Source organism: Ictalurus punctatus, chromosome 7 (assembly GCF_001660625.3).
Source record: "Ictalurus punctatus breed USDA103 chromosome 7, Coco_2.0, whole genome shotgun sequence".
In the NCBI taxonomy this organism is placed as follows: domain Eukaryota; kingdom Metazoa; phylum Chordata; class Actinopteri; order Siluriformes; family Ictaluridae; genus Ictalurus; species Ictalurus punctatus.
In genome coordinates this window covers 18,678,018-18,966,375 of record NC_030422.2, presented here as the reverse complement: position 1 = coordinate 18,966,375, position 288,358 = coordinate 18,678,018, and the positions used below count along the sequence as shown (strand labels likewise).

Below are 288,358 nucleotides of genomic sequence, written 5' to 3'. Positions count from 1 at the left end.
TGTATGTATTTTGAGTGAGTAAATGCATCTACATACCTTTTACAACTGTAATTTCTTTCTATATGATATAACTTCTACATGCTTTTTGGGTGGAAAAATCCTCTACAGTTTATAGTCTAGAAAATTCAGTAATTGGAATTGTAATCTCATAAATTATGTGCTATATTTTACTGTATGTTTTTGTCCAACATTGCACACTGTTTCCATCTGACAACAATTCACCAACTACCCCACCTAATAATAATAATAATAATAATAATAATAATAATTATTATTATTATTATTATTATTATTATTATTATTATAATTATTATTATTATTATTATTATTATTATTATTATTACTATTATTATTATTATTATTATTATTATTATTATTAATAATAATAATAATAATAATAATAATAATAATAATTTTTAAATTGTTGTTGTTTTGGGGTTTTTTATTTTTGAAAATATTTTTTATTATTTGAACTAATAAAAAATGTATTAAAGAACAGACATTTTTGGATGTAAATGTGATAATTCATGCAGTAGAGTATTAATAGTTACATGTCAGATTAAAGTTTAAATATTAGCTTTTTCCCTTTTCTCCCGCTTGCACTTTAAATATAATTTATCATTGAACCTAACCCTGTGACTCCAATATCCCATTGTGTTCACTTCCCTGTTTTTAACATCTCCCTACAAACCTAGACATTGGTCCATGTGGCTCACTCACTCAAGTTCCAACCAAAAAGAAGTGTTTACCGAATGGAGCTGGAAAATACTGTGAGACTGTATTTCAGTCTGAGCATGATCATTGATAGTTGTTCCTGAAGTATTTCAGGATGTTTTGCTAAAGTTTTCGAGCCATGGACTTATTAAGAATAAATATAACACTTATCAAAAAGAAAAAAGGAACAAAGTCAGTAAAGAATGAGAGATAAATTAGAGAGAAAACAATGACAGATTGAGAAATTATGAAAGATGCAGGTGCTGTAGCAAACTGAAAAGGGTAGCCTGCAATGAAAGAATATGAGGGGAAGCAGAGACAAGAGGAGGTACAATATAAAAGCAGGAGAGCAAAGAAATTAAACTAGTAGTTGTATTTTCTCAAGAAATTCTGGTTCATTTTCTGTGAATCTCAGTCCTGACCTGTGACCTCAGTTTTTTTCTTTTCTTTTTGTTTTTTAACATGGCAGAAGTCATTTATTCACCATCGTCCAAGTTACCAAACATCATATCAACAAATTTGCTGTGCCCCCTGAAAATGCCCAGCAGATTCCCATACCAAAAATGACATTTAAAATAGGTGCAGGAAAAAAGGAGGGAAAAAATGTCTATGTTTGTGAGTGCAGCTGTGTGCGAGTGTCACATACCTCACCCAGGGAGCGGGAAGCACTTAACTCGATGCTGTCATGATTCCTCCAATTACTGCTGCCAACTGATGGGAGGTGGCTCACCCCTGGAAGTACTCATCAGAATACAGAGTCACCACAACATCAATTATTTAGGCAGGCATTGAGTTTGTGCACAGCTTTAACCACCTCAGTTTTGTCCCATTAGAGATAAGAGATAAAGGTTCTCACAGAGGGGTCTGTTGTACGTTGGGAGATCTTTGGGGGTGCATGTGTCATTTCACAATAGATGATATGAAGAGATATTTTACAAACTGTACCGTAGATGTGTGTATTTCACGTTAGGGTTTGGAGAAGTTGGTACTGCATTGGGAGGGAGCGAGAGAGACAGAAAGAGCAACAGCAGGAGAGGTGAAAGAGTAGATGGCTTGAGAGAGGGAGCGGTAAAATTATGTTAGGTTTTCTCGGAAGGACACTTGCACTGTCAGGGTAAAAAGAGAAGAAACTCCACTCAGATGCACTCCTCATAAATTATAAGTACATGATCAGAGATAGTAGATTAGTGGACACAGAAAAAGAGAGGGAGATTGATTGAGAGAAAGGAGACATCTGCCCCCTTTAAAAGTCAGTACGTAAACAGTTTGCATCATGTAGAAGCACAGATATTTACATTTGAAGTAGCACACTCCCATGAAATGGCAGTCATTAAGCCGTCCATCTTCCGTCCCTTTTTTTTACATGGTTAGGATTCATTCAAAGCAGTAATTACTTGTCAAATGCACATAATATGTGTATATACGTAAAAGAATTGAATAATGTGTGGGTTGAGGAACTTCATGTGAAACCCATAGCAGCTGGCAGAGGACATCAAAGGACAGGCATATCAGGGAAATTGTGTACTTTCATTGGATAAAAGAGTCATGCTGACCATTCCAAGTTAAAATCCTTGAAATAGAAAACTGAAGAAGCAAAAAGAACACAATTCTTAAAGCAGAGGAAAAATTTACCCATTTAAAAATTCAAAAGTTGCGATCAATGGAAGCCACAGCAGACAATGGTTATTCATAATGCGATTTCTTCAAAGGTGCTCTGCAAATCTGTACACTTTTATATTTCAAAGGGATAAAGACTGCTTTCATTTTTTAATGTTTTCTGGAGAGATGATTTTTAAAGAGATGTTTTTTCTTTCTAGTTTATCTTACAATAAACTGGCAACCATATCCTCTTTGAAACACTGTCCATTTTCCAGCTTCCTTCTACAACCCACCATTAGTTTTATAAGACACTGATATATGATTAAATGTTCCTTATGGTGCATAATTCCTACACCAAGTGTGATTGCTGTATATTATTATCTAAACATTATCTTCATATCTGTTATGTTGGACTATTTATTTGTTTTGCAGAAAAACTCAAGTATATACTTATATTAATGATCTTCTATCAGTGTGATTTTTTCCATTCCGTTATACACTTTTGCCATGCCAGCAGTAGCACAACCTGCTTATGAGGTGGTTTGTAAAGATGGATGTGCTACAACCCAGTGCTGAGCCTTACAGGAGATAAATATATAAGAGAATAAATCCCGAGTAGCGGTCAGCTGAGTAATATGAAGTTCCTGGTGGAATTCATTTGCATAGGTTAATTTCGAGCAACGCTGCAAATTAGACTTGAAAGGATAATTACTTAATTTCCCTCATCCATGCCTCCCCCATCTTTTTTTTTTCTTTCTAGCATAGGTTATGTAAATTGTACTTTTCACCATTGCTGCTGTGCTCAGTGTTTAGACAGTGTTACATCGGTCACACTGAACTGTATTCCTATTATCTTATTTGCTTCTGCACACCCTTATTGATTTAGATGTTCTTTAATTCCCCTTTATCCCTAAAATGATGGAGTGCAAATTGTCTACTGACACCAGCTAATTTCTGCAGTAGAAAAGGCCTTTACATATTATTTGTGTGAATGAACAGCTAGGTTTTTTTATTATTATTTCATCCCAAGATGAGTATTACACTATTTCTGAGTCCGATTTTAATGTCTACTATGTATGTATGTATGAGAATAATCGTGGTAGTGAATTTCTTTACTTCTGCTGTATATGAATCAGTAGGTTAAAAACAAAAAAAAGTTACAACTAGGAATCCCACTTCAAAAATGGTACTAACTATCTTAGATATTAATTATGAAACACCATATACAATTATATAACTGCATATCATTAGAAGATTACAGTCTCTTCCACACACTCCTACTCAGGGACATCACTGGTTCAGTTTTAATGTTGTGCACACGTTGTAATCAATTGCCCCAGAGACCTTGTTAAATACAAAGGAAAAGCAAATATGGTTCATTTGCTAAGTTTGTCTGCTTTATTTCATTTATTAGGTTATGGACCTCTAGAAGGAACAGAGAACACAGTGCTAATAAGTAGTGGGTGTTGTGCCTCAAGTTGTGCAATAATGAATTTCTCAGGCTCATGACTCACTTTGATGTATTTTGTGTTTTTGATGTATCAGTCTTAATTGTTTTTTTTAGAAGATAAGATTTGATAAGATAAAATTTGATAATGATAGAAATCTAAGAGACTTGCAGTTAAATTCAATCTCATGCAAATGTTATTGGAAATATAATAATAAATATAATCAAGAATAACTTTTAATTAAAAACTATGGCTGCCAACCAAAATTTGCAATGCTGTGGCCAGTATGTATCAAGCCTTGAAGAGTGAAGAAAATACAGTGTATTCCTGAGTTTGTATGTCCAGTGTATTGATATTATTTTATGCTTTGTGTAATTTTACTCTGTGGGTTGTAAAAAATTGCCTAACCTATTTTTTGTTGTTGCTGTGGGATGCCAGAAGGGTACTGTGATTACAGAATTTCAGCTAACCTTCAACCACAAGGGGCAAATTTCCAATATTCCAATTTGGCATAAAACACTGAGCTATGAAGTTGTTGCTAATAATCCAACAGCATTAATAAATCATTCCTCACATACTTTCAGATGTTTGGTATATGATATTGATTACATGAAGCAGTTATTCTAGAACATTTTGAACATGCTTATGTTCTCTGCATTTAAAAGTTGTGCTGCTATTAAACTGATTGATACCACCTGTGATCTGCAGCAGCAGTTCATTCTGGTTTGGCCACATTGGGCTTAAGCTACATGCCAGACTGTTGGGGTAGTACAGTGCATCCGCAAAATATTCACAGCACTTCACTTTTTCCACATTTTGTTATGTTACAGCCTTATTCCAAAATGGATTAAATTCATTATTTTCCTCAAAATTCTACAAACAATACCCCATAATGACCTAGTCAACCTAGGGCTTGCAGGCCATCTTGGAGGCTGTCTGTGGTTCTCAACATCCCTGGCCTTTAGAAGTGGTGTGATAGAACCAAAATGAGCATATTTCCTCAAAGTTCATCTAAACCAAATCGTGTAAAATTGAGTTCCAGTTGACCCAAATCCTAAAGTAACATTAATCTGGTCTCTCAAAGAATAAAGTCAAACTAAGAAGTACTGTATAAATATATAATGATATATATCTGTGCACATTTTAGCTCTAGATATCCAATCACAATCAAATATTTCTTGTGCCCAGATATGACGTTTTTTCTTTGCTTTAAGTCAGGCCAGTTATGTCATTTTATTACTTAATGTCTAGGATGTCTTTGATAGTAGAAGCTTTTAAGCCATTTTTAAATAATGTTCTTGCATCCCTAATGTTGAACAAAACCACATTCTTCTACAACTCCTGTTATTTATATTGTACTATCTGTTGTTTTTGTGTTCATTTTGTGTACATTTCAGCTCTGAGTTGAACAAAAGGAACTGACACTATCAAGGCCACATAACCTTTCCAAGCATGCTCAATAAAACAAGGCTATTGTTGGATAAATATTTAGCACAGCACTTGCAGCTGTGGACACCTCACTATGTAATTACATAGGCAAAGCTTCACTAATACCCTTCATGTGTGCTAACAACTGAGGATAAAAAACGGTTCATTTTTGTTGTAAAACAAATGCAGAGAATCAAGATGAGTACATTTTCCGTCCATATCGATACAGCAAAAGCACAAACTTTCAGTCTGCAGGTGTTTGTTTCCACCAGTTTAGTACAGTACATTGTTTTCAAGATGGCTGCATTCTTTGAGACTCGAGGACCCTAGGGCGAGCTGGGTTGATTCGTGTATTTAGCTCAGTGGGGAGGCCGACGCCATGCAGATGCACTTAATTCACAGTAATTAGTGTTCAGGCGAGAAATGGAAAGCTGGGAGCAGGTGGCAGCAGCCTAAGTGCTCAAGTGCTTATAAAATCAGCCACGCTAGACAGTAGCATCACAAAGAGTTGAAATTATTGAAAGTTCATTTTAATATATGTAAGAGGACAAGGTCATTTGTCTCTGTCAAGCATTAGACAAGGCATAAGCGAGACCTTTTCAGCACACTATCAGAAAATGAAAATAATGCAACCCCATAGCTATAAAATAGCTTGAATATTATATACATACCCACAACACACAAACTGCATAAAAATTACAACTGACAATGTTTCTTTGCTTTTAGTCAGATTAGTTACGGCTTTTTATTAATTCAGTGGTATAGAAATTGCTTGAAAGTACTTGCAAAGGAATTGAAAATAGGATCATGTTTATTAAACAAACCATGTGCAGAAAAAAAATTATTTAAACAACTGCTAAAATGGACTGTTTAATGTTATAAAGATGAAACCATGTGATAGAATAAATAATGTATTGGGGTATTTATTTATTTACTATTTATTTATTCTGTCACTGATAATATTCACAGTGTTTTATAGTTTCAGTGCTGCACTCAGTAGACACAGGTCTCGGTTCCTTACAGAGAATGTGAAATCTGCAGTTTTTATTGTGTATTTTTATGTATATCTGTATGCATTTCTTTTTCCCCTTTCCCTCTTTCGTTTTCTCTCACTCTATATCTTATCCTCCACTTTACCCATGCAAAGCTGATATTACAAAACTGATTACGAGACATCAACTTCTGTATCTAATGTCAAACACTTCAGTTACCTGAATAGTGTTCTACTAATCTGAACCTAGTGGCAAAAGTGCTAAATAAGCCTTCAGACTAATGATGGTGACGTTCAAGGTTGTTCCTTTATAGTGACTTTAGACTTTAGACATGTTGTATGAGTAAAATGCTGTTTGTAATAATGTTGGTTCCAAGTCCACCTTTGTCCAGTTCGAATTGAGACCAAGTCCTTAACCAATCGAGTCCAAGTCCAAAAAGGGGTAGAGTTTGACTCAAGTCCGAGTCCTTAATGGCCGAGTCCAGAAAGTAATTAAATAAAATAAATAATTAACTACAATTGTAAACTCAACACTGTTTCGGCAATCAGGGTTTAAGATATTTACTACATTAAGAAGTATATTTCACATTTTACAGGAAATTCAAGACTAGAATCACCAAATGTTAATGTTCGATATGACTACAGTCTTATTCCATGATAACAATATGTTTACTCAGGTAGGTCTATCAGTAGTATTCAAGTAAGAAATACTACAGAAACTGAATAAAACAATTAAATATGCATATTATTATTGTTGTTATTATTATTATTATTATTATTATTATTATTATTATTATTATAGTATTTTATATACAACCCCAATTCCAAAAAAGTTGGGACACTGTGTAACAAGTAAATAACTGTAAATAAAAACATAATGCAATGATTTACAAATCTCATAAACCCAGGGTATTGACAATGGAAAAAATAAAAGAAAAAAATTTAAGAAAAAAATTTTAAGAAAAAAATAAGGTAATTTTGAATTTGATGGCCGCAACACATCTAAAAATGTCTAAATCTAGTCAGATATAGCATGAGAATATTCACCCCTAAAGTTGTAAATAAAGAAATATATCATTTGAAGCCCTCCTCCTTCTTACTGTTGGGTGTAACAGTTGACTGCCTCACAATATGATTAACAGCATTCAGGGTAATCTGGGGAAGCTCTTGTAAGCAGCAAGTGTAATATGTCATACTCTCCTGTGCCATCTTCACACAGTTATCGCCAATAGCGAAAACGGTTTCCGGTGCGGCACCAGATGTAACTGAGCTGGCTGAGACAAAACACGGAAGTGATCATGTCGACGATGAGGTACTCAAATGATGAGGCAGCTTTCTGTGTGTGCAGTCCCAAATATCAGAGTCAGTGTCAAGTTCGAGTACAAAGTTACCTGAGTGCGTGATAAGTCCGAGTTCGTTCATAATTGGACTCGAGTTTGAGTCCACGATCGAGTACCCCAACTCTACAGAATAGACCAAAATCTCTTCTTTCTTGAAGAAAAATTAACTTGGAGGAGGAACACTAATTCATTAGCACATGCTATGTGCTATCTCTTCCACGATTTTCATTTTAGATCATTCGCTCCCATTTGTACATGCTGAAGTTGGAGGAGAATAACACAAACTGCACCGACAGTTTGTGGTTATAAAAATATTTTTGTTTATTAAATTGTGGTTAAAAGTATTTTACCAGTGTGAATGATTCATTAGCATTTTATACTTCATACCATCCATTCAGTTGCATCAAGAGGCATTCTGATCAGTGCTTCAAGATATTAAATCAATTGGTAGATCCCTGGTGATTTACAGAATGATTTTTTGATATCGCATTTTGATATTTGCCTCAGACAACAAACTAAAATTGAGGTGGATGGATAGTTCTTTAAGGACGCATGGTGGCTTAGTGGTTAGCACGTTCACCTCACCCCAGCAGCGTTGGGGGTTTGATTCCCACTATTGCTCTGTGTGTGTGGTGTTTACATGTTCTCCCCGTGCTGTGGTGGTTTCCTCCCCAGTCCAAAGACATGCATGGTAGGCTGATTGATCCTGGATTAGAAGATGGATGGATGTTTTGTCATGGATGAATAGTGGTTGAATTACAAAAGAAAATTCACAACCCTCCATTGTCAACCCTTCCTACTTCTATTCCTAATAATAAATTGACCATAAAGACAGAAAAGGACAAATGAACAGTGAAAATTGATAGGAATTGAAAATGTCAAGTATAAGCAATTCTGTCTAATAATTTCCTTATAAAATTATACATAATACAAACATAATATGCATATGAAATGATTACTCCTAATTATAGACATTTCTATGGGCATTTTTATTTTAAACATTTCTGGGGGGGAACAAAGCAAAATTAGAATTAAAAAACACCAATAGGCATAATCTTTATTCTCTATAAGTTTTCATTTGTATATTTAACTTTATTCTTTAAGTTTTTTTCACCATCTATGATGATTTTGTCATGTGGATGTACAGTGTACACAATAGCAAATATAACAAGGCTGAGCAAATAATGTCAAAAATTTGTTTCTTGCCTTATGACCAAATTTTAAAGGGTAAATCAAAAAAGTACTGCCTGAATGTCTCATCAGCAAGTGAACTGTAAAGTCCCAGTACAACTTCATTCAAAACTCTCCACAGTTTCTCAACAGATCAAACTAAATTTCATCCAGCTGCCATCCACTCTCTCAGCGTTTCCTCTCTCCTACTCTCTCTTCCTGAAGCTCTGACAGCCCTGGAGCAGGTTTGCCTCAGCAGTGAGACAGTGCCTCACTGGAGAGCTCATGCCCACGGTCCTATCTACATAAATTACTTGGATGGCGGGGCACGTAAGCATGCTTGTTAAAATCGCAAATGAAAGAAATGGCACTGGGAAGGAGGGAGGCTCAGTGAGGGAGAAAAAAAACAAGAGTAAAAGGAGAGTTGATATATGTCTGAAAGAGAGGAAAGGCTTGGAGGGCGGATGCCGTTACACCCACATGTGAATGTATTAACAAGGTGAATGAGATGCTTGATATAGAGGATGAGGAAGTTTCATTGAACATCAAAGTTATTCAAATGAAATGCTGTGAATTCCAAATGAAAGTTTTGTGAGTGAGTTTGGGAGGAATGTTCTGGGTCTTTCAGAGGTTATGGTGAGTAACTGTCTTGTCAACAGATGAGTTGATGCCATTCCATTTAGCATACTTCGCACTGGTGGATTCCTTCTTCACAGTTATTCCTGCAGGTAATTCACAGCATAAATTAGAGGTATGCTAGATGTGGCTTGGTCTTAAAAATTTGTAAATGTTTTAACCAAATGTGATAATGGATTTCATAAGAATGTTAACAATAAAGGTTGGTAACGCTTTATTTAAGGCTTCATGACTGCATAATCCATTCTTGACAACTGAGAAACCTTCATAATCATTTATAGAGGCCTACTGCAATTAAGTGACAACTGTCATAAAGATAATTTTTATCAATATTGATGTTTATATTTAAATTAATCAAACTTAGCAGACATCCTTATCCAGAGCAACTTGCAGACATTCTTTGTGGTCTCTCTTTTTTTTTTTTAAAAGGTTAACTACACCAATCAACCATAACATTAAAACCACTGACAGGTGAAGTGAATAACATTTGATTATTTCATTACAGTGGCACCTGTCAAGGGGTGGGATATATTAGGCAGCAAGTGAACAGTCAGTTCTTGAAGTTGATGCACTGGAAGCAGGAAAAACCTACAGCTGTTCTTTTTTTGTATGTATTAATGTCCTCAACTCTACTAGGAACTAGACACCAGCCAACAGTTGGCTGCTATATTGGTATTTAATTATCCGGTATCGGTAGCTAACTGGAGCCAAGTGAGTGAGAAATGGCGCACAGCTGTAGGAATCTCCAAAACAGGTCACAAGGAGCAACTAAAATATGCACTTCTTTTGGAAAATGGCCAGCTGTTGGTCATATACTCAATATTAACATACTGAGTCTTGTTAAAGTTTGTGATCCCAAGTATTCTACATCAATAAGACGTACCTAACTACATGACTTTCATTAAAGGTCCTAAAATCCATCATTCCTCTTGTCCAACATGGCAACTTTGAAGAAAATTCTGATCAGCATACATATTGCAGGATTAAATTGCTATATTTTATTACCAGATACAGCCAAAGCACTTCTTCCATATAGGGCCACTGGATGACTTTATCAGTAGTTATTAAGAGAGGTATATTTCCATACCATACCTAAGAGACATGGTGTATCAAAACTTAATACAAACCATAAATGAAATAGTGATTTAAACTGTTTCTGCACTTGTATAATAAAATGTTCTTCCAATGAGAAGTCATGTTGTATCACAATAAAAGCTATTGCCACAGGTTTTCTGAGCAGTTTGAGCATTCTCTCCCAGTCTCTCAAAAGCAATAGGCCTTTAATTGATTGAGAATGAGTCATCAGAGGTTTACAGGGCAGCACAACCACTGAGTCTTTAGACAAAGCATTCATAAAGTGGAGACCCACAGTGGGAAATAACCTGCTGTGGTTAAAGATTTAGAAGAGATTTGAATCTCAGTTGCAAAGCTACTAACTTTATTGGCACTCTACCAATTTAGTGTTTGTAATACCTAATTGATTTATTTCATTTGACATAGACCAACTAGTTTAACTCAATAGATCAGGACGCCTCAAATTCAATATTTGTTCTCAACTAGCACAAACCGTGTACTGTATTGTGGGATAGTTTATCTCTGTCAAGCCAGGCTTTTACACGTTCAAACTTAAATGTTTTTGAAATAAACCAAATCTATCCAAGAAAGAGAGCATGAATACATTGAATTATTTCCTCCAAAACAGTCAGTGTTCAGAGCAATAATATCTCTAATGCTGTCTAATCCATGACATTGTGCATAACTGTAATCTGGTATTTTGGTATTCTGTTTTGTCAAAATGCCACGTACTATTGATTAGGACTAAAGAGACTCTGGATTTACATTTCTAGGTAGGCTAGAAATCATCAGCTATAGAAAAACAGAGAGAACCGTAAAGTATCATACATTTTCACATTGCTACCCATTCACTATCTCTCTTTCTCTCTAAATGCTGAAGTGCAGTCAGAGAACTAATCTTTTGGTAATTTACACAAAACCTTTTACTGGCATGTGTCTCATGGCCCGATTAGCAAAGGGATTTATTTTGTATTCACCACCACTGGAATTAATATCTGAGGTTAGCAGAACCAGTCATGTCACTTAGGCTTGATAAATGTGAGAATGTCTCTGTTAGATATTGCACTCTCTCTCTCTCTCTCTCTCTCTCTCTCTCTCTCTCTCTCTCTCTCTCTGTCACTCACTCACTCAGTCACTTTCAATGCAAACTTATGAGTTTGCATTGAAAGGTCATCAAAGGTTGTATTGATTAAAAAAAAAACTCATCTTTAGGTGCTTAACTAATATGTTCTGCGGAAATCTACTATTGTGTGTAATTTTACAAGGCATTGTTATTTATTTATTGATTTTTTATCTACAATATTCATCTGTGGGATATATCAAGGGCACCAGTGCTGTACTTAAATAATATTAGGACACAGCATGATTTCTCAGCCTAAATACTCACTTATAACTCAGAATTTAATGCCATAGATGGGTTTGAAATGGTACATTGGTTTGAATGCATAACAGTTTAGTTATATTTTGTCCGGTTCCACATAAGACATTGAATGGATGGGTTTGACTGGAAATCTGATGACAATAGTTTTAATTAACCACATAATTGGAGGTATAAACTAAAGTTTATAATGACTAATGCATATGATCTGGCATGGACTCCTAGTAAAATATATTTATTACACCTAAATAACCATATCAGGTAGAAAATGGCAGTGCTTAAGGACTCAGTGTTGCAGAGGTTAGACAGGCAGGTGAGGATGAGAAGCTGATGTTGGTGAATAATCTGCCTGTTGATCAGGATAAAAGCACTGCAACCATCTCCCCAAGATCTAAGCCAAGCAAGAGAGCAGATAGCAAGGAGCCAGGGAGAATTAATAAGATCAAATGGGCAAGGGAGAACAAGGCCAAGGCATGATGTAAGCTAGATAAAGACTTGAGCACACTTTTTCTTGTATCTTGTCATTTTGGGAATGCTTAATAGTTCACTGACATTGCTATGGAGTTTTTTCCACTTAAATGGCAGCAACAGAAGCCTGGTGGCCAGCTACTTTAAAGGCCCAGGAATGTTTTTTGCCAAGCAGGAATTTATAAATTGGTGGCAGCAGCTTGAAGTGGGAACCACTATGGGATGCTCAATCATCCTATTTGTAGTAGCCTTCAAGATTATCCTAATTTGTTCAAGGCTGGGTCGAGAGGTGAAATTGCAATCAGAACAGAGAATACCTCTAGTACAAAGCTACATGGACAAAGTCAGTACCATCTTATGAACGGTAGTGTGCATATTCAGGCTGCTGACATTCTCCAAGTTGTGGAGCCTGTCTCTCAGGAATGGCATCATAAGTGATGGCACAAACCATTTTGCAGATGATGGCAGCCCATCCTCTTCAGGGCCATGTGGGTTGTAGGAGGATGGGTTTAAACCTGAGGATAGCAGGAAAGAACTGGCAAAAGAAGAAGGGAAGGACAGCTTTTGGCTGTGGCTCAGGAGAAAGATTAGTAGCAGGAAAATAAGCAACTGATCCAAAGGCCAGCTGCAGCGTTTAGCAGAGAGACATCCCTGCCACTGCCCACCACCAGGAGACATACCAGGGTAAAGAGCAAAACATCAAGGATCAGTGGCCCCCAGCTAATGACCCTGCAGCTGGCTGAAAGGGCGCTGCTGGAGGTGCATCGTGGAGAGATAACCAACAGGTAGGAATAATCATCTCTACACTTAATTCATGTGATGACCATCATGATTGACTCATCACTTTTAATAATTAGCAAACTGCAAACACCCCTGGATATCCAAATAAATTAATATCACAACTTTCATTTTGCAAATGGTATTTACTTTGCAGAAAAAGGGATCTCACAATGACCAACAATGATATTCAGACTATATAAATTATTAATTTATTTATACAAATCAATTAAAAAATCATGCAGAATGTATCAGCAGTTCTTCATGCTTTATACATACTGTATGTGTAAGAACAAAGAGTTTCAACAGCTAATTAAAATCCATAAGTAAATTCATTTAGCGATATCATTTATATATTCCACAATTTAGGAGCCTTTATTTACCTGCAAAAAAAAGTGTTATTTTTGAAGGTGGTAATATTGTCATGGAGCCATTTGTTGTCATACTCAGTTTGCAGTCTTTTGCTATCAAATATTATGCTCCAATATCCTGTCTTGTCAGATACACATCAGGTTTGAACATGAATACTACACAGAAAAGATACTAAAAATTATCATAAAAATTTTTGAATACCACTCAGTTCTATGCCATTATGTCATTCATACCTTTGTGTTCCCCATTTTCATTCATTAACTATTTCAGTTGCTGCATAAGCTGTGTGCCAAACCAACTGAAAATCATTTAATATTTAATATTGATACATGACGCACATTATGATCTCACTGCTTAACACATGTCCATTGTCCAAATTTTTTATTTTATTTATTTATTTTTTCCAGTAGAGAAATGCATTGCTGTGGGCATTGCAAACTCAGTTCACTATGCCCAGAGCCAATCTCTGGTTTTCTGATTTTGACGTGCAGGTGTTGTCAACAGAATCAGACCCTGGAGAGCTGGTGAAAAATGGAAAGAAAATGTTTGTGTGTGCATGCTATTCTACAAACGTATACAAGTGCCTGAATTTCTAAACATGAAAATATGACAAACGATTATGCAGGCAAGTGATAGTCTCTATCTTCTACTTATTTGAAACAACTGAAACACTTAATGCCTTTCATTAAAATCTCATTTTGGAAGCATGGACATTCCCCACCCACGCTCCCTCACACACAGGGAACATCCGAACTTAACAGCATGATTTGCTTTAGAATGTAGCAGCATATCACAACCATCCTGGGACCTATATTTCCATGCGCTGCACGTTTGCCACCTCTTTCTGCAGCCACATCAAACTGGATGTATTAATGTTTAATGTATTGTAAAAATAAAAAGTAGTTCTGCTTTACAGCACATGGCTAAGAGAGGGCCAAACAAGCAGTGTGTGTAGACAGAGGAGGCCGTTTAATTCAGCAGGTCTTTTGCAGCCCCCTGCTAGTACTGTACAGGAGAGTTGTTTGATTTACCTAGCACTGATGTGGAAGAGTGAGCAATTGTAACCATTACATCAATGCTATGATATGCTGCTTTGCCTATAAAACCTACAGCAGATAGCCAGTGCAAGCATGGGACGGACAGTATCAAGATAAAAGCAGGAAAGTTGTGAAGGTAGTGAACGTATCAGTGTGAAGGTGTCTAAAACAAAGGAAAGAATAAACAACTTCAGACAGAATAAGGATGACATTAATGATTCTGTTGTGCATTTATACAGTATAAAGGCTGTTGTAGTACATTGTATATTGTACCATATTAAGTGGAGCATGAACACAAAAACAATCATTAACCATAATCAATCATGAACAATGTACATTTTGCCAATGCAGTCTACGTTCAGTTGATGTAGTTACTCTTGCCTGCTTTTATCAGACTTTCATTTCATTTTATCAGACTTTCAGACCTTTTCCTGGTATTATCTGTTTGCTTCTTCTAATTATTTTTGAACAAACTTATACTTTAGTAGAAGAGAGATTTAGGTTCTCTTTGTGACCAGCAAAATGTATAATGAGAAATGTCTACTCAACCCGTTGCAAAATATATCATCTTGCATGTTCTCCTTCCTGCCATATCATTATAAGAGAAATTGCTGGTTAAAATTGTTATCCTCTCTCTGATAGTTAATGGATACACAATCAGATTCATTTAAAAGGAGTATTATGCAATGCTAGCTGTCTTGTGTATGTGTTTATGTTGAGTGTTTGTGTTTTACAATGAGCTAACATAATTGTCCTATGGGATACGGGAGTTGTACTGAAATAAATTAAACTGAATCTGTTTATTTTGTTTGTAAATATCGGTCTAATATGGGGTCAGAGACAGGGTTATTTTAATATGCCCCTATTAGATGGAGAAAGAATTAGAGACAAGAGGAAAATGGTGAAATATAGGTAAAGAAGAATGAAAAAATTAGGAGGAAGAGAAATGTAGAAAGACTAGGGGAAACATGAAGAGGATGAATTATTTAGAGTAAGAGAAAAAGACGCTATTGTTGAAAAATGAGTGAGTAAGAGGAAGGGCTGGATTATAGTGCTGAGAAGTTTCCTTCTGCACCAGTGGCCTCTAGAGGGAGCAAATGGATGGATTCTGCATGCCCACACACACACGTTATTATCCGTACAGTTTAGGCTCCAAATGAAACAGCCTAAACCATTTTAATGCTCTGTTTTACCTTTTTACCAAAGTGTGTGAAAGAAAATTGGCAAGGTTAGGGCAGTATTAGATTCTGTGGTTCTGTATCAGAATGAATGCAATGGAAATCCAATCCTGAGCCAGATTTGCAGACAGTTTGAAAAGACATAAGATACTGCATGTTTTTTCCCTGCTCTATAATGCCTGAGTCAACACATGAAGGGCTTGGTAGTTGGTTAATTGCCTGGGCCACATCTCAGGGAGCTGGATGGACTGGCATCCCACCCAGGGTATATTCCCATCTCACATACAGTTTTCACACGCAGACAGGATCCAGATCCACAGCAACAATGACCAAGATGAAGCACTTACTAAAGATTTTTCTTCATGGAAGAAAATGTTTTCTCAGACTGGAGTCAGGTGCAACAGAAGGTAGCAGACATTCTCACTGTACAATAGTATTATATTGTTAGCTCATCTTCCTGGTCAGCTATTGTAAACTGTAATTGCTCTGTGTATTCAAACCCATAAAGCATGTTGCATATATTCACAGGTGCACATAAATATGTTTCTGTTGAGCACACAGACATGCAGCCATGAGCCTGTTACCCCATGTGCCAGTGTGTAGGAGGTGTGATGTGAGGAAGTAGCTCCCATCTGGTATTGTATAAAATAGGCCAGGGAGCTTTGTATCTCCCCTTAAACACACACACACAAAAAAGGACTTTTCAGACCTTATGTGCGCACACTCTCTCTCTCTCTCTCTCTCTCTCTCTCACACACACACACACACACACACACACACACACACACACACACACACACACACAGAGTGAATGCAAATAGTTGGGTGATGGCCCTCTGTTATCAAGGTGGAACTGGACACACCACACAAATGCATGTTTTGGGGTTTTTAACACATTCAGGTTATTTCTCACCTCGTGTAATGAGAACAATTGTTTTGAAAGTAGATTTCTCTGAGCGAGGCCAAACTCACTACCACAGTACTACACTGACACCTGATGGTCATTAGGATGTAATATTCCAGTGCTTTTGTGATTGTTACTCTGTTGATGATTTCTATGTATTAAAATAAATATGAATGAAGTATAATTAAATTTTTACCCATTTCTGAATTTTTTGGTGAAATATATTTGATCATTATTATGCATGCAATATCTGAAACATACATGGGCCTTATGCAAATCTACAGCTGCCTTATGAGATCTGAATATTTTCAAATAACCAAGAGAACATTCGAATGTGGCCATGTTGTTGTACATTAGTGTGTGTATGCAGTCTGTGACGAGGTAAACAGAGTAATTGAGTATGAGTTTCAGGCTCTCCTTTTCTTGTCTTCCACTTTTTTGACATTGCTGGCATTGCTTTATTACCCTGGAGCTAACGGCCCTCCACCCCCAATCCCTGTGCCTTTCTCCCTCTATTTTCTCTCTTTCTGTCCCTCTTCATCTCTCTAGTAGATTAAGTTCAGTGTTTGAGTCTGAGTGCAGCTGATTTAGCCATATTTTTCCAAATGACCCAAATCCTTGCTCACCCCAGAGAAAACTTATCCCCAAGCTGCTTTCTTTCTTTCTTTCTTTCTTTCTTTCTTTCTTTCTTTCTTTCTTTCTTTCTTTCTGTCTGTCTGTCTTTCTGTCCTTGCTTCTCAGCACCTCTCCTCTTCCTCTCCACTATCTTTAGCTTCATCCATTTCTCCTCTTAGTCCACCTTAAATCAGTTCAATGTAGTTTTATTTGTATACCGCTTTTAACAATGGACATTGTCCCAAAGCAGCTTTACAGAAATCTATAAATTCAAGATATAGATTTTAAATGTATGAATTCATGCATAATGAGCAAGCCAGAGGCAACAGTGGCAATTTAAAAACTCCCTGAGATGATATGAGGAAGAATCCTTGAGCGGAACCAAACTCAAAAGGGACCCCATCCTCATTTGGTTAACAACAGATAGTGTGATTATAAATAAGTTAATCCCTTCTATAAATGTGCTAATACTACATAGTCAAATAGTGCAATTGTGTAACCATTCATTACAGTTTTTATATGAAATCTGTTTTGCTGAACTTCTCCACTGTTCACTGATGGAGACTTTCGTGCAAAACTGCTTGTGGCATTTCTAGTCCTAGCCATCATAACATAACTGTTCGTATAAATTGAGGTCCAAAGCCATCTTATGGTTTTTAAGTGGTACCATCCTCAGTAATCTCAGTGATCTTTAGGCTGCACCATGTGGGGCAGACATGAGGGTGCCCTGGGACATAAGGCATCCAGCCACTCCACACATGAAATTTGGGGGGGTGGGGGGGCAGCATCCAAACATCCCAGTTCATCACAACACTCTATGACTGTGAGCCTTTAGATATGCTCCTTTATCAAAGAAAAAACTATTCACAAAAAGCTTAAATAAACAAATATGATTTCAGCCTGGACTTAAACACTGAGACTATGTCTGAGTCTTGAACACTAATTGGAAGTCTTTTCCATAACTGTGAGGCTTTATAAGCGAAAGCCCTTCCCCTTGTTGTAGTCTTCACTATTTGAGATACCAACAAATAGCCTGCACCTTTTGATTGAAGTGGGCATGGAAGATCATAAAAGATAAAAATTTCTGCTCTGGTATTGTGGCGCAAGACGATTCAGTGCTTTATAGGTCAATAGTAGTATTTTATAATTGATGCAAAATTTTACTGGGAGCCAATGCAATATGGTAAGATAGGGGTGATCATATCTGGTTCTAGTAAGAACTCTTTCAGCTGTATTCTGGGCTAACTGGAGTCTGTTTATGCGCCTACTGGAACATCCAGACAGTAAATCCAACAATAATCCACCTTAGGGGTGACAAAAGCATGAGCTAATTTTTCTGCATTGTGTAGTGACATTATATACTCAGGAAAAAAAAAGAAATGTCCTCTTACATTCAACTGGTTTATTTCTAGCAAATTTCTTAAGATATAGATAATATAAATATTTAAATAGATAAATATATAAATATTTGTATTAACATAAAACCATTCAACAACTGAGACATATCTGAACAAGTTTCACAGACATTTGACGAACAGAAATGGAATAATGAATCCCTGAACAAGGGGGGGTCAATATTAAAAGTAACAGTCAGTATCTGGTGGCCTCCAGCTGCTTTAAGTACTACAGTGGATCGCATCCTCATGGACTGCAGAAGATTGGTCAGTTCTTGCTATGAGATGTTACCCCACTCTTCCACCAAGGCATTTGCAAGTCCTCGATCATGTCTTGGGGGACCCATGTTTACATGTAATTTTCCACTGCAAGGACGATCAGCTGTCCTTCTTGTCTCCCTGTAGCACTGTCTTAGGTGTCTTACATTACAGACATTGCAGTTTATTGCTCTGGTCACATCTGCAGTCCTCATGCCTCCCTGCAGCAGGCCTATGGCATGTTCACGCAGGTGAGCAGGAACCCCAGGCATCTTTCTTCTGGTGTTTTTCAGAGTCAGTAGAAAGGTCTCTTTAGTGTCCCAAGTTATTGTAACTTTGACCTTAATTACCTACCGCCTGTAAACCGTTAGTGTCTTAAAAACTGTTCCACAGGTGCATGTGCAATAATTGTTTTATGGTTCATTGAACAAGCATGAAAAACATTGTTTAAACACTTTCCAATAAAGATCTGCAAAGATTATTTGGATTTTACAAAATTATCTTTAAAACACAGTCTCCTGAAATAGGGACATTTCTTTTTTTGCTGAGTATATTTCCTATCAATTTCTTATATTTCTTAACAATAGTTCTGAGGTGAAAGAAGTCAATCTTAGTAATATCAACTACATGAGTGTCAAGTGAAAGACTGGAGTCAATAATCACACCAAGGTTTTTTACGGTTGCAGATTATGAAACAGACAGACCATCCAGCATTACGATGTGATCAGAAAGCTTACTTCTAGCTGGATGTGGTGCTAGTATAAGTACTTATGTCTTATCAGAATTAAGTAAGATGAAGTTAATAAGCATCCAGTGTCTAATGTCCTTTACATATTCCTCATCTCTATTAAGCTGGTGTCTGTCATCTGGATTTGCTTTGAGTCATCAGCATAACACTGGAAGGTAATTCTATGTTTATGAATAATTTGACCCAGAGGTAGCATATATAAAGAAAAAAACAGTGAGCCTAAAACAGGATCTTGTGGAACACCAAACTTTACCTCAGTATGCAGAGAGAAGTCACCATTTACATCCACAAACTGATAGTGATCAGTCAAATAAGACCTGAGCCAGGAGAGGACCGTTCCCTTAATACCAACAATGTTTTATAGTCTATCAAGGAGAAAAGTATGATCGATTTTATCAAAATCTGCACTAACTTCAAGCAACACAAGCAAGAGACACAACTCTGATCACTTTAACCAGCACTGTTTCTGTGCTATGATGTTGCCTAAATCCTGACTAATACATTTCATGAATGTTATTCCTATGTAGGGACAAGCAGAGCTGATGTGCTACAACCTTTTCTAAGACACGTGAAGCAGAGAAGAGCGGTGCTACCATGGGCGAGTCTTAGCGTTAGCTTTGGCTTTGCAATTATGCCACAGAGTTGTCACCCATTCGCCCAGCTGTGAGCGCTCTAATGCCGGAATTGGGGGATTGCTATCTCAGCCTAGGGCATCCAGACTTTCCTCTACAGAAACTACATTGCTCTCACTCTCACTAATCTTCTCTAGAGTCTAGCTAACTAATATACACTTAGTACAAATAAAGCTATTACTAACGATAGGGGTAGAATTACTAAAAATCCTGCACTCAACACACTGAACAAGCTGAACGTTTGTCATATTGAATGTTTAACGTACCTTACTCGAAGATTAGTTGGTATTATTTTACATGGATCCTACTTCACCACCTCTTTCTCTCTCTCTCTCTCTCTCTCTCTCTCTCTCTCTCTCTCTCTCTCTCTCTCTCTCTCTCACGCTCTCTCTCTCTTACTCTCACACTAAGCACAGTAATTTCATACATTGCCTATTCTTAATTGCCAGCAATTTCCGTTTAAAAACAAAAAATCACCAAACACATATCACATAGAGCAGCGTGAGCGATCATGTGTGTAACAGAGCATGAACCCAAAACAAATGAGACTCCCGCTGACAGCCTAGATTATCATATGCATGGCAAATTACAGCACCATGTTTACTGTATGGCTCAAAAGACGGAATGGGCGTTGCCATGGTAACCGCTGGTTCTGCCTCCCTGTTTTGCATAATTAGGATTTGTTTGCATTTGTAAAGAGTTATTATAGAAATCAGCACTATAATTCCAGTGCAAGCACTAAGTGTGCCTCCTGATGGCAGGAGTGAGACTGTACTCAAATCGCATTCTGACTTGACACTGATTTGCTTTGTGATTCCATATAGATGGAGCGGTGCAGTAAACCGCTCACTAATCCATAGCCTGCCATAATTAAACATCTCATTTGGCTTGTCACTTTTTTTAAATGCTACAAATAGTCTCACAACTTTCACTTCATTGGGCTAACACTGAGTTCATCAAAGCAGTGAAACTGAAGCCTGCAGTTGTCAGACAATGCAACCCTGCAGGGCTAGAAGAAACCAAGCTTGAACTCAACTATGCCATTTTGGAATTGCTGGCCCATTGCTCCATTGGGTGTCCTGTATCTAAGGACTTTCCTTTTCCTATTAAGAGTCAGAGATTGTTAGTATGTGTCAAAGAGCATAGACATGGCCTCTGGGTGTACCACATTTATTTATTTGTTTGTTTTGTTTATCTGCAGAGGTTAATTGGTGCTAAGAGATAAACATTTTATATATATATATATATATATATATATATATATATATATATATATATATATATATATATATATATATATATGTGTGTGTGTGTGTGTGTGTGTGTGTGTGTGTGTGTGTGTGTGTGTGTGTGTGTGTTGAATCTACTTGGTCTGCTGTCCAACTGCTTTTATTTCCGACTTTCATTTTGTTCTGTTTACCTGTTTCAGACTATCTGAATATATATGTAGATTTTAAATGAATTTCAAATTAGGCTTATGCGGGTTATCTTGTTTTATTGTTTAAAAAATGAGTGAAATTTTCAGCTATCCTTTGTTCACTCATGCAAAATTAATAGTCATTTTTGGTGGAGCAATTTCCCTCTTCCAAAATATTCAATACTCATCCCACAAATGACTTCAGAATAAAGATGAAAACAAGAGTGCGTGGAGGAGCAAGGTAAAGATGTGAGTTGAGAGAAACAGAACAAGAGACAGAAATTTATGCCATATAGAGAGGAAAAGCAGGAGTAAAAGAGACAAGAGAAATATAAGATCTAATATAGAAAACAGTGGAAGTTATGCTGAGCCTTTTTGATCAGTTCTTCATAGAAGGATAGCAACAAGAGTGAAAGGACAAAGTCACAAACAGCAAGGAGAGAGAGATGTGGGAGGCAGCAGTGTACCTATCAAAAAGTCACAATTATGCACTTTCTGAACTGCCACAAAAGTAGGATAGGTTGACTAATTAACACTTTTTAGCGAAATATAAATTTTATTTAAAAAAACATCCTCTACATGATTGCCATTTCTTTGTAAACAGACATGGGGTGCTTCTCAATACTCAAATTGATGCTTCTTCGTTTCCTCGTTCCTCTGTCCTCCAGCCTGTGACCCAGCAATCGATCGAAGTCAGCCATCTTGAAGGACATATCAATTCTCTAATTGCACTTTGAGGAGGCGAGCAACGAGCAGTGAGGAATTTTCCAGAGGAGCTAGGAGCAAGGATACACAGGTGTATCCTATGTGGAAGTGTTTGTTGTACAAACCTGGCACATGTATAAATCCCCCTCCTCCTTTACATCTGCCACAATCTAAAACAAAAAGTCCTTTGGTGATATGATGGAATTTTGTGTGAAATATAATTAAATAATAATATGTCTACAATGAGTATTGTAATTAATTGATCCTTACATGTTTGTATATGCAAAGCTGCACAAAATTTGTGAAAAATTATTGTTCATTAAATTATTGTTGAGTAACCCAGACATTTCACATAATATCAGTGCATTTTGCTTTATTAAGAATGTTGTTATTAACCAAACTCCAACAACATAATGGCAGATCCCTGAAGCCCAGTCAGGTAATCCAGCTGAGCACAGTCATCATTAATTGACCTAGCTTTGAAGTGATGCTTGAGAGAGCAAGGATATATTTCATTCGATTTGCTTCAATTCCTCTCTCCTCGCATCTCATCCTTGCATCCTTCCCTTGCATCCTAAGGGGGTGAAGCTAAGATGCAAGGAAAGGGAGAGAGGAAAGGAAACGAGGATGCACAAATAAGAAATGAGGAGCACCCATGGAGTCATGTCTCCTACTCATGATGAACTCTTGAATTTCAGTACACCGATACCAGCCTTTTCTGAATGCCTTACATGGCCAATCACATTAAAGAAAGACCAGAATGAGCTATTTGACTAAATCATGATTTTGAGTTCACTTCAAATCTTAAGTTTGTGTATTGTGTTGGTAAATAAGTTTAGTCATGATTACTTGATTGTTTAAATAAAGACAACTTCAGGGTTTACAGTGTGTAATACCTTATGTCACTGCATGCTTACAAATAAGTGTTTCCAATTTTCCAAATGTTTCCTATACAATGAATTTTTTTATTTTTTTTATGATCCTTAGATGAGGCTGTGCCAAAAACAGCAACATCCATTACAAATGCAACAGCTCTACAACATCTGCTATTTTCTCCAGACTTTCATCACTTACCACATGTATAATTTACTTTTAAACACGTCCCGCTAGAAATCTTTTCTCTACTTAGTACTCTACTGCCAAAACCACTGATGACTATTGTTTATAAATTCACTGATGATAACAACACATGCTGTGGTTAACAATATGAATGATTCTTTATTCGGGTTTATCCTCTTATATTGATCTATGTGTGTACATTTTAAAGGCTCCCTCTAGAGTGAAATACCGCTCAAGACAAACAACAATAATATCTGCCATGTTTCGTCTCCCAGACCCCACTCCCTGATGGGCTATCTGTTAATGTTAAGCTAGGAAAGGGACTGCACTGGCAACTAAAGCAATGTGCAACATAAAGACAGATTTACTTGGTTTTAAAAGGGAGGAGGAAAGGGATTCAGAGAGACGGTGAGGCACGGCAGTGCCTTTAATAAGGCTTTATTGTTCAGTCAAGCACACATTATATAGAAATCTATACAGAAATCACCTCTTTTATGGAAAAGGATTTGGGAGAAAGTGGTTGTTAAGTATCAAAAGAGACAGATACACATGTTAGAAATAAACATAAATACCACATTAGTGAACTAATTTTCTTTATGCAGTCATGAAAAGCAAAAATGAAAGAGATGATTAGGATGACACAACATACAAATATGAAAAGAAAATAATAATAAACTGTAAAAAATAATAAATATTAAAAAAACCTGAAATAATAAACTGAAAATAATAATAAAATCTCCTTGTGTGCAAATCATGATAACTAGGCAATCCAGGCTGCATGTTTCCAAAAGTTACAAGGACGTACTCGTAAATTGCATTGCCTTCTATTGTCTAAAAATGATTATGTTCTACATATGAAAATCTGATAGTTATGGATAATTTACCATACATTGTACCATGTCTACCACACGATAATTGTTATAATTTCTGATGTTTTGTTGTGTTTTGAAAATAACAAATTGAATAGTTATTATTTAGTAGCAACATACAGAATGAACGTTACTTTCCAGATCTATTATACTATTAATAGTGATAAGAATTAATTACTGTACATTGATGCATTTTCTGGAATGACTAATACAATGGATTAAAGAAAGTACTCTTTCATCAAATGCAGTATTTTTCCACATTAGTTACTATGTACTTATTTCCAAATTTCAAAGTCTGCAATGTACTACATCAATTCCAATCATTTTCTGGGTAATTATTGCCAAGGTTCTACTACAGAAACCTGAGTCACTATGTAAATCACTAATTGAATATCCAATAAAGTGCCATTTGGTGTGTACTGGTAAAATTTGTCAAATTAAAAATATTTTAATTATAAAAACATTATAAAACATTCACCTGGTAGTGGTAGCTCAGTGATTAAGAAATTGGATTGCTGATCAGAAGCTCATGAGTTCATATCTGCCAAGCTTCCACTCTTGGGCCCTTGAGCAAGGTCCTTAACCTTCAACTGCTCAGTTGTATGAATGAGATAATATATAAGTCACATGGGTAAGGGCATCTGCCAAACGCCATAATTGTAAATGTCACCTATGACGAACTTGTCCATTACATACCAGTTACTTACCTATTATATACCAGTACAATACTAATTTCTTCTGTTTTGGGGTATATCTCACATAGATCATTAAATGAAATACAATATAAAACAAAGGCAACCTGAGTAAACACACAATACTGTTTTTATTCATTTATTTTGTTTTTTGAAGCAAAAAAACGTTATCCAACATCACACATGTGAAAAACTAATTACCCCCTTAAACTTAAAATCTGGTTGTGCCACCATTAGCCACCTTTAACTACAACTAAGTGTTACCGATAACTACAGATCAGTCTTTCACAGCACAGTGGTGGAATTGTGGCCCACTCTTCTTTGCGGAACTGCTTTAGTTCAGCCACATTGGAGGGTTTTCGAGAATGAACTGCCCATTTAAGGTCCTGCCACAGCATCTCAAGTGGGTTTAAGTCACAACTTTGACTAAGCCACTCCAAAACTTTCATTTTGTTTTTGGAGCCATTCGGAGGTGGATTTACTCCTATGCTTTGGATCACTGTCTTATTGTATAATACTGTTGCACTTGACTTTCAACAGAATTCATGTTTCCCTCAATTATTGCAAGTTGCCCAGGCCCTGATGCAGCAAAGCATCCCCACAACATCACACTTCCACCACCATGCTTGGAAATAAATGATGTCCTTTTTGTGGCATTCAGTGTTAGGTTTACGACAGATGTAATGGGACCCCTGTCTTCCAAACAGTTCCACTTTCAACTCATCAGTCCACGGACCATTCTCACAAAGAATTTCAGGAACATCAAGATGTTTTGGAAAAATTCACATGCGCCTTAATGTTCTTCTGGGTTAGCAGCATTTTTAGCCTCACCACACGTCCATGGATACCATTTTTGCCCAGTGTCTTTCTGATAGTGGAGTCATGAACCTTTATTGATGCAAGAGATGCCTGTAGGTCCTTTGATGTTGTGCTTGTCTCTTTTAATACTTGCTGGATGAGTTGTTGTGTTCTTGGAGGAATTTTGGAAGGTCAGACATATCTGGGAAGGTTCACTACTGTGAAGATTCCATTTGGACATAATCGTATTCACTGTGGTTCTTTGGAGTCCCAGAGCCTTTTAAATAGCTTTGTAACCCTTCTCAGACTGATGTATTTCAGTCACCTTCTTCCTCATCATTTCTGGAATTTCTTAAAATTTTGGCATAGTGTGTTACTGAGTAAGACTTTTTAAACAAGTTCAAGCTGTTGTAAAAGTTATATTTAAGTGTTGATTTGATTGAACAGTGATGTCAGTAATCAGGCTTGGTTGTGTATAATCCAGCTGAACCCCATTATGAATACAGTTTCATAGATTTGGGGAATTAGTAACTATGGGGGCAAATAAATTTTCATACAGGCCCAGTTTGGATAACTTTTTTGCTTGAATATATAACATTATCAATTAAAAAAAGTATTTTGTGTTTACTCAGGTTACCTTTGTTTTATCTTAGATTTCATTTTAAGTTCTGAAACAATTTAGTATGAGATATACACAAAAAAAGAAGAAATCAGGATGAGGGCAAATTCACAGCACTGTGTATAGTAGTTACTCACCATTTATTTACCAATTTTACCCATTACATACCAGTTTCTTACCACATACCTAGTATCTTACCCATGACATACTAGTTACTTACCAGTTATATTACGAGCAATCTACAACAAAATTACTGATTACATAACAGTTACTTACCACATACTTACCTATTACATACTAGCATTTTACCCCATATTTTGCTATTACATACTCAGTACTTACTGCATAATTATCTGTTATACTGTATACTCCGTACTTACCTACTAGATACTGGCTCTTTACCACATACTTATTACATAAGACTTACCAACCACAAAAATATATGTAAAACATATCACATAGCAATTACTTAGTGTGTACTTACCTATTACACACTCACATACCAGCTACTTATTGGTTACACACTTTAATATATATATATATATATATATATATATATATATATATATATATATATATATATATATATATATATATATATAAATAAACATAAACATCTAGGGTTAAACTGTATGTCAGTACTTGTTTTAAACTTGGTTGCTGGCAAATGAACTTTTTTTTACAGTTTTAAAGTCAAACAACTATACTGCACATACGTAATACATAACATAATAATAACATGCAATGACAGATAGAATACTTTACTTGTAAATGTAATTATAATCAGAACTGTTTAAAGTGAGTTTATAAGATTTAAAACATAAAGGCCTTTACTGTTTCTATGTTTTGCTTTAGTTTTTGTTTTATTATTTGAGCATAAATAACTGCCAATAATGATCTTCAGTCTTTATTTTTGTTTTAACAAAACAATATGGTTTCAGAACTACTTTATAAGCACTGGAGGCATAAACATAGACACCCACACAACGATACGAATGATGCAAATGTCCACCATTGAAAGAAATTAAGTTCAAGTGCCCCAGGATCCAGTAATACTCAACAAAATTTATTATGTGAATATGACTTATTAATCTGCATAATGACTTCAACATTCGTTAGCATGCAGAGGAGCTAGGATTGATGGGAATTTAATTATGACACTTCTTCGTTATTAAAGGGGTAATCAGAGAGGGCTCTCATCATTAACTCACACCTTTAGAACAAGCTCGAGCTGAAATTTCTCCCAGCTACCACATTGCAGCAAAATGATTTCCCTTTCCTATCAGGCAAAACGGAAACAATACAAGCTTCAAATCGACCTGCAATTACCATCCTCATCCATCAGAAAAAGGAGGGGCAGAGCAAGAAGATGTGAGGGAAGAAGAAGAGCAGAGAAGAGAAGATTAAAATGATCCCCAGAACACCACATACACCTAGATTTTTTAATCTTATATTCACTGGTTTTCTGCAACCATTTTATTTTTAGTTCACAAAGAAAAGGCACACATTAGTCTCCCCATTTGGCTAAAATTCATATGGTACATTCCCATACATTTCCAGCCTTGATTCTCTCTCTCTCTCTCTCTCTCTCTCTCTCTCTCTCTCTCTCTCTCTCTCTCTCTCACTCACTCTCTCTCTCTCTCTCTCTCTCTCTCTCTCTCTTTCAAGGTACTTATTTCCTTCGCTCTTTGTCAGTATTAACAAGCAGTCATGGTCTCTCTCTCTCTGCTTCTTTATATTCAAACAACCTCATTCCCTGCTGGTACTCAATGACAAGCACATACACCCCCAGACAGACACACCAATCATCATGATGAGCCAGAAGGCCTGTCTGCTGTCTAGCCATGTATCAGTAACCAGTAAACAGCTAGTAAAGCTAAATTTGCAGTAATTATTTTTAAGTGTTAAATGAAATATGTTGAAGTATTTTTGTGGTTTTGGGGTGTGCATGTGTGCCTTTGTGCGTTTGTGTATGTGTGTCTGTGTGTATTACTAGGGTTTAAGGGAAGCAAGGTAATGAGGCTTTCAGTGTGAGGGGTTTTAGACAGGCAGTGAGGTGATAGAAAGTGACTCCTTTATAACTGTGTCTCTAATGGGGATATTCTGCAATCCTGCTCCTCAGATTTATCCATCCAGGGCTGCAGGATGTACTACAAGAATTGTTTCAACCAGTGTACCATAACAACTGGTCCATGTCAGAATACAGATGATGTGTTAAATTTTGCTATAGCTGGACCTTGATGGAACAGCATCCCAGACATTAAAGGCAATGTATGTACAGTATCTCACAAAAGTGAGTACACCCCTCATGGCCAGTCCTGGACAAATTGGCAGTCGATTGAAATCTGCACCATTTGTAGATTATTTTCCTTACAGTAGAATGATGTATTTCAAATAATTTGGAGATATTTTTAAATCCATTTCCAGACTCTGGCATCCACAACCTTTTTCTGAAGGCCTTACAGAACTCTTTAGATCTTGGCATGATGGCACCACAGACCTCGATAACAAAGTGAACACCAGATGCTAGTGAGAGGTTTAAATAACTCCCTAAGCAGGTTCTAATCATTGGCACCCAATCTTGAACACCTGATCCTAATTTAATGGATTTTAAGTTGTTTTAAATGTAGGGGTGTACTTATCTATGTACATGTGACTGATCTGGATTTATTTTTTTTATTATTTTTTTTTTTGTTAATTTAAATTGTGAAAATTACTAAAAAATGACAATTTTATGTGTCATTTGATAGAGTGTATCAACTTTATTAATAGGCACTGTTTCAAAGAGGATCAAATGTTTGCTTGTCCAAATATGTCAAAAAAGTCAACAATTTCCATGGGACATACTTATTGTTTTAACATGACTGTATAATGCATGAGGGTCGTTGCAATCCAGATTTAGACTCTCACAGACTATCCACAAACAAATATCATCACATGGTCAGCATGATATATTGATATCTCTATATATTTTAACTTTATTGGATGTGCAGATTGGCACCCCTGGTGTTCAAACAGTGCACATGCATTATGTGCATAATTAATAGAATGCTGATTTCCACTAATTACACATTTCCACTATGCATATCATCACATTTTTGCATTGCAATGTATCATCAAAATGTGTTGTTACACTCCTAGATAAAAGTAAACTCAGTCCATACAAGATTTCACAGCATTTTCTTGTGATTGTTGCAGCTAAAAATGCTTGATTTTTCTAAATTTTTTTATTTTATTTTTTTTTTAATTTGTGGTGCAATTTGTGGAGATTTTTTGGTGCTTTTTTGTGGAAAACTACTTGAATTGGTGAAATTGTAATTGCACAAAATTGTTTTGCATGGTCTTTCACAGTCATGTTTGTTGGTAAATGAGACCTTTTAACTGTACTCATGCTCGACGCACGAGGAGTGAAGAGGGCTTTGGCTGAATGCGCGTTGCGATGATGTCACATGGTGCATTGTGATGATGTCACATGAAGTGACTTGGTCCAAATCTGTGGAAAATCTGTGGTAATTCTGAAAAATTGCAAGCTCCTGCGAATATTGTGGAGGTTCCTTGAATTTCCATTAATTTCTGCAATTGCAAAATCCTGGAGAGACTGTAAAATCACTGTTAAAAGGCTATTTATTTCTTCCATAGTAGCATAACACAGGATTTATACAAAATAAATATGATTATGAAAACATATAATCATTTGACCAAACAGGGGGGAGTTGTGCCTTTATGGTAATGTATTGTGTGTTGTGTTGTAAACTGTGTCGTTTGTGACGTGTGTGCTGTTAACTGTGTTGAATGTATCTTGTTGTGATCAAACACCAAGAACATTCCTAATACATGTAAATGTATGTGGTGAGTAAAATGCTTCTGATTCTGTATTACGCGTCAGTGGATGGCAACCTTTTGGCTGTCAATTCCCTCAAATGCAGAAACAGCTGTATGGCTCCAAGTCATAAACACAACTGTGCTGAGCACCAAATATAAACCCACATTTCAATGTTTTGCTGCTCATTATGAACCATTTGTGACAGTAATGCTGTTACCCACGTTTACGTTACCCATGTTTTATCTCTGTATTTGTATATAAAGGCAGTTTAATTTTGTTCAATATATTATGCAGTTTTCTTAACTAGATTTAGTGTTGTCATGGTGTTGGGTAGTTATTAGCCTCTATTATCCTTATCCATATCATTTTTCTTCTCTATATTTGAAATTTTTATCAGAATAATTTAGGTCATAACTACACCAACATGGTTAAATTGTTTGGGGGTGTAGCAAACCAAACCCTGCTAACTTGAGTGTTTGAGTGATAGAAACATTCAAATGTGTTCAAACACTTCAAATTTTACAAGCGAGCTGTTTCAATGAATAGGTTGCAAGGTGCAATGTGTACAAGATTAATACTAGAGCAGCCAAATTAACTAAGGAGGGGATTAGCATCTTTGCCTCTCACCTCTGGGGTTGGTTGAATGTGTGTGCGAGTGCCCTGCGATGGGTTGACACCATGTCCAGGGTGTCCCCAGCCTTGTGCCCCAAGTTCCCTGGGATAGGCTTCAGGCCTACCCTGTGTAGGATAAGCAATGTGGAAGATGGATGGTAGGATAATTGTAAGGTTGATGTATACAGTACTATGTTCCTCTCTCTGGCATGATCCTCTACACCAGTGGTTTTCAAAGTGGGGGCCGCCAGTGGGCGCCCGGGGGGCCTCATCAATATTGTGTGAAAAATAAATAAATATATGATTTTCTCTTTCTCACTCTCAGACACACACACACACACACACACACACACACACACACACACACACACACAATCAATCAATCAATCAATCAATCAATTCCTAATGTAATGTAATGTAAAGATGTAAGATGTAATTATTCATAAAATAAAGGGGGGGTATATTCAGAAGTCTGTATTTTTAATGTGTTTTAAAGACATCTTGCAAACAGGGGGCCTCGGTCAAATGTTAATGCCATTTGGGGGCCTTGCCCTGGAAAAGTTTGGGAACCCCTGCTCTACACCCATGACACTGTGTCCTACGTTCACACAAACACAAGGGACCTATCACCTAAAGTGCATTTTTCAAATCTCTAGACATGGTGGGAACTATCAGAAATCAAGGGTGGAAAAGTCAACTTTTGGAGTGTTTCCTCTTTGAAAATAGCTTGGCATTTTAATATGCCAATATTTGCTACTTGTAGGGATTGTGTGTATGATTATGTGTGTGATCTATGTGTACATCTGCAGGGTAAAACATTACATATATTGTTCAGTTACTAGTGTGCTTTCTGATCGACATTCAATTAAAAACATAATTTTGCAGACAAGAGTATATCTACCTTCCTGTTTTCCAGGAACACATGGCAAGATACTAATTCCACTGGAGACTCTCCTAACATCTCTCCATCTCTCTCGCGCTCTCTCGCTCTCTCTCTCTCTCTCTCTCTCTCTCTCTCTCTCTCTCTCTCTCTCTCTCTCTCTCTCTCTTTCTCTCTCTCTCTCTCTCTCTGCTCTGGACATTAAATTCAGTGTGTCAGGTGCTATGTGGGTGTCATAAATTCAGGCAGGCTTATGTGAGTGCATAGCAGGGGGGATAATTTGTGGCCAAAAAATAGGGTGTTTTTTTCAGCACAGCTATAAAACAGGAGAGAGGAAGGGAGGAGGTGACAGACTCAGCACAATAATCTGGTCAAACTCTCTCTTAGCCTTTGGCTGTTGACATCACCTTTGATCATGTGTAAACTATTACAAAGCAAAGGGCCACCATTTATTTAACCGGCCCCAGGAGAAAAGAAGGGCTCAAGATAAACATGGAGGAAGAAAGAGATCCGACAGACAAATTTCAGCTCCTCTCGATAGATTTGCTCTTTCGTGCACTTTCCTTGTTGTAAGTGCTCTTTTTTCAATTTATCTTCTATTTCTGTCAGTTTTTGCACAGCTAATATAAGAATATTGCTAATATTGCTCATATCATACATTCATTTACTGTTTGCCCTTATTAGGAACCTTATTCGGTTGTTGAAGTGCATTATTACTGCATAATACATTGACCCTCAATGTTTTGGCATAAAAACAAGGTAATAAAGTCACATCTTATATATTTAAAATATTTTTTCAAACTTAGCACCTACAAATTTTGTCAGTAAATTTTCCTGTTAAAAGCCAAAACAGCATAGGTACAGATTAATCTGTTCTAAATAATTCAAATGTAAACAACTCAATAAAGCCTTTAAATTGGAATCTTTATGTCACTGAATGGTGCTTCACCTTTACCTCACATCTCTGAAGAAAGCTATAAAACAGCATGGGACAGAGTGATCTCCGTTCACGCTCCATGCGCACGTATGCATTCAGATCTGCAAATGACTGGAACAGCCAGCAACTGAGGGAGCGAGTGAATGAGTGCATCACTGGCCCACCTTCTTCAAACCATGAAACACTTCTCATGCTCATGCATTTTTTACACATCTACAAAAAATTTCATTTAACAGTCTCAGCAATGAGCTTCCCTACTGACTACACAACTGCATTACCCCAACCCCCTAGTGCTAAAACTTGGCTTTAATACCACTCTGTGTGTGAGACAGAAACAACCTACCTTCATCAAATGCTGAGGCATATACCTTGTCTTTGATAACCATTTCTTTACAGATTGCCAAATTAAAAGGAAAGAAGGCAAAAGAAGACTCCTTTTCACAATTACAGCAACCTTGGCTCTATCTGTAAAATTCATGATAAACCTATTAAAATGGTCCAATGTCTAAAAAAAATTTAGCTAAACTAAAACAAACCAAATGAGTCAGCCACATGTCCAAGAATTTACACACACAAAGTTCAAGTTACAGGATATTGGAAAACAAATGAGAATTTATGCCGTGCACACATCAAATATGCCTCGGGCCACTGAGCAGGGAAAAACATCGGCCTGTCATTTCTTCATTTCTGCATTTCACACTGTCGCTCTGTCAGCATGTTCCCTGTGAGCTCCAGGTCTTTATCGTCCACTCTTCCCCTTTTTCTCCCCCACATGTCCTTCAATCCATTTTCTCTCACTATCCTCCCTTTCAGCATTATTGTTAAACTATAGCTATAATTCTGCTCTTCTACACTAAGTGCTAAAGTTTTTTTAGAATGAGGAGCACTTGTAGTAAACACACACACACACACACACACACACACACACACACACATTAAAGCAGCTTTTTTTTTTTTTTTTTTACTTTGTCCAAGTTGTCTAAATTATGGTTATTTGTGATACTCGTTGGTTTCCTGTCTGCATGTGAAAGCCTCTCTCTGTTACAAGCTAATGGTCAACTGGCTAAAACGCTCATTAATCTCAATATCATAACCTCCCTCGTGACTGATAGTTAGTGTTTCCAGACCTCTGAGAAAATGGCTTCGAAAATTGCAATGATATGGCAACAAATCATATTTTGACACAGCAGAAAAAGGTAAGTTCAAATCTACCAGGCCCACTGTAGCTATACGTCATACTTGCATAGCTAGATATCTGGTTGGGACAAAACCGGATAAATATTGGAGTTTCAGAAGTATCCCATTCCTGGGGTGTGAAATAAAGAGATGGAGAGGAAAGAGATTAAATGAGTATGGGTTGTCTGTGTGTGCTCTGACTATTGAGTATGGAAACTGCCACAGGCACTTTCTGTCTCTAATGAAGCATGTCTTCTGTGCATGGGATGTTTAGTGGCATACAAGAAAACTGGAGGCACAAAATGTCTGCATGTTTTTTGTTGTTGTTATTGTTTTTTGGTTGTTTTGGGGGGGGGGGTGTTGGGGGGGGGGGTTCTGGGGGTTGATATACGAATTCATTCTGTGGTTCCTTAGCACATTGGCATGAGCTGGTTGTTACTTGAACATATATCAGAACAGCAATGAATTAAACTAGACAGTTTAGAGAAACTTTTTTTCACATGAAAAAGCTTATCTACTCATTTGACAGGTTCATAACACCAAATATCATCGGCATAGTGGATATAAAAAAATTATAATAAATAACAGTAAGATTTGCCAATGTAAATGTGAACAGTGTAGAACTATAGCTATTAAACAGAGTGTGTGTAGCCATGGTTCAGTATTTACATGGTGCATGAACACTTATGGAGTGTATCAGACACAGCCAGTGTTATCATGCAGTTATCCATTCTGCCATATTCAGCAGGAAAAAAATGCTAAGCACACATACAAACACAAACACTATTCTGCCATTTTTATTGGAAATAACAGCCCTGCCAGTAGTGTTTTTCATTTTTCTCCTCTTTGTCCATTTCTGCATCCTTTTCCCTTCTTTGACTGATTGTTTTAATTTAAAAACACACTTATCTATTTATTTTTCTTTTCCACAGACTTCCTATCGGTCAGGCCCAGGTCAGCCCAATCTAATTTTGCCGTAAAATAGAAAAATGCAAGAAGATACTTCTTCTTTTTCTCTCCGTTCCTTTGTTCCAGCTCTCTTTTGGTGCCTCCATTATTTTGACCTCCAGATTTTAAAATAAGGTGAGGAAAAAGGGTAAGAAAAAAAAGCATTTAAAATTTATGCAGCCTGGGTGGTGTGAAATGAATTGTAAGAAGTGCCAAACATGAATGTGCGACGTGAAAAGGACACGATGGGTAGCAGCAAATTTGAACTGCAGATGAGCTCTGCAGATGGGCAAATTATGGTAAAATTATTACTCACAAAATTGCATATTTCACAGAGGTACTTGCTGAGATGCATATGCAAACAGATATGTGAGACGCAAACTAGTGCACACACTCACAACTATCCTTTGATCCCGCATAAAGCCTTGAATTCTTTATAGAGATACCTTCAATTTCTTTTTTCCACGCTGAACTGGTACCACTTTACATGTCTTTATGCTTGCATTAGGTCAAAGCACAAACATTTGCCCCTATGACACACTTGTAGAGTTTTAGCTAGGTGATGTAGTAATAACAACACTACTTTTGCTCATATGTGACTGGCATTGCTAGAGCTTCTTTTAGGCTGGGATGGACATGGCTCCTTTGGAATCAGGTTTGGGATTAATATGTTACAAAGTAGTCTGCAGGCAGGAATCCACTAGTGTCTGTCTGTGCTGTCTCAAACAAGCTATCAGAGTTGCAGTAAAACCCTCACATCATTGTCATGTCCTCTATCATGTAGTGTCTGAGGATGAAAGATGGTCAGGGAATAACTGCTCCAACTAGTGAGATGGGTTGATTTTTTTTTTTTTTATTTTTTTTTGACATGCCTGGAATTTTTTTGACAGAAATCCTAAAGTGTGAGTGGTGTTAGACAGGCCCTTGTCAATAGCCAGTGGTCACTGAGAGGGCATTAGTCATAATCCAAAATCAAGCATTTCTTTCAGGTTAATACTCCCAGCACACCATCAACAGCTTGGGTACCAGATTAGGTAGTGTAATGTTCTTCCCTTTCAAACTTTTACTTAGACACTTTTATTGTGTTGGGCGCACGGTGGCTTAATGGTTAGCACATTCTCCTCACACCTGTCCAGGGTGTACCCCGCCTTGTGCCCAATTCTCCCTGGGATAGGCTCCAGGTTTCCCAGCAAACCTGAAAAGGAGTAAGCGGTAGAAGATAGATGGATGGATGGACATTTAATGTGTTTTGATGTCAATCCCAGAGCCAGCCAATTAACAAAAAAGTATCATATAAAGATGTCTTGGTATATTTCTGCCACATATTCAAAAACTGAACTGACCCAAAGAGGAGCCTTGAGGATGTAGTTCATTTTTCACCAACATGACAGTTAACAGGCACAACTGTACAACAGTAAAAAAAAAAAAAAAAAAAAAAAAGATAATAATAATAAATAAATAAAAATAAATGTAAAAAAAAAAAATCATCCTTTTTATGCAACTATTAAGTGAACATGAAAGAAGGGATAAAGATCCAAGAGTGATGTCCAAAAAAAAAAAAGGACAAACCGCAGTTCTCTGGAAAAAATAAAATGAGGTTTATTTAGATGTTTATTTCAATGCTTGCTATCTTCTAATAATCATCGTAGTAGACTTTTTTTTTATTATTTGTGTCTTGCTTTTATGTTGCATCATATTACATTTGACATCTATGGGGGAAAAACTTCAGTCCACATTTTTTTTTCACAGTTCACATTTTTCAGTCCAGATTTCTTTCAGGCTTAAAGGTATGTGCTTGTGTTTAATGGTGGTAGTCTACTGAAAAACCCCTTCTCAGACACTTCTACTCACGAAAAATCTGGCAACCTCGAGGATGTGAACTACATGCAGGTTATTTTAATGATCTGAATGGGGAGCGAATGTGAATGTGAATGTGAGGCGAACCCTCCAGGGTTGGGGGTTCGATTCCCACCGTGGCCCTGTGTGTGCAGAGTTTGTATGTTCTCCCCGTGCTGCGGGGGTTTCCTCCGGGTACTCCAGTTTCCTCCCCCAGTCCAAAGACATGCATGGTAGGCTGATTGGCATGTTTAAAGTGTCCGTAGTGAATGGGTGTGTGAATGTGTATGTGATTGTGCCCAGCGATGGATTGGCACCCTGTCCAGAGTGTACCCCGCCTTGTGCCCGATGCTCCCTGGGATAGGCTCAAGGTTCCCCATGACCCTGAAAAGGATAAGGGGTATAGAGGATGGATGGATGGATGGATGATCACAACTTAAGTAGCCAACTCTGAATATGGCCCATGGCAGGTGAAAAAGTAAGCAGCGTTCATCAGTAAAAAGTCTTAAAAAGAAATGTTAGGGTTTGTACTGTTGGTAAATAAGCAATGCATTGATAATTTGCTTAGATGGTACTACGTGAATGTGTTTGTACTCTACTCTTTCCCACTTTGGCTATAGATTATTAGTGTGTGTGTGTGTGTGTGTGTGTGTGTGTGTGTGTGTGTGTGTGTGTGTGTGTGTGTGTGTGTGTGTGTGTGTGTGTGTGTGTGTGTGTATGTGTGTGGAAATATTGCTACCATGAGCTAAGTCTACTACTAAGTCTTCACATAGGCAATTCTTTTGCTGCTTGACTGAGACCTGAATTGGGGAGCCTAGAAATAAATGACTTTCATTCCGTGAATATCTTTTTGTACGTCAACTCGCACCCACAATATCAATGTTACTTCTACACTGAGCACTGCATATGAAATAAAATTAAAAAGAGATTCAAATAAAATCCGGAGCACAGATACAATAAAGGAAACACCAAACAATGTATACATACATCAGTTATAACGAGCTGCTATGTCTTTTTTCTTCTTGTTGATATTAGTTAGATAACAGATCCTCCATTCAATTGAACAGTTGGAAACAGGTGATGTGGGTGGAAGTCTTTCGGAAAGAAAATCTATTTGCATGTGATAAAAAATAACAGAGTATGTCTCATCATACCGCATTGCCTCCTTCTACTGCTCTGAGATTGAAGTTTTGCGCTGATTACAGCAGGTTCCACATAGCGCTGCTTGCAGTGGTTTCCAAATGGCAGCCCTATCATAAATCTTACCATTGGGAAACTAATGATGTGCAGTTTTGGTTGAAACTGAGTCGGGGGATGGTTTTATTTCAGCCCTGTGCTGTTTTTTGGCAGTTGTTTCAGTTATTCACATACAGGCCTGTCAGTGAGATTCAGATTTCAGCCCTTCTTCCCAACCAAGGCTGCTTTTCCTTGTTTGAAATATGCTGTCATAATTTTGGACACTGTCTCTCTTGACACTTTTTTCTGGTTCTTTGACTGGCAAGCCTACAATTTGCCATCCAACTTTCTCTTCTTTCACAGTTTGTCTCAAATTCAAAACTCAGTATTTAAAATGCCTTTAATCAGAGAAATATCGCACTGGTATTAAAATGAAAAGAAATGTGTAAATTATCCTTTATGTCATTGCTTTATATCAAATGCAGTTTAAACTAGTATGCAAAATTGGAAACTCCCCCAATCCGGATTAAATCAGTGCTGCCTGTTTGCATTGTGAAACTATAATGTAAATTTTGGTCAATTAGAAATGAATTGGTAGACAAGGTTAAATTACTTTTAGATACATTTAATATTCTTTAAGATACATTCAAATTCAATATTATTCCTCTTTTAGGTTAATCTTTTGATAAAGAACAGAACATTATCTTTGTCATTTGGGACTTCTTTTTTCACATTTTCAGGATGTGATTTGCTATGCTCTGCACAGAAATACTGATCTTCAATTCATTATTAACCGAATGTGCATTGTGTATATAATTTGCATGTCACTATTATGCACAGCATGGCTTCGGGTCTGGTCTAATCCCCATGTGAGACACAGATCTTTTTCTAAGATTTCTGAGAATGTGTTAATGAGTAGTTTTCATTGTGTTAATATAGAGTGACTTTCCCTGTGTAAATATTGCTTTTAAACATTGCTGACTTTATTTGCCCACACATATGGCCTACAGTCATGACAAGAGAAAGTGTAAATAATCACATTTTATGTGCAGGTGCACCTCAAAAAATTTGAATATTGTGGAAAGGTTGTTTTTTTTTTCATTTCATATATTCACTTTCATTTCATTTCAGTTCATTTCACTATCATATATTCTAGATTCATTACACATAAAGTGAAATATTTCAAGCCTTTTTTTGTTTGTTTTAATCTTGATGATTACAGCTTACAGCTCATGGAAATGAGATACTGGGAAAATCCAGTATCTCAAAAATATTAGAATAAAGAATTTATAATACACTTATTGTCAACCTGAGAAGAGCTCTAATCTCCCAGAGTCTGGAGGAAGAGTGGTGAGGCACAGAATCCAAGTTGCTTGAAGTCCAGTGTGAAGTTTCCACAGTCAGTGATGATTTGGGGTGCCATGTCCACTGTGTTTTCTCAAGTCAATGCAGCATCTACCAGGAGATTTTAGAGCACTTCATGCTTCCATCTGCTGACGAGCTTGATGGAGATGCTGATTTCCTTTTCCAGCAGGACTTGGCACCTGCCCACCATGCCAAAATTACTAGTAACTGGTTTCCTGACCGTGGTATTACTGTGCTTGATTAGCCAGCCGACTCACCTGACCTGAACCCCATAGAGAATCTATGAGAGCTACCAGACCCAACAATACAGACGAGCTGAAGGCCGAAGTCATCAAGATTAAAATAAAAATGGCTTGAAATATTTCACTTTGGTTAATTAATCTAATGTATATAAAAGTTCCAATTTTTGAATTAAATTACAGAAAAATTTAACTTTTCCATGATATTAAATTTTTTTGAGATGCACCTATATATATATATATATATATATATATATATATATATATATATATATATATATATATATATATATATATATATATATAGAGAGAGAGAGAGAGAGAGAGAGAGAGAGAGAGAGAGAGACAGAGAGAGAGAGAGATACAGTATATAAGAAGAATATCCAGTCTTCAATCTGTAAATTTAAACTCAAACCCAACTGGATTATGCAGCAAGACAATGATCCATAGAATATGAGTAAATCTTTTTTCACATGGGTGATAGGTGTTGGATAACTTTTTTTTGCTGTATTGTGTGTTTACTCAGGTTGCCTTTGTTTTTGTGCTGTATTTAATTTGACTATGAGATATACCCAAAAACAGAAGAAATCAGGATGGGGCAAATACTTTTTCACAGCACTGTATGTACACAGGGAAAGTTCATATTCAGAGATGGTTTACATGCATACTTTACAAGTTTAGCTTCTGGGTGTGCTATTCAGATTATGCAAATTACTTGTAGTCCATGCCTCTGCACATGCCATTTTTTTCTTGAATAGAAGTGTCAGAGGCTGTTTTAAAATATCATCTATATTGCTGCTTTTAAACATAGACACTTGCAATATATTGCTATTTTATTATGAATTTAACTAGGAAAAAATGATTCAGTGTGCTAATTATTTTTTTAACACTGAAAAAAGTGCCCAGGTTTGAAGGATATGCTGACCAAGCACAGCTCATTTTATAATTGTATCCATAAAAAAGTCAGTCCTCCCCCCCACAAAAAAAACTTATATTGTTTACAATATTATTTATAGCTATAACAGATATTAAGAATATCCAGCATATTAAGAACATCCATTAATAGCAATGAAAAATTATGGTGTGTCAACGTCGTCAAATTATTTTTTTAACACTGAAAAAAGTGCCCAGGTTTGAAGGATATGCTGACCAAGCACAGCTCATTTTATAATTGTATCCATAAAAAAGTCAGCCCCCCCAAAAAAAAATAAAACAACTTATATTGTTTACAATATTATTTATAGCTATAACAGATATTAAGAATATACAGCATATTAAGAACATCCATTAATAGCAATGAAAAATCATGGCGTGTCAAGGTCTTCAAATTAGCAGAAGAAATGCACGCAACATCACTGAGACATAATCTGTGCATGTTGTGCCGATGTTGGCCTGATGTGTGTGTTTGCCATGTGGCATTAACTCAGTTAATCCTCACTCAGTGTTGCCCTCAAACATTAAACATCCTGGGATAATAGCAAGACATATTTCTCAAAAACACCATTACATATGTGGTCATCTCCATGGCCTAATGGGAAGGCTGTGTACATACTACATGGTGGATGTTTTGGTGTGCTTTATTTGTTTATTTGTATATGGCGGATTACATAGTGTACTGCTATGTGTGTCTTGTAATGAATAGTTGAATGAATCTCTGTCATTTAAGTAACCCACCGTTACTGCACTAGTACAATAAGGCAATTAAGTCTTTAAACTTCTTGGCAAAACCTTTGCACTGTGATGTACAATTGCAATCACAATTATTCAACCCCCATTACAAATCAGCCTTATTGTCAAAATGTACAGACTTTAGGCTGTTTGCAATGAACAAATCAAACAAAAGCAATTGAAATAGTTCAACACAATGAATGCTTCAAGTGGTTTCCCTAAATTCAACTGAAAGTTGTGAGAGGGTTAATTTCACAGGTTTATCTTTCTCTCTCTTTCTCTCTGGTGATGACTCTCACTACTAATTTCCACAGGTACAATCTTGTGCCTAGTTTTTTTTTTTTTTTTCTAGGACTTAGCACAAGTGGAACACTTACACATACACTATATGGCCAGAATTATGTGGACACCTGACCATCACACTCATGCTGTATATACTTGTTGAACATCCGGTAACAAAACCATGGCCATTAGTATGGAGAAGGTCTCCTTTACATTTATGGGAAGTCTTTCCACAAGATTTTGGACCATGGCTGTAGGATTTGTGTTCCTTCAGCTTGTGGCATTAGCATTAGAGCATTAGTGAGGTTGGGTACTGATGTTGGGTGAGGAGGCCCGCTGCACAGTGGACATTCCAGTTCATTCCAGTGCTTTGTGGCAAGAGGTTGGGGAGGAAGACTTTTGGCCAAATAGTGACCATATAGTGACAGTGCTTTAGAACTTTATGTAATGCAGTGACAGCGCTTTAGTCCTTTATGTAATGTAGTGTCAGGGCTTTAGCCCTTTATGTAATGTAGTGTCAGGGCTTTAGCCCTTTATGTAATGTAGTGTCAGGGTTTAGTCCTTTATGTAATGTAGTGTCAGGGCTTTAGTCCTTTATATAATGTAGTGTCAGGGCTTTAGCCCTTTATTGAGTGTAGTGTCAGGGTTTAGTCCTTTATGTAATGTAGTGTCAGTGCTTTAGTCCTTTATGTAATATAGTGTCAGCGCTTTAGTCCTTTATGTAATGTAGTGTCAGGGCTTAGTCCTTTATGTAATGTAGTGTCAGGGTTTAGTCCTTTATGTAATGTAGTGTCAGGGTTTAGTCCTTTATGTAATGTAGTGTCAGCGCTTTAGTCCTTTATGTAATATAGTGTCAGCGCTTTAGTCCTTTATGTAATGTAGTGTCAGGGCTTTAGTCCTTTATGTAATGTAGTGTCAGGGCTTTAGCCCTTTATGTAATGTAGTGTCAGGGATTTAGTCCTTTATGTAATGTAGTGTCAGGGCTTTAGTCCTTTATATAATGTAGTGTCAGGGCTTTAGCCCTTTATGTAATGTAGTGTCAGGGTTTAGTCCTTTATGTAATGTAGTGTCAGCGCTTTAGTCCTTTATGTAATGTAGTGTCAGCGCTTTAGTCCTTTATGTAATGTAGTGTCAGGGTTTAGTCCTTTATATAATGTAGTGTCAGGGCTTTAGCCCTTTATGTAATGTAGTGTCAGGGTTTAGTCCTTTATGTAATGTAGTGTCAGGGCTTTAGACCTTTATGTAATGTAGTGTCAGCGCTTTAGTCCTTTATGTAATGTAGTGTCAGGGCTTTAGTCCTTTATGTAATGTAGTGTCAGTGCTTTAGTCCTTTATGTAATGTAGTGTCCGCGCTTTAGTCCTTTATGTAATGTAGTGTCAGGGCTTTAGACCTTTATGTAATGTAGTGTCAGCGCTTTAGTCCTTTATGTAATGTAGTGTCCGCGCTTTAGTCCTTTATGTAATGTAGTGTCAGTGCTTTAGTCCTTTATGTAATGTGGTGTCCTATGTTCTATGTCGTTTAGTCCTATGTCATGCAGTGCATTAGTATCATTTTAACCTCATCAGTATCATTTTAATTTACCATAATGTATTTAACGTTTTAACTAAATGCCCTCATTATAATAGGTCAGCATGTACTGTTTTTCTTTTTTCATAAACAGCAAGAGCCAAAACTATAATACACAGGTTAACTGAATTACCTTACTAAGATACTACACTAGGGTGTGCGTGCGTGCGTGCGTGCGTCTGTGTGTGCTTCAAATGCTGCTTGATAATAATATTGATCCTCTGCCTTCTTATTTCACACTCAAAAATGTTTTATCCTATATCAGTGAGGGTTTCTTGACAGATGCCTTATCACCTTTTGAAAGTTTAGACACTACAAAGGATTTCTTTCAAAAACCTACCTCACTGCGTTTTTTTAGCAAGCTCTTGAGAAAGCTTTTTTCTGTCAGTTTTGTTGTATGACTGGACTGAATGCACTGAAATAATCAGAACAGTAAAAGACACAGTAGAAATGAGTGAGTGAAGTGAGAAATTATTTATTCTGTAGTCTCTGTATTTTTGAAATTGCATACAAAGACTGCTTCCTTTAAATTAAAGTATTATTTGAAATTAGTTCTCTTGCATTTATATTGACAGTTGGGGAAGTTATTAGGGAATTTTGAATAATTTCTTTATTTGTTCATTCTTTCCATTTTTTTTTATTTTTTTTTTTACCCCCTGCTCCCTCATTTTTTGTCAGTGTTTTTTATGGAACAAGTGTGCCATCTACTGAGAAACAAGATGTTACAAGTCAGTATGCATTCAATCCACTCTGACATCTGCGCCCCACCTACACCCCCCACCCTCATCCCACACACACACACACACACACACACACACACACACACACACACACACACACACACACACACACACACACACACACACACACACACACACACACAGAGAGAGAGATATGTGTTGATAATGAGGTGCCTGCACAGGATGAGGACTCTGATCTCACAAGGTACATCAGCTACACTAACTTCAAAGTCAAGACAAAAGCAGTGACACTATGCAGACACACATATAGTGGAATTGAGGGCCCATGGTGGTATGACTTGAGTGGCAGACTACAGCGTAGGTCACGCAATAGATCTCTGAACTAAGCTGCAGAAAAACACCCACAACCATTTATTTAATCCCAAAAAAGGACTTCCTTCCGACCACATTAACATTCACTAACCAAAAGAAATGTGATATACAACTCTCTCCCTCAATACTAATCCCCTTCCACAGGCCTATGGTAAGGGCTCCTCAATCCCCAGAGTCTGTTACAGTGGGCAGAAAGTGGAGTCAGGGCCTGGAGAATGGGGAAAGGAGGGATGGAAATTGATTCTTTTAATAAGGATGGGGAAGTTAAAGGATCACCACATGTATTATTCATACACACACACATCCGCTGAGCTCGCAAAAAATCCAGTAGAAACTCCGGTTGTTTGACAGGCCTAGCTCTTTGACACATGGAACTGCTTGAATTTCTCTCACAGAGGAGAAAGGCGATGAAGGAAAAAGGAAAGGTTCGTGGCAATAGAAAGAGAGAAACAAGAACATGAGAGACAGAAAGAGAGGAAGTGGGAGTGAGGCTGTGATACACAGGGTGCAGGAGGAATAATGAAGGAATAAAAAAAATAACAGATGCTGTCTGTATCTATATTGTTCATTTTTATGACTCACTTCCATTTTCTCCTCACTTTTTCCTAGGACATCGAACCCTTTCTCATATAATGTCGTTGGTATATCTTTATCCATCCATTTGACTACTGCCATTATAAAAATTTCTGGCACAAAACAAAATCATGACTTGTTATGGTTTGTCTCTTACAGTTACACTTGTACTGTGATTGCTGTGTCATATCTCTAGTAAACACAACTAAAACTGACTTTAGCAGGTGGGGGCGTAGTTTGATGTGGGTCTATATCATGAGGCAGGGCTTCGGGGATAATTCAGGGGCATAATGTCTGATGTGACACATCTGAGCTGTATTTCCTGGTATGTATTTATGTGTTTTTGTTCCTTTCTCCCTCTCGCTCTAGTATTTCAGATATAGAGCAGAGCTGTGTACATGCAGAGAAAGCTTCTATTTTGTTTCTTTTATTAATGTTTATTAAAGTTCAGTGCTTACCCTGGATCTGAGGTGTTTTTTTTAAGTGGGTTGCTCCCAGATTTGTTACATTGACTTTGATGGAAATATCATTGGAGCTCCAGAAATTGTAAAACATACTGTGTTAAATATTTTACAAAATGTATGGTTATGGTTAATGGCTACAGTATTTTTTTACTCTGTTAAATATTAAAGTTGTTTATGCTACACTAAATGTCCTTTTGTAAAATAATTTTTTGGATTTGAATCCTAGAGTATAGTAACATTGCATAATAAATAAACACAGCTACACACGGTATAGTTTTAGGAATAGTTTTTAACTGAGAAACACAGTGTACTTGATCAAGGTAACTTGAGGAAAAATCTACACTAGGGTTCCTTCTTTGATATTAAATATCAAACCAAAATCAAAGTATGTTTTTCAACCACATAACAGTGTGTGATAGTAATATCACAGTTAACATATTACAGTACTACAGTAAAACAGTAGTAATATCATGGGCAAGAGTACAACAAGCATTACTACACCAAAACTGTATCACAGTTAGATAGGTAATAAACATAGTTACCATATTTATAAACGTATTTAACATAAAACATCATAGTAAAACCATAGTAAACTAAAGTGAATTTTCATTAGCATAAGAGTCTTTAAAAAGAATTATGATACATGTTTATGCCCAGACTGACACGAACATTGCAAACAAATGTCAGACATCCAAGACAGCCGTCATCTCTGTATAGGTAGTAGTGTGAAAGTGTGTAAAATACATTCAGGGTCAGAGTTATGAAATGGAGTGGATAAATGAATGACTGTCTGAACCACTGCAAATTTTTGATTACTTTTACAGAGCTCTCCACGTTGCTAATAAGAAAATCCTAATAGGCAGTGAGAGAAAAAAAAATAAAAAATTTTACCACAAAAACCCTGGTGTATGTCAGTGAACGAGATTACTATTTTTTTTTGTTCAGATGTGTGCCAAGCGACAGTAAGAAAACAGAGCTAATTAATAATTAATAATAATCCGCTCCTCCATTTTTTTTACTATTCAATGCTACTGTCTACTTGGCTCACAAGCTCATAAATTCAAAGAATGCCTGTTTGTGCAAGGTGAAAGTCACTGCTATGAGGAGCAAATGTCCGTCTTTCACATTTCACAGCCTTTCCCATTCAGTGAATAAGCTTTTCTTCTAGCCGAACATGACTCACATTCAGTCTGGCCACTGCTTTATTTCAAAAAGCAGAAAAGCATAGTTTACAGGTGTGTCCCATATCACAATGGGACAAAAATAGTAAATGCTACAGCTAAACTTTTGATTTTGTTGGCAGCAGTGCTTTGTAATCATGTGAGTATTGACACAAGAAGGCTTTTTACAGTGAAAATGCTGGAGTTTTAAGTAGAATACATGTTATGTGTGCTGTCTGACAGCTTGATAACTTCAACAAAATAGACTTCAAGTGAAAATTATAAAGAATTTCCTGGTTACACTTTCTGACCATGTAGTACACAGTTATAGAAGGGACTTATTTATAATTGCACTATTGGTTTTCACCCGGATGACACAAAAAAAGAAGGTGCCCTCACCCCGCCACACACTTCCCGGACCAAGCACTTGGGAGAGCTGCCAAATGACATACAGACACACATAATTCAAATGCCAAGATCTCTGATTTATTAAAGAAAGCCAGAGTATATGTATTGTGCTCAACACACAACAGAGACAATGGGTTAACTATTGATTGACTAGGCGGGTAGGCATATTTGCATAAGACAGAAAGCATATCACTGTTAGAGAGGAACTCTCCATACATGGTATTCAGGAAGTCAATGGAATGCGAGCAAATGGTATTTGGGAAGACATGGTCAGAGGCTTTATCTGTCTGTACTTGGTTGAAACTGGTTTCGTGCAGTAGTGAAAGAGTTAACAAGGGTTCAGAGAGGAAAAAGTGTTAACAAAGGAACAGAGAGGGAAGAGTCTTCACAGTGAACTTATCAATAATGTGTTAAGAACAGAGACATACCTATTTCTCAAAATTGGTAAATGACAACAGACACAACCCATGAGATCTATTTTCAATTATTGATTTTGTTCAATAATAAGTCAAACAAATGATTATCTCACTGAGACCTCAACAGCAAAATGTAAGGACTTAAACACAAAAATGCAAATATAGAAACCTGGATTCTACATTTACTCAATGGTGAAACACTGTGGATAATTTTTTAAAAGATTAGCGAGTTAGAACTGTGAAGCTAAATTCATCTGCCTGTATTTTAGATCTTATTCCAACATCACTTTTTAAAGAGATATTTGACTGCCTTTGTGTATTAGACATTGTAAACTGTTCTCTAGAAATAGCCACTTGCCAAACACACTGAAAATAGCAGTTATGCGACCTTTACTGAAAAGAAAATACCTTTGTTACTCACTCTTTCTGCAAATGCAGAAAAATCTGTAATCTTCTATTTCTTCTCACAGTTAGTCTTCTCACAGCTAAACAAGTTCTTAAAATAATAATAACAATAATAATAATCATCATCATAATCATCATCATGAAAAATTCCAGTTTGGGTTCAGAGTGGATCAGAGCACTAAACAGCATTAGTGAAAGTAGTAAATGATCTCAGATTGAATGCTGAGACAGATGATACTTTGGGTTTTAATTCCTGTTGTTGAAACTATAGATTAAAGAACACTTTTTCAACAGCTTGAGAACTTGGTTGGTATTTCTGGGACTGTGTAACACTGCTTTTATACCTGTTTAACTGGAAGACTAAATGTTTATTATTAAGCATGATCTGTGTGGAGTATCACAGAGCTCTGTATTTGCCCACTTTTCTTTTCTTTGTATATGTAGCCATTGCATTATGGAGTCAATTTTCATTTATGCTGTAAATGTAATGCTGTCAGTGTTCAGTTATGCTGATTATACATATCACAGTTATACATATTTGTAGCACCAGATTATATAACTAACTGTCTGTCCAACCTTGTTGGTTGGATAAATAGCATTTTTTTAAACTAAATAAAGACCAGATAGAAATACACTATATGGCCAAAAGTATGTGGACACCTGCCCATCACACCTATATGTACTTTTTGAACATCCCATTCCAGATTCAGTCACCTTTTTTGCTATAATAACCTCCACTTTTCTGGGAAGGCATTCCACTAGATTTTAGAACATGGCTGAGGGAATTTTCATTAAGAGCGTTAGTCAGGTACCGATAGCAGATGAGGATGCCTGGGGTGCATTCTGCATTATAGTTCATCTCAAAGGTGTTCAGTAGGGTTTAGTTCACTCGAGTTCTGCCACTCCGACCATGGGAAATCATGTCTTCATGGAGATCACATTGTGCACAGGGGCATTGCCATGCTGAAACAGGTTTGGGTCCCTTAGTTCCAGTGAAGAGAAATTGTAATGCCACAGCATATAAAGGCATTCTATACAATTGTGTGCTTCCAACTTTGTGGCAACAGTTTAGGGAAGACCCTCGTATGAGTGTGATAGTCAGTTGTGCATTAACCTTTGGACATATAGTATAGTGTATGTGTCTTTTTGGTAGTGAAGCAACAAAAATTAAAAAGATACACTCTCTGAACACTTTATTAAGAACACTATACTCATACTGTAGGTTGGGCCTACTTTTGCTATCAAACAGCCTCAATTCTTTATGGAATTCCTTTGAGATTCTTGTCCATGTTGACATGAATGGATTCAGATCTGTGAAGGCCACTGAACTTCCACTCCCTGTGTGTTTTTTCTTAATTGCAACATTCTGAGTAAACTCTAAATATGTTTGTGTGTGAAAATCCCAGGAGATCAGCATTAAGTAATATGCAAACCAGCCTATCCGGCACTAACAATCATTCCTCTGTCAAAATCACTAAGGTCACATTTTTCCCCCCATTCTGATGGTTGATGTTAACATTACCTGAAGCTGCTGGCCCGTATCTGTGTGATTTTATACGCTGCACTGCTGCCACATGATTGACTGATTAGATAATTGTATGAATGAGTAGGTGTACAGGTGTTCCTAATTGTCACCTAAACTCAGCAAAAAAAGAATCGTCCCTTTTTCAGGAGACTGCATTTTAAATATAATTTTGTAAAATCCAAATAAACTATACAGATCTTTATTGGAAAGGGTTTAAACAATGGTTTTCATGCTTGTTCAATGAACCATAAACAATTATTGCACATGCACCTGTGGAACAGTCTTTAAGACACTAGCAGTTTACAGGTCGTAGGCAATTAAGGTCACAGTTACAATAACTAGGGATACTAAAAAGACATTTTTACTGCCTCTGAAAAACACCAGAAGAAAGATGTCTAGGGTTCCTGCTCACCTGCGTGAACATGCCTTAGGCCTGCTGCAAGGAGGCATGAGGACTGCAGATGTGGCCAAAGTAATAAACTGCAATGTCTGTAATGTAAGATGCCTAAGACAGTGCTACAGGGAGACAGGTCAGACAGCTGATCTTCTTTGCAGTGGAAAATTACATGTTACCATGTTCCCCCCAAGACATGATCAAGAACTTGCAAATGTCTTGTTGACAAATCTGGTGCAGTCCATGAGGATGAGATGCACTGTAGTATTAAACGCAGCTGGTGGCTACACCAGAAACTGACTGTTACTTTTGATATTGAGCCCCACCCCCCAAAAAAATTGTTCCTAAGTGCTCATTGCGTGTATATAACAGACCTGGCTCTACAGACAAGAACTGAACTTACAAATCTTGGTGTAATTCTGGACTCTTTTAAACTGCACATTAATTGTGTTACTAAAACTGCATTCTGTCATTTAAGGAATATAGCATGGATGAGACCCTATCTCTGGTTACAAGATGCCAAGAAATTGATCCTGTTATGTAAAGTCTGGAAAAAGGACTGGAGACTACGATTTCCATCAGCTACTGCACCTCACCTGACCATGTCACATGACTGTTTGCACCTGTTCTCAATTACACACTAATCACTGTGCACTATATAAGCCTCATTCTGTTTCAGCCTCACTGGGAAGTAATTGCTCAGTTTCTTTTGTGGGCTGTAATTATAAAGCCATTGTTATTGGGCTTGTGCCCTGGTTTTTGAGCATTGCCTCTGTTTCTCTGTTTGCTGATCACTTGACCCTGGACTGTTTATTCATGCTGCTTTTGCCTTACGATTTAAATTGACTGCCTTTCTAATAAACTGCCATTTTACCTGCATTTGCATCCAGCTCCAAGTCTGTGTTCTAACAGATTACTTTGTCTACACCAAGGATGCAGCAGGAGAGCAAATGGAACGTCAGGCCAAGATAACCATGGTGGCACTCAACTCCATCCTTTTTCCTCACTGGACTTTCCTGATGCCCCCTGAGCCATATGATGGGTTTTCTGTTAATCGGGAAGGTTATCTCCTACAGTGCCAATTCTATTTTGCAAGCTTGTTGGACCCCAAGCCTGACAAGAAGCAGTGGCTGGGGTTCATGTTATCCTGGCTCACTGGCCCAGCCTGCCAATGGGCAGAGCTCCTGATTATCATGAGATCTAGTGGCCTTAGCAGTGTAACCCAATTTGTTGGACTATTAATAAAAGTGTTTGGGAGTATTAAATACACCCCCAACTTTAAAATTTTTTGGGGAGGGCCAGCCTGTCGGACAAACCTATCTTGCCGTTCACCAGCTAATACGAGAAGGCAGACAGGATGGTTTGCACAGCCCAACTCCAGACAAAGGCCGACAGGGCAGCCTCCTCATCTCCAGAGCTTCAGCCTGAGACCTACGAAGTGGTCTCCCCTGCAGAGCTCCAGCCAGAAGTCAACGTGGTGACCTCATCTCCAGATCTCCAGCCTGAGACCCACAAAGTGGTCTGCCCTGGAGAGCTCCAGACAGAGGTCAACGAGGCAACCTCTCACACCAAGTTCCTGTCTGAGGCTGACAAGACGGCCTCCCAAGCCATGCAAAAGATCTTTCCCCACCGTCCTTCCCCTAACGCAGATCTCGCTCAGCCTGCTGATTCAACGGAGAATGTCGCTAAGCCTCTCTGCTTGACTGAGGACGGCTCTCAGCTGAGAGCTCTGCTTTGCCTCCCTGTCCCGCCTCGGATGTCACTATGCCAGGCTTCTCTTTGGACGTCACTCTGCCTTCCTGCTCGGCTGAAGATGTTACTCTGCCATCCTGCTCCATTGAGGACATCGTTCTGCCTCTATGTTCCGCTGAAGACATCACTCTGTTTCTCTGCTTTGCATCACATGTCGCTCTCCCTTCTTGCTCCACAGAGGACATCACTCCCGTCTCATGCTTCGCGGAGAGCATCTCTCCCCACCTCTGGCCTCACTGAGAACTTCGCTCTTCCCTCTGAACTTGCAGAGAGCGTTGCACCCCCTCTAGCTCCATGGTCAATGTTGCACCCCCCCTGGGTCCACCTTGAGTTTCATTCCCACTGCTGTCTGCGCAGTAGCCATTGCTCTGCTTTGCCTTCCTGCTACACCTCGGATGTCACTACGCCAGGCTTCTCTTTGGACGTCACTCTGCCTTCCTGCTCAGCTGAGGATGTTGCTCTGCCTTCCTGCTCAGCTGAAGATGTTGCTCTGCCATCCTGCTCCATTGAGGACATCGTTTTGCCTCTATGTTCCACTGAAGACATCACTCTGTTTCTCTGCTTTGCGTCTCATGTTGCTCCCCCTTCTTGCTCCACAGAGGACATCACTCCCCTCTCATGCTTTGTGGAGAGCATCTCTCCCCACCTCTGGCCTCACTGAGAACTTCGCTCCTCCCTCTGAACTTGCGGAGAGCGTTGCACCCCCGGAGGGCGTCCCGCCTTTGTACCCCAGAGAGCACATCAAGTGTCCTATTTCTGGCCCTACGAGGGATGACACTCATTTGAACTTGGAAATCCTTAGGGACATCTGGTCTGGGTGTCCAGGACCTCCTCTTAAACTTATGTGCTTCAGGAGCCATGCGTTAAAGAGTGGTGGGGGTGTTTGTTTTGTAAATACCGGAAAAGTGACTAGAGACTACAATTCCCATCAGCCACTGCACCTCACCTGACCATGTCACATGACTGTCTGCACCTGTTCTCAGTTACACGCTCATCACTTTGCACTATATAAGCCTCATTCTGTTTCAGCTTCACTGGGAAGTAATTGCACAGTTTCCTTTGTGTTCTGTCATTTCCAAGCCATTGTTGTTCTTGCGTCCATGTTTTTGATTACCGTTTTGCCTCTCTTATTCTGTTGGCTGAACACTCAACCCTGGATTGTTTATTCATGCTGCTTTTGCCTTACGATTTGGAGTTGTCTTTCTAATAAACTGCCATTTTACCTGCACTTGTGCCCAGCTCTGTGTCTGTGTTCTAACAGATCCATGCTTTTTGTTTTCTTTATTGACTACTGTAATACATTGCTAACAGGACTACAGCAAACACAACAACAACAGGTGCAAAATGCAGAAATTAGAATATTTACACAAACTAGAAAGCAAGATCATGTCATACCAGTTTTATCATCACTCCACTGGCTGCCTGTTTCCTTTAGAATTGACTGTAAAATTTTATTACCAGTTTTTAAATCTGTTAATGGTGCAGCACCTTCATGCATCTCTGACTGCCTGATAATCTGTTTCACATCATGCCTTAAGATCTAGTGCTAGCCTTCTCCATATTCCATGGATAAAAGAGTGGTGAAGCAGCCTTTTGTTTTAAATGCACCAAAGATCTAGAACACATTACCATTAAATATGTGAGCATTCATCGTGTGTGTTCATTCAGTGCATATGTTCTCACTCTCAAATGCTGAGCCACTGGAAAGAAACTAAAATTGTGTGACACAGAAAATAGAAACCTTCACTTTCCAACCTCTCACCTTTTCTGCTTCTGAACGCTCATGTAAAGGGTTCATGCAACAGCTGAGCTGCATGCATCTTCCTGAGAGTGCATCAAAACGTGTGTTTATGAAATGTGGCGGTAAGAAGGAAAAATGCACTCATTATTCTTGTCAGCTGTGCAGTCTGTCAGGAGGTAGTCACCAGTTATTAACCTTAGAGCACTTCAGCAGAACCTCACTCTCTCTTACGGTTTCTACTTTCTGCATTTGCCTCTCAATTTTTCTTCCTCTTTGTAACACAGTGTGCTCATCATCAGTGCTTCTGAATGTCATTCCAGTGGAACCACTGTATTTACTCCAAAACTCCTGATTCAACTAATAGTACATTTGGTTATTCATAGATGAGCTGAATCATTTAACACAAAATGTTTATCTTGGAAATATCACCAAACCATAATCATTTGAAATTAATGGTTATCAGTAATGCGCCAAGAAATCAGTTGCAAACTTTTACTTACATCTACTTACATGCAAAGTGTTCAGATTGTGTAAGACCACACTTAGTGTTAAATTACAGCAGAACATCACTGCCATCTACTGCTGAAGGTGGTACCGCTTTTAACAAATGCTTTTCTTTTGACTTTCCAAAAGGCATGGTTTATCACATGCTTCATGCTATATGCTTTATGCCACATTTGGCTTCTATTAATAATCATATGTATATTTTTAGTCAAAAACTCATGACTTTTTCCTACAAAAGATCATGTATATATTCCTAATTTTTAGTGATCACATTAAAGAGGGATTTTACAAAATCTCTAGCTACTTCCTGTCTCTAAAACTTATATTTCAACTAAAACAAAAGAATAAACCGGGTACCCACGATTAAAAAAAAAGAAAGAAAGAAAGAAATAGGAAGCAGTGAAAGGAAAATAGTCCAAAATCTTAGCTCTTTATTGATGAGAGTTAAACCACATTTTTAGTAAATCTTTGTACAGTATACAAATATTCACACAGCAAATTTGTGGGAAATGACATTTCTATCATTATCATTAATCAATATATGTGGGCACTGAAATTGGGAGTTCAATCTAATATCGCTCAACCAAAAATATTTGGTACAGAAATATCAGAATTCCAGTTAATCATTCAATGGCCAAAGCTACTGCATAATGCTAAGAAACTACAAACCTGTGGCTTCACATGAATTTTTAATGTGAAATTTCATTTAAATAACACTTAGGTCTTCTGTAAACATTGCTTTATTATTTAATTTGGGTAATATTTCAGCTCCTTGTAGAAGAGGAAAATTAAAGTCCATTACTTGTTCTGTTTATTTCAGTAAGAGCCATTATCCAATTAGCCTAAAGACTGCTGCTGGGTGTGCATCATTTCCACACATATTTAATCCTGTGCTCTATCCCAAATGGGGAACCAATATAAGTGCACTCTTACAGTATGCTTAAAGGGGTCTTGTTTGCCACTTTATAGGACTATGAAATCTCTGTGCATGGGAAATAATATAGAATTACTTTCTTCTCCACTGTGTTAACAAAATAATAATAAGACTGTGATAAATGGCAGTAGTATGTGTCCTAATTGCTAAAAGCCAGCCAAAGCCCTAGTCATGGTCTGTGTAATGGCTGCCACAGATCTAAAACAGCACGCTACATTTTACTACTAATTGCAACGCACTGTTTTGACACAGCCTAATGGTTAGTATGAGAGTATGCATTTTTGAACATATCTGAAATCATTTCATTTTATGTTACTCCATTTTAGTATGACTGTCTTTAACATTGATATTTTTACAGTACAGATTTCCGATGTTTTATGAAAAGCTGATTGGGCAGATCATGCCCTTGTTAATACGATGTGAAACTGAATTCCAGGCTGTTTATATTAGTGTGCAATTGTGTTACAATTGTCTGTAATTGCATTTTTAATATCAGGGTCAGTTCTGTCCTGTCCTATAGGATGCAAGTTGTAAACATTTGGGAACCACTGGACTTTCCGGAACTCAATTAGGCATTGTACCAGAGAAGGAGGACCAAGTTTTTTAAGAACTATAATGAATATAAGTAAGATAGGAAATTGCATTCCGCATGTCCTTAACAATATCCAGAATATGCAGACAAAACAGCGGTGAAAGACTATCTTGGTGGCATACCGATGCAATATCAATGATCCTCATTCATATCTTTAGTTCCCACCTTAATATTACAAACTCAGTGTTTCGGAAGGCAACTCCACTGGAAAATCTCCATAGGGTTGCTGCTGCAATGGTGATGCAATGGAGCACCAATCCTGGCCCTCTAGTATCTCTGCAGTGCACAATTTAGTGTTTTCCCTGCTCTCAACACACCTGATTCATCTTATAATCTAACAAACTGAATAAAAGTCCTATAAAAAGCACTCAAAGTCTAAATGGGTGCATTAGAGCTCTGAAAAAATTCAAATGTGAAGTGGCTTCATACTGCAGGAACAAGATGGAGAAACACCACTCTAAAGCTTTGACCTAACAGAGAAATGAAGTGGACTTACTCTGGATTTCCCTCTCTTCCTGTGTAAATGTGTAGATTGTTTTAGACAATGATAGTAGTGTTAGGATGTGTGTATGTAGGGGCTGAAGCATAAGACAGTAGCTGAATGAACACGTTTTCATTCAAAAATTTATAAGAATTGTGCAGACTTGTGAGGATATTGTTGGATTTTATACGAACGATGTAAGAAAAGGTACAACCACAAATCTTGTCCTTCACTGTAATCTTAAACATTCATAACTTGTCATACAAGGTAGCTTATACAAATTTTTATTCTTCTGAAATCATGAGAAATAATTCACTATGATCATACCTACTTAGCCCTGGTTTCCTCTTTTACATAAAACAGTTTAACTAATGTAGGAGCATACATACCATAGACATTTCCCATATTGATGCCCATTGTCTGGTGCACTTTTATGTTAAATTCTGTTATGTTATGTTAAACATATTTAACATGTTTTAGATTTTCAACAGGATTGTACAGCGTCCTTGATTAAGTGATGGCTTCAGGATGACTCAGACTCTCATACATGAGAAACTTTATAAATAACAATCAAATAAAAGCCTCTGATAAGGTTTGTCAAAATAACATACATTTAGTGCCAGGCTGTGTATTACAGTGCGTGAGGATGAGGATTGTGATCACAGTGATGGTTAGGCCCTTGAAACAGAGCATTCAGTCCACGGAATAGGTGTTATTAATGGGTTGTTAAAATTTGCATATGCATATATAAAATACAGTCCTTCCACACATTACAAATGCATGTTCGGCATTTTTTTAATCTATCTGAACATTCTAAATATCATTGCCATGGGAAAAAATAAAGAATGCACTGAAGAATAAATAAGCTAAGAAGCGTCCTAAGTGCATCAAATCATTTTGGCTCCATCAATGTATTACTTTTTTTTTTAGCACATCTCTTCTAAGTATCTAAACTTACTGTTACTCTGCAAAAAAGCAGCCCTTTCCAAATCAGGAAAGCAGTAGTGCAACAACCTTTAGCAGGATTTTTGGTAGCACTTTATCGGCAACAGTCATTATGCCTTGATAACATAGTCAATTTTACAACACATACATTTTGTTGTACGAGTCATAAGATTTGGTGTAAATCAAAGAGGCCTTCATTTTTACTTAAATATTACTTATATATCCTACGCTCATCATGCTCATGACTGTATTATTCAGGCATTATGACTGTATGTCTGCTTGACACTAAGTGCTACCTCTGTCTTACCCTTTTTTTTCTTTTTTCTTTTTTTTCTTTACCTTAAAGGTAATTAGTCAAGTACAGGGGCTCTGAGGCATCAGTAAACAGGAAATGACATAGAGCTGAAAGCCCACATTCAACCCTACATCTTCACAATTATGGGCTCTTTTTGGTTTTTCATCCAGAACACTAGAGCCAAACTGATCACTACTATGATCAAAAAAACCAAAAGAAAAAAAAAACTCAGTAATGTTTCATCATGTTTATCATTATTAGTCCACCAACGAAGGAAACAGTTGACAATTGTTGAGGTGGATAGGCAAAAGGCACCAGGATTTATGACAATGCCACATACATTGCCCTCCTGAACTTTTCTATATTTGGTAATGCTACAACCTGGTATTCAAATGGACTCAATTAGGATAATATATCATGGATCTACACAAAATACCCCATAATATTTTACTGGGGGCAAAAATCAATTCAAAACTATGTACAAACAAATAATTTAAAAGTTGCATAAGTATTCACCTTGTTGATAAGGAAAATAAGGTCTGGTGAAACCAAATGCCTTTAGAAGTCACCTAATTACTTTAATGGAGTTCAGCTGTGTACAATTAAATTATCATATGATATCAATTTAAATACACCTGTTCCTGGAAAGCCACAGATTCAGTAAAGTACATCATAAGAAACAGCATCATAAAGACCAAGGAATATCAACACAAGTCCAGAAAATGTTCTGGAAAAGTATTAGTTAGGGTAAATAAAAATGATCGCAAACTCAAAGGTTATCCACCAAATGTCAGCAACTGGTTAAGGAGGGCAATAGTCAAAGAATCAACCAAGAGGCCAAGGGTAACTCTGATAGAGTTGGAGAGCTCAACAGCTCAGATAGGGGAAGCTGTCACAACCATATCCCCGAAATCTACAAAAAAAGGGCTTTATGTAAGAGTAGTGAGCCATATGACATCCTGTTTGAAGTTTGCCAAAAGGCATGTGGAGACTAAACGTTTCTCTGTGCTGATGAGACCAAAATTTTTAGTCTTGTCACAAAGTGCTATTTTTAGTGGAAATCTAACACTGAGAACTCCATCCACAGAGTGAAGCATGGTGGTGGTAGCATCATGTTGAGCGTTTCCTTTGGCCTCTTGGTTGCTTCTCTGTCGGTAGCCGTGCCTACCTAGCCACTGGACAGCATCCTCTAGGCAAAGTTGCAGTTGTGACATATCCTTACATTTTTTAATAATGTACTTAATGATGCTGTTTGGGATGTTCAAAGTTTAGGATATTTTCATTTTAATCCGTACATAATTTTGCAAACTATATAGATTTTTTTCCCCAAACTACAGTATTATGGACTATTTTGTGTACATTCATGACATATAATCCCAATTATGTCTATATCAGTTCCAAGTGGTAACACTAGAAAATATGGAAAAGTTCAAGGCAGGCAAATATTTATGCCATGCCCTGTATATTATATACAGCATTTTTATACATCATTAGCATTTTGAAAGTTGACTAAATTTGTAAAGTAGGACTTTTATTGGTTTATTACTTACACAGACAAGCTTTTCAAATGTAGGTAACGGTAGAGATGACATATTTCGATAAAGTATGCTATTCTTTGAATAACTTGGATTTTTATTACATCTCATGTTAGTTCATTTTTGTTTGGTGCTTTATGATGATCCAACTCTCACAGTCAAGCATAAAACCACAACATAGAAAGAAGTGCACAGTTCTTTAGTCATTTTGAAATGACCAAAATGACCACTGATTTTTTTTTGACCATTTTGGATGGTTGAATGACAACATGCCAGTCCGAGCGGACAATAAAAGCTTCCAATCCAGGATAGCACCTAGACGGAGCTACATTCTGTTTTAATAAAAATAAAATATAAAAAAGAAAGAAAAATAGAACTAAACATTTTGGCATCTGGTTGACAGTCCATTACATTTTTTATTTGTTTTAAGGCTTTTTTTTTGTGTCTTCGTCTAATTTTCTTCTACTTTCCTTCATTGCTTTTTGCTCTTCTTGAATAAGCTCTTGATTTTTGAGCGCTTTTTCTCTGGGTTGTCGCAGGAGTCTGGGGGACTGGAGGAAGACGGGAGCTGTTTGGCTTCTTTGCTTGTCTTTCCATCCATGTCCAGAGAGCTTAGGGAAGTGTAACGTCCCTCTGGGGGCGTCCCACCAGCAGGCAACTGGCCCAAACTGTATGACTTCTCCAGCATGCCGTTATAAGCTGCCACCTTACTGGCAGGGTGAAAGGTCAAACTCTGGGATTCTGGGATAGTAGAAGAACGGGTGAGGTCAGGAGAGCCCTTGCAGATTGAGGTGGGGTCTATGGAAGATGAAGCTGGAGGTGGTGATGAGATGGTGGCTTCCAAGGCAGTGGCTTGAGCTTCCTGAGCCAACAAGAGAAGCTCATCTCGGGAGATCTTCCGCTGCGGAGTATCTGCTCCTTGAGTGCAGGAGCTGGACAACTGCTTCCTTCCCACAGAAGAACTTAGAGAGTCCGAATCTGAACATGTGTCCTGAGAGTCTCTGTAGGCCAGACAGAATAAACCGTAACTAGGTTTCAAGTCAGTAAATTGTACATACCATCCCCTCGTCTGTTCTTTGTACGGTCCCCTCTGAAAGTATTGGAATGACCAGGCCAGTTCTTCTGTTTTTGCTATACAGTGAAGCCATTTGGGTTTTAAATCAAAGGGTCAAAAAGATGAAAAATTAGAATTTCTGCTTTCCTGATATTTACAACTAGATGTGTTAAACAACTTTAGAACATGGCACCTTTGATTGCAGACCATACAATTTTTAGGTGAGTAAAAGTATAGGAACATTGAAATTTGAAATCAAAGTAAATAACACTTAATATTTGGTTACATACTCATTGTTTGCAATAACTGCATCAACCCACTGACATTACCAAACTGTTACACTCTTCTTTTGTGACGTTTTCCAGGTTTGTACTGCAACTTCTTTCAGTTGTTTGCTTTGGGGGTTTCTCCCTTCACTCTCCTCTTCAGGAGGTGAAATGCTGCTCAATTGGGTTAAGGTTTGGTAATTGACTTGGTCAGTCTAGAACCTTCCACTTTTCTCCCTGATGAAATCCTTTATTGAGTTGGCAGTGCGTTTTTGATCACTGTCTTGCTGCATGAGGAAGTTCCTCCCAATATGATTGAATGCCTTGTAAATTGGCAGACAAAATGTTTCTGTGGAATTCCGAATTCATTCTGCTGCTACCATCATGAGTTATATCATCAATAAAGATTAGTGAGCCTGTACCAGAAGCATGTAAACCCAAGCCTTGACACTACCACCATTTCCACCATGCTTGACTGACAAGCTTGTATATTTCTGATCCTGAGCAGATCTTTTCTTTATCCACACAATGGCCTTTCCATCACTTTGGTAGAGCTTAGTCTTGGCTCCAGAACTTGTGTGGCTCATCTCTGTATTTCTTTGTGAATTCAAATCTGGCCTTCCGATTCTTACTGCTGATGAGTGGTTTGCATCTTGTAGTATAACCTCTGTATTTCTGCTCTCTAAGTCTCCTTCCAACGGTGGATGGTAATACCTTCACCCCTGCTCTGTGGAGGTTGCTGGTGTTGACTGATGTTTTTGGGTTTTTCTTCACAGATTTCACAATGTTTCTGTCATCAGTTGGTTGTTTTTCTTGGCCGACCTGTTCAATGTCTGGTTGTTAGTACACCAGTGGTTTCTTTCTTTTCCAGGACATTCCAAATTATTCTATTGGCTGTGCCCAATGCTTGTGCAATGCCGCTGATCGATTTTCCCTCTTTTCTCAACTTCAAAATGGCTGGCTTTTCTCCCAAAGACAGTTCTCTGGTCTTCATGTTGTTTTATCCTTTTTAATGACAAATGCAGTATTCACAGGTGAAACTGAAGACTCAAACCAAGAGTAGAAATTCAAAGCTATTAACTGCTTAAACAATCAATCTAACAGCACACACTTGTGCACCCGTCAGTCATATGTTCCAGTATTTTTGATAACTTGAAACATAAATGGGTTCAAACAAAAGGTGCAATGTTCTAAGTTGTTTCTATCAACAACAACAAAAAAAAAAGATGATCACTGCCGTTCCAATACTGTACATTTGGAGGAGACTGTGCAGACGTATGTGTGTGTGTGTGTGATGAGCCACTCCACTGGTGTTTTGTCAAGGACCTATAGTTATTTTTAAAGTACTTTATTATTTAATATTTATTATTATTATTATTATTATTATTATTATTATTACAATTTCACATTCAATTTAAGAACAGATCTGTAACTGTAAAGGTTATGAAAGACATGAATTTAAATGTTATGTGACAAACTAAAAACAAAAGAAAGGGACAAGGCTATACCTTTTCGTGTCAACGCTGAAAAAAATGTGTTCATCATCTGGCTCTGGTCTGTAGACACCTGGTGCTGAAGCCATAGACAGCAAGTCAGGATCGGATGAGACAAGAGAAGCTTGATGGGGAAGGAGACTCCGCCGAGAGCGACACAAACTGCTGTTACGCAGCAGAGGAGGACGAGCCAGTGGAGCTACAGCAGAGGTAGAAAGACAAAGGCATATTTATACATCTTACATAAAAATAACACGCACACACACACACACACAAGCATATATATATATATATATATATATATATATATATATATATATATATATATATATATATATATATATATATATATATATAGACTTAGATACAACACGACTGTTTTGAGCACTGTTTTCAGAGAGGCTGTCACATAACACTACATCACAGACTTGGAGGAATACACATCACTAACTGGCTACATCAGCAAGTGCACAGGTGATGTAACTTATTTCAAGACCATCACCTCCCGTGCAAACCAGAAGCCGTGGATGACTGGTGAAGTGCGCTCGCTGTTGAAAACCCGAGAATCTGCCTTCAGGTCAGATGATAAGGCAGCCCTCCGCACCGCAAGGGCCAATCTGTCCCGGGCTATCAGAGAGGCAAAGCAGAACTACACAGAAAGAATCCACAGTCACTTCACAAACACCAAGAACCTAAGGTGTATGTGGCAAGGCATTCAGGCCATCACAGACTACAAAGCTTCACCACCTGTCTGTGATGATGATGCCTCGCTCCCAGATGCCCTGAACGATTTCTCCACACGGTTTGAAGCACAGAACAACATGCCAGTGAGGAAGACCACTCCATCTCCCACCAACCAAGTACTTTGTCTTTCAGCAGGAGACGTCAGGAAAATTCTGTCCAGAGTCAACACACGGAAAGCTGCAGGTCCTGACAACATACCTGGCCGGGTGCTCAGGGAATGTGCTGATAAGCTTGCAGATATCCTCACAGACATCTTCAACATTTCCCTGAGCCAAGCAGTCGTCCCTGTGTGCTTCAAGACAACCACCATCATCCCTGTGCCAAAGGAATCATCTGTGTCCTGCCTGAATGACTACTGGCCTGTTGCTTTCACACCTATCATCATGAAATGGTTCGAGTGACTAATTATGAAACACAAAGAGCAGTCTTCCCACCACACTGGACCCATTTCAGTATGCATACAGTCCCAACTGCTCAACAGAGGACGCCATATTTGCTACCATCCATCTGTCTCTGACCCATCTAGATAAAAAAGACAATTACATAAGGATGCTGTTCATAGACTTCAGTTCAGCATTCAACACAAACATCCCACAACATCTGAAAAAAAAACTGAGCCTGCTTGGTTTAAACACCTCCCTCTGCAACTGGCTCCTGGACTTTCTGACCGGGAGACCCCAGTCCATCAGGATCGGCAACTCCACCTTCAGCACCACCACACTGAAAACTGGAGCCCCCCAGGGCTGTGTGCTCAGTCCACTGCTGACTCATAACTGTGCTACAAAGTTCAGCTCTAATCACATCATCAAGTTTGCTGATGACACTATAGCTGTGGCCCTCATCAGCAACAATGATGAGTCAGTGTAGTGAGGAGGTGAACTAGCTTGCAGAATGGTGTAGAGACAATAATCTATCTCTTAATGTTGAGAAAATTTAAAAAAAGATGATTGTCGACTTCAGGAGAACCCAAGTGGACCACTCACCACTGCACACCAATGGAACAACCGTGGAGAGAGTCAAGATCCTTGGTGTGCACATGACTGATGACCTCTCCTGGATTCTCAACACCACCTGCTTAGTTAAGAAGGCCCAGCAGTGCACCCACTTCCTGCAGAGGCTGAAGAGAGCCAAACTCCCCCCTCCCAATCTCACCTCCTTCTACAGATGGACAATAGACAGCGTCCTGAACAGCTGTCTTACCATGTGGTACTGGAACTGTACAGCCTCTGTCTGCAAGACCCTACAGCGAATTGTGAGGACAGCTGACAAGATCATCGGGGTCTCTCTTTCCAGCATTGACACCTCTTTCAACAACCGCTATATCCACAAAGCCACCAGTATTGAGGATGACCCCTCTCACCCTTTTCATGAACTATTCACCCTCCTACCATCTGGCAGAAGGTACAGGAGCATCTGTGCCACCACCAGCAGACTCTGCAAGAGTTTCTTCCCTGAGTCAGTCAGATTACTCAACACTCTGCTGCCTCCCAATGCTGACTTGGGCTACTCAAACACCTAACCCAGTAAGACTTATACAACTGCACATGCACTAACACAGTAAGACTCATACAACTGCACATGCACTAACACAGTAAGACTCAGTACCACTGCACTTTACATAGCTGTATCAGTCACTTTATACTATGGAACTCGTTTTTGCTGCTAGTATTTCTGCTACACTTGTGCTACTACATTACACAATAGCTTACAGTTTACAGCCATGTTCTGTGTATTTATTTTCCTTTGTATTTATTATTTTGTTTTGATTTTTTTTTGCACTCATCTCACACTCTTGTGTATTTCCACTTCATGTACTCTTGCGTACTGTTACGTATTGCATCATGGTCCTGAAGAAACGTCATTTCGTTCCATTTTATACAAGCTATATAGAGGAATGACAATGTACAGTGCATCCGGAAAGTATTCACAGCGCTTCACTTTTTCCACATTTTGTTATGTTACAGCCTTATTCCAAAATGGATTAAATTCATTATTTTCCTCAAAATTCTACAAACAATACACCATAATGACAGCATGAAAGAAGTTTATTTGAAATCTTTGCAAATTTGGCTGTAAAATAAGGCTGTAACATAACAAAATGTGGGAAAAGTGAAGCGCTGTGAATACTTACCGGATGCATTGTATACCCACTTGACACACACATGCACATGCTAGATAGATAGGTACAGTGGTGCTTGAAAGTTTGTGAACTTCAGAATGTTCTATATACCTGCATAAATATGACCTAAAACATCATCAGATTTTCTCACAAGTCCTAAAAGCAGACAAAGAGAACCCAATTAAACTAAAGAGGCAAAAATGTTATACTATTTAATTTATTTATTGAGGAAAATGATTTAATATTACATATCTGTGAGTGGCAAAAGTATGTGAACCTCTAGAATTAGCACTTAATTTGAAGGTGAAATTAGAGTCAGGTGATTTCAATCAATGGGATGACAATCAGGTGTGAGTCAGCACCCTGTTTTATTTAAAGAACAAGGAACTATCAAAGTCTGAGCTTCACAAAACATGTTTGTAGAAGTGTCATGGCATGAACAAAGAAGATTTCAGAAAAAGTGTTATTGATGCTCATCAGGCTAGAAAATGTAACAAAACCGTCTCTAAATAGTTTGGACTCCACCAATCCTCAGTCAGTCAGATTTTGTACAAATGGAGGAAATTCAAGAGCACTGTTACCCTCCTCAGGAGTGGCCATCCAACAAAGATCTCTCCAAGAGCAAGACGTGTAATAGTCCGCGAGGTCACAAAGGAACCCAGAGTAACTTCTAAGCAACTAAAGGCCTCTTTCACATTGGCTAATGTTAATGTTCACAAGTCCACCATCAGGAGAACACTCAACAACAGTGATGAGCATGGCAGGGTTGCAAGGAGAAAGCCACTGCTTTCCAAAAAGAACATTGCTGCCCATCTGCAGTTGCTAAAGATCACGTGGACAAGCCAGAAGCCCACTGGGATAATGTTTTTTTCCAAAATAGAACTTTTTTTTGTTTAAATTAGAAGTGTTATATTTGGAGAAAGAAAACACTGCATTCCAGCATAAGAACCTTATTTCATCTGTGAAACATGCTGGTGTTAGTATCATGGTGTGGGCCTGTTTTGCTGCATCTGGGCCAAGCTGACTTGCCATCATGGATGGAATAATGAATTCTGAATTATACCAGTAAATTCTAAAGTAAAATGTCAGGACATCTGTCCATGAACAGAATCTCAAGAGAAAGTGGGTCATGTAGCAAGATTACAACCCTAAGCACACAAGTCGTCCTACCAAAGAATGGTTAAAGAAGAATCAAGTTAATATTTTAGAATGGACAAGTGAAAGTCCTGAACTTAATTCAATAGGAATGATGTGGAAGGACCTGAAGTAAGCAGTTCATGTGAGGAAACCCACCAACATCCCAGAGTTAAAGCTGTTCTATACTGAAGAATGGGTTATTGCTGCACAAGGGGGTCACACCAGATAATGAAAGTAGAGGTTCACATACTTTTGCCACTCACAGATATGTAATATTGGATCATTTTCCTCAATAAATAAATGGCCAAGTATAACATTTTGTCTTGTTTGTTTAATTGGGCTCTCTTTGTCTAATCTGATGATGTTTTAGGTCATATTTATGCAGAAATATAGAAAATTCTTCACGGTTCACAAAGGTTCACAAACATTCAAGCACCACTGTATAAATACTATGCATAATAAATGAATGCATAACTTTAAAAAAAATAATTTAAAAAAATTATGTAGATTTTGAAAATTAGGAAAACATTTTGTATTTTTCCTTTAGTTATGTTGTTTTATTATTAATTTTATTTTACTATACTCTTTAATTACTTAAATATTTTCAGTCTTTTTCTTTTAACCTTCTATTACAATTCTTATATTTAAAACGCATTTTCCAAAAGCAGTATGGACTGTCAGAATTTCTCACAGTTAAACTGTGTGACAATGGGGGGCGTGTCCTCATCCACATCGTCCACTCCCCCTGCAATGGGGTACGGGGGCAATGAGACACGTGGCATCACCACCCAGCTGTGCTCGGAGTAGAGTGATGCACTCAAGCTTGGCAGACCCGAGTTCTGCACCACAGGAAACCCACACAGTCTTTCAATCTGCTGCCAGCGATGGAGACGCTCACGCAGACATGCTGTCACCTCAGACAGGGCCTTCCTATACCACACACAGCCAAACACAATACACAGAGATCAGACACACACACAGCCAAACACAATACACAGAGATCAGACACACACACAGCCAAACACAATACACAGAGATCAGAGACACATAGCCAAACATAAAACAGATATATAGAGAGATGCAGTGTGGGTTAATTGTGTGTGTGTATGTACACTTACTTGGCTTCAAGTATTTTATGGTCAACCTCATCCAGTGACGAACTGTGAGCTACATGGAGAGTACCAAACACAGAACCTCTCTTCTTTTTTATCTTCTCTGCCTGATATAAACAAATACACACACTCATGACTTTTGTGTCAGCATTAAACGCTCCAATTATATAAAACTCAAATTTCATACACTATCAAATAAGTGTAATAAAAGTGTGTAACTAGTGAATATAATGCGTGAAGAATAAAAATACGTGGAAAATAGACAATAATGGGTAACAAAATAGAAGCTTTTTGAATACAGAAATTGCTAAAGTATACTGTGAGTCTGAGGCTCACAGCAGTGTGTGCTAATTGCATTGTCTAATTACTTTAGTGACTCATTCCAAATGTAAATGACAAAAGGCAAAAACAAACTGTCTAATTAAAAAGCAATTTACCCACATCATTAAATAGCCAAATTAGTGTTTGGGGGGAAAAAACTGTTTCATTTGGTTGTTGTTTGCATGTATTGGATCTATATATTTGTAGATAAACAATGAAACAGGCTGAAATCAGAAAAAACAAACAAAAAAAAAACGTTCAATTCATTAACAAACAATGTGATTGGGTTTGACCCGGTTAGGTACCTATGAGAGCTGTCTATGAACTTTAGAAATATTTTCTTGGTACTATTTAAAACATGAAAGACTACATTAATTACAGAAAAATAATTAAAGTGCATAGTTGTGGTTTGGTGTGCTTGTTATTAAATGGTTGAAAAATAGGATTTTAAGTCCAAAAGCTAGACAACAGTTCTAAGTGTTTACACATCTGAATAATTTTTGACAAAACACTATTATACTACACATTATAATTTATCTTTATAATGTTTTCATACAATGCTCATTTCTTTCAAAAGAAATCCAAAGGCCTTTGAAAAGTAGCCTTGTTTGAGATTTTGTTGTACTATCATGTGATATGTTAACATAATACACATACATACATACATACATACATACATACATACATACATACACTCACTCACATCATAACACATACGTACATGCATACATACATACTCACCTCTTCCTTGGCAACAGTCAGCTGTAGCTCAGCATTCTGTTTTTTAATATTGTAGTATTGGACCTCCACCTCATGTGTGAGCTGCAGCCACATCTGTAAGGCTTCAGGAACTGACCGCTCTGAATGTAACTCTTTCTCTGCTCGCTTTAAAGCCACACGGACCTACACACACACACACACACACACACACACACACACACACAATTACAGATTCATACAAAACCACATTAGTGTCCTAGCTAATATTCTTCAAGCACTCAATATTAAATTGCAGGCTTTGTCTCAGTCTAGCGAAAAGGTTAATGCTCACATGGAACACACATAGTGAACAGGAATACGGTCTGAAACAATGGAGCATGTAACATACAGGGAATCGCTACATTAACACTAACGGCCAAGCCTAAAAGTGGCCAATTATCTTTCCCCCCCCCCCCACAGTTATTTGTGATCAAATGACACCATCTGTCTTGAATCAGCAGACATTCACCTTTTCTGTTAAAGATTCTTAACACAAATACTCAATATAAGTTTTTTTAATAGAAACATTTTTAAAAATATATAATATTTAATATATAATATATAAATATATAGAACAAATCTGTCTGAAGAACAGATACAAAAAACACAGATCGATAGATAGATAGATAGATAGATAGATAGATAGAGATACTGATATTGTCGTGTGAAAAAATGGAAATTATTGCCTATTTGAAGTGTGTGGTGTCATCCGGCCAAGATCTAAAGAGTACTTTAAGGCCTTCAGAAAAAAAAGGTTGTCAATGCCTACGAGTCTGGCAAGGGATTTAAAAAGATCTCCAAATTATCTGAACTACATCGACTGCCAATTTGGCCAGCACTGCCTGTCCCAGCAAATTCAGCCCAAGAGCAGACCGTCTGATGCAAAAAGACGTCTCCAAGAACCTCAAAATTTCATCACAGGATCAGCTAGTAAGTCTCACAACTGATGGTGTCAAAGTGCATACTTCTACAATCAGAAAGAGATTGCACAAATTTGACTTGCATGGGAGGCGTGCCAGGAAAAAGTGTTTGCAAGACTACAGTTTGCCAGTGAGCATATAGGTAAAGACCAGGCCTTTTGGAATAATGTGATCTGGACAGATAAATCAAAGATAGAGCTGTTTGGACACAGTAACAGCAGACAAGTTTTGCGTAAACCAAAGACAGCTTTTCAGGAGAAGCACCTCATACCAACTGTGATGCATGGTGGTGGAAATGTTATGGTTTGGGGTTGCTTCACTGCCTCAGTGACTGGACAGCTTGCATGCATTGATTCAACTATGAATTCTGCATCATCTCAACGAGTGCTTGAAGATAATGTGAGGCCATCTGTCAAAAAGTTGAAGTTGAATTGAAAGCGGACATTTCAGCAGGAGAATTATCCTTAACATACTAGCAAATCCATCAAGGAATGGTTCAAAAAGAATAACACAATGCAAGAACATCCTCAAACATCTTAAAACTGAAAGAATATTGCACGGAAGAGTGGTCAAAAATTCCAGCAAGCCTGCTGGACAAATATGCAAAACGCCTACAAGAAGTTACGTCTGCTAAAGGGGGCAATACTAGCTTCTGAGACCAAGGGTGTACTTACTTTTTCCACAGAAGAATATGACATCTATTGATATTTCTGTTGAATAAATTATCAAAAAAGCTCATTTTCCTTGTGGGTTTGTTCAAATATATCAACTTTATTAATAGGCGCTGTTTCAAAGATGATCAAACGTTTGCTTGTCTGTGCCCATATATACCCCCGGCGCACAAGAGGCTGCATTTAGCAAAAGTTCACTGCTACAGATCTGTGGGCTGGCTATATTTAATCATCTGACTGGTTCACAGACATCATGGTAGACAGAAATCTGTTTTCTGATTCAGCTGAATTGAATGCCAAGGGGAGGGAAAAAGAGCTGCTGGATGTAAGATTGTGGAATTTCACCCTCTCTGGTAGAAAAATGGTAATGCATGAGATGGATACGCATGAGAATATTTTAGAATATAGGGCTGTTTTTTTAGCTTTTATGTTGTTCTTATTCTCTGACCAAACAAACTAGCTTGAGGTTATTTTTTCATACGTCTGCTAAATTCTATAGATGTAAAAGTAAATGATGTGATGAACCATTTTGTGTCAATCCAGTACCAAGAGAATGAAATTCTACATCCCATACTGTATAACAGACATTTAGCAGTATGCTTAAAAGGTGTACTGTGAAATTATTTCACACTGAAGTATGCAGTTTGCAATGCAGCTAAAGTGATGTGATGCTGTGAGCATATTATTTGCTCTCATTTCCTTAACTCTTTTTACCAGAGGGACAAATAAATTTGGGGTGCCCATGTTCAACAATGAATTTAATCTGTGATGTCCACAGTAGTGGTTAATGGCTCATATGAAATTAGACGCTCGGGTCTTTACGAATTTACAGTTTTTCATAAGCATTTCTCTTTTTTTTTTTTATTTACCTATCCTACTAGATTTAAATGTTATAATTTTATTGTGGGTGCTGTATACAGTGTTTTACTATCAAAACAACTTTAGTTGTGCTGTCCATTTTATCTCTGTGCCAGTGTTGTTGTAGAGAGGTGTGAATTGTTGCCCAGCAGGGGACTCACGCCCCTCCCCTATCTTATAACCCTGCTCACCAGCAAAAAACACAAAACACAAAATGCACACACACCTACAGTGTCCTGACTAATCTTATAACAGACTTGTGGAGATAATTCATTTGTTTATACAGATTGAAAACAGCTGATAAGTCACCAATACACTGCAAGCAACATGACAAAAAATACTTTACTGTGCACATGAATTACTGCCTGACGAACGATTAAAACCTCTCAGAGTAGTTATGGGGTTAAATGTTGAAAGGTAGAATATATTTCAAATGTTGAACAGTTACTGAGAATGACTTTAGGGAAAACTTTAGTATGTAGGTCTTCAGCTCTCGCTCCTACCTGCACCAGTTCCTCCTCAGCGTATTTGAGTCGGCTGAGTTCGCACTCGGCTCCCTCGCGGAGCTCTCGCAGTCTGTAAGCTTCCCTCTTTGCACCATTGATCTCATCTCGCATCTTCTGCTCCAGGTTCTGCTTCTCCACTGCCACCGTGCGATTCTCCTCTTGTGCCTTCTCCAGTCTGCAACAGCCACACACAGATCAGAGCTGAAAGCGACTATAGAGCATCGTACATAATATATCACATTCTGTGCATTTTGGTATATTAAGGCATTTCCTTGTGTGTTTTTAAAGCCACTTCTGTTTATATTACACTAAGTCACCAAGTCATATTAATGTTCAGTCTATAAATTAGACTTAAGTCATGAAAAACTAAATTTACCCAGTTTTACTAAAATTATACTGTATACTACAACAAATAAATGCCTTCCACTAATGGTAAATATGAGCAAAGTATTCTGTGAAAAATTGTCTTTATTGTTTAACTTTTTGATCTTTTGTTTAAAAAAAATCACAAAAATATTTTGCTTTCATGGACATCAAACAATTTCAAACAGAACACAGTTTTATCAAAAAAAATATTTATTAAATATAGGTGTGCAACAATTAGTGGAACCCCTAGGAATTCATATGACAAAAAATAAATTTAAAGTGTATTCCCACTGATATGTTATATTTTTTTAGTACACCTGGTTGGCTAGGAACAGGAAATTGTCCAACCATGACTTCCTGTTTCACAGGGGTATAAATATGCAGTAACACGTACGCCAAATATCCTTAGTCATTCATAGCAATGGGTAAGAACAAGGAATATAGCTGTGATGTGCGGCAAAGGTTGTTGAGCTTCACAAGATGAGAAGTGGCTATAAGAAAATAGCACAAACATTGAAAATGCCCATTTCCACAATCAGGGCAATAATTAAGAAGCTCTCATGTGTCTAAATTGTCTCAATGCAAAGAGGATGGTTCGAGTGGCCAAAAATTCTCCAAGGAAGTTGCGTCTTGGGGTCAGAAAGTCTCCAAACCTATAATCCGAAATCACCTACATCACCACTAATTGTTTGGAAGGGTTTCAAGAAAAAAGCCTCTACTCTCATCCAAAACAAACTCGAGCATCTTCAGTTTGTCAGACACTACTGGAACTTCAAATGGGATCTAGTTCTATGATCAGATGAAACCAAAATAGAGCTTTTTGGCAATAAAAACCAGAGGTGGTTTTGGTACACACAGAGAGGTAGCCAAAAGTACCTCATGCCCACGGTTAAATATGGTGGTGGCTCTTTAATGTTTTGGGGCTGTTTTTCTGCCAGAGGACCTGGACGTTTTGTTCAGATACATGGCATCACGGACTATGAAATATCAGCAGATATTAAATGAAAACCTGACTGCCCAAAACATACATCAAAATCAACACAAAAACGGTTTACTGACCACAAAATCAAGGTCCTGCCATGGCCATCCCAGTCCCCTGACTTGAAACCTATAGAAAACCTGTGGGGTGAACTGAAGAGGAGAGTCCACCAGCATGGACTTTGCAATTTGAATGATCTGGAGAGATTCTGAATGGAGGAATGGTCTCAGATCCCTTGCCATGTATTCTCCAACCTCATCAGGCATTAATAGGAGAAGATTCAGAGCTGTTATCTTGGCAAAGGGAGGTAGCACAAATATTGACTCAAAGGCTGCCAATAATTGTTGCACACCTATATTTAAAAAAGATGTTTTTTATAAACCTGCATTTTGTTTGCAATTGTGAATTTTTGAACAAAAGATCAAAAGGTTAAACAATAAAGACAATTTTACACAGCCTTCTTTGCACATATTTATCAAGGGTGCCAAATATTAGTGGAGGACACTGTAGATAGGAAAATAGTATTTTGCATTACTGCCTATCAAAAAAAAATGGAGATAAATACATTTTTGCCATATGGCAACATCATGAAGAGAAGGGTTAAATGAACGGTTAGTCTCGAGTATCTGTTATCTTACTTATAAATTTGGGCTTAATATTGAATTATATTTCAAATTTGTTATATTGCTGTCCTGTTTGTTAGCAAAACCCCTCAGCAAAACTAAAAATAGTAAAACTGCTCTGAAGTGGACTTAGCCTTTCAGACCCGACTGTATAGGATTTCTCTGTGTACCTGGTCTGCAACTCCATCAGGCTCTGTTCAGCGCTCTGCAGGCTCTCCAGGTCCTTCATCATGCGGGAGATGTGGATTTTGGAGGACTTGTTTTGCACGTAGGCAAACCAGCAGCCTCCAACCCCGATGATGATGGAAACCATGAGAACAAAGTCTTTCAACCAGTTATGCTGTGGCCCTGCAAGACGGATGAATGCAAACAAATAACGTTTGTGTATCTTGTTAGTGGGGTTACAGTTTGAAATGTTTACAGTATGATAAGCTACGTTAATAATATCACGGGATCACAGTACTAATCAACTTTTTAAAAACCCACAGGCTATTAGTAAAAATTAGAGGAAAATTTTATCACGCAACGTCTGCTAGACTGTAATAAATTGAAATGCATTTTAATTAGTATTTTTTTTAATCAGTTAACTGTCCAATCATCATGTAGGTTTAGTTGATGTCTTGTCTAATTAGGCACTTACGTAATGGTGGTCCAAACAGCACAGCATCCAGCGCCTTCAAATTTAATTTCTGCTTATGTCGTTGATCTAATATCTTTAGTTGTGATGACATAAACGAAGGTTCATTTGCCGCTATTCTGCAGATAAAAAGAGAGATATGCAGAGAGAGAGAGATTGTAGCATGTAAAACTAGTGTATTTTTGCCAAATTAAATTATTTCTCAAACAACATTTCCTTACTCTTTGCTAATATAAGTCAAAAATATTTTTTTTTTACTTAAAAATACAGCAACACATATAGTACAGAATTCATTGAGGCATCAAGGTGTTATTCAATGAGACCTCAGTCACCGGGACAAAATACTAAGATATTCAGTCTGTTCTGATAATGGACGCTGGAATATTCGGACCGTACCGTAAGACAGTTTAAAATAAAACCACAGTCATTATAACAGGAATATGTCAGTAAGAGAGGGTGAATATCTATGTGCCTATTTAAAGAGAACGTACAAAATGGCTAAAAGTATATATGTGCGCAGCCTACAGCATAGCAAAGAGGGTGGGGGGGGGCAGGGATCTGGAGTTGTGACATCACTTCATGAGTCAGCAAGTGCTTCTAGAGGGATGAAACGCAATCTTTAAATCCTGCTTCACCTCCTTTTCCCGTCCCCCTCTCCCTGCACCTGCACACAGCTACCAGAAGGGGGCAGTACCGCACTAATATCTCCAACATTCCTCCTGTATTCCAGTTGTTGGTGACTTTTATTGGAATACCAATTATGATTGGGATGCTTAAAATATTTGGAAACTATGTTCAAGAGACATGTGACTGTGTGTGTGTGTGTTTACCGAGGTAGAGTATTGCCATTAACTCTGAACTCTCTGAAGTTTGTTTCGTACTGTGGAAGCTCTACCGATTCTTTCAGCCACTGGACTGCGTCGTCCATCGTCCAGTTATGAACTGAGAGAAACAGAGAGACAGAGTTAGTGTGAAACATTCAAATCTGTTCTAATATGTTCAAATTATTGTGCATGTGTTTATATTAATATATTTTCATACATCAGGGACCTCACTCATGCATAGCAATATACTTTTATGTGGAGCACCACTAAAAATATATTGCACAATTCACTTAGGTCTTTCTATTCGTAATATACATTTCAATTACCTGAACACTAGGGCTGGAGGATGATAATATTAATGATAATACTAAAAAAAATCCTATAACCTACAATAATATACTGCAAATGCATTGTTTAATGAATGATTATTCATATTTAAATGGGAAATTTGAATGCCAAGTCAACACTTTGAACTGTTTGTCATGCTCTTCAAACCATTATTGAAAATTGTTTTGCAGTGTGGCAGGGTGCCTCATCATCCTGCTGAAAGAGGCTATTGCCATTAGGGATTAACGTTGCCATGAAGGGGTGTACTTGGTCTGCTACAATGTTTAGATCAGTGATACATGCCAAAGTAACAATGACATGAATCCCAAGACCCAAGGCTTCCCAGCAGAACATTGCCCAGTGCATCACATTGTCTCCGCCTGCTTGCCTTCTTCCCATAGTGCATCCTGGTGTCATCTCTTCCCCAGGAAAGCGACACACACTCACCCGGCCATCCACATGATGTAAAAGAAAATGTGATTCATCAGACCACCTTCATCCATTGCTACATGGTCAATTTCTGATGCTCATGTGCCCATTGTAGGCGCTTTCGGTGATGGACAGGGGTCAGCATGGGCACTCTGACTGGTCTGCAGCTACACAGCAAGCTGCACAAGACTTGCCGTTTTGGACATGCTTTGACCCAGTCGCCTAGCCATCACAATTTGGCCCTTGTCAAAGTCTCTCAAGTCCTTACGCTTGCCCGTTTTTCCTGCTTCCAACACAACAACTTCCATGAACTAAGTGTTCACTTGCCGCCTAATATATTCCACCCCTTGACAGGTGCCATTATAATGAGATAATTAATGTTCTTCACGTCACATGTCTGTGGTTTAATGTTATGGCTGATCATCACATCATACACCAGTTCAGGCCCATCAAACATCGTCATGAAACAGTCCAAACTGCTAGCTTTAATTTTGTCCTCCGTTAAAAATCCTGTGACATATTTCATGCAACACTATATTATGGGATGTCTTCATCTACACCAGACTAATGTAATACTAATGCTACAACTAATTCTTTATCACTGTCTTTATACCATCATACCATTATATCACCCCCCCACACACACTTCCTTGTTTCTTCTCTTACTCAGACACAGTGGGATGACCCAGTACCTGTCAGGTTGCATAACACAATGCGGGCTACACTTCGGGAAAATGTAATTTTATGTGATTCAGTGTGTAGGTTGCACACACTGTTTTCAGCTGTTTATGATGGACCAAGGATCTGCTCAGATCAAGTTAGTGCATGTGGCATATTAATTAATTATATGATGGCCAGCCACTGACTATGAAACATCCTTCGCAACATTATAGTTCTATATGTTTTCCATTAGTCTTAATTTCTATTTTCAATGAAAAATTCATTTGGTATAGACACCTGCATCCATCTCTCCATTTTGAACACAATCCGTGTGGTCTTAAGTCTCTCTGTCTCACCTTCAGACGTCTTCCATCCTTTCCACAGCTCCTCTACAGTAATGTGCTGGTCCTCTCTGTGCAGGTTGCTGTGTTTGTTCGTTTGTTGCTGTTTCATGTCCTCGATGATGAACTGGAAAAAAAGCACAAAATATACTTCAATCACACAAACGTTCAAATGATTGCTTCCTGGATCAAATTACGTACATACTGAGTTCAATCCCAACAACTTTAAAAAATATATATGACTTGTGAACACACCACAACATACAGCGTCAAGTCTACAAAACGAAGCAGAACCTCAGGAAACATAGGAGTCCAGAGTACAGGAGGTGGTCAGAAAGCTTTATACAATTCAATAAGCACTAACTTTATTAGAAGGTGACAGAAAAATTAAACAATCGAGGTTTGATTCCAAACAGCTGGATTTTCCATTTACGTGGTATTCACACTGGGCATGTTTGCTGCAGTCCGAGTCAGTGTGAGACTGTTCCCAGTGCCCCCGCAGCATTGGCCTAGCTTCAGATTCTCCTGATTCTGTCGAACCCCGGTGTATTTGCGTTCATCTTACGTCATCACAAACGCATATGGCAAATCACCATGTATTTATTTTTATTATTATTTTGGTGCTATTATGCGGAGCAGATATTATGCGCAGCAGTGGACCTCTTCTGTGTCCCACAACATTCCCCTGCCACTCATGGTAAACTAATGAAGTCATCACCAGCTAAAACACACGCGCAGGTTACTTACTTCCTGAATACATGCGAACCCGAGTACGAGTTGAGTTCATATTCAAGGGAATCGCGGTACAGTTCCAGTGCAACTGAACTCGGACTAATATTTTGATATACTGGATTTTTTATTTCTGTAAGCCGTAATCATCAAGATTAAAACACAAAAAAGGCTTGAAATGTTTCACCTTATGTGTAATGAATCTAAAATATATCAAAGTTCTTTTTTAATTAAATTATGGAAAAAATTAACTTTTCCACGATTTTTATATTATATATATATATATATATATATATATATATATATATATATATATATATATATATATATATATATATATATACACACACACACACACACACACACACACACACACACACGTATTCCATCCTAATTGACTAATTGGTAACTATATCCTGTACAGAAAAAGTTTTCTTAAATATGAAGACATTCCAGGAAGCATTCTTCTTTCGTCCTCCACTGAAAACAAACTGAAACTATCTACAAACCGGGTTTCAAATGCCAAAAAACAAAACGCAGATGACATTCAAAAGGACTCGTTTCTGATGGCTTTTGGGAAGTTACTGTCCCACAGTTACTGGTACTGTGTTACTGTACGCACAGCCTATATAAATTCAGCTCAGTGATTGATAGGACAGCTCACTCTTGATAGGACAAGATGAAAGAAATGACCTTGCAAAGATATGTAGCTGTATAGGATTACAGTATAGGATTAAGTCTTGTTTTATATTTCCTGCCTTTCTGATGTAATAATGCACATAATATGGAGACACTTGTATGGAGATTGCTTGTCCTGCGCGGTTCAGACATAATCGTTACAAACACTGTCTGGTAATAATACTTTACAGATGCGTGTCTGGAAATCTTATCCCACCCAAACAGTACTTTATCTAATCATCTCGTCTGTGCTCAGAAATTAAAATCCATTAAAGTGTTGTCATAGTGTCATATCATAGTATCAGATTTGCTGTCAAAAAAAAAAAAAAAACACCACTATTATAAGTTACACAACATTTTCCATATCCATAGCCTGTTTCATACAGGTTTCACAGTGGTTCACTGGTTAATGCAGTATTTCCTAGTAGTTCATTAGTGGCTATTTGTGAGTCATTGTTAAAATGTTTTATTTTAATTTGCAAACATGTAAAAATTACAGAATGTTTTCATTCATCACTTCTTTCACCATTATTCAATTTGATCATATTTTGAACAGATATAGTATGTAAATTTAACCCTTCCTCCGATCCAGAACTCCATACATCCATTTTCTATACCACTTCTTCTAGAGGGTCACTGGGAACCTGGAGCCTATCCCAGGAAGCATGGGGTACAAGGCGGGGAACACCCTGGACGGGCTGCCAATCCATCGCAGGGCACACTCACACACCCATTCATACACTACGGACACTCTGGACATGCCAATCAGCCTCGTATGCAAGTGTTTGGTTTGGGGGAGGAAACCAGAGTACCCTTAGGAAACCCCCACAGCACGAGGAGAACACGCAAACTCCGCAAACACAGGCAGGATCCAGAACTCAGCACCTCATCAACACAACCATCATTTCAGCCCTAGCCCAATATAAAACCATAAAATTGTTTAAGCAGGTCTGATAAGTTGGCAGCCAGCTGTCATGAAAGACTGACAGTCTACGGTGAAGGGATGTGAAATGGCATCATAAGCTAGATCAAGATCAAGCTCCATTTATTTTATCTTAAATCCCGTGCCTTCTGTACACAAGTACTTACATGAATAAATGACCTGACTCCCAGGGATATCAATAATGTTCAGAAACACACACGTACACACACCACACACAAAGAGGTGTTTGTCCTGTGTACATTCCAGATGAGATTCTCAGAGGCTCTTTCTTTCTGGTCACAGCCATGGACATAGGGAACAGCTCCTGTGTGTGTGTGTGTGTGTGTGTCTTTTGAACACACAATTACCGGTTGAGCTATCAGTTAAACAGTTATCAGTCTGTATCAGCTGACCTCTCTCTCACTCACACTCTCGTATTTATCAAATATCATTTGCACTTTCAGACGTTAATGGATTGAAGACAAAACACTGTGTTAGGAATATAACACAATGCCACGATCTGTTTCTGTATTTGTTTAATGCTCCAAATATTCATTGTTGTTTTGTTTTTTGGATTCAAATTTAAATAAAAAAAGGTGGCATGGTCTAGACTACTGCTACCCTACTGCTATACCCAGAAAACACTGAAGAAACAGGGCTGCTGGAAAAGAACCCATTTCTCATTCACAAATTACAGCAACATAACACAATCACTTGAACATAACTTTACTCAACTCCTGAACCAGACACCCTGAGGAACTTTCTGGCTCCAAAGTGACAGATTAAGTAAGCTAAGTGCACTCACCATCCACTTTATGAGGAACACCTGTGCACCTACTCATTCATTCAGTTACCTATTTAGCCAATCATGTAGCAGCAGTGCAATGCAAAAAAAATCATGCAGATACAGGACAAGAGCTTCAGGTTCACATCATACATCACAATGCAGAAAACGTGATATCCACCTAATAATATTTTATCAGATATTCCTTAGCTTTTACATTTGTATCATTCTAGAAACGTTAGAAAAGTCACTATCACAATTTATTATGAAGTGGGAATGCAGCGCTGCTGTGAATAGAAATGGCTTCCTTTAAGAGGCAATGCATTATAAAGCTTGTATGATTTTCTGGGAAGATTTTCTTTTAATAACGATGGAGAATGCATCTTCTTTGTCCAATGCCCGAAATTTTTGGGCTAGTCTCAAGTCCTTTCAAGTTTTTCCAGATGTAGCTAGAGTGGTATAGCTTTTGCTGAATTTTGGCAACCCCGTCTGCAAGCTTCAAGTTCAAGCTTTGCACGAAAATAAAAACCTCACGCTCACCCAGTTTGATCCTGTGGGGTCCTGGCCCAGATAGTCTCAACATTATTATTGCCCTGTTTTAATAGTATTGTACTGTCCTGAGTTGTTAGCACACGTCTGCACGTGCACTTTATGTAGAAATGTCTAGGTCTTATTTAGTCCTGTGTCTCATGTGGTTGGTGTGTTGTTTTATGTAGCACCATGGTCATGGAGGAACGTCGTTTCGTTTCACTGTGTACTGTACCAAATGTATATGGTTGAAATGACAATAAAACCTCTTGAACTTGAAACTTTCTGGTAAGCTTCTAAAAATTTGTTTTTAAAAACTCCTATTCATTCATTTGAGGTCATATGTTTACATACGCCTTGCAGAATCTGCAAAATATTAATAATTAAAATTTTTTACTATTTAATAAAAAATGTAAAAAGTTAGTCCTGCCCTGAATAAACTATTTCATAAATAGATGTTTAAATATAGTCCACAAGACTCAATAATAACTTATTTTTACACAAATGAACCAGTCCAAAAATGTAAATACGCTTGATTCTTAATACAGTGTGTTGTTAACCGGATGATCAGCAACTGTGTTTATCTTTTTGTGATCGTTGTTCATGAGTCCCATATTTGTCCTGAGCAGTTAATCTGCCCACTGTTCTTCAGAAAAATCCTCCAGGTCCTGCACATTCTTTGCTTTTCCAGCATCTTCTGCATATTTGACCCCTTTCCAACAGCGGCTATATGATGTTGAGATCCGTCTTTTCACACTAAGGACAACTGAGGGAGTCGTACACAACTATTACAAAAAACATTCACTGATGCTCAAGAAGGCAACATTAAGGGTGGTGTAAAATTTTGAGCAGGATGATCGGTGTAAATTGTTATTATTTTGTCTTCTGGGAAACAAGTAACTACTTGAAGGGCAGTACTAAATGGAAAAAATAAGATCTTTGCTGTTTAACAATAAAAATACCTATATTTGTATTTTTCCACGCGGACAGCTGGGCTCGGATACAGATCAGAAATTTGTATTCAGATGAACTAACTGTTGTTAGTGTTTTAATGTTGATTTTCTCATGAAAGGTAAGTGCTTTTAAAATGTATTCAGGTTTCCTTGGAACGCTGACACAAACATACACATGCACACTCTGGAATTTGCTGTGGTATGAAAGATGACACCGTGTCCCACTGGCTGCAGGAGAGGGAAATCTCCCACGAGGCCACTTCTTAAACTCGAGTCCGGTGAAGACGATCACCACTAGAACCTTATATATATATATATATATATATATATATATATATATATATATATATATATATATATATATATATATATATATATATATATATATATATATATATATATATATATATATGCGCACACAAGGCACTTCACAGACTTCAAGCTTAGTATCTCTGAAGAAGGAGATCATCAAAGGAATTTCCACCATGTATTACCTCTGTCTCTCTCACACACACACACACACACACACACACACACACACACACACACACAGGGGTAAGTGACAAAGTCTTGCACCTGCCATGCCCAGCAACCATCCATAGCAACACTCACACTCACACACACTCACACACGATATTGCACAACATTCACAGTCAAACTAATACCCGAGTTTTGGGCGTGGCAGCAGTAAAACCCTGCCAGAGAGAAAAATCCTACGAGGCAAAACCACAAATCTTTTGTTGAGTCAGTCTTCTTCTTCTTCCTTCTTAGAGGCCTGATTATGTCACGCCAACCAGTAGAACAGCATGGAGAACCCTATAACACCATTTTCTGAACACCACCACACCTGTTTAATCAGACTCTAGTGCGTGGGCTTTGCATTCTTATATAATTGTGTACTTCTGGAGCTCACCATGTCTGTTTGTGTGAGAGTGTATATATATATGTGTGTGTGTGTGTGTGCATTCCTGAGTAATTACACTCCGTAAAACCCTTGTATTTAGATCATGATCAGGCTACATACAGTTTCGACTTGTATCTGGTCAGCAGGTGGAGGCTTAGTTCTGTATCATCTAATTTAACAGCTCTATACTTCTAATTGATTAAAAGCATTTCCTAAATAAATAAATGTGAATGTAATGTGCTTGCTAAACTCTGAATTAGTCCCAGGATGTTCCTGCCACTATTTAAGCACTTTCAGATTGGGGCTTTAAGGAATGACATGAAGACTGAGCTAAGCTGAGGAGTAGAGACTGAAGGATGGGACCTTTCCCCTTTAACCCTTAAGTTCAGAACATTTGTTGACATGTGACCTCATTTTCTCCATCTATATTGTTAAATACAATGCTTACAAGGCAACCACTGTATTGTTATTTCTTCTTCTTCTTCTTATTATTATTATGTTGTTGTTGTTGTTGTTTGAGAAATCTCAATTTTGAGAATTATGTTAACCTAAAGCATTTCATATACAGACTACATTCAAACTGTTTGAATATCTTTTCAGCAAGAATTAAGAAATCATTTTATTAGCTTTGCGGAAAGTTAGAACAGAGTTTAAAATTTGAGATTTTCCCATTGACGGAACATCTTTCTGTTCAAATTCCAATCGACTTCACAGGACAGTAATCTGCTAGCTAGTGCTCTCTCTCTCTCACACACACACACACACTCCGCTGGTACATGTTGACCCCTTCTCTCTCCTCTTCATTGCATCTCTTCCTTACTCGCTTTAATTCTTTAAATCTTTTCTTTAATCTTTGCATTTCCCTCACTTCCTTTCTTTCACACTTTCAGTGTCACTTTGTTTTGTTCTCTTTATTCATTTCCTTTCTTCTTTCCATTCCTTCATCTCTTTCAGCTCATTGCAAGCACTGTAGTCCCCAAAATTCTTATATTGCATAACCCTTTTCTTTGTTTTGTTTTGAACAAATAACCAGGTCACAAAATTTTCAGATTTTCATATGATTTTAGTTATATTTAAAATGGGTGATGTAAGTACTAGGTCATTAATGAGTGCACAAGTGCACAAAAATGATTGACAAAACACCTGTACATTTCGGTTCATGTTTAGATTAAACTTTCAGCCTTTAACTACATATATGGAAGATTATGAGAAATGTGCACAGCACAATGAGAGGCAGTGTCCTCCACAAACTAGAGCTGTGTCTCAAATTACATACTTATGTATCATTCTAGTATTGAACTACATTTAACTGACTTATTTACATATTACAGTTGTGTTTGAATTGTAAAAACCTCTCATGTACCCTAAGACCTACAAAAAGTTTGGATCTTCTAGATTAGGCGATACTTTTTAAGGGATGCAGCTCGAGACAACAATCGTGATGACAGCTGAAAGGTTTAAACAGAAACCATCACACCTCGTTTGTGTCTTTAACATCTCCATTTTTCATTTTGACATGGAAACCTGACGGATTCTGGAGGTCATTTTTACTCCTCGAGATGTACATAATAAATGCAGGCGAATATATGAACAATTCTGCTATATCCACACACACATGCGTAGTCAAGAGTCAAATATATACCAGGCCAAAAGGTTAGGTGACAAAACTGAACTCATGACTGTTAGCAGGACATGCATAACAGGGCTGGCTGACCTCGACACTCTCGTTGACCTCGATGCCGCCATCGTTGTCATCGTCCAGCTGCTTGTGGATGTGCCTCAGTGCCTCAAGGCTGAAGCGGTCAGCTTCGTTCATGCAGGGTGGGATCACAGTCAGGCACGGATCTGCAAGTAAAACAGACAGGATACGTCACAACAACAGAAAACTGTATGTTTCTTGGCCTTTGTTTCACTGCCTATTTTTAACGTAGACATGTGACGATCCTTCACTAGAACAACATGATGATGAAATCTGAAACTGGTATACAGTTGCGGTCGTAAGTTTGCGTACCCCTTGCAGCATCTGCAAAATCTTAATACTTTTAACAAAATAAGAGGGATCATAAAAATCCCATGTTGTTTTTTTATTTTTTTTTATTTAGTTCTGTCCTGAATAAGCTATTTCACAGAACAGATGCTTACATATAGTCCAGACAATAATAATTGAATTTATAAAAAATTACTCCATTCAAAAGTTTACACACGCTTGATTCTTAATATTGTGTGTTGTTACCTGGATGATCCACGACTGTGTTTATTTTTGTGATATTTGTTCTCGTTTGTTCTGAGCAGTTAAACTGCCCACTGTTCTTCAGAAAAATATTTGACCCCTTTCCAGTAGTGGCTATATGATGTTGAGATCCATCTTTTCACACTGAGGATGACTGAGGGACTCGTACACGACTATTACATAAGGTGCAAACATTCACTGATGCTGAAGAAGGTAGCACGATGCATTAAGAGCCAGGGGGGTGTAAACTTTTGAACAGGATGATCGTTGTAAATTGTTAGTATTTTGTCTTCTGGGAGACATGTAACTATCTTATTCACTGTCTAAATGAAAAATAGCATGGGATTTTTATGATCCCTCTTATTTTGTTAAAAGTATTAAGATCCTACAAGGGGTATGAAAACTTCTGACCGTAACTGTAGATAATGAAGAAAACAAAAAAATGTTATTTCAATTTTTTTTTAAAGTATAATCATAGCAGATCAAAAAAAATATTTCTGCATTTGTTCTGATAAACTACTGAAGCATAAAAGCAATCCCTCTTAATAAATCCATATTTAAATTGTTCTACGAGTTTCTCTACCTCATAGATCCTTCTAGGATGTTCTATGAGCTTATCAAATTTTTTGTAACCAGGGACCCTTTTAATTGTAGAATAAATTCCATCAACCACATTTGCACATAATTATTTATGAACATAACCGAACATAATGAACATAAAACTATTCGGATTTCCAACCATCCATCCATTTTCTGTACCGTTTCTCCTACACAGGGTCGCGGGGAGTCTGGAGCCTATTCCAGGGGTCTCGAGACACAAGGCAGGGGACATTCTGGATTGCGTGCCAACCCATCTCAGGACACAATCGCACACACACTCAGGTCCAAGCTGACATTATTAATAGCCCTACTTGCTTTTGATTTATTAAGGTTTTAATTAAATATTTAAATGACCAACCAAACGGGCTAATGACTAAAAATAAATTGAGCAAAAAACGTCAGTAATTATAAATATGTATACTTTGATAATGGTGGGTTGTCGCTTCCACCACAGTAACAATATAATTTTTTTATTTTTTTTTATTTTTTTAAATCACAGCCTATGCTTCATGACCCTAGTTTGTAAACAGCGGTACAATTCATTAAGCTCAGTGGTTAAGACACGTTGGGCTACTGATCGAAAGGTCGTGAGTTCAAAATCCCAGCTCCACCAAGCTGCCCCTGTTGGGCCCTTGAGCAAGGCACTCAACTGCTCACAGGTATAAAAGAAATAAACGTAAGTCGCTCTGGATAAGAGTAAATGCAGTAAATGTAAATAAATGTACTGTATGTACGAGTATGTCTGATGTAGGAGCTTTCACAGGTCTTGACACACTTCTTGTGTTACATACTCTTGATATTGCGAGTGCTGCTGTGATTTGATTGGATGATTACCTGGTCTTATTTTCAAAGGGAGCGTGGGAAGACGTTACCTCAACTAGAGTAACAAACTAAACAATATGTGCTCACAACAAAGAAACAAAAAGTAATACTCAAATAAAATCTTTTTTATCTGCACTCAAAGAATCAAATCACACTGCAAACCTGCTGAGTACATTGAAGAGAAATTACGAAGTGGTGTATCAAATGGAGAAGCCCGGAGAGGCCTGGGAAGTGAGCAGGTGAATTTCACCTGCATAAACAACTCCTTTGTTTTGCATGATGCCTTGCATGTGTTTCCCTCTGCTTTCATAATAACACCATTTGCATAGCAGAAGTCTCTCACCAGACTCATTTGCATGGGGATACTATTTACATAACAAGCACCCACCTGGGCTGAAAGATGTTTAGAACACAATGTAATGTTGTGAATCTTAAAGTTATAATGTGTGTATACATGACTATAAATTTTCATTAAATGTTAGACGCGTCTTAATTGTTCACAGTCGTTTGTAATTGTGCACTGCTATGTGTATAAATCAGAAAATGACATGTTTACATGTGATCTCGGTGACTTTGACCATGGCATGTTTGTTGGTTTTCAGAAACTGCTGATCTCCTGGTCTCTAGAGTTTACACGAGACGGTGCAAAAAACATCCAACAAGCAGCAGTTCTGCAGGTGGAAACGCCTTGTTGATGAAAGAGGTCAGAGGAGAATGGCTAGACTAGTTAGCGGGGATAGGAAGGATACTGAAACTCAAATAATCACTCGTTACAACCGTGGTGAGCTGAAACGCATTACAGAATGCACAACACATTAATCCTTGAGATGGATGGGCTATAATAGCAGAAGACTCTTTTCAGCCAAGAACAGAAAGCTGAGGCTATAGTAAGCACAGAGGTGAAGACTGGAAAAACATAGGCTGGTCTGATGAATCACGATTTCTACTGAGGCACACAGATGGTAGGGTCAGAATTTGGCATCATAAGCATGAATCCATGAACCCAACCTGCCTTGTGTCAATAGCCCAAGGTGGTGGTGGAGGTGTAATGGTGTGGGGAATGTTTTCTTGGTACACTTTGAAATCCTTAATACCAATCAAGCATTGTTTGAAGACCACGGCCTTGTCACAAAGCGCAGGTCATTGCAAACTGGTGCGACGACCCTGACAATGAGTTCAAAGTACTTTAGTAGTCTCCCTAGTTCTGAATCCATTAGAGTGCTTTTGGGATGTGGTAGAACAGGAGATTTGCAGCAGGGACTTGCAGCTAATAAATCTGCAGCAATTATGTGACGCAGTCATGGACCAGAATGTCAAAGGAATGTTTCTAACACCTTGTGGAATTCGTATCACAAAGAACTGAGGCTGATCTGAGAACAAATGGCGGGGGGGGGGGGCAGGGTGTATGTACCCAGTATTAGTATGGTGCTCCTAAAATAAATAAATAAGCCAGTGACTGTATGTGTGTTTACTTTATCGCCAAAGATTTGTGGACACCTGACCATCACACCCATATGTAGGCTTTTCCCAAATTGTTGAGCATTGAATATGAGTGTTATGGTCAGGTGTCCACAAATTTGTGCCTATGGTGTGTATACGCTTAAGTAATCTGGCATTGTAAGTTATAAAAACTGTTTATGCAAGCCCATTAAGCGGTTTACATACCGTTTTAACGTGCAGTAATCAGAAATTGTTATACAGTGTTTATATACCCCATAAAAAGATTTACAAGTGTGGTCATTAGTACTATACATTAGTATTAGCAGATCCTTTCACTGACAGATGCCTTCCATTAGCTGAATACTGACAGCGAGTCTATTTTCAGTCATGCAGTACGAAAGAGATTTCTGCTTTGTCCAGTGTGTGTGATCAAAGTAAGTGCTGAGCGGAGAGGACCCACGCAACAGGAAATGACACGCATGGGAAGAAACGTTAAGCAACACCACGTACCAAAAACAGAGAGGAAGGAAAAACAAGAGTGCTAAAATTAGAACAGAGAGTACTATGAATAGAAATGGAAATATATGACAATATCAGGCTGTCAGGATGCGGTCTGCATACTGCTGAGCAAGCTGTTCTCACAGCCAGGAAAAAACCCCAAAAACATTCAGCATATTTTAAAGAATGATGAAAATACTTATGAGGTTATTAGCATGGTATTACTCACCTCTTCATGAAAACTTTTCTTTCTAAAGGCTGATTCATACCCAACATTTTTTTTTTAGACACGCTTCCATGTGGTAATGTGCGTCGTCAGACCCCGCTACATTTATACTGCAGATTAACCAAAGTTACTTAAAGTGAGGCTCAATACAATTCAAACACAGTTCACTGCCAGTCAACTGTTTAGATGACTCTGCTCATAAAAGGCTTTGATTCATTTGTACAATTGTGTAATATTTTGGAGTAAATAATGAAGATAATGAAATCAGATTTGACACTATAAAAACATGCATAGAATTATGTAGAGATCAAGAAAAGTGTTAACTGTATTTGCAACCACCAGAAGGACTTTTTAAAAGTCCCCAAATAGGTCGAACACTCGTTGGCTGCTTTTTGACTCAGAAATAAATGTGTACGTGTATATTAAGTAACCTAATCTACCATGTTCTATACACATTTTTGACTGGTAGGGTAACTGCCTGGTAGTGTAAAAGGCCAAAAAATTCCTGAACTCAATCATGTGGGTTTAACCGATCAGCCACCACTATTCACCTTGTCCTAGAATAACCCTAGGCCTACATTACAAACATTCACCCCAAAATGAGAAGAAAGAAGTCAAGCTGCTTTATCAGAGGGCTGAAGCCGATAGCCTGGGTGATAATTACTGCCTGGTAACAGATATGTACCTTCTAATTATCCTGGCAAGAAAGACCAAGGTTTTTCTTTGGAAAAACCTGCTTTGTGTCTCAGAGGAATTGGTTTAGAAATATACCTCGGCCACAGATAATTCAATGCACACAGAGACAGAGAGAGAGAGAGAGAGAGAGAGAGAGAGAGAGAGAGAGAGAGAGAGAGAGAGAACGGTGTGATAAGCAGACAGAAAGCTGTATCGATCCAAGAATGTATAGATCCAAGAGATCAGCTTACATATCAATTAGGTTAGGATGACTTTGTTTATCAGCAAGCCTTAAAGCAATAATCCAGTGCTTTCAGTCGTACCATATGTACGACTAGCACTGACAATTGCAATCATTTTTCTCACTCATTTATAAAGGAAGCTTAAGACCAGTTTTTGAATTCTGAGAATGAATATTCAAAATGGAAAACTCTAACAATAAAGGTCTTGGGATAAGAGACGATTGTCTAAAATGGAAGAATACAGTTTTTAAAAAAAAGGTCATTCTGGTTATACGATTTCTGAGGTTTTGTGGTGTTGATGTAAAATCAGGCTGAAACTGAAATACTTCCACGTTTACTTTGATCCATGATGACTATGTTGGTAACAGAATCTCTTCCTATTGAAAACGTTTCTGAAAGGGCAGGTCATAAAGATTTAAAGCTTCAACCCTTAAATACACCTGTTTCTCAACATTTAGAGAACGATTAGCGAAACGGTCTTGCATGTAACTCAAATTCTGTTACAAACTTGACAAACTAAATGAAAATAATAATAATAATAAAAAGTACCATTTTTTATATTTTTCCTCATCTCAATCAACTCAATCAACAGATTTTGGCATTTCTTTATTGGAAAATTGAGAAATCATAAGGAGACAAGGGTCTAACTGAAAAAATTGAAGGGTTCATTTATAAACGACTCTGCGTGAGAAATTTTTGACTGAGAAAACACTAGAGTTCTGTTATGAGTGATAGCCAGTGTAGGAAAACATGTAGGCATTTTTTGTATCTAGTTCTAGTTTATATAATTGGTCCTATTTAGAACCCTGCCGGAAAGGACAACCATTTGTTTTAACGTTGCTCCCCCAGAGAGATGAAACACAGAAGCCACACAGGCGGCAGATGAACTAGGTTAGGTTGTAAACCTATTGAGACAAAATTACCCAAGAGGGCCAAAACCTATTCTACCTTATGCACATATATATTGTCTCAAACACAAAGAGGTGCTTTGTACAACTCAATTCTACTAACATTTCTGAGTTGTACTGCTAGGACGGCATCAGCATATATCACCTGAACTTCAGTACAGGGTCAAATGTTTAAGAGACACCAGACTCTTTTAACTCAGCACATTATAAGGTCAGAGGGAGACTGTTATTTACAAAAAGTGTTCACTGTAATGATTACTGAGTGTTCCTGGTGGCTTTTCAACAGTCCCAAGGCAGTCAAGTTTATTGTTTTGTTTCACACAATCGGTCATCGGTCAGCGACGATTAGTGCAAAACCCACACCAACACTCAGTCAGTGAGTTACACAGTGACATTGCATTGCAACATGTCAAAGAGGCATGGTGCATATGTAGAATGCCAGCCACACTGCGAACAGAGCTCAGGTTTCATCCTGTTCTCTCCCTCATCAAGTTCACCCACAGGGCTCCAGAGATACATCACTATCAGCTCATTTAATCTAGATTAAGCGCAATGTAAGGACTGCCTAGTCATTTACTGTTTAATTCAGTGCCGGGCGAAAGGCAGGCTTGTAAGATGACACACTCAGATACACTGTGCTATTACATAAAGTGGATTTACTGCCTTAAATGCTGTAATAGGCTGTGAATCAGTGTAAGAAAGCTGAATGAAAAACAACTGCACGTTACAAATGTGTTTCAGCTTTCAGACGGCAGGTTTCACATCGCAAAGGTCACAGCTACGCAATAATAATAATAATAATAATAATAATAATAATAATCTACCCAAATATTCTTTGCATAATATCTGTTCTGTTCACCTTCTTTTCTCTCTGCCTCCAAAAAAAAAAATAGGTGTGCTGCTGGACAACGTCAGCAGGACGCCTTTAATCCTCTGCTTGGGATACAGTATAACCAAATGTAAGAAATGACCAAAACTGACTTCAAATCCTGACAGATTCCGTGAGCCAGAAGCCCAGACTTCCAGAAAAGGAGAAGCAGCTATACTTCGTAGAGAAGGAATGCAAGGATCAGAGACGAACATCATCTGAACAAAGCTCTTGCCAAAAAGAGCAGAAATAAGGAGCGAAAAGAAAACAGTGGCTTAATTAAAGTGAATTTTGCCTCAGTACTGAAATGTGGACTTGCTAAATATATTCTACTATGTAAAAAATCAGTTGACATGCACCTCTAGCATTATATAAACCACACTCTCTACACTCTTAAAGAAGAGTGCATGAATAGGAAATATTCATTTATATAAATAATTAGTGTGATTAATTAAAAACTGTGAGTAACCTGACTTTGCAATGTTAATAGAAATGAAAACACTGGAGTAGTGTTTCCTCATATTTGTCTTCCATATGAACTGATGGCATTCAGCACTACAGGAAAGACAGTTAATCTAGTCAGACGATAGAACATGATGGTGCAAAAGTGGTCTCAGATGGAATGGGAAGATGCCAGAGCAGAATAGAGTTGGACCAATAAACAATCAGTCTGTCTCTCAAGGATTTTGAGATCGCAGAAATTAGTAATATTCACAATTTTCGCAATATTCACAGAAGCTCGCAATGTTTCAAAATGACCACAGATTTGGGCCGAGACACGTCATGTGACGTCATCACAACGTTCAGCCAAAGCCATCTTCGATTCACATGCGTCAAACACGAGTACAGCTAAAACGTCTCATTTACCAACAAACATCACTGTGAAAGGCTGTGCAAAGTAATTTCGACAATTCTAATAGTTTTCCATAAAAAAAAATCGAGCATTTTTGGCCGCAACAATCACAAAAAAACCCAACGAAATCCTGTACAGACGGATCAATATTATCGCGCTCATTTAAATCTGGGTCGATATTTTGCAAATGATCAAATGATTATTTCCTCATGTGTGAAGGCATAACATCTTCTCACAAGCTTACACTCGGTTCGAGCACAACTTCAATAAGGCTGCTGCTTCTCATTTATTTCATTCTTATATGTGTATATCTCATACTAAATTGTTTCAGAAATTTAAACAAAATCTAAGATGAACAAAGGCAACCTGAGTAAACAAAATACAGTTTTTAAATGACGTTATTTATTGAAGCAAAAAAGTTATATAAATACCAACTGTGCCTGTGTGAAAATGTATTTGCCCCCATAGTTACCAATTCCCCAAATCTATGAAACTGCATTCATAATGGGGTTCAGCTGGACTAGACACAACCAGGCCTGATTACTGCAAACCCCGTTCAATCAAATCAACACTTAAATAGAACAGCATGAAGTCGGTTAAAAGGTCTTACCCAGTAACACACTATGCCAAAGTTGAAATAAATTCCAGAAATGATGAGGAAGAAGGTGATCGAAATACATCAGTCTGGGAAGGGTTACAAAGCTATTTCAAAGGCTCTGGGACTCCAAAGAACCACAGTGAGAGCCAATATCTCTAAATGGAAAAACTTGGCACAGTGGTGAACCTTCCCAGAATTGGCCGACCTTCCAAAATTCCTCCAAGAGCACAGCAAGTACTCATCCAGCAAGTCATAAAAGAGCCAAGGACAACATCAAAGGACCTACAGGTCTGTCTTGCATCAATAAAAGTCACTGTTCATGACTCCACTATCAGAAAGACACAGGGCAAAAATGGCATTCATGGAAGAGTGGCAAGGTGAAAACCACTGCTAACCCAGAAGAACATTAAGGCTCGTCTAAATTTTACCAAAACACACCTTGATGATCCTCAAACCTTTTGGGAGAATGTTCTGTGACTGATATATTGAAAGTGGAACTGTTTGGAACACAAGGGTCCCGTTACACCAAACACAGAATTCCACAAAAAGAACATCATACCTACGGTCAAGCATGGCGGTGGAAGTGTGATGATGCTTTGCTGCTTCAGGGCCTGGGCAACTTGCAATAATTGAGGGAAACATGAATTCTGCTCTCTACCAGAAAATCCTAAAGGAGAATATCCGGTCATCAGTCCATAAGTTGAAACTCAAGCAGAACTGAACTATAAAATGGAAGTGGTTTAAAAAAAAAAAAATCATGAAATTCCCAGGAGATCAGCAGTTTCTGAAATACTCAAACGAGCACATCTGACACCAACAACCATGCACTGGTCACAGAAATCGCATTTTTTTTTCACATCTTTCTGATGTTTGACGTGAACATTAACTGAAGCTCTTGACCTGTATCTACATGATTTTATGCACTGCTGCCACATGGTTTTCTCAATAGATAATTGTGTGAATGAGCAGGTGAACAGGTGTTCCTAATAAAGTAGCCAGTGAGTGTAAATACATATTCAATCTAGTGTTTGTACTTTTGTCTGGTAGTGTACATTAGTCAATATTTCTAAAGGAATAAGCTCTGCCGTCAGTGTACTCATGAGTTCTGGCTTATGTCAAGAAGACAAATGATTTGGGAGGTCTGTTTCATCTTCCCAGAACAGTAGTTGGTATGAACACACAAATTAAAAGTTCCTTTAACAACATGACTACTGTAATTACTGATTACAGCCCCTCATAATTCAATTAATGGTCTGCACTTATATAACGCTTTTATCCAAAGCGCTTTATACCGTGTCTCATTCACCCATTCACACACCAATGGTAGCAGAGTTGCCAAGCAAGGCACTAACTTGCCATCAGGAGCAACTTGGGGTTCAACGTCTTGCCCAAGGACACTTCGGCATGTGGAGTCATGTGGGCCGGGAATCGAACCGCCAACCCTACGATTAGTGGACAACCTGCTCTACCACCAGAGCCACAGCCGCCCGATTAACATTGCTAATTTTATGAATAATTAACTGATATTACAAACAAGTACAGATTGTTGGTATATCACTCTTGGGGGAAAATATGACTATTATACTTTAATATAATACACTGTAACTGATTTAATAACACTATAAACACTATAATAACTCCACAGAAAGACGTTTTTATGATGTTACTGGTCCAGGCCTCGAGTTTCCTCAAGTGGCTCCAGCTTGACAGGAAATAGGTTGTCTCCCTGCTTGATCCAAGTAAACAAGGCCATTCTTGCTATGACACAAATCACTCTGGAAATATGTCAGAATGACTGAAGGCAAATAAAACCCCATCTCTGTGTTAGGAACTGCATGCAACGTCTTCCCTTCTCAAACAGCTTCCTACAATTTTGTAGAAAGCACAGAATTCCTATATTAAATGACATGTCTCTTATTGTGTAAGGGTGTGCTTTAAGTTTGCCCCATGACTTAAAAAGAAAGGTTGAGAGAACAAACATTTCTGTGTAAACTTGGATCTCTGTAACTGCCGACCCACACTGTATGACCAGTTTACCTCCAGCAATATGGTGAACTGCTATCAGTTACAGTAGTACCCATATACATATACATCACTCGTCCAAAGGGGTTAAATTGCTGTAATCTGAAAATTATGAAGACAGTGCCTACATTTACATGGACAGCAATAATCTAATTATTGACCTTATTCTGAATAAGACAGTATTGTGATTAAGGTGTTTACATGAGTTGCTTTTAGAATATTCCTTTCATGTTCCTGTTTTACATGTTATAGAACATAGATCGATTAACGTCACACGTCATTACATCCCCATGCCACGCCGTCCGACATCCCTCCAGAATTTCACATATCAACACACAGTTCGTCTTTATTCTGGTACCGTATACAGTTTTCGGTGTTTCATTTTTAATTTTACGGAAATGCAGTTAATTATTTGTCATGCTATACATGCTGCTTGAAGCCGTGGGCTGTGTCCAAAACCATACCGAAAATGTACTTACCTACATGCATTTCACCTAATATATAATCGGTAAGTGCGCGGTTTGGGACGCAGCCGTGCTCTCATTTGCCGTGAAACGGTTGAGCGCTGCCGTGTGTGTACGTGTCCTGTTGCAAAATGCGGTGAAAACTCCCACACAACGTTAATAATGTGATTAAGGTGTTTACATGTCTGTAATGCACGTCGATAATGCGACTAAAACAGGAGTACTCCACGTCTTAATTCAATTTGTGTTTACTACGAGTATGACTTTAGTCGGATTAATGTCAATAATCACTGTTTACATGGTAATTTCTTAATCAGAGTATTGACTTAATCAGGTTAATACTGGACTATTGTTGTCCATGTAAACGTACTGAGTGTTGAATTGTAAACATTTCACAGATGTAATAGACTGGACTGCCTATTTAGAAGAGCGGTCTTATTAGTATCATATATCTCTGAAATAAATTCAAACCTTTCACCACCATGGGTAATTGTTTATGTAGTTATCATCACAAATAATTACCTGTGAGATATTGCTATTACAAACAAAAAGTTGATGTTCATTGAATGTTCTCATTTTGAAAGCTTGGCATCCCCAGCCTTTCGACAAGCAGTGCACAAGCATGCTTTGACAAAGTTTGTTTAAAAGTTTGGGAGGTCATGACCTTTTTTAAAAAAAAAAAAAAAAACATACAAAAAAACAGCCTGAAACATGAACCTAACAAAAAGGGCACCAAATGGATGATGATTTATAGAATGGTGATGGGATGTTTGCAGCTCTGTTGTTGTGTGTGTAGAGGAACAGGACAGTCCAAAAAAAAAAACATCACGTAGTGCAGAACTGCTGACAGCTGGAGCATTAGACTCTTGCCTCACACCGCCAGGTCCCATGAAGCAGCCCTCATTAGCACAAGCTATGTGCCCAACCATTTAGAACCGTGAGAACAGTACTCTAAATTCTGACACACTCATGAGATGCCTGTATCTGTCTACAGGACAAGCGCACCTTCAGCAACTGCTTCAAACCAGTTATGACAATAACTGTAATTTTAACTGTAATTTTTACCACAGCCAGACAATCACTTTAAAAAGTTCAAACAACATCGATTGCTGTTTCATAAATGAGTGTCTCCACACTTCTGCCGGAACTGAACTTCCTGTGTACGAGCTCTGACTTCCTTGCAGTCAGGAAACATTTCCTGTGTGGTGTGCCACATGGCCATCTACAATCTACTTTTAATTACTAAAAGATCCTAGGAGACTCTAGAGAAATCAAAAGGAAAGAGATATGCATAAGTGTAGGAAAGACAGCTTGATTTGTAGTAATAGTATGGTTGTCAATGAATGACTTTTCCACTGAACTGAGGTCAGCATTTGATCACCTCAGAGGTTTGCTGTCCATGTAATTAATAATTCAGTCTGTTTACATGCTTGTGGTCTAACTGTCCTTGTCATCTGTCTTTTGGTCTTGGCTGATGTACTACTGAAGTAAAGCTATTCACCAATCAATAATGCATTTGACAGTATGAGACACGAAGGAGCACACTGAGGTCATCTTTTCATAGGTACACACGAGAGACAAAGGCTACTGTTAAGTCCTTTCAGAACACACCTGTCTCTCTACAGTAATGTTAGCGGCCTAGCAGTGATTTATTGTGTAGAATCGAGATGCACAGTTCACTAAGAAATTCTACTATTACAAATGACCTTAATGTGTCTCATTTACTGAAAGAAAAAGGTAGGTTCCTGAATTACAGTTAATGGACATATGGATTTCCAGCTATTAACAAAAATAATGCAGCACCTGCTGGTATTGATTTGGACTACTAAGATAATTATGTTCTAATTCACAAAGCTCTTTGCTATTTAAAACACTTCTGGGACAGTAAATTGCAGAGCTGTAAATGTGTGAAGATTTTGTTTCTACAAACATCATGATGTAATCACATTTTATAGGGCCATGAAGTTATTTATTGAATATTATAATCACAACATTGTGGCAAATGTGATTTATAACAGCTAGAGCAGATATTGGCCAATATAATAGCCAATTCATTCAACCGGCAGTATTGAGTGGTTAATTCTTTCTTTCTAAGTTAACACCTAGATAAAGTGATACAACCGAGAGCAATTACATTCTCTTCTTTTAAAACAGCCATTCGTTTGTGACCGCTAAGATTTTTATTTCTCTTAATTTGCAACATGGCATGTAACAGTACTTTTTACTACACAAGAAGCAACATTTACCTACAAAATCAGAGATGTCTATCTATACTGGGTTCAAATTATGGTTGACATCTCAACGCAACCTCACATTCAGCCTACAACCCACACAGCAAGTGGGTAAGAGTAGTGCAGCAGTGTGATAGCACATGTTCCTTTCAGAAGCTATGCTTTAAGTAGTATTATTTGACAAATCGTTTAAAATGGCAGCAAGAAAAATCAATGTTACCTAGCTAGCATGATCTAAAAGGGATTATTTTTATCAAGCTAGCTTGCCAAAATTTCTGTCACTGCTGTGGTTTTAACAAATGTAAAGGTTTTCCGGGCTCCTTGAAATCTGGCTTGTGGGAAAAGCTAGCTTCTTTGATGAGCTACAATGAAAGTGCTACTATTTGTTCATTTGTACCTTACAGTTTTCTGTGCATTTAGCTGTAAATGGAGGAGTTGTGTTTTTTTGGAAGCTGAATATGCTGAGTCACTCTGCCTTTAGTATAATAAAGGGTGTGGGAGGGGAAGAGTAGCTTTTTATTTATCCATGCTTCTATTTGCTTATTTATTTTAGTTCTTATATTAAAAATGTCTGAGACAGTACACTAAATGGTCTTAACAACAAATCTCCTGAGACCTCGTGTGCCACCATTTCCTCATTTACTTTTGCTGCAGTGAACTGGTTGGGGGAAAAACTAGAAACAGGGAAATGCACTTATATAGTCTTCTTATGCTCAAACCTACAATCACGATAATGTTAAAATGTTAAACTAACATGTCTGGATGTACAAAATCAAAATAAGGTAAAAATAATAATAATAATAATAATAATAATAATAATAAAAATAAAATAATAATAATAAAAACTAATAACATTTTAATTAAATAAAAATAAATAAATAGCTGTCCAGAAGGCTTAAACACTTAAATCAAAGGGAAAACCTATACTAAAAAAGGCAATTTTTGTTAATTTTCTGACCAATAATATGTTGTTAAGCCCATTAAAATAATAATCTAAATAATAATAAATAAATAAATAAATATTCCCTGGATTTGAGTGTAGTCTAAATACCGACACACTCATGAGATGTCTGTATCTGTCTACAAAACACACACACCTTCAGATGATTGCTTTGAACCTGTTTAGCATGTCATGCTTTACAAAAACTGCATCTAAAACCAGTCATTTGAACAGAAAATACACTGACGTCCTGGACATACAGAAGAGATAAAATTACAGAGTAGCAACTGTAAAATATTCAATCACCCCATCTGCTCATGAAGGTAATCCTATCCAAATAGGGCTAAATTCTTCATGATTTGTGTTTTATGTAACTTCTGGGACTCGGTCCATGTTCAGGCTTTTTTCTTTCTAAAACAGGTCTGACAGTGGTACCTGCCCTGAACGTGAACTTTGTTATGCAAAATTGCTGGAAGCTCTGGTTGAGAAAAGTGCTTTTGCATATTGCATTCATTGCTGTGGTGCTCCTGCCTGTATCACTTTCCCCATCTGAAAGAGGCACTAGAGGAAAAGCGAAAAGGATGAGTCACACAATTACAACAGGCATGTGCTGCATAGGGAGAAGCTTTTTGATTATTTTACTGTACTTTGTGCTTCTGTATAACAGACTGAAAATCCAACATCAGCCTTACCTCAGCATAATATACCATACATTTCCCTCTATGACTTTTTCAGTGGGTTCTGCAGTGATTAGTCTCTCTCTCTCTTTCTTTAGTTATACATGAACCCTAGGAGCTGTGTGCAACGCCTTGCAATGTGAGAAGCACTGGGCAAGAAGGAGAAATCCAAATCAGTCATCTCTCCCTCTCTCTGTCTGGGACTTTCCCCTCATTGAGAAATAAAATGGTAGCTATTCCTTACATCCAACCTACCCCTCCATCTCTCTCTCTCTCTCTCTCTCACACACACTCATGTGAGAAAGTCACTTTAGTTTTTATTTTAGCAGACATGGAGACAAGATCTCTCTCTCCTCAGACATAGTGTCCTCGTATTAACTGCTGTACTTACCTCATCTTACCTCGGTGTATAAAATTGGGCCTCATTATCTGCCTAAGATCATTAGACTCTTAAAACCAGTTGTTCAAGTGCTCTTTGCATAAATGTTACGTTCTACCTTCCTAAATGGGTCCTTCTTGGACTGTTCCCATTGAATGCCAAGCAAAATGGCATTGAATGGGCCCTCGCACCCTGGCGCACATTGTGGCTGCTCTGCCATGGGAACGCCATTCCAATTTTAGCAGTGTATCATGATGTAAAACATGTAATTTCCTGTTGGCAGTAGCTGGTGCTATGACTATAACTGAATATTGGCATGTAGATGGCTTCAGGCCAGGATTTGTGTAAAAGTTTGGAACAGATTGGACATTGTATGCATGCATTATAACAACTTCCTGTTTCATGGCAAAACATCAAACTTGGCCAAGCCATGCAGTGAAAAATCAAAAGGTTGACAATTTAGCATCGACAAGGCCTTCATATTATACTGACTGAACATGATGTTGATCGGATGAAATCTCTGGGAGGAGTTCGTTAAAGTACAAGGCCTGGAGATGGGAAAATCTGAGCAAGAAATATCAAAATGGCTGACTTCCTGTTAGGTTAAGGATAAGGCTTTAAGAGACTTTTTTGTACATTTTAACATGATTTATATGCCTACTGATTTTCGTACGTGTTGGCGAAATGTAGCACGTGGGCTGCTTAATTGAAATTTTGTAGATGGCACTATCGAGCCATTTTGCCACACTTAATTCTAAAACGTGTATGAGGTTTGTGCAAAGTTTAATGAGTTTTCAAGCATGTTTAGGTCTCAAGGGGCAGTGGTGTCTTAGCGGTCAATGCTCTGGGTTACTGATCGGAAGGTCAGGGGTCGAAGCCCCAGCACTGCCAAGCTGCCACTGTTGGGTCTTTAAGCAAGGCCCTTAACCCTCTCTGCTCCAGGGGCGCCGTATCATGGCTGACCCTGCGCTCTGACCCCAGCTTCCTGACAGGCTGGGGTATGCGAAGGAAACAATTTCACTGTGCTCTACTGTATATGTGACCAATAAAGACTCATTATTATTAAAGATGTGATTAGTTTCATATCGAATTTTGTCTGGCCACCACAGACACACCCTTCAACGAAAACTCAAAAGTTTCACAATTTAACGTCACTAAGGCCTTTAGATTAAATTGACCAAATATGATGTTGATCTGATTAAATCTCTGGAAGGAGTTCGTTAAAGTACGAGGCCTGGAAATGGCTGTTGCCAGTAGGTGACACTATGACTATAACTGAACACTGACTGAACACTGACATGTAAATGTGTTCAGGCCGGGACATTTATCAAACACGTGAAGGTTGGAGCAGATCGAACATTGTATTGCAGTTATAACAACTGAATGAATATGATGTTGAACGAATATGATGTTGATCGGATGACATTTCTTGGAGGAGTTTGTTAAAGTACAAGGCCTGGAAATGCCAAAATCTGAGCAAAAATGTAAGAAAAAAATGTAAATGGCTGACTTCCTATTGATTCTAGGATATGGCTCTAAGAGACTTTTTTGTATGGGTTGGCATGTTACATATGTCTACCGAATTTTCTTATGTGTAGGTGAAATGTAGCATGAGGCGCACATCGTTGAAATATTTGAAAAATGTAGGTGGCGCAATACGAGCCATTTTGCCACACTTAATTCTAAAACCTGTATCAGATGTAAATTTCACCACTTCTGACACGTCTACAAAATTTCGTGAGTTTTTGAGTATGCTTAGGCCCTCAAAAAAGCGATTCATTTTGGAAAAGAACGTGGAAGAATAATAAACGGAGCAGATACAATAGGGTCGTCGCACCATCGGTGCTCAGGCCTTAAGGACTCATTAAGGGTGCTGGTTGGAGATCGAATCAGACAAAGCAGAAGATGAGTCTACGAATGGATTTTAAAGGGTCTCAAGAAAACAGCAGCTTGAATTATTGAAGCTTCACTAAGAATTCTCAGAAACAGAAAAGCAGAAGTAAACAGGAAGAGGCAACAAGTGAAACTTCTTTCTGAAGCCTGAAGCATCAACAGTCCTCACTATCATAAAAACACACATTTTAGATTTACTTTCACCGTAGCTACTGAATAATATATGTTGAGTAGAATAATCAGTCAATAAGATGGTACTTAACTTTAATATAAAGATGACTCACGTATACCCTGTATGCACACCACATTTATTAAAAATAGGTTAGACAGATAAAAGGCTAGAAAAATCCAGTGGCACACTGTGTGTGTGTGTCCTACTGAAGGGCATGAAAGCTTTGGTCCACAGCTGAATAGATACACAGTGTGCATTCCAGGTTAGTGGGTCTTAACACTTTAAATGCCCTTCCTCTTTTAGCTTTGTCCTAGCCACCACCGGAAGTCAATGCTGTGCCACAAAATCACACTTCACAACATCCTGTACTCTAACCACAACATTAAGCAATGAACACACATGGCCTAAATATCCAGTGTACAATAGAATATCCACCGACAGTGCTGAGTTAATTCAGCACTCAGAATTTCTTCTTCATTCTGACTTTTCCAGACAACTGATGTATTAACTGATGAGTTGCTCTTATTTTTCATTTGTTGATGCTTTAAAAAGCTTAAATCGAACCCTTAATAAATATTAATGGTTTTCTAAATGCAAATGCAACAAAAAAAAGTTATGACAAGATCAACACCTGATATGCATCGGAACACAACAAGTATTTCCATTCCATTAATAGGTCAAACACAGGACAGGAAATAGGTCCTACATTTCCATGGTATGCGATTTTCACTGTGACTCAAGTAACCAGTTGGACAACGTGAGGCGATTCCAGGACACGGGGATTACTCTCTAGTTCCCTTTGAGAGATGCTCTAATAGAGGAAGGTGACGGGGATTAGAGAGGCAAGTGAGAATCAATATTTGGTATTCATGTCAGTGAACACTGCATAAGTTCACTACAAGCATACAGCCAGACTAGCTTAAACAAAACACACACACACACACACAAATATATATATATATATAAATAAAAGGCATGCACCTATACAAAATCTCTCAGCCGATACGATAACCGATTATTCAGAGTGATATTGGCCGATACCGATAGTTCTGTATTTTATGCCTTTTTTTTTTTTATTAATAATAATTACTTCAACAATTCTGAAAGAAATGTGCATAAAAACTTTATTCTCTCCATTTCAACAAGTTGTTTCACAGTAACTGGTCTCATAAACAGAAAAAACATTACTCTGATTAACATTAACACATGAAGATTCTGAAGATTAAAGTCAGATTTCTAAACTTATTGAATGTTATTAATTCATATTAACATAATTAATTGACTGAATTCTAAAAAAAAAAAAAAAAAAAAACCTCCTGTTAGTCTCACATTCACTCACCACAAACAAAAGAATTTCTACTTCATCACTGAACATCAAACTGGTAATATATAATATCAACTTTTTTAAACTGGATATAAACTGGATATGAAATATACCACTCTACAAATACATTTTTCTGTACAATATATACTACTTTTTTGTCAACTCACTTTCATTTAAATCTTTCAACGGTGTACTGATGCTTTAATTCAGGGCGTGCAGCTCGGAAAAAATTTAAATAAAATAAATTAGACTCGACGCTGAAACTCCCATTTCACTGCTGCAGCGTCCGGTGTAAAATTGTAGCAGTGCAGAGTTACAGAGATTACAAACTGCAGTTTTGTCGTCATTCCACACAAGAGACATCATCTTTACACACAGCACGAAATCCATGTGTTTTCCCGCCCACTTTTGATTGACGGGATATAATCAGCCCTGATCATTGGATGTTTTTAAACTATCGCCCAATAGTGTGAAAAAATAGCCTTTATCAGCCGATACTGATCGTCGGCCGATACAACAGTGCATCTCTAATATATATTAATATATATTTAATACAACTAATGCTTCAAGTGGTTTCTCCAAATTCAACTGGAAAGTTTGGACTCACTGATGGATCCATTGTCGTTTATGAGGTTAAAAATTCTTACCTCCTTAAATGTAAAAAGGTAACAAAGATGATTTAACCATGATTTAAATTTGGGATGGGCGTTATATATGGGCAGAAATATCTTTTCTTTCTTTTTTTTTTTTAATCAAGGCATTTCTACTATATATGATATTATAAATAATTGATGTTTCTATTAATAAACAAATGTATAATAAATGTATTTAGTTATTATTTAAAAAACAATTAATTTATATAAAAAACCTATCAAATAAATAAATAAATACATACATTTAAAAAACGCTGAAACTGTCCTTTATTTTACAGATTAAAAACATGATTTCAACAGAACATCAACTGCTCCATGTTAGTTTGTAAGTATTTAAAAAAAAAAAAAAATTATATCATAGAAAAGTGTATCATGACTGAATTTATCACAATCTCAATATTACATCATATTATCCAGCCCTAATTTAAATCATGTTTAAAGCATAAGCAACTGCGTCCAATTCTAAAACTCAAAGGCGGCCCTTGCTCATGAGAATGCAATCAAAATAAATCTAATTATCGGATTAGACAGATATTACTGGCTCTCTTCAAACCAGCATTCCTCTGAAGATTCCATCCATAACTTGTCCGTCTGGCTCACTACAGCTTGAAACCTGTGTGTGCGCTTGTATGTTTATGTGTTTATGCCCGTTTTGGATCTCAGGGGCAAAATTAATTACCCCTAAGGCCAAGCTGCCATCTAGTCTGACAGAACTGCTTAGCTATGAAGAACATTCGGGAGCCAGTGGCTGTGTCACTGCCGTCATGCTCTGTCCCTGGTCCTAATATGGCACGCACACACGCGCGCACACACACAGTTCTACCAGGTCACATCTTATTGGAAAACATGAGCATGGTCTGTAAAAATACTCTCACATGTAGCAAAGATCCTACTGCTTCCAAATGGTGAGAATGGTGGAGTGGAAAGTCATCACTTTACTGGCAGTATCAGAATTAAATGAGGTGATGTCATGGAGGGAAGTGATATAATGCTTTATAAAATTAAAAGATGAATCACCTTTGAGTATCTGGGTCTCATGTAAAGTACACACCAAAAGGCTAAAGGCTAATCAAATAGTAAAGTGAATTTAAAAAAGAAAGAAAGAATAAATTAGATACTTGGTTGGCAGAAGGGGTGGACAATAAACCAATGCACTAACATCACCACAAGAAAAAAAAAAATACAAGAAATAATCTCATGACAGACAGGAACAGACTGTATATAATCAGAATGATGTATTTTGACTTTTATAAAAAGTAGGACACATTCTAAACTAACCGTAATCAAGCTACAGCAACTTTTACTGGATTAATTGATTACATTGTGAGATCAATGATTAACGGTCTATTAATAGATCGTTTACAGAATATACTTATAAAGCTGCATGACAGCTGTCACTGTGACTCAGATAACGTCAGCTGCGTGATAGTTTCCCGGATCAAATCTAACCATCCCAACTAACTGTCAGTAACAGACGTTGATATAACTGTTAGCAACACGTACACTTTTGTAGGGGTACGATTAACCGCCATAGCCTCTCTTGCTATAGAAAGCTTATCTTCCATCATGAAAAGGGACCACCGCTGACCAGATATTGGACCATACTCACAGCAGTGATGCTCATATGCTAGTGTACACTACGTGGCCAAAAGTTTGCGGACACTTGACTTTGTTGAACATCCCATTCCAGATTTAGGGCATTTTCACACCTTTTCATTTGGAGTGTTTGTTTCAGAACCTGGTGCGTTTTCTTCCTTGGTTCGGTTCGACACGACAAACTCGCTCAGATCCACACCAAAACAATTGCAAAAGAACTCTGGGGCGGTTCGCTTGTAGTGAGAAAGCAATCTGTCCCAACGGACCAAGGAACCTACCTGTATAGCTATGCATGATGGAAACAGCGTTACTTACATAGGATGTTTGTTTTGCTAATGGCGCACAACATAAATCGCAGTTTAACTTGGACCAAAGTTAAAATGACCAGGTAAAATGCCTCCTTGAAATTTGATCTGACGAACTTTCAAAAAACGCATAAAAACACAGAGGTTTACAAGGTGTTTAGTGGGCATCTCAAGGAGATGGGTTTTAATTAGAGATGCACCAATGTTTTTTTTCACGCTATTGGCCAATAGTTTAAAAACATCCGATAATCAGGGCCGATTATATCCGGTCAATCAAAGTGGGCAGGAAAACACATGGATATCGTGCTGTGTAAAGATGTCATCTCTTATGTGGAATGACGACAAAACTGCAGTTTATTATCTCTGTAAGCTCTGCACTGCTAAAATTTTACATCGGAATTGAGCAGCAGTGAAGCGGGAGTTTCAGTGTCAAGTCAAATTATTATAATTTTTTCCCCCACGCTGCCCGCTCGCCCTTGTGCTGAATTAAAGTGCCAGTACACCATTGAAAGATTTAAATGAGAATGAGTTGACAAAAAAGTATATATTGCACAGAAAAATTTGTTTGTAGAGTAGTATATTTCACATCCAGTTAATATCCAGTTTAAAAAAAGTTTATATTACATATTACCAGTTTGATGTCAGTGATGAAGTAGAAATGATTTTGTTTGTGGTGAGTGAATGTGAGACCAAGAGGAGGTTTTTTAGAATTCAGTCAATGTTAATATGAATAAATAACATTCAATAATTTAAGAAAAAGTCTTACTTTAATCTTCAGAATTTAGTTCATGTGTTAATGTTAATTAGAATAATGTGTTTTCCGTTTATGAGACCAGTTACTGTGAAACAACTTGTTGAAATGGAGAGAATAAAGTTTTTATTTACATTTCTTTCAGAATCCTTTTAAATTAATTATTATTAATTTATAAGAAGGCATAAAAGGCAGAACTATCTGTATCGGCCGATATCATTCTGAATAATCGGTTATCGGTATCGGCTGAGAGATTTTGTATAGGTGCATGCCTTTTATATATATATATATATATATATATATATATATATATATATATATATATATATATATATATATATATATATATACATATACAGTCATGTGAAAAAAAAGTACACCCCATGGAAATTGTTGGCTTGCTTTTTGTTTCTACCTAAAAGTTCCATCTGGGAACTCCACCTGCACAACTAGACAAGCTAAATAATAAATAATTACACACACTTTGCTAGGAGTTTGTTTTAACCAGAATTACAAATCATTATAAATAGTTTGTAATTAGTTTCTTTTAGTATCTCAGATACGGCTTATACATTTCTCGAAATCAAATTGTACCAAAGATAAAGCATGCGTTAAGAAGAATGTTAAACAAGCTGATTTTAAAAGCAGGAGAGCACAGCATTTTATGGCCCGGGGTTTATGAAACCATTCAGTCATCATGTTTGTCAAACACTATACCAGTGTTAAGCATATGATAGTGTCTCCAAGCCAAAGTAACGAAACAGGCAGCAAGCAAACATGCGCTCCAGTCCTCTCCTCGCACTTTAGAGAAGAGTCAACATACACTGTGGCTGCACCAAATGTTGACTTTCCTGTTCAAATAGCCTCTCTTATTACTCTAAAGGCTCCTCTGACACGTAAATGCACATCTTGTGTTGGCAGATAAATATCACGTATTCAATCCCTCTAGAATTTTGCGATCGCAGAAATTAACGCAAACTCAAGCAAACTCCACAATATTCAGAGAAGCTTGCAATTTTTCAAAATTTACCTCTGATTTTCCACAGATTTGGGCCGAGACACGTCATGTGACATCATCACAATGCGCATTCAGCCAAAACCCTTCTTCAACTCACATGCCTCGAATACGAGTACAGCTAAAAAGGTCTCATTTACCCACAAACATCACTGTGAAAGACCGTGCAAAACTATTTCGTGCGATTAAAAAAAATTATAAAAAGCACAAAAAACTCCACCATTGCATCGCAAATTTTGAAAAAAGCCGCAGGAAAATCAAGCATTTCTGGCCACAACAATCACATAAAAAACGGTCAAAGAAATGCTGTACGGACTGTATAACATAATAATCATTCTAAACAGCATAATGCGTTAAAAAATGTTACTGGAGCCCCTACATCACTGAGCGTCCTTTGGTTAAAGATCTTTGTGTTTTTAGAATTAAAGGAAGATCTTTCATGAAGGAAAACTCATCTGGGAGTTCAAATCTCACTGCTGGACCCTTGAGCAAAGCCTTTGGATAAAAATGAGCTGCAGAATTATGTTCTTCCTCGTGGGCTGCAGAGTAGGTGGTTACACACTCACAGCTCTACACTGCCTTAGGATCTATCTCCCTGACAATGTTTTTTTAAACTTACCATTGAAAATTAATACCATGATCATTTATAGAGTACTCAGAACGTAGGATCAGCGGTTAAAAATAAAAATGATTAATTAATGATGAACCTGTTGAATTCACCTAAAACGAGTCATACATTTTTAAACAATCTCTCCATGAATCTGAAATGTGCCTGGGGTGACATGAGAAGAGGGGGAAGAAAAAGGGGAGAAAAAAAAAAAAAGCCACGTAAATTTAGTGTTAATTTTGCTAAAGCAAACGGTCTCCTACCACATGCTGAATCGTTTAAGACTTGTTATAAGACTCGTAATCGTGAGTGTATGAAGTGGGGTCACGTTATAAGTGTTATAAGAGATGGAAGAGAAAGACTCACCTTAACAACATGCTTTAATAAGGGGTAAACTGTTCGTTTAGTTTATGATTACAGGCAACTAAAGTGCCAAGATAATCATTTAATATAGGATCAGGATATGGGTTAGGACAAATGAGCTTCATACTTCAGACCAGTCAGACAAGTCAGTGAAACTAGAAAGTGGTTCTTAAGTATCAGTCTTGACAATAAGACAATACCTGGCTTCTGAGGCACCTCCACTTCAACTGCTGCTTGACAAGAGAAAGCCGAGCCGCTCTGAAGGGGATGACGTTGCTCAAATGCCAGAGAGGCTACATATACAGAGTAAATAAAACGTGTTACAAGTTACAACAGGTTATGGGATAATACGGTAGAACTGAATGAAGGAAATCAGGGAACTGTAAATGTGAAACTCAATACACAATAAAGACAAAAAATAAACCGATAAATAAAAATAAAATAAAAAGTGTGTGTGGTTATAAAACCATCAGTATACCATAAATATGAAGCTGCCTTGTACATTAGAGCAACACAATTGTCATGGATGAGAATTCCCAATTCCCAAAAAGGTAGAAGAAGAAACTGTAAAGGACTACAACCACTCTGAGCAATAGGCTCCGAGTGTTGTTTTTATTTCTTGCTTTATTTTCATATTTTATATATATATATATATATAAATAATGTATGTTCTCTCTGCATTTATGCAATAGAGTAGTAGTGTAGTGCTGCTGCTAATGTTTGCTCTGTCTACAATAAAATGATAGGCTCATTAATATTCCGATGCATTAGAATGCTAAATATTTTAAGTAAATAAATTCATGGGATTTTAGGGTACTAGCTCACCATGTTCAATTTCTAACACTGTATTTTTATAGAATTAAATTTGTGCCAAAAGTATTGAATGCAACTTTTCAAGAAACAAACAAAAATATACAATGAGAAGGGAGAAAATCTCTCTGAAACTGAAAACAGTGAACTCAGTGGCAAAACTGTAATATGGTCCTCAAATAAACAGAGTTCTTTGTTAACCACTTTCTAAGCTTAGTTTGTGCTGATCATGGTTTATGAATGCGCTGCCGGAGTTTTCGTTTACACTTTCAAACTCTTTGTTTACGCCCCACAATTTACATTTGCCATTGAAACATTTCATGTGGTGGGGCTTAACAGTGATTAACACCACGATTAGCAAAAACGAAGCTTAGAAAACTGTTACAGAATGCTGTTTATTTCAGGACCACGTTACAGTTTTGCCACCGAGTTCATGCGCATTGTGATGTTTTGAGTTTTTCTTCTCTCATTGCATATTTTTGTTCCGTTTCATGAAAAGGTACGTTCAATACTTTTGGCAAAAATCTAATGCCATATATTTTTAGCATTTTTGTTTAAATGACTTCATTTTAAATACTGTAAGATGCTGCTGGTGAAAACTTTGAGTGAATTAAATGAGGCCAAAATTGTTACGATTCTAATGAGGCACATTGTGTTTTACTGTTAATACTAGCGGTCTAGGAGTATTTTATCTATAGACTTTAATAACTCTTATTAGGATCTCAAAGGCCACACACACTGACGTTTCGCTAACAGCAGTCACTGTGATAGCCATCGAGAGCAGCACAGGAAATTCCATCAGCGCTCAGAATGCAACCGGGAGCCCTTTACTGACCAAGTTCTCTTATTTACATATATACAAACAGTCACTCTCACGTGTTCTCTCAATCAGCACATACCGACACACACTTTTGCTTTGTCCAGTTCTCATATACTCTAAACACAATTTCTTTTTTCTGAGGCATTAGCAAACACTGCAACACACACACACACACACACACACAGGCACTCAGATGACCCTTGCAAAGTGCCAGATGGGAAATGGGTCATTTGGTGATTCCCAGTAGGCCTGAAAAAAAAAGGGGAAAAAAAAAAGGGAAGTGCCCAAAGGGAAGTGTGTATCTCTCCGAGTCATAACACACACACACACACACACACACACACACACACACACACACACACACACACAGAGAGAGAGAGAGAGAGACCAGCATTCTACTAACAAGCATTAATACTAAAATTGACCAAAAATTCCCTGGCTGATGCACTGGGCTCATGCGGGAGCTGTAAACACACACAGAGTGTAAAATGACTGAGTAAATATGTCAAGTAATGAAGCCTGATAAAAGTGTGGGAATAAAACCACAGGGTTATACAACACATCTCCCAGCCATTAACAGCCATTTCCATTCTAGCCCAAACCTCACAGGCAGCTCTGCTTTCAGACATAATGCTGCGATGCCTCAGGAATTCCCTATGATATTTAAAAGGATATGGTAATCTTTGTTTTGACAAAAGGAGGCTTAACATTACTTCACACATAAGAACAAGGCCAGCCTGAATGCCTTTACACCTACTACTTGTTTGGCCCAATTTGGGTCTTTGAAAAAAGAGCGAGCAATCCAAGCGCAAAAACTATTGACTCACATACATAACAGCTTGATGACAAATCGCAAAAACACACTCTCATCTCTCTGTACAATTTTTTTTCCTCCAACCATGCATGTCTTTTGTATGGGTGAGCATGACCTTGAGCAAAAGTTCAACATGTATCTTCTCGTGCCAAAAAGCCAGAAAATAGATGAAATCCATCAGAAGATGCTAGAATGGACTTCAAATGTTTCACTCAAGTAGAAAAGCTTATATTTACTTAAAGTATCATGGCATCTTGGTGGTCTTGTGGTGGGGGAAGAAGGCTGACCAGGAAGTAAAAACAATGCACTTGCTTTTTAATTGGCAAATGAACATTTAAAGCACAACAAAGCCTTGGGGTTTAGCCACAGAACTGCTAAGCTAGGGAAAAACGATTGGAGGTAATAAATGGTAAAAAAATGATAAACCCCCCCGTAGTATGGCTGGTGTAAACAAACACCAAAAAACAAGCTGGAGTAACATAGCTGGAACAGACATCCCGTAAACAGTAAACACTTAATCTAACAAATAGTGGAGTTAACTACCACACTAACGGCAGCCACAGGGGCTCAGGACTACGCAAATAAGCTCCAGCTTTGCAAAGGTGCGGCAACGCTACAGTGTGAAAGAATGAGAAAGTACATGTCAGCCTCAAATCGTACAATGATCGAAGTTACCGATAGTAAATTAGTGCCCATTTTACCAAGAACCAAGGAAAGTGGGAAAACATTAGCAAATGCTAACTAACAACAGCTTTATCGCTAATCTCTCAAGTGTTAACTAGCAATCAACAGGGTGTCCCAAACACAGAGGACTGTGTTTGCCAGAATCTCGCCGGTTGCGCCTTCATCAGTGGATGTTCGTGAATTTGTTAATAAGTTTCGCAGCAGAGTCGTTCGTGATGTGCTTGCCATGTTTTACTGTTAAATCCATCGCAACCACGTGACAGCTTCCCGATCCAGCCATGAGAACGATTTCAATGTTCTTATTTTGTCAAAGGCATTCCTATATATATATATATATAAAAATATAAAGACTAAATCTGATAAGTAACAGTGAAAAGTAATGGATGATATTAAAAACTGAAGTGAAGTACAGATAGGTACAGTAATTAGTCATTAGGCTTGTGATTCCAATTAAAATAATCGACAATGAATTTCATTATGGATTAGTTGGGTTTGTGACGTCACTGGATAACCCAGTCAGGGGCGTCACTTACCAATGGTGAAAAAAGCATTTCTATGAATAAAACGCATGCCCACAACAGATTGAGCTGCTGCGGGAAATGTGCACGATCCAGGTCGTCCAAAACATGAGAATGTTTTATATTAAGCGTTTCAAACAAACTCGTAAGTGTATTAACATGGCTTGTCATGTCAGATGCTGCGACAGCTATTTAACGTGTTCCAGACATGTTTTCTTCAGTGCAGAAATGACATTTTTACCTTTATATCCTTATCTGTGAATGTTAGAAATTTACACCAGTATTTCCATTTTACATAAAGACTCGTCCTGACGGCGAGTGAGTCTCCGTTAAACTTCTCTGAATGAGCGCGAGTCCACACACGCCCGTCAATCAAACAGCACGCAATAGAAAGGAAGTGCAATAACTCAAATATTTATTATTCATTATGAATATTTATTCATTATTCAAATATTCATTATGATTAAAATATTCATTTTGATCAAATATGTTGTTTGACGCTAAATTTAGAAACAAAAGTAATTGTGTTTTTATGGGAGCAGTAACTGTAATGGGGTTAGAACATGTAATTGTAAAGAAATGTAAGACGTGTCGTACATTTACAGAATAAAGTAATGTTACTGTGTTCAGATGAGAACGTGTGTGTTACTGCAGAATATTCAACCTCGTACCAGTTAACACTTAAGTTTGTGCTCTTGTTTTTATTTTCTTTTCTAATATAGCGATTTAACTTCTGCTTTAAAGCTTGTGCACAATCAATTGCGTTTTTTTTTTCAAAATATAATGTTAATATTTTTACAAATCCTTTGCACGATGTATAGCATAGCCCACAATACTTGAAAGACAACATTGCACAGAATGTGAAATAGCGTTTTTTGGTGTGTTTTTTTTTGTTTTGTTTTTTTTTTGGGGGGGGGGCTTACAGAAAATAAAAATTGCTCTTTTAATCCAACTAATTGATTAATCAAAGAAATAATCGAGATTAATCAGTTATCAAAACAATCGTTAGTTGCAGCCCTAATTCCCACCTCCACCATGCATGCACGGAGTTTGCATGTTCTCACCGTACTTTTACCCCTCTCCTCCCTCAGTCCAAACACATGCGTTGTAGGCTGAATGACATTTTAAATTCTCTGTATAGTGTTAAGGTGTATGTGCGGTTGTGTCTTGCGATGGATTGGCACTCCATCCAGGGTGTCCCCCGCCTTGTGCCCCGAGTCCCCTGGGACAGGCTCCAGGCTCGCCTGTGACCCTGTGTAGGATAAGCGGTACACAAAATGGATAGATGGATGGATTCCATTATTTATCTGAAAGCATATTATTCAGTTACTACAATGAAACTAACATGAAATGCGAATGCGAGTGAAGAATGCAAGTTTGGACGCACCAGCAGAGCCCAGGGAATTTAAGGGGTTGATGAAGGCATAGTGGTGACCTTCTCTTGGACATACATTTGAAAACTACAGTTTTTCTGAACTCTTTTGCATGTATCTAGCACTACAAATTCTCCTTATCCCCAAAAAGTGAAATCTTGAGGAGAAAAAAAAGAAAAAAAAAACTGCCACTGCAGTTCAGGAGTAGCACAGACATTATCTGATTACATTTCTTTTGGCTGTTCTCCAGAATTCAGCCACAGCAACAACTGACTGGTTTACCTGCCTCACATACACTACAACCAGATTTATATCACATCACAAATACCTGTGGCACAGATTCATTGGAATTTTCCTGTCCCAACCCATAACTCCCATATGATTCTTTTTTTTTTACATTCGTTCAAATTTCTGGTGAAGCTGAGTAGCCCTGATTTAAGAGGTGCTGCTAGACAGCTCACAATCCAGGTGCATTAACCTGACTTAGGTTCTGACTTACTCATCACAATCACGCTACATCCATCACACTACATGCTTTTAGCGAATACATAGGACTTTAACATCAAACGAGGATCAGACGAGCATTAAGGAGGTCATCTATAAAGTCAGAATAAGTCATTACACAAGCCACATTTTATCATTATTACTCATTTTAGTGTTTTTTTAAGGCAGTTTTGGCTGCAGGTGCAGTCTGTGGTAGTCGTATAGACCAGTGGTTTTTCAAAGTGGGGGCCAGGGGGCGCCCGGGGGACCTCAACAATTTGGCGTGAAAAATAAATAAATACATGATTTTCTCGTTCTTACTTTCAATCACACACACACAATCAATTCCTAATCTAATGAAATGTAAAGATGAAATATGTAATTGTTAAGAAAAAAAAGGGGGGATATATTCAGATATCTGTATTTTTAACGTGTTTTAAAGTCATCTTGCAAAAGGGGGGCCCTCTGTTAAATGTTAATGCCATTTGGGGGGCCTTGCCCTGGAAACGTTTCGGAACCACTGGTATAAGCAATGATGAACTATTCCTGTGCTGGAGATCGATTAACACACCAACTGAAATCTAACAGTTTTGATAGTCAGGATTTAGATATAACCACCTATCTAGGGTGTGTACTTGGCAGGCTAGAGGGGGTTCCAGCTGGAGAGACAGCAATCTGTCAGGTCAGCCTGATCCGGGCCAGACAGCTAAAATGATACACTGTCATTAAATCCTGGCCCGGGATTGAGAAAACAGCTGTGTGTGACAGATCTAGCCAAGACTGTCGAGCTGAATCTGTGCCACGTACGTTCAGCCATGTTAGCCATGAATCTCACTGTCCTAATCACATTCACGCACTTCCAGCATGGAATACCCTCACTACACAGTGCTATAGTCAACCAATCACTCTGCAGTTACTGTCCTTCTTTAAATTACACCTGCATATGCTTTCCTTCAGTAATGTAGAAAGCACTGAGGGCTCCAGCATTCCTGCAATTAAAGATGATCTGGCTTTATGATTGATTTCTTTTAGCTTTTTATTTTGGGAATGTGTACCGAGTACATATTCTCACTTACAGGCTCCTGGAGTTGCAGCACCTCAAGAGAAACTTGGGCTTAAGTGTTTTAGTGCTACGTGTTACAGCAGAGATCGGAGCAGGAATATCCGAAATCAGCAGGCATTTCGTGCCAAACGTCTGGATCCCCGACCTAAAAAATTTCAGAGCTGGAACCCTCCCTAACTCTTGTTTCGTCTGGTCATGTTCCACAATCACAGAGTAATCAGGCCTGTATTTTAAGAAACGAAACACACACACAGTTCAGTCGAGCTTTTGCTTTGAGAAAGTTAAAACCACAGAGATGTGACAAGCTGGGTGTCAAATGCTGCATGTTAAAGTTAATTCTGCACATACCGTTCTGTGCAAAAGTCTTAGGCACCATATCTGTTTTTAGTACAAACTTTGTTATAGATTTTTATTTTATGACTTCTACATTATCGAGTCAGTAGAAAAACGTTAGATTCCCAAACATTAGTTTTCCAGCATAAAATGAAATGTAACAGAAAAATGTTTATATGTCAGTAAAGAAAGCAGAATATTAAGTGGTAAGAGACACTTTTCAGACAAAAACAATGAAGGCTGCTGGGTTTTGCTGCAAAAATAAGAAGCAAGTGTGACAGTCAAAGTCTCCAGAAGAACCGTAGCTGGTTCTGCAAGATGCTCAATAAAAATAAAAAAACCTGCACTAATTCTACCCGAGACTACTTTATTTGTTTTTAAACCAAAGGGTCATCACACCAAATATCGACTTTGTTTCATTTATTTCTGTTTACTGCTCCTTATAGTGTTTTTTTAATTGGAGAAACATTTCAATTTCATTATGTTTGAAGGCATCTTTGCATGTGCCTAAGACTACTGCACAGTATGTTATAAGACCGGAGATTTTACTGGATTTGGGTATTACTATATAACTCATGAAAACCAGAAAAGAACCCATGAAGCTCACAGTGGTAGACACAATTAGTATGTCAGCATGGACATAATTAAACCAGCATTAATTACGTGCATTTAATTAACGTGATAACATTCAGGTCTACATGACTACATCAATTATCAGATTCACTGTTAAATACATACTATACGCACCTTTATAGGGATGTTTACTGAACTACTTAGTGGTTTGTTTTACATAGAGTAACTTTATTGCTTTACTGGCAAATATTTATTTGATTTATTTACACTGCTCTGGGGGGCGGGGGGGAAATAGATCAAATTCAGGTGTCTTTGCTGATGTGTGACACTGTAGTATGCAGTTGCATAATCTGGTAACTGTCAAAATGAGCTAATTATCATATTATTATTATTATTATTATTACTATTATTATTATTATTATTATTATTATTATTATTATTATGTTGTGTGTATGTAAGCACAGACAATAGCTATGTTTCCATCCATGTTGCTTAACTTAAGCAAACATTTGGAATATCGCATAAATCATTTGCAAATAAAGCACCGTTTCCATCCCTTGTGTTCAAGAGAACAAAAACGTCTCTTCCGGGGAAACTGCCGCATCTCACACTGACATTTTTACGTTTCTGACCCAATTATCCAATCCCACGCTTTGCTAAGGCATAGTCACATGACTTTTTTGATCAGCCTCGAGGAATTTATTCGGGAAATGCGTTTCTATCATACTACACGTGCATGTCTTCTTATCGAATTAAAAAAGAATCATTATCCGCCTCAATTCAGCACCTAAGTTTTTTTTATGCGCACTTTGAAGATTTTATTCGTACCTGGTGTTTCCATCTAGCTGTTTTTTTTGTGTTTTTTTTGCAATATCCCAAAATTCACATAAAAAAAAAAATTTACATAGCTAATGTGATCTGACACAAGGCTTGAACTCCTACATATAATCAACTCTTCCTCAACTCAAGGAAGACTATTTCCTCCGGGTTCCCCGGTTTGTTCTCAGCTCTCAGTAGCATGCCCTGTGTGAACGCCGTGTGGTGTGCATGGTGCCCTGTGATGGACTGCCATCGCATCTGTACTGGATTCCCCCATCAAGCCCGTTGTTGCGGGGAGAGAATCCGGATCCGCCACGACCTTGACCAGGATAAAGTGGTTGACTGAAGATGACTGAATGGATCGGCAGAAGATGATGCAGCAGGACGCGTTTAGTGATTGGTTGGAGGGGGTCTGCATATTGCAGCATTTTGTATTATTGTTGCAAAGCTCCATCCGACAGTAGGCTGTGTGTGTGTGTGAGAGAGAGAGGGGGAGGAATCCCCTGCACTGTGCTGGGAATCCTGAGGGAAGGATGGGGTTTACCTCATCACTCCTGCTCCTGAAAGAGCTAGTCCCCTTGTCAAAGCAATGACGACGTGATTCAAAATAACAATTAAATTAGGGTCTACTGTAAGATGTAATTAGTAGCTGATGAGAATCTCCTTTTTGTCTCTCTCTCTCGCTCACACACACAGGTGATCCTAAACCACACCGAACCTCCTGCGGCGGAGCGATTTTCAGCTTGCACCCAGAACCGCGTCTGGCCTTTTTTGAGAAGCATGGAGGAGTACAAATGTTTACAAAAATAGCCTTTTTGGAGGCTTTAACTTACCTGGAGTTGACACAATGGTGGTGTCCGGAGTAACCAGAGCTCCTGAAAAGCACAGCTCTAATCCCACAAGAGCACAGATGAGGAGTCCACGTAGCAAAGCGAGCGCTAACCCAGACAAGTGAGACATGATGGACGACAAGCTTTCAATTCCTCCCACGGCAGGAAAGGACACTCACTCTCTCTCTCTCTCTCTCCCTCTCCCTCTCTCTCACTCTCTCTCAGTCTCTCTCTCTCAAAAAAAAAAAACACAAGTGAATTTTCTGGAAAAAGCACCAAAAAATAAAAATGTTTAAAAATGAAGCCAGCGTGGCCGTCCAAAGTGTCAGGGAAAGTGTAGCCTTAATTCAGCAGACAGTAAGGCCAAACGCAAGAGTAGTCAGAATACCAGCGCATATAATATTACACGCTAACGCACAGTATATCTCTCAGCGACTTCTACTTGAAGTAATTATGTCTCTGTTTCATACAAGTCTAGGCTATTTTAAAAAAAAACATTAAAAGAAGATTTTTAAAAATACCGACCTCCGTCAGAAATGGTTCATACTGCCTGCGCCAGGCTGACTGAAACAAATCACCACATTAATGACTAGCCGGATTAGAGGTTTATGTGCTAGTTTGATTTAAAAACAACAACAACAACAACAACAACAAAAAGCCGGTCTCTTTACTAACACCTCAGTTACTTCCTAAGCCATGTCCAAAAGACCCAAAGACAACAGTGTGAACTGAGGAGGAACATCCCTTCCAACCAGGTGAGAGAGAGAGAAAAAGAAAGAAAGACAGAAAGAAAGAAAGAAAGAAAGAAAGAAAGAGGCTACAATCCCTCCCTCCCCAAATCAAAGCCGGGTAATTAATATGTATCCAGTGCGTGGAGTCAAACAGAATAATGTCTATAGTTCCACAGAGAGGAGGCGAACATCATGTGTAGTCCCTTCAGCATGACGAACTGAACACACAGTGTCAAGAAGATCCGCCTCCAGGAGTTACACTGTCACATCCCGTCCTCGGAGTCCATGCAAATCCAAACCGAACAGATCCGAATAATAATCACGGGCTCCTAGGACACATCTTGCACGGATCAGCAAGCTTGCGTGTCAGCTCGTGTGGCATCGTGTCACCTCCTCCAGCCAGTCGATGCAGAAGTGAAAGGCAGGGGCGGAAGTCCTTATGCAAATCGCTTCACAGGTTTTTTCCGAGGCGCTGCGAAGCTGGAGCTGTGACGCCGAGATCAACACGAGACAGTGTGCCCTTTTACCGAGCGCACATTTAAAGCGTGGAAAGACTTCTTCTCTAACTCATCCCCGCCAGAATGACCGCGTGGCGCGGCGTGTAGATCTTTAAACTGATGTCTGGATGCGGTGAAGCATGACAGTGTCGGAATGGGAAAGAGAGGACGCGTCAGAAGTTGTGTGTTGCGGGAATCCTCCTCCTGGAACCCTGACACGGAAACACACCTCGCTGCGCTATTGTCCAACACTTCCCCTCCTTTATCGCTCTCGGAGGCAAACGTGCTGCATGTTACATGCTTGAAGAACCAGCATGTTCGTTTCAGTCATGTTAGGATCAAATGCGACGCTTTTCGCTCCAATAAAACGGTCAGAACTTCGCCCCAGCATCTACACAATGCCGCTTGGCAAACCAGACAAGTTTTCCTCCATGAGGTGAGCTATGATTGGTCAAACTGTCCCAACATGGCAGGATCTGATTGGCTGCTGCTCGGAGACACATGAGCGCGTTCCAAATGCAGAACGCGGGAATGTTAACGTCCGTTTTCATTGCAGTCCAGGTTTCATTTTGTCTTATTTTGTTTATTTACTTTTTTGTTTTTGTTTTTTTTTTTTTTTTTTTTTTTACTGTTGAGCTATTCTTAAATAGGGTAAAGTGCACCTATTATGGTTTATCAGATATTACCTTTCATGTAGTGTGTTTATAGAGCTGTTTGTGAATGTAAAAACGTCTGCAAAGTTTCAAAAATCAAAGTGCACGACCAATGGAGTTACAGTTATTGACTCCCAAAAGAAGGAGCCGATTCTGAACAGCTGGAACGAGTAGTTAGTAATTCCAGACTTACTTCCTGTGCTAACCTATGTAGGTTTGTAACAAAAAACCCACCTATAGTTTTCATCTGAAACTCGTTATAATAGTGGGCGTTTCCTTTTAGACACAGGCCGATCACAACAGACTTTTAAAACAAAACTAGGCATGTTTCAAAACCATCATAGGTGCGCTTTAATGTTGAATTGTTATTTTAAAGTAGCATTTAGATATTTTTTCTTTTAAAATCTCACACATGATGTATTGAGGTGTGTATATATATTAAACACAGCGTTGTACCTTGTTTTAGATCTACTGAGATATATCCGGCTTCAACACTGTAACTGCTTAATGAAAAACAAAAATGTCCAGACAAGGGCCTGGTCTCCACTTTTCAGGGGAAACTATAGCTAATCTACACTCAAACAGTTACTAGAAATGGCCAGATGATGCCATTGACTAATTGCATATTGACTGAATCATCATGATTGTTTGCATATTTGAAAGATTTTCTTAGTGGTTAGCATGTTTGTCTCACAACTCCAGGGCTGAGGGTTCGATTACCGCTGCTGTGTGTACGGAGTTTGCATGTTCTCCCCGTGCTGCGGGGTTTTCCACCGGGTAGTCCGGTTTCCTCCCCAATCCAAACACATGCATGGTCGTGTTGCACACATTAAAACAAGTAATGCATGTTTGGGGTAATGTAGCTTCTTTATTTGCTCACCATTGTCATTATGTTCTGTAATTAATTACAAGACATATTAATCGTTAGAGACCATAACACGCTGCGCCAGTAGCGCGTCAACACCCCGAGCAGTGATGTTCTAGCTCTGTGCGTTCGCGGGTGTTTTTCCCCTATCACTGGTCATCAGCTCCCTCTAATGGTATGAGTACCAAGTTCTTTCTGTCTCTCATCGCGACTAATATTTAAACGGTAATTGTTCAATAATTATAACAACAAAAATTACAGGCCTCCAGTCTTACTGATCACTGCCAATACCAACAGCCAAAATAATAGGGGGGGTGTCTTTTATTAACAGTTTCTGGGAGATGTCTTCTTATTAACAGTTTCCTCACACCCTCCCCTCCACAATGTAATGGCAACCCGACATTCGGCACTTTCTGGACCACAATAGAAATCTTGCAGTAGTACACCACAGAGGTATATACATAGACTATAACCAAGTAGGAGTCAGACCAACAATACTGTACTGTAACCAGTAACCCATATAGCATTTATCTCCTGTTCATGTCATAGGTACGTAGTAGCTGTAGTTGTGCATGATGACAATCCACCGCCTCCGCCTTTAGTCCGGATATCTGTATCGTTACTGAGTAAGTTACTTTAACGACAGGATAGTCTACAATCTTCCTATTTATACTGCGAAGTAAACCCTGCTGATGTAAGCAAGTGTCAGGTGCCTACCGCTAAAAAAAATATTAATTATAACTTCTTCCCTTTACAGATAATAAACCCATTACGAACCCAACTTATTTATACAACATAAAGAACAAATACATATTTCCTATCGATCAGCCATCGTAGGCTGTCCCAATCTATGGTAAGTAAACAACTTCTTTTGTTTTCTTATTCTCAAAGGAATTTCAGAGAAATGTTTTTTTCTTGGACAGGTGAATGGTCAGCCTCCTCTTGGTCACTGTCCCCAGACGGCTCATCTTCCGATTGAGGACCTAGTATTTCACTGTGCTGCTCCTGCCCACTCTCCTTTCCATCTGGTAGTACTACTTGTTCTGTATACTTCTCCCCAATCAGATGCCCATCTCTAGCCACTCCATTGTCTGTATCCAACCGGGATGCTTCTGCACTCAAATGAACCCCGACCTCTTTGCTTAGCGTATGTCTGATGATACATCTCCAGTCGTCCTCATCTTCTGAGTTCTCTTCTTGTTCCTTGTCTTTTTGTTTTTGATGATTTGTCTTCCCTTTAACCTTTCTAGGTACAGTAGGTACCTTTTCCTTTTCTAAAGGTAGGAAGTCACATGGCAACAGCAAGTTCCAGTAGATTATTCTAATTCGTCCTTGGCCATTCTCAGGCTTCAGTTCATACAACAGACTGTCAGGGTGTTTCCTCTTTGTTATATATACTTGTTATGTATACACACACACATATACTTGTTCTTCCCAGAATGATCTCAGCTTCCCTGGCCCTCCTTTCTCATTCACATTGCAAATTAACACTCTGCCTCCAGGTTCTAGGTCAACACCGTAGGCCTTCCTGTCGTAGAGTGTTTTCCCTCGCACCCCTTCCTTGCAGGCAGATTCTGAGGCTAATCTGTATGCCTCCTCCATTCGGACTGTCCATTTCTCGGCATACTTTTGGTGGGAGGAGCTTTGATTTTTAGCTGTTAAACCAAACATAAGGTCAATCGGGAGTCTTGGGTTTCGACCAAACAATAGGAAGTAGGGAGCATAACCAGTAGCCTCACTGCATGTACAGTTAAAAGCATGAACCTCCTTATTCAGGGAAGTCTTCCAGTCTGCTTTCGCTGAGTCCGTTAGGTTTCTGAGCATAGCCAGTAGCATCCTGTTGAAGCGCTCTACCTGCGCATTCCCCTGTGGGTGGTAGGGTGTAGTGCGGGACCCTGTGATCCACTATATTCTTCCAGCTTGGCGAACAGTTTGTTCTCAAACTCTCTCCCCTGGTCGTGATGGATTCTTGTGGGAAATCCAAATCTCAGAACAAAGTCTCCATATATCTTTTCAGCAGCCATTTTTGTAGCCTTGTTCCTGCAGGGGTAGGCCAGGGCGAACCGTGTGAAATGGTTCATAATGACCAGAATATATTCATATCATCCCTTACACTTCTCCAAGTGCAAGAAGTCAATGGATACCAGTTCAAATGGGTATGTGGTCAGAATATTAGTGAGAGGAACTCTTGTTGGTTTATTTGGTCGATTATTTTTCAAACAGCTGCATACCTGGGTGATATAATGTTCCATGTCCCTTTGCATGTGAGGCCAGTAAAAGCAGTCCCTCATAAGATGCAATGCCCTCTCAACCCCCAGATGCCCCATATCCTGATGTAGTTCCTTGTAAACCAGCTCATGGAACTTTGTTGGTAAGACCAGTTGAGATCTGTTTGCTGTTTTCCGATACAACAGTCCCTCCTCATCAACATGTAGTGTTTGCCTCTTTCTTATCAGTGCAGCTACCTCGTTGTTGCAAACTTGTTCTCCTCTTTTGGGCCACTGTTTTTTGGTCATGTATTGCAGGACTTTATTGATCACTGGATCCTCTCTCTGGCTCTTCACGAATTCATGTTTGGGTATTCTGCTATGGCTGGTTGCCACTCACTGTCGGTCAGTTTAGTCATCAGGGTGGATATGTTCACTGGACACAGCCATGGTTAACTTCCCTTCAATTGAACAGCCACAGCTTGAGTCACATTGTTCATGACCTCACGTTGCAACCCTTCTGAGTAGGTCTGCATGTATATCTCCATATCTATGGGCATGCGTGAAAGGCCATCTGTGTCGCCATTAACTTTACCAGGGCGATACTTGATTTTTAATTGGAAGTCAGATAGTTCGGCCATCCATCTATGTGTAGTTGCATTGAATTTGGCTGTGGTGAGCACATAAGGGTTGTTGTCGGTGTAGACAGTGAACGGTGGTGAATAATAAAGATAATCTCTCACATCTTCCTCACTTCATTGCGACGAACTCCAGCTTTCCTGAATGGAGGTGGTAATTCTTCTCAGGTGCTGTCAGAGTTCTCGATCCATATGCAATCACCACTAACTTGTTGTTTTGCTTCTGATAGAGCACTGCACCAAGCCCTTCCTGTGAGGCATCACAGTGAAGGACAAATGGTTGTTCAAAGTCAGGATATACCAACACTGGTGGCTGAGAGAGACGGTCTATCAACTGACAGAGTACCTGATGCTGTTTTGTTGACCATGTGACTGGGTGTGATGATGGCAGTTGGTCTCTGCTTTTCTCTTTTCTTCTCTCAGTCCTTGGTCTTGGATCTCCTTTCACCGACTTATCCATGGTAAGTACGACATAAAGAGGCTTTGCTATTTTAGAAAAGTTAGGGATGTAGGGCCGGTAATATGACAGGAATCCCAGGACTTTCCTCAGCCCTCCAATGGTTGCAGGTTTCCTTTCTTTCAATACCTGGACCAGAGCGATGTCAGCCGGGTCCAGTGTATGTCCGTCCTTGGTTACAAACCTCCCTAGAAATCTCACCTCATTCTTAAAGATCTCACATTTCCTTGGCATCAGTTTAACACCATACCTCTGATAACGACACAGTATAGCCTTTAAGTCCTTGAGATGGTTTCCGAACGTCTGGGAGTGTACCAGGTTGTCATCCAAGTAAGGCTGGCATACTTCGTCAAGGAGGCCAGCTAGACACTCTTCCATTGATCATTGAAACTCTGCAGGAGCAGATGATAATCCAAAGGGAATGCTTACCCACTCATATAATCCCCATGGCGTGACGAAGGCAGTGAGCGGGTGGCTTGACTCTTCCAGGAAGCCTTGGTGATATGCCTTTCCCTGATCTACGACAGAAAACCAGTCACTTCCTTTCAGGCTGTCCAGCATATCCTGTATGCGTGGAATCGGGTGGCGGTCGGGGATGGACTTCCTGTTTAGGTCCCGATAATCACAGCACAGGTGGAGACTGCCATCCTTTTTCCGCATGCAAAAGATGGGACTGGAGTAGGGAGATTTTGATTTTTGAATCCAGCCCCTGTTCAGTAGGTCTTCAAGGTATTCTTTTACCTCTTTATGTAGCGGCTTTGGTACTGAGATATATGTTTGCCGGACAGGCGTGGAGTCATTGAGGCAAATCTTGAGCTGGAGCGATGGAATGCTCCCAACATCATTCCCATCCCTTGCAAAAGCACTACTCTCTGCTCTCATCAGCTGTTTTACTTGCTGTAGTTGCACTGATGGGAGGTGATCGAGGTTAACTGGGGGTCCCACAGGTCTTCCCTCCTTTTTTCTGGACTTGGAGTCGATATCTCTGCATGTTGTGCTCCCATTGGTTTAACAGCTGCAGGATATATGGCTTTGGCCCTCTGTGTTCTTCCCAAGACGGTTCGTGGAGGCAGTATGATATCATGAGCGGTGTTTGTGACTGGGATGGCCAGGTGTGGCCAGGTTAATGGGGATATAGTTATCAGTGATTGGATGTTGGGAACAATGATGATAGGTGATTGGTCATTTTGAACAGTAGTAATCAGTGATTGGTCTTTGGGAACCATGGTGATCAGTGATTGGTTGGAGTAATGGTTATCAGTGATTGGTCTTTGGGAAAAATAGAGGTCATTGGGGAAAATGGTGATACGTGCTCGGTCACTAGGAATATAGGCTTGTGCAAGTGCAACTAGTGGTGAGTCAAATAAACCTGCAGTTTAGTCTCAACTCACAGAACCAGCAGCTGTGATGTGAGCTAGGAAGCTATATTGAGTGCAGGACAGACACCAACATCTGCTCAAAAAGTCACAAGATTTGTCACTTCGCTTTTTTCTTAAGGCACTACAGATGGGAACACTGAACATGGTAGCACAGGATGGCTTGCAACTCTTGCAAGCATTTCCACGTTAATTGTTACCCAAAGTCTGACCTCAAATCACATCTCTGAGAGGTTTGTCTCACCATTTGCAAATCATATACACAGTATATTTAGCTGGTGTTGATGTAATTCTGGTGTAATGCTGGATTATGGGGTGGATAATGTTGCCAGATTGGATGGTTTCCCCCAATCTTTCTGCACTTAATTTATGCTGGAAAACAAGGCGCATGGGTGACCAATGATTGTATATAAGCATGGACATTGTAACAGGGGTTTAAGAATTAAGCCAAAATGTCTCTGAGGCACTCTAGTACAATTTCTAACCTCGTCCATTGCCATGTTAGTGAATGGAAGAGAAGAATAATTTACATTTTAAGTATTTAGGTTAAGTGTAAAAGTTGACTGCTGTTTGCCAGTATAGTTCAGCTGGTACATTAGTTACTTGTACTTACATTACTTTGATTAACATGAAGATTTAGTGAGTGTCACTTAGCTAGCAAATGGTAGCTTTAAAATCTTTTTCTGACAATTGTAAAATCAATATACAACCTACAGTTTAGCATTTTACATATTAATGAATAATGCTGTACTTACCGCATTCGATGCGCCATCTTACGTTGCATTTCAGGTAATAGCTCTCAAAGTGCGCACTGCCGGCATTAAGCAGGGGCGTGTCCAAGACTAATATGGGGGGCGAGAAATAGACGCATTGTCCATCCAGCCAAGATGGACTCGGACAACATGGCAACATTCAATTTGACCAAAAAAAGGCTTTAAAACTGCACAGTGGGATTTAGTGGCTACAGAGTAAATCACCAAATTGTAAACTATTATATAGAGTCATTGGAATGTACTCAATTTAATTTGGTTTACCCACAATCCAGTACATTTAAAAATAACACTGTATTGCTATGTAGAATTTAACAATTAAATATGTAAAATTAACAGAGCCCAGCTGATGTCTTTCTGCACCTAATAGGCCTATTAGATTAAACCTTTGTCATTTTATTCACTTCTGGTGAGAGAGCGTATCACACCCACTAGAACTGTTTTTCAACATCCACATCCGGGTTTAGTTTTAGTGACAGTGTTATTTGTAACCTTTAACAGTATAAAAAGCTTAATTTATGGTTCTTAATTATGAAACTAAAATGAAAAACACAAGAAACACAGAAAAAATGTAAATGACTCTGATCTCATTTTGGACTCAAATTTTTTGTTGTTGTCTTTTAGAACAATTTTGAATGGCGGGCTGAAAACTACCAAACCCTCTAGGCAACGCTAAGTGAAGTTCAATACAAGAATTACAGAGTTTTAAAAACTAGCAGGGATTCATAAGTGATAAGCAGGTCATGGCATGGGAAGCTGCACAAACAGGTGGCAGATGGGCCCAGAAACGCCACCTTGCAGAGCTTATGTGTGTGTGTGTGTGTGTGTGTGTGTGTGAGGCACAGGGAGAGAGAAGCAGCTCAGAAAAATTGAAGACAGGCATAATTTGATATGAGCACACAGGCAGGAGCGAAGGAGGCAGACAGCCAAGCAGCTAGCAGGGGGATATAGACAGGCTAAGCACATGGCAAAGAAGTTAAGAGAGTGCTTTACTATAAGCCAGGGTGCCTTTCTACTAAGTTAATGATGCTAACATTAACTAGGTCTAAACCTACAAATGAACTAATTAAATATTTTGTCAAAAAGGTCAACATAGGTATGTAAGCAATGGCTGATGTATTATTATTCATAGCATGCATAGTAATGTTTTCGGTCATAGCCAGTGTTAGCCAATGGGTGCATATTATTTTTTTCTATGAATTAGTATAGTATGAATGATTTTGGGCAGTCAGAGGCGGTTAAATAGGCTAATTATTTTTGAAATCCTAATTAGCATGAACATTGATAAATATATGGTATGATAAATGCTAATGACAAATATAAGCAAATGTGCCATACAGAATTCTCGATTCTGACTGGTCAGAGGATGTTGATTCATTTTCTGTGACTCTGACAATAGTCCTGGCTCCAAGGTAAATTACAGGTTTATATTAATGTGATGATTTTAATACGTTAACATTTCGATAGTAACAGGTAATTCATAAGGATTTGTTTGGTGGCCACACAAACAAGTAAAATTTAAAAACCCGTAACTGTTGATAGTGTAAAGTTTTCTGTGAGCAGACATTTATTTAGCATTTTTGGAACAAGAATCCAGTGTCAGCATTTTTAAGCATTTTTTACGAGACAGATCTTTGTGTTTTTTTCTTTTATTTCATTTTATTAAAGCCTTGTTAACTTGTTAAAAAAAAGGAACAGCTGTTTATCGCTGCTATAATGAACTGAAAACAGGAACTAACTTGTTCAGCAGATATTCCACAACATTAAACGTAACCATAAACAGATACATATGTACAATGTGTCATTCCTAAACAGATTTTTAAAAAATAATAATAATTTTGGCAAATTGCTGTGGTATAAGAGGAATAGAGCACTTTCAGATGTGCTTTTATCTGACAATAATAAACTATGGGGTGGTAACAGTAATGCTGCATCACGCCACCTCAATGTTGATTATTTTCCTATAACAGCATAATGTTTTATTCCGTACATATAATTTAAGCTTCTACAAGATAACAACAATTAAAAAAGACACCAAACTGTCTAAATTACATTGTAATTGTAAATTAATAAACGTGTATGGATCTTTATAACAGCTTTCAAACGTGTCATTCTGCAATAGTCATTCTACAAACCTAAACCTAAAAGTCTGTTTAAAAATCATATAAAGAATAAAAAGGCATTCTTCATTTGTTGAAGCTTGGAAAGCAAATACTGAAGAATAATCAAAGTAGTAGTGCAGTTTCAATAAAACTTCAGAAATGTAATTATTGACATGTTGAACATACTGACATTGTGCAGCAATACAACATACAGTAGTAGGATCATTCCTGTTCTGAGAATATATGATGGGGGTTTTATGTAATGACCCAGTACAAGCCAAATCTGCATCATAGGCTTCAGGCAGATTTACATGTCACATAATAACATGCTTGTTTTTCATAACTCATATAATAATGTGACTTTTTCAAGCACATGCATATGGCCCTTTGCTTACATAATGTGCATCACAAATAATAAAAAAAGGCCTAGATATGTAATAAAGAAGCTGTGAACACAATAAAAACAAAATGTTTGCACTTAAAACTACAACGATGTACATACTGGCATTTAATAGAAATCTTGTTTCGTCTTAGGCACACGTCTAATCAGTGTATACCTTTAAAATGTCTGGCACTATATACCACAAGTGAGTTTATGGCGCTAATGAATTATCAGTGACATTATTTCCTAGTCTTCTGTATTACTGCATGGATTTTCTTCTTCCACTTCTGGAAACAGATTATAGCATACTTCATAAATGTTTGTAATACATTATTTAAGCCTATTATTATAAGCATATTGTTATTTATAGTGCACCCTTCATAGAAATGAGGAAAATGAACAATATAAAATAAAGACAACACACAAAGATCCCACGCAAACGACTGATCTGATGAAAAACATTCCCATAGGAACTACTTTTTAAATGATAGTATTTCCTCTCATAAACGTGTGAAGGGGGGGAACGGTGGCTTAGTGGTTAATATGCTTGCCTCGCACCTCTGGGGTTGGGGGTTCAAATCCCACCACCACCCGATGTGCATGGAGTTTGCATGTTCTCCCTGTACTGTAGGTACTCCAGTTTCCTCCCCCAGTACAAACACATGGTGGTTTGTGTGAATGTGTATGCGATTGTGCCCTGCGATGGGTTGGCACCCCCATCCAGGGTGTCCCCCGCCTTATGCCCTGGGTTTCCTGGGATAGGCTCCAGGCTACCCTGTGACCCTGTGTAGGATAAGCGGTACAGATAATGGATGGCTGGTAATAAGCTTTTTATTCTTGAAAAAAAAAAATCATTCCTTGCTTCATATGCAGTAACCGCTTTATCCTTAAAATTGTCGTGCTGGACCCTGACTGAGCATGAGGTAGAGATACACCCTGGGTAGGAGGACATAAAGGAGGTCTGTTTACCTCGAACATAAAATATAAAAACATTCTGACATCCGTCAACAGGGATTACAGTCAGTGCTGTAATCAGTCTGTACAGGATTCAGCAGAGTTTTTTGTGATTGTTGTGGCCAAAAATTCTTGATTTTGCTGTGACTTATTTTTTTCAAAATTTGTGATACAACTTGCAGAGTTTTTTGTGCTTTATTTCAATTTTTTGCGGAAAACTACTTGAATTGGCAAAATAGTTTTTTGCAGTGATGTTTGTTGGCAAACGAGACCTTTTAGCTGTACTCATGTTCAACGCACATGAATCGAAGAGGGCTTTGGCTGTACGTGTGTCGTGATGACATCACATGACCTGTCTTGGCCCAAATCTGAGGAAAATTTGCGAGCTCCTCCGAATATCCTCTGAAGATCGCAAAATCCTGGAGGGACTGTGTAATAATTAAACCGCAAGTGTGCCACAATTTTGAAACAGTGTTTTGTTTTACTGAAAAAAAAAAGAAAAAAAAATGCACTACTCATGAAAACTATATAGTATCCTCATATCACTTACTACATATATTAATTAAGCTCATTTTCCAGAAATAATTCTGAAGGGCACTGTAGATCAGTAATACATCTGTCACTGGTGAAAGCAGCTGTTATTCCCATACTTGTTACAAATATTATTAGGATGTAATATGACACAATCCATCATGAAGGTATGTCAGTGTTAAATCCTTTAAAGCAGTATATTCACTATAGACCTGCTGGAACATGCAGACTGATTAAAAGCCAACCTTATTGATTTCATGGCACGGAGAATTCATACACTGCCACTTCTACATCAACAGTCTTGTCACTTAACTTAGTTGTCATGGACACAGCTTATCCCTTCGAGATGACATGCATCCACACAACATGGTCCTCAGATGCCTGTAGCAAAGAGGAATATCTGCAGGAGGGGCAGGACCTTAAGGGTAGAAAGGTCAGCAAGTACAGCCTGTGACAAAAAAGGACACGATAAATAACTAAAGGAGACGTTAAACCGCCATTTCAATGCAACATTTATGAACAAAACATTGATGTACAGTATGCCACAATGGGGTCAGGGCACACAGGGAAAGCCACTTTACACAAAAGCCATTTTAGTCTTTATAATGAGGATCTTCAAAGCACATCACAACAGGATGTGTTAGGAATTGAACTGAGCCATGTTCAATTCAGCGTATGAGTTTAAGCTGTTTGCGTTTACTCAATTCTAATGCTATGGGTGTGACACAAACCCCCTTAAAAAAACTTCACGTCTATGAAATACTGTTATACCACCCTGCTGTTGAATTCCCAAATCAGAAGACAGTGATTCATTCTATATAAAAGAACGGCACTGACTACAGTTCTGGTGGTAACAAAAATGGCAGGTTTATATTAATGCGCCGTTATCGTTTCTACATTAACAGCTCATGCGCAGGGACTTGTATAGTGGACACTCCACGTAAACTAAGACTGATAACGTGTTTAAGAAAAATCTCGTTGCGTTACAAAGAAAAGTGCGTAACTGTTGATATGGACAATTTCCATTAGGAGACATTTCTGTAACATTTATGGAAGAAGTCTTCAGTGTCAGTGCTTTGTAACAATCTGTAAGTTTCCAAACACGGGGGAGGACAGAGTATCTTACTGTTCATTATGAATAAAACTATTCCTCTGTGGTGTAAGACACATTGGTACATGTGTCATTGGAAAATAATCCATTTTCAGAGGGTAGGGATGGGCGATATAGACTTAAAATTATATCACGATATTTCATGGCAGATTTTGCAGTAACAAATATGAAGAAAGTAACATTCAACACTATTTTTTTGGCCACAAGTCACATGAGTATACAGTGGTCTGTGTTTTTGCTTGTAGGTGGTGGAACAAATTTGATGCGTTTCCACCCTTTGTTCATAGAGGTTTTTGACGCACTTTACAAATCACAGACGTTTGATTCACATCTGAACTTCTGTATCCGAACCACTTCCATATTACAGAGGAAACTCCTTTTGGGGGGATTAAGTCTTCTTCCTCGGGTAGGGTTGGAACCTCGTCTTCCGCCATGCCCGTTCTCGTTCTATATGTGAAATTCCCACGTTGCGGCGTGTAAACACGTCATCAAATATATTCATAGAATTTATCGCAAGATGACAAATTCTTATCATGGGGAGGAACTGTACCAATATATCATGGAGGATACGACACGGCCCAGCCCTACCAGGGGGTAACAGTGTTACACCACCCCATCCTTGATTGTTTTCCTCAAACAGCACACCTGCTCATGTTTTACCCAAAATAATAAATGTTTTAATTAATTTATAATAAAGCTTTTACTTAATCACCTCAAAACCATGCCATTCTGTTTCTGCTTCAGAAAACGGTGTCCAGAGATGCCACCCTAAGAGGGCATAGATGAGTAGGCACTGCAGGTTCTGCAGACTCTGATGCTGAACAATGGAGGAAGGTGTGGATGTGCAATCAATTCATCTACTTGCCATAAAGGCTAAAAGGCCAGAGCTTGAGAATGGGTTATGCATTCTACATTAGCATTCTCAAGCTCTGGCCTTTTAGGCATGGTGGCAAGTAAATTTAGAGGCTCCTATCATGTTTGCAGGCTTCTACAGTTTCAGACCCCAGGCCCTAGGTGCTAAAAATATTGTATATTATGATATGTTCTTCAGCAGGGCCAGGTGCTATGTGAGCAGGCAGATAGCGCGCAGCAGCATCTTCCCTTCTTCGCCTCAAGGCCGTGCGTCAGTGTGTTACGGCCCGTGGGCCACCGCCAGCGGCTCAGATGAAATTTTACTACAGCTGTCAATCCAACTGTCGCCTGAGACAGCAACAAATGATGCTGCTCTTAAAATGCTAGCTATTCATGTGACAGTTCACTATGTTAAAGTGTTACTAATTAAAAATATTGTAGGAATCTTTTTCGAGTCAATGGGAAAACACTATCCATACACACATGTGCATTCTACATTAGCAGCAAACTAAACATAATCCATATAAGCCTCGGAAATAACATGTTACAGAAGCTTACTCTCTATAGAAAAACACACAAAACTGCTTTTTTGCAAGCAGTAATGCATTTGGATCTAGACATTTGGGGCCAGGAGGGAGGCTGGTCTGAATTTAAAAACGTCCAGGCCAGCGATTCTAAGACGTGCCTTAGGGAGACTGGGTTACTGATGCTGGCTGCAAGTCAACACGCTATTTCAGTACCTTTCGCCTTCTCTCATGCACACACGCTCACCTCCGCTGAGGCCAGTGATGTCACCTCCATCAGATTTTCAGCCCGGAACATGAAGACGGCAGCCGCCAGAACTAGAAAGGAAATGAGAAGGACAGCCAATCAAATGTTAGTGTACAAATGATAGGCTTCGTTTCTGTACCATTTATAAAAGGACAGCACCTTGAAATTCAGGTTTAAAAAAAACAAAAAAAAGGAAAAACTGAAAGCTATACAAGAAAAACATTATGAATATATTTATTTATTTATTCAGAGTCTGTCAAGAAAAAAGTGTTAAAAGTGATCCGTATACAAGTTTAAGCAAATAGTTTCTGACTGTAAGTCGAAGGATTGACCCACCTGCTACTAACTCTAAGGACTCGTAGCCAAGGATACGGTCCCATAGCAACAAGAGTTGGTCAGTGGATAGATAGCCAGAGAAAGCCCGAACCATCCACTTAAAGGCGATACGCAATCTGAGGGGGAAAACTTAATTTATCACCAGTATGAAAGCTTAGATATTTTTTCAAAATGTCACATTTTCAAAGCTCTAATCCCAAGTGGCTTGATGGTAAAAGTGTTCACCCTATTGTCCAAAGATTGTGAGTTCTTCATGTGTGTCCCATGTTAGTGCCTAGGTCTGGAAATGCTGTGCGATAGATTATTAAATAAATAAATAAATAAATAAATAAAATAAATAAATTACATAAATTAAATAAATTGCTGGTGGGACAAACACTAGAAGTAAACGGTAAAAATGCCCAAAATGTAATTTAAGAATTTCTGATATGTTTTTTTTTTTTTTTTATGAGGCGGAAAGACTTGTATGTGTATGTCATAAACACTAGATGGTGCCATTTGAATAGTGAATCCAAGAAGATGGTCTTTTGCTTCTGGGACTGATTGTATCTGACTAGCCAGAGTATGATGAAATATTAAAGCAATCTTGCAGGTCATGTAATAATAAACATAAACATATAAACATCAGACAGTAGTATTACTCACAAAAGGTTTCTACTAATGGTCTCTAATGCAAATGTAAATCTAAATTGACTATCAATACACTGACCCAGTATTACAGAAGAGAAAAGAAGAAGCCTTTATTTGTCACATATACATTCCAGCACAGTGAAATTCTGTGTTTCGCATATCCCAGCTTGTTCGGAAGTTGGGGTCAGAGCGCAGGGTCAGCTATGATACAGCACCCCTGGAGCAGAGAGGGTTAAGGGCCTTGCTCAAGAGCCCAACAGTGGCAGCTTGGGGTGCTGGGGCTTGATCCCCTGACCTTCTGTTCAGTAACCCAGAACCTTAACCACTGCATAATATATTCAATGACCCACAAAATACTATACAACAAATAAGGGGGATATACTGTGCTTCAGACTTACGGTTGGGCCCCGATCTCTTGTAAATGATAGAAGAGCTGCGGGAGATGGGTTTGGAGTAACCTCTCAAACTGCAGACAAAGAGAAACTATACCCTGTGCAACACACACACACACACAAACAAACATTTACAGACCTTGAAAAACACACCTACCAGCCACATAATGAGACATTCTGTAACATGTGCTTACTGAGGGGGAGGAGGATATGGAGTGCAGTCTGAAGAAGTAGCGCACATACATCTCTCTGAATACGCTGTACAGCTTAGACGGCTCGTTGTACAAGAAACACAGGGGAGCCACTGCATGACACACACACACACACACACACAGAATATACTCAATGGTCAATTTAATAACACCTAACACCTGTAATCTCTGCTCATTCATGCAATCAGCCAATCAACCAATCATGTGGCAACAGGGCAGTGAATTAAATCATGCAGATAAAAGAGCTTCAGTTCACATAAAAAAACAAAATGGGGAGAAAATGGGATCTCAGTGACTTTGACCATTACACGATTGTTGGTACAACAGGATTTTTGGAGTATTTCAAAAAATCTCCTGGAATTTCCATTCACAACAGTCTCTAGAGATTCAACAACAAGAAGTGATCAGCAGTTCTGTGGCAGGAAACGCTTTGCTGATGAAAGATCAGAGAAGAATAGCCAGACAGGTTTGAGCTTATAGAACGGCTACGGAAACTCAAATAACCACTCTGTACAACCATGGTGAGCATAAAAGCAGCTCAGAACACACAGCGTGTCCAACATTGAGGAGGAAGAGCTACAACATCGGATTCCATATCTGTCAGCCAAGAACAGGAATCTAAACGTACAGTTGGCACAGCATGACCGAAATTGGACAGTTGATGGTTGGGGGAAAAAAACATCACCTGTTTTCTGGACTTTATCCAATCTTCAACTGTCCAGTTTCAGTGAGCACATGATTCCCTGATTGCATAATTGCACAAATGAGCAGTGTAGCCAGGGACACAGGTTTAATGCACAGAATGAAATGTCTTCAAACTCACCATACATTGAGAAGCCATGGAATGGGATAACACCTAAAAGAAAACAGTTGAGAGAGTTGTCGCTGTTGAATAGCTGCTGCACTGTAGTTAAAGCGGCACTGAGTAGGATTATGTATTATGGCTATGAGAGAAACCCATTACGGGTGAAACAGATATTTAAAGCAGGGAATAGATAACTTGAAAAGTACCATTCGGAGGATACACCACAGCAAACTCCTCTGCACCAGTCTTGCCTGAAGGAAACATTTTGTTTTATTGATTAGGAGGATAACTGATACAAAAACAAAAGACACACAACACAAAGTACAGCACAGTGCTGGTGAATTCTCAATTCTGATTGGTCCGAAGGTGGTGCTGATTAAATTTCTATTACAGCTTGACTCAGACACTTAGTGCTGGCTGCAAATCACAGGATCTTATTAATGCGCTAATTTCAATACATTATCGTTTGTATAGTGACAGCTAATTTCTCAGGAACTAGTATGCTGGATTATCTACATAATTTCCAACATGACAAGCTGCATATTTATGTCTTGTTAATTTCAAGCCAAAGTGAGGAGCTTCCATAATGTAGCTTCTATAATGTAAGTGATAACAGGACGTTTCTTGTTTTTTTTAACTACTAAGTTAAAAAAAAAAAAAAAATGACATTCATCCATTCTCTGTACTGCCTATCCCTGGGCACAAGGCGGGGGACATCCTGGACAGGGTGTCAATCCGTCGCAGGGCACAATCACACACACTCACACACTTCTGACAATTTCTAGATGCCGATCAGCCTACAACACATGTCTTTGGACTGGGGAAGGAAACTGCAGTACCTGGAGGAAACCCCTGCACACAGGGTAGAGGCAGGACTCGAACCCCTAACCTGGAGATGCGAGACAAGTGTGCTAACCTCTAAGCCACAGTACTGGTGAAATGCATGACTTGTTAAAAATAGTAACTGTTGACGACCTGCTGTGGTATAAGAGGAGTAAAACACACCGAGATGTGCTGTTATAGTAAAAATAATAATCAAATAATAATAACGTTGGCATGGTAACACTAACTCAATGTCGCATTGCACCACATCACAGCACCCAGTCGTGGATCGTTTTCCCATACTATAATAGTATGCTCAGTTATGTTTTATTCCTTAATTAACACATTCTTTGTTGTAATACACTAACACAATAATCTAACATAATAATGTAACTAGGTAACTCACTGTGTTACTCTAATACAGGCAACGCACAACACCACACACTAATGCACTCTCTAATGCACATTCAAACACACACACTCAAATTGAGAGACATGCACTTATGAGGACATTACCCTGGATGTAGGATTTGGGAGGAGTGGCACTATTGTAGCTAAAATGCTCCAGAACTGCATTGTCTCGAGAAAAACAAAGGAGAACCTGTTAAAGAACACACAAATTGTCATGAATTACTATCATTATGGGTACATTTTGTCCTCACAAACTGCATACATACATACACACACACACACACACACACACACACACACACACACACACACACACACACAGACAGCCAAGTCTCCTGGCTACTGAATTCTATTTTGAATGATTTCTTTTACATCTATGGCAAATTGCTCAGGTGCAATTTGAAGAGCGGTGTACTTAAGATCACATGCACAGCCTCCAGTAGCAGATGTCATTCATCATTTCCCAAGATCTCTAATAATAGGAACAAAAGGAACAGAATTTTTTTTTTTCCCAGGTGGTGCATTGCCGGTCATTTCAGTGCTTTTACTAATCAAATGCTTTAAGCACAGAAAGCCTATTGAAAAAGTTTGTAAATAAATAAATAAATTATTTTGTACATGCATTAAAGTGAAACACGTGTGCAACTCAACTGTTGAAATACTGGCTGTAAACAGCATTGCTATTACACAACATATCAAAAGACAACATGATTTTATCTACTCGGAAACTTCGTACAAAAACCAATATTTATGCTCAGCCTGCTGCTGTTAATCATTTCACGCCTGTGGCCTGGGATGGATCTGCGCTTGCGGCATTTCTCTATTTCTGTTCAGTGTTAAAGTTTCACTACACATTAGTACTTTTAAGTACCAGATTGATCTTTTGAGTTGGTTCTGCCATCAGCGCTGACAGAATTAATTACATACAGCTGAATTTGGGTCAGATATATTTAAGCCACCAAAAAAAAAAAAAAAAAAATCGAGTTTAACTATAAGTGAAACAATCCATGAAAATCCTAATGTCTGAGTCTTTATCTGTGACTGAATACATTTTAGGCTCATCCACTTTTTGGCACTGCGCAGGCCAGCATGTTCTGCGTATCATCATGAGGTAAGAAATGTGAGCTTGAATGGATGTCCTTTAAAAGTTAACATGACACACACATCTCTCTCTATGGCAAAAGAAAAGTTATGAAAAGAAATACAGTGTGCAAGAACATAAATTTCATCAACTGTTTTATTAAAGCAATGTAAAAATATTGGTTACAATGATATATGAAGTCAAATACATCGCTCGGAAGTAGTCTAAAAGTAATGTGATCATATTACTATTTGTTTTTTCCAGACATTATTTGTGTGTGTGTGTGTGTGTGTGTGTGTGTGTGTGTGTGTGTGTGTGTGTGTGTGTGTGTGTTTGGTAGGGGTGGGATAGGAATATCTGACAGTTTTGTCCTTGTCGGGACATTTTGTTGGTCCCTAGCCAGATTTTTTTTTAAACTGCAGGTTGTATTTATGTTGGGAAAAGACATGTGCTGTGAGTTCAGCTAATGCTCACCTGATACAGAAAGTCTTCAAATACAAAGTAATAGTCATCATTACTTGCAGTCAGCTTCACATCCTTAGATCAACAGAAAAGAAGCACAATTGCATTGTATTTTATTTTATTACGCATTATATTTTGCTCAATTATCAGGCTAATTATCAATCATGATTTGATAATTGCCTAACAAATCTAAATCAAGATCACATCTGACTACCAACCACAGAGAATACTAATACTGAAGTAATAAAATGTGATTTTAAATCTAGTAAAGTGATTTCTCTAATAGTTTCTATCACATACAGTATTGGCACCCTTGGTAAATATGAGCAAAGAAGGCTGTGAAAAATTGTCTTTATTGTATTCACATGCTCTCATGGATATCAAACAATTTTGTCAAACAGCTTTATCAAAAAATATATCTTTGTTAAATATATGTGTGCAACAATTATTCGCACTCTTTTAGTCAATACTTTGTGCTACCTCCCTTTGCCAAGATAACAGCTTGAGTCTTCCCCTACAATGCCTGATGAGGTTGGAGAATACATGGCAAGGGATCTGAGACCATTCCTCCATACAGAATCTCTCCAGATCCTTCAAATTTCAAGGTCCACGCTGGTGGACTCTCCTCTTCAGTTCACCCCACAGGTTTTCTATGGGTTTCTCGTCAGGGGTCTGGAATGGCCATGGCAGGATGTGGTCAGTAAACCATTTTTGTGTTGATTTTGATGTATGTTTTGGATCACTGTCCTGCTGGAAGATCCAACCACGGCCCATTATAAGCTTTCTCACAGAGGCGGTCAGGTTTTCATTTAATATCTGTTCATATTTGATAGAGTCCATGATGTCATGTATCCTAACAAAATGTCCAGGTCCTCTGGCAGAAAAACAGCCAGAAAACATTAAAGAGCCACCATCATATTTAACTGTGGGGATGAGGTACATTTCCATATGGCTACCTCTCTCTGTGCACCACAACCACCTCTGGTGTTTATTGCCAAAAAACTCAATTTTGGATTCATCTGACCATAGAACCCGATCCTATTTGAAGTTCCAGTAGTGTCTGGCAAAATGAAGATGCTTGAGTTGTCTGGATAAGAGTAGGGGGTTTTTCTTGAAACCCTTCCAAACAACATGTGGTGATGTAGGTGAATTCAGATTGTAGTTTTGGAGACTTTCTGATCCCAAGATGCAACTAACTTCAGCAATTCTCCAGCTGTGAACCTTGGAGATTTTTTGGCCACTTGAACCATCCTCTTCACAGTGCGCTGAGACAATATAGACACACGTCCAATTCCAGGTTGATTCATAATATTTCCAGTTGACTGGAACTTCTTAATTATTGTCCTGATGGTGGAAATGGGCATTTTCAATGTTTGTGCTATTTTCTAATAGACACTTCCCATTTTGTGAAGCTCAACAACCTTTTGCCGCACATCACAGCTATATTCATTGGTCTTACCCATTGTTATGAATGACTAAAGCAATTTGGCCTTTGTGTTACCTCATATTTATACCCCTGTGAAACAGGAAGTCATGGTTGAACAATTTCCTTTTCCTAGTCACTCAGGTGTACTAAAAAAATGTTAAATATAAATGGGATTCTTCAAATATATTTTTTATATGAATTCATAGGGATGCCAATAATTGCCATACCTATATTTAACAAAGTTTTTGTGTGTGTGTATATTTGCAATTGTTGCAATGATATCCATGACAGCAGAGAATTTTTGTGAATTTTTTTTAACAAAAGATCAAAAGGTTAAACAATAAAGACAAATTTTCACAGCCTTCTATGCTCATATTTACCATGGGTGCCAATATTAGTGGAAGGCACTGTAACCTTTGTCCAGATCTAATCTGCGTTCATACATTAAAAGAGCCATTTCAAGAAAACATGACCTTGGAACAACACATGACTCCAGACTTTGGTTGAACTATAAACCTAATAAAGAAACTTTAAAAAGGCCTACTTTAAGCAAAGACAAAAAAAATTATAATTCGCCTAAAACGTCATATAAATCAAGCAGCCACAAAATCTATTTTTACTGAATAAACTGCACCTTTTAAACCTTCTCAAACGTGTATGAGTGTCTGCATGTGTACCTTATATATTAGATTATCCACCAACAGGTCATGGTGGATGACTGCTGCCTTCAGTTGCTCATAATGCATGATGTCCTAGCAAAATAAAGAAAAGGCAGGTAATTGAATTGAACCTGAATGATGGAATACCATAAAGCTAAACCTGAAGATGCTGTGATTTGTCTTTTTAGAAAGAATTGTGAGGTCAGAATCTAAAGTGGCTGAAAGCATTACCCACAATTCCCTGACAAACATTACCACCTTTTAAAGCTGCCCCCTTTTTTCCCCAAAAGCAATTAAAAACAAATAGAATAAACAACCAGAGTACATTATAGAATCACCTATACATAACTGGACAACCTTTCCAATCACATACATGTAGAGGACTCAATATTAGATATGGAGGCCAACTTTATGATTAACATTAATTTTCTAACAAGTCAATCATATAATTGCAGATAATAGCACACTAAAAAGTCTTGCAACGTCAGGAGAATTACAGGTAATCAGGATATCTATTATCTTGGCCAAAGCATAAAGACAAACAGGGAGCAGGAAGTAACAAAGAACATTTCCTGTTCTTCTTTGGCAGCAAATGAAGGATGAACATGAAAAAGCAAGATGTGGAAAACTGATGGTACAATTTGCTCATATCCAGACCTATAAATCACAGACATCAAGTGTCTGGTTTATGTCAGAACAGCACTGTAATTCACCAAAGGAAAAAAACTTAAAAGTAGTTAACGGTTTTCGGAGTTCTCTCAAATACAGGTCTTGTCACCTGATATGAAACAGTGTAAGAGGAAACCAGCCAGAGCATGTCAAACCAGGCTAAACATTCCTATAATTAACAGGAAATGTGTCAGATCACTACACACCTGAATATAAGAATATACAGGTTTGGATTTAGATTGTAAAGCTCAAAGATCTTAAGATATTAGGAAATGTCTTTTTTTGTGGAGCTTACAGTTAATTCAATGTGATGTACATTTAAAAGTTAATAAAACTCTGCTGTCACTGTTTTCATGTCTGAGAGCCATAGACATTAATGGTTTGTAGAGCTGCACGACTATGGCCAAAATGATAATCCCGATTATTTTGATCAATATTGAGATCACGATTATTTATCACGATTATTCATTGATTTTAGGGAAAACATATTTTTATTGCACTTTCACATTTAAATAAACAGACCGGTGCTTTCACCTCCATGTTTTGCTACATTCCTGCTAATGTACAAATCTTGGCATCAAATTAGACTGATCCTTAAAATGTAGCATCTCATAGAAGCAAAATATAATTAAAATTTTACCCCAAATATAGGATGAGTAAAAATAAAAATGCCATCAACCAAATGAAAATATGCATCAAATATAACAATATGCAACCAAATGAAAACAATACAGGCGTATGCAGAAAAGGCAATAACAGTGTTTACAGGAGGAGAGACGCAAGACAGTTTCTTTTAGGAGCACTTGTGCACCTAATTACAACAATTAGGAGCACAGTTGAAGTTTTTGGTTTGTTTGTTTGTTTGTTTGTTTTTTTAGAGATGGTAACATTAATGTGCCACAATATAACACACAAGTAGGCATGACAAAACTTGAGCTGGTCAAGTATGACAGAATTTAGGAACATAGTGTGAGCCATGACACATTAATTTACCTTCTGATAAACTAAATGTAATATTTTCAGTTCATTTTACAGACTGTATGCAAAAAACAACCGTTAACCTGTTCCACCTTGTAAACAAATACAATAAACATCAATGCTCAGTCTTTGAAGTCTGCTCCTCTTAAATATATTTAAAGCTACAGTATTAAAAATTTTCCGCTGTCATGGTTCTTGGCTGGAGTCAGTTCCCCAACCACTCTGTGTATATTGTGTATTTATCTGAATAATCTCATATAGGATGTGATTGGGTGAGTTTATTTACCCGTCAGATGCAAAGTGCTTTAGTTTAACGGTGTTCATTACTGATGCTCCAATCAGGATTTTTCGACCGATACCGATCCAGATACCAATCTTTTTTAAATTTAAGCTTTAATCAGGAGGTCTGTCATAGACAGTTAAATGTAAACTCTCTGCTCATGGTCACTGTTAATTGAGTTAAAATAATAGCAATGAGAAATACTGTTGGTTAATTGATAAATAAACAAGCATAAAATATTTATTTTTAAATATCTTACACAATAAAGAGTCCTAGTTAAAAGTAGATTAACACAAGCATGACCCATATTAGGAAAAAGGCTAAAAGCTTTCTAAAGAAATAGCTTACTAAGCGTAATGTCAAAATGATATTAAATGCAACCTATAGTAGTTAAACATTATTTTATTTCTCATTTTATTTATATTTTATGAAGTTATTATAATATCTATTTTTTATATTAAATGATTTCTTTATAACAAAGCACATTTTCTTTCTTTACATTTCATTAGTTTTCTGTTTGTTTGTTTGTTTGTTTATCAGTTGTTCTTTTTAGATGGGTTCCCCCAGTACAATGTTGCCATGTCTGCTGATAATATTGTGTTTTGGGGACTAAATCAAAACATGGAAACTGGAGCTGACTTTTCTAGTGATATCTGGCAATCCTGAGTTTAAATGAAGTGAATACGCTATGTATTTGAGCTACTGAAGAGCGTGAAGGAGAGCAGCAGCGTACTCCTTCCGAACAGTTGCTAATCTTGATTATGATTGGTGAGGAATTATTTAATAAAGAAGTTTGAATTAAACCCACCTTGTAGCATTAGCATTATTATTAATTTACTCCGCCCAACGCCGCTATGTCTACAGGAGCAGGTTAAAGTTCAGGTTATTTTGCGGGATCAATAAAAGATGGTGGTTATGAGATTGGGAATTTGAGAGAAGCAGATGATGTTCAGTGTTACTCATCATCATAATGGCTTCTCTGCAGTATTTCCACACTTGTTCGGTTGACTGAGGAGATGAAAAGCAGTGTGAAAGTAACTGTTGCGCGGTGTAGATGCATTTTGGACTTCCTGTAATTTTTATTCCGATTGTATTATACAACTCCGAACAGGTCACTCGCACCGGTGTGAATAAATATTTATTCACACTCGCACAAAATACTTTTCAGTCGCAAATGCGAGTGAAATGGTCGCACTGTAGAGCCCTGAGTTTATCTGCAAAGTTTGTTCCTGTTCAGCGTGATGACGTTTAATGTCCCAGACAACCTCTGTAGTGCAATTTAGCATCATGTTAATGTCATGATTTTCCCTCGCAGATAAACTGGCAGCTCGAGCGCTAAAATGCTAAACCCGTTTACAGGTTTAGGCACTACAAAATGACGTCACCCCATCGCCGCTCTATGTGATTAGCTGTAAGTGTAGGAAGCGCTTGATTTGATCTGCAGCGGAGTTTTCTATTAGCAGAGGATGAACTTTAAACGTTAATATCGCAGTCGATCATGTTCATTTAATCGTGGGCAGTCAACATCACAATCGCGATCGATATCCGATTAATTGTGCAGCCCTAATGGTTTGTTTTGTTTTCTTTTTAAAGCAGACATTTGTTGGTTGCATAAGTAGTAGTTGCATAACACCCCCCTCCCCCTCCTCCAGTGTACCTGTTTTAAGGTGAACCGCTGCCACATATTCAAGTCTCTTGCAGACTGGAAAAGATTTTCTTCTAGCATGAACCTGTATTTGGCCCTCAACTCTGACCAGTTTCACAGTCCAAGTTGATGAAAAGCATCCACACAACATGATGCTTCCAGCACCATGCTTCACTGTGGGGATGATGTTCTCATGGCCATGATCAGTGTTGGGATTCCACTAGAGATGGCATCGATCTGATACCCGTTATCAATATTGGACAAATACCAGCAAAAAATGGTGGACTGGAAATCAGAGAAAACACATTGAATATCGGATCCTGTAATAAATGGCATTTTGGAATCCAAAGATTGGAATGGAATTGGGAAAATAAATTCCTTTTTCAGAACAAGAAATGTTTACTGTGAAGATTGATTTGATTATTTTTATACTTTAAACTTTATTAATTATTATATATAGAATGTAAGTGATTTTTGTGAAGTGCATCAGTTTTAAAAAAAACTTTTTAAAGCTTTCCACCAAACATAGCATTTTGTGCTAAAAATGGGAAAAGTTCAGTTTTGATTCCACATGTTTGCTGAATCAGAAGTTTTTAAACACCTGGAATTTCTTTTGTTTTATTATAGTTTGGATCACTACTATTATCACAGACCATGACATGGAATAGTAATTAAAAGAAACTTAAATCTTTATGGAATTAACTGGTCATTCTCAGATCCTAATGAGACTCTTGTGCTTTATTAAACGCAAGCACTCTTTGTAAACCCAATAAACCTACAGATAAAAAGACAATAATAGATAGGACTCATGTCCTTTTCAGATTATATTAGATTCTAGATTGTTATAAAAAAAAATAATACAAAAAGTAATTTCTAAAATTTCTCTTCAATAAGCAATTAGTAATAAACATTTACTGATTGACATAACTATTCCTTTATTTAATTTTAGAGTATTTAAAATGATATTATTTAACCAACAATAAGCTATAGAGTGTTCAAAAGTTTTTGACTGGCAGTGAATATACTTGTATATCTCCATACTACGTATATCAAAGGCACTCTCTGTATTTTTTGTCAATGGTTACATTTGCTTAGATTATTAACTATAAGCTTAACTGCACAGGGAAACCTGTAGCAGGAAATATGTGTTACCTCTGGTTCATTAGTGGCATTGAGGATCAGAGCCCATAGCTGCGCTCGAAGGCCAGTGGGACATCCCTGTCTGCTGTAGTGCTGAGCGGATACGCTGTCCTGTTCGCTCAACACTAACACACAGAAAAACACTCTCATACATACAGTCTTAAAAACGGTACGTGAGCGCTATAAAGTTAATCTATACACTTCACTTTCGTGGACTGTATGAACAACAGAATGAACCAGTATAAACACACAGTCACTCTTCCTCCTCTCCTCTGTATTATTAATAAGATGAGAGAGCTGAAGCTATGTGTATGTTGTTCTTGTGTATTTAAAAAATGAATGAGTATGTTAGAGAAGTGAGAGAGAGAGAGAGTGTACGAGTGTGATGCACATGTGTATGTCTAAAGAGGATTGTGTATAAAAATAAAAATTAAAAAAAGGCATATCTGGTTGCTCTCTTTTCGAAATACCAGGTAACCAGCTGTGTCATGTATAATTAAAACTGGGACGACAGACATTACACAAATACTCTCAGCAAAATACTGACATGACACCAGCTATTAAACAAAGAGTCACTTAGGAACAGATTTATGTAATCCTTGTGCTTTGTTGTTGATTTATTTATTTTTTTTACCTTTCTTTCCAATATGAAGGTGTTCATTTTCAAACAAATCTGTGTGAAGATGAGAAAAAAGAGTAAACAGTAAGCACTTTGTGTGACAGAGTAGAAATACTGTAGGCACTAATCATATAACTACTGTTATATACAAGAAGTGATCTTTTTGTTCATATGCAGTGCTTTTAATTTTTGGATAAACCCACCAGGAATCAGTATAAAACTTGTAATACTGTTCATAGAAGTTTTTATTCTCTGACCTTTACTTGTAATTTCACAGAAATCATTTACTAAGGGTCACTGTTTGGTTTTTATACATAATATCATCATTTAAAGTCCTACAGTAACTACAGTCCAGCTACCAAATACTCACTATTTCTTTAGGTGTCCTATAAGAAACAGGGGATTTACAAAAATAACAAACAATCACTAGAATGAATTCCTGTTTTTGAAGTATTGATGAAGTACTGGTAAATATAAACTAAATACAATGCGTGCAGCATTTCGAAAGAGCAGAGAGACTGTTTTTCATTTTGTGCTGTGATCTCAAGGACATGTTTTAAATGACTACGCTGCACGAGACAAAGAACTGGATGGATTCAGGTCAAAAGAAGTTAGACGACAAGCCAGTCGCAGATGGATGGGCAGAATGACGGAGTACCTGGAGGGACATGTGCATGATCGTCTATTCCAAGTTGGCCGCAGTTCAGGCTCAGTTCTGGATAAGCCTCTCTCTAAAAACACATGCAGGACATGAGTTTTCTGCTTTGTGCAGTTAAGGAAGATTTATTCTGATCACTGTGTGTAAAATGGGGAAGATAGCAATTTGAAAGAAAAAGGAGGAGATAAAAACCCTCACCATCTGTAGGATATCACGGACATTGAGGGAGATCTGAATAAGTCCCCAGTGGCTCCTGGCTGTGAGCACCTCGCTACAGTCATGATTGGGGTTCTTCAGACTAATCAACATCTTCAAAAGAAGTCAATTGGGCATATACAGTCATGATTAAAAAAAATGTAATACACCCCATGGAAATTGTTGGCTTTTTTATATATATATTTGGACAAGCAAACATTTGATCCTCTTTGAAACAGTGTTTTTTAATGAAGTTGATATAACTGAACAAACCCACAAGGGAAATTAGATTTTTTCAATTATTTATTCAATAGAAATATCAATAGATGTGATGTTCTTCTGTGGAAAAAGTAAGTACACCCTTGGCCTCAGAATCTAGTATTGCCCCCTTTAGCAGAACTAGCAGAACTAGCAGAACCCCCGCTTCTTCATAACCCTCCATTTCTTGTTTTTGAGCCATTCCTTGCTGGATTTGCTTGTGTGCTTAGGGTCATTATCCTGTTTAACCTGCTATGGGTTCAACTTCAACTTTCAGACAGATGGCCTCACATTATCTTCAAGCACTTTTTTATATGATGCAGAATTCATAGTTGAATCAATAAAAGCAAGCTGTCCAGTCGCTGAGGCAGTGAAGGAACTCCAAACCATGACATTTCCACCACCGTGCTTCACAGTTGGTATGAGGTGCTTCTCCTGAAAAGCTGTCTTTGGTCTGTGGCCAAACAACTCCATCTTTGAGTCATCTGTCCAGGGCACATTATTCCAAAAGGCCTGGTATTTACCTATATGCTCATCAGCAAGCTGTAGTCTTTAGACTGTAGAAAAAGCAAAGGCTTTTTTCCTGGCACACCTCCCATGCAGGTCAAATTTGTGCAGTCTCTATCTGATTGTAGAAGCATGCACTTCAGCTGCAAGACTTACGAGCAGATCCTGTGATGAAATTTTGGGGTTCTTGGAGCCTTCTTTTTGCATCAGACGGTCTACTCTTAGGCTGAATTTGCTGGGACGGCCAGTCCTGGACAAACTGGCAGTTGTTTTAAATCTCTGCCATCTGTAGATTATTTTCCTTACAGTGGAATGATGTATTTCAAATAACTTGGAGATCTTTTTAAATCTCTTGCCAGACTCATAGGCATCCACAACCTTTTTTTCTGAAGGCCTAACAGAACTCTTTAGATCTTGGCATGATGACACCACACACCTCAATAGCAAAGGGAACACAAGACGCTAGATATGAGAGGGAAATAAATAAGTCAGGTTCCACCTGCACTCCCTAAGCAGGTTCTAATCACTGGCACCCAATCGTGAACACCTGACTCTAATTTTATAGATCTGAAGATGTGATAAATGTAGGGGTGCACTTACTTTTTTTTCCATATGGCTGATCTGGGGTTTTTTTGTTGCTTTGTTAATTTAAATTATGAAAATTACTACAAAATGTAAATTGTATGTGTCATGTGATAGAGTGCATTACCTTTATTAATAGGCACTGTTTCAAAGTGGATCAAATGTGTGCTTGTCCAAATATGTCAACAAAACCAACCATTTCCATGGGGTGTACTTATTTTTCACATGACTGTATTGTCCATTAACGAGCTACATTACTTATTTCACAAGATGCAACACATATTGCATGTGCAGTAATATAATAATATGATTTATTCTGTTTATTGGTTTACGGTCACATAATTTAAAGCGTTCCTTCATTCCTGCCTACACAACATTATGCTTTGACCATAGAAACAGTGTGCATGTAGATATGGCACATTTATCACTGGTAATCATAAGGAAAGTGGGTTTGCATGAAGAAAACATCCTGTCATCAGGAAGCATGTATCTGTGCCTGTCAATCACAGACAGCATCTCTCGGGCTATTTCCTCCTGGAATCCAATCAGCAATTTCAAACCCATGTCCCCCAGTCTCTTTAACACTTGCAGATGTTCTTAATCAAAAGAAACTCACCTCTAGGAAATCTTTGGGTGCATATACAGGTCTGAACTTGCTTAGATCTGCAAATGGAGAACTGTAATGTTTAGACAGTAATAACATATTTATTCTAAAAACAGGTTTGTATAAGAATAGGTTGTTTAAGCAATATATTTTACATGCTACACTACCTTAATACAATAAGTATTAAATAACTGATATGGTAATGATAAACCTAACTCAGTGTAAGGAATCTGTTCTCCAGTGGTCATGTTCTATTTTTTATACTCAAGACAAGATGAAAGAAAAACACAGAAAGAGAGAGAGAGAGAGAGAGAGAGAGAGAGAGAGAGAGAGAGAGAGAGAGAGAGAGAGGTAGGCAGTGGTTTTGGGAGGTGAGTGCTGCTTATCGGGACTCATTCCAACAGTCTGGATATACTCCGGTTTCACAAGCTAAGCTGTTTATGCCAGTGTGCAGCAGACAGCTGCAAATGTTATCGTACACGCAGTGGAGTGATAACACTGTTATATTCCACAAGAGAACTGTAAACAAGCAGAGGATGAAAAATAAACACAGGGGGATACAGTCATACACACATGGGGAGGTAGCAATACTAATGTGTGAAAGGAGTGTCAGAGACTCTGTTGGTACAGAAAATGACCATCCTGATGCTACTACTGCATACTTTGCACAGTGCCAGAGCAAAGAACACACACTGCCTCTGGTGAATAGATGTTTAGTACATATAAAATTAGTTTCCATTACTTGAAATGGTCAAAACGCATTTTCTCAATATTAAAAATTAAAAAGAATCATATTTTTACGTTTGTCAGAGATTATGTTCAGCTCATCATGTAAAAGCAACCCATTTTTCTAAATATGAAATGGAAATGGGTTTTAATTCCTGTCACATCACCTCCGTTTCTCATTTGCACTCACACACACTACCATTAAGACCATTAGACACCAATGTCTAAAAAACTGAATACTAAAATGATATTCCGATAAAAAAGACTTGACCTGGAGTAGCAGATCATTTGTTGCTAAGTAGTGAACATAAAAATCCTAAAAAGCACTTGAAAACATTCACATCCTTGGAGTTGAGTCCTCTCTGTCCTCAGCTAATATAGTTGCACGTTTATTATTTCAGTAGCACTGAATTCTGCATTTTGGACTGTCTGACACATGGACAACACAATTAGCTTTAAATTAGGCTTTAAATAAATTTTCAGCAGTTTTTCAACAAATTTTTAGGCGACCTTTCCAAAGGTAAACGATTCCAATGGTATCCATTAAGTAGCTTATATCAGGCTCAAATAAAATCCTATTTGAAATGAACACATAGCCACATCCAGAAGTGGAAAAATGCTTGTGTAATTGTACATCATTACAATAGTTAAATAATATTTTGGTGTGTTTATATTTTACTTGGGTTTTACAGGGGAAAAAAAAAAAAAGTTATTGATGCTCATCAGGCTGGAAAAGCATAGAAAACCATCTTTAAAGGGTTTGGACTCCACCAATCCACAGTCGAACAGATTTTGTACAAATGGAGGAAATTCAAGAGCACTGCTAGCCTCCAAGATCACTCCAAGAGCAAGACGTGTAATAATCTGCGAGGTCGCAAAGGAACCCCGGGGAACCCCGGGTCTCCTACATTGGCTAATGTTAATGTTCATAAGTCCATCATCAGGAGAAAACTAAACAACATTGGTATGCATAGCAGGGTTGCAAGTCACTGCTCTCCAAAAAGAACATTGCTGAACCTCTGTAGTTTGCTAAAGATCATGTGGCCTTGCCAGAAATCTACTAGGAAAATGTTTTGTAGGCAGATGAGGCTAAAATAGAACATTTTGGTTTAAATGAGAAGTGTTATATTTGGAGAAAGGAAAAGACTGCATTTCAGCATAAGACCCTTATCCCATCTGTGAAACATGGTGGTGGTAGTATCATGGTTTGAGCCTGTTTTCATATCACAGCAAACCAGTGACTACATTTCCCATCCTGCACTGTGGTCTACAAACATGGCCACCATGGACTGCAATTCCCAGAACAATCGCATTCATTCTAATCACACACACCTGCAACAAATTCACAGCACTTACAACCACTGTATAAAGAGACCGCTTGAACACAATGGCCTTGTGAAGTATTAGTGTTATCACCATACCAAACGATTATACTCTTTTCGTCATTTTGTTTCATGTTCCTTGATCTTGTTCCTCGTTCTCAATTCTAGCCTTGCCCAGTTTATGCCTGTTTGCCAACGCCTGACCCTTTGCCTATTTCTTGGCCTCACTATTGTCTCGTGTATAAACGCTTATCTGCATTTGCATCCGTCCTAACCTTCATTAGATGGATTACGTGCACTTGTTTTGCTGCATCTGGCCAAGAACTGCTTGCCATGCATTGCTGTACATGGGGGTCACACCAGATACCAAAAGCAAAGGTTCCCATACTTTTGCCACTCACAGATACCTAATATTGGATAATTTTCCTCAACAAATAAATGATAATAATACTAGATTAGACTAGTATTGATTTCAGTAGCTAATGTAACTGGCTAGGTAGCAATTCAAATTCTAGCTAATGGCAAATAGTTATTTACAGGATATTTTACTTCTGATTAATTTCTAGCATTAGTCATGCATATGACCAGCAAACTTACAGACATGGAATGATGTTTTCAGGCATGACAGTACAGTTGCTTATAACAGTTATATATAAGTAATAAAAGCTAGTTTTCACATTAAAACTTGACGTTACTTAATTTCATCAGATAAAAACATTTACTCTTTCCTTTAATACTTAAGAACATTTAAAAGCAATTTTTAGACTTGAATACATTTTTGACACACTGATACATTATTTATACTTGAGTATCATTTTTCAGTATTTGGGGCGACTGTGGCTCAGGTGATATAGCGGGTTGTCCATTAATCGTAGGGTTGGCGGTTCGATTCCACATGACTCCACATGCCGAAATGTTCTTGGGCAAGACACTGAACCCCAAGTCCAGATGGCAAACTAGTGCCTTGCATGGCAGCTCTGCTACCATTGGTGTGTGAGTGTGTGTGTGAACGGGTGAATGAGAACCAGTGTAAAGCGCTGTGTAGAACCGCTAAGGTTAAAAAACGAGCTATATAAGTGCAGACCATTTTCCATTTATCCAACCCTGACCACATCTGTAAATATAGATGGCATGGATTTAGGAAAAAGGTTTGCTTTATTTGCAAAAACTATAATTTACAGTAATATCAAATAGCAGCTGCAAATTAAACAGCCAATTGTGCAAATAACAAACAGTACTGTAATTCACCTAAATAAGAAGATTAGATTCAAACACAGGTTTGTTTTTTCTTTTTACAAGGGAAGACAGTCTAAAATTGTACTCATGCTTTATTTATTCAAGCATTACCCCTCTGAAGTTTCCAAACTCTTTTACAACCGGGGTCTGGAAAACTCACTCCACTCTCCACACATCAACAAAAAAGACAGCGCACAAATCTCATGCCACAATGTACAGTGGCAGAATACACTACATTACACTGTAATAATCAAAAATCATATTCAAAATCAGAACTTTTGCATGACAGGTGGTGGGAATCTCAAAAATGTTTTGACAAATGGTTCAATTTGAACTTCATTATGTGCCTTTTATAGACCTCCTACAGACTGTGTAACCCTGTCACGACACACAAGAAACAGAACTCGGCATTCAAGTCATTCAGGGAAAAATGTTGAAAGCTGACTGTGGGTTTGGTGTCCATATGTTTTGTCACATCCTTTTTGTGTTTGGTGATGCTTCTGTATACCATAGCAATAAAAAAAAAAAAAAAAAACCTAAGATAAAGCAGTCACGTGTAAAGCTGTCATGTTTAAAAGTAGGGCTTTAGGATTGTCTAAGTGTTGCATTGATGTGCACGGATAAAAGCAAACTAAAAATGAGATCATATGTATGTGTTACCTGATTCATCTGTGCCCATCTCGTTCCATTTGTTTGTTAAATGTCTCTGTTCTGCAACAGGCCGCTGTGGAATAAATGTCATATATATTATTATTTTTTATTTTTTTTTACTACTTCTATTCTTATTTTTCTATTACTATTGTATATATTTTTTAGACATTTTTTTCGATTCTATTCCTATTTAATGTGTATTCTTTCCTAACATACAATGAGTGTATGAGCAGTTACAGATTATATAAGGATATGTACATAAGGTTACATTTATAATGTATACAATTTAAAGCATTGGTTCTATGACTAGGTTGAACTTTAGGTTCTATGAAAAATCAAAGTTTTGGTTTTATAAGAAGTTAAACATATAGTTCTATGACAAGTTAGAACTTCGGCTTTATGAGAAGTCATGATTTTGGTTCTATGAGAAAGTAGAACTTTTGTTTTGTGAGACATGAGAACTTGCAAAGTTCTAATTTCTAAATTCTAACCATGTGAAGTTGCTTTGGGTTTATGAGAAGTTAAAGCTTTTGATCTGTAGGAACTTACATAGCTCTATAGGAAGTTAGAGGTTTGGTTATATAAAAAGTTAAAGTGATGGTCCTATGACAAGTTAGAGCTTTAGTTCTATAAGAATTAAACATGGTTCCATGAGGAGTTAGAGCTGTAGTTCTAGCATGAGTATTTTTGTGTGGACTGTACCTTGCGGGCCAGTGGAACCCCCAACTCAGTACACATACTGTTCAAACTCTTCAGGATCCTCTTCTCCCAGCATGCCTGTGAAAAACCCCACACACAAACACACACAAGCACACACGCGAACACACAGTGGTGCAGATGTGAAGTGAGCACAGAGGGATTCGAAGAAGAAAAGAGGAGTGAATGTGGAGACTGATAGAGAAAGATTGTACCTGGGCTTTGCGCATGTATTCCAGTGGCTCTTTTGTGTGCTCAGGGGTAGCTGCAGGGTGAGCAGGTGGAGGCAAACTACACAACACACACACAGACATGTCAAACTGAAAGTGTTCATGTTATCTAATAAATATTAGAAGCGTCTTGATTGACTATTGGTTTTATACTTTGTAATTTTTGTTGATACTGCAATATTCAACATGTGCTACTGTTTATGGACAGCACATGCATACCTTGATAGAGTGGATATAAAAAGTCTACATACCCCTATTAAAATTGCAGGTTTATGTGATATAAAATGAAACCAAGATAAAGGTCGTTTTTCACCTTTAATGTGATATAGCAACCAACAACATTTGGGTGAAAAACAAACAGAAACATTTCAGGGAAAAAGAAAGAAAGAAAAAGAAAAAAACATCTTTATCCACTCACTAGTGCAACGACAGGATCCACTGACGTGGTAGAAGGATTCCTGCGTGTTTGTCTTTTTGAAGCGATGTGGATACATTTAGATGATTACATTTGTTACTCCAATTCTGTTTGACTCTCTCTTATATTAAATCTGACTCCAATTCCAAAAACCTCAATGTTGTATTTATTTCCTAGTTATTTGTAGATCACGGATTTGTAAATACTTTTGATCTGGTACATTTGATTAATTGTGGTTTATTCTATACTTTAGATTGTGCTCGTTCATTCGGATTCCATGTCGCTCAGAGTCTTGCGTGGGCAGTGTACGTGGATCTCACGGTCACAAACTCGCCAGTCTTGGTCATTAGACAGAGGTAATTGACTAATACTATTAAGACGGCCGCCCATGCTTGCCCTTTTATCTAAAAAGTGCTTTGTTTTGTCCCCTTAGATAGTAACATTTAATTATAGTAACATTATTTCTACTCAGAGATCATGATCACTAAAATTTAAAGAGATAGACCATTACCTACGTTAAAAATAGCTTTATATAATCATGCCATTGTTTCCTATGTACACTTAATTAGAAAAATATTACAATAACCAGAGATTTCACCCTGTTTAGGTTGGTCAATTAACTTCATGTTGTCCTAAATGGAAATTCCCTATCAAGCCTGTACACTCTAAGTATACTTAACTAAAACCAAGTTGTTAGCCTGGACTCTAAAATCTCAGTTGGCGTGCCCCAATGCTCCACCTAAACCTGGATTTTAGCCTGTACTAACCTGGTCACAGATCTGCGGTAACAAGGACTTAACGTAATCTACTAGAGCCAATAATTTCAGAATACATCAGAATATAATCAAGTATAATAATTTATTTAACCAGGTATGAAAAATCCAAATCCAATAATACTAATAATAATAAGAAGGAAGAATTACATTCAGTATTACTCAACATTACCAATCAAATTCAAAACTTAATAATACAACATTAAGAAAGTCAAAACTCGCATACCTGCTAGAGAAAAACTACACACAGCAATTGGGCAGAAGATCTGTCTAGATTCCCTGAATCTTTGGCCAGTTCTCCCTAAATAACCAGATACTCTGTAGGTCAACCAAATGGTGTTGTTTGTGGTTAGAATTGGAATTTGGGCCTGTTGGCATTTTGGATTGATTGGATGTCTGAAGGATGCACCTTATTTACATACAGGAGGTAACTTTCTCCAGATCTTAATAGTGATTTGAACTGCTGCTGAGGGAATGAGACCATATTTCCAGATGCACTGAGACCTTTTGAATGATACAAATCATTTATAGTCAACATCTTATTCACATTCAACATGTTATGTAATGCATATAGACCTAGGGTGTGTTTAAGGTGATCTTAACACAGAGAGAGAGAGAAGGGTGTGAACAGAGAGGAAGAGGGAAGCAATATAAGGTGTGATCTTCTCATCTCCACCCAGCGTGATGCTTTATCTCGGGTGAGGATGCTAATTCTGTGGGACAGAGTTCGACTGTTAATTCCTGCAAGAGCTCTTTTTCCTCAGAGAGCAGTTCTTTCCAGGTTCCAATATCTTGGTGCCACCCTTACAGTGACAGTATGTGACTGTGCTCAGAATTAACCAAATCACTTTCAAACTCATGTTCAAAAGTAATTATAGTACACGGTCATCAATGAAGTGATTAACCCCAAATAAAGATCAGCTGTTTCTGTAGGATCTTCTTGGTTTCATCCAACTGCTGAAGCCATGGTCCTCAAAAAGCTTAGAAAACATGTCCGGAACCTCATTGTTGAAAGGTGTCAATCAGAAGAGGGGTACAAACGCATTTCCAAAACATTAGATTGTACCATGGAACACCGTGAAGGCCATCATCAAGAAACAGAAAGTGGGGCACCACAGTGACATCAATAAAATCTTAGAGAGGCTGCCAAGGGACCTACAGCAACATTAAAGGAGCTGCAGAAATATCTGGTAACTACTGGTCATTCCCTGCATGTGACAACAATCTCTCATATTCTTCACATTTGGGCTATGTAGTAGGGTGACTAGATCTGTGATCCTTCACACACAAAAAAAAACATCCCAGCCTGCCTACCTTTTTGCCAAACCATGTGGCAAAATGTGTCATGGTCTCATGAGACCAAGGTAGAACTTTTTGGGCATAATTCTAAAAGATATGTTTGGGGCAAAAACAACACTAAAGACACAGTGAAGCATGGTGATGGCAGCATCATTCAATGGGGCTGCTTCTCTTCAGCTGGGAATGGGGATAGAGGGAATCATGGATAGTTCCAAATTCCAATTTATTTTGGCACAAAACCTGCAGGTCTTTCTTAGACAGCTGAAGATAAAAAAAAATTCTACCTAGTAACCCAAAATACAAATCCAAGTCAACAAAGAAATGTCTTCAGAAGAAGATGATCAATTTTGGAATGGCCCAGTAAGAGCCCAAATCTAAGTTCTATCAAATATCTGCGGAATGACTTGATGAGGGCAGTGCATAGGAGATCCCCTCGAAATATGATAGATATGGAACATTTTTGCAAGAAAGTGTGGAATAAAAATGACCAAATCAAAATGTGCTAAGTTCACAGAATCTTACCCAAAAAGAAAAAGAGTGCTGTATTACAAGCAAAAGGTGCTTTTGTTAAGTGGTGTACAAACTTTTTTTTTTTTTTTAAAAAACAAAACCTTTTTCTTTTTTTCCCCAAAATATATATATATTTGTTTTTCCACTTGTATTTTGTTGGTTGCTATATCACATTAAAGGTGAATAAAGATCTGACAGGAGTTTTCTTGGTTTCCTTTTTTTTTTTTTTTTACATCACAAAAACTTGCAATTTTAACAGGGGTGTGTAGACTTTTTATATCCACTGTATATGTCCCACATATTAAACTTAAGTGCAATCAAACTGATCAGGTATTAATCTCTGATACTCCTGACTCCTGTCATGCTATTGTACTGTATATGTATGGAATGACTTCTCCAACATGGCCTTGCAAGTCAATATGTGCTGCTTTTTAAATTCTATAAAATAATACAATCAAGTTGATTCTTGAGGAGAAGCCTGGTGGTTGCAATACAGAGTACAATCTGGCATAGGGACATGTTATAGTCTATCAGCCTGAGGTCACTGTCTTGGGGTGAGGGCTGCTGTTACTACTCAGGAAGAAAACAAGCTAACTGGGAAATTTCCCTAGGTCCAAGAACCAGCAAGAAGTTCCTCTACACATTTATAGAACCACAGCTACATAGGAACCATCAATATTTTCCTGTTAACTATATGTGAAATCTCTAAGCCTGTGTGTTTATTTCCAGATGAGTGGTAGGGAAATACTGTAGGATAAGTATGTGATTTTGGGAGACTTGTGGGTGGTCACACCATTAGATTTATTAAGCTTAACTTACCACCTGTCAGGGAATAAACAAACCAGCTGCTAGATTCACAGCTATTTATGTTTCACTGGGGTAAAGAGTGGAGACAAACACCGTAGAGCCACAAGAAAATGAGCATGTAAATTGAGAAAGATATCCTAAAGAACAAGTACAGTTAATAAGAGAATACACACATTCCCTTTCTGACTGCACCCAGACACACACGCACACCCAATCAACACACACACACACACACACACACACACACACACACCTAAATATGGATCAAAAGGGTTTTAAAACTATTATACTAAAACTTTTTATGAAGATATTCTAAAGATTCAGTTTTTATTTCGTTTACTGTAAACATATTTTTTAAGCATAATTGTACTGGAATCACAATCCTGTGATGGACTGATGTCCTATTCGTTGCATGCATATTCCCAGTTGTGCCCATGTTCCTGGGATAGACTCTGAATCCACCACAACCCTGGGAACTGAAGATGAATGAATGAATGTAATTCTAGCCAATTTTCAACAACATTTGTGCAGTAACACAAGAGAAAACCATGTCTTCATGGACCTTGCTTTGTGCACTGGGGCACTGTCATGCTGGAACAGGTTTGGCCCTCTTAGTTCCAGGGAAAGGAAATTGAAATTGTACAGAGCACAAAGACATTCTATACAAATGTGTGCTTCTAACTTTGTAATAACAGTTTGGGGAAGACCCAAATATGGGTGTGATGGCCAGGTGTCCACTTACTTTCCATAGTGTATTAGAATGAGTACATATAATATAATTATAAAATAATTATCAAACTGATTTGCCTTACAGCCAACACCATTGCCAGAGCCATGCTGCTATAGAAAATCAATCATCACCTGAGCAATCAGATTCGAGAATTCAACAGCACCGCCATCAAAGAAATTATAAAGGGCTTTCTTTTATATAGGCAGCAACACGCACCCGAGTACTGCTTAGAGATGTGATCATCAATGATTGCATTCCAGGGTATCATTACTGCAATTGAAATGCAATACAATGGGAAATGCATTCACACAAATTCAGCTTTTAAATTCTTAAAAGCAATACCCTGCTGATTGTTTTGCATTGTAAGATCAATGCTTTTCAGTGTAGCATGTTGTCCACATGACACAAATGAAAAGCAATACTATTTGGGTTTCATGTTATTCCACTGGTGTGATTGCTTTTCACGATTGGCATTCAATCTTCTCCACAGTCAGTACCAGCTATATGGAGTTATGCTGTTATAATAACCTCCACTCTTCTCTCTTTCCACTAGATTTGGAACGTGGCTCTGGGGATTTGCCCATTCAGCCATAAAAGTGTTAGAGAGGTGTGTACAGGACATTTGAGTTCTTCCACACCAGCCTTAGCAAACCATGTCTTCTTGGAGCTCGCTTTGTGTACATGGGCATCGTCATGCTAGAACATGTTTTGGCCCCTTAGTTCCAGTGAAGGGAAATCTTAATTCTATAGCATACAAAGATATTCTAGACAATTGTGTGCTTCCAACAATGTGGAAACAGTTTGAGGAAGAACCACATGTGGGTGTAATGGTCAGGTGTCCACAAACTTTTGGGCACAGTGTAGTCACTATACAAAAACTCAAAGTTTAGTCCTCTAAAAATCATCCACATTTTGATAGTTAGCAGGCAACTGGCATTTCCTGCAACGTACTGTAATTAAACAGAAATCAAATTACAATTAGTTTAATAATAATACTGCACATTAGGTGTTTTATAGATGGATGATAAAAATATGTAAAAGGTGTGACCCTGTTTTAAAAAAGCTCCTTTGCCGTGTGCGCCGACGAAAAAACTTGTCATCTGTCATACTTAAACCCTCAGTGACAGTCCAGGAGTATAAACAGCCATAAATAAGCTACAGAAGGAGAACACTCAACATTTTTATATTGTATGTGTTTCTAGGAAAATCCAAATTTTCCAAGAACAACTATCCTATCTTCTAAAAATCATGAACACTACACACTTTGGCTAGATAAGACATGATTCTGGCTGTTAATAACGTTAGGAAATGAACCATATTATACATTATATATAAGGGGTTCACAGCTCCAGTTCCAGAAAGCCACTACCCTTTTTATTTTATACTTCATGATACTACACATGAAGACATAATAAGGTAATTTGCTGAATCAGAGAAGGCGAGAAAATGCAGGACTGCAGCTAGGAACCCCTTTGTAGTCAAGTGCAAAAGTTTGTATAAATATCCTGTTATCGACTAACATGGCTGGATGGAGACAGCACTCACCTTTTAATGGTTAAGCATTAGTGGTTAGTTTATCACAATAGATAAGATATCAATTCATAGTGGTTATGCTTTGTTTAAGTTACCACCTCTGACTAGCACCACATAGATACAGCCTCTTTTACACATGCCATGTTGCCAGTTCACTAATCAGACCAGAGAGAAAAAGAAAATAAAACCTTTAAATCGGTAAACTCTCCCCTTTCTAAACTAACGCCTCTAGCCCCGTAGTTAGTCTCTGGTCCAATGAGTTGCCTTCAGTTAAATCGTTTACATAAAGGCATGTGATTGACAGTTTCTTGACATTGAGGTGTATCAAGAAGAAGAAACTAAACATATATTATATGACCAAATGTTTGTGGACATCTGACCATCACACCCATAAGGGGTTGTTGAACATCCCATTCCAGATTTAGCCCACCGTTGCTGTTATAATAACCTCCACTTTTCTGGGAAGGCTTTCGACTAGATTTTGGAGTATGGCCGTGGATATTTGCCCATTGTCACACAAGAGCATTAGTGAAGTTAGGTACTGATGATGGACATGGAGGACATGGAGGACATGGAGGAGGTGCAGTCGGTGTTGCAGTTCGTCCCAAAGGTGTTCAGTGGGGTTGAGGTCAGGGCTCTGTGCAGGACACTCGCTCGCGTTCTTCCAGTTTGGTAAACCATGACTTCATGGACCTCACTTTGTGCACATGCTGAAACAGGTTTGGGCCTCTTAGTTGCAGTGAAGTGAAATCTTAATACTACAGCATACACAGTTATGTTAAACAATTGTGTGCTTCCAAATTTGTGGTAACAGTTTAGGGATGAACCACATATAGGTGTGCCGATCAGATGTTCATTAACTTTTGGCCATAAAGTGTGTCTCATTCAACTAATCAGCTCTTCCTGTGTTCAAGTGCGTGTAATAAAAAAGTCAAATGTGCAGGACAGGGAGTGCACCTGCACCAGGGTTTTGATGAGACCATATTTCCAGGTGCACTGAGACCTTTTGAATGATACAAATCATTTACGGTCAACATCTTATTCACATGAATCATGTTATGTAATGCATATCGACCTAAGGTGTGTTTAAGGTGATCTCAACACAGAGAGAGAGAGAAGGGTGTGAGGAGAGAGGAAGAGGGAAGCAATGTAAGGTGTGATCTTCTCGTCTCCATCCAGCCTGATGCGTTATCTCGGGTGAGGATGCTAATTCTGTGGGATAGAGTTCGACTGTTAATTCCTTTTTGATGCTGGGGTACCATTAAGGGTACAACTTTTGTATCTTAAATGTGTGTCCTTCATGAGGGAAAATGAATAAAACCTACACTACATGCATCTTACCTAGATACACGACACATACTATGGTATGTAAAGCTATCATATAGCTATGATGGTTCCACCCTAGCAACAAATAAAGGTTCAGTTTGTTTACTTTATTTCTGACAGTGTGTGGTGTAACTAATAATTCTTTTCTTTTCTTTCTTTTTTTTAGATAGATTTCAACTTACATGTGCAATTCTCTATACACTGCATTTTGCAACTTCCTCTCCCAACCTAACACAGAGAGTGAAAAAGGATTAGCTTCATAAAGTAATTCTTTAGATAACGCAGGGAGGAGAAACCTCAGCGTCTCTCCATCATTCTTGTAGAGAGTGTCTCTGCAGAACCCGGATGATGAATCCGGCGTACCTGAGCCTCTTAGGAAATTCCGGACGTCTTCTTTTAAGGTTTCTAGCTTTATCTCCGGCCTGTGTAAACATTCCTGTCATAAATAAAAAGGAGGCATATTTCAGTGAATAGGTCTATCTGTTGTACGACTGCTGACAGCTAGCTAGCAATAAACACTGGAGTGATGTAGGTAGTAGCACACAGCGGTCAGTCAGGCTAGGCTAGCCTACTCACTCTGGCTTGTTTCTCCAGCTGAGAGTGTAAATGAGTTCCTCTGAGCCGCTGGACAACTTGAGCGATGGTGACAGATATCTCTGTTCCTTCGTCCATCTTAATACATATTAATCGTCAGAAACGTCAGTGATTAGTTTAGCGTCATTCAATAGTGCAGCATCTAAAGATGTGAAGCGCCGTATCTTAGCAACTGACGAGCGCACGCGAGGGGAAACAAGGACACTGAAACATGGTTCCTACCTCCAGCGTCTTTCATATACACACTCGTATCATTCAGAATGTAGCTCATTAATTACATCAATAATAATAATAATAATAAGCCTGTTCGTAGTGGTTAGAATGTTCGCCTCACACCTCCAGGGTTGGGGGTTCGATTCCCGCTGCTGTGTGTGTGGAGTTTGCATGTTCTCCCAGTGCTGCGGGAGTTTCCTCCGGGTACTCCGGTTTCCTCCCCCATTCCAAAGACATGCATGGTAGGCTGATTGGCGTGTCCAAAGTGTCCGTAGTGTATGAATGGGTGTGTGAATGTGTATGTGATTGAGCCCTGTGATGGATTGTAACCCACCTTGTACCCCATGCTCCCTGGGATAGGCTCCAGGTTCCCTGAGATGCTGTAGGATAAGTGGTATAGAAAATGGATGGATGGATGAATAAGCCTGTTCATACTGATACATCATTTCTGTGAAATGAGTTAAAAATGATAAATAATATTTATTAGAAATATTATCAATATTACTTTGTAGGCTTGTCTGTATTCGCCTAATCATCGTTCTCAACCCTGTAAAATAAACCGCAGTCAGTACAGATTTATTTTATGAACGTTATTTAATTGTACAATCATATTTTTGTCTATTTATTGGAGCCATGGAGATTTCTATTCCTGAGCATTCCCCAACAGAGCACAGTAAGTACAAGTTGGCAATATTTATAGGCTAATTATTTTTGAGTTACTGAGGTTTGGATTAAACCCATTCAACTCAAGTGACTATTAAAACAACTATTGTAACTCGGTGATAAATATAATAACGTTTGTAATCACAGGTCATGTTTTCTACCCCTGGAACTACTAAAGTGAAAATCACAGACCTGGCATTATTTCACACACCTCTCCACTTTTCTACTGTTATACTGTGCCACTTCAACTACAAGATTTACACTATTGTCACGAAAAAGTTTTATACAAATCTGGAAGTATAGTTCGGTTTAGCCCACTAATGAGCAAGCCAAAGGTGATAGTGGCAAGGAAAAACTCCCTGAGACAACACGAGGAACAAACCATGACAGAAACTAGACTCATAAGGGAACCTCTTCTGGATGTACACTCTGTGGGCATGTTATAATCCACCTTGTAGCTGCACTCATTGGCCATTTTATCAGATAAGTCTACAACGTATATACTGTAGAGACATAGTGTAGATATACAATTACTGACTGTAGCCCATCTGTTCTTATGCCCTGCTGTACCCCATTTATAACTACAATCTGATTACCACTAACCAGATATTATTTGAGTGCATCATTCTCAGCACCAGCACTGACATATTAGTGATGTTGGCACTGTTGATGTGGGACTGATGTGAATGTACAGCGGTGATTCCATGATTGAGGTGCCATTTGTGTCCCACTGCTATTACATATACAAATATATATATAAAGTAAACGTAAAAGACAACAACAACCTATGTACAGGTTTGAGATAAATAACTTTAATAAACATTAATAAAAAAAAAAAACCTGTTAACAACCCTTAGAAAACAGCCTACTATAACTTCACTTCACCTTGAAATAGGCTATAAGAAGATATTAACCTATTTAAAATGTTTATTGTTTTTTACATTAGTGTGTGAATCCATTTAACATCTCATTACTGAAACATTCTTTTCCATGTGTCATCCATTATAATTTATGAAAAATATCCCACAGCTTTCAATCCTGGTACTGGAACGCATTTACCCCTACGAATAATTGGAATTTTCCATAAGTCAAATGTTTAACAGGAAGTTATATAATCCAAATATCCTGAAGCTCATGGAAAGAAGAAAATTGTTGGGGGGTTTTTTATTTATATGTTTTTCATTATTTTCAATTATATTATGATATTGACTTACAGGGTCACTTTGAAAGTGTTACCCAAAAAAAAAATAGTAAAAAAAAAATATATATATATATATTTTTAATTGTAAGTGAATAATTACAATATCCTTAATGTTCACATGCTATTAGTATGGATTTTAACTAACCACATTTGTTGTCTTATATATAATTCTATGCTTCTCATTGAGAAGTACAATGCAGGCAATCAGCAAAGAAACCTTGTAAAATGTAATCGTTGCCTGAGATTCAACGATTCAGACATGCAATGACGAAAATTATTTAAAAAATTTTTGCAATGCCTAACTGGAACCACAAATGAGGACTTGCAGAAATATATAGCAGCAATACTGGACTATCATGTCACTTAGGAGTTGAGAACCAGTCCAAAAAATATCTAATGAAGGACTAGAGGACAATTAACACAAATGTGTTCAAGATGAGCTACAGTCTCTAGTTCCATCCAGTAGTTTAAAGCACATGCAAGTGTCAGAAATGACAAAAAAATACTCTGACCAACAAGAGAGAGGTGTGAAAGAGGTATGAAGTATGAAGTGAGTGCACTGGAGCTGTGGCAGGATCTAGATGACAGAAAGAAAACAAATGACACTTATTAGCTGGAATCGGATTAATGACGTGTTTTTAAAGAACTTTTCTGTCACTGTCACTGACAAGTTCATTCCTGCTAGTATATTTAACAGAATACTGAGATCTGAGTCCATGCCAAAATGTCACTGGCACTTATTTAAATTATGACACTAATTGTGTTTTTATTCAGTCAGATCAATCTGTTCAGTCTCAAGCTGGTTACACTAACTTGTATTAAACTTATCCTTTTTTAAATATTTCAAAACCTTCTTTGTATCAGGGCCGCCGGAGCAGCGGGGGTGAGCTAGCATTTGACTTTTCAGACTACTGGGGAGGTGACCCAGCACTTAAGGCAATAACATACAGGCCTGAATCAGTTGAAAGGGCAGTCAATTCAGCTGGGGGGTGGGACATTTCTCCTAAAGGAGATCTCCTATGAATAATAAAGTATTAACCTCGCTTTGGTGCTCACTACTGCTTAATAAAGGCGTGTTGAGTCTGTAACGCTAACGGTTCAAAATTTTAAGTGACATATGCACATATTTTGTATTCTGAATCCATTACAGGGACATTCCTCAAATTATATCCTTCACATAAAGTAAATAAGGCTTGCTGGGAAAATGTTTAGTGAAACAGACAGTGACAAACAGCCTATCGCAGAACATGAACATGTCTTTGATTTTTAAAACATATTTTAGAATTAGTGTTATCTTCTGACTTTGTTTATCTCACTTTGTGACCCTGGCTCCATAGCAATCAATCAATCTATATATATATATATATATATATATATATATATATATATATATATATATATATATATATATATATATATATATATATATATATATATATATTATAGTTAGTGTGTATGTTTTTATGTTTTTTATAGACAAATGACAGATGTGCCTCTTCTAGTACCTTCTAGTCCTCTTCTAGTGAGTGGTGCCTCTGCTTTGTAGATATTATTTATTGTAGGGCGTTGAATTAACATCAGATGTCTGAATCATTGTCTGAACCTTAATGTCATGTAATATCTGAAAAGGACTAGAAGTATGTTTCCCATCAGCCACTGCTCCATGTCACGTGTCTCTTTCACCTGTTTCACATTTAGCTCATTAACACTGCTGTGTATATATAGTCTGGTTCAGCACTGCACTGTTGTCTTGTGTTATTTACACAGATCTCGTGTATCATGTTACTCTCTGCCTTGTTTGATATAAGTCTTGTGTGGTATTTTGTTTGCTAAGTTATTAAATATTTCACTGAAATTCTGCAATTGCATCTGCCTCTAAATCAAAATACGTGACACTTAACTACCCATCTATGCAGCCTCAAACAAGATTTAGGCTAAAACATTCTGACCCTCTGTTTTAGCCTTTTTTAAGTGATTCTTCAGAAACCAGGCTATTCTAGCCTAAAAAAGCTTTTTATTTAAGTATTCAGGATTTTGTATGCTTAGTTGAGACCAGGAAAACATTGATTTATTGATTATTTTTTCAACACGATATTAAAACGATCATGTTTCATAGACTATCTAAGAGCTAATAATGTTACAATAATACTGGAAGCATAAAGGGTGGAAACTGTCTAATTAAAAGATTTGTCTGTCAAGGGATCCAATTGGATTTCAAGCTCATTTTCAAATTGCCTCATACAATTTCATTTCATATCATTAGAGCCGCCTATTAGGAAATGGGTAACAAACACTGCATGCATTTTTGCAATGATCAGCCTTTTAATCTGTTTTATAATTTATACTAATTTTGACATATTTGGCATAGATTTAACCAACACGTGTTTATTGAGTAAACATAAAATCATTTCAACCTTGTGTGAAAACAGTTACACAATGATTTTCCACTCTTTGTATGCAGAGTCGTTAATCTAAATATTTATAATGAAAGTATATTACTTAACCACTAAAATAATTAGGTAATACTGTAACTGGCTCAAAGGTAAAACACAAATCTGCACTTTCATTTGTTAATTGTGTCTTCTTCTTTAAAAAATACTCTTCCTGGAATAATTTCTGTAATGTATTATGGCTTGGCACTTACAAGCTGGAAGCATTTTTGTTCCATTTTTCCACCTGTCAATTATCTGCGTCTCATTCTCCTGCCCAGGCTCTCATAACAGAGCTGCTTACTAATATTCCTGCTAGCTTAAAGGGTATCTATATAGTTTGTTATGATTAAGTCTTTTGCAACACGAAATGTAATTTTCAACTTATTCTCATGCATTAAAAAATTTTCCTGGCTGATTTCACAAATCATCAGCACCAGCTAGGAAACAGATAGGGAAAACTGCAGGCATTTAGAGAGGCACATTTGGATAATGTATCTTGGGAATGGATATAAGGCTAAAACTGTATAATCTACAGCCATATTAAATACATTCTTACACTAGGTTAAAAACAATCCAAATTGGGATTGTTAACAGCTGGGTAAATATTGGAAATGACGCATTTTGGGATAAACTAAAATGGGTTGTTTTTCAACCCAAAGGATGGTTTCATATTTAGAAAAATGCTGGGTTAATTATTTATCAGAAATGGGTTAATATTTTCAGAGTTATTTTTACCCTTTGAAAATGTCAAATATACCACATTACAAACAAATATGTCAACATGGTATCTCCTTTATTTATACACAAGAAGGTGTTCAGAAATGTATTGCTAGAGCTGCTAAAGTGGTGTTTATATATAGACTTTGAAGTCAATGACTCAAATAAGTCATATATTTAAGACGAAAACGTCAGATTTTGATCAAAGGAGACGTTTAAAACATCAAAAAAAAAAAAATCTGCGTAACCAACTTATGATCCAGTGGGCATTACAAACAAGTAAACCAAAGCTAATTGATTGCGGGGCATTTAATGCCATGTAAACTGGACTGTTATCGCACATTTTTGCTTTTTCTAGTGTACAGTAATGGTTTTATGGATAAATATATTGATACAAACATTGTTTCTTTAAATAAATCTTAGTCTGTCTGCGTGAAAACCTCCACCTCCACCTGAGGTGAATTCAAACAGTCTGCACTGAGACTGGCGTAAAGTTGGCTTGATGTTGGATGTTCAAGATTTACAAATTATGTAAATGTAAAAATTGCCATGTATTTCACTACCGAATGGACTCATACGCATAATAACATATGATACACTCAAAACATATGCAATAATTTAAAGCTCAATAGCATTGGAGAGAATGACTTACAGTCATAAAACCAACTGTAAAGTCTTCGTGTAGGTGTCAGCTATGATGCACACCTTTTAGATTTTTGATATTTAACCCTACAATGCATGAACCAAAAAACCCACACGAATGTGTAAAGGGGGTCAAACTGACCAGTATTGGAATTAATGGTGTAATTTAATGCGAGCATTAAATTATGGCATATGTTGTGTATGAGCACATTCAGTAGTGAAATACATGCCAATATTTTACACATGATTTGACATTTTGTTTTAATAATTATCAAAAATCTAAAAGAGGTTTGTTATAGATGACACGTACATAAACACTTTACTGTTGGTTTTGTGGCTGTAAGTCATTCCCTTCAAATGCTATTGAACTTTAAATTATGGTATATGTTGTGTATGAGCACATTCAGTAGTGAAATACATGGCAAATTTTACATATTATTTGATAGTTTATTTGATTAAATATCAAAAATCTAAAAGGTGTGCATCATAGCTGACACCTAGATGAACACTTACAGTTCAACAGGTTTTATGACTGTAATTCATTCAAATGCGATTGAATTAGAAATGTCGGGGTGGGGGAGGGGCAGTGGTGCCAATTTGGGGATTTTGTCACCAATTTTAGCAACTTTCTCATTGTTGCTGCAACTTCTATTAATGTTTTGCAACAGGAGCTATTTTGACTATGTTTAAATCGTATGTATGTGTATATATATATATATATATATATATATATATATATATATATATATATATGCGATAAGTTGGGGCAATTAAACACTCGCACTGGTTGGCCACACACGTTCGCAAATTTATTGTCATCATTAGCATCAAGATGGCGGAGAAAAAAAATATGAGCAGCATTTCAAAAATGGTTGGTTGCAAGAACCTGCATTTAAAGACTGGCTTCAGCTTGTTATGGGAAATGCATCAAAAGCTTTTTGCAAATACTGCAAAGTCATACTTAATGCTAAGAAGTCAGATCTAAATAAACATTCACTGACCACCAAGCACATCACAAATGCAAGGCCTTTTTCCGGTCAGAGGCAGGTGCATATGGACTCATTTGCATCACCTAGAAATCTCTCTGTTGCGGAAACTGAATGCCCCTTAGCACTTTACACTGAACATGGATCAATCAGCAGTGTTGACCACATCAGATTTATGCAGAGCACATTTTAAAGATGCTGCCGCCATCAGATTGCACAGGACCAAATGTTCTGCCTTTATTAAAAAATGTGATTGCCCCCCACTTTATCAGTGAACTTGTCGCAGACCTTGGTGAAGGACCCTTCAGTCTTTTAATAGACGAATCAAAAGACATTTCATACCATGACAATGGCATTGTGATCTACTGATAATCCCAATGAAGAACTTCTCGGACTGTTTTAGATAATGTAAGCACGCATTCACTTTTTACTATATACAGATATGCTATATGAGTGGGATTTTTTTTTATTATACATATATGCAGAACTGTATGTACTTTGTTTTCATATTTGGTGACTTTTTGTGAAAACTGGAGACTTTTGAGGGTGGTTCTAGAGATTTTCAGAGGGAGGAGTTTAGCAACACTGACACTGCCACTAACCCAGCACTAACCCATCTCAGTATGCCTTTTCTGAAGTGTTGTATATCAAAATAGATGATAATGGACTACACTCTGTTACAGGTTTATTAGGTGCACACCTTGTTTTACACCCATCTGTCATTTTACCAGTTACTCACTGCTGGTCACTTACTGTATATAATTAAGTATACAGTTTCTGCCCATAGCCCCATCTGTTTCTATGCACAGTTTGTCTGCCTCGCACCACCCCATCCCTCAATGATAAAGGACCACCATAATACAAGCACTAATGGTAATGCTGGACCATTCTTAAGACACTAACAGTGCTTAAAATCCTCAACAGCAGTCACACCAGCATGTCATATTGTGCTGAGAACCCATATAATATAAGGTGTTGAACAAGGTACAGGGAGGCTGATGGCCTGTGCGGTAATCATATAATGAACCTACGTATACCTTTACACTCTTACGAAAAAGATAAGTGGACTTTGCACAAGCCTAATAATAAATAGCAGGCTTAGGCTACTTGATAAATTCAGTTCAATTCAGTTTTATTTGTATAGCACTTTTAACAATGCACATTGTCCCAAAGCAGCTTTACAGAAATCTATAAATTCAGGATATAAATTTTAAATGTATAAATTTATCCCTAATGTGCAAGCCAGAGGCGACGGTGGCGAGGAAAAACTCCCTGAGATGATATGAGGAAGAAACCTTGAGAGGAACCAGACTCAACAGGGAGCCCATTCTCATCTGGGTGACAATGGAGAGTGCAATTATAAATAATTCCCTTCTATAACTGTGCAGTACATGGTCAAATTCATGTATTTACCAGTAAATTCATTACAGTTATCAAATGTTCACTGAAGGAGACTTGAGTGCAAAACTGTTTGTGGAAATTACAGTCCAAAAGCTATATAATAATAATAATAATAATAATAATAATAATAATAATAACAACAACAACAACAACAACAACAACAACAACAATAATAATAATAATAATAATAATAATAATAATAATAATGAATAAATAAATAGTTGTAGTACATACAAATGTAAGGTTTAGGCCTCTTTGCTATAGTGGCTACTGAGGGTATTTTGAAATGCTGTAGTAAACCAGATGGACAAGCTACAAAAAAAAACCCCTGCAAAGATTAGATTTTACCTTTTTGTGTGTGTGTGTGTGTGGGGGGGGGGGGGGGGGGGGTTTAGTATCCCTGCTGTGAAATCCAGCTTAGTCAGATCCACCAGTAGCTGTTTAAAAAACAACAACAAACCCACAGAGTGAACTGGTCAAGCTGGTAGACTTTTGATAACTTTGATCAGTTATTTTCCAGTTTACTTATTACTCAATGAAATTGATCAGCAAATGTTTGAGAATGTTTGAGATTTTCTAAATGCCAAGCTGTTATTTAGGCTCTGTAACACTGGTCATGGTAATTCAGAAACTGTTTCCTTTCTACCAGCATTTACCAGTTGCTCATGATGGTCTACCGGTTTGGGGTTTTGCTAGCTGCTCAGACGAATGACATTTTATTCCTCTTTTCTTTCTTTTTTAAAATTTTTTCTTCTTCTTTTTTTTTTTTTTTTTAATTTTTTTTTTTAAATTTTTTTTTTTTAGATTTAGAGTTTGGATGTAGCCATTCATTGATACATTAATTGCTGTCTGTACTGGAGGCAGTAAAAGTCGAGGTAGATGAGCTTCATGCACAGAGGACTGGGAGGATTTCTTCAATAAGGCGGGGTCTGTGGTGTCCCGCGTGCGCGCGCTGTTGAAGAGAGGAGATGCCGCTGAACACTTCACCTCCACCACGTTCACTTCACTATACTCCTACACCTTCACACGCACATCGCTCTCCTGTGGACACAGCCTTCCTGCTTCGCTAATCCTCGATCAAACCATTTTCTTTATTATTATTATTATTATTATTATTATTATTATGCTTGTAAGAAATGTTTTTGCTGTATTTATTTTTTAAGAAATAAACGATGCCCTGACCCAGAATAGCTGCTGATGTAGAAATTATGGCACGTCAGCAGTCGCTGTTAGTCTGTTTTCCGTATTCCAGTCGATGAAAAAGGAAACTGTGGGTTTTTACCCCTTCGAGATTTGGACAGACCAGAACCCAAGACAACATGGAGACATTCACTATACATGACATGCTCATTAACAGCACGGATATTTATAAAATATTGTGTGAATTCGCCTTCAGGAACATATCCGAGTGCGAGAACGCCAGCGACCCGGGAACACACGCGCTAACGCCGGAGCCTAAAGGTACAAATAAAGCTCGTTCTTTACTGTTCTTTACTGTTCAGGAGTCAATTTTGTGCTATAATATCATTTTAATCTTGTGTGTGACATAATCTTATTTCTAACTATGGAAAAGAATTACGCATCCATGTGCGAAATGATCGCGTCACCAAAATTACGCACTAATCTCCATTGCGCGCAATCGCAGGTCCCGAGCTACTGTAAAACTTAGGGGTTTTTTTTATATATGTAAATATATATAGATATAGATATCGATATAAATGTATGTGTAAAACTATATAAATATAAGCAGAAGTTAATCAGCTGACGCGACTCAATGGAATCATTCAAATATAAATCTTTTCATAAAATGGATAACTAAAATAAAAAATATGTAACAGTTGTTCCAAATATTACTTGCTGAGCAATAAGCTTTCAACAGCCGAGTTATGTGTTTATACTACGCATGGAAATCATTGTTTATTTATTAAATAGCCTGCGCTCTTAAAAAATGATCTAGAACCCTTAAGCATTCTCAGGTTTGTTTCCAGAGTTTCTATACAGGTTTATATACAGTTTCTATACAGGTTTATATACAGTTTCTATACAGGTTTCTATACAGTTTCCATACAGTTTCTATACAGGTTTCTATATAGGTTTATATACAGTTTCCATACAGTTTCTATACAGTTTCTATACAGGTTTCTATACAGGTTTATTTCTATACAGTTTCTATACAGGTTTATATACAGATTCTATACAGGTTTATATACAATTTCTATACAGGTTTCTGTACAGTTTCTATACAGGTTTATATACAGTTTCCATACAGTTTCTATACAGGTTTATATACAGCTTACATACAGTTTCTATACAGTTTCTATACAGGTTTCTATACAGTTTCCATACAGTTTATATACAGTTTCTATACAGGTTTCTATACCGGTTTATATACAGGTTTCTGTACAGTTTCTATACAGGTTTATATACAGTTTCTATACAGTTTCTATACAGGTTTCTATACAGGTTTCTATACAGGTTTATATACAGTTTCCATACAGTTTCCATACAGTTTCTATACAGGTTTCTATACAGGTTTATATACAGTTTCCATACAGTTTCCATACAGTTTCTATACAGTTTCTATACAGGTTTCTATACAGGTTTATTTCTATACAGTTTCTATATAGGTTTATATACAGATTCTATACAGGTTTATATACAATTTCTATACAGGTTTCTGTACAGTTTCTATACAGGTTTATATACAGTTTCCATACAGTTTCTATACAGGTTTATATACAGCTTACATACAGTTTCTATACAGTTTCTATACAGGTTTCTATACAGGTTTATATACAGTTTCTGAATAGGTTTCTTTACAGTTTCCATGCAGTTTCTATACAGGTTTCTCTAAAAGTTTCTATACAGGTTTCTCTACAGGTTTCTATACAGCTTTTATAAAGTTTCTATACAGTTTTCTCAATCAGAGAGGGTTTCAAGTAGAACCAATTAAGCAAGCTAAGAACCTTAACTGTAGAAAGAGCCCTTCAGGGTTCATATGTGTTTCTTGGTGTGCAGATAAAAATGATAAACTGTGCGTTTGATTAATAATGCCTTAAAAGAAAACATATTTGATGAGTAGTGGTGTCAGTACCATATGGCCAGCAGATTTTACAAGCATTGGTGAAGGTTCCAAGTAAAAACTCTTTTAAACAAGCCTAAAAAAAGAAAAAAAAGAAAGAAAGAAAGAGCCTTTGAGCAAATGCTTTTCTTTGCATGCGGATAAAATGTGTAATCCCCTACAACAAAACATATGTGATGAGTAATGTATCATTAGCATATGGCCACCCGATTTTACATGTGTTCATTTAAAACAAGCTTTTATAATTTATTTATTTTCATTGTTTAATTTTTTCACATGCCTGCGTAAAGAGTGTATGTATTTAAACGTAGAGGGATGAGGCTGAGAAAACCTTGTGCCTCGTCTGCACCATAATAAACATAAACATAAACCTGTAGTAGATATAGAAAACAAATGCATATTTCTTCAACAGTTCATAATTTTCCTTTCCCCTGTTTGGAATGACAGATATAAACCAGACGGTGCGGATCATTCTCTACTGTGTGATCTTCCTGCTGAGTGTTCTGGGGAATAGCCTGATCATCGCAGTCCTGGTGAGGAATCGGCGCATGCGAACCGTCACCAATCTCTTCCTGCTCTCTCTGGCAGTCAGTGACCTGATGCTGTGTATGTTCTGCATGCCCTTCACCCTCATTCCCAACCTGATGAAGAACTTTGTCTTCGGCAGCGGCATCTGTAAAGTGGCCACCTACTTCATGGGTAAGTAGCGCTTATGGATGTATTGGACACAAGTGTAATAAAGTATTCTGTATCCTTGGAGTAACTGCAGTGTAGAGTTACAGCAGTTGCTCTGGGAATAGTGGTGTTTGACAGGATGTATGAATCAAAGGTGGATGAAGAGTCTGTGGAAGGAGGAAATCTGCTGTATACAAAGTTTCTTGAGGAGGCCTTTGTACAGATGATGAAATATCTCTGTCATTATGTGTGCTGGCTTAGCAAGTGGAGTTCGAGGGTATTTCCAGGGGTCATAGCTAAGTAATAACAAATGATTGTCCTTTAGTACATTCTGTTCTTGCTCAGCACCTGTGTGGTCAGTTCCGTTCATGAATCTATTGATAAAGATCATGAGAATATATCGGTGAACTGGAAATGCAACACACTTCCGGTTTTGCCAGAACAGACTTGTGAACTATACGTTCACATAACAACTATCCTCATGCTTTATATGGTTAGAATACCCTAAAGTAGGACGCTAGCTTATGATAAAGCAGCCTGGATTTACCAGCGACAGTTTTAACCATGTGGGTCTGTCATGGCTGAGAGTTAACAGATCATTTTTTTGATCATTCATAAGAACAAGAAGTTAGATCAGAGTCTGGCCAGTCCTGAACTAAGTAATGTCTAACATCAGAGGCTCTTAACATACCGAGTACAGCATACTTTTAACATCAGCTCATACGGTTATTATAACTTGCAGTGAAACACTCTGGTCTAAATATGTTCAGTGTAAAATCTGATCAGTCAGAATGTTTACATGGACAACAATAATCCGATATTAACCCGATTAAGACAATACTCAGATTAAGAATCTACCATGTAACCAGCGATCATTGATTACCTTAATCTGATTAAAGTCATACTCGAAGTAAACACAAATCAAATTAAGACATGTGGAGTATTCCTATTTTAGTTGCATTGTTGGCATGAGTTACAGACATGTAAACACCTCAATCACACTATTAACGTCGTGTGTGATTTTTCACCGCATTCTGCGACAGGACACGTACACACACGGCAGCGCTCAACCGTTTTACGAAAAACAAGCGAGCACGCCTGCATCCGAAACTGCGTACTTACCTACTATATAGCAGGCAAGATACAAGTATTTCTTCTAATATATAGTAGGTAAGTATTTGGTTTGGGACACAGTCCACGGCTTCAAGCAGTCGTCTATTTACACGTATAGCAGGATAAATAATTAACTGCACTCGAAGACTGTAAAATTAGAAATGAAACACCCAAAACTGTATACGGTACCATAACGAAGACGAACTGTATGTTGATACGTGAAATTCTGGAGGGATGTCGGACGGCGTGGCGCAGTAACGTGATGACGTGTGCCATTAATCGATCTATGTTCTATAACATGTAAAACGGGTACATGAAAGGAGTATTCGAAAAGCAACTCACGTAAACACCTTAATCACAATGTTGTCTTATTCAGAATAAGGTCAATAATTAGATTCCTGCTGTCCATGTAAACGTAGTCATTGTTGTTGTATTTATAAATGTTTTGTTTAGCCAGCTTTCCCAATATCTCTATATAGCCTCTCAAATCGTATTCTTGCCTTTACTCTCTTGGTGCTAAAGTTCACAAAGTGCATGAGCAGCATACCAGCATATCATTTTTTGTTTGTGTTGATATATTTAGCAGTGAGATAGCTATGCTGGTTAAGATGCCTCAGTATTCCCATGCTCACTCATTGAATCTGAAATGAAGCAGGCTCAAATGACGGTGCCATTTCTTTACATTTGTAACACACTCAGGTATCTCAGTAAGCGTGTCCACCTTCAACCTGGTGGCCATCTCTCTGGAGCGCTACAGTGCCATCTGCAATCCACTAACGTCACGCACATGGCAGACCAAATCTCACGCCGCCAAGGTGATCAGTGCCACATGGCTGCTTTCCTTCCTGCTCATGGTGCCGTACCCAATCTCCAGCACGCTCGTGCCCTACCGCCGCACCAACAACAGCACGGGCAACATGTGCCGCCACATCTGGCCCAGCGACATCATCCAGCAGTCATGGTAACATTTACTGACAACTTCAGCGCTGATAGCGCAGGTTCTTGTGGGTTGATCTTGATATGAAGTTACAGAAGCTGCAGCCTCTATGCAGGGATCATGCTGCTTGTATACTCTTTGTGTTGCAGATATAACATTAGGAACATTATCCTGTAGAAAGTGAAAGCGTATTGGAAAGTATTGATTCGCCAAGCTGTGCAACTTTCTTTTTTCTCAGGTATGTGTTCCTGTTATTGATCCTCATCCTGGTGCCAGGAATTGTGATGATGACAGCATATGGGCTAATCTCTGTCGAGCTGTACAGAGGAATCAAGTTTGAAATGGCTAACAGAAAGGCAAGCCAAGGTAAACATCTCTTTAATACACCCTTAATATACAAGTCTTTATTATACAGACTTTTCCCACACCTTTTTTTTTTTTTTTTTTTTACATATCAGATGTCAAATTAAACTATAAACTATACTATAAACAATATATATAAGGATAAAATAATTTGAAAATAAAAGATTAGTAAATAAATAAATAAATGCAAAATGGACTCCTAGTATGTTCTGACTGATCCTCACGGAATATGTACTATATTTTACACATTTCCCCCATTTTATGTATATGTTAATATGTCATTTTAATGTATATAATGTATAATAGTATACACTCACTGAGCACTTTATTAGGAACACTATACTAATACTGTGTAGGGCCGCCCTTTGCACTCAAAACAGCCTCAATTCTTCGTGACATAGACTCCACAAGATGTTGGAAACATTCCTGTGAGATTCAGGTCCATGTTGACATGATCGCATCACACAATTCCTGCAGATTTTTCAGGTGCGTTTTCATGCTGTGGATCTCCGACTCTACCACATCCCAAAGTTCTTCTACTGGATTCAGATCCGGTGACTGGGAAGACCACTGAAGAAGACTGAGCTCATTGTCATGATCATGAAACCAGTTTGATTTGAAGGGACTCTTGCTACTGTATGTGACCTGGTGCATTATCATGCTGGAAGTAGCCATTAGAAGATGGGTTCTTGTTTACACAAGGCAGATTGGGTCCATGGATTCATGCTGTTGGTGCCAAATTCTGACCCTACCATCTGTGTGCCTCAGAAATAATCGAGATTCATCAGACCAAGCTACGTTTTTTCCAGTCTTAAACTGTCCAGTTTTGGTGAGTCTGTGCCCACTGCAGCTTCAGCTTTAATGCACCATTCTGAGTTAACTCTAGAGACTGCTGTGTGTGGAAATTCCAGGAAATCATCAGTTCTAGAAATACTCAAACAGTCCATCTGGCATCAACAATCATGCCACAGTCAAAATCACTGAGATCACATTTCCCCCCATTCTGATGGTTGATGTGAACATTATCCGAAGCTGCTGGCCCGTATCTGCGTGATTTAATGCACTGCACTGCTGCCACATGAATGGCTGACTAGATAATTGCAAGAATGCGTAGGCTTACAAGGGTTACTATTAAACTGCTCAGTGAGTGTATATAAGCTATATAATCTATCCTACACATTTTCATACACCTGCAGGTGTCATTTCTTTAATACATATAGTTTAACATTACATTTGATATACTGCATGCTATTCACATTGCTTTAACATTAGCAGTGTCATTTTTGTACAGAGACATACACATTTTATTTTAGCCATCAGTGTGAAACTAGAAATTGAAGTTTTACGTAGCCGGGGGTGAAAAATTTAATTGTTGACAGGTTTTATTGCTAATTGTACCAGAGACTACCATTTTTATTTTTTTTGTAGCACCAAATATTGACTTTGTTTCATTTACTACTGCTCACTGCTCTTTAGGTTTTTTTTGTTGTTGTTGTTGTTTTTTATGTAGAAACATTTCATTTCATTATGTTTGAAGGCATCTTTGCTCTACAGCATTTCTTTGCATGTGCCTAAAACTATTGCACAGTACTGTAGGTTTATTTATTTATTTATTTTTTAAAAAAAACAATAAGTCTTTGGCTTTTCTGAAATTAAATGAGCCTAAAATTGTATTTAAAGTATATTTTGAAATATTTAACCAAAATTTCACTTAATGATGTTTTAAATATTTTTAGAAACAATCCAACAATCCACCCCGCCCCCCGAACCCCCAACCCCCAACCCCCAGTATATCTATAAATAAAAGTGTAGCTTTTTCCAGAAAAGGATTTTGATCTCTTTTCTAGTATCAGCTAAAACCAAGCATTTTTTTTTTCAAATGATTTCATTGTACTTTTTCACCTGCCAAAAATATAGGCTTGTTTATAATTTGCAATATTAGCGGGTTTCTTGTACATCTCCTGTATGTTTCTCAGAGAGACAGAGCAGCACAGGAAGCCTGAAGCCCAGCGAGTGTGACGGCTGCTATCTTCAACCCTCCAAGAAGAAGCGCTCAGATGCATCCACCAATCAGCAATCGACACTACTTGCTTCCAGCAGCAAACCCAAGCTGAACCGTGTGTACAGCAACAGCCCTACAGCCAACCTGATGGCAAAGAAGCGCGTGATCCGCATGCTGTTGGTCATCGTGGTGCTCTTCTTCCTCTGCTGGACACCCGTGTTTGCGGCAAACGCCTGGCGGGCATTTGACAAGCGCTCGGCTGACCGCCTGCTCTCTGGAGCCCCCATCTCCTTCATCCACCTGCTCTCGTACACCTCAGCATGCGTCAACCCCATCATCTACTGCTTCATGAATAAGCGCTTTCGTCAAGGCATGCTAGCCACCTTCTCCTGCTGCACAGGGCACGTGGATAGAGAGGGCCGGGGCAGTGGGCGCCTCAGCGCCGGTGGAGGAGGAGGAGGCGGTGCACTTGGAACTCTGGGATGCGCTGGAGCAGGAGGGAAGGAGAACACGCAGTCCAGCGGGACGCTCACCAGGTTGACGTACAGCAGCGTCCGCGGGTCAGCACAAGCATAGCAGAGTGAAAAGAAGTAGGTTTGTGCTTGTGGGTTCACTCGGAGAACTTTCGGACTGCTGGATTCCTTTCATGATCATCTGTGATGTTTCCTTCAAAGATTTGCAAAATTGGTACGTGAGGAAAAACAGTTGCCTACTTATTTATAATGTTTCTGAAGAGGAGCCTCTTTCTTTGTATTACTCTCAATCCAGGCAGCTCGTTTTCTAACTCTGGACTTTTCCTAGGAGTATTAGCTGAAAACGAAACCGCTCACTGATATACGAGACATTAAGTCTGCATGCACTGGTGGGTGAGAATATTCAGAGACTCGTGTTAAAAGTGTTTAAATTCGAAATTCATGTCACTGGTGAGTAAACAGACACATCAAATGGAGCATGACTGTGCATGGCTTGAGAGTCGCTTTAGTCTGCATTAGGCCACTGACTCGTGTACGAGCCTTTAATGAAACACAGGAGTTCCTGGTCCATCTACAATCATACAGACGGGGAGAGAGAGAGAGAGAGAGAGAGAGAGAGAGAGAGAGAGAGAGAGAATGAAAGAGAGCAAGAGAGATGGGGAGAGAGGGAGAGAGTGTGTGAGAGAGAGAGAGAGAGGGAGATGGGGAGAGAGGGAGAGTGTGTTTATCTGTTCATCAGTACAGTTTTATGCTCTGTGTAGTAGGATGCAGTATTGCACCTTATTGTGTTATGTTATGTGGAGAAAGTTATAATACTTTCCTCAGCTCCAGTGGATGAATAAACTAGATAAGTCTGATAAAGTAACTCCATGCCATACTCAGAGAGAGAGAAAAAAACAATACAGATGATTTCATCCGTGTTCAGGTGTAAAGAGTGCGTATTGCAGCTTTAGACTTTCCTCCACTAGCTGTGTTTTTACATTCTGTGGCACACACCGGCTGAAAGGGACTGAGGTTATCCAGACGCTCAGAGAAAACTCACAGCTAATGCTTTCAGACATCGTACAGACCTCCAGCAGAGCCGAACCGCGCGCAGTCCTTCAGCATGATGCCAAACAAACATACCCAGAAGTCAGCTTGAAGTTCTGTGTACGTGATATTAGCCACATATAAATGACTCCTTTACGGCCATTTTTCAGATCGAGGGGGAAAAAAACAAGAAATCTGTGAATATGTAAATATATGGACTCATCCTGGCAAGCCTGTATACCTCCGTAGCTACAATCTATCGTCATTGCCACACAAATATGTAGAAATGTGTAAATACAGCTTCAGTCAATTTCACTGCTGGCGCTCTTTGTTCTGTGTCGATGGAGTACATCAGTAAAAGCACCGCATCCAGAGTGTTTCTCTCCCAAAGGTACACGGGAGATTCTTTATCCAAATACTGGCTGTTCTTTCAACTTGTACAGATTGTACCGTTTATTTGATCTGCCGCCGTTTCTTATCTCCTCATGAGACTTTTCTCACCTGTGAAAAACACGAAAAGCATCAAGCCAAGGCCTGTCACTCACACCTGGGACTTTTCCTCCCAGAGGAAAATGTAGCACTGTGTATGATTTGCGTTTCTCAATGAAATACGTTCGCTTTTCTTTGTTCACTAAATGTATGTTTGAAACACGCCGCATTACTTCATGCATTCAACACAGTGGAATTGCTCATGTATGGTTCTTCCTGCTGACTGAACGCTGAATATAATAAAAGGTCGATTACACGTAAAGCCTGCCTCGGATATGTTTATCCAGCCCGAGCGTTTGAATACAAGGACCGTGCTTTAAGATTCGCATATTTTTTATTTCTTCCAAGCCAAGAAGACATAGCAGATGGACAGACTGCGTGACTCTGGACAGTTTGATCATGTCCACACCTTTAAAAATAGCCTGAGTGTAGCATTAAAAAGGTCCATTTTCTTTTGAAGAACTTCGCTGCATTTAGTGAGAGAAAACCGAATTTACAGCCCGATATACAGTCCTTTCCAAAAGTATTGGAACAGCAAGGCCAATTATTACGTCTTTGCTACAAACTGAAGGCATTTGGGTTCGAGCTCGAAAGATGAACATCAGGCAGGGACGACAGATCAGAATTTCAGCTTTCATTTCCTGAAACTTGCATCTACAGTAGGTGTGGGGGAAGAAAGAAAAAAATCGGAATTAGTTTCGCTTTTCCAATACTTTCAGAGGGGATTGTATAACTTGCGATTTGTCAGTATGAGGTTTTTTTTCCTCTGATCTATCAACAGTAGATGCTGGAAAGTGAAATGGCTACTTTCTGAAGGGCAAAGGATTAAGTAAAGCTTTTAAGCGCTCTGAATTGGATGCTCTTGTGTACACACACACACACACACACACACAAGCACGCACGCACACGGACACACAGCAACCCAATAAAATGTTTGGGCAGCTAAATGGAAACGTCTCTGGGTGTCTGTGGAACGCTTAGTGCTGCCCATGTGCTTGTGTGGAATACTTTCCTTTGCACTGCAGTAATCAAAAGGAGCAAAATATGGCTTTTAATGGCCTTAGTGGAGAGGAGGTAAAGAGTAAAGGATTAGGATGGCACCCGGACAAGGCACCAGTGACATTACCCATGAGTCAGTGCACTGGTGAGGATAACAGCTTTTTTTTTTTGTGTGTGTGTGTGTGTGTGTGTGTGTGTGTGTGTGTGTGTGTGTGTGTGTGTGTTATCCTGAGTAACTACCAGGCTGAAAACTATCTAAACAGATGTGGAATAAGCCGCAACGTGTGCCACTGTGGGAAGTTCATCAGACGTAACATCTGGTTGAAGATGAACACTTTTTTGAATAATGTACAAATCAGGTAGAAAAAGGACTCATTCATAAAGCAAAGAAAATACAATATTAGTATTTCTGGGTTTTTTTATTTCTTGATTTTGATGCCAATATTGCAAGTTGTTTTATTCCTTTAATGACATATGAAACTGAGCAGGTGCAATATGCACAAAAAAAAAAGAACAAAACAGACAGACAGACAACTGAAACTAATGTTCTACATACAAAAATAAAGACTGCCCCATGATTCATGTTATTGCTAAAATATCACAGACGGCACAGGATCCTACTGGCAGGACTGATACCACTACCATACCGACACCTCGGCTTATTATCACTAGAACAACACACTCAGAGAGACGGGGCTTGTACTCGTGGAAGAAGGTGAGTAATATGCAGACGTAAGCTAAGCTTTCGTACACGCGTACAGACACAACTGCAGAATCGGGTACACAACATTCAGCATGAAGGAACAAGAGAAATGAGGTTCTCCGCAGGTACAATGAATAAGTGCAAAAGTATCATAGAGCAAACCCACAAAGAGATGAAGGGAAACAAGGTGTGCAGTCTGTCCGTGGTCTATTCCGACTGAAGAGAGAGAGAGAGAGAGAGAGAGAGAGAGAGAGAGAGAGAGAGAGAGAGAGAGAGAGGTAGAGGGAGGGAGCACGAGAAAGAGAGAGAGAACAGGGAAGGGACAGAGAGGGGGGCAAAGAGACACACACACACACAGAGAGAGAGAGAGAGAGAGAGAGAGAGAGAGACAGAAAGGGGGGGGACGGGGGAGGGAGAACGAGAGAGAGAGAGAGACAGGTGGAGGGACAGAGAGAGTGGGGGGGCACACAGAGAGAGAGAGAGAGGGAGGGAGCACGAGAGAGACAGGTGGAAAGAGAAAGATAGAGAGAGAGAGAGACAGAGAGAGAGAGAGACAGAGAGAGAGAGAGAGAGAAAGAAAGAGCGAGAGAGAGTTCGCATGTTGGTTATCATTTAGAAATTGTAACGTTTTGTGCCACAAAGAAGCTCAACTTGCTTTTACAGCTCATCTTCTAACACAATGAAAGGGTTTGTTTTTTTTTTCTTAAAGCTGCCTCTGGTGCTATTTTTCTTGGGCAGTGCATGAAAGTCAAAGTTTTAAAAAAGTCATTTGGCATATTAGAGGACAAACACACACGCACACATCCATCAGAGCTCATAAAAAAACAGCTGCATTTGGAAGAGCCAAAGAAAACATGGAACATGAAGTGAGATGACGTGAATAACGCTAGCACTGGACTATAAAGCGTCGGAGACAGAAATAATGAACTGGGCGGTTATTCTGAGCTTGTTCACAGCCCGTGCTGAGGAAACGGAACTGAAGGTGGGATGAAATGGGGTTGGAACGTCGCACTGCGATGTTGTTAATCACACGTACGCGTGTATCCCTACACGTCCGAGCTCTCCGAGACACACAGATGCTACTTAATGGATAGAAGTAAAAGATGCGTTGCCAGATTATTCATTCTTAAATTTGGTAAGTAAGTAAAACACACCCAGATCAGCTGAAATCCTTTCTAGAAAATTCCTTCATTCTAAAAGCTCTGCAGCAAAGCAACAAAACAATGTAGTCAATGTAGAGTGTTTATAAAAATAAAAAAAAAATAAAAAAAAAACAGCTAGGATTGTCATATATACCTGTTTGTAGAGCAATAACAATTAAACTTGCTGCCACTGCTTCAGGTGAGCACTGCGAATCGAGACTTGGAGCTATTCCAGAACATTTTTATACTGGATGAACTCGACATTCTCAAGCAGCTGAAAAACAAACAGGATCGACGGCCGTTTCTCATTTCTTAAGTAAAATTTAAATACTACGGGGATTTTTTTTTTCTTTTTTCCTTTTCACTTGGAAGCAAGCGGGCCTTAAAGCACTTCAACGGTGACGCCACACTAAACGAGGAGGCGAGTTCATTAATAATTTAAAAAAATACAATATTAGACTTTAAAGCTACTTTTCATATTAGTAAAAAAAAAAAAAAAAAAAGGCGATGGAAAAAGGGAAGAACGCTGGACAAACAGCACAACTGGCGAGCATTCTCTTTGCTAGTTCTAAACACAAACCTCTGAAAACATTTCTATTGGTTTTAAAGACCGTCCTTCAGCGTTCGCTAATCGAGCAGGGAAGTCGTTTTATTATTCTTTAAAGAAGGAAAAGAAAAAAAAAAGAAAATCACACTGCATATTAGTCTACAGTAAAGTGATGGGCAAAGTGAAGTCCAGGCGCGCGTGCTGTTGATCAGAACCACTCCACGTGGATCAGGCTGGTGAAAATCAGTGCTTACTCCCACAGACCGAGACACAGAACCTATACAATATTGCTGTAGGCATACATCTTTGAACAACAAAACGTACATCTAAAGGGCATTAAACTTCTACTGGACACTTCTCTAGTCTCTCGTCACCACACACCGGATCGCTGGGGAAACAGATAGGTCGCTAGGCTACGATGCGCAGACGCGGGCGCGATGAAATACGAACGCTTTTAGCAAAAGGAAGCATAGTGACGCTCCACGCAAGTTAATCTACTGTACAAAACTACTACAGCAGGCTGATTCGTTAGTTTCTCCTAGCTGGCATTAATAATCTTCAGATACATTAGTGTGTTAGCAAGGCCACGAGGAACACATCGATAAGTGACGAAAAAAGTAAAGCTCGACCTTTTTTTTTCTTCTTTTTTTTTTTTGGTGTACGAGAGGCCACGGCTGCCAACACACTCTTCCGTTAATTCCACACACGGAAACAACTACAACATCTTTGGGTATGTTAATGTGAGGGCATCGAAAAGTTTTGACCACATGCAGAAGTTAAGGGCGTCAAGTCTGAACTTTAAACAGCCTTGTTAATGAATAAAAAAAAACATAACAAAACAACAACACAAGGCTGAGCTCAAGAGTTTATAGTCACAGGCCACGGTCTTAAGGTGTGAACTGCACTTGAACTAAATGTGTTGTTACAGTAAGGCCACGTCTAATGGAAGAATATTAAATAATCCAGTTATTTTGTAAAAAAACAAAAAATAATAATAATAATAAAAATCATTCCAACATCCTATTAGCAAAATTAAAAAAAAATTTAGGAAGACAAAGGAATTTTAAACATGTTTTTAGGAGACACCATGATTTCAGAGCTCGACCCGAAAGATAATCTGTCCAGTCCAGACGCTCGGATGGCAACAGCGTCCAAACACAGCAGCGCTGCGTCCCATCGTCCCACGCCGTGTGCGCGCTAGAAACGATCGGTATTGAGCGGCAACGGTTTAGTGGACACACCTCTGTATTGCGACCGGTGCGTTTCGCTGTTTTGAACAGGAGGAAGAGAGACGTCGCTGCTCCTCCTGTGATACCTAACACACTATTATAAAATCCTTAAAGGAAGCATATACACGCCATATTGCAGACAAGGCAGAGGCGTTGCTTAAAGCTTTTTTGTTCTTTTCAGAGAATTTGTGTAAAAAAAAAAAAAAATCTAAATAATAATAATAATAAAAAAAAAAAAATCAATAATAAAAATAGACCCTCTGAGTTTCTTCCCAAAGCAAAACAACTTCAAATAAAAAAAAGAAAGAAATTACAAGTCCCATATCAAAAATTGAGAAGTATCAAAAATGAAGTCCGAGCAAACGTGAAAAGGAGATACGTATACACGTATCTATACGTATATAGGTGGGAAAAAAGCTATACACAAAAGCCAAGAGACGGCCACAGCACCCTGCTATGCCGCATCCCGAATGGAAAATAAAAGAAAGGAAATAACCAAAAATGTGTAAAAACTCAGAGTAGGAACAGAATCTATTTGGTAACAAAAGCATACTATATGTTTAGATACAAAAAAGAAATGTATGGAGGAAAATGTACCTTTACTAAAGCTTACGCAATAACCTTGGTCCATAAAAACTACGTTTCATTTACAAATTTAACGTGACCCTCGTCTCATAAGTCCAGACCGAGCCACAGGTGATAAGCCGTTGTACTCCTTCACACAAACACAAACCAGGAAAGTGTAGGGGGATAGATGGAATTCAAATAAAAGGTGGCGTAGAGACTTCTTGATTAAATGCATCATTGCTACGGTCGGATGTTCTCGTCTTCTGGATCTCGACAGGCGCGGGTGTTCTCAGCCGGTTCGGCCATGTCCGTCACCAAGCGCCAACTCTCTCGTCGACCTCCAATCCCGCTTCGCTTTCCCCCCTGTTCGGTTTTCCTCTCCGGACTCCTTGACTTTGTGTTTATGTTGCCCAATAAACTGTTCAGTTTTGAAATCTATATGCAGCACTTTGTTGAAATGTACCTGTAGTTTTTTTTTTTTGTTTTGTGTTTTTTTTTTTGTTTTGTTTTTTGTTTTGTTTTTTAAAGTTCTCGAGTGCTATCATGTGTGTTATGAGACCACAGCGGCTGTGGCGTTGGAGGAGTTTGCCGTGACTGAATTCGGTGTGTCAGTGTTGGGGGTGTTGTTAGCGGAGCGCAGGATGGCTCCGGCTGCGCTGCAGTGAGGCCTGGGGCCCGGCTCCGGCGTGTATGTGAACGTCAGGGTGGTGGAGTAGATGATGCCGTCGTTCCGCACCAGTGTTACGGGAACCTGTACTGGCTGTCTCACCCACCGCCAACCCTCGCGGAACGCCGAGATGTCCGGTACGACACACAGCATGCTTTCTCCACACCTGCATCACAAACAGGATTTAGCGTGATTAATATATTACACACTGCACGCACACGTCAAAATATGGAATAAAATTGGTGAAGTCACTGAAGTCGTCTCTATTTCTGGTCAGGGAGCTGTCCATCCAAATCTCACTAGCCAATGAGAGTACAGCACTGTAAAGCCCTGCCCACACGAGAGACTTGCGCCAGAATGATGAATGCAAATTGCGAAACGTAAACGAAAACTCTAGCAGCGCATTCATAAACCATGATTAGCGAAAACGAAGCTTAGGAAACTGTTACAGAACGCTGTTTATTTCAGGACCGTATTACAGTTTTGAAAAAAAGTTCATTTTCAGTTTTTCTTCTCTCTCATTGTCTATTTTCGTTTGTTTCTTGAAAAGTTACGTTCAATACTTCTGGGACAAAAGGACTGGCACCCTGTCTAGGGTGTACCCCGCCTTGTGCCCGATGCTTCCTGGGATAGGCCCAAGGTTCCCCCGCGACCCTGAAAAGGAGTAAGCGGTTGAAGATGGATGGATGGACTTTTGGGACAAATTTAATTCCATAGTGAAATAGCATTAAGTTTTACTTCATGGCTTAGTGTAATATATGTGTGTGATAGTTTAATATACGAATAAAAAAAAAGAAAGAGATTTCCACAACTGGCCAGAGTTGAGGTCACTGAAAGAGTGTGCCATTCCTCCAAATCTGCTCTCGTGGCTCCCAGCTACAAATTGCTGTGTCAGGATTTGAACTATTGCATTCTGGGGCCCTTTCATCAATTTTATAATGAAGATGAAACAACATGGCGGCTCATAATCATTTGTTAAGTCAAATATCTCTAAGTAACCGGCAACGTTTCACTCTCCCCTGCACAAAACACATTTTAAAAGCTTCATCTTCTCTAAACAGTCCAGACGCCGTTTAAAACAAGCGTGTGTGTGTATGAACTTTTCAGTACCATCAATAAAAATCTTACCTGTACATAGTCTCGGCTTCCACGTCCCCGAACCACACGCGCAGGTTTGGAGCAAAGTTCTGCCCTGTTAGCTCCAGCATCGCTACGTCTCCTCCACCATTCAGCTGCGTGCATATACACACACACACACACACACACACACACACACTCCATTAGTTTGTATAAAAAAAAAAAGTGTGTCCAATGATGCGTGGCTACTTGTAATTTCTCCTTGCCGCAGCCTATTCATTTCAGCTGAGAGCTCTGTCAGATCGGCGCGGTTAATGGCGGTTATGGAGATGTGAAATCTGGCACGCTGTGTGTAAATTCAGCTACATTTTAACTTAATACAAATTAGTGCATCTGTCTTTAGAGAAGTTTTACCCCCCAAATTCTCTAAATAGAACACAATGGAGCACTTCATTTTCACTGTACATACACTCACTGAGCACTTTATTAGGATCACTATTCTAATACTGTGTAGGGCCGCCCTTTACTATCAAAACAGACTCAATTCTTCGTGACATGGACTGTACGAAGAATTCCTGTGAGATTCTGGTCCATGTTGACATGATCACATCACACAATTCCTGCAGATTTTTCAGGTCTACTTTCATGTGGTGAGTCTCTCGTTCTACCTCATCCCAAAGATCTTCTATTGGATTCAGATCCGGGAAGACCACTGAAGAACACTGAGCTCATTGTCTTGATCATGAAACCACTGTAAAGCCCCGCCCACACGAGAGACTTGTGGTGAATGCGTGAGACGAAAGAGTGTGGTGGATAAATGGTGAGATCCAGAATGTGCCAGAATGGTGAGACGATGTTTGCTTTGAGACATGGTGCATTAACATGCTGGAAGTAAATAGGTTGTGTCCATGAATTCATGCTTTAAGTGCCAAATTCTGACTCTACCATCTGTGTGCCTTAATAGAAATCAAGATTCAGTCCAGTCTTCAACTGTCCAGTTTTGGTGAGTCTGTGCCCACTGCAGCATCAGCTCTCTGTTCTTGGCTTATAGAGGTGGAACCCAACGTGGTCTTCTGCTGTTGTAGCTCATCCAACTCAAGGTTCGACGTGTTGTACATTCTGAGATGCTTTTCTGTTCATCACAATTGAGTGTTTATCTTAGTTACTGTAGCCTTTCAGTCAGTTCGAACCAGTCTGGCCATTCTCCATTGACCTGTCTCATCAACAAGGAGTTTCCAACCGCAGAACTGCCGCTCACTGGATGATTTTTCTTTAATGCACCACTCTGAGTAAACTCTGAGACTGTTGTGTGTGAAAATCCCAGGAGATCAGCAGTTATAGAAATACTCAAACAAACTGTCTGGCATCAACAATCATGTCACAGTCAAAATCACTACATTTTTTCCACCTTCTGATGGTTGATGTGAAGCTTCTGACCTGTATCTGCATAATGTTATGCACTCCACTGATTAGATAATTGCACGAATGAGTAGATGTACAGGTATTGCTAAGTGCTCAGAATAAATAATGGCTAAGCAACATTTCTGTTGCTTTAATGAGGATGACAGAGGTGTGTGTGTGTGTGTGTGTGTGTGTGTGTGTGTATATACCTGTAAGCTTTCAACAACAGGCACCGGTGTGACGGATGAGTGGACTGGACCCATTCCCTCATAGAAGGTGTATTCTGCTTTATCCGTGCTGATGATTGTCCAAGAGGCACCGTCATTGATCATCTCTTTATTTGGTTCTTTTGGGCATGGAGTGGCCTGAGAAACAGACACACACACGATAATGCAGCAAATGGGTGCATACATTATTAATAAAACAATTATGAATCTCAAATAGTCTTGTGCTTAGAGACAAGACAACCCAGTGTAGCCAACTTTAAAATGTATGAGCTGAAAAGCATTACAGCGGAATAATGCAAACTGCACTCTCTAGATGCATGCATGTGTGTGTGTGTGTGTGTGTGTGTGTGTGTGAACACATGGACATTTTTTTTTTTTCTGTGGCTAAATCTTAATGTGTGCTCTATTGGATATATACATATATTGCACTACATAGGTACTACAATGCCATTATGCCACAAACACACACACACACACACACACACACACACACACCTGAATAATAATGTGTATAAAAATGAAAGATGAAAATGAAAATATGAAAGATGGCACTTTCTTTTCCAATACCAATGCCGGAACCTTAAGTATCAGTATCAGCAGTTCAACTAAGCCTAATTCAAAAATCACTTCCATTTTAAATATAATCAACTTAATAGATAGTATAAATATAATAAAATCAATCCTTACAAAAACAAACAAAAAACAGTCAATTCTCTTCCCAAGATAACATTCTCAGTTCCAAAAATCCAAGCTGTTGTTACAGGATCCTATATCCGATATGTTGTCCAGATATCCAATCCACCATTTTAAACTGGTATAGGCTCGAGATACCAAGACTAGGTATTGGATAGGTGCAGTCTCTAATAAATAAATATTCTTTCTGGCACTACCGAATATGTGCTCTTACTTGAAACTGGATGATCCTCTCTTGGGAAAGGCACAGGTACATCCTCTCTGTATCCTTTAGGTAGAAGGCACACTTATGCAGCTGAGACACGGGGTCGTCTGCGTCCAACAAGGCCGTCTGCTTATCCACCTTCCGGATGATCTGTACGAAAATATATTCACCAAAAGTTACAATAAACTGTTACATGATATTATAGGAATAATCCAGGGTTTCTTTAACCGAAACACTTCACTGTGTGGAAACTCGATCTGAATCGCCTCATGTAACTATATGAGGCAATTTTGTTCGAGTTTCCACACGAGACACTAGAGAATGTCAAAGAAAATTGTATCCAACATTCCAACGCCGGGGCAAGACGGTTTAAACTAGTTCTGACTGCTTGCACTTAATTACTTTCCCTATAGGGGTATCGATGTGCACTCGGGGTCAAACTAATATGCGCAACAGGAAATCCTGTCGGGTTTGTGCAATCCACAAAACGCTGAAAAATTTAGCTGCGACCTGGACTGAGTCTGATCAAATAGATTCATGAAAGTATATTAAGTCGTAAATATATTTTAGCAAAATGATGTGGAAATTATTATCGCACCTCACTATCTAAGTGTGACTTTCTCACGCATAAACGTCAGGCTTTGATCACGCTGTTTGACAGCTACGTGCCACAGTGAAATGTACACAAGTGAAACGAATTCGGTTTGTAATCGGATACCGAATTTCAAATCGTCTGCGATGCAACTGCATGTCGGCAACATACACACGTACATGGTTACTTTCAGCTAGGATAGCTGTGTTGGGTAAAGCATCAGCACATAAACTACTCCGGGGGGAAAACAAAAAATAAAACAGCATCTCTAAAGGGAGCGTAATGTACAAATACCTTTGGCTGAAGAATTCATGAAAGCACTCTACAACAATGCTTAAACATCCATTAAATGAGCGAGTTTGGAGCAAACAGGCTTTTATGTTCTTTTGCTCAGTACAGAGAAACACCTCAAAATGATTTGGTGCTACTACTGATGCGTTAGAAACAGAAAGGCTGGAAAACACTGGAGTATTCATTAAGACAGAGAGCAATGTAATGGCTTATTAGAAAGACAGACCAGAAGAAAATGGTTTAAAATTTGTGGAATAGTACGTATTTTCTTAAGGAAAGGATGTCCATTATCCAGAAGTGCCAACATTACTAATCAGAAAATCCTAGCAGGCAGTGAGAGATGAAAAAAAAACTGCACTGTACCACAAACAAAACCCTAAATGTTTCTTGGGGAACACGATGGCTGTTTCTTTTCCCAGATGTGCACCAAGCAACAGAACAAAAACAGCAAGAGGAAAAAAAAAAAAGTCTGGTGTGATTGCTACTTAATAAGAAACAGCTCTGCCATTCTGTTTATCAGCCAAAGACACCAGAGTCCCACCTTCTTGGTTTCTATAGGCTGACAAGTCAGAGGCTTCTGAATTCAGAGCTCAAAATATCACCTGGTTAAAGCTGGCATGAAACGAATGTAAACTGCTAGTGGAAACGAAATGTGCGGTTTTAGCATCCTGTGTCCTTTCCCCTGCGGTGAACTGTCATTTCTGCCTTGCTCATTTTATTAGTGTTCAGTCTGGCCACTGTTTTATCTGAAAAGGCAGAAAAGCATAGTCTTCTCATAAATATATATATTTTTAAAAAACCTTAAAATGTTACAGCTAAAGCGTAAATGTTGGCACCTTTGCTTTATTAGTGGACAGACAAATTTTCCAGTCTCAACATTTACTACAAATTACAGACAGACCGACCGACAGACAGACAGTCAGTGAGACACACCGACAAACAGACAGTGAGACATTACCAGTCGTGGCAGGGCCATTCCTGTGACAGAGCAGACAAGTTTGACAGTTTGGCCGTAGTGAATGTAACCATCACGCACGGTGAATTCCTCTCCCTCGGATTCCTCATCATCCACTGCACACACACACACACACACACACACACACACACACACACAGCAGAGAATCAGTTTGTGCATTCCTTAGCAGTTTGCTTCTTGTTTGTTTCTTTGGCCGTGCCAGCTGTATGATGAAGATGTTTATGATTGTGCGGGTTTGTATGTGTGTGTGACTGCGTCTGTCTCTGTGATGAACTTCTGTTTATGCGTTGGAAAAAGGCCGCATAAAGCGCCCATGTCTTCGCTCGACCTTTTATATACGTGTTTTACACTTGGCAATTAAAGGCATCTCCAAAGCCCAGTCACATCTGGTCCAGGTTGTGTAATCAAGTACTTGTAATTTTAGTGAGAATTGTGAAGACGTGCATAATTATTCTTAATTAAAGCCTTTTAAGCAATGTGATCTCATGACTATAACAGAGACCACATAACTGACACGGTGTTCTGCAGTACATCTAGTCATCTCAGTTAAGTGTTCCTAATAAATAATCACGGAACTGTTACCTAAAAATAAATACAGATTGCTAGGTTTAGGAGACTTAACATTTATGGGATTTGGCAGACGCCCTTATCCAGCGCAACTTACATATATCTCATTTATACATCTGAGCAGTTGAGGGTTAAGGGCTTTGCTCAAGGGCCCAACAGTGGTAGCTTGGCAGTGCTGAGGCTTGAACTCCTGACCTTCTGATCAGTAACCCTGAGCCTTTAACCACTGAGCCACCACTGCCCCATGGAACTTAGAGGACGATCAGTGGTATAAGATTTCTTTAAAGGGAACTGTGAATAACTACGAGTTTGCTTTCTGCCAGGGTTACGTCCTGCAGCGTAAATAACTGGTACGTCCTTGTCTTTTTTTTAAATCGTGAAGTATATCATTCAATTTTAACGTAATACTGTAAACTGCCAACATATCAAAATGTGCTCTTTTGTTCTAATGCATATGAAGTATCATGAAGTATCCTACGCAGAGGAATATGAAGCCAAATACACCAGTCAGGAGTAGTTCAAAAGTAATCTAATCATATTACATTGTGTGTGTCTAAGTGTGAGACTTACAGAGGTGAATATAGAAGGCTCCCCACTGTTGTGAGCTGGCATGAAAGTTCCCGCCCTCCACATGGAGGTAGCGTGTACTGACCGTCTGAGAACGCAGTCTGTTAAACAGTGCCACTTTTGTTCCAGACGCTATACACACTATACACACCCAGAGAGAGAGAGAGAGAGAGAGAGAGAGAGAGAGAGAGAGAGAGAGAGAGAAGCAAGGAAGTCATAAAATGTTAGCTCGGCATTTTTAGACTTCATCAAATATTTACAGAGTTTAAGAGCCAGAGGGCCAACTATAAAATGGAGTTCTATTCGGTAGATGAAGGCGCACCAGAGCAAACAACACACTGCTCAGGGATCGATGTTAGGATCGCAGTCATTCTAAACTAAGAAGCAGTAGTGCAAATATGTTGGCTCTGGCTCCCCCCAGTGGAGAAGGATGACAATCTTTAATCTAAACAAGTCTACAGTCTAAACTTTAGGTTGAAGTTTTCTTTCATTCATCTTCAAAAGACACTTGGTCTTGGATTGCAGTGGGTCGCGGGTACACTAGGTGAGAGGTGGAAATACACCCTAGATGGGACGCCAGTCCATGTCAGGGAACCATTTCCACACATACACACCTAGAGAGTAGCTAGAGAATAGAGAGAATTTAGAGTAGCTAATTCCCCTACAGGCATGTTTTTGGTGGGAAACCAGAGAACCCAGTGGAAACCCAATCAGACACAGCGAGAACATTACAGTACTCGGAGCTCAGGATCAAACTCAGCAGCCAGGGACTGTAAACTGGCAATGCTACTCAAAGCTCCAACAGACATCACTCTACTTTCTTTTTCATATCATTTCATTTCCTCTCTGTCATTATGTCATAAAAGACAAACAGAAAAAGAAAAGAAAAAAAAAAAATCAAAAGGCACACCTCAAATCCTTACAAGCTGAACACTAAGAAAGCAGCGAGATATTATCAAGCAGTGCGTGTATATACACAGCTGTTTTTCACACTCACAGTCAGCGTTCTTGAGCGACTGCTTCTTTTTGGAAGGCTTCGAGATGACCTTGATGCGCTTGCTGAGGAAGACGCCGATGTTGGCGCTGTTGCCGTACAGCATGCGCACCGACAACATGAAGTGCTTGCGCTTGTCTGAGTCGGAGATGTACAACGTTTTGGCTGTGCAGTAATTCTGCAGTGGGGGAAGGAGAGAATGCTCAGAGTTAGAGATATATCAATTATATATTACAGAAAGAAATACAACACATTAAGGATGTCATTACAAGTGCACTGATGCTGTGGTTAGTCTTCTGTGACCAGTAAACCCCTGGAGCTGTGATGTATGCTATAAAATCTGCTTAGTTACAGCATTTATGCTCTACAGTTTTTCCATTTAAACAACCAAAAATCTCCTCGCTTCCCCAGGCCATCAGAAATGCTTTGGCTGACAGACTGTCATCATCCTGAAACCACTCCATTGCTTTTCAACCCCATAACTGACTACTTACGTTTACATGGACAGCAGTAATCTAATTATTGACCTTATTCTGAATAAGACAACATTGTGATTAAGGTGTTTACATGAGTCACTGTTAGAATACTCCTTTCATGTACTCGTTTTACATGTTATAGAACATAGATCGATTAACGGCACACGGCATTATGCCCCCGTGCCACGCAGTCCGACATCCCTCCAGAATTTCACGTATCAAAATACAGCTCGTCTTCATTTTGGTACTGTATACAGTTTTGTACAGTTTTATTTTTACGAAAGCTTCAAGTGCAGTTAATTATTCGTCATGCTATACGTGCAAATAGACGACTGCTTGAAGCCATGGGCTGCGTCCCAAACCGCATACTTACCTACATGTATTTAACCTACTATATAGTAGGTAAGTACGCAGTTTCGGACGCGGCCGTGCTCTCTTGTTTGCTGGGAAACGGTTGAGCACTGCCGTGTGTGTACGTGTCCTGTCACAAAATGCGGTGAAAAATCCCACACGATGTTAATAATGTGATTAAGGTGTGTACATGTCTGTAATGCACTTCGATAATGCGACTAAAACAGGAATACTCCACATGTCTTAATTCAATTTGTGTTTACTTCGAGTATGACTTTAGTCGGATTAAGGTAATCAATAATCTCTGTTTACATGTTAGTTTCTTAATCAGAATATTGTTTTAATCGGGTTAATATCGGAATATTGCTGTCCATGTAAACGTACTAATTATCTACCTCATCTGTAGAGACAATAAATTTGACAGTTTGGGTGTATAATAAATAAATAAATAAATAAATAAGTAAGTAAATAAATAAATAAATGTGGCTCTTCACACAGTCTAACGTCAGGTACGGAGGAATCAATAAATGTTTGTGTTTCTGTGGAAAGCTGTCAGGAAATTGTCTTCAGAATGGATTGCCAAAAGTGGCACAGGTTTGTACAGATTTCAATATTTAAGGGTTTATTTCTTGCTGTATTTTCATCCATCATTCAGCTTATTCCAAACCCTTTACAGCAACAGTCCAATCAATATGTACAGTAAGCCTGGGTCATTGACATGCCAGGCCCTGACTTTAGCACTTCCTGGCTAATGCTCAGCAGCGCCATTTGTGCATCTGTATTGTACCTTCCCCTCCAGGTTGAGTTGCTGCATCTCCTGGTCACTGTTCCCGATGCCGATGAAGGCGCATGGCTGAGACTCCTGCTCCGAGCAGCCGTCTCTTTCCATCTGTTCCCTCTTTTTTTTCCAGCCGCAGCCCATCAGATACACACATGGAGGAGGGCAAAAGAACCTGTGCAATCACACAGAAATGACTTTGAGAATCTCATCACAAATCCTATTAATCCAGGTTCAAAATGCCCACACATTAGGTATTTTGCAATTGGCTTCCCATCTCCAGAAGATGGCAGCACTCGCCTGGATATCCGATCACATGGACTAAACAAACTGTTTGTCCAGAATGCACAAAGGAAAAATATTGTGTTCATTTGCAAACAAATAAATAAATAACTAAATAAATCTGTCTCAGCAGTGCAGGGTTTCTCAAACTTTCTGCAGCTATTGTTGGGGGGGGGGGGGGGTCCTCATACATACAGCACAGATTATATTAGTCATTAAAGCATAATACTTTTGAATATCAAAAATTAAATGAAATGATAAGTATCACACTACTCTCATGGCATTTTACAGCGGATCCCCTGACTACATTTTCTAGGTAGCACTAAACACCACTGGTGTAGGGTGTGTGAGCATTTACAAACTCCACTGAATGGACTATATACACTCACTGAGCACTTTAGTAGGAACTACACGTTCATGCAATTATCTAATCAAACAATCATGTGGAAGCAGTGCAGTGCATTAAATCATGCAGATACGGACCAGCTGATTTGGGTAATGTTCACATCAACCATCAGAATGGGGGGAAAATGTGATCTCAGTGATTCTGACCGTGGCATGATTGTTTGTGCCAGTTGGACCGGTTTGAGTATTTCTAGAACTGCTGATCTCCTGGGATTTTCACACACAACAGTCTCAGAGTTTACTCAGAGTGGTGCATTAAAGAAAAAACATCCAGTAAGCTGCAGTTCTTCGGTTGGAAACGCCTTGTTTAATAGAGGTCAATGGAGAATAGCCAGACTGGTTCGAGCTGACAAACTCTGTACAATTCTGATGAACAAGAAATCATCTTAAAATGCATAACACGTCGAACCTTGAGGCGGATGAGCTACAACAGCAGGAGACCACATCAGGTTATTCTTGTATAAGCCAAGAACGGAAAGCTGAGGCTGCAGTGGGCACAGACTCACCAAAATGGGACAGTTGAAGATGGAAAAACGCAGCCTGGTCTGATGAATCTCGATTATTTCTGAGGCACACAGATGGTAGGGTCAGAATTTGACACCAACAGCATGAATCCATGGACCCAATCTGCCTTGTATTAACAGTCCAGGCTGGTGGAGGTGGTGTAATGGTGTGGGGAATGTTTTCTTACCACATTTTGGGCCTGTTAATACCAATCAATCATCGCTTGAATGCCACGGTCTATTTGAGGATTGTTATTGACCATGTGCATCCCTTCATGGCCACATTTCACTCACCTTCTAATGGCTACTTCCAACATGTTAATGCACCATGTCACAAAGCAAACATCATCTCAAACTGGTTTCATGATCATGACAATGAGCTCAGTCTTCTTCAGTGGTCTTCCCAGTCACCGGATCTGAATCCAGTAGAAGAACTTTGGGATGAGGTAGAGTCCGAGATCCACAGCATGAAAACGCACCTGAAAAATCTGCAGGAATTGTGTGATGCGATCATGTCAACATGGACCAGAATCTCACAGGAATGTTTCCAACATCTTGTGGAGTCTATGTCACGAAGAATTGAGGCTGTTTTGAGTGCAAAGGGCGGCCCTACACAGTATTAGTATAGTGTTCCTAATAAAGTGCTCAGTGAGTGTATATCCATGTAAGGATATCAAAATAAGATAAACAACAGAAATCTTAAACAATGTGAAGTGGTATTTTGTAATTAAAAGTGTGCGAGAATGTGAGCCCCCTCACATAACTAGAAGCTGATTGTGTATATATACACACACACTCAGCACGGTTACCGAAAATATAAAAAAAATCATCATCATCATCATCATCATCTTACTGATCAAAAGCAAGGGGAAAGACTGCTGAGATGGCGTGTACAACTAAATAAACCCCCAAACAGCTTCAGTCATTATGAAACTGTCCATATACACAAAAGAAAGAAGGCACAAACAAATCATCAATGAGTCATAACAATGTCTGGGTCACAGACAGATGAGAGTATTGCATATTGATTTCAGACATTTTTTTGGTGAAAAAGTTATTTACTAGTCTAGCACACTGGTGTATGTTCCGCCTAAGAGTGTCTGCTTTCACATCCTGCTAGTGTGTAACACTTAAAACACTCATGACGCCGAGTGTGTTCTGTTAAAAACCTGACTGCAAACCAAGTTTCATATGTTTCTAAAACAGGCTGCATTTAGAAAAGAGAGAGAGTCAGGTGATCACACACTCATATACTTGAGCGTCCCTTATCTACTTCCATGGTTCTGGCTGCTAACTATTCCCGTCACACACAGGGTCAAAAGTTTAAATGAAGGTATATTAACTAAAGTTAAGCCAATTCATACACACTTGCACTGAACATCCTGCAAGTTCCTCCCGTCCCAGTCAATCCCTTGGTGTGTAACTAATTTAACGGATAACATTTCACAGCAGGTTTAAGAGTTGGGTCTGTCTCCTTTCTGTTCTCTCCTTCTCTCAGCTGTTTCTCGGTCTGGCTGCGAGTTTTGGATTAACAGTCAGGCACTTCTGGTGTGATCACAAGGGAAACACTTTCCCAGCCAAGAGAACTGAGCCAAGATCTAACCATGACAGAAGCTCCCCAGACAATGACTCTTCCTCGCTATGATCAAGCTGTCCACACCTTTCCACCTCCCCACATTTCCTTTATTTTCTCCTTTACGCTTCCTCTCTACGATTTCGTCTCCGCTCACTTCCAGCGCTCTTCTTTTCCCATTTCTCCGAAATGCACTGTGGACAAAAGGACAACCTCGTTTGCTCCACTGCTTCATATGGGAGACAGGGAGCGAGAGGTGAAAAAGCATAACACTAAACATCCTTGTTGAAGTTCGGTCACAGCGCTCATGGGCAGGAGCAGGAGTAGGTGTGCGTTACCTTTTTTCATTGCCGTAGGATTTCTGTGCAACTTTAGCATGGAGGATCAGAACGGTTTGGTCTCCTCGCTCTTTCAGATAGTTTCTCATCGCTTCTCTGGAGAGAGAGAGAGAGAGAGAGAGAGAGAGAGAGAGAGAGAGAGAGAATGAACACAATGGGGTTTCACAGAATGCAAGAACAAAAAGACAGATAAAATGTGCAGATTTTTTTTTGTCATGAGAAATCAAAGTACAACATTAAAACGTCCAGTCCAGGGCAATGTTTGCTAACTGATAAAAAGGCAAATTCATTGTAACTTATGAAATGACAACTCCACATTGCAAACAAAAATCAACTCAGAATTTCATTACAAAAGAACTCTTTGTTAACACCACTGAAGAGCGTGTTAATTATGTTAAATTTAAAATGTTACGTTTTAAAGTCATCCAGGGTGGATATTTCCTATAAACCACACCTATTGTGGTTCTAAAACATGCCTCATTTTGTTTTAAAGGTCTCATACAGTAGATTGACATGCAACCAAGGTCAAAAAACCCTTTAATGTGATCATAATTTATGATCCCCCCCCCCAGTGTCATGCCTCGTTAAATGATCCATTCTAAAGAATTCGTTCTAAACTCCTCCTTTCAGAGAACATACTCTGCTCTGATTGGTCAGATGCCCCAATCTGTTGTTAGCGTGTGTCTAAAAGGAAACGCCCACTATTATAACGAGTTTCAGATGAAGACTATAGGTGGGTTTTCTGTTACAAACCTACATAGGTTAGCACAGGAAGTAAGTCTGGAATTACTAACGACTCGTTCCAGCTGTTCAGAATCGGTTCCTTCTTTTGGGAGTCAATAACTGTAACTCCATTGGTCGTGCACTTTGATTTTAGAAACTTTGCAGACGTTTTTACATTCACAAACAGCTCTATAACACACTACATGAAAGGTAATATCTGATAAACCATAATATTTGCACGTTAAAAGAACAAGTCAGGACTAAATTAGTATCGTTTGAGGACATTTACATTTGAGGACTTTTCCACCGTTCATTAAGCATGACGTTTTTATGTTTTTCAGCTGAAATGAAAGCTGTTGTTACATTTGAGGGTATTTTGAGATATTAACTGTTTACCAGACTGACTTTCAGCAACTTACGTTTCGTATTTGCTGTTAAACACATCCTTGACTAATGCTGTAATTATCTCATCGTTCCATAAAGAGACATTTCATTGTTTTCAAATAAACCATAGCAAATCAACTTATCGCTCATAAAAAATAAAATTAAATAATAATAATAAAAAACTTTCGGTTCAATTACCATCATTCATGCACACAGCCTTGTATAAGACGTGTTGTGTTCCTTCTGTTGTTCTGGGCCTGTGTGTATATATTTAAAGAGAAATCCTGCAGAAAGGTCGCATGCGCTTTATAGCCCAAACCTCAAGAGCTTGACTGGAAACACAAGCCCAACTTTGATTAGCCAATTCTCTGGTGAGCACAAATATGTGTTGCTTGCTGAGAGCATACGAGCAGCATGGCCAAAAACCTCAAGCTCCACAGCTAGGGGGTCTTTATGAAAGAAGGGGGGGGGGAATGTGTGCACATGTTTCAGGGGGGGGTAATGAAGAGGGCAAAAGGACAAATGAAAGTTCCTTCACGAGTGGGTGTGTGTGTGTGTGTGTGTGTGTGTGGAAAGAACAGCGGGGAAAACACAAAAAAGGGAAGATTGGAAAGAAACGAAGAATATTAAACCTCATGACTGAAGAATTCGGATTTCCAATTACTTCAGCTAACCGACCCGAAAACGGCCCTGCACGAGCACACTTCTAATCTCTCGTAATGCGCAGCCTCTGGATGTACACGTACAAAGCACTTTTACAAAAACGCCCTACACCACACCGTATCTCTGCTTCAATCAGTTGGAAATGAAAGAATATTGATGTCACGGGGAAATGATTCATGCGTTTTCATGATGCGCATGTCGTCAAATGTACTAAAACGACACACACCTAAAACATCGTTTGCACAGATGTTAGTGACACTTGACGCCAGAGTGCCCGAAGACACACAGAGGCAGAGTAATGGTGCAATAGTGGGGGCAGGTCACACATGCACACACACACACACAAAAAAAAAAATCTGTTTCCCCTCCACCATGCAAACGTCTTCCGCACGCTGCTCACATTCGACAGGCCTTTGTTATGGAAAGCATGGGGGCCCCTGAGATGTAGAACAGAGAGAGAGAGAGATGTAGGGGGCGAGATGGAGAGGTGCAGGATCCCATCACAACAGTAACTCTTACTGGACTAACCTGGGGTGACATCCAAGCACAAACAAACAAACAAACAAACAAACAAACAAACAAACAAACCCAACTGGCCTACACACTTCATCTCAGTGCACAGTGCAGACTGATGAGCTCGTCTCCAACCCATCACTCATCCAACTAAACACTCGCAGACAAAACAATCTCCTATTTCATATGCTCTTGGAGTTCGACGTAGCCAAACGGCACAGCTCTGAAATACAAACCGAGTTATTTATATAACACAATTTTCTCACTCCCTTAAATGAGACAGAACTCATACTCTAATGGAGCGAATCCTGAACCCTGAGGAGCGCCACCCGGCCTGGTGGGAGAAACGGATCTAACCGATTCCTGAAGTTTCACGGTGTCGTCATCCTGCTGCAGCCCGAGTCATCCGATATCTCTGATACGTTGTATGACCTGTCTTTTGTGCACGAATGGTGCGTGGGTGAGAGAGAGAGAGAGAGAGAGAGAGAGAGAGAGAGAGAGAGAGAGAGAGAGCGCAAGATGCTGCTAATAGCTTTCGCACAAATGCTCTGAATTGTTCATTGTGCATCTTCTGGCAGCCCGTGTCACCTAGTAAGGAAAGCTAGACATCATCTCACTGGTGACCTGAAGTAAAAGTCGCACGTACATCTACATGTTTCAGATAAGTCGGAGTCTGAAAATCAACAAGCCAGGACACTGCCAGGTACAGACGTCAGTGCTAGTAATGAGTCTTTACATGTCACATATATAGATTACAGCACAGTGAAATCCTGTTCTTTGCATACCCCAGCATGCTTGGAAGTTGGGGTCAGAGCGCAGGGTCAGCTATGACACAGCGCCCCTGGAGCAGAGAGGGTTAAGGGACCTGCTCAAGGGCCCCAAGCTTGAACCCTGACCTTCCGATAAATAACCACTAAGCCACCTCTGCCCCAGTACAGGAAAGTCTTCATGTTTGTCTTTCTTGAGGTTTGAGGGGCAGCAGATAAACCCAAACTGTACCTTTTGCTGAAAGGGTTCGAGGTACAGCACGGTACACGTGCTGCGTTGGTAAATCTAATCATCACGTCTCTGCGCTTGATTGAATGGAAGTTAATTGTGTTTGAAATACATTCAGTCTCCCGGAAAAATTCAACTGCAGCTAACTGATTCGTCCCAAAGATGGACACAAAAGGACACGACTACAGTGCATGTCTGCTTGGACATTGAGGCTAGGTGAATAAAAGTCTGCTGGAATAAACTGCGCAGACACTAAAGCCAGTATAACACGCCATTGTAAACTGGCTATTTGTGATTGCCACACTGTATGAGATGATCCAGACAAAATTGTGTACAAATTCTATAATTACATAATGAAGATCCTCTAATGATAGTTCTGCAATTCATAAAAATGATTATGCTGTGCTTACTTCATCATCGGCACACTCGGAGCTCATGTATAATCGTAGCAAGGTTCTGCCTAGACAAAACACATTTTAAAAAAGGCAAAGAAGAGGAACTTGGAGCTGTTTGTGGTTGGGTAAAAGAGGACAGCGTGAACTGGCCATTATTCAAAGTGAGCTTGAGGTAAGAAGAATATGATTTCCGCTCATTGTATGAGGTGCCAAACATATCGATAGGTAAAGTTCTATTAACTAATGATCACAAAGATTTTAATTCAAATACGTACATTGTATGGCCAAAAGTATATGGGCACCCGACTTGATCGCTCGCGTGTGCTTGTTGAACATCCCCATCCAGATTTAGACCTCCCTCTGCTGTTATAATAACAGGCTTTCCACTAGATTTTGTGGTGTGGGATTTGTGCTCATTCAGCCATAAGAGCATTATTGAGGTCAGGCACTGATGTGGGGCGAGGAGGCCTGGGGTGCAGTCGGTGTTCCAGTTCATCCCAAATGTATTCAGTGGGGTTGAGGTCAGGGCTCTCTCAAGTTCTTCCAGTCCAACCTTGGCAAAACCATGTCTTCATGGATCTCGCTTTTTTTTTTTTGCAGAGGGGAATTGTCACACTGGAACGTGTTTGGGCCTCTTAGTTACAGTGAAGGGAAATTCTAATGCTACAGCGTGCAAAGACGGCCGGTGTAATCGTGTGCTTCAGCACAGAGCATTGTGGAGCAGAACAGTTTGGGGAACATCGACATATGGGTGCGACAGTCAGGTATCCACATACGTCTGGCCATATAGTGTATGTCATTGACCCCCAATCTCTCAACTTGTGACTAAACTCTTTCTTTGTTGCTCGGCGTTTTCTCTGTAACAGCAAAATCAGGTTGAAAACCGTAGCATAAACCCATCTTAAGACAAAAAGTCATTTATAAGCCTTCATTATTCAGTCCAACAGAAGAGGCCACAGCTATCACACTCTCACTCGACTGCACAAAGAACTTGTATTCAAATTACACACTAGATCACGGTGTACTATTTAAATACACTGTAGGTACAGTTGAACAATTTTTGGTTCCCCTGTAGGTAACCTGAGGCTTTTGTTTTCACACATTGCTATACTTGTGACTCATAAAAACGGCCCACTAGTGAAACGTGAACTTGTCCTCTCTGTTTCAAGCAATTCCAGTTACACAAGCCAAAAGCTTGGATTAAATTAATCATTGTATCAGTCACTTACGTTGCTCTTTATAGAGCACTAATAGTGCCCAGCTGCAGAACTGTTACACCATATGGTCACAAATGATGCCAAACCGTGCTGCATGCAAGGAAGGCTCAGAAGCACTGGGCAGTTGCGGTGGTGTGCGAATGGATGCACCAGATCACCAAAGACTGCACGCTTGTAGGAGCTGATGTGGTCATTATGGATGCTGTATCCTCTCATTAATCTTCCCATTAATTAAAGCTTTTGCACAATGCCACGTGGACTATTGCAAGTGGTGTATCGCTCCTTAGGTTCGGTTCTGTGGCTTTACCCCGTGCACATGCACACACTGCTTGCACGCAAAGGGAAAGCCGCGGCAGCACGTGACCTTGTGCGCTGTAGACAAAAACCACATGCACTGGGCTGAGCTAAGTGCTCCCTAACGGAATAGGGACGCACGCCAACCTGCACCCACATACAAGAAACCTTCTGTTCCTGGAACCATCGTTTTCGATTTCTCTCAATCTCTCAGAGATGAGTAAAAAAAAAATTTTTTTTTTTAAATAAAAAAGTAAAGTAACAAATAAAATACAATAAAAACCTTTGAGCAGACAGAAGTGCAAAGGCACACAAGAAAAGTGGTTAAAGTGTCCTTGGTGAGTCATAAATTTTCAGAAAGGATATGACAGACACGGGCACTTCCACAGGAAGACTCTGACACACAAACCCTAAACACGCAACAGCACATGCATTCATTTAACCAGGGGAAAAACATAATGTACAGTATATAATCCCCCGACATGGAGAATTCGGATTAAGATACATCGCTATTGACTCACAAATAAACTGAAAACTCAGCACTCATACAGAGTTAAAGCACGTCGTTCTCTTTAACACTGGAAACAGATTCGTTTTAGTCATAAACTGCTTCGCGTATTATTGCTTATTTGCGTATATCCTTTATTCGTGTTTAATGTTACAAAAGTCTTGAGAAATTATCTCTGATATCACTCTTTTCACCTTTCCACAAGCAGCAGCCAAGCTTTATAACTAACCTGGCAACTTCGTATGTAAAGAATAAAGAAGAACCAAACACGGCAGGTGCGCTTATAGGAAAACAATCAACACACCGCATCCGACCGTTATTTTCCTATAAGCGCAAATACCAAGTTTTATTCCTCTCGCGCCACAGAAATGTGCCCACGGATTCATCTTTTCACTTATTGAAGAACAACACATGGCACTTTTCCTCCATTTATAGTCACACTCAATATTGTAGAACATCTGTGAAAGTTAGTTCCTGGTATCGCTTTCATTATAACAGCATTAAAAGTAATTCACGCACCAGTCTCTCTTAATTCTCCCGAAATGAATAACACACAAAAAAAACACCATCGCACGTTGTCATGGTACTGACAAACCGCAACCCTTCGTCCTCAAGATTCTCTCATGTCAGAAAAACTATAGTTACACTCTGACCTTTGACTGTTGTAAAACACAGACAGTGGAGACTCCTTCCAAAAGTGCTAAATAAACATCTCCTCGCAGAACACTTCAACCATATCGACAACTAGACCGATTTGTTTTATGTCAAGTGTGCTGTACATCTTATTACAGAAACGAATCACGTATTGCGCTATAAAATAAAGATAACACAGAGGATATTCGTGGTTTATTGTGGATTATCGACATGTTTGTGAAAACACACAAGCAGGCGACGCACACAAGCTCCCTGTTTTAAAACATACTGTACTGTCTATTCAAATCAAGACACCGCACTAATTCATTTCTAATGCATGCTTCCCTTCTACTTCAAGTATGACTAATATTTGTGAACTCTGAAGGAAATGCAGCGTAAAAAGCTAGACTGGCTAAAATTTACACAGTGAAATCACAGGGAAAATCCTAAATGGCTTTGTACTGGTCATATAGTGTACATAGTGTGTGTAATAGCCATCCTTTTCTGCCCTACAGTGGGTAGAATAAGTATTGGATGTGTCAGCATATTTTTCAGTAAATATATTTCCTACGTGGTTATTCACATGAACTTTTCACCAGACATCAGTATTAACTCAAGAAATCTGGAAATACAAAGAATTCCCAACATTAAAGTCCATAAATAAAGTTGTGTGTAATAAAGTGGGATGACACAGGGACAAAGTATTGAACACGCTAAGAAAAAGCAGTTCTCCAAGGCAAGGTAAAGCAATGAACCAGCTGAGATCTGTAAGTAATTATACCTCGTACCTGTGCAAATTAATATCAGCTGGGTTGGTAAATTGATGGTCTATAAAAAGGCTTTTCATGACCAAGGTGTCACAAAAGAAATATCTCATTATGGGTAAAAGCAAAGAGCTCTCCAAAGATCTTCGCAACCTCATTGTTGTGAAACATATTGATGGAATCGGATACAGACGTATTTCAGAACTTCTGAATCCTCCAGTAAGCACCATTGGGGCACAAGTGGAAGAAACATCACTCCGTCATCAACTGGCCACGCACAGGAGCTCCTCGCAAGATTTCTGACCAGGGAGTCAGAAGACTAGTCAGAAGTGTAGCCCAAGAGCCAAGGACCACTCGGAAAGAGCTCCAGAAACACTTGGAGGCAGCAGGTAACATCGTCACAGAGAAAACGATAGGCAACGCACTCTACTGCTTACGCTCACCCGCAAGACTCCATTGCTAAAGAAAAGGCATGTTGAAGCTTGTTTAAAGTTTTATACAACTCATTTGGACAAGCCTCTGAAACACTGGGAGGGTATAGTCTGGTCAGACGAGAGCGAAATTTATCTTTTTGTCTGTCATACTACACACCATGTTTGGAGAAGAAATGGCACTGCACATCACCCTAAAAACACTACACCAACAGTGAAGTTTGGAGTTGGAAGCATCATGGTGTGGGTCTGTTTTTCATCGCATGGTACTGGCAGACTTCATATAATTGAAGGAACGATGAATGGAGCCCTTTAAAGAGAGATTCTTGAGAAGAATCTGCTGCCATCCACCAGGATGATGAGGAGGAGACGTAAGTGGACCTTCCTGCAGGACAACGCTCCAAAGCATACATCAAAAGAAACTTTCAATTGGTTTCAGGGAGGAAAAAATCAAGGTGTTAGAATGGCCCAGTCAGTCACCTGACTTGAATCCAATTGAACAAGATTTAAAGACAATATGTTTAGAAGAATGGGCCAAAAATCACACCTGAATACTGTATGAATTTCTTCATACAGGAAGTGTCTTGAAGCTGTCATTACTACCAAAGGCTTCTCCACCAAGTATTAAATACATTTCAGTTAGCGTGTTCAATACTTTGTTCCTGTGTCATTCCTCTTTATTACACAAAACTTCATTTGTGGACTTTAAAGTTGTGAATTCTTTATAGTTCCAGATTTCTTGAGTTAATACTAATATCTGGTGAAAATATCATGTGAATAGCCTGATTGGAAATATATTTACTGAAAAAAAAATGTTGACGCGTCCAATATTTATTTCCCCCACTGTATGTAGCACAAGTATATGCGATTTACATTAGAGAGTTATGGAGAAACAAGCAGTAGTTGCAGCAACCTGAAAAAGAAGGTTGAAGAAATAAAATCCACAGACTTTTATCTTTTATGCTGACGAGAACGATCACCCAAACGTTTCCGCTTTAAGTGTCAGTATGTAGTACACACTTTCCTTTTCTTTTTTTAGAAGACCATGTGACAGCAAAAACCACCTAGATTTCAAACACTACTCTTCATTCCATTCATCATTTACAACAACAGATCCAAAGACAAAACACAACTATAATTACAGTGTGTTCCAACCTTCTTATTCGCAGTCAATTCCACCTTATCTGCATTAAATAATGTGATTGTTCCCATTGACGTAATCTGACCTTGTACATTAACCAGTTCCTGCACCTATAGAAGTATTAAACCTGTTCTCGCATTTTAATGTGATTTCGAATCCACGTGTGAAACATCATCTTTCCTGGAAGAGCGGCCAAGATGGCAGCCGAGAGCACGGATTTTACTATGAGGACTTTGAGATCAGAGTTAGGGTGACGATGATGATGATGGAAAGACTTAGTTCGTGGGGTCACCTTCCTGTATCAAGTGTATAAAGTGACTACACCACTGTGTGTGCAACATACTCGCACTTCGCTATCAAATCCAGTGACAGAAAGAAAAAGAAAAAACCTCACCCACAGAGCGGACATTACATTTGGGTCTGATTACAATACAATCGGATTGGAGATGTAGAACTAATCAGTTCTGCATACAGATTAAACGTACAGGCACGTTTTCACACCTTTACACGCATTCGAATCAAGACTTAAATGCATGAACTAGGCATGATTCAGAAAGATCTAGATCAGGGGTGTCCAATCTTTTCCGCAAAGGGCCGGTGTGGGTGCAGGTTTTCATTCCAACCAAGCAGGAGGCACACCTGATTCCACCTGTTCAATCAGTTGATCTTCGCTTTCAATAGACTCAGGTGTGGCTTCTGATTGGTTGGAATGAAACCCTGCACCGACGCCGATCCAATCTTACCAGGGTATAAGATTGGACACCCCTGATCTAAAGAATTAGTATATTAAGCATACGTTTCAGCGGGTAGTACGTCGTAACTTGCTAACTCAGCCAACAATGGCTCATTTTAACATACAGCTTTTCACTTCTGCAGTCAACACTGGTAGTCATGTTGCTCACGTCTGTTATCAGTCTCGTGTTTTCCCCTTCAGTTCCACGGTGCATGATGGGACCAGTCAGCGTAAATAACGATTCCTTTGTAGGGTTTCATTTGTTTGGGAAAATACAGTAAATCATCTGTCCTATGCTTGTTGTGCTAACTAGACAGTTAATGCCTAGTAAACTTGTTACAAAAATCCGAACTGAGACACCACTTTCATCTGCAATAAAAAAAAAACTTGAGTCACACAGAATCCCTACAGGAAAGTCGTCAGGACGCACGAAGCGTGCACTCTGCCTCGGGTGCCCTTTAGCCACAAGGTGAACTTACTGAGAAGTAATTATGAGGAAGAGACAGTGTGCCTCTTCAGGCATGTATTCTGAGTAAGCTGCTGACTGTCCTGACTAACTGCTCTCGATTCCGCTTCCCTTCATTTTTACTCCATCATTTCCGTCTCAGGGTGGCACAGTGGTAGAGCTTCCACCTTAAAAGCTCCTGGATTTCTGGTTTGATCCTGAACTCCAGTTACTTCCTGTGTGGAGGTTCGCATGTTCTCTCCGTCTCTATGTGGGTTTCTTCAGGGTTCTCTGGTTTCCTCCTTCCTCCCAAAAACGTGTCAGTACATGGATTGGGTGCTCCGAATTCCACCCTAGATGTTAATGAGTGTGTGGAACTTTGTGTTATCAAGTGTTGGACAGCGATGTGCTGCAGGGTGTGTTTCCGCCTCACGCCTGGTGTCCCCGTGACACGTTTCCGAGAGCCAACGTGAAGCAGAACGAATGAACGGATTTTCCATGTCACTCGCTTCACTCCAGTCCAGAGCCCAAACAAGAACTAAACTCTAGACTGAATTCATAACATTGCGCCTCTGCAAAAGGTTCTTGCTCAACCTCCCATTTCCTCTCTAAAGGAGAAATAAAAGTATAGAAAAACAGAAAACGAGAGTGCTGCACTGGCTAAATACAGGCCTTTAGCCAAAAGCCCTTTTATTTTCAGACTAGCCGTAAACTGCAATGACATGACCACAACACGGACGTCGTAAATCACAACGAGCCACTGATCCGCAACTACCACTTCTTTTTTTTTTTTTTTTTCAAGCAAGCACACGCCACAAAAACAAGTCATTTGCGCTGCATGGGACACCACGAGGCATCACGTCTCACACAGACCTGTAAACGTTTCAGGAGTCGATAGTCTTCCTGAGTGTAAGTGAGCTTAACTGTTTAACCTTTCAATACCGAAGGGTGCGTATCAGACAGACTGCTTTCTCTGTGCTCGTGTGTGTGTTGTCAGGTGGTGTTGGTTTGCTTACCTCGTCAGGCGCTGTGGTTGAGGGCGCTCCCCGAACTTCCTGTAACGAGAGGACAGGAGACAGAAAACATGTGAGATACCTAAAACTGATACTTAAACCACAGAATAAACACAAACAATATACGATTGTGTGCAAAACAGCTGAGAAACCGCTCGAGTCCTGGAGCACATTTGCACACAGTACAAATAAAGTTGTTTTTTTTTTTCCCTTACGCAGATCATTGTGACTGACAGACTCGTAAAGTATCCTCATTGTGAGTGGCAAACACATGCATATACACACACACGCACGCACACGGGCTACAGCTGTTATGGTGACCTTGGGACCGTTTGGTCATGTGACTGTGTACAAACACTAACAGGTGGCTCTGACTGCTCAATCCTCTCATTACTCTTCCACAGACGGCAGCACTGTCAAGCGGCCGTCCACTCGTGAGCAGTTCGTGCCAAACTTCACATCTCAATACCTCCAGTAGTTTGCTTTGTACGTCTCCACACATCTGCAGTGTGATCACAGAATATAAGGTGGGATTCTGTTATAAACAAAGATTTGTGACTTAAGCAACAAGCAGCTCCTATGAAGAATATTCCAATTTTTGACATCTCGGATTTGACAAGGAAACATTTTCTCCTCCTAGAGGAAGACTAATGAAATCGGACTTTTCCCTCCCGCTCGGATCCAAGCCGGCTTTTTTCCCCCAAGCCATATTTCTTACTTCTAAAGTCTGAACAAACCGGATTTGGCCGCTCGGGCTGGGCAATGTGAAAACATTACACTGTGACTGTAATACACTCACTGGCCACTTTAAAAGGAACACCTGCACCTCTGCGCAGTCATTATTTAAAAATCAGCCAATCATGTGGCAGCAGCACAGTGCATAAAATCATGCAGATACAGCTGAGCCTTGAAGCAGAAGAGTTCCAGTCAGTCAAGAACAGGAATCTGAGGTTACAGTGGGCGTCGAAATGCACTGAAACTGGACAGCGGAAGAATGGAGGCCAAAAAAAAATAATAAAACAGGCAATGAAAATGACCCAGTTTCATTGAGTGAACGAAACGGTTAAGACTATTCCATTTACCAGCACGATCTACACCAATAATACCCAATGAAATAAAGCGATAACGGATTGTATTTATAGAACCATACATTCTAACCATGCTGTTTAACACCACAATGACGACGAAAACAAGAGGACCCGTGAAGAGCACCCACGGAAAACCCCAGGCACCAGAACAGATAATTTATAGGAAATGCTGTCATCATTTTAGTCATATTGCAGTCGAACCACTCACGACATCGTCTGTTTGAAACGTAGGTTTGTGATGGTCTCGAAGCTGGATTTAACTACAGCATAAAGCCATTTCGGAATTAGCATTAGATGGCAAGATGGGCTACAGACATTCTACGGTGAATAAAACACAAACAGAATTGAACTTTGGGACTAATTACTACTATTACTATAGCATGTTTACATTAAAACCATTTTTAAGTTATATTGTTACTCCTTGGCACCTATCTTCTGCACTACCTGTTATATTAGACACTTCCACACTAAAACTGTGTAGTGTTCAGCGCTACACTATCACTTACTGTGTCTACTGTCCTGTTTTAGTAGTACTGTACTGTCCAGTGTTTTTAGCACACGTCTGTACGTGCACTTTATGTCGAAATGTGTAGGTGTTATTTAGTTCTGTGTCGTCTCACGTGGTTAGCGTGTTGTTTTATGTAGCACCGTGGTCCTGGAGGAACGTTGTTTCATTTCACTGTGTACTGTACCAGCTGTATATGGTTGAAATGACAATAAAACCTCTTGAACTTGAACTATTGCGGTAATTCGTAGAATTATATTATAGTAGTATATATCTACTTGACCGACCACACAAGACAGTGTGAATAATGAATAGTTTTTTTTCGTATGTCAATCTTTTACTACAGTAAAGCTCAGGAACTGGCATGAAAATGATGTCGACCTAAAACTAGGAAAAGTTCTGTTTATATGATAAAAATGTAACGGACATAGAGGAACTGGTCCATTTGGTGGCACATATTTATATAACATGGCTGATATCTGAATAATTAAATACAGATTTTTTTTCTTAATGAAAAGGGGGGGTCCCTGAATGAAAAGGTTTGAGCTCTGCTTTTGTGTATGTATATTGTTGTGTAATTATTATATTGCTTGTATACAAACTCTTGCGACGTCTTTCTGCATCTTGTATATAATTCGAACGCGGTATAAATACTGAATGTCCGCTACATTCCGCTGGTTACGTAATCCAGCGTGCATACTCAGGTCTGAAGGTAACACTGTACGTTGGTCCTGTGATGACTAACTGACAGCGGCTGTGACTCTTGAGAGGTGGTGGCTGGCTGGAAGACAGAAGGAGACTCTGGAGGATTTCAAATAGAAGAGAGGGGAAAGAAATCAATGACTGAATCTTGCTGGGCTGCAGGGACTCAGACAGACAGTCTGAGGGTCATGATGAGAAGCGGTAAAAGACAGGGACAAAGGCACCGCAGTAGGAGGGAGGATCGGGCATGCGTGGAGGAGAATAAGAGGGAGATAAGAGGGGGGGAAAAAAGGCAATTAAAGGGGGAAAAAAGGAGAGGAGAACGAAGCTCGACTGAGAGCAAAGAGCTACACAGAAGAGGACTGTGAGAGAGAGTGAGGGAGTGAGAGGGAGACGGAGCAAGAGACAGAAGAAGGACAATGTGTGTTAGATGGTGTGTAAGTCGAATAATTATAGAGCCCGAGATCAATACGGTTCCCACAGTGAAACACTGATGTTTGAGTGGATAATGGATTCCAGCCGGTTCCAGACAAACACTGCTGCCCACATTTCAGCCCTCCAAATTGTAACACAGACAAAACAAATCCAATAAGAACCTACGGCAAGGCGTGCAAAAACATGCGCGTGTGTCCAAAATCTGAAAGTAACTTGCATGGATAGACAGATCATGAATTTCTAAAGGAGATGGGGACAAAAAAACTCAACTTTGTGCTTTCCAATTAATTCAGCTCCATGCTACGTGGATTGTGACGAAGTTGCAGCAGTCCAAAAAAAAATATTTTAAAATAAATTAAGAAAAAGATCTTTCCGGGATAGGGATAAAATACAGGCAAATGCTACCAATCAATCAATCAATCAATCAATCAATAAATAAGTGTTACCACAGAGTAGCTCAGCTGAGTGACAAATACAGGTCGTGGGGTCCAGCGACAGCGATAACCCCATTAACTCTGACATTACTAAATCCCAATCAGAAATACAGTTGCACCATTGTTAGATATTAGTATTATTATTACTGTTGTTAGATACATGTCAATACAATTATTACAATAAATAATCTCATGATTTGTTTTTCTGAAAGTATCACGGGGCAGTGCAACATCCTCCTCTGTTTCAACTCCTATTCCTTTTGAAATGAACTGTTCAATTTTTGTTTCATTTTCAAAGAATTAGATATAGATAGGGAGGTACAGTGGCTTAGTGGTTAGCACGTTTGCCTCGCACCTCAAAAGTTGGGGGTTTGAGCCAAGCCTCTGCCCTGCGTGTGCGCAGAGTTTGCATCTTCTCCCCGTGCTTCGGGGGCTTCCTCCGGGCACTCCGGTTTCCTCCCCCAGTCCAAAGACACGCGTTGAAGGCTGATTGGCATTTCCAAATTGTCCGTAGTGTGTGAATGGGTGTACAAGAGTGTGTGTGTGTGTGTGCGCAGTTGAGCCTTGCGATGAGTTGGCACCCCGCCCAGGGTGTCTCCCACCTTGTGCACGGAGTCCCCTGGGACAGGCTCCAGACTCCACGCCTGTGTAGGATAAGCGGTACAGAAAATAAATGGATGGATATAGATATGTTGACCTACCATTTAAGCTATTGCAGTACAAAATGTACCTGTAAAGCAAACAAGCAGTTATTCACAAACATCCACTAGGAAAAATGTAGCTACAATGACCTACTACAGTAACGTAAGACTTCAATAAACGTACATATTGCTCCTTAACAAACTGGCCAAAAAAAATCACAAGTGCAAAACCTGCACCTCTTATGAAACTTGTATTTAAAGCCGTACTTAGACCTAAAATAATAATAATAATAATAATATAATAAAATAAAGAAAGAAAGATCACACACACATCAGAAAAATGTGAAATTAGTCTCTTCAGTTCGAAGGCTCTTCCCTGGCCAAGCAAAACGTTTCACGGAAGCTAGACATGAAGTCTGAGCGAAAAGCTTCTGTCTTAAATGGTCAGAACATGATGATGCTGTACATCTACAGCCACACCGGTGAAGAGCAAGACAGACCCAAGCTCCCTTTATCTAGACATGCTTACTTGGTTGAAAATCTCCCAACCCCCCAACAAACAAACAAACAAATAAATAAACACAAGGATGCTGAAGTCATTAACGAGCTAAAATTTAATTACCTCTGCATGATGAGGTGTTAGCATCTTATTAAATTGTGCGAGGAAAGAGTGTGTGCTCTTGTTAGCACGCTGAGTGCCATGAAAGATCTTACAAACACAAAATGTCAGGGGGGTAAAAATGCACCGCACATTTTTCCTCTTCTGGAGAAGACGGTTTTTTTCGCTCAGAATGAAGCTATTTGGAGAAATTAGTTCTCGGTTCATTTGAGCTTGCAGGGACAAACAGTCCTTTCCCCTCACGCCCTCATACACATGCTGGCTGATTAGAAAGTGTCAAAAAAATAGAGGAAAAAATTCCTTTTTTTTTTTTTTTTTTTTAATAAAAAAAAAAAAAAAAAAAAAAGAAGAGTGCAAAGATGGCAGCCGGGGCCATTTCCTGTTTGTTCAGGGAGATCATACGTTGGAGATGTCCTGTCCGTCTCCCCTCACGACCGACCTGCAGGAAACTTTAACTTAAAGCTTAACGCACGTATCAGGGAGAAAGCACAGCCGGCACATGGCGTTCCGAAAGATCTCGCGTCTCAGGAGAGAACACCAGAGAGAATTCCGTCGCGCTCTTGACACAAAGGCCACGGCAGTAATGAATGTAACTGCGAGGAAAGTTGAGAGGGAAAGGGGGAGAAAAGGAAAAACAAAACATACGGCTAGATGAATGGCAGCTGGCGACGTTTCCCCCGGTGAACACTTACGAGAGGAGCTCAATAGAGGAAAGGGAAGTTCTGTCGGAATTGTGTTTTAATCTGTTTTTCTGCACATTATCCATTTTTGCTTCCTTCCCTCCGGTCCTACTTCATCCCACAGCGCCAAGAAGTAAAAGTCCCAGTCACAGAGTCGTCTGCTAGATTCGAGACAAATGAATAAAGATTTAGTATCTTGTTTTTAGGTGGGAGCCATGATTCCCCCCCCCCCTTTTTGAAATGTTTTTATAACTTATTATATTTATGACTGAGTTCTTACGGTTATGACGGGTCACTTGAATCAAACGGGTTTTAATCCAAACCAGCCTATAAATTATAACTAATAACAAATCAACAAATCAATAAATGTTCTGCCAAAATAATATTCCATGCCTCATCAGAAGAATTTTTATATTCATGAATTAAACCTCTCCTGGGATATTTTATTTATTTATTTATTTATTTTGAATCCAGTTGAAGGGTACAAAAAAGTTGAAGTTGAAACAGATGAAGGTTGAGAAGTGCTGGTTTGGGTTAACGAGGTTCAGGAAAGGTTCAGCTCTTCATCAGCATCCACTGAGCATGTGTGTGTGTTTTGGACATGTACACATTGCGCAATGATTCCATCTTAGAACATACCCACATACACAACAAACCGATTCCAACTGTGTCACACTCTCGCTGACGTAACCTCCATCCACTCCCGCTGGAGGTAAGAGGATATATAACCCGAGGTCATTACACGAACACGAGCTTTACAGTCATTATGGGTGTTGACGAGCTAAGTGTCTATATTAAGTGATAATAGGGGTTTCCCTCTCCCTTTTCCAAAAGGAAGCAAGAGTGATGTAATGCCAACACAAGCCAAAACACTGGCAGGATGAGAATGTCCTACATCAGCACCGAGATCACGTCGCATCGTAAATCACTTCTCAGCGGGATCATGTGACTGGAACGTTACAGAGCTGAAGAATTACAAATGGAAATGACAATATCTCAGCCTCCTAGAACATGAATTTCTTAAGAGTTCAGATATGATGTCATCACTCTTCATAAAGTCCCATCAGCTCCATTTCAAAACAACTGCAACTGGGTCTTGATGAATTCACTACACTGGTTCTGTGCTGTTAAGAAGTTCTTAGTGAATTAGTGAGTGTAGCATGTCACCGTAGCTTCAAAAGAATCCAGCAAGTCAAGATAAACAGCCCCATTTTATATTATATTATATTATATTATATTATATATATATATATATATATATATATATATATATATATATATATATATATATATATATATATATATATATATATATATAGCTAGCGCCATTTCTTCACTTCAGTTCACAGCGTCTCCTGAAGTTATACTGCATACTGTTTTTAACGTCACTTCAAGTTTACTCGAAACCAAATTGGGAAATTTGTTTATTTAGTGTATTTATTCCACAGCAAGAACAGTATAGGAATACAATCACATTTTAAGCAGCGACTCAGTCTAATGCACAATATCACTAGTGTGTGTGAGGAGAAGCCTTTTTTTTTTTTATATAAACATCTTCGATCACTAAGAAAACATTCACTGAAACTAGTTTAAGAATGTTTGTAGGCAGGTCCATTTTTATTCAAGATGACCTCATACGTATGAATAAAAACGCGATCGTTTTATTCCTCTTAAACCACAGCGATTTTTAATTGATCAATGAACAGCAAGTAATTATACTTCAACTGTTTACAGTTACAGCAGCTATAAACAGCCTCTCTTTTCTCTTTCTTCATCGACAGTGGATTTTTCTTTGTTAAATAAGATTTTTGTGTGTGTGTGTGTTTATTATTCAGTCTGGACAGGATTCCGCTGAGTGTTTTGGGGATTGCTTGATTTTGCTACAGCTTTTTTTTTTTTAATTTGATTTTTTTTTTTTGAAGATTTGCAGTCTTTCGCAGTGATGTTTGTTAGTAAATGAGACCTTTAAGCTGTACTCACGTTCAACGCACTTGAATCGAACCGGGATTTGGTTGAATGCGCATTGTGATGACGTCACATGACACGTCTTGGCCCAAATCGATGGAAAATCTGCGGTAACTTTGAAAAAAATGCAAGCTCCTCCGAATATTGAGGAGTTTGCAAAATCCTGCCAGGGATTAGCTGAGACGCACGTCAGCCACATCTACAGCTTATAGCGGTAAAAGTGTCAAGTGAAATCAAATCAAAATCTTATAGGACGCTGAGAAATGCACTGCCCCAGAGCAAAAACTATCAAATAAGATTTGGTGATGATGGTATTAACGTACAGAGGAATTTGACTGAAAAGTGACACGTTCATGTGTCCTGATGATGTTCTTTTCTGTGATCACCTAGCTTCGATTTACCGCAGGACAAAAGTGTGGAAAAAGGAGAAGAGCCCGGCCTAAGAGTGCGTTTTTAGATACGAGCCCGTCTAAAGAACCGAGGGCGATAATGTGAGATTTACCCCCTTTACAATTCTCTATCGAATCTGTAACGAATCCAGACGTCACTGCTGATTTTTTTAACAGCTAACACTGATGCACTAATTAATATTTTCACTCGCAATGTTGCAAAAATTGTCTGTTTTACCCAGACAACTCTGTAGCTGTATTTTTTATTGCCTTAAACACTACCAAAAAAAAAAAAAGGGGGAACTGAAAACACTTGACCAACTGAAATTGGCAAGCAGAGGAACGTTTAAAACTCACTCACACACACACACAAACACAACAGCCCATCAGGCTCGAGGTTCGTGTTTTAACACTGGTACTTTGACACCACTCTGATACACATGTTTCTGAGAAATACTAAAGCAGAAGGATCAAGCAAAGAATGTTGAGCGTGTTATCGAGTAAACTGATCTAACCTGGCTTTCTCTCTCGTTCTGTCTGCTCCATCACTCCCCACAATAGCCCATGGAAGTATATGATTACACTTCAGATATACTTCCTGCAGTGATACGGAAATCAACACTAGAGCAAAATCTATGACTTTTTCCTGACGAAAACCCTGTAACGTTCTCTCGTCCCTTTCTGCACGGAGATTCGCATTCGTGCCCGAGAGAAATATCCCGGACTGTAATCCGATCGCCTTCTAATATCGGATTTCAAAAGAAAGAGAGCTTTTGCCTTTTACTACCTCGTGGCTCTCTTCTCGCGTCCTGCTTTCACCCGTGAAGGCAAACAGCAATCTGGTACTCTTCATGAAATGCACAATGGACATGAAGGAAAACATCTGCACTCTCTGGTGCACATTCACCCATCGTTCAACATCGCTATTGAACACCGGTCTGTGCAGCTTGCCCTGGGATTTAAATCAGCTGCGTTATTACACACAGACAGAGTGGATTTAAAGTAGGGATAGCGTTTCAGGGCCTCGGGGATTGTCCTCACTACTTACACAACCGTCATTATTACTACTACTGCTGCAGGATGTGTGTATGTAGTGTGTGGCTTAAAGGAAAAAGTCAACGTGGGTAGAGAAAATGTAGCCATGTGTGTGTGTGTGTGTGTGTGTGTGTGTGTGTGGGTCTTTGGTGTGTAAGTGTGAATTACACTGTAGTGGTGGGCAGTAAATTAGAAGCATATCCTGCCTGTCAGGTGCCTGCAGGCAGAAAGATAAATTTCTAAGAGCTAACTGCTGTGACTACATGTTCAGTGGTGCCTCATTGAGAAATACCATCTTCCTGATGTCACTCAGCGATACGAGCTGAACCTGCCACCAGAAGCAGTTACGCACGTCAACAGCACGCCGTCATCTCGCAGTAGAGTTCATCAAAGCTTCACAAAACTCCTAAACGAAACGGGTTAAACAGGTGACTGATTAAATTAAATACCATGAAATATAGGTTAAGAACTAGTTTTTTTTTTTTAATGGGGTTTTTTTGGCGGGGGGATAAAAATTTTGAACAGGGATGGTCAAAAAGCTTTTGAAGGGCAGTCTTAAACGGGAGGAAAAACAAGATCTTTAAACAAAATAAGAATTTACACCGATCATCCTGTTCAAAAGTTTACACCCCCCTGGCTCTTAATGCATCGTGTGGCCACCTTGAGCATCAGTGAATGTTTACACCTTATGTAATAGTTGTGTACGGGTCCCTCAGTGTGAAAAGATGGATCTCAACATCATATAGCCACTTCTGGAAAAGGGGTCAAATATGCAGAAGATTCTGGAAAAGCAAAGAATGTGCAGGACCTGGAGGATTTTGTCTGAAGAACAGTGGGCAGTTTAACTGCTCAGGACAAACAAGGGACTCATGAACAATCTCACAAAACAAACACAGTTGTTGATCATCCAGGTAACGAATAGACTGGTTCAATTATGTAAATTCAGCTATTACTGTGTGCAAACATCTGAAATAGCTAATTCAGGGCAGCACTATAAATAAAAAATTTTAAAAAAGCATTTTTTAAATTATTGCCATTTGGCAGATTCTGCAAATCGTATGTACACTTATGACCTCAACTGTATGTGCTTTTTTTTATAACCAAAAAAAAAAAGGTCTCATTTTAAAAAGATTTTTTTAAGTCTAAATAATAGTATTCTCTTCAAAATATAAGTGCCAAAACTGACACCTCATCAAACTTGTTCTCACTCTGCAGGAACTCTAGAGCTGCCTGGGGGTATGAATATGAGGTGGCACACATATAAAATCATTTGGTTATCTATTAACATGGGGGGGGGGGGGGGGGGAAAGAGAACTTTCACAAAAGATAAACTTGATGACTTGCACAAATCAAGTTATGTATATTAAAAAAAACAGATAAAAATACCATTAAGGAAAAGTAAGGACAAAAGGTTTCACATGTCAGGAACTGCATGAGCCCACTGCATTCCCCCCACCCCCGACCCCCTCACACGGTGAAGAAAATGGTGAAGGAAGGGGAAAAAGAGCCCGGTTTCCCTCAGAACCACAATACTAGAGTTTGTCAAGTTGCAGATTCAGCTGCTAAATGCCACCATCATAACTGCACCCCATTTAGAAGCAGTGCAAGAAACAAGCACTTACTGCGAGCATATCACAAAATGCAGAACCTGAACTTAATCAAGCATCATTAGAATTACAATTGGCATTGTGCGTTGTGGTCAGATGAGACCAGAATCAAACGTTTCAATCGTGGAAACCATCAGCATATTTCCGTCACCAGAAGCGGACTGAACACAGGAAAATGCACCTCTCAGAGCCACTGAAAATCATGGCGGTGGATCAGTAATGTTCCGAGGATGTTTTGTGGCTGGTGGTTCAGTGGTTCTGCGAAGATTCATGAAATCATGATTTCTGCTAAGTACCAGGATATTTCAGCTGAAAATCCTGTTGCATCTGACAGCAGGTTTCGATTTGGCCATAGTTACAGCTTTCAACAAGATTCTTTAACCAGAAAAGTTTTGCAATGAGTCTTCTGAGGCACGAACATAAGAAAAGAAATGGAGGTTAAAATGTTCTGCATGGAGCAATTGACTGAGATCCCTCTACAGGCATTGGTGGTGGTCATTACAGGAAGAGCCTCAGTGCTGTTAGTCTCTCCAGTGGAATATTCTCTGTAATCGTGCATACAATTTCCCAGCTCAAAATATCACTTTGTGTGTGTATATTGTTCATTTTACTTAACGGGTGCTAACACTACTCCTGACTTTTGAAAAATATCTGGTGGTCCACCACAACCACCATGACACTCAGACACTACGAGATAGTCTGTTCAGATATTTAACGGCAAAACCCCAAGTCGTTCCTGTAGTTGCTGACTTACACTAATGTCACAATACTCCTACCAAACCGCTGTTAACCAACCACTTTGGTTAAAACAAAACTGCGTTTTAAGTTCCTTTATTAGTCAACAATTCAAAAAGTACAATGGACCAATTCCAAGTAACTCATGTGGTGAAACCTCGCAGGAAGGAAATGTGTTGGTGTGCCAGCACTGTGCCACCGTGCCAACATGGTCAAGGAGCCAACAGAATCACTGCTAAGCGTGAGCCGTGCCATACAAGCATGCCCCCGTTCGACTACCTCCAGAGAAATCTCGATGGCACAAAAGGATTGAACATGATCTGAAGATACGGGGGTATGTACGAGGGAAACGGGCAGGAAAGGAACTTGAGACGTAATTTGGGTAAACTTGTTCCACGCACTGGGTGACTAAACCAAACTAAGCCAAAACGTGCCATATGCCTTCTCCTGGGTTCACCACATGCTCATGTGTAAACGGCTTTTAGGAACAGACTTGGCTCATTTGTTTTTTGATGAATTAACCCGGGCCATCTGATGCACAGCCGTCCTAGAAATACAGGTTGCCCATGGTTTGTCTTTACTGTACAGCTGCTCTAAAACTGCCAGCATACTTAAAGTACACCAGTTCCATAGCTTTGTATACATATCCCTTAGTGTTATGATAGTTTGGGAAATATTCTAGTTTTCATTCTATAGTCAGTCACTTCTGGGAAAACAATTACCATTTTATATATATTTATTTATTTATTTATTTTAATCAGTCATCCTGTACTGATCCCAAGTTCATCCGACTAAATGACTATGTCCCGCCCCTGAAGGCGGGTCATGCTCTTGCTGTTATTGGCTGTGCATCATCTCGCACACTAATTCCTTTTCCATCGTCCCTTTGGTTGGAGAAAAAAAAAAATGGTTGGAGTTTATTCATTTCAAACAGGGTGGAATTTGTGCAAGTTGTTAAATTCGGTTAAAGCTGGTTAGTCGATGCGTGCGTGCGAAAGCGGTGGTGACGAATCCTCCACATTCTCCATATTCATCTACTTTGCTACGGTACTGTCAAGTTTTGTTTAGATTTCTCAGGGGTGCGGTGTATCTCAAATGCTACTGGTTGTTCGAATCAGTCAAGCACTTCAATGTCATCACTCATTCCTCATTGTCATCAGGTCTTCCTGTTTCTAAAGAAGGGAAAAAAAAAAAAACATTAAATTTTTTTTCTTTCAGGACAATTCCTTTGGTTGTCTCCATTTCAAACCATACCACACCCTCGAGGAAGTAAGAGACATAAAGTGCCCTATTTTGTGGAGTAAAGAGATTACTGAAATGAGACACAAATTTCTGCCTTTAAATACCCTGACTAATGACACAAGGGTGGAGCGCGTTGGAAAAGCAAGGCTCGGCATGGCTGGTTCTGTTTTGGCTCGGTCATAGTGGGTCGCTTCAGGCTAGGCACATATGGTTGAGCCCACAGCACCAGCTCCTTGTTGTCAAGAGGACATTTTAATGACAGGGAAGAGTCAAAGAAAACTCTCTCTCGCTCTCTCTCTCTCTCACCACTTCCAACATCAAGCAGAGCCCATAGATGTTCCATATGGGTCTTTCTGGAGAGCCATTTTGCTGTTGGCTGCTTGCCTAAAACAATCATACATACACACACACACACACACACACACACACACACACACACACACACACCCTATGTGTGCACTTTCAGACCGCTCTAGACAAACAAGGAAACATTCCTTTGGATGTTTGGCAGTCTTTTTAACTAGTTTGCCTCGGGCTCCAATTAAAAATAAAATGACACTTATCATACTGGATTTGAAGCTTTCTATAGGCCAACACATACATTAAAGCTTGTACTGGATTCAGTATGGGTGGCCAACACATGCAAACTTCATTTATGTACTAAGTGGGAAGAAAAAAGCACCACCGTGTTTACACCACCACCTTTATACTTAATTACCGCTGCTTCTTCTTCTTCTTTTTCTTTTAAGTCCTAGCTGGACAAAATTCAAAAGACAACGGGAAGAAAACTAAAACCAAAACCCTAGGCCTTTTTTTTTGATGATTTAATTACCTTTTTAAACAACATTGGTTAAATTTACATCCTACATTTCAGGCTTTGAATAAAAAAACTACTAAAACGGCCCCTGTCAAATTTTAAATATAGTGTGGATCAGTTATTAGCGGTAAACATGTGATGCACAAATCGGGTAATGCCTTGCATACAAGTTGATGCTTGCCAGATTGGATGCAGTGTTTCCAGGTAGCCCTGATACGTAATGATGAATCAACATTGTTTTCGTTTCTCAGTTATTAAAAACAGCCTGATCGTGCGGCACAATCCCAGTCTCGTGCGTTCGTACTGAATATCTGGAATCAATGCAGAACAGCAAAAAAAAAAGAAAAAAGAAAAGAAGAAGAAAAAAAAAAAAAAGCGCTTTTCCCCCCCATTTCAAATTCTCGGTATGATTGGTTTTGTTGAAGTGTTATGTTTTGCATTTTTTTAAAAAACTGCACCACATTCCAGTCATAAGTTTCAGCATTTTATTCTTTCTCGAAATCCCTTTTTTCATTGGCCGGAATTTCAGAGCTATTTTATACTTTTTATTTAGTTCCGTTTTATTGTGCTTCCTTACATTATTGTGTATTTTTATAATATACTGCTTTCATTTGTTCTTTCCATATTTATCCCACTTCTATTTACTTTGTTTTAACAGCTGGTTCATTGGAATTTTTTTTATTTATTTATTTTTTTTTTTTAAAGCATGCTGCAAATCCTAATCTGGACCTCTAGCCTAAGCCACAGAGTGTAACTGAATGGCCTACCTGCAGCAGAGAAACTTGCTGTTGAATTACATGCTCCTAATGAAGGCTACAAGGGTTTCTTACAGAGACAGAACAGAGTAAACACAACCCTCATCGAATAGAATACGACTGGAAACGTTTGCCCTCGCCGTGACCCAGCGCTTCTTGCAGTAGTTGGTAAAAATATGACTCATGCACACTAGAGGAAAAGAAACAGATAACAGCAAAGGGTGCTGTGAGGTCTGTCGTCCAACAGCATCACCATGCAGTGTGTCTCAACACTAATAATCATCCCCAACACACAACCTTGTTAAGAATATACAACGAAACTAAAGAGTTAAAAAAGCAAAAAGGTTTCTGAAGAGAGAAGAGAAGAAGAAAGCAGTCAGCCATTTCGAAAAGTCTCCTCTGACCTTTAACCCCCTTGTGGTCCTTAGCAGGGGAAGAGAAGGGGAGGGAAAATGTGAGAGACAGAAGGTGTTAGTGATACACTGTCTGTGTTGCATCCTCACTTGCCATCTGCTTACTACGTGCTGCTGTAAATGAGGCAAGAATATAAATAAATAACACACACACACACACACAGACACACAAAAACCAATCCATGCGCTTTCATTGCAGTTCCCTGATCACCTTTATGCTTACTGGCTTGCTTTGCTCTCGGTTCGGAGTTCTGAGATGAGAAGAGATGCGGTGAGGGGAGAGTCCCATCTCTTTCGCTTTGATGCTTCTTAAAGAAACTCCCTTCCTACTTCGCGGCTATCTCAGCCTACTGCCTGAACACATGACGCAACGTAACCCAGATATGTTCTCCGATATCAGGCCTGCAACCGCGTACCCGCATATGTTCATTCGCGAGTTCCACTGAGGCTTGCGCAGTCTCGTTAAACGTATCGGACGGAAAAACTATTTAAAATATGGCGTCGAAAATTCGACAACGTTGTGAAGAACCAATCGGATTCTAGACTCGATTGCACGGTGTACCGAACCGTTCAACATATTCACGTGCAAATGAATGCAGATGGAGTTGAAGCCACATTTCCTTAAAGATGAGCCAATATGGCTGGAAATAACAAACGAAAACGAGTTCTCATAGTGGAGCGCATAACCCGAAGTGGGGCTCCATGATTTTTGTGACAGCGTTGGTGGAAATCACCTGCAGTTATCAAAGTCATTACACGTGTTATGGTTTTACAGGTTAAAAAGTGTTTACTCCGAAGGCACATTAACTCAATAGCAACTTGGTGTGTGTAAATAACGTCAACTTGAATCTAATGGCAATATGAATAAAAACGTGTTCTGTAAGTGGAGTACCTCCTACACACAGTCAAAATATTACTGTGCACATTTACATAATGAGCATAATATCTGAATAGTTGGAGTATGCGTGTTATAAAGCTGTATTCGGGAGGTCCTTGTAAAAAAAAAAATAATAATAATAATAAAAATAAAATAATTTACAGTTAATTAGGTCCCTGTTTGAGAACCTATTTTCTAGACTGAAATTAAAAAAATAATAATAATAATTTTTTTTTTTTTTTAAATACATAAATAAAAAGTCACCCGAGTTCAAAATGATGCTGGGAAAAATAAAAATAATAAAAACTATTCTGACCTTTCGAGACACCGGAACAAGGAACTTAAACGACACTGCTAAAATAAACACGAAGGTTTGGGGAGGTGAATAGAAAGAATGTCCTCTTATTTAATCATAACCATGAAGCGTGAAACATTACGAAAGAAAGAACCCGATCATCCAGACCTCCGCTTGCGATGCCTCTGAGGAGATGATCAACCACTTTAAACTCTGTGACACCGGACAACATTTATTCCTCAAGTACCTGCGAGCACTGCGCAATCTCCAACATGATTAACAGCATTACACACAGCACTCTGCAAACGTCCTAGGCGCTGGACATCTTTTTTTTTTGTTATAGATTTTTATTTGATGAATTCTGCATTATTGAGTCAGTAGGAAAACATTTTTTCATTTCGAAACAATACTTTGCCAAAAAATAACATTACAGAAAAACGTCAGTAAACAAAGCAGGATATTACGTAAGAGACCATAATGAAGGCTCCTTAGTTTCGCATACGAAAAAGTGTCCCAGTCGAACCCTGCGTCCCAACCGGCCTCTACTACCCGTCCGAAACGGTGTCCGAGATTAGAATTAGCATGTCCCGAATCGTAGTAATATGTTGAAATGAGCATCCCAAAGCTACCTCTACTACCGCCGGGAGATTTTTGAAGTGTGGCTCTATTGCCCACAACTCCTTGGCAGGAAGGAGGAGTTTTGTGACGGTTTGCTTCGCCGATTTCAAGGATGCATTTTAGAGACGTGTAAATAAAAAATGTGGAAAAATGAATCGCAATTTGTGAATGATGAAATAGTATAAATTATATAAGGAATAATAAATTAAGTAAAGCATTCTTTTCTGTTACGTGATGTTAGTGTGTACTTGCATACTCTTACTACACGCTCAAAAGTATGTACTTTTTCTTCACACGGCGGCTGGGGCTCAGGTGGTAGAGCAGGTTGCCCACTAATCGTAGGGTTGGCGGTTCGATTCCCGGCCCACATGACTCCACATACAGAAGTGTCCTCGGGCAAGACATTGAATCCCAAGTTGCTCCCGATGGCAAGCTGTCACCTTGCATGGCAGCTCTGCTACCATTGGTGTTTGAATGAGAACGTGTAAAGGGCTTTGTAGAACTGTGCTATATAAGTGCAGACCATTCACACAAAAAATAAAAATACATACTTTTAGTGCATTGTATAAGTATGCCAATTGGGATGCAGGGAAAGTCTCCAGAAAAATTGTACTAGTATTTAAGCGAGAGGAAAAAAAAAAAGCAAAGGGTAATATTGAGTAAATATTGAGTTTATACTGCACACTGTAGTACTTTTAAGTAGAAAGATTTAAATTTCATTATTTTTGAAGTCATCTTTACTTTAAATTTAATAAACGTGCCTCAGTGACGGTTATAGATGGGAATAGAGCAGTGCATGAATGTAAACAAGGGCTGGGACGTTTGGCCGTTGTTTAGTTGGGTGTTGTGTTGTAATGAGCGTTCCTACAAGACGTGCCACTATAGTTTTGCTTTCCCCTGCCTCGGCACATTAAAGCGAGCCAGCCTGTCACGGCACAAAAGTAAAATGTCACTGTTTCCAGTTACTAGGCAAACTCGTATAAACAGCGACGCAGAAGCAAACCCCTTCACGTCCTCCAGCACCGGAGAGTATTCGCCGTCACTCGGTCGCTGCGCAGCGCCGAGGCCTTCGTCTCCAGCCAACACAAACAACTCGTCAGCGAGAGCCGTTTGCTGTCCCACACAATCACACAATGAGCGTGTCACTGCTCTGCTTTCTGTTTGAGCCAGACTTGCTCCACTTGTGAGGCCCATGCGTACGTTCACGCTTATCTAACGGGCAAATAATCTCAACTGGAAAAGTCTGATCGTATCTGATAAAGTATGATCTGATTAGGATGTTACTTGTTTAACATGCTGGAAAATAAAAATGGACTATGGGTAGGTTAATGTTCTTCATATCTTTCTAATTATCAGTAGAAAAAAAAAAAAAAAAAAAAAAGAAATGAACACAGCTGAACATGAAGCAGAGAAAAAAATAATAAGTTTGAGGGGAATCACTTCATGTTTTCTGAATGAAACATCCTGGATGTTAAAAATCCAGAACTGCTGACTCTGAAGAAAGCAAAAGTTCCCTTCACTGGGCTGTAAACGTAACCAACAGGCTGGAGCAAGAATCAGGAAACTCTGAAAGTAAAGGGCACTGTAAACACTGCTCTTCTCCCAAGCTTGGTTTTTATCCCCCCCCTTCTCTTCTTATCCATGAGCCAAGCCAAAGCAAACACAATGGAGGAACTGCTGGGATTTCTGTCCAGTCGCCCCAGAGTTTCAGAAAACTGCACTTCCCTCATCTTAACCCTGCTTTTGGGCTGCATTCAATAAATACATCCTGATCCCTTACGATAACGCGAACGCTATCCGAAACATACCGAGTAAACAGTGCGCTTCGTTTTCTTGGCGTGAAGGCCTGGACCTCAGGTTTGGCACAGAAACTGGCTACTTCACACACAAGTTAGTCAAACATCAATACACGGAGAGGATAATTAATCAAACTGGAGCGGGCTTTTACAGGATCTTAACACGTTTTCACGGTTGAATCTGACACGCAGACATCCGCTTACATCACAGCTGTGAGCGCTGGCGTTCCTGCTCGAATATACACGGCAACTACGAGGAGGAAAAGCACGATGTGCGTGTGGCGAGGGACCAAACTTTACTTTACGCCGGATGTCAAGCTGAAATCCTAAAAGACGTGCTTCTGGTGTGTCTGGCACCAAAAATCATCATCATATTTCAAAATGTCCATGACCTAATGAAGGCTTCGCTGGATTTCCCCTTCAAACAATTTGCATTAACACTTAATTAAAGGCTTTAATCCCTTCTAGAACATCACATGTATGCACACCAGTGCTTCTTTCTAGCTGAAAATAGACACAGCTGATGCAACTTACAGCTTTGGTACACGGCTTCCGTTTTTTTTTTTCCCCCTCCCGACCAACAGTTTTGTCACTGCTGACATACTGAGTGGCCAAATAAAGAGACGTGTCAAACAAAACGAGAATCATGTAACCTAACATCGCTCACGTTTGCTCAGGTAACTTGGGGGGAGGGGGGGGTACAGAGGTCACACTCGCTTACTTGGTAATACACACACACACACACACACACACACCAAAACACTCAATCTCTTTCTCTTCCACAGCTCTCTCTCTCTCTCTCTTTCCATGTCACTCTGTCTCTCTCTCTCTGGGTCTCTCTCTCTCGATAATGGGCATTAGGGAAGGGTAGAGGCCCTGTGGGAACAGCTCTCTTTTAAACACAACTCATCTCTCTTTTACAAGGACAGACCCCCAGCTACACACACACACACACACACACACACACACACACACACACACACACACACACACACACACACTACTAAAGGGGATAAACTTCCACTGAACAGCACACCCTGAAAACGAAAACAACAACAAACGTGTTCAATCAAATCGTTAAGTCGAATCCTGTTCCCTCGGGGCATGTCGTGCTGGAACAGGTAATTAACACTCTCGTGATTCCACATCATGCAGAGATTACTATCCAAAACAGGTCGTCTTTCACTGCGGCGTATATCAAATGACACAATAGGTATCTATGGGTATAACGAAGATTAGAGTTTTCTTTCAGCAGAAAAAAAAAGTGCACTAGTGTATTCCAGAAATACACACTACCGGTCAAAAGTCTGTGGACACTTGACTGAAATGTTTCTCATGACCTTAAAAATCTTTTGATCTGAAGGTGTATGATTAAATATTTGAAATCGGTGTTGTAGACAAAAATATAATCGTGCCAACGTATTCATTAGAAAACTAACATTTTATTTACAAGAAAATATACATTTTTAAATGGATGAGCGAAATATTCCGAAAAGCAGCCAATAAGTGTGCAGCGTGTGTGTGAACTCCTTTAATACTGTTTACAAAGCATCTCAGGGAGATTCCTCAAGAAATTTGTTGAGAAAATGCCAAGAATACATTTCTGGAAATTCTAGGCAAAACAGGGGGTCTACTTTGATGATGCTAAAATACTACATTATTTTGATTTATTTTGGATTTTTTAAAGAACAACATAGTGCCCATAGTTCCATTTGTGTTAATATAGAGTTTTGATGACCTTATTATTATTCTCAAATGTGGAGAGAGAAAAAAACTATGCGTTTGTCTAACACATAAAATGAAGGAAAAGAAATTCAGGTGAAAAAGCACGCTCAAATTATGCACATGGGTAATTTTAGCTTTGTATATGCTAATAATAATCCGGATAAATTTGAAAACGCACCCCCCCCCCCCCCCTTTTCTAGGCCTTCCTTCCACACGGACACAGCATTCTTGTCCAGCGAAAACGGAGCTTATCGAAAATGCTTTATTTATTCCAAAGTGGCGCTTTCATGTTATAGCTTGGACCGATGAAACTGAGATATTCAAGAGCGATGACGTATTTTTAGTCACGTGACGCATTCAACTCGAAACAAACGAGACGGTGGTCGATGTTGTACTGCAGCTGTTGTGCCTGCGATCCAGGTTGATAGCTTTGTTAAAGTTTAATGTCAGTTTTAGAACAGTCATATTGCGTTCTTAAATAAACGCCTGATGGAAATGACTCAGAAAAGAGCTTCTTGCGGTTTTTACAGGGATGTAAGCGTTTTCAGCAGTTTCAGTGTGGACGAGCAGTTTTTGGAAAACGTTTGAAAACGCCAGGCTAGACGGAAACCTTTTTAAAATGAAAAACACCGTTTTCAAATCTATGCAGATTAATATCGACGTGCGAGCATTTGAGTAAAACACTGTGTACTAGTAAACAAAGCAACGGGGAATATTGTGAATCTTTCATATGGACTTTCACTAATAAAATAGTCATTTAACACAACACATGGCAAGAGTGAGTCCACTACCAAGAATTTCAAAACAGTTAAAACAGTTGAACAAAATTGCATGAACTCCTCATAACTGATCAAATAATTATTAGTAGTGAGCTTGAAAACCTCACTTTGATGTGGTCAGGCGATACAAATGCACTATGACACCTCCCCACACCTTCAGCCGGCCCCTTTCTAACCAACCCCTGCAAAATAAAGAGAGTCACTATTGTGGCACACTTCTTCTCCCTTGAGCTTTTTCAACCAGGGGAACAGGTGGAAGAACTGACCCTTCGTTTAAAAAAAAAAAAAAAAAAAAAAAAAAAAACCCACACACACACACAACAAAGGGGCAGCCGAACACTCACATCTCCAGCCGTTTACACATCAATATCCTGTGTCATGCTAATAAAGCCTCCTTATGGCCCTTTAATTACATTTTTGCCCCCACCCCAAAAAAAAAAAAATTCAGTATATGACCCCTCGTCTTTTCTCCTGTTCAGAGACAGGCCTTGGTGGATAAAATCAGACAGACAGGTGGCCGTTCAGCCAGTTGCTGGCTTCTCTGAGCAAACAGAGGCAGTTCAGGTCTGCTGGAAAGCCCCCATACAGCCAGCCCCCTCTACGCTGCTTTACACACACACACACACACACACACACACACACACACACACACAGTCGGTCACCTACTGAGCTGCCTAAAGGATTATAAAAGGGAAGCAAGGAGCTGATTTAAAAGAACGCTGTGCAGAAGAGAAAAATGAGACTTTATGTTTGATGCATTAAATGCGATGTGATCTTGCCTTCTTCCGTCCACAAATAACTCAAAGCTACACGGTCTTGCACTGTTTTGCATGCAATAAATTAACTAAAATACTGCTCCATTACATAATCTACTAATAAAATACAGTTGACAATGATTCTGGAAATGCTCCAAATTTCTTTCTGGAGGAAAAAAATATATATACGCTTTAGTGATTTGTATGTATAAAATAAAATGTACGTTAGTTTTTTGGGTTTTTTTTGTTTTTAAAGGCTGGCACTCTGTATAGTCTGTAGGCGCTATATAGTCAATGCTCCAAGTGTGAAAATGTGCAAAAAACAAATAATATACAGCTGCAAATGTGAATTTAAAAAAAAATAAAAATTTAAAAATCTGTCAAATTTGACATATTATTAGCCTGATGAAAGGCTTACCAGATGTATTCGAATGCATTATGATAAGGATAGGATTTATATAAACATTGTACTCAATCAAATCAATAAGTACTGCAAACGAATTTACTTCAGATGCACATATCTTTACTGGAGGTCATATTTCAGCCATCTTTCAAACAACATCCAGCTAAATTATATATGATATACTTCAACGAATTGATGTAATGAATTCACTGTTTACTATTGAATGTACAGACTACAGCTACTCCATAGTCGCTACACTATTGAGGTGATATTCTGCCAAGAACAAATTGTGTATTTAGGAATGTTTATATAAGAGAAAACTTCATTATAACTTCTGTACGCAAGTGTCCTGTGAAGAAGGAAGAAAAAGTGGCAATTATGTTCATATAAGCGACACTAGAGAGTGAAAAGGACGGAGATGTGTGTGGTATCAGAACAAGCAGAAGAAAAAGCGTCGTTTCCCAACACAATTCACATCACAGTCCAGCTTTTTCTATGCGAGTGACCTGTTTTAGTGGAGTAACCAAACAAGACGCCGTACACTCGCTTTGGAAATACGAAAAAATAAATAAATACTATTGAACAATAAAAAAAAAAAAAAAAAAAAAAAAAAAAAAAAAACAACTGGTTTTATTAGAGACGATAAAGCTGGGTTTGGAGCTAGTGTTTAACGTCCTCAGTTGCACTCGACAGAGCGGCGCGACCTCGAGTCACTGTGATAGCAGCAGTGGAGCTGTTTGGTAAACAACACTCAAGCCGAGAACACACACACTCAAGCCGTGAACACACACACACACACACACACACACACACACACCAGGTTTCCCCTCACACGCATCTCAACTGTAGAAGTAACTTACAACACCAGTTACAGAGCATAAAAATACCGCCAATTTAAGGCGAAGGCGCAACTGGAGACGGGGCTCCCCGAAACAAAGCCACTGCCCCTGCGCTGCACATCCAGCAGATATCATTTCAACACCCCGTGTGTGCTGCGAGTTTCCCCCTCAGAAAATACACGGCTTTTCACACTCACCACGTCTGTGAACTAGATTTTTATTACGCAGTTATTTCTAAAGTATAAACCAACCACAAAGGGTTCTTTTTAATGGCTAACGGTTAGCTGGTTAGCCCTGAACTCGCATGCAGGCTGAGCCTACAGCGCTGGTCCAATACAAATACACAGCCCATAATAATACAGCACAGGGTAGCAACAGTCACTACACACGGGACAGCAAAAAAAATGCATACACATAAACACGCGCTTTACAAAGCCAAGAAATAGAATGAAAGTATCAGTAAATAAGCGTGTAGAAATATCCGGCAGCTGAGGTATGCCACATTGTTTCATATCACAGTAACCTACTTATGAAACAGTTTGGCTCCGGTCTCAGCACCAGCGCTGAATCTCGGACTTACCCTGTCACAACAGGCGCCATCTTCCACAAACTCTCACCAAAACTCCAACACTCGCGAGATCCGCTCTCCCACACCGACCAGCCACCGAGACAACACAAGCGGACTGGAGATGAAGGGACGATGGAGACTGAGAGAAAGGGGGCGGGCGGCGAGGAGGGACGGAGGAAGGAGGAGGAGGAGGAGAGGGGGGACAAGGGAGAGTGAGAGAAAAGGGCAGACGCCACAACAACAGGCGTGGGAAACTTCTCACATCTCGCGAGAGTAAGAAAACTCTCACAATAGAGTAGCGTGGAGCTGAGCTTATGTTATCGCGAGAGTTGCCACGGCGCGCCTCGCCTGGATGCTTGGGTTACACCAGGCTGTAGAAGGGAAGCTAGCTCGTTTCTCACGAGGAGGCACGCAAACTTCAACGGGATAATTGTTTTACAACTTTAAAACACGCCAGCTAAAATATGGCTTTGTTCAATAATTCTCTGAATTTTAAAATCCCGTGGAACTGCTTACACACCATGTAATATAAAGATTATCCCCTCCTCCCATAGAGTTCCATAATAACCCTGTTGGGAAAAAAACGATAACAGAATCCATCACAGAAATTCTAATGGTTTCCACTACAAATACCATTAGAAACCATCAGCTAACTATTAAAACCATTATCATAAATGGTCCTTAATGGTATCCACTAGACATAACATGCCACCAATAGAAGGCAACAAATTACCAGTAGAAACCCACAGGGACCATTAGATACAATTCCCATTATAAAAAAATACAATACAATTCCCATTATAACCATTAAAACCATTACAAATGCTATGAGGGTTTCTGTTGGGGTTTTTTTTCCAGCAGGGAAGTATTCACACAGCATGAAATAGTGAAATGAACTACATTCAATGCAATTTGAATAGTTTACATAAATACTAAGTGATACTATTAAAACAATACTTTTGCATATTATATAAATTTGAATTCCTATCCCACTTGCATCTAAGGACTTTTTCATTTTTTTCATGCTTTGCTATGGATTTGTGAAAGGTCGATATTTTCTGTTTTAGGTCTTGTAGAAGCTGTTTTCCTGAGCTCATTAACTCTTCACATTTTCACAGATTATTTATAACTGCACAGCATTCTAAGTCATTAGACATCTTAATGGAGTACATCGAATGAATTACATAAATTAATTTATCTTCAGTAACTGCTGTTGCTCAGGGTTGTGGTGGATTTGAACCCTATCCCAGGAACAGTGGGTGTGAGGTGGGATTTAGCACACCCGGTCCACTTACCTGCATGCTTATTTGGACAATGGGAGGAAGCAGGAGAATATGGAGGCAACCCACATGAGCATGAAGAGAACATGGAAACCCCCAGACAGACAGGGAACCTAAGCTATGAGTAGGGATGTAAAAATGAATAAATGAAATTTAACTATTTAAATCAAGAGTATGTCAATGGGGATGACTTTTGAGCTTGCCAGTAAAGCTGCTTTAAAATGTTCACCACCATGTTTTCAATGGGAAAACGCCAATAAATTAATATGAAATTCTGTTTTCTAGATAAAAATAGAGGTGCTTTTTAATTTTGCATAGAAACCAAAAGGCATGCAAATTTAATTATAAACATTGCAGACTAAGCCATCCATGCTCAAATATAAAATGATCTATTAATTCATAAAATGCCATGGAAATTGTCATAATCTTCTTCAAACACGCTCGATGATGCAGCTGTCACTGTGACTAAGCTCTGCTGTGTGTTTGTTTGGTGCTATGATCCAGTTTTGGAAAATTTACTGGCAGCCTGACTGCTGATTTCAAAACGCTGTTCCTGATATCCACAGGACTCCAATACAGATGGGACACGACCAGGCGCATCAGACATAAATCCTCACGTCTCTGATCTGGAGCTGCATTATTCATTTTTTATTACTGCTCTATAAGTCTGCCAGAGCTAGGAATGGAGGGAGAGGGGAGGAGAAGTTGACATAGATATAGGCCGGAGTGACAGAGAGTGAAAGTGAGTGCTACAGGAAAAGGCAGAGAGTGATAGAGAGTGGAGAGAAACTGGAACTGGGTGGAGATTCAGAGACCCCAAAGTCTGGAAGAAGAGAACCTCAAACCCTTGAAACAACTTTTCCACTATTTTTTCCCCCCTCTGTTTTATTACAATCTGAGGAAGACCTCTAGTCTTTTGCAGTTTAATAGGAAACATAAAATTTCCACAGATGAAACCAGTAAAAAACCATTCGAGTACATTTACTACACAGAACCCCAAATGGAATCTCAAGTACTGCAGCATTTGCATATGTGCAGTTCAGAATTTAGTCTTTGAAAAACTAATAAAATTATTATGAATATTCACATACACAATTTTAAGTTTCCTACAGAGGACATCTGGTATTCAGGCATATGAAAACACGAGCTATTCGTGTGTATTGAGTATTGCTTTAGCCAGACATCTGAAGAACAACAGTTATTGGTGACACCATAATATATTTACTTTTGACATATTTTACTCAAAGTGACTTTTTTAAAGAATCCACTCTCTGGGCATATCATATTTGCTAACATGATGATATATTTATCATCTGTCTCTCTCCCTCTTTCCCATATACACTTGTCCCTCTCTCTGGTAAAAAAAGCTGCTTTTAATGGAAGAGTCCCATCTCAGGAGCTCCATAAATGCAACGTGCACCGCCAACTCAAGCAATCACGACTAACCCTTGAGTGTGCCGCCTGTAAATCCAGTGCCGTCTACTCCTTATGTCTCTCGGCCAAAGAAAAGACTGGGTTTGATTCTCCAGTTATGATTCGACATCCAACCAGATGTGGTTTTGTCTCTCCGACCCACCTTAACGTGAGCATTGAGCTATGGCTTGCCACTTATGATACGCTAGCTGCCTGTCATAATTTTTAATAAGGCTGTTCGCCTCATTTATTACATATTAAACATAATGTAAACAGGCCTCTGGACAGTCAGTGAGAATAGGGGAAAATGGAGGAGTGAGGAAAAACCAGTGTTTCCAAAGAGAATAATATAGTCATCTAAGAAAGTTCTCTTTACCACAGAAAGGAGCTTGAAAGTTATAGTATCATACTTGGGGCTGTGTACTGGAAAGTGTCCAAGAGTAGTCATTTTTATCTGCAGACATTCTCTAAGAGTGCAAAAATTAAGTACAAAAATTTCATGGAAAATATGATTACGTCCTGCTTGAAGTGTATGGTTTATGTCAGTGGTTCTCGAAACGAGGCCAAGGACACCAAAGGGTCTATGGCTGTTCAAAAGAAATTTCTTTTACAGTAGTGGAAATCACATCCCAACATTATCAAAGTTATAATGTATATATTTTGGATAGTGTCACTTGGATTGATTGTGTTCTGTTGGTAGCAAATGAAAAAGCACTTAATAAATAGATAATAGATTTAATAAGAAATAAATATTTGCAAATGGGGTCTGTGGAATTTAAAGCTAAATGGGTCCAATAAATAGCCATCATTTTATTGGGCTCATTTAGATGATGAGCATGGGGATAATATTTGTATAGTTGGATTATGTTCCTAAAATTAAACTGTACTGAGGGAGTCTGTGGAATTTATTTTACAGTTCAAGTGGTCCCTGGTTCCAAAAACATTGAGAACCACTGATTCATGTTGACGATATTTGAATGGAGTTTTGAAAAATAACACAGCAAATGAAAGTTTTGACAGAATGACTGTATTGTCTGTACAAACACGAACCCTAATATCAGATCACACTTTTATCTGAGAATTGGTGCCTCCTGGCAACAGTAGAAGCCACTGACATTTTGTCAGCGTGAAGTAAGTAGAATTGTAGGTGGGTAGGTAAGTGTGTGTGTGTGTGTGTGTGTGTGTGTGTGGGGGGGGGGGGGGGGGTTACCAGATGAATTGGAGTTTGATACAGTTTGTCTGCTATTAAAAAAATGGGATTAAGGATGATCTGACTTGAAAAGGCTGGACGTGACTGCTGACTGATATTACGGTTAAGTAGTAATGTTTTCTGGTTCTTGTTTCTTAATTAATAAGTCTCCCTATGTTCTCAGAAATCAAAATCTATCTCAGTCCATCACCATCTTTGAGTCTTTGGCAGTTATATGTGAAAGTGGAACTATGTCAACTTCTGGATTCTGTTCTGTTCTGTCTGTGGGATCCCGTTTTCATCATTAACACGCCATGTAAAACAGTACTTGTTGAAAATACGCTCAAAATGCCTCAGATTGTAATAGAAACATGTACATATAACCCAGTGAATCAATCATGTGGAAATATGTTTCCTTTTTTCAAACCAAAGTACCCACTACATATTTCTCATCCTTCTCCTGCTTAGAGAGGATGAAACCAAATTCAGTCACAGAGGTTTTAATCATAGTTAGTTTTTGGAGACAGTGGTCTGCAGCTTTCTATGAGGAAAACAGTTGAATAAAAGTATTAGTGCGGTCTGGGCGTCTCCCCCCCCCCCCCCCCCCCCCCCCCCCTCCCTCTACTGCAGAACAGTTCAACCCCAGCCCTGGGCAGCCAACGTTGATGCAAAAAGCAGCATTTCAAAATGAGATGCCCAAAAATAATGAAGCAAAACACAGATTTGCAGTCGGATATTCTGTGCTTGGTTATAAGGAGAAGTCAATAAGGAAGATGTTTTTTGCTGAAAGGGGGGAAGAAATACAGTGATCTGTTCATAACGGTAGCTAACAATTCTCAAATATGAGCTCAGAAAATTTCACAATTGCATACAAAACCTTATATATATCTTATATATGATGACACACACATTAAAAGAGTGTTGGGACTGTGTTGGAATAAGAATAAGAAGTGATGGTCAAAAACAGTTATTGTTTATTGTATCAATGATAAATCATAGAAAACTGCGTTAGTTGTTCAAATAACAGTATTACTTATACCACAATGCTGTTGAATTCTTGATTCCGATTGGTCAGAACGTGGTGGTTTATTTTGTACAACAAAGTCAGAGGTAAAACTGTTCCTTTAAGCTTTCTACATAAATCAGAGGGCGGAGCAAAGTTCTCCCCAAGGCCAGAGGGGGGAGCAAAGTTCTCTACGAGGCCGGGGGCGGGGGGGGGGGGGGGGGGGGGGGGGGGGTTGGGGGGGAGTGATGCTCTCTACAAAGCGTGAGTGGGGAGCGATGTCCTCCGTGGGGCAGCAAGAGTGAGCGACATATGGCGCGAAGCAAAGAAAAGGAGCGACGTCTTCAGCGGTGTATGGAGGCAGAATGACATCCTCAGCGGAGCAGAATGGCAGACCGACGTCCTCAACTGAGCAGGATGGCAGAGCAACGGCCTCAACTGAGCAGACAGGCGGAGCGACGGCCTCAGCCAAGCAAGAAGACGGAGCAACGGCCTCAGCCAAGCAAGAAGACGGACCGACGGCCTCAGCTGACCAGGAAGGTGGAGCGATGTCCGAAGAGGAGCCTGGTTTAGTTACGTCCAAGGTGGCGCAGGGAAATAAAGTGGAGCGCTTGGCCGCACCTGGAGTTGGAACGTCCTCAGCTGAACAGGGGTACTGAGCGACGTCCTCAGTCAAGCAGGGAGGCTGAACGACATTCTCTGTTGACTCGGCAAGCTGGACGAGATCCACAGTAGGGGAGGGAGGCAGATCGATATCCTTATTGGGGCAGGGAGCGTGGGAGATGGGTTCAGCCTGTCTGGAAGGCTCCTTCTTGAGATACAGCCTGAGCCATTCCCAATTGGTCTTGATCAGGGAGATCCTTCTCCCACTGCGGTCTTTCCCTTTCAAAAAGGGCCTCTTGCACAATGAAAAAATCTGCTGCATCCATTTATTCAGTCTTGAGTTCTGTCACGTTATTAATTTAGAGGAGGATGCAAATGCACAATATGAGTGAAACGTTTAATAAAGTATCCAACAAAGTACAAAATAAGACTTACATGGAACAAAGATGAGCATAACGTGACACATGAAGACTAAACAAGTAACACAAGAGAACTCACGTAGTGCTGAACGTGACTAAATATACACACCAGTGCTAATGATCTCAACATGAAAGAGGTGAAATGAGACATGTGACTTGGTGCAGTGGCTGATGGGAAACATAGATTCTAGTCATTCTCCAATATTACATGACAGTGATAACAGGAACTATCTTGTTTCACGGACATTCTACCGCATTAAATAAAACTATAAATGGTTAAAAAGTATGATGTGTTGTCCATTAATATATGAAAAATTGCAATCATTGGCAAATTGCTGTGGTATAAGAAAAAGAAAGCAATTCAGAATGTGCAGTTTTTGGAAAATAAGCCATTTCAGGGTGGTAACAGATCACATCATCTCATCACGCCTGGACGTGTTTCTTTTCCTGTATGAAAAAACACACACTAGAGGTAACAGATAGAACCAGCTGTATAGGATTTAGCACCTGAAGGCTCATCAGCTCACCATTTCATGATTTACATCTTGCTATCTGTTCTCTGTTCTATTGGCAGCTTTCTACAGTTGAATTTGAACTCAGTTTTAAATCAGTTTTAAATTACAGGACATGCAGCGGTGCCAAAACTGATATTGATAGCACACTGTTTCTGGTTCTTGTTGCAGAATTTTCCATGAGCAGCTGTAAAGTGATTGATTTTCTTTCTAGATAAAAAAAAAAAAAAAAAAAAAAAGTGTGTTATAATAGCCTGAGGCACACCATAAACGCATGAGTCAACATCCCAGCAGCTCAACATGTTAAGGCTAAGTAACGCTGTGTTTTTTGAGAACTAAAGCTGTCTAAAGAACTCTAGTGTGTGATTTAAAGGAGAGGTCAGAGTGACAAGTTTGTCTTACTTACTAGAATTTATTTCGAATCTCTAGATAGAATTTCTAGAGACTGGGGTAAACAAGATGTTATTTCTGATCATTAAAGCAGGAGGGGGATTTGTTTTCACCCTTTATAATATTAGGGTCTGTTAGAGAGGAGTTAGTGCTATGGGTTGGTACAACAACAAAAACAGTCAAGGCTTTTTTATTTTTCAAGTTACTGATTAAATTTACTAAGTAGGGGGGAGGGGGGGGGGTTAGTGCCTTCGGGGTTGGGTGTTCTAATCCTGCCTCCGCCCTGTGTGCGTGTTCTCCCTGTGTTTCGAGGGTTTCCTCCCCAGTCCAAAGACATGACTGAGACACAAGACTGAGAGATTAAAGGCTCAGGAAACCTTTGCAGGTGTTTTGATTTAATTCGCTGTTTAGAGCTCTTTTCAGGTCGACATTTCTGCATTATAAATTCTTTATTCTAATATTTTGAGATACTGGATTTTTGATTTCCATGAACTGTAAGCCGTAATCATCAAGATTACAACAAAAAAAGGCTTGAAACATTTCACTTTATGTGTAATGAATCTAAAATATATAAAAGTTACACCTTTTGAATTAAATTACGATATTCAAATTTTTTAGATGCAACTATATATATATATATATATATATATATATATATATATATATATATATATATATATATATATATATATATAAAAGATACTACATGTAAAGATATATATGTAAAGATTTTTTTTTTAGTTTTTCATACTTGAACAAACTAATAACAAACTGCTGAGTCCAACTGTTAAAAACAGCCCAGTTCCTGTTTTAAAGGACACTGTGTCAAGTGTCATTTATTGCTTAATAAATCCAAAAGTGCAAGAGGTAACTTATTCTTCATGAGAGTCTCCCCTCACACGATTCAGCATGTTCGCTCACTCTGACCTCATGTCATAGTAATGTTAATTGTCTGAGGAGAAAAAAAAAAATCTTTGCAGTCATTGCAGAGAATTTTGTGGCTCAACATGGGGATCTGAATTACAAATCAGAGGCAATCTATGTGCTATGCTTTTCTGTCTAACTAGACATTTTGTATTTTCTTTTCTTCTTTTAAAGTCTCCTGCATACTGTAACACAGTTCCAAAGTACAGCTCAAAGTGGTCAGTGGTCAGTTCAATGCATGCACATTAATGACAAATGTAATCATTACACACACACATGCACACCCACACACACAAACCACAGAATTCTTTGGTCAGTACATTTTTTTTTCTTTTTAGTTCTAATGTTTCTAGCAAACAAGTAGATTCATGGCCTAAAACAGTGTAGGAGACTTGAACCAAATTGCATGTGGCAGCTTGTACGACCAGACTCATCTTTTGTAACATCATCTTCCTGATGCATTTGCATTTAAGGATCTCAGTATATACCCCAATGCTTCCAATCAGAGGGGTTTAATTCTTGAAGCTAAACCTAATTTTGTTTGTCATCGGGATGCGGTCGGAACATCAGCATTCAGATTTCAAGACCTCAAGCGGCATTGTGGTCAGTGCAGCTCACATTCATGTCTTTGTATGGACGTGTTTGAGGAAAGCTTGCTACTTGAAAAATACAAAGGGAACAGCAAAGCAGTGCGCTGCCAAATCCTTTCCCAGAACATGCAACCCTTCGTGGTGCAATGAGATATTTATTATTAGAATACCGCAGCACTGTTGAATTCTCGACTCTGATCGGTCAGAAGGTGTTGATTAACTTTCTGTAACAGCATGACTCTGACAATAGTGCTGGCTGTATTTCATATCACAGGTTTATATTAATGCACTCAAGTATAATGTGTTATTGTTTCTGGGGCAGACAATCAGATTAAACAGAATAAAAAATAGATTAAAAACACGCTATTATGTAACAAAGAAAACATACTTAATTGTTGATATGGTTAAGCTTTCCGTAAGGACATGTTTATTTAATATTTATGGAATGACTCTCAGGTGTCAGGAACGGTTACTACACTTTCTGCCACAGAAGTCTCAGTAGCATGACTAACTACTTTTTTGCCTTATTAACTAAGAGAGGTAACTAACTTGTCTTGCAGATGTTCCATAATATTAAATGTAACTGTAAAAAAAAAAGCTTTAAAAAATGTGCTGTTCATTCATTCATCTATGCATTTTACAAACCGCTTGTCCTACACAGGGTCGGGGGAGCCTGGGGCCTATCTCAGAACTCGGGGCACAAGGCGGAGGACACTCTGGACGAGGTACCAAACCATTGCAGGGCACAATCGCACACACACTACGGACAATTTGGAAATGTTAATCAGCCTACAATGCATGTCTGGGGGAGGAAACTGGAGTAACCTGAGGAAACCCCCGAAGCCCTCGGAGAACATGCAGCCTACGCACACACAGGGAGGAGGAGGGATTCAAACCCCCAACCCTGGAAATGCGAGGCAAATCACTAAGCCACCGTGGCCCCCATTGTTCATTCATAAAGTAGCAATTGTAGTCATTGGCAAATCACTGTGGTATAAGAGGAATAAAACACTTATTCCACTTCACACCACCCCATCATGGATTATTTTCCTATAACGTCCTGCCCTGCCATCTTTTATTCCTTACCAAACTGTTTAGTTTCTAATCATACTGAGTAACCAAACCCTGTGTTTCAGACATAAGAAGTTGACAGCAAGTTGTTATGCTAGTCATTTCTGCTTGCTGAAATGTTTTAAATGCTATTGGGTGGAAATGGGGGAGGATCAGTGAAAGAAGAGTTCACAATCCTGAGCTATCTTGTTCTGCATTTGTGTCAGAATTTACTCCTATCGTTTCACCCTTCTGCAAAATTTCAGCAGGATGTATTTGAGCATTGCACCACACTCCACTCCCTGCCATTTCGTTTGCTTTGGAGTGTTTGGGGAATTTGATGTGAGGCCCATTTAAGTGTCACACCATGCTGTGCAGCACACGGCTGGCTTTAACAGCACCCTGACAGCATAATCACAGAGTCTGCAAAAGGGATGGGACTGAAGTTTTATGAGCCGTCATTAAAAATATGCACCATCCGATGTTTTTTTTATTCTCTGTCATAAAGCTGACTGACTTTTCCATCAATGGAAAGGGCCACTTTGAAACGGTGTGTAAAGGCATTCACAAAGCACTGTAATTTAATCTCAAATAAAATAAAAAAATGGTTTGCCTTAAAAACAAACCACCAAACTGCAATTTGTAATCAACAGCTGGAGTTCACACCTTAATACAGTTTCATTGCTTAGTTTCTCAAAAATGTCATATATATATATATATATATATATATATATATATATATATATATATATATATATATATATATATATATATATATACTCATAAAAAAAAAAAAAAAGAAATGTCCTCTCACATTCAACTGGTTTACTTCCAGCAAATTTCTTAAGATGTGTAAGTTTTTGTATTAACATAAAAACATTCAATAACTGAGACATAAACTGAACAAGTTTCACAGACATTTGACGAACAGAAATGGAATAATGAGTCCCTGAACAAAGAGGGGTGAATATTAAAAGTAACAGTCAGTATCTGGTGTCCTCCAGCGGCTTTAAGTACTACAGCGGATCTCATCCTTATGGACTGCACCAGATTTGTCAGTTCTTGCTGTGAGATGTTACCCCACTCTTCCACCAAGACATTTGCAAGTTCTCAATCATGTCTTGATGGACCCATGTTTACATGTAATTTTCCACTGCAAGGACAGTCAGCTGTCCTTCCTGTGAGCAGGAACCCTAAGCATCTTTCTTCTGGTGTTTTTCAGAGTCAGTAGAAAGGTCCCTTTAGTGTCCTTAAGTTATTGTAACTGGGACCTTAATGACCTACCGCCTGTAAACTGCTCGTGTCTTAAGGACTGTCCCACAGATACATGTGTAATAATTGTTTATGGTTCATTGAACAAGCATGAAAAACATTGTTTAAACCCTTTCCAATAAAGATCTGTAAAGATTTCTTTTGATTATTTGGATCTTACAAAATTATCTTAAAAATACAGCCTCCTGAAAAAGGGAAGTTTCTTTTTTTTCTGAGTGTATATATATATATATATATATATATATATATATATATATATATATATATATATATATATATATATATATACATACACACACTGCTTTATGCAGTGAGAGTATGGTGCTAATTTCTCATTGCAAATCTCAGAAAATGTGTCAGTTAGCAGAATTTCTTCATACAGGATGCAATATGGGAAACTTAAGGTGAAAACCTTAAACCTGATCCGTTCTTCCTAACCTTCCCACACACAAACACACATGTGGATCTAAAATGTCTTACTTGTTCACTACAGTGCAGAGACGCTCTCTACACGGTCATGCTCACACACAGACTATTCTGACAATGCTGAGATCATGACATTACTTTTGGACAGGAAGAGTGCTGGTGATTATGAGGAGGCCTCAGGCTCTGACCTGCTCTTGCAGCTTTTGGCAGCAGCTCGACTGATCCTAAGGAGGCCCCGGAAATGTCTCCCAACCACTCGACGCATCACACCCCCAGCAGTGGGTGAGGGGGGAAAGGGCAAGAATGCGAAATGTCTGAAAAATGTGCGTAAATCTACATCTCTGAATTTGCGTTCAGATCTTCTCTTCTGAATATTGCTATATTTGGAGAAAAGTACTTAGTGGTTTATACATAGATGACACACCACCTATTAGCCAAGACCAAGACCAAGACCAAGACCAAGGTTGTGCAAACAGAGAGAGAGAGAGAGAGAGTGAATAATCAGCATGGGGGAATGGATAAAGAGCGAGCACAGCATTTTTCCCCCCTTCTTTTTATATTCGTCAGGCCCGTCTCAGACAATGTGACATGGCACACGTTATTAATTCTGGCTGAGTGGAGAGCCTGCCCCGCCATCTGCTTAGGTCACTGCTGTTCACTGAGGTCGGCGTTGTTCCTCTGTCCCCCCCCCACTCCTTTCTCTCTCCTCACCCCCCCCCCCCTCTCCAACAGACACCCGGCCTGCGCTGCCTGCCTGCTCTCAGACAATGCAGCCAACCTGCTACGAGGAAGCAGGGACAGGAGGGAAGAAAAGAGGGAAGGGTGGCTGGCGGGGCTTGGAGAACAATGTCAGGTGATTGCGTGGCACAAGTTGATATACATTACAAAAGACTCTCCAGCTCCTTTGTGCAATACACACACGCACACACACACACACACACACGCATTTACTTAACTGCCTTTGCGTTTGAGCTTGGCGTTATGGACTTGCACTGCCCCACCCCTTGACACACACAAAAAGCTTTTCGCGTGGCAAGGCGTGTGTGTGGGTGGGAAGGGGGAGCTGAGGGGTGAAGAGAGGTTCTGTGTGTGTGTGTGTGTGTGTGTGTGTGTGTGTGTGTGTGTGTGTGTGTGTGTGCAAAGAGAGCATCATCTGTTATCCTCCTTCCTTTTAAAATCACTATTGATTGATGATAATGTTTGGGTGTCTAGCTTCGCAAATTGATGGTATAATTTGTCCTTTCAGAAGGTTCTTTTTGAAAGTCGGATAAAACTAATTCTAAGCCCTTTACTGTTAATAGTTAATAGTTACATTACATAATAACATATTTCACACATGTATTGACAGAATGAAATGACTGCCCTTAGGTTTCCATTCTAAGAACAAACTCTGGCTCATTCCTTTAAGATGTTATTTCAAATTTCCTACCATCTTTGCATGTGCTAGCATGTGCTAGAACTCATAAACCTGCAGAGATACATGGGATCAAATGTGAGGAAAATGATAGTGTTTCTACTGACTTTGGTTTCATGCCATTTAAGATATAATGATACTAAAAAGAGGAACATAGAAGATAATAAATGAACTTAATTCATATAAACTGTAGAAACAAACCGTCTTGGGTGTGAGGCAGCAGTTGGACATGTGTTTTAAGAATAAAGTTTTTTTTTCCGGGGGCGTCATCTCGCTCGTGTTTGTGTGTCACTGCGCAGATAGTGAGGTGAAGGGTGAAAGGTCGAGAGGTCAAAGACAGCTGGTGTCACAAACAACAGCCGGGTGAGTCAGCTATGCAAAGGGCTGAGAGACAGAGAGAAAGAAATTGTTGTACTGCATTAATACAGTGTCTGTATTGTAATGAGCAGGTGGGCTGTTGGCTTAAAACAATAGCTCTCCCTGTACCAAAACCCCCAGTGTATCAGAAGAATGCACACTGGAGGAGCCTCTTCACGCTTCAGTCTTTTGTAATAAAACACTACTATTCCTTTGTAATTCCCGTTCACCAGATAACCCGTGTTTTTTCCATTTCTAAGGAGGATTTCCTCTCTTCAGAACCTCTCGTCTTCTCCCTCTGCTCTACGTTCATTCAGCCTCTTTCCTTTTGGCTCTGCTTTGGCATTAGAAAGGTTGGCTGACATTTGACTCACGGTGGCTGTGTTGTGGTAATGATCTTCCTTTCCTGAACGGTGATCTCATGCATCAAAACCAAAGGCAGATGGCATCCAGTCTCCCCAGAACATTCTGAACATTTTGGTTTTGTGGTCTTAAAAAGACAGGAACTCATTCACTATGTTCTCCAGTATTTGGCTTTTTTTTTTTTTTTTTAACTATATATCTCATCACCTCCCTGCGGGTTACTTTGTCCTCTGAAATACAAGAGCGGCAGCAAGATTGGTGGGGGTGGAGGGGGGGGGGGGGGTTGGGGACAGAAAGAAGGAGCAAGAGTGCTAGGAAAAGTGACAGAGAATGAAAACCGGACGTGGTTCCTTGGCCATGAAACCGTAACATGGAAAGAGTGAGATTGACCCAGTCGGCTCTGCCAAAGTTCTGACAGACCCTCTGCGTTTTCCATTGTTTTCATTTGCTGTTTTTTTTTTCTCTCTCTCTTTCTGTTTCCACTTAATTAATTTTAACACTGGATTCCTGCTATGGCTCTCACTTCGTCTGACTCTGAGATACATTCTGAAAAGGAAGCTTTTGAAGCTGAAAACTTCCGAGATTGCATCACATTTTTGGATAAACAATCCTGGAAAGCCAAAGTTTGTAGAGTACACTGTATAAAGACATGCACACACCAAGCGCATACAGATACATAGAATATACTATCTGTGTATGTTGTACAAGTGGGAGGCTGGATGCAAGCGTGTGAAATCAGTGTGAACTTTATTAGGGGCAAAAAGTGTCCTTGGGCAAGACGCTGAACCCGATGGCGAGCTAGCGCCTTGCATGGCAGCTCTGCTTCCATTGGTGTGTGTGAACGGGTGAATGAGAACCAGTGTAAAGCGCTTTGCAGAATCGCTAAGGTTAAAAAAAATATATATATATATATATATATATATATATATATATATATATATATATATATATATATATATATAAGTGCATTTACCATTTACCAAAACCAGAGTATACGAAGATGGTACGAAACCAAGACACTCGGAAAACAATGCTCAGAAATGCACGATACAACCCAAACGATACATAAACAAACTAATCAACAGCTAACACAAAACAGATGCACACAATAGGACAAGTGACAGAACAAGGACAGAGACAGAGACAGGACTGGAAGCAAAACATGAGCACATTGTGTAGTAAACAAAACCCATCGCATGAAAGTAGCGTTGATCATGCTGGGAACCGCAATGCACTGACAGGGGGAATTCATGACAAATTTCTTGTAATTGCTCACACTTGTACACAGCTGACTAATGGTTGAATGAAGGTCAGTGTTGGTGGAGAGCTATATTGACCAAGGATAAACAAACAGGGCGCCTCAAGAAGTGTCTGGACACCATGCTACTGACACACTACACACACTGATATAAGCAGCTTAACACAGAGAAAGACAAAAAGTCCCAAACGACAGATTTAGGACACAGAAACCAAGAAGGAAATAAGGAAAGAAGGAGTTGGTGGGTGGACGGTTGAGAACACGCTGAGGAGTCTTGTACCAGAAGGGTCTCTGAACCCTTTTTTAAGTTCACCACTATTTCCTCAACTGCACACATCTACGCTAAGGTCTAGAGTTCCATTCTTCTGCTCTTCCACCCACTCATTCTTTCCATCTTTTTAGTACAGAGACACAAAATACCCTGATAAAAATGAGGAGAACAGAGCTGGAAGAATAACAAGAAAGATATGAAACTGTAAGATAAAGAAAGACGCAATGGAGAAAAGAAGTAATGCTGTGGAATCCTATGGAAAACAGCATGGGAGAGTAAGGGGGGGAGGTCTTTGGAATCACCAAAGAAAAGGTCTATCAGATATAATATATATCGTATCCTGTGGCACGTTTACTGACGTGCCGCTCTTTACCGGTCTATTGTTCATTTCCTCACTCTGTCACTATTCATTGCTGTTCTTCAGCAAATCAGGTCTGTAGCATTACAGCTGATGAAGAGATTGGAAAACAGGGCTGTGAACGCTCCCCCGCACTAATTCCCCAACCGCAGCTCACGTTACATTCCCGGTCTTTTTTTCGGCCAACTGTCCCCCCTTAACTCCCAGCTCCACGTTTACATGGGCAGAGTGCTTCTCCCCCTTCAAGATGTGAAGAGATTACCCAAGTGCACTTAATCTCTGTTGTTTTAACAGTGCTCTGAATTGGGGCCTGATTCGTCCAAATATTGTTGAAAGAAAGGATAACAAATAAAGTGGGATTGCTATATAAATTCTCTGGGTGCCCACATTTTTTAACAATGCCTCATAAAACACTGAAAGCAACAGGCTATAAAAAAATAAAATAAAATTGAGCCTTTTTTTTAGACTTTCAATCTGGCCATGCCTTGGATGGGGAGTGGATGACACTTTTTTCTAACACTTCAGTCAGCTGCCTTTAGGAAAAACTGATCTCAGATACCTATCTGCATCGAATCATTGAATCTGTCGTCGTGACAGTCTGTCAAGTACAGTCATTACACGCTTACAGTGCCTGCCGATATGATTGCCTGATGATCATCGACATCTATTCCTTCATACAGGTTGTACCTTATTAACCTTCAAGGAGCGCTGTATCTGAAACGTTTTATTCATCACTGCTCCTCTGTGCTGCACTCAGCAGAGTCAGCCAACACCGGTGCTATGATCATGAGCAATGCCGTTCCAAACCAGAGATGACATCACTCCCCCCACCACCACCTCTCTCCATTTTCTCAAACAAAGCTCGGTCCAAACCCAGGCCTGTAATTACAGGCCTAATCTGTGTGCTGCCAGGGGCAGAATAAAGCTTTGGTCTGGGCCTTCGCCAGCCTCGCAAAACATGTGCTCTGAGTTTAGGTCACAGACGTGGAGTTAGCAGAGGAATGGTCAGTCTCTGTGGAAGAGGGCTAGTGGGTGGGATGACGAAAACCCTATAAAGCCTCATTCATCCAGAAGCTATACATCATTCACAACTGATCCTGTAATCACCTCTCTTCAGGTAAACAGCCACATTAGGCAACCTGCCCACCTTTTTTTTTTTTGTAAAGACCAGGTAAGGCCACTCAGATTCAGGTCTCAACATGAACTTATAGAATACTGAAATCCTAACCATAACTTCTGAAATTCATGATGGTTTTTCTCGTCTCACACACTATAATAATTCCAAGACATACTCTATATTCATCCATCTCTGCATAGTACAGTTTTATGAGCCCCAGGTTTTGACATCATAAAGATTGTTATGCTTTCACATGCTTTTTTCACATGTCTTGGGTAGATCCGGGCTGCTGATTGTGTAGGGTTTTTTTTTTCCTGTACAGGCTTTAAAGCTGACTTTAAAGCTCCTCTTATATTACAAATAGTATTCTGAATTGAATACAGTTAAATAGTTTCTAGTAGGAAAGATTATGGTGGACTGATTTCCCCACACAGTATGTAAGCATTTTCATCAGAGTTATTCATATGAGCTGAAGGATTTACTGGTATTTTGTTAAGCAACTCTAGGCTCTGAGAGGTCATGACTACAAGTCACTACAAGGCCTGCAGGTTTCCTTAAAGCACACTGAACATGTCCTTTCAAACCATTAAAATAATCTACGCCGAATGCTACTTTGATTTATTTATTTATTTGAACCTTTGTTACATTACAAATTAAACTCATATATGACCTGGCTTACTGACATGAACTTTTTATTTCATAAACTTATTTGTTCCAGGTGGCTTTGGTTTAAATGGAAAGTATGAATTGTGTATTAATATATTTTCTACAAAAACTAATCTATCCCTTAAAACCAATGAAATGTATAATCTGTTTCTGAGTCACTTTTAGATGGACTAGATCTTTGTAATGGACCTTTCTTGGAACGTGGACTGTCACTTCACTGGCAGGGAAAGAACCTGAATTAGAGTGTGAGATGGAAAGGTATGGACTAGATATAGTTGGCCATAAATTCACACACAGTTTGGGCTCCGTTACCAAACTCCTCAATCAGGGGTGGTCTCTTTCCTACTCTGGAGTTCCCACAGGAGTGGGAACAGTCCACAGCCGAGGGCCTTACAGTTGGAGTCTTTCCTGATGAATGAGATGGTTGCTTTCAAGAGGTTTCAAGACTCACAGAGGAAAGCGCTGTCTGTTGTTTGTGTATGCATCAAGTAGAAATGTGGTGCTTGGTGATTCCACAGGGTTGCTGGGCTTACTATCCATGGTAAGGAGAGGGGCTTGGCTATCTGGGAGAGTCGCGGAGTAGAGCTGTTGCTCCACGTAATCCAGAGGAGTCAGTTGAGATGGTTGGGATGCCCCCTGGTCTGCTCCCATTAGAGCTGGATCAGTCTCGCCCTATGGGATGGAAACCACGGGGAAGACCCAGGATGTGTAGGAGAAATTACTTCTCACAGTTGGCTTGGGAACATCTGGGGATCCCCCAAGAGGAGCTGGTATCTGTGCCTGAAGATAGAAACGTCTGGGCTGATCATCTCAGTTTCAGTCACCTCAACCCCCACCAGAAGAAATGAAGAAAAATTAATAAATGAATGAATGAATGAATGGGAGCCTTGTTGAGAGATTGAGAGATGCTCTTTCATCTGGTACTCAGTAACGATGACAGTCACACTGATGTGCCCATTGAAATTATTTTCTGTTCATAACACTTCTGAAATCCTGAGCAATTGTGCTTTCCAAATGTTTGGACCACATCCCAAACTGCATACTACCATTCTAAATAGCACATTACTACCCTACTAGTGTCATTATGATTGAGACTCTTCAGTGTACATTGTATGGATTGGGACACAACTTGAAATTTTATTGAAATTTGTACGACTGCAGCCATGAGATTAATCCACGGGGCGGTTGAAGGCCACAACACAACCCTGTTACAAACTGTTTGAAAAAAAATTATAATAATCCAAAATTTCACCTCCTGTAGATTTAAATAGCAAATTTGTACATTCCATCCATCCATCTTCTACCGCTTAATCCTTTTCAGGGTCACAGGGGAACCTGGAGCCTATCCCAGGGAACATCGGGCACAAGGCGGGGCACACCCTGGACAGGGTGCCAGTCCATCGCAAGGCACACAATCACATACACACTCCCATTCATACACTACAGACACTTTGGTCATGCCTATCAGCCTACCATGCATGTCTTTGGACTGGGGGAGGAAACCGGAGCACCCAGAGGAAACGCCCATAGCACAGGGTGAACACACAAACTCCACACACACACACACAGCCCCGGCGGGACTCGAGCCCTGGACCCTGGAGGTGTGCGGCGAACATGCTAACCACTAAGCCACCGTGCACCCCAAATTTGTACATTATAACAGTTATATAAAAGTTTATAACACTAACTAATGTTAAAATATTATTCTTGTCAATTATGTATCCACAATAAAACCTAAACTTAATAAACTTTACAACTACGGTCTGGTTTCCTATGTGTCCTAGGCTGACTACGTGTGTGTTTGTTCGTTCGAGCATGAACTTATTAACTCTCCTCGGCCCAAACGAGTCAGTCACGTTGCAGGACGAGCTGATTCAAGCCAACAATGGACAGCGCCATGTTCCATTCATAGATCCAATATTCCACGTCTTTCCTCAGCTTCTGCCAGATCATATAATTTCTGGTTTCCTCTGTGCTTTAATGAATAACTACTGGTGAGAGTAGCTGAAGTGTTTGTTTGTAGGTCTGTGCACAGTGAGAAGATAGTGAGAAGATAGCAATAGACAGCAAATCGAGTGGAAGTGAATGCAAGAATGCACAACCCACTAAACATTATATTGTAGAGAACATGGTGCCTGATTCAGAAATTGTTTACTTTTGACCATTATTTGTAGGAAGATCAGACCCCTAATGAAAACAAATATTTTGCCCTGTGCCTGAACAAATGACTAATGAAAACAAATCGATGTCCAAAGCACACCATTTCCATTGGATGCAATCTCTGAAACCCCCAACAGTATTTCATAGAATCTGAACGTTTCTCCTTGTCTACCATTCATTGTTTTGTTTCAGAAATCCTTGATTAACGGTGAGCTTTTTTTTTTCTTACAGAAATATTTGGCTCTTGGAATTTAAGTGGCTCTCACTGCCATTGTACACCAACTCCTCATCCACAGACTTCTCACTTGTAGCCTGGAGGCTTCCCCGTTTATTGTTATTTTCTCCTTGAGGTCAAAGTTACACATCTTTGCCAGGAAATATGAATAAAAGTCAGTGGAACTCATAAAATAACAAGGTTAAAGAGGTTTCCGTGGAATTTACTGTGGATGATTGCTGTGATATGAAGTGGAACTATTTTCATGGCTGAAATTGTCAGCTTTTTAATGGGAGACATCTTCCTCAGTCTGTTCTCAGTGAGGACGGATGACCGTGCTGTGGTTACTGCTAGCTATTTGAAAAGAACTGTAACCCAAGGCAAAAGACTACAAGGGTCCATATTAAATAAACATATTCTTTACAGCAGAAAGCTAATCATTCTCTTATTACTTACTGTGCTTAATATTTTACTATAAACTCTTAGAGGGGGAAAATAAAACTGTCAAGAGTTCTTTGAATTGTTAAGGGTTCTTAATAATCTCAAAGGAACAACCAAATAACCTTACATTTAACCTATTTTTCTAAACGTGTAGAGAAAGTATCACACTTCTAAACGTTATTATTGTCCTAACCTGAAAAACAAACAAACAAACAAACAAAAAAACACCACCACCACCACACACACACACATTCATTGAGCACTTAAGGCCTCTATTTACTCTTAAAACAGTCTCATTTCTCCATGGCATGGACTCCACAAGATGTGGGAAACATATCTTTGAGATTCTGGTCCATGTTGACATGATCGCATCACGCGATTCCTGCAGATTTTTCAGATACACTTTCATGCTGTGGATCTCTCGTTCTACCTCATCCCAAAGATCTTCTACTGGATTCAGATCCGGTGACTGGGAAGACCACTGAAGAACACTGAACTCATTGTCATGATCACAAAACCAGTTTGAGATGATGTTTGCTTTGAGACATGGTGTATTAACATGCTGGAAGCAGCCATTACAAGATGTTAAATTATGGTCATGAAGGGATGCACATGGTCAATAACAATACTCAAATAGACCGTGGCATTCAAGCGATGATTGATTGGTATTAACGGGCCCAAAATGTACCAAGAAAACATTCCCCACACCATTACACCACCTCCACCAGCCTGGAATGTTGACACAAGGCAGATTGGGTCCATGGATTCATGCTGTTGTTGTCAAATTCTGACCCTACCATCTGTGTGCCTCAGAAATAATCGAGATTCATCAGACCAGGCTGCGTTTTTCCATCTTCAACTGTCCAGTTTTGGTGAGTCTCTGCCCACTGCAGCATTAGATTTCTGTTCTTGGCTTATACAAGAGGAACTTGATGTCGTCTCTTGCTGTTGTAGCTCATCCGCCTCAAGGACGTGTTGTGCATTCTGAGATGCTTTTCTGTTCATCACAATTGTACGGAGTGTTTATCTGAGTTACTGTAGCCTTTCTGTCAGCTCAGATGTTTTTTTCTTTAATGCACCACTCTGTGTAAACTCTAGAGACTGCTATGTGTGAAAATCCCAGGAGATTATAGCAGTTATAGAAATACTCAAACCAGTCCATCTGGCACCAACAATCATGTCATGATCAAAATCACTAAAATCACATTTTTCCCCCCATTCTGATGGTCGATGTGAACATTACTAGAAGCTTATTGCCTGTATCCGCATGACTTTATGATTTGCACTGCTGCCACACGATTGGCTGATTAGATCATTGTATGAATATGTAGGTGTAAAGTTGTTCCTAATAAAGTACTCAGTTAGTGTATAATTATTCAAAATTGTACATGTTGTAACCTGATCTTTGGTCATGTTTTACTTCCATATTTTTATTTTTATTTATTTTATTTTTTTTGCAAAAACCAATTTACCTATGTTTCCCCCAACTATTGTTACAGCATTTTTTGTCATTAAGGAAAGAAACTCATTAAGTAATTGCCCACTTTTGTTGGAGAATAACATTATTAAGAGAGTACACAACCTAGTATACTGAGACTGAAGCAAATGAGAGCCAAAGTCTGCAGAGGAAAAGGTCTTCTACATGCTTGCAACAACTTACCAGCCAAGTTCCTTGTAAAATAAGACGAGAGTACTATTTTATCATTTCAAAGGCAAGACCAAATATTGACAGGGCAAATATTAATTTTACTTAAACAGCATAGTTTTCAACTCTATAAGTTCATCTTTTGTTTAATTATTGTTTATGAATTTCTGTGTGTTTGCAAAGTACAGTATGTAAACCAAAAGGCAAAAATAGACAGTCATAGTTACATAATACTAGACAGTATTTCAGTATAGTACATCATCTATGCTATACACCCTTCAGCCAGAGGAATTAGGCAGCCAGTTTCCTTTCATCTTTGTCACATATTCTATTCATCAACATGCCTTAACTTTTTCACTTCAGCCAAAATCTACACACGTTTTGCAATATTTCCACTTATTGTTTTTTGAACGATATTTCCACACATGCTTTACTATAGAAGTTGTGCAGATGTACTGCTGTCACACATTTCTTGTACTCCTGCATGAATCTCTCCTGCTCTCGCTTCACACTCCCCAGTTGCATCGGTGTCTTTTTATTTTTTTGTTACTTCAGTGTATATAAATAGTCCGTGTTGTCCTACTGTACTTTCGCGACGTCTGAGTAATGTCATACTTGCAGTTCGGAACGGTATACCTGCCTGTGCGTCGTAGTATTTTCGTTTGTCATCTCGATAGTTGTCATCGTGAAATCATGGACTCTCCTGGGGTTGCTCTTTTACACTAGGTTTGACCTTTGCTGCCTGTTATAACCGGGATTACTGAAAAGGCCATAAAAAAGTAACTCGGCGGATGCCTCCAGCGAGCTCTGCCTGCTGAGCGGCATACACACGCACGTTAGATCCACTGACTTAACATGCTGGATTAATTAGTTATGTAAAAAAAAATATATACACATAATTAAAGACATAAACAATGGGATATGGTCAGAAGCAGAGATGCAACCCATTGCTAACCACAGCTTTGGTCTGCGGTTCATAAGAATTTTTGCATTCATGCACACACTAAAAATGCAGCAATGGGCTCTGTCACTAAAGATGCTCTCTCTCTCTCTTTCTCTCTCTCTGGCCCATGGCCATGTCAGTAGGGACAAAGAGGCCTACCTCCCGGAGCTCATTTTTCCAGACATTGCTGAATACTCATGCTATCTGCTCTCTCAGGCTGGTAACCCAAGAATGTAGCCTCACTGCACTTATATTGTTCTGAGGGTAAGAAATATTCTCTGCTGAGAACAAGAACCTCCATGACTGACCATGTAAATGTGTCAGAGGCTGCGTGCGTGTTTATAAGTACATAAAAGATTCCTCTTTTCATTTGGCAAAACTGTCAGAAACCGACTGTCCCTCAGCTTCTTTCGCTTTGAGAACGTTCAGCACAAAAGCACTTGAACAGAAAATACACACCAAGCAACTCTCGCTGTTCTTAATTAAAGAGGTTATCTCTCTGAAAGCCTGGATTTCTCTGTGCTCTTGTTATTGTTCTCTCTCAAAACGTCCCAAAGCACATATCCACTGCTTTCGCTTTTCCTGTTCTCTTCTAATCTGACAACACCGGTCATGCCTGGAGGCTGCTTGTGCATTTATTTCTTCTTTCCCCAATGGAAATTTTTCCCGTTGTTTCTCAGTCACATTGGCTTGTTCAACGTTCCCGGCTCTCTCTCAGCTTACACAACCTCTGCAAATTCAAGGAAGGGGGGGGAAGAAAAAAAAACATCTGTGTGTACAGCAGATGTAACAACATGTTAATATGAGATTGATGTCACTTGTGATGTGGGCCAAAACAACTTCAGCTGATGGCTTTGATTTAGTTTTTTAAATTCCTGTAATTACAAACAATTCAGAGGGCTATATCTGACAACCTGAGAGGTTCTTATTATCTAACAAATTTGGATTTTTTTTGTTGTTTTTCATCCAGGTGTTCCTTCCATGTCGAACTGTGGCTGTCGCCACTTCAGGAATCTGGAAAACACCATGCTCGGAATGAAAGGAATTCTGCTCTCTTCTCGTTGCTCTTTTTCCGCGCTTTGCTTTGATAGTCCTTCGCACGGCTGGGGCCCTGGAGTTTTTTCTTTTGTTTTCTGAACGCAGACCAACGATAACAGCATCCCATAAACAATGGGGTTTGTTGATCAGCGAGGGAGCAAGGAGAGAGAGTGTGCGATGAGAAAGAGGAGGAGTGGTGGGGATGGGGGGCGAGAGTGTTATTGCGTTTGGCAGCTGCCGCGCTGGCAGCTTCTCCACTGAGGGTTAGCGATGTGCTCTTTGTGGCGGTGAGGAGATATTATGTCAGTTCTTGGCTATGCGGCAGCTCTCGCGGGAGACGGGACCCTGCTTCCCCTCATAAGCCCTCTCACTTTTCCTCTCTCTGTCATTCAGATCCTTTTAGCAGACACAATACCATTCTTCCGCCCCGAAATGCTTCAAATGGAACACAGGAAAAATATCCAAAAATACTGATGCTGACTTTAAGGCACATACTATTTCAGAATACAGAGCTGTAAGGATACAGACATGGAAAGACACAGAAGCTATAAAAACGTAACCCATTTTTATAGCTGCTGTCCTTAAGAAATACTATTAACTTACTACAGGAAAATCATTTACTCTGTTATTTTGCATTAACGTTTAGTTGTACTGTGGCTTATATATATAGCTTATATATGTCAAACGCCATCACGTCCCAACTTTAGGCGTGAAACAAGTCCTACTACACATCATGAGAGAGTGAGAGAGGGAGAGTATAAACAAATAGGAATGGGCAAGTGAAAGTGTAATATTATACTAAAAGAGAGAAAAAGGAGTCAGGGCTGATGGAGATTTAGGTTTATTTGATGAACAGATTTTACATTTATTTGTTGTATAATTTTGTGGGAAGCAAGTGAATGATTCACCCTCATTGTAGTGTTTATATCGTTACTCAGTTAAGAACCTGCTCATCTGCAAAACTCATGATAGCTCACTAGTGACTAGCTCTCGCCTGGTTTCCCACTGAAACTAAGCAGGGTTGATCCTGGTCAGTACGTGGATGGGAGACCGCCTGGGGAAAACTAAGGTTGCTGCTGGAAGTGGCATTAGTGAGGCCAGCAGGAGGTGTTCACCCGGTGGTCTGTGTGGGGACTCAGGGCCTAATGCCCCAGTATAGTGAAGGGCACACTATACTGTAAAAACAGCACTGTCTTTTGGATGAGATGTTTAACTGAGGTCCTGACTCTCTGTGGTCATTAAAAATCTGGTGAAATTCCTCCACTGGCCCTTCTCTATCATGGCCTGCTAATAATCTCCAAATCTGAATTGGGTTCATCACTCTCCTCTCTTCTCCACTAATAGCTGGTGTGTGGTGGGTGTTCTGGAGCACTATGGCTGCCGTCGCATGATCCAGGTGGATGCTACACACCGGTGGTGGTTGAGATCCCCTACACACTATGTAAAGCGCTTTGAGTGTCTAGAAAAGCGCTATGTAAATGTAACTGTAAACAGGATGTACTGGTGAGTTTCTCATTATTGTTGTATTTGCAACTTATTTAGATTGTTATATTGGGTAAGAGTGACTGATTAAAGCCTAGTATACACGACACGATTCTAGCCTGCTGATTCGTTTTGGTGCTGAATGACTTACTAAACCCCCCTGCCTCAGTGACTACTTAATGCACGCTCCTACACGAACCGGGTGTGTAGTTTGCACCATCCGGTCATTCACTTTTCTCAGTCACTGAGCGACTGCTAAGGCTCAGACTTTTTTTAAGCATGTTTTATTTTCTCAGCAGTGAATTACACAGTGTGAATCACCCTACATGTACGGCAATGAGGAAAAAGTCAGCGACAGACCAAAAAGCAATCGTATTCATCTGCTGTCATGTGCAGCAGATCCCTGAATCCAACTGATCCTCCATCTATTTGTGTGGGAGTGCGAGGGCAAAATGTAAGTGCAATAATATTGCTTCAATAAGTACTTATTTGGCATGTCATGCTTTTTTTCACTATACCATGCCCACATCTCCCAGACCAATATTTCCTCCACATTTTCTATTAGTTCTCCTTGTTCTTGTTTCCATGCAAAGTAGTGACATTCATTCACAGCTCTCGCCTTTATTTTCATGAGAAAGCAGGATTTGAGGATGAGGCGCACTTTGGCAGGGGATCTCTTCAGGTGAATGTGTGCACCCCTCCAACAACAATCGCAAACGATGAACAACTCTGAAATTTCATGTAGAATTATTCTCTGGTGAAAAATCGGGCTGGTGTGCGAACACTATACGGTGTATGCCAAATCTTTTTGGACAGGCTGGAGAACAAAATACACAGATTAGATCTCAAGCTAGGGTTAGTGGGCTAGATGCGTCTAACAGCCTCTGAGATTCACAGAGCTGCAGTGAAAGACTCTACGCTGAGCCCCCAATCTGGTGCATGGACTATGCTGTGAGATTTCTTTTTAAAAAACAGCTATTTTCCCTTCAATCAGAGCTTATACTTCAGCTGCCTAGGTGATTAGGTTATTCTGTGGGTCATGTGGTGTTACGATTGTGCAGAACGAGCGCAGTTACACTGAAGCAGGTTAGCGATGCGTGGGCACTGCTGCTTTATCAGGCTGTCACAGTAACAGCTAACCGGCTGACGTGCGTTGAAAGACGAGCTCTTATTGAGAGGTTTTGTGCTTTCACCTGGGACTCAGGAACCAATTCGGTCACACTGGTCATTACACAATCGTTGTTATTCTCCAATCACGTCTGTAATAGAGTTCTCTAAAAGTCACGGATACTCAAACTGTATTGTCACTACATTATTTGTCCCACTGATATTCATGCTACTTAATGCGGCTGGGGTTCAGGTGGTAGAGCGAGGTGTCCACTAATTATAGGGTTGGCGGTTCGATTCTCAGCCCACGTGACTCCACATACCGAAGTGTCCTTGGGTAAGACACTGAACCCCAAGTTGCTCCCGATGGCAAATTAGCACCTTGAATGGCAGCTCTGCTACTATTGGGGTGTGTGTGTGTGTGTGTGAGAATGGGCCACAGTGTAAAGCACTTTGGAAAAAAGTGCTATATAAGTGCAGACCATTAATGCGGTTTGGGTCGTAGATTTTTAGTCTAAATACATGCACTCGCAGCTGTGAGATGACTCCGTGTGGTGTAGAAAAGCTCAGCACCACCCATGTTGCAAAATGGAAGTAGATTGCAACAGCATTTTCCTACAAGAAAGAACAAAATTCCAAAATACTACAAGCGCTACTGCGACAAAATTCATTGCACAAGTCTAGTTTAACCATTAAGAGTCACTCGCTTAACACGTATACTACTATGTTTATACACGTGTGTACCAGGGAGGCCTTGGGCCATGCTATCACACAGGTGTGTGTGCAGGCTTGTTGCCACGACAACAGGACTTGCCTAGAGCAGTGCTCAGGCCCGCGTGTGTTCTCTCGGGTTACAGATTTCATTTTGCGAATGGTTTGATTGGGAACAAGACCACGGTAACAATCTAAATCAACATGACACAAAAGGAAAAAAGAAACAAGGCTCAAACTATGACAGAAATCAGTGAGGAATTGTATACTGGTGCAAACACCTGAAAGAGTTTAGAAACTGCATTTAATCAAGTTCAGTCTGATGCGATTCAAATTCTCATTTTAGACTGGAAGATAACGCACGTGGTAGATCGGCTAATCCGAAACAACGACCGGTTTCCGATGGGCTTCCGAGGATCGACTTATACAATGAGCTATTCCACACTCACCACTAACACGGTAGCCAATCTTCCCCATTCGAACTGCACTTCAACTTCATCCTTCCAGTTAAAGCTACAATCTCGTATGCAAGCTCAGGAAAATATTTCTGTTCCAGCGTGCAGGTTTTAAAAAGTTAAAGGCGTGTTTCGTTGAGAAAACCGTGGTGCTTGAGCTCAAAGTTAAAGAAACAAAAGACACTTGGAAGGACGTGAATTTCTTCATGACGACTGAATTTTTTTTTTTTTTTTTTTACAGTCTTTATAAAATATACAATTAAAGAATCATCAAGCCATGTACTGTATATATTACGAATCTAATACCAACAAAGCAGCCTTACAAATGTCTGATCGTGTTGTATGAGTGCTCCCCCTAGAGTGTGTCTCACTTCATAACAAGCAGCAGTGTTACAGATCCAGAAGCCCGGATAAATGCACTTTTTGTTTTACTAAAACAAATGAACACAGCAGTTCACACCCAAAGAACTCTAATAAATGTCATGCGAATTTGTCTGGAATTACGTACTTTAAAAGAATTTCGGTTTGGTATGACAGATGTAGAATAATCTGCAGATGGAATTAAACAGGTAGTTTGCTAGGAAGTTTTCGGTTAATACACTAGATGGATACTTGTGATACCCATATGTGGTTCATCCTGAAACTGTTGCTACAAACTGTATAGGATGACTTTCTACACTTTAGCATTAAGATTCTCCTTCACTGGAACCAATAGGCACACAAGATTGGAGTTGAAGAACTCGAGTGGCCTGTACAGAGCCCTGACCTCAACCCCACTGAACACCTTTGTTCTCCTCACCCAACTTCAGTGCCTGACCTCACTAAGGCTCTTGTGGCTGAATGAACACAAATCCTCATAGCCATGCTCCAAAATCGAATGGAAAGCCTTCCCAGAAGAGCAGAGGTAACTGCAAAAGTGCAAAATTATAACTGAGCTACCACATGGAACTGTTTCCATGGGATGTACTTATTTTTTCATACTACTGTACATGTTGCAGACACATACAGTAGGTGGTGTGATGTTCACACTGCCATTTCTTGTTGCTGTTTTGGAACAGGTTACCCCAGACCCATATCAAGAGAAGGTCTTTCAATGAATAATAATTGAACTATAAAAGGGCATATATAAGCTACAGCTGTGGAATTGTTGTTTGTTGTTATGTTTATAGTATTATGAGAACTCATGCAGTAGAGGAATCGGTTATGCAGCTGAAGTCAGAGCTTGCTAAACACAGATTCATCTACGTATATAGCAATAAATTGTTCATTTTTCAGTATATTATATAGTTTTTTTAGATAGAATTTTGATTCGAGGTCAGGCTGGGTTTAGTTTACTCTCCAAATTAAACTTGCAATCGGACACTGGTATTTTTATGTGCATCTTTTATTATTCATTATGTATTAAATACGTATTACGCAACTTGATAAATCTCAGTCTCACATCTCAGAGTGTTATGCTGTAGGTGGTTTCAAATCTTGACATCACATGCCCCCTTTTCTCAAATAAAGTATGCATACTGCTATGCTGTACCCATCTGAAACAACTTTCATAAACTTTATTAAATAGGATAAAGTATCAGAGTATTGACAGTCCGTGCAGCCGGTTTCCCCTGCTCCAGTTTAAAGGCCAATCATCAAGCCCTGTATAAGAGCTGAATCAGAAACATTACAGTGGAAAACATACTATACAGTGGCATAAGGTTTCTTTCTCTTACACACTCACTCAGGAGAGGAGTGTTTGGTTGGCCCAGTCTGTGAGTTTTAAATCTGTGTCAAACACCTGAAATCCAAACACACGCTCAAGAACCTCCTCTCCTGTCCACATTCAGCATCAGTCACATCACGATTTCGGTTTAAATGGATCCGACCAAATCTTCACACCTAAAAAAAATTAATAATAATAATAATAATAAAAAAGCAAGAGAGACACAGAGAGAGTGAGAGCGAGAGAGAAGAAGAAGAAGACCATTAGAGGGTGGATGACAAAATGTAAATAATCACAAGACTGATCTGTGATCTGTATTGTTGCTGTCTGATCAGGTTTCAAAAGAGTGTCTTCATTCGTTTTGTACTCAGGAGATATTTTTAGATTACACTAATGTAAATTGTTAATCAGATATTAACTGCGACTGGAGCAGAGATGTGGACTGTACTGTACAACTCACCTACAGGCTGAACATCTGCTTGATTGATTCCAGCTCGGTTAACTTTCTGGACTTGCTCTGTAAAGGGTTACATTAAAATTAGACACGTGGATGATGATGATGATGATGATGATGATGATGATGATGATTGAGATAAGTATGCCATTTTATAGCAAGAATAACTTGCAGCTTCCACACTAATGGATATGGTTTGCACACATGCGGCGCCAGGACAGGGCATATGGAGCTATTGTGGAAACCCTCTGTTAAATATACATTTATACACACTTACTGTAATCATCTGTGTGAATAAGAGGATGAAAAAATATAGGATAAAAAACCGCTGCGACCGCAGTTACGAAGCCTCCGAATATGAACACTGTCAATTTTCTGTTCGCCATGTTTGTTGTCAATTGTCAGAAAAGGACAGAGCTGAGGATGATATTTTGTTCCGGGGTAAAAGTACAGCCAAAAAAAAAAACACCCACACAATACAAAATAAAAATATTGCAATATAAAAATAAAAAAGTGATGGTTCAATTGATTAAATACATCGCCATTTTAACACTGAACTTTAGTTCGAAAAAGTTCAATCCTTTAGTTGTATTAACAAAAATAAGAACTTACTAAGGGGATTTTTCTTCCGGGGTAAAGTTCCTCAAATTAAAAAATGAAAAATAAACACACAAAAAAATTGAAAACATGCCTAAATAAATTCAATAAACACCAACTGTAAAGCTCAACCCTTCCAGCTATGTTAAGACGAGTCTACGCTCGGTAACACATGGAAACAATACAAATCAAGCCTAAACTGGGTCCTTTATTTTGGAGAGTGTTCTCTAAATATTCTTCGAGCCCGCCTACATTTCGAACAATTCTGCCGATTGGTGCATTTCTTGGGAGTCTGAGATACTAACCAATCACAGCGCACAAGACGAGCTCCAACCACCCAATCCTAGCGCACGACCCGGCTTTGTTGGAATACGAATCGAACACACTTGCCGTTGCTGTGTCACTTCCGGGTTGTAATTGCTTACTTTTTTAGCACATTCGTTTAGCGCGCCTGTCAATTGATTGTTTCTGGAGTGAAGCTCCATAATGGCTTCCAATAACACATACCGGTTGAGTTGTTCCATTCCGGGCCATGAGATGGATGTCAGGGGGCTCTCTGCGACGGCTTTCCCTGATGGAGCTTTTGTTTCCGTGTCCAGAGACAGAACAGCCAAAGTCTGGGTGCCGCACTCAAGGTAACCGGCTCGCTATCTGTCCATCAGCCCGCTGTAGTGTACAGAGCGGAGATGTGTCTGACACTGTATATAGCTTAACTCTTATCATTGTTCAACACGTTAACGAACTGATCACGTGACATGATGTACTAACAGTTATCTGTTAGAGAATGAGCTAGCTGTCCAAAGCTAACCGAAACTGAAGCAGGGGTCTTCTGGGAAAGTGTGCGATTTAAAGGTCCTCACTCTTATCAGATCTGGAAAAATATAAAGATGCAGAAGACAGTTTGTAAAAATCTAAAGATGCAGATGATAGAAAATGGATGTTGTGTTTTCACAGTAAGACTCTGAGGTTCTCAGTCTGTTATTTGTTTAGAAGTTGGCTTGGTTTCTGCTTTTCCCTTTGGACATTTTACAAGCAAGTGATGAACTCAGCCTATTTTTATAAGCTCTTATGTGGTCTGAATATCATCTTATACCAGATACTCATGTACTATTGACCTTCTCGTAAGTGAGGGGGCTTCAACTTGTTTTTTTTTTTTTTCTTGTTTTTTTTTCTTTCTTTTTTTACAGTCAGGGACCCCTTTAACTTAAAAAAAAAAATGCATGTTCTCCCTGTGCTGCGGGGGTTTCCTCCGGGTGCTCCGGTTTCCTCCCCCAGTCCAAAGACATGCATGGTAGGCTGATTGGCATGTCCAAAGTGTCTGTAGTGTATGATTGGGTGTGTGAGTGTGTATGTGATTGTGCCCTGTGATGGATTGGCACCCCATCCATGGTGTACCCCGCCTTGTACCCGATGCTCCCTGGGATAGGCTCCAGGTTCCCCACAACCCTGAAGGATAAGCAGTATAGAAGATGGATGGTTGGATGGATTGTTTAAATACAGTGAGGGAAAAAAGTATTTGATCCCCTGCTGATTTTGTACGTTTGCCCACTGACAAAGAAATGATCAGTCTATAATTTTAATGGTAGATTTATTTGAACAGTGAGAGACAGAATAACAACAAAAAAAATCCAGAAAAACGCACGTCAAAATTGTTATAAATTGATTTGCATTTTAATGAGGGAAATATGTATTTGACCCCTCTGCAAAACATGACTTAGTACTTGGTGGCAAAACCCTTGTTGGCAATCACAGAGGTCAGACGTTTCTTGTAGTTGTCCACCAGGTTTGCACACATCTCAGGAGGGATTTTGACCCACCCCTCTTTGCAGATCTTCTCCAAGTCATTAAGGTTTCGAGGGTGACGTTTGGCAACTCGAACCTTCAGCTCCCTCCACAGATTTTCTATGGGATTAAGGTCTGGAGACTGGCTAGGCCACTCCAGGACCTTAATGTGCTTCTTCTTGAGCCACTCCTTTGTTGCCTTGGCCGTGTGTTTTGGGTCATTGTCATGCTGGAATACCCATCCACGACCCATTTTCAATGCCCTGGCTGAGGGAAGGAGGTTCTCACCCAAGATTTGAGGGTACATGGCCCCATCCATCGTCCCTTTGATGCAGTGAAGTTGTCCTGTCCCCTTAGCAGAAAAACACCCCCAAAGCATAATGTTTCCACCTCCATGTTTGACGGTGTTCTTGGGGTCATAGGCAGCATTCCTCCTCCTCCAAACACGGGGAATTGAGCTGATGGCAAAGAGCTCCATTTTGGTCTTATCTGACCACAACACTTTCACCCAGTTGTCCTCTGAATCATTCAGATGTTCACTGGCAAACTTCAGACGGGCATGTATATGTGCTTTCTTGAGCAGGGGGACCTTGCGGGCGCTGCAGGATTTCAGTCCTTCACGGCGTAGTGTGTTACCAATTGTTTTCTTGGTGACTATGGTCCCAGCTGCCTTGAGATCATTGACAAGATCCTCCCGTGTAGTTCTGGGCTGATTCCTCACTGTTCTCATGATCGTTGCAACTCCACGAGGTGAGATCTTGCATGGAGCCCCAGGCCGGGGGAGATCGACAGTTCTTTTGTGTTTCTTCCATTTGCGAATAATCGCACCAACTGTTGTCACCTTCTCACCAAGCTGCTTGGCAATGGTCTCATAGCCCATTCCAGACTTGTGTAGGTCTACAATCTTGTCCCTGACATCCTTGGAGAGCTCTTTGGTCTTGGCCATGGTGGAGAGTTTGGAATCTGATTGATTGATTGCTTCTGTGAACAGGTGTCTTTTATACATGTAACAAGCTGAGATTAAGAGTGTGCTCCTAATCTCAGCTCGTTATCTGTATAAAAGACACCTGGGAGCCAGAAATCTTTCTGATTGAGAGGGGGTCAAATACTTATTTCCCTCATTAAAATGCAAATCAATTTATAGCATTTTTGACATGCGTTTTTCTGGATTTTCTTGTTGTTATTCTGTCTTTCACTGTTCAAATAAACCTACCATTAAAATTATAGACTGATCATTTCTTTGTCAGTGGGCAAACATACAAAATCAGCAGGGGTTCAAATACTTTTTTCCCTCACTGTATGTATAATTTCTTTTTTTTTATATTTTTATTTCTGCGTCCATATAACCCATATAACCCATATAACCCTATAGCAACCAGTAGTAGGAACGCCTACTGTAGACTTCATATTAGAGCGACTTGCTTTAAGTGTGAATGTATCTTAAGTCAAAATAGCACATAGAATAGCTAACACACAACAAATCAAATACAATTCAGTTTTTCTGCCCTGATATTGATGATCAGCTAAGAATGTAAGAAAAGCCTGTAAAATTCCTTTTTTTTTCTGACAAAATGAGCAAGAACCGTGCTGTGAAGCCGGAGTAGTGTGAAACGGAAACAAGGCAAACCGTCTCTTGTCTCCTTCCCTGTAGTGAGAACAGGGGCTACACGGAGATGCACTGCATGAATGGCCACACCAACTTCGTGTCCTGCGTGTGCATCATCGCCCCCAATGAGACGTACCCCCGCGGCCTCATTGTCACCGGCGGCAACGACCACAACATCTGCGTCTTCTCTCTGGACCGGCCGGATCCACTCTTCACTCTAAAGGGGCATAAAAACACAGGTGCTGTTAGCGGCTTCTTTTTTTTTTTTTTTCTTTTTACACATCAAGGAAGTCTGTTTGTGTAACCTGATACAGTCCAGTGCAGCGATTTCCCTTCTCTAATACACCCTGATCCAACTTCACAGTTCATCACCAGGTTATGTAGGTGTGTGTCAGAGTGAGGAAATCTGCCTGAAGTGGAACGTGAGCAGTTTACACAATCACTATTGTGCATGCTGTCTACGATATTCATGAGTGACGATGCTCATCATCATGACCAGTGTTCAGCATCATGCCCACTGTAGTGAGAGCTCAGTGTGAATGAGAAGACCTGACTTTAAGGGTGAACTTGACAAATGAGAAAGACGTGTGTGTCACAGACCACAGATTGATTTCGGTTACTGATGGTAAATTAGAAACATGGGCAAGTACTATGATGGTTAGATTATCTCTAATCTTTCAAACGTTAGCCAGCATAACACGTATCACAATACAGACTGTCCTCATTTTCATCAGTTTGAATAGCGTATGTGTTTTGTTTTGTTTTTTTTGGCAGTTTTTCCATTTTTTATATATATGTGTGTGTGTGTGTGTGTGTGTGTGTGTGTATATATATATATATATATATATATATATATATATATATATATATATATATATATATATATATATATATATATATATATATAATATAAATGCCCAGCAACTTGCAGGAACTTGTACTTACAGTTAAATACATCGAGGGATCATTCAAGTCTCTGTTCTAGGGTGCAACTAACGATTATTTTCATAATTGATTAGTTGGCCGATTATTTATTTCGATTAATCCAATGGGGGGCAAACTTTCAGTGCCATTTTTTCGTTTATTTAAAATAAAATCCACAAACTGGGCATTACAAATATAAACTTCAGACTCAAACTTTACACAACTGTTTATCCAATTATATAAGACTGAAAAGAACCCAATACACACACACACACCAGAATATATATTATTAATTTAGGACTGTAGTTTAATTCAGTGCTTTTTGTGCATCCATAAAAAATAATGCATAAATACTTATGTATATAAAATAAACTAAGTATATAACTAAGTATACAAACAGTAAACTGAAGTCATTGTTGGTGACTCTGGGTATCTGCTAAAGCTAGCGGTGTCACATTACGTGTGTATGAGATCATGCGCCGTCGACTAGGAAAAGGATTATACTTCCGGTTAGTAAAAAAACCGCTAGTGTTATATTTGAGATGATATTATCTTTCTAAAATCCACACATTAGACCATAGAGTACATAGTACATAGTGTAAGTGTACAGTACTTCATTTGGGACACAACTTTAATATTTACTCTCCGAGGTGTGTTTTCGGAACAGAAGTAACGTAGTGAGTAAACACACCCTGTGCCGTGCGCAGACCAACTAATCGATAATGAGATTCGTTGACAACGATTTTCATAATCGATTATTATCGATTTTATCATTTAGTTGTTGCAGCTCTACTCTGTTCATGTGCTCACATCACACCATGAAGCTGTCTGATGCAGAAAATCACCTAACGACATCATAAAATATGACATTATAGAGTAGCCAATCGGTTTGGAAATGGAGATTAGAGTAGAGACGTAAAGTTTGGTTCTCTCGACAGACCTCCATGAGATAAAGAAAATTGTAAAAATCCGTCTAAACACCAGAACGTAACAGTAATTGTGTTGTGCGCAGTGTGTACGCTCTCAGCTGGGAAGTTCGGGACGTTGCTGAGTGGATCATGGGACACAACGGCCAAAGTCTGGCTTAGTGACAAATGCATGATGACCTTACAGGTGAGCTCACGTTGAGATCTTGACTGGTATTGTGCAATCAGTTTAATAGATGAAAAGCGTTATTCATTCATAAGCGCTGTTGATGCTGTATATGCACAAACACTGTTTGTTTGTTTGTTTGTTTGTTTGTTTAATCTTGCTGGATGGCAGGGACACACGGCAGCGGTGTGGGCGGTTGTCATTTTGCCAGAGCAGGGTCTTATGCTCACAGGATCGGCTGACAAAACTATTAAACTCTGGAAAGCAGGTCGATGTGAGAGAACATACTCGGGTGAGTCTTCATTTCTTTTTTGTATGATGAGGTAGTAAGGAGTAATCATTACTGGTCATGCTGTTAGAGGCAAATAATTAACAGTGGGGTGGTGTGATGAGGTCCAGTGTGAAGCAGAGTTACTTTTACCACCCCTAGGTTTGGGGGGAAAATGTGATCTCAGTGATTCTGACCGTGGCATGATTGTTTGCGCCAGTTGGACCGGTTTGAGTATTTCTATAACTGCTGATCTCCTGGGATTTTCACACACAACAGTCTCAGAGTTTACTCAGAGTGGTGCATTAAAGAAAAAACATCCAGTAAGCTGCAGTTCTTCGGTTGGAAACGCCTTGTTTAATAGAGGTCAATGGAGAATAGCCAGACTGGTTCGAGCTGACAAACTCTGTACAATTCTGATGAACAAGAAATCATCTTAAAATGCATAACATGTCGAACCTTGAGGCGGATGAGCTACAACAGCAGGAGACCACATCAGGTTCATCTTGTATAAGCCAAGAACGGAAAGCTGAAGCTGTAGAGGGCACAGACTCACCAAAACTGGACAGTTGAAGATGGAAAAACGCAGCCTGGTCTGATGAATCTCGATTATTTCTGAGGCACACACATGGTAGGGTCAGAATTTGACACCAACAGCATGAATCCATGGACCCAATCTGCCTTGTGTCAACATTCCAGGCTGGTGGAGGTGGTGTGATAATGTGGGGAATGTTTTCTTGGCACATTTTTCAGTCGGAGATTCACAGCATGAAAATGCACCTAAAAAATCTGCAGGAATTACGTGATGCGATCATGTCAACATGGACCTGAATCTCACAGGAATGTTTGCAAAATCTTGTGGAGCCCATGTCACGAAGAATTGAGGCTGTTTTAAGAGCAAAAGGCGGCCCTACCGAGTAGTAGTATAGTGTTCCTAATAAAGTGCTCAGTGAGTGTGTGTATACAGTATACTGGAGTTTAATATATACTGGTTTGAGATCACAGGACTTGTATCAATGTATCAATCACAAGTAGGGCTTAAATAGTAAAACAAATGTGCATTTTGTTCAACAGTAGGGTCAGTAATGCCAAGTTCGGGTTTTGTGTTGCAGGTCATGAAGACTGTGTCCGAGGACTAGCTGTGCTGAACAACCAGGAGTTTTTCTCCTGTAGCAATGACGCCAGCATCAGACGATGGATGGTGACGGGAGAATGCGTCCAAGTCTATTACAGTCACACCAACTACATCTACAGCTTGGCTGTCTTCCCCAATGGACAAGGTGCAGATGCAGTGCATTTTTAACAGGGATGGATTTCTAACATAAATTAACATATGAGAAGGGAAGGATGTAGAGAGACTGTAGTCATATGTGCTCTCATATGGGGGAAAACAAGGAAAATTTCAAGGTAGTTTTCATGAGTGGTCATGAGGCCTGGATGCTGTACCACGGCTTCATCAGTCCAGGAAAGTTCTCTTAATGTCATATACAAATAGCATATTATGTTCTTTCTCTGTTAGACTTCGTAAGCACAGGAGAGGACCGGACAGTCCGTATCTGGAAAAATGGTGAATGCGCTCAGACCATCCGTCTGCCTGCCCAGTCAGTCTGGTGCTGCTGTGTGCTTCCCAACGGAGACATTGTTATAGGGGCAAGGTATCATCTACACTCTCTGATTAAGTCCCTAAATTGTGCTTGTACACATGAAACTAATTACAGAGGACTATACCTGTAATACGGCTGTCTAGTTTTGCAGATTAGTGAAGACATAAATAACGTTGGTTTGACATCCACAGCGACGGCATGATCCGAGTGTTTACTGAGAGCGAGGAACGTGTAGCGAGTGCTCAGGATCTGCAAGCGTTCGAGGAAGAGCTCTCCAAAGCCACGATAGACCCCAAGACTGGAGACCTGGGAGACATCAAAATAGAGGAGTTACCAGGCAAAGAGCATTTAAACGAGCCAGGTGAGCAGAGGTTGCGTCTATGTTCAGGACAAAACCTGTTTTAGTGATAATAACTTGGGAGATGTCTTAGATATCATAATTAATGAATTAATAAATAATTAATATTAGTGAAGGTGTGCCAGAGCATCATGGCAGTTCAAATTGACCTCCCTGTATTTACCATAGACATATGTGCCAGAAACCCAACAAAGCTGAAGTAATGAAGGTAGAGTTAAAGATGTGTGTGTGTGTGTGTGTGTGTGTGTGTGTGTGTGTGTGTGTGTGTTTAGGGAATCGAGATGGACAGACACGGCTCATAAAGGAAGGCAGTAATGTCGAGGCGTACCAGTGGAGCATGAGTGACAGCCGCTGGATGAAGATTGGAGATGTGGTGGGCGGCTCCTCCAAACAGAGCTCTAAGAGCATAATGTATGAGGGCAAGGTAGGAAACGTACATTAACATCATTAATACTGTGTATTTGGTGGGGTAGCGGTGCCCCCCCCCCCCCCCCCCCCAAAGATTTATAAAACGAACATTATAAAGGTATTTCTGAGGCTAGTCTTTAATCTTTTAATGTTAGTGATTAGATTTGTGAATGATTTTTTTTCCCCACCAAAAATGAAAAGTGTACCTTTATTGCCAGAACTCAGATTTTCAGTTCTCAGATGTGTTAAGCATGCTTTATAGTCCATATATGCTTTTACAGTTCCGGTTATTAAACTTACAGCTGAGAATTCATACCGTGTCGGGTTATGTAGAATGCAACATTATTTAACTTATACGAAACAACCGAATCAATCAACATGCTGTAACAAGGTCATCCATAACGTTTTCACTGTTACTCTCTGTCCTCCTTCAGGAATACGATTTTGTTTTCTCTATCGATATAAACGAGGGTGCGCCCTCCATGAAGCTGCCCTATAATGTGACCGAAGACCCCTGGCTGGCAGCACATAACTTTCTGCAGAAGAATGACCTGAACCCCATGTTCCTGGACCAGGTGGCTAACTTCATCATCGAGAACACCAAGGGACACACGCTGGGCCCAGCACCAGCCACCGCTGTTGATCCATTTACAGGCAAGCTGCCCACTGCTACTGTTTCTCTCTCACACTCAGTACATTCACATGGACAACAATAATCCAGTATTAACCTGATAAAGACAATACTCTGATTAAGAAATGACCATGTAAACAGAGATCATTGATTACCTTAATCCGACTAAAGTTATACTCGAAGTAAACATAAATCGAATAAAGACATGTGGAGTGCTCCTATTTTAGTCGCATTATGGACGTGTATTACAGACATGTAAACACCTTAATCACATTATTAAAGTCGTGTGGGAGTTTTCACCGCATTTTGCGACAGGACACGTACACACACGGCAGCGCTCAACCGTTTGATGGTAAACTTGAGAGCACGGCTGTATCCCAAACCGCGTACTTATCTACTATATAGTAGGTAAGTGCACGGTTTGGGACGCAGCCCATGGCTTCAAGCAGTCGTCTATTTGCACGTATAGCATGACGAATAATTAACTGCACTTGAAGCTTTCGTAAAAATAAAAACACACAAAACTGTATACAGTACCAAAATGAAGACGAGCTGTATGTTGATACGTGAAATTCTGGAGGGATGTCGGATGGCGTGGTGGGGTGACATAATGACGTGCTGTTAATCGATCTATGTTCTATAACATGTAAAACGGGAACATGAAAGGAGTATTCTAACAGTGACTCATGTAAACACCTTAATCACAATGTTGTCTTATTCAGAATGAGGTCAATAATTAGATTCCTGCTGTCCATGTAAACATACTCAATGTTACTGCTTCCAAGTAGAATCTCATTAAGAAGTTAAGAACATTTAACTTTCCCTAAAGCTCTTTAGAGTATACATGTTTCTTATCTATTAAATTAGATATTTGGGTCATGCCACATCTTTTCCTCTGCGCTTTTTTTTTTTTTTTTTTTAGGTGCAGGACGTTATATTCCAGGGTCAGCAGACCCAAGACAAGGCTTTGGAGCAGACCCCTTCACAGGTAGCTCTATTTTCAGTAGGACAGTGTCTGAAAATGAATAATAATAATAATAATAATAATAATAATAATAATGATGTCATTTTATTGTGAAAAATGAAGCATGATTCTTTAGTTAAGCTCCGATTGTCAGTTTCTCAAACGTAAATAAACAGCAGAGATGGAAATGAGTAAGCAATCATGATGGGGTGCTGATGAGGTGATGTGAGCGGAGGGACGTTGCCCTCCGAAGTTCATGATTTTCGAATAATGTTGCAGTAATTTTCACAGATCTTGTTCTTTAAAATAAGCCGTCCCTTTTCAAATCGGTTAATTTTATCTTAGTATAAATATGTACTATATACTTGGCGTACTATATACACTATATAAATGTGTACGTATGTTTTTGTAGGTGCCGGGCGATACATACCCGGATCAGGAGCTGCACCTCCAGCGTCTACAGGTGTGGCTGATCCCTTCACAGGTACGGCACAATCTCACATTATATGTGCAGACACCTTTTTAAAAAAAAATTTATACCCATACAAATATGTCTTTTTATGTGTCCTCAGGTGGCAGTGCCTACTCTTCTGCTGCTCTCAAGTCCGTCACAAATATTTATTTCCCCAAAACGGACGGAGTTATGTTTGAACAGGCCAATGCTACGCAGATCCTTGGTTAGTCTTCTGCTCAAAGCTAAATGATCCGTAGATAAAGATTGTAAGTACTGATTATGAATAAAAGGAAATTCCCAAATATGTATGTGTTAGCTAAGCTGCGGGAGCTGAACGGCAACACTCCGGAGGACCAAAGGCTGAGCGATGAGGTGTTGGGAAGTCTGGAGAAACTGCTGCTCGCAGTCTCGGACACAAACAGCCAAGATCAGCCTACAGCAGAACAAATCAGCATCCTGTGGAGGACCTGCCACTGGCCTGAAGGTAATACACATATAGAAGTTTTCTAGCAGGAATTATTGTTTCCTTTGTAATTGTGCTAATTGGTTATCATGGGAGCGCAAAGTAATATGGAATAAAAAAATGTTTCCTTTAGGCCTTCAGTGTCACATACTTGTCTTGATTGAGTCAACTGTAATATTAGCAGTTAGCTTCTTAAATCTGTTCTTTGCTCTAGGTGTAGCATATCAGGTGCCTTTTCAAATCAGGTATCATATGATTTCCTGTTGGCCTACATTACATTATCATGCCTCTAACTTGGTTAGGAAGTGAGTTGCAAGCCTTGATAATGTCCTGACGATTATAATTTGCTGCAAATGACCTACAAAGGCATTATAGCATGGAAATAAACATTTAGGCTTGCTTTTTGTGCCAGTGCCGTGTGATACTCAGTGTAAATGCCTATCTGCAGTACATCTGATTGTCAGGGGTTTCACATTTAAACAGCTGTATGAACAACACTGCGTAAATCCTCTCCGTACTGGATATTTAGCATTGTTCATAGTAGGACTCTAGCAGGCATCGTAACATCGATTGTTTCTGTAACTCTCCACAGATATCGTCTTCCCCGTACTGGACATTCTGCGTATGGCTGTGCGCCACCCTGAGATCAATGCTCAGATGTGTGGAGGAACAGAAGGTGCCAGTCTCTGTAACCACCTGCTGGGCCTCATGTCTCCTGAGGGTCGGGCGGCCAATCAAATGCTGTCTTTGCGTACTTTCTGTAACTGTTTCTCTGGATCCCGTGGCCGCTCTCTGCTCCTGGGCCAGAGGGAAGCGGTGCTATCCCGGGCCGTCGAGCTCCGCACTGTCTGTAATAAAAACATCCACGTGGCTCTGGCCACTCTGGTGCTGAACTACGCAGGTGTGCTGTATGGCCAAGATGTTGAGATCGAGGCCAAAGCCCAGTGTTTATCAGTGGCTAGCAGTGCTCTGGAGGTAGTGCAGGACAAAGAGGCTGTGTTTAGGCTCCTAGTGGCGCTTGGAACTACAGTGTCTGGAGACAGCACGGCTAAAGATCTGGCACGCTCGCTAGGAGTTGCATCGCAGATCACAAAGTATGCCAGCGTGTCTGACCCAGCTAAAGTGGGCGAGTGCTGTCGACTGTTGCTGGATGAACTGCAGTGATGTCACCCGGAGCATATATCTACCTGCAACTGTTTTACATGATCCTCTTACGTTGCAGCCACTCAGCACTTAGTTTCTGTTTAACTGTTTCTGCTTCCTGGTGGTGAATGGCTGAATGAATGCATGATATGATATGAATAAAACAATAATGTATAGTAATCCCTCCTAATGCAATGTCACAGCACCACATTATCCCCTCTATCAGGATTATATAGAAGAGACCGAGTGAGGTGAAATATCTGTTAAAGGCAACTGGTTAGTAGGATCAAACTGACTAAACCTAATCCTGAGTCTAGATATATAAATAAATATATATCCTTATCCTGGGAAAACCTTTCACGTGGTGACATTCTCTACTCTATATATATATATATATTAGTTCATCATTGTAACGTAAATATCCAACATGATCAAAGAATGATATTCACGGTGCTGGAAAAGCACACTTAGTAAGGTCTTAGACATTTCACACACATTTTTGATTTCTTAAAGTCAAGCTGTTTGGCCACAGAGACTTCCGACAGCTTTTCTCAAACCACCGCTCGTATACAGTCCTTTTATACCTGTGAACTGCCTGACAAAACAAAACAAAACACCACGTCTATGATTCTTCATGAACTTTATTTATCAAACTCATTTCACGTGCAGTTAACCCCAGGTTATACAGTTCATATTTGTCCAGAGATGTTACATTTTAAATGTTCATAAAGAATCTACATTGAATGTTTTTAGCTAAATAAAACTCAGCCATTAAGCCACACTAATGCTATGGAAGTAGCCATAGGTTGTGAACTATACCCTGACTGTCACATTTCTGCAGAAACCCACAGATTCCATGCAAATCTTTTTAAATAGTAAAAGGAAGTACTAAATAAATAGTGGCAAAATCCAAAGCCTTCGTTAAACCTCTTGAGCTTTGACACATTCCATGTCAGGAAGAAATGGAATGATTCACTAGCTTCGTAAACAATTCTGGCGGACTCCGTTGAGCTTGGTCAAAATAGTAAACATTCATTACTTAGTAAACATTCAGTAATATCATGTAAATTCTCCTGTTCGGGTAATTGTGTGAGATTCTACAGTAGTTAACCGTGCAGAATCCTCTGGTGCCTGAATGGCAGCTTAAAAAATATTAAAAACTTTTTAAACCTGTGGCAAACTAGACATTAGTCAAATTAAATAATCTTTTAATCTTTCCTACCACCTCCCCCAAAAAAACATGTCAGTAGGTGGATTGACAGCTCTGAATTTCACCCAAGTGTGAATGTGTTTTTTTTTTGTTTGTTTTTTTGTGTGTGCGAGGGTGAATTCCTCCTCCCTCACTCCCGATGTTCCCTGACCAGGATAACTGAACTGCTTACTGATGATAAATTAATGAATACCTTTTAATTGAATCTTAAATACAGTTTAAATCTCACATCTTAAGTTTGATACGTGTGCACTTTCCTTGGTGGATTTTTCCCATAACTCACTGATTTGACAAAGCTTCAATGGATCTTCACAATAATTCAAGCTTAAAGGCGAGAGTAGAGTTGCTCTACAGGTAACGCAATGCCGTGTGTGTCATTCACCTTGCAGCTATGATTGATATAATTAAATGATCTTTTTAGTGTAATAAATTCCAAAACTCCAAGTCAAATACAAGCAGCATTTCCAGCTAGAACCCATGAATGCACACTCACAAAATTCTTCCAAGACTACATACAGATAACCCAAACTGTTACGCTGCTTTGGTGAGCTCATCTGTAAATTCAGCCATAAGGTCATGGACCCAGATGTCACTGTCCTCCTGAGACGTGTCCACCAGGTAGACGGTGAGCTTGCGGTCCCATGGTTGTTCTGCCTCCTGCACCGATTCCACCTGCGCCACCATTGCCTTTTTCTCCACGTGGTTCCTGAATACAATGGAAGCTTCTTCAGACCACTGCCTCGACTTCACTCCTGCAAAGAAAGTATTAGAGGCTTTTTTTAATAAAATGTGCATCCAACTTGGTACAAAATACACCCATGAAGGAATTCATAAAAGGTTGGAAAACGCAAGTCATGTGAATCATATTTCATCTCAACCTTGCAAACGTTACACAATGAATAGGACATAGCAACATAATTAGTTCATTAGTTCCTCTGAGCAGTTTTGGATGTGAGTGAAAACCCAACTCACTTTAAAGTTTTTAAGGTGGAAATAGTTTTCATACAATCCATAGCATCCACCAGATGGCGCTTTCTCCTCCAAAGGTTCTTTTTTTTCCTTCCATAAATTTTATTTGTAAAATTCTATTCTAAATGTTGATAATATGTACTAAATTTAAGTCTTGCAAAAATAAAAATTAAAACTTAAAGGGTGGATTTTTTCTTTAAGCTGACAAAATCTGGTGTGTATCCATAATCTAAGTGTTGCTATATTTTCACCTACTACCAAAAATATGTCTAATGATTGGAATAAAAAATAAAAAATCAATGCTTACTCCCCAATCACTGTTTGAATAGAACAAATCTAAACCATTGTGGAACACAGGAAACAAATATATTTTTAAGTTTTACAACGTCAATTTATACAAGAAACTATCTTTAATCATAATGAGGTGTTTTTCACTAAAGAGAACTCCTTTAGAATTACAGGCTAAACAATTATAACGTGGAAAAGAATCAGAAGCAGAGAAACAATGTGTGTAAGCAGGATGTTTTACCTGCCAGCTGAGCAGTGATGCCCTGGAAAGGGAGCTGCCTGAACTCCTGGATGAGGGGCCTCAGCACAGTGCAGCTAACCAGCTCATGCTTACCATAGTCGAGCTCATAAACTGACACCAGGCCGTTGCTCAGAACTCCTTTCACAAGCACGCGATGCCAACTGGGAAAACAATGTCATGCTTCTTTCAGTTCAGATTACAGCTCCATACAGCACATGAAGCTCAAAGGAGATTAATGATAGAGATAAATATCTACAGTGAGACAATTAGATACACTCACTAATGTTTCAGTCGGCCTATAATTAATTCAGGAAGCCAAACATTTTCATTGGAATTGAAATATAGAAGTTACAGGGTGAGGTAAAATGTATTTAATTATAATACAGTGACTACAGTGTAATTAATGTGATTTGTAACCAGATATTTTGTGACAATATTTTAATAAGATATTATGAATTAATATTGTTTCTATTATATTTTTAGAATAAAATAAATAACATCAATCAAACATTTCGAGCAAGACATTCATTATTTCGTTAATTCATTCGTCTACAGTGAGAGCTTTATTCTGGTCAAGGTAATGGTGGATCCGGAGCTTATCCCAGGAACACTGGGCATGAGGCACACACATATTCACATATAGGAAACTCACACAGACATCAGGGAAACATGTGAAATGCTGTACAATATACAAATTACGTTTGCCTAGCACCTCGGGGGTTGGGGGTTTGAATCCCGCCTCTGCCCTTAGTGCGCGAAGCTTGCATGAGCTCCCTGTGCCTCGGGTATCTTTTGTGCAATAAAACATTATAATGTTCTACACGTGCAGTACTTCTGGGACACTATACATATGCATGACACTTCCTGCTACTCACTTGTTCTCCACTTTGGCTGCATACACCTGGTTCTTTTCCACTGTTAGTGGCTTCTCATCTGTCTTGTTGTAGTACAGAATCATCTCCTCCATTAAGACGACCAGCTTGTACATATCCTGCCATGGCTGAAGCACAAAATGACCTGGATGGCATGCGACTGACACATAAATGTCCATGTTCTGTCCCATTTGAGGGAGCTCAAGAACAGGTGGCAGAGTCAGACTCCCAGACAGGATGCTACTGGAACCTAAATGGGGTGCCAGCCTCTTAGGTGTGTGTGGAGCCTTGCATGCTCTGTTGGTTCTTGGGCTGGAGGTGCCAGTAGAGGGTGTAGGGATAGTGGTGGGGGCTGTGGTGGGTGTATTTGATGATGTAGTTCGAGTTGAGCTCTTCAGAGACCCCTGGCTGCTCAGGAAGACATCGTCCTGGTGCTTCCAGAGATCCGAGTTGGCAAGCTGACGGTTGAGGCTGTGGTTAAGGTCTTGGAAGTTCTTATTAGTAAACAGGTAGACATGGGCAAGGCGCTTGCTCTCCTCCACTTTAACAATCTGCAGAAGAAAATAATAAGCTGATTCAAATGAAGGCTCACTAAGGCTAATTTCAAACAGAACCAAATCCCTTGTAGTACTAATTAGCAAGAACTAGTGATCAGTAAGCACATGGTTGAGACATTTTGTATTCACTCACCAGTAGAAAATAATAGAAATGATCTTTAAAATGATTCCCCACAATAAAGCTTGTAATAAAAATTTAGCTTTAATAAAGAACTGGCCTTCAAGCTGCAGTCACTGCAATGGATAGCTGTGTCTTTAAGCCACTGCACTGCATCTGGAGTCCAGCAGCCCACGCTGACAGGCAGGTCAGTCAAACAGCATTTCACTGCCTGTGTAGAGATGGACACCGAGAATTATATACACGTGCATTTAATATTCCAGTATGTACAGTGACTCTGACTAACTATGTTATTTTCTTTGAGTATATAGACAAACATACAAACAGGCAACATTTACATGAATTCTGCTTTGTATTCAACCTTGCTGTCTGACCTGGGGAGGAATTGAGATAAGGTCACGTAAGAAAGGGTGCGGGATTTCCCTCAGCTCAATGACTTCGACAGATGCCTGCACCCCCACATCCACGAACAGGATGTCCAACACTCGGCTACCGTGCAGGTTAGTTATCTGCACATTATAAGGAGAGAAATGAGCTTAGTTTCATGTCGATCAAATGAAATGTAATAACAGCGCTTTCACACTAGCCATTCATTTTCCAGGAATTTTATTTTAACCCTATTTTCCCTCAGTTTGATCATTTGCCAATGAGCTATCTCGCCTCATTCAAACATCACAGGGCAGCTGAACGTACGCAGACCAAAACACTAGCTACCCTTTTCCACATAAGTGAATTCACAGATGCCTACAATTGGTTAGTGTCACTGATTGACAGGGGAGAGAATAATGCCCGCCTCCCACACAGACAGCACCACGGCCAATTTTGCTTGCTTGGACTCCCAGCCACAGATGGCTGTGGCATTGTCAGGATTCAAACTCACAATCTCAAAATGAATCCTACTGAAACATACTTTCAGTTGTTTATTTTATGTGCATTGTGTAGACAGGTTTAACAACACACTTTAACTGCACCTTGTGGTTTGACACTACATATCACATACTTGTGTAATATATATATATATATATATATTTATATATATATATATATATATATATATATATATATATATATATACACACACACACACACACACATATATATATATATATATATACATTCATAGCTTGATTTAACCAAACTAATAAACTCATCTGGTTCAGTAACTTCCTTTTGTATTATACTTTTTTAATTCGGCTTTTGTGGGAGAAGCTTTACAAAACCTGTTCAAACATTGATATTCCCATGTGACAAAACCTGCTCTCTCTTACCTCGACTCGAGACCATTTGCCTTTGTATCGAGCCAGACAGCCTTTTCCACAGAAAGGTCTAGACACCAGCGACTCTGATGTAACCTTGTGGGCAAGAAACAATGCAGTGTTGTTATTTTATGACACAGGGATTGTAAAAAGGTAAATCTGTAGCTATGAATTGTTGAAACGCTTACTATATCATATATCATTAGAATACTGTATTTTCCCCTTTATTAGATCAAATGTACAATCCTATGTTTCATTTTAGTTTGCATAAGAGCTTTGGAACGTATAATTATGAAGCTGCTATTTGAAGTGCATCATACAGAATTAATGTCAGCGTCTCACTGTTTACTAGCGATTATAGAGCTTACGGTTTCTAATCTGATTATGTTCTTTTATCAGTCACTGTCTTGGCTCACACACCTCTTCAAAGAAACAGTCTAAGAGCAATGAGGAACCCATAGAGCCTTCAGATTTCTGTGAACTTAAACTTTCATGTGTATCATTTTTATTCAGTTTTTTATTTAGAGTACTGTTTAATGTATATGTAATAACCTTAATCTTTGCAAGCACTGTAACATAATAGTATTGTTAAATAACTAATAATGATCAATAACCAGATAATAAATATAGTAGAGAAACCTAAGTCTTGTTTTTAATTTAAGGGTCTGTAATGTATAATGTCTACAATGTGATTTATTAGATTTAAATAAGTCTTTTTATTGGCAAAGAATTTACTGAAGGCCCAGACCTCAAACGCATATTTCCGCATTGTCTAGTGCTTACAAACCCATTATGGCCTTTGTACCTGGTTGCGGAAATAGCTCTCGGTCTTCTCCAGTATTTCGCTGAGTTTGGTCAAACCACTAGAGGGCAGCTGGCAGTAGAACATCCCATCCGAACACACACTGGTCACACTCACATTCATGTAGGCACTGTTTATCTGTGGAACAAAAACCAGTGCAATGTTACAAACCATGGCACCGACAGATCATTCACATGGGTCTAGTTGTGGTTATGCTGAGTACCTGCAGAGGGCTCTCGAAAGACTTCTCTTGCAGGGCTTTCAGACAGGAAGCATTGATATTAATGTCGTCTTCCTGTGACGTGTCATATAAAACCATCAGTGGAATGTCTTCTCGCTCTAGGATCTCAGCCAGTAGGATTTTACCACTTGCCATGGAGTCAAATTTTTTCAGCACTGCTGGCTCCTGAGCAAAGGCTTCAAGGCCTAACACACATCCAGTGACATGGGTCAACATGACATGTATTCCCATGTAAATACGAATAGTGTGAAGTATACAAATGAATCATCAAATGAATTTCTCAAACTCACCAGCCAATTTACATTTGGTAGCTTGGAAAGGCAGTTTGAAAAATTTCTCATGCAACTCAAGCAGCTTGCTTTTACTAATAACATCAGAAAAGCCGTGATCCACATAATAAACCTGGAACAACAATTCAGCAGTGGTTAATTTATTATCTTAATCAATTAATTCAATTGTAAAAGAATTGTACACGGTGTTAAACCTGCTGCACCTGAGTTAAGCCGGGTTTACACTGTACGAACTGAGGCCTGATTTTGCTGTTGCCAACAAACATTTCACATCATACAAGAATTCTTTGGCGGTTGAGTTGAGACTGGTGGTCTTACAACATATAATCTGAGGTCCTCACCAACAGATGATTTAGTGCTACCCCTAATTTTCTTTAATAGCAGGTCCACAATTAGAGGATCCTCATCATATAATCTGACATTATACACGTATTTTTAAGTCTGTTCAACCTGAACAACTAATAGTCTTGAAAAAATACTGTAATCAGAGACATTCTGCTAAAACCGGCTTTTACTTTAGTCACTAACTACACTATATGGCCAAAAGTATGTGGACATGTGACCATTTCACCCACATGTAGGCCTTTCCTAAACTCTTTCCACAAATTTGGAAGCACACAATTGTATAGAATGTCTTTGTATGCATTACAAGCTCCCTCCACTGCAACTAAGGGGCCTAAACTTGTTTCAGCATGTCAATGCCCCTGTGCACAAAGCAAGGTGCATGAAGACATGGATTGGCAAGATTGGTGTAGAAGAACTCGAGTGTTCACCTACACGGAACACTTCTGGAATGAATTGGAAAGCCAACTGCAGCCCTTCTTGCCCTACATCAGTGCCTGACCGCACTAAAGCTCCACAGCCATGTTCCTAAATCTAATGCAAAGCCTTCCCTGAAGATTGGACTTATTATAAGAGCAAAGGGACCAATTGTGTGTTTTTTTTTTTAATGCTTATGAGTGTTAAGGTCAGGTGACCACAAAATTTGGGCTTTATAGTGTACTTAGACGTACTGTGATCTAAACGCACCTTGACTTTATCAGACTTGACCTCACACACTTGTGCCCGGAGGATCTCTTCCTCTTCTTCAGCAATGGCTGCAGTTAGTTGGCCTGATGATAATGAGATCAGTGGCTTCCGGGTGTTATCCTGTCTATAGAATTCCTTCATATCATCCTCCAGCTTTTCCTGGGCCTTGGAATATGCCTCACCGATGTATCTGTTCACATTCAGGAAAACATACCTAAATCTAGTGCCTTCTTTGTTTCTGAATGAATTATATATTTTTCACAAAATAGGTGAGTGGACATGATCTTCATTTTACCTGAGAACTACACTGTTAGTGCTGCTTGCCTCGACCACCAGTACTGAGGGGTACTCCTCCCTGGGAATAAGCAGAGGAGGCACAGATTGAGAACTGAGACGTCTCCCTGCCTCCTCTCTCGCCTTCAGTTCTGCTGAGTCTGTCTGATTGCAGTTTTCATCCTCTAATACCTTCACATACAGAATTGCCCTTTTGGGGTTGTCTGGCACGGGGTAGTCAATGGTGCAGATATCTGAGAGCAAGGGCAAGTTGTCAAGGACATACTCAGGCAGGTTGGTCTTGTAGGTATCCTGGTAGAGTTTTGGGAGGGCATGAGCCCATAAGCCACTGCTGTACTTAAGAAGCAGCTCTGCCAGGTTTTGTTTGAGGTCCTCAGGTAGAGCCTTGGGGGATGCCAGTTGGCTTGATGTATTATTCTTAGGTTTTCTGGACACTTTCTGGGGCTTTGGAGGTGATGGAAAGTGCATGTCTGGGAAGTGCGTCATTTCAAGGCTATATGTGTTAGTGGACTGGCTAACATCCTTGGCAGGGTACAACAGTAGCTCCTGAGATTTGCTACTGCATGGCTTCTCGACCTACACATTGGAGAAAAATCCCTTAATTTTTTAAAGTCATGATTTATACATCTGTGAGTTTATAGGGCAAATGTTTACCATATACATAGACCATATAGCATACATGGCTAAGCTACCAAAATGAACTATGAATAAACCATTAATGCAAAGCCTCTTACAATGACTACCTTTGACTAGCGTCATACAGCAAATAACAAAAACAGCAGAGAACTGAGGTCTAGGTGCATAATCCATGTCTGTGGTTTACTCTTTGTAAAGAATTGAGAGTAGATTTGGTCATGCTATAGCTGAACTCACTGTGCAAATATGGGTCCACTGTTCCAGATCTTTCAAGGCTTCACTGGGCAGCTCTTGCTTGTATAGCTCCCGGTATAATTGTGGAAGTTTAGACACCCAGAAGCCATTGCTATGCTTGCTTAGAACCTCTTTGAGGCGGGACTGCACCAGTTTGGGACTGTAGAGGCTTATTTGGGTCCGGGGTTTTGATGGAGGGGTGCTTTCATTAAGGTTTGAAGGAGCTGGAAATGTTCAGGTAGGTCAGAATAGAAACACTGTGCAATTAATAGCAACTGCCAAGTATGAAACCACTGGAAACAAAGTAGAGGGTGTATGTGGCTATTCATAAAGTTTGCAAGTAAAATGTCAAGCAAAGGATTTGAATCAAAAGGCAGGTCCTTAATGCAGCCAGATATAAATGTATTCCTATCTTGCATGAGTGCACTGTAAATGATAAGTACAAGCATTTAACCAACCATTAACATCAGTTTGTTTGGATGCCTGTCTTAGAACCTGCTGTGTAATACCAGGAGGTGAGCCTGCCTGGGGATGAAGACAACTGTATTCATGCAGTAATGAAGGCATTGTTTAGTAATGAGCATTTTCCCGTGACAGGACCCTAAATGATGAATGATCAACCCCTACAGCAGTCTATAAAGGCACTCCATGGAGACTGGGGCCTGTCTTAGACTTTCTGCATAGTTAAAATGATCTAATTCATGGAGATGGGTCCCAGTTTCCTGCCTTGTTACACTGAACTTAAGAAGAAGAAAGGAGACTCACTGTGGCTCTGTTGAGGGTTCCTAGACAGATGGGTGTGCACTTCCTTTTGGAATCTGGATGGCAGGGTCATCCTTTTATCCGATCTGAAAAAGGTAAAGGTCTGAATTTGAAGTGGAGACTCAGGGTGTCTTGCCCTATGGAAATTCATTTAATGAGAAGAATACACAAAGCAACAAAAGCAGTGTTATGGTGTTATTTCATTTTCTGTATTTTATCCACACCCCAGCATTCTAAACTAATTATGTTTTTTTTAAGTTCACCATATTTAGTACATATTAGTCCCTCAACCCCAACTGAATTTGAATAATGACTCACAAAACACACACTGCATTGCAATTGCATTATTCAAAGTATTTCTCTGCCTAGCAACCCAGTTACAAAGCAAACATACGTCATGAATAAATGGTATAATTGTGTCTCATTCAATAAACTCTAAACAATATTCTGACCCGAGGATCTGATCAACTGGAAATTCATGAGCCCAAAAGGTGGTTATATGAAATCTTACAAAAGATTGGAAAGAATTTTGCTTAATTCAAACCATGACTGAATGACTCCTGTTAAGTTAGATTCCTGTTTACATCAATGAGCTTCAATAAAGCGGTTTTCATATTAATATTCAAAACATATTGTTGTGCCCCAGCTGCACAAGACTGCTCTGCGGATATTAGGTAAAGCACTTAATTCATTTGATTCTAGGTGTCATATGCACTGAGCGTCCACCAAAATCTTTACCAAATGAAAAAGTGCTGATTCATTGCAGTTTCATTTAGAATTGCTAATCTGGGATGGCAGGAGGATTAACGACCCCCGGCTCAGTCGTTTAGCTATGCCACACCAGCTCTCTGCTCTGTATTGTGTGTATGCCACAGCTAGAGATACACAAAACAGCTGAATGAGTGAAGTCAGTTGTTTACTCTGAAAAGCGCTGGCTGTTGGCTGGAACGATTCTACACAAACATGGACACACATACACACACACACACACACACACACACACACACACACACACACACACACACATTCCACTGCTAAATACACACCAGACTAAGTGAACATTCAGCAGAGCTCTACTATGCATTTCTTATTCAAGTCACAGAGAGAGAAGACAGCAGAACAGAAAGAAAAAAAGGGAAGAGGAAATGTTTTTTTCCCATCCGCTCCTATGTGTGTCTCTTGATAGCTCTGTCACACTTTATACTCTGTACTTGTACAAATCATGTGTCCTTTGCAATGCTTTATTTATATCGCAACTCTAATAACAATCTGCCAATCACAGCCCTTTCAGAAACAGTCTGCTTCCTGCTGCTCCTTCTATTCTCTCATACCTGTCATACTTGTCAGAAGGCAGACTGCCCCTTCTGCTGGGCATGTTTGGTGGAGTGTTGTGTACTTTACTGCCTCTCCCATCTGGTTGCGTCTCCCTCATGCTCACAGTGCGACTACTGCCTCGACCCTGACGACTCCGGTATTCAGGCTGCCTGAGAGACGTCCTGGGTTTGGCTGTGGAAAAAAAGAAAGTGTATATTACACACAACAAAAACTTATGGTACATTAAAATCAGATTTTTCTATAGGTGTTGGCATTTACCCCTATAATACCAATGCACATAGAAAACTGTGGTTTTGTTCATGTAAACTGCTAGCATTCATATAAAATGGTTTCAGTAGTTCCATGACAAAACAAGACATTTTGATCTCCAACGTACAGTATGATTTTTAATAATACAGTCAAACAAAGGAATGCAAAGTCATCAAACCTTTACACCAGTTCCACACTTCAACAAATCCCATCCATCTTAATCATAACCTCCTGCTTACATTCACTGTAGCATTCATACCTCAGAGTCTGAATGAAAGACGATGGTTGTACATTGTACATCTGGATTAGAGCATTCAGATGCAGAGTGCAGCAATATTGCGAATGATTCCTTTTTTCCGGATCTTGCTTCAGGGATATATATGATGTATTGTCGCCCAGACTGCTCTTATGCTAAACGCTCAGCAGGTTGGAAGCTTCGGCAAAGAGGAGAGGAAAGAGCATTCGCTGAGCAGTAGAAGGAGGAAAAAAGATAAACATACGAATAGCAAAAGCGCTGCCAGTGGTATGCGTCTTCATTCAGCTCCTTCTCTTCTATTCCATCTCTCTCCCTCGGTTGCCCCCTCTCTCTCTCTCACTGCATCTCTGATGTGAGCGAGAATACAGCTGCTGTGTTTCTGCTGTATCATCCTACAGCTCTATTGCTGAACTGAGTCCCTGATCCAGGATCAGTCTCAGCACTGAAAGTCCAGATAGTTAGCAGTACAGCGTATAGGCTGCTGACTGGCCTCATAGTGAGCTTTATTCTTAGCATCCTTGCATCCTCAGAGGCGTTTAACTAGGACACAATCATCTTAAAGCCTCATCCCTAAAAAATTTGGGTGTACAAGATCTCATCTTCTGAGAAGGAACAAACCACACCCATGCTCCACACTCAAATTAATATCAGTAATATATTTGACGTTGTATAAAAAGTCTACGTGTGCAAGAGGGAACAAATGCGCAAATGTTAAACCTTGCCATGTACTCATATGAAAATGAATATATTCCAATATGTTGTTGAGAATATTTTCAGTACATTAAACTGCCATTGACTATGGAATTCACAAGAACTGTGTACATTTTAACAAGGTTTATGTAATGCAAACATTGTAATGTAATAGTTTAGAAAGTACATGTGTATTTAATGTAGTCCTACCATTTAATGCCAGAGGAGAAATGGGTTTGACTCTCAACTGGCAGTTGACCATCTGAGGCCGGCCAGTCTTCTTAGCTGCATGCTGTCGAGCCACTAGCTTTGTGATGTTTGCCTTTTCATTCCCCACAGCAGCATAACACATCACCTTTAAAAAAAAAAGTAGAATGTCAGAAGAAAACACAGCACACATCCATAATCACCAAAACATGGAGAGGTTGATTAAACATGGACACATACAGAAAAGCCAACTGTCTCTGCAACCTGATGCTTTTTAAATTCAAACATCAACTGCAACTCAGGTTTGTTGAGAAACTAACATGAGGTTTGTGAGATTGCATAGCAGCCCAAAATACTTATGGATCATAAGTATCACTTATATGATCATAATGGATCACTTATATGATCACCAAGATCATCTTGAAAATTTCTTTTGTCAAATTTTTTGTCATCAATACAATATTTTGTACATACACATAGAAATCCCTAAGACGCAATCCAATCTTATCACAACTGAAAATGGACATTTAATACTTGCAGACTCTCCAAACAACTCTATGGGTCATATTCAGAGTCCTATTCAGAGTGTGTGCAGTGAGAAATTAATATGCCACACATGAGAGTTGCACAGATGGTAGAGTTTGCATGTCTCGGCAGTGAGCGATTCTGACCTTGAACTTAAGTCGAATCTTCTTGCATGATATTGGCCTGAGCGAGGGGCACTATTAAGTCAAGCATCACTGTTTAACAATTTGACATAACCACAATATTTCCCTCTGAAATGTATGTTTTGTGCTTCAAATACACTCAAAAATACCTTTGGGAAGCTAATATTAAATACATAAATATGATATTACTAATTAATTAATCATATCGTCCCAGTAAAGTCCACAGAATGTCTGTTTTTTCTGACACAGAGAAGAATGGAGGAGGTAGGATCTTAATTTGGGACAGGGTCGGAGTCAGCTCTCATCTCGCACTATAGCCTAAAAATAGGAATTTACCAGCACCTCCACATGACTAATTTGTCTATATGTGATAGGAAAAAGAAATTCTCACAGCAACTGCAGCTCACCTCCCCAGAGCGATTCCTGTCCAGTTGCACCAAGGAGGGCATGCTGTGCAGTAAGGCGTCCACTGTGGTATGACCCAGCTGTTTGTGTGGTATGGTTTCACCTGTCAGTTCTTTATATTCAGCCTGAAGACATGACAGGGAGATTGAAGACCTGGACTGCAGAACAGTCCGCAGTATTTTCTTCACTGCCTCCTCATCCACCATCTTAGAAACACACAAAGCATGAATACTTAAATATTTTATATTTAAAGGATTTTTTATATTTGCTATTCCCCAAATGGAAAGAGGCAAACATGGACAATGTTCCTAGGAATAAGTATTACAAGAGAAATGGTTAAGGTACTTGCAGGATTACACTTTAAGGTCATTTTCAGGATTTTTTTCTGGACCTGAAGCCATTTATATGGAAGTCCAGAAAGGCCCTGCATTATGTTTCTTGTGATCTCAATTTGACAAAAGTTGTTCTCTTAAGTTAACAAAATTACATTCAGCTTTAATTTAATCCTTTTAGAAATTACAGCCATGTTTTCCAGTCCCTCCATTTTCATGAGCTTAAAAGTAACTGGACAGTTACTGATACAGACTGATAAGCAGTTTCATGTCCAGGTGTGGCCTGTTTCCTTGTTATTTTATGATCAATTAAGGAGATAAAAGGTTTGGAGTTGATTCCAAACATTAAATTTGCATTTGGCAGTTGTTCATGGGAAATCTCAATATGTGGCCCAAAGAGGTGTTGATGCAAGTGAAGGAGGCCATCATTAGGCTGAACAAATCCCCTCTTACCCCCCATCCCCACAAACACAGTGACCAAATCAACAATTTTGTACCTTCTTTAAAAGAGGGAATGCGCTGGCGAGCTCAGTAATACCAAAAGTTCTGGAAGACTACGGAAGACAACTAGAGTGGATGATCGCATAATTCTTTCCCTGGTGAAGAAAAACCCATTCACAACATCGAGCCAAGTTAAGAACACTCTGGAGGAGGTAGGAGTATCATTGTCAAAGTTTACAATCAAGAGACGCCTCCATGAATGTAAATACAGACAGTTTACCTCAAGATGTAAACCACTGGTAACACTCAAGAACAGAAAGGTCAGATTAGACTTCAGGGATACTTCTAGATCTTAGCTAGAAAACATCTTTAAAAAAAAAAAAAAAAAAAAAAAAAAGGCTGCCCAGTTCTGGAACAAGATTCTTTGGAAAGATGAAACCAAGATTAACGTGTACCAGAATGATGGGAAGAGAAGAGTATAGAGAAGTAAAGGAAGGGCTCGTGATCCAAAGCATACCACATCATCTGGCAAACATGGTGAAGGCAGTGTTATAGTGTGGGCATATATGGCTGGCTATAGAACTGGGTCACTTACATTTATTGATTATGTGACTGCTGATAAAAGTAGCAGATTGAATTCTGAAGTGTATGGAGCTATACTTTCTGCTCAGATTCAGTCTAATGCTGCAAAACTGACAGGATGGCGCTTCACCGCGATAGCAACCCAAGAAATTCGTAAGGCCTGGCAAAGGATCTTAAGGCAGGAAACTCAGCATTTGGTGATGTCCATGAGTTCCAGACTTCAGGCAGTAATTGACTAGAAACATTGGGGGGGGGGGGGGGGGGGGACCTGGTCTTTTTCCAGTCTTCGACTCTCCAGTTTCGTTGAGTCTGTGCCCTTTAAAGCCACAGATTCTGGTTCTTGGTGGATAGGAGTGGAACCCAGCGTGGTCTTCTGCTGTTGCAGCCCATCAAACTCAAGGTTCAATGTGTTGTGCATTCTCAGATGCTTTCCTGCTCACCACGGTTGTAAAGAGTGCTTATTTGAGTTAGCTCAGACCAGTCTGGTCATTCTCCTCTGATCTCTCAAGTGTTTGAGCCTCCAAACCATCTGCTCACAGGATGTTTTCTGTTTTTCCACACCTTTCTGTGTAAACTCTAGAGACTGTTGTGTATGAAAATCCCATAGGATCAGCAGTTTCTGAAATACTTAAACCAGCCTATCTGGCACCAATAACTACAGTTAAAGTCACTAAGATCACACTGTTTCCACATTCTGTTGTTTGATGTGAACATTAGCTGAAGCTCTACACCTGCATGATTATATGCATTGAGCTGCTATCACATGATTGGCTGTTTGGATTAAATGAGCAGGTGTACAGGTATTCCTATTAAAGTGATCAGTGAGTGTATTTCTGTGTGACCTGCAGATCCATATTTAATAATAAGATACTCATTTATACACTTCAGATATAAAGCAATTTATTAGCATTATGGATGTGTAATCACAGAATGTATATTTTATATAAATGACCTTTGCACGCAGCACTATTTACTGTTCATATTGCTAAAAATATGGCAACGAGCCCTCAAAGTAAAATTCTAAAATAGTTGATGTTTTGGTATGTAGATATGTGAACACAATCTACATAAGATAGATAAGTGCTTATCAAAGCATAGCCTGGGGTGAATTTTTTTCTATTTTATTACAGTCATGAAAATCACAACCTACCATGACTGAAGTTATTATATTTATTATTGAGTTCTTATCATTATTAGCCTGTTTGACAGCTCACTTGATTTGAATGGGTTTAATCCAAACCTGAGTAGCTCAAAAACAAGTAGTCCTGTAAATCACATCAACTGGACATAACATGTTCTGTCAGTGGAAATCTTATGAACGGGTTCCAAATAAATAGGCATATTGCTTGGCACATTTGAATAGTTAGATTATATGCATAAAATAAATCTGGGGGAGTCCATGTTATTTGTTTTGCAGTTAAGAGGCTTGATAAATATTGATATTGCATGCTCTCTTACTTTAGCTCATGAGTTTATGTGAGCTCTCTCTCTTTGAGAACATTGTGACCTTTTTCTCATCTCCTCGACAAACCATATCACAGTAATGTGTCTTTCTCTCAGTTTATCTTCTCTTGCAAAAACATGCTATCGATATACCCACAGCTCATAGAACGATGAGCACACTGCTGCTGAGGCACCTGACTGTCTGATGATTTGTGTCTAACCAATAAGAATTAAAACTATTGTCCGACATATATATATATATATATATATATATATATATATATATATATATATATATATATATATACACACACACACACACACACACACGTATATATACTTTCGTCTTTTTTGAATAAACTGAGAGACTTTCTGACCGTGTGTGTGTGTGTGTGTGTGTGTGTGTGTGTGTGTGCGCGTTATGTCATCTCTGCCAAGGCCTCGAACCAGGATATAGCTGTGGCAGTGTGATGGCGCCTTTTATTCTCATCCTGATCAATTTCATATTTGATATTTTCTAGATCCTCCAAAGGTTTTCTAACAGTTTACAGGTGTCAGAACTGGGATTCCCAGGTGGAGGTAAGAATATTCCCTGACTGTAAAAACTGAGAGAACCCCTGGGCTAGATCACATGTGTGTGGTTCATTTTTGTATAACACAGTTTCAAGATGAATTAAGAATAGGGCAGGAATCTAAAATGTTAAATACAGAATAAACTACCCATGCATTTTGCTCTTCACACATGCCTCTATAATAAGCTTAGAATAGCCCAGTGTAGTCTGCGTATTGAAATATAATTACTGTTAGATTGTGTGCTGAAAAGAAAACTCAGGTTTTAAAGCTTGCTATAAGTTTCATGTTCCTATAAGCTTTGTAGTGAAAGTGAAAGTGCCTCTGGAGGAATAGAGGCGTTATGAGCACTTGGGCACAGAACTGGCAAGACACACCCTGGACAACAGTTCAGCACCGACTCTCTGTACACTTAAACTCTGTACACAACACTATTTCCACATTTAAACTGGATTACATTTTAAAGCTGATTACTTTCAGAGCCGTCCATCTTTATTTTCTCCTGATAAAGTTTGTGAAGAAGAGCGTCGGAATGTAGCACCATAAGTGGTGACGTCAGCGTCACTCACTCTCTCTCTCTCTCTCTCTCTCTCTGACACACACACACACACACACACACACACCGGGTCAAAGACTAAAGCCGTCGAAAACAGCCGACATAATTGTCATGTATTGCCATGAAGAACTTACAGTGAGGTATCTGTATGCTTTTGACGACTATATTGAAGTCGTTACCCGTCCACTTGTGGCGTTTTCTGACACATATCCGACACTGCGATAACTAAATGTTTAATTTCTCTTAGTCCTGTGTGGAAATGTTGTGTTAAAGAGCTTACCGTGCTGTGAGCTTGTGAGTGTGAGAACCAGCTCGAGCTGTCAGAGCGCACCGAGTCGAGCGCGCGCCGGTCCCCTCTCTCTTTCTCTCACCCGCTACTCACCCAGCCGGGATACATCGAAGTGATTGGTCAGCTGGCACCGTCGCCTGTTAATGAAGTGTCACTGCGCATGCGTGCAAATACTAAACACATTCATCCAGCTAAACCTGTCTCCACTAAACGAAGTCTCACTTTCTTCTTCAGACTTTATTATTATTATTATTATTATTATTATTATTATTATTATTATTATTATTATTATTATTGTTATTATTATTATAACAAGAATGATTTTTACAAATCTAAAAATGTACACTTAATGAACTCTACAAGAGTCTCTAGGTATTAGAGAGGGATCCATATAGCCCTTTCTAGGAAGCTTAGAACCCTTAATTATGCAGTGAACCATTAAAGAACCGTTTTAAAGGATCAGAATCAGAATAATTGAATCCGCAATATGTATAAGGATTAAATGTGTGTGTGTGTGTGTGTGTGTGTGTGTGTGTGTGTGTGTGTGTGTGTGTGTGTGTTTGGTCACAACACAATACATTCAACAGTTTACAACACACACATCACAAACAAATCA

The 288,358-nt window shown here is 39.1% G+C and overlaps 7 protein-coding genes and 1 long non-coding RNA gene across 12 annotated transcripts; 3 read left to right on the top strand and 5 right to left on the bottom strand.

Moving 5' to 3' along the window:
* Window positions 1-53,653: 53,653 nt before the first annotated feature.
* stim2b (stromal interaction molecule 2b) lies at window positions 53,654-116,803 on the bottom strand. 3 transcript variants are annotated; one of them, XM_017472263.3, is made up of 13 exons: window positions 115,146-116,802; window positions 106,223-106,315; window positions 82,385-82,515; window positions 75,188-75,299; window positions 73,422-73,533; window positions 72,595-72,710; window positions 72,125-72,302; window positions 69,984-70,161; window positions 67,014-67,175; window positions 65,958-66,058; window positions 65,531-65,769; window positions 60,855-61,038; window positions 53,654-59,027 (listed from the first exon to the last, which is right to left on the bottom strand). In XM_017472263.3, exons 1-13 carry the CDS (start codon window positions 115,270-115,272, stop codon window positions 58,499-58,501), a joined length of 2,262 nt encoding a protein of 753 aa, XP_017327752.1. In that variant the 5' UTR covers window positions 115,273-116,802; the 3' UTR covers window positions 53,654-58,498. The 3 variants fall into 3 exon arrangements, with proteins under 3 accessions (XP_017327752.1, XP_017327753.1, XP_017327754.1); XM_017472265.3 differs by lacking the exon at window positions 53,654-59,027 and adding an exon at window positions 59,035-59,157 and having other exon boundaries at window positions 115,146-116,803; XM_017472264.3 differs by lacking the exon at window positions 106,223-106,315 and having other exon boundaries at window positions 115,146-116,801.
* Window positions 116,804-124,460: 7,657 nt separating this feature from the next.
* On the bottom strand, window positions 124,461-158,442 carry tbc1d19 (TBC1 domain family, member 19). Its single transcript, XM_017472266.3, has 21 exons — window positions 158,241-158,442; window positions 158,028-158,100; window positions 157,847-157,892; window positions 150,257-150,332; window positions 150,048-150,122; window positions 149,355-149,418; window positions 145,423-145,469; window positions 143,463-143,573; window positions 143,265-143,337; window positions 142,622-142,660; window positions 142,000-142,112; window positions 137,294-137,368; window positions 135,203-135,265; window positions 133,753-133,837; window positions 132,621-132,665; window positions 132,433-132,465; window positions 131,592-131,701; window positions 131,404-131,495; window positions 130,376-130,491; window positions 130,040-130,110; window positions 124,461-127,753 (listed from the first exon to the last, which is right to left on the bottom strand). Exons 1-21 carry the CDS (start codon window positions 158,334-158,336, stop codon window positions 127,679-127,681), a joined length of 1,578 nt encoding a protein of 525 aa, XP_017327755.1. The 5' UTR covers window positions 158,337-158,442; the 3' UTR covers window positions 124,461-127,678.
* An 8,511-nt stretch (window positions 158,443-166,953) lies between these two features.
* On the top strand, window positions 166,954-176,078 carry cckar (cholecystokinin A receptor). The gene is made up of 5 exons (XM_017472375.3): window positions 166,954-167,974; window positions 170,043-170,294; window positions 172,083-172,344; window positions 172,559-172,686; window positions 174,660-176,078. Exons 1-5 carry the CDS (start codon window positions 167,833-167,835, stop codon window positions 175,259-175,261), a joined length of 1,386 nt encoding a protein of 461 aa, XP_017327864.1. The 5' UTR covers window positions 166,954-167,832; the 3' UTR covers window positions 175,262-176,078.
* A 4,039-nt stretch (window positions 176,079-180,117) lies between these two features.
* On the bottom strand, window positions 180,118-228,615 carry rbpjb (recombination signal binding protein for immunoglobulin kappa J region b). 2 transcript variants are annotated; one of them, XM_017472376.3, is made up of 11 exons: window positions 228,409-228,615; window positions 205,683-205,721; window positions 194,827-194,922; window positions 191,735-191,900; window positions 190,124-190,298; window positions 189,130-189,267; window positions 187,975-188,087; window positions 186,143-186,283; window positions 185,218-185,373; window positions 183,659-183,762; window positions 180,118-182,696 (listed from the first exon to the last, which is right to left on the bottom strand). In XM_017472376.3, exons 1-11 carry the CDS (start codon window positions 228,426-228,428, stop codon window positions 182,414-182,416), a joined length of 1,431 nt encoding a protein of 476 aa, XP_017327865.1. In that variant the 5' UTR covers window positions 228,429-228,615; the 3' UTR covers window positions 180,118-182,413. The 2 variants fall into 2 exon arrangements, with proteins under 2 accessions (XP_017327865.1, XP_047012821.1); XM_047156865.2 differs by lacking the exon at window positions 228,409-228,615 and adding an exon at window positions 228,356-228,377.
* LOC108267887 (uncharacterized) lies at window positions 205,447-208,049 on the top strand. The gene is made up of 3 exons (XR_001813197.3): window positions 205,447-205,752; window positions 205,899-205,935; window positions 206,084-208,049. It is a non-coding gene; the product is annotated as an uncharacterized LOC108267887 (long non-coding RNA).
* Window positions 228,616-256,995: 28,380 nt separating the features above from the next.
* Window positions 256,996-258,062, bottom strand: smim20 (small integral membrane protein 20). The gene is made up of 3 exons (XM_017472402.2): window positions 257,904-258,062; window positions 257,633-257,689; window positions 256,996-257,348 (listed from the first exon to the last, which is right to left on the bottom strand). Exons 1-3 carry the CDS (start codon window positions 258,010-258,012, stop codon window positions 257,308-257,310), a joined length of 207 nt encoding a protein of 68 aa, XP_017327891.1. The 5' UTR covers window positions 258,013-258,062; the 3' UTR covers window positions 256,996-257,307.
* A 530-nt stretch (window positions 258,063-258,592) lies between these two features.
* Window positions 258,593-270,100, top strand: plaa (phospholipase A2-activating protein). The gene is made up of 14 exons (XM_017472401.3): window positions 258,593-258,858; window positions 261,657-261,850; window positions 263,548-263,648; window positions 263,799-263,919; window positions 265,008-265,175; window positions 265,415-265,550; window positions 265,691-265,860; window positions 266,130-266,281; window positions 266,700-266,919; window positions 267,819-267,884; window positions 268,273-268,344; window positions 268,433-268,537; window positions 268,631-268,798; window positions 269,370-270,100. The coding sequence occupies exons 1-14, from the start codon at window positions 258,710-258,712 to the stop codon at window positions 269,939-269,941; spliced, it is 2,394 nt and encodes a 797-aa protein (XP_017327890.2). The 5' UTR covers window positions 258,593-258,709; the 3' UTR covers window positions 269,942-270,100.
* Window positions 270,101-270,846: 746 nt separating this feature from the next.
* On the bottom strand, window positions 270,847-287,862 carry tdrd7b (tudor domain containing 7 b). Of its 2 annotated transcripts, none has more exons than XM_017472398.3 (17): window positions 287,734-287,862; window positions 283,532-283,735; window positions 282,460-282,604; window positions 281,051-281,225; window positions 279,723-279,856; window positions 278,961-279,181; window positions 278,089-278,663; window positions 277,794-277,983; window positions 276,765-276,876; window positions 276,457-276,659; window positions 276,237-276,371; window positions 275,444-275,527; window positions 274,550-274,684; window positions 274,276-274,386; window positions 273,504-274,051; window positions 272,629-272,789; window positions 270,847-271,882 (listed from the first exon to the last, which is right to left on the bottom strand). In XM_017472398.3, the coding sequence occupies exons 2-17, from the start codon at window positions 283,733-283,735 to the stop codon at window positions 271,662-271,664; spliced, it is 3,354 nt and encodes a 1,117-aa protein (XP_017327887.1). In that variant the 5' UTR covers window positions 287,734-287,862; the 3' UTR covers window positions 270,847-271,661. The 2 variants fall into 2 exon arrangements, with proteins under 2 accessions (XP_017327887.1, XP_017327888.1); XM_017472399.3 differs by having other exon boundaries at window positions 279,723-279,805.
* Window positions 287,863-288,358: the final 496 nt, after the last annotated feature.

Excerpts from the sequence above, each read along its gene's own strand:
- stim2b (XM_017472263.3), bottom strand. The coding sequence starts at position 115,272 with ATGTCTCACTTGTCTGGGTTAGCGCTCGCTTTGCTACGTGGACTCCTC. Across the intron at positions 106,316-115,145 it reads CACCATTGTGTCAACTCCAG|CCTCTCTGGCATTTGAGCAA; the intron begins GTAAGTTAAAGC and ends CTGTATATGTAG. Across the intron at positions 72,303-72,594 it reads GCTGTTTGGACCACCATTAC|GGCCACAGCATAACTGGTTG; the intron begins GTAAGTGCCTAA and ends TCCGTCTTGCAG.
- tbc1d19 (XM_017472266.3), bottom strand. The coding sequence starts at position 158,336 with ATGGACGAAGGAACAGAGATATCTGTCACCATCGCTCAAGTTGTCCAG. Across the intron at positions 157,893-158,027 it reads GAATTTCCTAAGAGGCTCAG|GTTGGGAGAGGAAGTTGCAA; the intron begins GTACGCCGGATT and ends TCTCTGTGTTAG. Across the intron at positions 132,666-133,752 it reads TCCCAAATCCTACATCCAGG|GCAAGACTGGTGCAGAGGAG; the intron begins GTAATGTCCTCA and ends TGTTTCCTTCAG.
- cckar (XM_017472375.3), top strand. The coding sequence starts at position 167,833 with ATGGAGACATTCACTATACATGACATGCTCATTAACAGCACGGATATT. Across the intron at positions 170,295-172,082 it reads AGTGGCCACCTACTTCATGG|GTATCTCAGTAAGCGTGTCC; the intron begins GTAAGTAGCGCT and ends TAACACACTCAG. Across the intron at positions 172,687-174,659 it reads TAACAGAAAGGCAAGCCAAG|AGAGACAGAGCAGCACAGGA; the intron begins GTAAACATCTCT and ends TATGTTTCTCAG.
- rbpjb (XM_017472376.3), bottom strand. The coding sequence starts at position 228,428 with ATGGCGCCTGTTGTGACAGG. Across the intron at positions 186,284-187,974 it reads GAATGGCCCTGCCACGACTG|ATCATCCGGAAGGTGGATAA; the intron begins GTAATGTCTCAC and ends ATTTTCGTACAG. Across the intron at positions 182,697-183,658 it reads GAAGCCGAGACTATGTACAG|GTGTGGAGAAAGCATGCTGT; the intron begins GTAAGATTTTTA and ends TTTGTGATGCAG.
- smim20 (XM_017472402.2), bottom strand. The coding sequence starts at position 258,012 with ATGGCGAACAGAAAATTGACAGTGTTCATATTCGGAGGCTTCGTAACT. Across the intron at positions 257,690-257,903 it reads TATTCACACAGATGATTACA|AGCAAGTCCAGAAAGTTAAC; the intron begins GTAAGTGTGTAT and ends AACCCTTTACAG. Across the intron at positions 257,349-257,632 it reads AGCAGATGTTCAGCCTGTAG|GTGTGAAGATTTGGTCGGAT; the intron begins GTGAGTTGTACA and ends AATTTTTTTTAG.
- plaa (XM_017472401.3), top strand. The coding sequence starts at position 258,710 with ATGGCTTCCAATAACACATACCGGTTGAGTTGTTCCATTCCGGGCCAT. Across the intron at positions 263,649-263,798 it reads AATGCATGATGACCTTACAG|GGACACACGGCAGCGGTGTG; the intron begins GTGAGCTCACGT and ends GCTGGATGGCAG. Across the intron at positions 266,282-266,699 it reads GCATAATGTATGAGGGCAAG|GAATACGATTTTGTTTTCTC; the intron begins GTAGGAAACGTA and ends GTCCTCCTTCAG.
- tdrd7b (XM_017472398.3), bottom strand. The coding sequence starts at position 283,735 with ATGGTGGATGAGGAGGCAGTGAAGAAAATACTGCGGACTGTTCTGCAG. Across the intron at positions 282,605-283,531 it reads ACAGGAATCGCTCTGGGGAG|GTGATGTGTTATGCTGCTGT; the intron begins GTGAGCTGCAGT and ends TTTTTTTTAAAG. Across the intron at positions 281,226-282,459 it reads TTCTCCTCTGGCATTAAATG|CCAAACCCAGGACGTCTCTC; the intron begins GTAGGACTACAT and ends TTTTTTCCACAG.